The following is a 288,358-nucleotide window of genomic DNA, read 5'->3' as shown; positions in this document are numbered from 1 at the left end:
TCGTGATGTCCCCAAAATATCCCACTGTTGACTCAGATCCCACTGGCATTTGGCAGTCACGGTGTCCCCATGATGACATTTGATAACACCTTCCTTCCCCGTCTTCAGCCATTGCTTGCTTCGAGCTTGCTCTTGACGTCCCTCACTTTTGTCCAAAATAAACTGTCTGCTGCAGCCAGCCCTGGCGGCTTCTCTCCCACACATGAACTCGGCTCCGGTGCCCACACGCCAGCAGAGTCTGCATGAGAAGCTACGGCAGTCTTTCGTGATTCACTCTCAGGATTCCTCCAGGCCAGCTCCTCACCCAGAAGGGTGACCATCAGGAGTGGGTGACCCGACAGCACTGAGTCCCCGGGCCCAAGCAAGCGGCCCCTCCACCTCCCATGCCTCCAGGCCTTGTTCTTCCATTTCTCTCTCCCAGAGCCCCCTCCCTTGTCTTCCTCACCTCACAAAACCCTAACCATCTCCCAAGGCCCAGTTTAGGTCCTACCTCCTCCATGGAGCTGCCTCTGCTCGGCCCAACCAAAGGGGAGGGCTTTATTCCCATGAATTTATAGAAGCCTTGCAGGTCAAGGAAAGAGGATCTTCAGTTTCGCCAATAATATCGGAACACTTTCTGTGAGCTGGGTGCTCTTCCTAGGGCTTTATGGGTAGAACTAATCAGATCCTCATTGTAGGTACTATTAGCTCCCATTCACAGTTGGGGAAACTGAGGCACTAAGACGACAATGGACATGCCCACGGTCACCACTAATAAGCAGCCATTGGGGTGCTGAAACCCCAGCTCACTGGCCCTAGTGCTGGGCTCTGCACCGCCTCCCAGGCCGCCCTCCTGTTCCTTTTCCATTCGACACTCAACCCCGCATGGCCTTGAGTCAGCTTTGGAGTTTGTCATTCTATGTGCCCATGTCATCCCTGCAACCAGTGGGCAGGGACCATGGTTCAGTGTCTAGGAATGACGCCAGCAGGAGTCCAGAAGGGCCCGGGGACTCTGGGTTCTGCCACAAAGCGCAGGGAGGACTCTGGACAAGACTTTTCTCTGTTTTGCTTCAAATCCACAGAGTAACCAATATTTCTGTTTGGAGATGCCTCGAATATGTTACTTCCAAGCCCAGGAGTAAACAGTGAAATGGCTCAGTGGCCTGGGCTCTGTGTCACTGACTCTGCATCTCTGTGCCAGGGGACCGCACACACTGCGGCTGGACACTGGGTTTCTGTCCTTGTCACACACATTCCCTCCCAGGGCCATAGGCTTTCCACGGGAGCAGAGGAGGGAGTTGCTAGGGCTGGGAGACATTGGTCTGAGAGAAAAACCAGTCTACACAAGAATAAAAGACTCGGCCAGGCTCGTTGTAAAGCCCACCGCTCTGGAATGAAGTTGGAAGTCAACAAATAAAACTGCCGTGTCTCCGGTCCCCAAAGGCTGCGGCAGAGGATGGCTGGGTTATTTGTGCTGAGACCTGATCCCCTAGCAGAACTGAACAAGGCCGCACGGTGATGGCAGGGAATCCCGGTTAATGCTGGGGATTGCAAACACATCAGGAACAGGCGGCGGAAGGACAGCAGGCAAATCCACAAAGACCAGATGCACGTCCTTCCTCAGCGGGAGAGGTTGCAGGAGTTTCCTCCAACTGATTCTACAAATTCCTATTGTGCAGCAGCCTCCACTTACCAAATTTAATTTGATCCCATCAGAAATGTAGCAGGAAATACTGATTGTGAATCAAAAATCATCCTCCTGTCAGGCCTAACTTCTACTTTGACCTCTACTTGACATTTGCTTCATGATTTAATTTGCCTTTTCCTATTCACCCTTCCTTCTCTTGTTTACCTGGCTCCCAGTTGAATTGAGCAGCTGAATGTTCATTATGCAAGTCAGAGGTCTGAGGAAAGTGTCTGAGCTTTGAATTCCTGCCAGCAAGCCCATATCTGTTCTAGTTCATTCACCATAAAATCATGAATCCGCCTGACCCACAGTGGCCTGCTCCAGTTAAAACAGGCATTAGCAATGGGGGAGAAGATTCGTAGACAGGGAAAGGGACTAATTTTTCTGCTAAGCTTCACTCACCCTCAAGGACAAGAACATTTCTGCAACAGCTTCTCTCTGCCTGTGTCCATTTGGAAACGAAGTGGATCCCAGGTAAATGAGGTTGGCCCTAATCACCTGCCTAAGATCCAGCTTCCTCTTGTCATCTTAGGTGCCCCCCTTGCTCTAGCCCAGAGAGGAAGCACAAGGGGAGCTGAACCCCCATACTCCACAGCAACTCCTCCAGAACTCCCTGCAGTGACTACTGCACACTATGCCACTCTGAGACACAGTCGCAAGGCAAGTGCCCTAGTGTCTTCCTACCCGTAACCCCTCCTACACAGAAGTTCCGGAGCTGCCAGTGGGATGATGCAGCCTGCCCTTCAGGGACCCACCGCCCTGCCTTCCAAGCCCTTCCCATCACTAGGGCAATGAACCTGGCATCACCACACTGTGTCCTGCTGAGATGTGTTGTCTGCTCTTTGCTCCTTTCAGAAACGCCTGCACGAGAGAGCACGAGAAAAGTCTGCATGAAACAGAGATGGAAGGAAATGCAACCCTGGTAAGGGAGCTTTCTCTTCTGCAGCCTGCAGTCTCTGCTGGCTAAGAGTCCGGGCATTGGCGGCTTTGCGGAGTTGAAAAATGTCAAATGGTTCTGTGACCCGAGAGGAAGCAGTGATAACAGGATGGCTCTAAAGAGAGAGAGCCTCAGCAAAGAAAAGCCTGACCCCAATCCTGTCTCAGTTACCTCTCCTGAAGAGTTCTTGGGCAGATCAGGGAAGCCAGCCCAGCAGGCAAAAATCAGAATAGAAGTGTTGCCTTCCACCCAAGCCCATTTTTTTCAAACACCCTCAAGGGGCCACTGTTCCATTGAGAGAAAGAGAAGATGGGAAGAACACAGAAGCCTGGGGCAAAAAGTACACAGAGAGATCAAACTCAACAACTGTCCAGATAAGACTCCTGGCTGTCTCCTACACATGGAACTGGCCAGACAAAGTAGACTGAAAGACCTGTACGTTTTGGGGTAGATTGCATTGCCAAAGAAATACAAACTGATCTGCAAAAGCCTGTAACTCTCTAACCAGTTAGAAACTCTTGATTCCCCAAAACTGCAGGAAATGGACTACAAAAGCCATTAGTCCCAAAGAAGGGGATGGTCTCCAGGGCGCATGCTCCATGTAGCCATAGAGGATCATAGGCAAGGAAGCATCTCTTAGAGTGCAGAGTCTTATTGCAAAGAGCCCAGCCCACTGCACCTCCAGAGAGCAGGTGTAGCCAGGAGGGCTCACCAACACGTATTCTCCAGTAGGATTTGAGCATCACAATGGACAGTAATTCTTGTGGGTTTCTCTATCCTTCCTTTATTCAGTGGGAGTTTTGCTGAGGTTATCTGCTCATGTATCCCGGTTCCACAGGGCCTTGAGTGAAGGTGGGCCGGCAGGCAGGAACCTTATTAAGGGGCATGCAGTCCGTGAATTTGATTTTCAAGTTATCTTTCTTAGGAAGGTGTGAATGTGTTTGAGAGTGGGGGAAGAAAGTACATGGATATATGGGTTGCCAAAAGTGAGAATTGTGACAGAGACACTTAGTTGTCACTTGATATCTATTCTCCCCCTTCTTCTACAGTAATAGTACCCATAAGTTTTAGATGGGAACACGAGATTCAAGAATAAAGACCACACATCCCAGCACCCCCATAGTTAGAAGTGGTGAGGTGACTAAGCTCTGACCAAGAGCATGTAAACAAAAATAATGTGTGCAGCATCTAAGCTGTGTCCCCCCATTAACCAAGAGCAAGAATATGGACATGGTAGTGGAACACCCTGAACTTCACCAAAGAAACCAGCACCTTAGGGATGGGAGAGCTGCAGGGTAGAGACACTTGGGTCCCTGATATCTCAAAGTCATGACATCAGCCCTGACCACTCATACCTGGCCTGTTTTGTAGGGAAAAGGAGCTTGTGCATGCCACTATGTCTCAACTTTAGCAACCAAATCTATCCTATCTAATAGAACATTGAAATCTAAAACTTGAGTAAATCTCCTAAAAGGTAGAGGAAGGAAGGAAGGGAGGGAGGGAGGGAGGGAGGGGGGGAGGGAAAGAAAAAGAGATAGGAAGATTAAAGTAAAGTAGAGAACAAGTTACAAGATCCAATGACCAAATAATAATAGTTCCAGAAGACAAAGCAGAGAAAATGGAGAAGAAAAAAAATTAAATAAAGGTTTTTCAAAATATGAAGAACACATGTTTACAAACTAGAGGGAACCATTAAATGTCCAGCACTATGGTGAAAATAGATTCAGGAAGAAAATAAACAAAAAAACGGATATGGTACAAAACATCAAAATATCAAAATTCTATCCAGCTTCTCACCAGCAATATTGTAAACTGGAGCAAATCCCTCACAGTTTTTATGGGAAATTATTTCCAACCTAGAATACAGTAACAACCAAAGCATTAATCAAGTATGAGGATAGAATAAAGATATTTTCAGACAAGTAAGTTCTCCAGAAATGTACCTCCTGCTACATCTTCTCATAAAGTTGTAGGAGGATGTGTTCCATAAAATAAAGATTAAAGTAAAAAAAAAAGGGTGGAGGGAGACATAAACTAGGGTCTGGGAAACCAGAGAGCTGAAACGAGAGCCAACCAAGGGTAATTCCCAAAAGGCAACAAATTGTTCAAAAATGCTAGCTTTGTGGCTGGAAGGGTGGGGATCAGTGCGGATTGAAGCAGGTCAGAGTGCTCCACAGATGGTCTCAACATGAAGCTGATAAACTTTCTCATGTGTCTGAGGATTGCTTTAACTTTTGTAGGTACATAGTAGGTGTGTATGTTTATGGTGTGCATGAGATGTTTGGGTACAGGCATACAATGTGAAATGAGCACATCATGAAGAATGAGGTATCCATCCCATCAAGCACTTATCCACTGAGTTGCAAACATGTTTAAGGATATTGAGAGAAGATTTCTATGGCTAGCAGGGAGTTGTAGCATAATTGGTGATAAGTACCTAGAAAGCTGAGCAAATGTTTTTTAAAAGAGCCTGAAGAGGTGCTTATGTGTGGTAGGACAGGAGGGTGTTAAAAAAAAAAAAAAGCCCTCAGCTTGCACTGTATGAAGTCAATGAATAATGCCTAATATTAACATAAAATGAGAAATATTGATATTTCTTTCCTCGAGAAACAAAGGTAAGGATCAGCTGAAAGAGTTGAAATTTGTTGTTTCTGGGGAAAGGAAAATGGGGAAGAAGTAGTAGTTATTTGACTTATTAAGCTATGCAGCCCTGTGATCTGATGTTTAAAAAATAGGAAAGAATAAAAAGAGAAGGGGAGGGAGGAAGGAAAGAGAAAAGGAAAAAAGAAAGGAAAAAAGAAAGGAAAAGAAAAGATGAGGAGAAAAAAGAAGAGGAAAAGAAAGGAAATAAAAAAGAAACGCAATGTCAGCAGCAGGGAGAAGGCAGTTTGAAGACCAATCAGAGATGGACCAGGCAGCAGTGTGAGCCCCCGTTCATTCTCATCAGACTTCCCGCAGCTTCCAAAACTGCACCATGCTCAAGGAGGCTTTGGAGTTGAAGTGAGGGATTGGTGGTGGTGGAGGTGCTGATCCGTGAAATTGGCATCCAAGTGGTGGGACTAGGACCCATCCAAAGGAGCCAAGTGGCATAAACAAGATGCCATTAAGAAATAACTAGGAGGTGGTCAAGTATCTCAGAGTCATGTCTACACTCGCATTTGGTTCCAGATATACCACTGGCTTACAAAGGCTTCATGTCCATAGCTCACTTCTCTAGCCTCAAAGGTCATCAGCACAGTTTAAAGAAAATGAAATGGACACCAAAACCTACTCAAATATTTACTTCAGAGAGTTACTGAAGTTTCAGATGCAGAATATATTGAGGGAATAAATTGGAAAGATTCCATTTTGGCCCCATTTTCATTCATTTCAAAGTTTCTTTAGGGGAATAGAAATCATTTTTCAGCATGAAAGAGTAAGTCATGATTAGTATATCATTACTTTAATTAACAACATATTAAATTGTTCAAAATGAATAGAGGAGAGGACTTCTTATTTACATTCAAAGGTAAATGACCAGAAACCTCCTTCTTTAGAGAGGCATCTGTTTTCTAACAGTTCTGTGTTAGTCCATTTTTGTGTGACTGAAGAAATGCCTGAAGCTGGCTGATTCATAAAGAGAAGAGGTTTAATTGGCTCACGATTCTGCAAGCTTTACAGGAAGTGTGGTGCTGGGATCTGCTTCTGGTGAGGCCTCAGGAAGCTTACAATCGTGGCAGAAGGCAACAGAAAGCCAGCATGGCATATGGCAAGAGCAGGAGCAAGAGAGATAGCAGAGAGGTACCACACACTTTTAAACAACCGATCTCACAAGAACTCACTCACTCTCTCAAGGACAGCACCAAGCCACTCATGATCCATCCCCACGTTCCAAACATCTGCCACCAGGCCCCACCTCCAACATTGGGGGTTATATTTCAACATGAGATTTGTAGGGAACACACATACAAACTACATCAAGTTCATTGTGAATTCTATCATTCTACTGTATTCTTCTGCTGTGGAAGAACCTCTTGTAACATGAGAAAATGAGTTTTGGGAAGAGGTATCTAAAATAAATATCACAAAAAATTCAATGAGATTTTTAAAAAGTTGTTATGCATTTGGACAGATGACAGTCAGTAATTCTTAAAATTAAGCGTTTCCTTTTAGCCACCCTCAGATTTTTGTAATAAAGGGTAGTAACTCACTGAATCAAAAGCAACTCAGCAGGGGCAGCAATGAGGGCCACTCAAGAAGAAAGGAAGGATGGCAATCTATTGGGTTTCCTGGGCTGTCCATCACATTGTACCTTCCTGTGCAACAACCATTGAGCAGGCAACAGGAGAAACAAAAAATGCTTTCCTGTATGGGTTTTCATGGACTCACACTCACGAAGGCATACACAAGTTCTGTGATTACTTTAGTGGCACAATGCTATGGAATTATCCAACAGGATATGGGTATCCGACAGACTTTGGATATGGAATTATCCAACAGGCCTTGAATTCAGGGTTATAATTCAATTAAATTTTAATTCCTAATTAATTAAGAGTATTGTATTTAAAAGAAACCAAGAATGGCTTTTGAATGTTATAAAATATCCTTATAGAACATAATGATATGGTATTCCTTTTGACTTGTTAATAAAACAAATTACATTATTAGAAGTCAAACCAATCTATACTCTTGAAACAAACTTTGTACTATTAAGATTATGCTTTAGAGAGGCCCTGTCAGAAATCACTGAAAATTCATATTTCTATTCATCAGCAGGATTCGTCTGTAGATGTTTTTGTTGCTGCTGTTATTATTAATGATGTACCCTTTTTGGCACATTTTAGTATCAAGGTTATGCTTCCTCCATAAAATAAAATAGGAAACTTTTTATCCTACTCCATGTTCTGAAACACTTTACTAGGATAGGAATTACCCATTTGTACTTATGATGATGTTATAGAATTGGTCCATAAAACTGTGTATGCACTTTGGAAGACAAGTGCTTACTGTGTTGTTTTAGTCATGTTTTCCATTATTTTTTGTTTCTTTTAATCTACTCGGACATTATAATTTTATTATTTTAGTAAGTCAATTTTTTTATTTTTGTTTTTCTAGAAAGTTATCTATTTCATCCCAGATTTCATTTTTACTCTTTTCCATAAAGACATATGCACCATACGTGCTTGTCCAAAAAAAAAAAAATCTAATAGAATATATGGGCATGGAGGTAAAATATTTATTTTATTGTAAGAAATTGGCTCATGCAAATTGAGAGGCAGCAAGTCTGAAATCTGTAGGGCAGGCAGTGTGCATCAGGCTAGAAATCTTGGCAGAATTTCTAGGTTACAGGCTTAAGGGTAATTTCTGTTTTTCTGGGAAACTTTGGTCTTTGCTTTTAAGGCCTTTAACTGATTGGATGAGGCCCACCCACATTTTTGAGGGTCATCTGCTTTACTCAAGATCTACTGATTGTAAACACTAATGTCTACAAACTACCTTCACAGCAACAGCCAGACTAGTGTTTGATTAAACAACTGGGAACCATAACCAAGTCAAATCAACACACAAAATTAATTATTGCACCATCATCAATTCTAAGATGCATTTTTTCCCTCATCTTAACGTGGTAAAAAGTGGGATACTTCTCTGACCCATATTCTGGGTCAAGTGATGACCTTCTAGGAAGGACTCAGGTCATGGCTGTAATGCAAGCAATGCTGCCACTTGGGCCATATAATCCAGCAGACCCTATTGTGTTGGACGTATCAGTGGTAGGAAAAGGTGCCATGTGGAGTTTGGGGCAAGCCCAGTGGGAGAATCACAATGCAGTCCCCTGTGGTTCTGGACCAAAGACATGTCTTCTGCAGCAGAGAATGACATGTCGTTTGAAAAACCTCTCCTGATGTTCTACTGAGCCCTAGTGGAAGCAAAACGCCTGGCCATGGACACCAGGTAACCATGTAACCAGACTGCCCATGATAGGCTGGGGCCTCTCAGACCCACCAAGTCATATGTCAGAGCAGATTCAGCCACACTTCATTGTAAGATGGTTCATCTGGATTCCAACAAGAGCAGGACAAGCAATGAGAGCACAAGCAATGAGCAGGTAGCCCAGACCTCAACGGCATCCAGCACTGTTACACCAGCACCTATCCCTCAGTTTATGCCTACCCCTGTAGGGAGTAATTCTGTTTAATCAGGAGGCAGAAAAAGCCAGAGCTGGGCTTATTGATGAAATCAGCTAAGTATGTAGATGTGTAACAATCATGAGAGGTATCTTTGAAAGATAGTGTTGAGGGAAAACCCTCCCAGCGGGCAGAGCTTTGGGCAATGTACCTGATCATTCATTTTGGGTGGCAAGAGAAATGCCCTGAGATTAGACTATCAATACACTCATGGGCAGCTGCGTATGGACTGGTTAATTGATCAGGGACTTGAAATGGGAAAGGATTGGAAGGCGGGGTTCAAAGAGGTCTGGGATAGAGGCATATGGACATTTGGGAATGGGTACACGATGTAAAGATATTTGCATCACATGTGAATAACTGCCATAAATTATCCACATTGAAGGAGTACTAATTCAACAAGTAGACAAAATTAATGGGCCAGTTGACATTAGCCAACCTTTGTCATTGACTGCTCCTGTGGCATGATGAGCACATGGATATATTGGTCACAGTGGCAGAGGTGGAGACTATGCATGGGCCCAATGGCCTGGACTCTTATGGACTTACGTAGTTACTGTTGTCACTGAATTTTCAACCTGTGAGCAAAAGAGAAAGAGACCAATGGTGAGCCCCAATATGGTGCCATTCTTCAAGAAGACCAGCTCTCTATCTGGTGGCAAGGTGACCACATGAAATCCCTTTCATTCTTGAAGGGTCTGTGGTTATGTCTCACAGAAATAAATATGTGTTCATATTGTGGTTTTGCCTTTTTCTGCTTGCAGGATCTCAGGTGGAACCACTACTTAAGATTGATCAAAGTGTTGCTACACTGGTTCAGGATCCCATGTAGCACTGTACCAGAACACTAAACCTACTTTATAGCAAAGGAGGCATGGGAATGGGTCTGTTGTCAAGGGATCTACTTGTCACGTAATGCGTACTGCACTATCCTGCCCAGAAGTTGCTTTCTAGACAGAATATTGGAACAGCCTGCTCAAGGCACAGGTGAAGTGCCAGCTCAGAGGCAGAACACCCCAGGGCTAAGCTGCCGTCCTCCAGCATGCAATATATGCATTGATCAAAGTTGTTTGTCTGACACTGCATCCCCATTAGAAGTGCATGAATCTGGAAAGGAAGGGATAGAAGGAGAAGTAACTCCACTTCCCATCACTGAAAGAGTGCCTCGCAGGAAATGCTTGGCAGGGAAGAGAGAAATTCTGGAAACAAATTAAGCTATTGCAACCCTGTATAAGGAAAGAATAGTAGTCTCAACACTGGAGGGAATGGGACATGGACCAGTGGCATACATCAGGCACACTATCTTCTCATCCCCTTTAGAGGCAGGCTTACAAATAAGATGGTTCTTATTTATGAAGACAAGTAGAGAACATCAGGGCCTCCCATCCTAAAACATGGTCAGGTTTCATTTTACCTCTGAAACAGAAATTCCTGTTGATTATCTATTGTTTGTTGGCCGTTGAAAAAAAATGAAGATATGACTAATTTACAATGAGCTTTTTTTCTTTTGCCAAAATCGAAAGCAATGTTAAAAGTAAATAAATAAATTCCTTGCATCTAAAGCCAAACAAAGACATCCAAGAGGAAGAAAGCCCTTCTCCTTAGCTGCAAATCATGTTAACCCCACATTGTTGGGGTAGAAGTGCCGTCAAGCTGAGTGTGTAGTGGGGTAGAAAGGAAAAATAAGTTTTTCTCCTTGCAGCAAGAAGGGAGAGAGAAGACCAGAACAGCTCCCAGGACAATATCACTTTAACGAAGATCAATAAAAAGGAGGTTGTCATATTGAGCAAGGACCAAGGGCAAGGGAAGGTGTGTGGGATAAGTAAGACTTTTTATTTATTCTATTTTATGTTTTTGAGACAGAGACAGAGTCTCACTCTGTTGCCCAGGCTGGAGTGCAGTGGCGTGATCTTGGCTCACTGCAACCTCTGTCTCCCAGCTTCAAGCGATTCTCCTGCCTCAGCCTCCCAAGTAGCTGGGATTACAAGCACACACCACCACACCTAGCTAATTTTATATTTTTGGTAGAGATGGGGGTTTCACCATGTTGGCCAGGCTGGTCTCGAACTCCTGACCTCAGGTGATCCGCCCACCTCGGCCTCCCAAAGTGCTGGGATTACAGGCGTGAGCCACTGCACCCAGCCAGCTGAGGCTTTTGGGGAGTCCTGAGATAGCAGGGGGCCCCCCCAGGACTGGTGACCTGAAATGGTCCTCAGCAAACTGCCTTCCCTTGAGGACACGCCTCTCCCGTGTGAATCCCCGGTAGGGCAGCAGCACATTTACTTCTGTCCAGTTCTTCTGCATTATTGGGGGGTCATGTTGTCAATCCTGACTGCACCAATTAAATCAGAATGCCCAGCGTGAAGCTGTTAGGAAAGTCCACCAGGCGACTCTGGGTAGCAGCTGGGATGAGCCCGTGGGGTTCACTTTGTAGTAGGCATTGCCACCACCTGCTGTCCTGCCCTTGGGAGAAATGGGTGGGAATGGGAGGAAGCACATTGCCAACCCTGAGCTTGAACTGCAAAGTTTAAACTCCCCACTCTGCCTTCTCTTCTCTGTACTAATGAGCTCTGGTCCCCTTTATACCCCCGTTCTTGAACCGTAGCCTGCGTCAGAATCACAGGGAGAGCTTGCTAAAGCACAGACTGCTGGGCTCCACCCTAAGCATTTCTGGTTCGGGTGAGGTCTGCTGTGGGGCCCAAGAATGTGCGTTTCCAACGAGTTCCCAGGGTCTGCTCCTGCTGCTGGTGGTGGTGGTGTGGGGACCACACTTTAAGAAGAACAGCCTTCACCTTTCTGCCGGGTTCTTATTTCCTACATTTAGACCATCTCTGTGACCTTCTTCTGACCTCTACCATGGATTCTTCTTTGCAAAAGCCCTATTTGCAAAGCATGTTTTCAACAGACTGCCCGGCACAGAGCATAAAAGAAGGATTACTTTGCAGTTTGGCTGTGTCAGCCTGCTTTGAATATCCCTTATTGCATCCCTGCTTCAGCTCTGGTCTGTGCAGATGATTCATGGGCAGCTCCCATTCACCATGCCCCTCGGATCTCTTCCACAAAGCATCTTTCCATCTTGCACAAGACCCAAGGATGACACACACACAAAATCCCTAAATGTTTTCCTGCAACAAGAATAATTTCTTTATACTTTCCTGAGAAAGGACTTATTTTATTCATAACCATGATGAGAAATATGAAACATACACTATTTCAGAACAAGGTAGAATAATATGTGACTACTGATCTCTTGAACTGAGCTGAATGGAAATAAATTGCTTGGAATCCTTTAGTTGACTCCTCATACACCAATGTTTCCATCTTATTTTCTTTGCTTGCATAGGGAGAGTCTTCATTTTCACAAAATCAAGTCTCTAACTATATTCCAAGTGGCAAGTGCAATTCTTCCAGCTTCAGTAATGCCGTACCTTGGCAGTTCTGGCTCCTCTTTGAATTAAACATAACTTGTTCTCAGTGATCCATTTCTCAAATTTTGTTCTTCCTCTGGCTTTCAGGCTTTTAACTGCTTTGCAAGCTGTTTTCCCCCATTGGACTGCCAAAATCGGTCCTTGAGGATAAGTGTTGTACTTCGGAAGTCATATTAAGACTTTCGGGGAGGCCCTGTTTTTCTGATATTTCACTGGAGTGTGTTTAGTTTTTAGGGCTGTGGTTCTAACTAAGATAATGGACATCTCCTGTGGGCTGACCCTATTAAAAGACCTGAGAATGTGGTGCCCACTCTCCTCCCCTAAACACACTGTGCATTTAGAATGTCAGTGATGACTCCTTGCTCTCTAGCCTAGCAGAAACTGGAGAAAACTACAGCTCAGAGCAAACAGATGACCTCTAAATGGGTTTCTCAGCTTCCCAAGGTTTGGGTAAGGTTCGCTTCTCTCCAGCGGGTCAAAGGCTCATGATATCTGGCTCAGGCCAACACAGATGTACCCTGAAGCCAAGGACCAAGAGCAAAAAATGCCAAATAATTGAGGATCTTCCCGTTAGTCCCCCTTGAAAAGCAGAATCCTCACCTCTCGTCTATGGTTGTTGCTGGGAGATGTCCAACCATCTGTTCCCAGTGTAGTCTGGTGCACGTTGTTAAGCTTAATTAGCTGACCTAGATACTAAATATATAGCTAGCTCCTATTTGTTTCAATGTAGATATTATTTTATATGTTGTACGCCACTGTATTAATAACAAAAGCATACCTATGTATAACACCCGAGTTGAAAATTCAAACTCTGTAAAGGCCAGCAAGTCACTAGTGTGGCCCTATGGTAAGGCAGTGGTAGAGACTGTCCACGGGAGGAAGCCACTATGCTCAGCTCCAGCCAATCACTGCCGTTTGAGAGTGTTAGCTAGGTATTGCCAGAGCCTCTGACTTTTCAAGAAAAGTGGAAAAATCCACATTTTTATGTGAAATCTCCTGGGTTTTAAATGATGGCATCTAGTCCAGAAGTGTTTAGAAGCTTGAGCACCTGAACTACACAAGTTTAGTAGCCAGTCTGGTCCTTGAGTCACTCATCCACAGCTTCTCCTGCTTTACCATTCCCAAGATCTAAGTTGACCTTTCCCACAGTGTCACCGTTGTGGCAAAGCAGAGATCCTATCTTCCCTCTAAAGAAGAATAAACAGAGGTTCACTCTGGTTAGTAACTTCCCGAAGGCCTTATGGCTAACGTGGTAGAGACAGGGCTCAGACCAAGGAGGGTCTGGTTTTTTCCAGGACACGTTTGCTTTCGCTTGCTGTTGGCTTGCTGGGAGAAACCCACATCAGGCATGCAGGGTGGACAGGCAGCTCCCCCCATGCTGGCCCACCTCCTTCCCTTCTGCCATCTTCAACAGATGCCTTCCAAAGCCCCCTGGTCCAGCCAGCAGAGGAGGGAGGATGGTCAAGGATCACTTGTGGGGACATTTTATGGGGCAGGCCTGGAAGGGGCACATCACACCTGCTTGTGTTCAGGCAACCAGAACTTAGTAACATCACAATACCCAACTGCAAGGAGAGCAGATAAATGTAGTCTGGCTGTGTGCTCAGAAACAGGAACAAACATTCGGTGGTCTCCTAGCTATTCTGTCGCAAACTCACGTGAAAATAACTTACGTTTCCCAATATCGTCCTTGTTTTGGTTGGGAATATGTCTTTTGCATTGAAACCTCCACTTTTTGAAACATTGTTAAGACTACAACTAGGCCGGGTGCGGGGCCTCACGCCTATAATCCCAGAACTTTGAGAGGCCAAGGCAGGTGGATCACCCGAGGTCAGGAGTTCGAAACCAGCCTGGCCAACATGGTGAAACCCCGTCTCCACTAAAAATACAAAAATCAGCTAGGTGCAGTGGCACGCATCTGTAATCCCAGCTACTCAGGAGGCTGAGGCAGGAGAATAGCTTGAATCCGGGAGACAGAGGTTGCAGTGAGCCGAGATCGTACCACTGCACTCCAGTCTGGGCTACAGAATGTGACTCTGTCTCAAAAGAAAAAGGCTACAACTAGAAGACAGACTGACAAGTCCTCTACCTGTTCAAATAAACAGCTACTCGGAGTGTATCACTCCTGCTGCAGTGCTGTGCACACAGTCAGCACTCAGAAATACTCACTTAAATGAATTGAATTAGCCCTGGGGGTTGACACCACACTGATGGGGTTGAGAACAGAGGCTCGGTCCTCACTCCAGCCAACGGACATCACAGGCTGACCTGTCGTTGCACTTAAGAGATGGTGGGGTTCAGGTGGAGCTCTAGGCAGAGTTCAGATTGCACGTCTTGCTGAGCTTGGAGCCGGTCACTTGAGGCCAGTCACTCCATCTCTTCGGGCTTTAGCGGCTCTTTAGTGGAGTGGAGATGACGGCCACACGCCATGCTGAAGAGCCTTGCTACAGAGCCACCAGAAGTCAGCTGATCTGCCACAGCATTCATCACACAGGAGATGTTCCATGGACAATTGTTACATTAACAAGGAGCGAGGCAAGGCTCTGAGGCTGGGCCACCCAGAGCCATCCAGAGCTGTCAACACTACTGGGGACGCCCAGGGTACCCAGCCCACAGGCAGGTGTCCTTGGGGATGTCCTCACAAGGACAGAGCCTCACTCTTTCACACACATGGGGTCACAGTAGGAATCAGACAGCACAGGGTGTTCCTGACCAGCATGCGGGGCACAGGATTCTGCCAGGATGTGCTGCTGCAGTCGGACGGTAGGTGCTGGTGGGCCTGAACGCACACCTTCCAGCCTCCAGGGAGTTTGTTCAAAGGCTCCAAAGCCCCTCAGCTTATCCTTGCATAAATAGCTCCGTTCTCTGTGTGTGCCTGAACAAGAAAAAAGTTGGGAAGGCCGGGCGCAGTGGCTCATGCCTGTAGTCCCAGCACTTCGGGAGACCGAGGTGGGCAAATCACTGAGGTCAGGAGTTTAAGACCAGCTTGGCCAACGTAGTGAACCCTCATCTCTACTAAAAAAACAAAAATTAGCTGGGTGCAGTGGCATGCACCTGTAATCCCAGCAACTTGGGAGGCTGAGGCAGGAGAATCACTTGAACCCAGGAGGCAGAGTTTGCCATGAGCCAAGATCGCACCCCTGCACTCCAGCCTGGGCAACAGAGATGGACTCTGTCTCAAAAAAAAAAAAAAAAAAAAAAGTTGGGAAGTGCTGTCCTTTTTCAGCAGAAGAAAGCTTTAATCCCCCCTCAGAAGCCCAGTTCACACAACAGTTAAAATGGAATGTGTCTGGTTGTGGGGAGGAGAAGAGCAAGAACTAGCACAGCGTAAAAGCAAACGTGCCCAGCCACTGCCTGGCGAGGGCCCTAAGGCACCTCTGCAGAACGCTGCAGGCTCTGTTCAGAAACACAGCCAACATTATGGCCCTGAGGGTAACTATATCCACCACTATAAATCCATGAAATCAGGTTAAATTGAATATCAAGTATAGCGTGAAAACAGAAAAAAAAATTCATTCACAGCCAGAGATGGGACGAGAGGAAACAGTGACCTTCATTTTAGTACAGAATACAAGGCAGCCATCTTCAAACTTGGAGAGAATATGGGGACCCCCGGGGAGCTTGCACGTCCCTGGGTCTTGAGTGGAGTCAGGAAGCCACATTCGGCCGGGGCTCTCAGGAGGCGCACGGAGCCCTTGTGCAGACCCCTGTCACGGGAGTGCTGACACGAGGCTGGTCGCACAAGACTCCCTGGCTGGTGTGGCAGCTGAACCCAGACAGCCTCAAGTGCTGAGCCTCCTAGGCCACCCTTTCATTTGCTGTGCAATTTGTATGGGCAAAAATGGGAGCCCCACTCTACCGATGTCCGCAGTTGCCCTCAGACTGTAGCGTGCATCAGAAGCACCTGGAGTGTTTGCTGAACCACAGATGGCTGGACCCCAGCCCTACGGTGTGTGACCCAGGAGGTCTGAGATGCAGCCCCCTCAGGGAAAGACAGCTGAACTAACGTGTCTAACAAGTCCGGTATTCCCGGGCAATGTGATGCTGCCGGTTCGGGACCACACTTAAAGCCACAGCCCTAGACCAGGGTTGCTCAACTTCAGCACTGCTAAGATTTGGGGCCACTGTAGGAGGGACAGTCCTGTGTATTATAGGAGGTTTAGCAGTATCCCTGGCTTCTACCCACTAGATGCCAGTAACATCTCCCACTTGTAACCACCAAAAGTGTCTCCAGATGTTACCAAATCCCTCCCCACCACTTGAAGGCAACCAGTCTAGGGGAAATCCAGAGACCTTCCTAATGCTGCCAAGGCGGTCTGAGGTTCCTGCAGCGGGTTTATGTCTTTCTGTCATCTTTTACTACAAAGTCCTACTCTCTGTTCATTTTCGTCCCCACCTGCTGCGTGCTTCCTGTGGCTGACATCCTGTCCCTGCCTCGATTTAACCACCCAAGCATCCAAACAGCTCCCCTTCATTCCCTCAAAGAAGTTTCCTCTCAAACATGCCCGGTCATAAGAATTAGAAACACAGATTCCTAGGCCTCTCTCTGGACAACTCTGATTAGAAGGGCTGGGGTGGGGCCCTAAATCTGCAAGCCTAAAAAGTGTCCCTGGCAATAGTGATATCATAGAAGTCTGGACAGCTCTGCCTTAAAAGCTCCTCTCAAACATGAATGCACAAACGCATCACGGGGATCTTGTTAAACTCCAGACTTCAATCCAGTAGGTGGGGGCAGAGCCTGAGACTCTGCATTTTTGAGACGCTCTCGGGAAGGCCAACTTGCTCTAGGTCCATAGATCACACCCTGAGTGGCAAGATCCTAAAGAACTCAGCGTGGCTAGTGAACAGACCTGATCTTTAGCAAATGCTGGGGATGATGGTGGAGTTCAGAGTTGGGGGTCACAGGAAGAACAGCAACACAGTTCAGGAAAACTTCACATTGAACCTCTGATGCCACTGTTTCTAGGGATTCGTTGGCCCTTCCCAACCTCAGGAAGTTTCTTACCATGTGGATTCCAGGTCTGCCACCATCTTACTATAGACCGTACGCCTGGTCCTTTCACCTTTCTCCCGATCATCCAGGGTCCTGTCTCTGCCCTCCAGCTACCACCCAACAATAAAACTCCCCTTGCTTTATGATACAGTGCAACTGCACTTTCATGTTGCCTTACTACTTTTTGAATTCTGCTTTTGAATCCAAACTAGCTTAAGTAGGAGTCTTGAACTTGTCAATGGAAGGGTCTCATCAAAGTGCTTCCCTAAAGAAAAGTCCGACTTTCTTCCCATGAGGAACACTTCGCTCTCTGGTGAAGGGTTCTGAACGTGGGCTCGGCATCACACTGGCCTGCGCAGAAATGCAGTGAACCAGAGAGTCTGGGGTGGAGCCCGGCAACCTGTGTTCGGCAAGTCTGCCAGGCGACTCCAAGGCACGCGCAGGTTTGGGAACCACAGCTCTGGACCACAGCCAGCTTCTACAATGGCTTCCTCTCCCATCTACTTCGTAAGCCTCAGTTCTTTGTAACACCAGCCAATAAAGCTACAGCTTCTTAGTTTTGCTGCCTGGCTCCCAACAGCTAGTGAGCTTTAAGCCATTTGAACAGCTCTGCAGGTTACCTCCTTCCTTACTAAATACAATATAAATTTACAAACACAGGCAAATCTGGAAGCAAAAGTTGTCCTTTTGATTTATACCTAGAATGACACTCGTGCCCAAATTATTTATGGAATATGATAATGCTCCATCAGTTGTAGGCACTTTGAGGTGAGCCCATATAGATAACTGCTCTCCTTCCTGAAAATAAAATATGTCAAAACAGAATCATGTGGTATTTCTTAAGACTGCAACAACGGTGTGATTTGCAAATGTCATGCTTTCAGGGCATGAGTAATATGCTCATTATTCATAATCTGCAAACCAACCTGGAATCTGTGAGACCGTTGTAAAGGCAAACAAGGTGAGAGTCTGTATCTAAACATGCCAAACACACTGGGTCTTTCTTTTTGAGTTATTTAGACATGATCACCCACACACGCTGATTGTTTCGTGTTTGACGTTAATTACCGCATTGAATCACCTCAGTGCTCCCAGTCCCGGCTGCAGATACACGGCAGAGGTTAACTTTGAATTGGCTGTGCTTGAAATGAGCTCAGCACATGGAGGAACAAAGGAAAAAAAGATTTTAAAATATCATCTAGAGATCTCGGGAGAACCTAACAAGATGTAAACCCACTCATATTTGGTTTCCCACATTAGCATGTACCAGGACTAACATGGTAATCCCACCAAACTGGTTTCCCCATGAAGCTGGGTTGGCATGAAAGGCGGGCATGGATGTGGTGAACATGTTCTCTGTGACCGCTCTCGATGGCAGATAGTCCCTTCCTGTCACTTGAAGCATGACTTCCAAGTACAGGGCGTGATAGGTTATTTTCCCTGGTTCTCCTCATTTGCTCCAGTTTTTCTCTTTCAACTCTGTGGAGTCGGTAAGTAAATTCTGTAGGACCAAAGTACAAAGAAAACGCTTTCTGCCTTTCCCCCATTTCATCTGGGGAACGTCAGCTCCAGACCCTCAACCTTGAAGTCAGATAAGCAGGCTGACCTTGAACCATCAAGTGGCTGGACTGAGGACAACATCGGAGGCCACTAGGTCATACAGGAGTGTAGGTCCTTCTGAAGTCTGTCATGAGAAAGGTAGGAAATACATTGCAACCTGTAATGACATCTACCATGGTCTGAATGTGCCCCCGCAAAGTATATGTTGGAACTTAAACCCCAATGTGATAGTGTTAAGAGATGAAGGCTTTAAGAGGTGGTACAGTTGCTAGGGCTCCATCCTTATGACTGGGATTAGTGCCTTACGAAGGTGCTTGTGGGACCTCACCAGGCTCTTTGACCCTTCTGTCTTCAGCCCCTCATCAGACACTGAATGCCAGCACCTTGATCTTGGACTTCCCAGCCTCCTGAACTGTAAGAAACAAAATTCTTTATAAACTACCTAATCTAAGGTATTTTGTTATAGGAGCATGAATAAACTGAGGCACAACCTTCAGTAATTTCCTGAGACCAAATTACTCACACAGAAACACTATGGGAGGCAGGAATAGAGACGATCCACAAGAGTCTGCCCACTGGTGTACACACCCTGCAGTGCCCTCCCTTGGAGTGTGAGGGGGGCCTCTGTGAGTAGGGCACCCACCTACTGATTTTGGTAATCAGAAGATTATTCCACATGGGCCTGACCCAATCAGAGGGGACTCTGAAGAAGGTGAGGCCACAGATGCTGGCCTGGAACAAAGCAGATGTCCTTGCTGTGAGCTGCCTATGGGGCCACCTCGCAAGGAACCACAAGGAGGCTCAATGGGTTGAGAGCAAGCCCCAGCCAACGGCCAACAGGAAATGAATTCCACCAACAAAAACCGAGCTTAGAAGTGAACCCTGAGTGTCCATGGAGACCCAGCTCTAGCCAACTTCATTTCAGCCTGCTCAGCCCCTGAGCAGTGGCCCCAGGCAGCCTACAACCCAGCCTCCTGACCCACACAAACTAAGAAGCAGTAAGTGCATGTTTTTTCTAAGCTGCTAAGTGTGTGGTGATATGGTACACAGCAACAGAAAACTAATACAGATGCATGAAATTATTCAGAAGAATTTTTTTTTTTTTTGAGATAGAGTTTCGCTCTGTCTTCCAGGCTGGAACACAGTGGTGCAATCTCAGCTCACTGCAAACTCTGCCTCCCAGGTTCACACCATTCTCCTGCCTCAGCCTCCTGAGTAGCTGGGACTACAGGTGCCCGCCACCACGCTCAGCTGATTTTTTTGTATTTTCGGTAGAGATGGGGTTTCACCATGTTAGCCACCGTGCCCGGCCCAGAAGAATGTTAATAAAAGGTTATTTACTTAATGGGAGCACGTTTTTTAAAAAATGAAAACAGGCCAGGCGCAGTGGCTCACACCTGTAATCCCAGCACTTTGGGAGGCCGAGGCAGGTGGAACACAGGGTCAGGAGATTGAGACCATCCTGGCTAACACGGTGAAACCCCACCTCTACAAAAAATGCAGAAAATTGGCCGGGCGTGGTGGCGGGTGCCTGTGGTCCCAGCTACTTGGGAGGCTGAGGCAGGAGAACGGTGTGAACCTGGGAGGTGGAGCTTGGAGTGAGCCAAGATCACACCACTACACTCCAGCCTGGGCTACAGAGCAAGACTCTGTCTCGAAAAAAAAAAAAAAAAAGGAAAACAATGTGGACCTACTTTGATCAGCCAAGTCAGCCAGAAAAGTCATTACAGATTCTCCACCTGGAAATTGACAGACTAGCAGAGTTTTTCCCGAGCCCACTCACCATTCCCTCCAGCCAAAGACACGTACTGAGCATCCTCCGCATTTCTGGCTTTCTCTGCATGTCTCTGCTTCCCCCATTCTCACTGGTGCCAAGTTTAGAACGGAGTCACTTTGCAGGACTACTTTTCTATCTTCTCTTCTCTTCTCTTCTCCTCTTGAGAGTGGATCTCTGTTCCGCCTGCCCCGTGTGGCCCCCATCTCCAGTTAGTTCAGGCACCCTCCAGAGAGGTCACACCAGCATTAGCGAATGCTGAGCTGGAGCTTTGGGACCCCCTCCCCGTTTTCCTTGCTCTCTGGTTGGCCCCTCTGGGACACCTGCTCATGAGGCCCTTCCTACCCACTTAGCCTCCTTTGGGCGATGAAAAAAAGGAGCTTCCACCACAACATCACCAGACCTGCACTGAGTCTGAACCTCTGGGGTCCTCACGCACTGAAATCGTGTGTCAGTCAGATGTCCCAGGGTGTCCAAACACTCGCATCAGTTTTGTGTGTAACCGAGGCATTTACATTACAGCGAATCCACTGTGAGCCTCTCCAAAGTCCTTCAGACACTTTTGCAGACCGGGGACCCCTCCCAAAGTGCTACTCAGCTCCGTCTTTCCCGCCCTCTGACCTAACCCCCAGTTCCTGCCGCGTCCTCATGTAGAAAACTGTTGCTACCTCGGCATCTCAGGTCTCCCTTTTTGCCCCAAAGCAGTTCTCACAGACTCACACAGCCCCACCATCAACCCACTGCACGAAGAACACCCCCTCCGTGAGAAGGATGCTCGCTCCAGATGCTGGGACAGTAAGTTCCCCCAGCACTTAGGAGAACGCTGTGTTCTTCCAGAGTAGTAGAAACACATCCCAACAGATCTTTTTTTTTTTTTTTTTTGAGACGGAGTCTCGCTCTATCGCCCAGGCTGGAGTGCAGCAGCTGGATCTCGGCTCACTGCAAGCTCTGCCTCCCGGGTTCCCGCCATTCTCCTGCCTCGGCCTCCCAAAGTGCTGGGATTACAGGCTTGAGCCACCGCGCCCGGCCATCCCAACAGATCTTACTGCGACTTCAGTAAAGCGGCCTGGTTCTGTCGCATTTGCTGCACCACAAATGACCCCAAAACTCAGTGACTTAAACACAGTTTATGGCTGTTCGCACTTCCGTGGGTCGGCGGGTGGGTGGTTCCTCTGCTGCTCTCACCTAGGCTCGCTCCCGCAGCTGCATCGAGCTGGACTATTGGGCAGGAAGGACTGAGTGGGCCTCACCAGCATGCCTGGCTACGGGTGCAGGGTGCTGGCTGGGTGCCTCAGCTTCCCTCCATGCGGCCTCTCACCCTCCCGCGGGTGGGCCTGGTGCTCTCCCTGGCACTCTCAGGGCAGCCTTCCAAGGGAGTGAGACAGAGGCTGCACGCCTGTGAGTGCTGAGGGAATGCCACTCCCTTCACGTCCTGTTGGTGGAAGCACCTCGTCACAAGGCTTGCTCATATTCAAGGGGACCCTGGGAGTGGTCTCTGTGGGAAGAACCACAAAGTCAAACCTGAGAAGAGTTTTGCAATCTACCAACTGGCGTTTTTATTTTTACTTCATTCTCTTGGGTGCTCATGTAAGCATTCTCTCTCTCCTCTCTCTCTCTCTCTCTGTCTGTCTCTCTCTCCCTCTCCTCTCTCCCTCTTCCCGCTTTTCTCTGACACATACACACACGCGCACACTGTCTTTCTCTCTCCTCTCTCTCTCTCCTCTCTCTCTCTCTCCCCACTTTTCTCTGACACATACACACACATTCTCTCTCTCTCTCTCTTAAAAATCAGACATGAGGTTGGGCTCGGTGGCTCACACTTGTAATCCCAGCACTTTGGGAAGCCAAGGCAGGCAGAACACGAGGTCAGGAGATCGAGACCATCCTGGCTAATAGGGTGAAACCCTGTCTCTACTAAAAATACAAAAAATTAGCCAGGAGTGGTGACGGGCGCCTGTAGTCCCAGCTGCTTGGGAGGCTGAGGCTGGAGAATGGCGTGAACCCGGGAGGCGGAGCTTGCAGTGAGCCGAGATCAGGCCACTGCACTCCAGCCGGGGCGGCGGAGCAAGACTCCGTCTCAAAAAAAAAAAAAAAAAAAAAAGAAAATCAGACATGAGCCCACAAAACTCTGGACCAGGAGACAAACCCAAGTAGTAAGTGCCATGATGTCCTGAGAGCCTCTCTTCCTCTTTGATTTGGCCCACTGGTGTCTTCCTGACTCTTTCTTTAGGATCAGTTTTTCTATGAGGGAGTACTCAGTCCCTAAAACACCGGTTCCCACACAGGCCTGATCAGACCCAGCGTGTCTGAGTCCAAGGCCTGGGGCCTGCTTGTCTCGCTCCTGGGCCACCTCTCCACTGCTGTCACGAAGTTGCTTCACGGCAGCCCTGTGCAGAGGCCATGCCAGCCAAGGCTCCGTCTGCTCTCCTCCTCCCCGAACCCTGAGTCACCTGGGAGTGCCGTGTGTGGCAGATGATGGGCAATCGGGGGAGCGGGGATGGTCAGGCTTCAAAGGGCAGGGAGGGTGTGGGACACAGGCCGAGGCATGGAGTCAGTTGGATGGACAGCGAAGAGAACCAACTGAAAGGCAGGGGCTCAGGAGCCACAGAACAGAGGCTCAGGCAGCAGGCAGGTGGGAAACTGGAATGTCAGCGCTGGCATGGGCAACGGTGGGAGGAAGGCCTTGGAGATGATTCTGGGACAAGCTCCCATCATGAAGCTCAAGAGGCAAAGCCCTGCTATACCGTCGATGCATTTCAGTTGTGTGAAATAGATTTCCATGAAGAAGGCAGGCGTGAAAACACAAATCACAGCCTCTAGAGGTTTGGCTCCGTACACTTAACACTGTTACCTTGATAGAAAATGAGCTCTTACAAAGCGTGCTGCCGAGGATGACTACTCGGTTGAAATATCCAAGTGAATTAATTTGATAAATTTCATCTTTTCCGTGTGCCGTACAGACACCAGCATACCTGGAGAAAATACAAGATTACTTTTCCCCAAAGAAAAACCCAATAATAAAAAGCCATTAACCTGTGTCCTTTAAAAGTCTGAAATTACTGAAGAGCAAAACTGTTTCCTTTCTTCCTCTAATGTGAGTATCTTGGGTGGTCACCCGAACCCATCTGGCCACTCAAAATTGTCATGGTCTAAAAAGGAATAAGCAAAGAAGCAAAAATAATCTGTTTGCCAATTTAAGAGTTAGGAATGGCAAAACATTTGGGATGAGGAAAGGAAGAAGAGAGACTTTTTCAAAGAAGTGCTTTAGAAATTATATTTTGGGGGATGTTTTAAAAACCAGCTTGCTACATTTCTATTTTAAAATTAATGGCATATACTTGATCAAAAATGCTAAAATGCTATTTCCAGCAAATTGCACAGATAATTAAGTCTAATTTCAATGATGTTTGAAATAATGGCAATACATCTTTATGGGTTCTTGCATCCAATTCATACTGAAAATTCATTTAAATTTTATTTTAATACAGATTTTTCTCAATGTGGTGATGTTTCATGAGTTAATGTAACTAAGGTCATGTCTACACAGCCAAACACTACAAACAGGAAAAAAAAGAAAATTATTTGGCTAACTCAAATATTTTAAAAATTGCCCTATTTATACACCATACTGCTTCAATTCTTCAGTTTTTCCTTTTGTGGCTTCCATATCTATATTGTCAATTCCCATTCCTCAAGTTTCAAAATGAATAGATTCTATTTCTCTCCCACACAATGCGAACCGAGAGTTACGATAATAAACGCGTAATCTAACAAACTACTCTGAAAATCTAACTGAGGGTAGATTGGGAAGGTACTAGACAATTGTTAGTTTAAACAGATACCTCAACAAACGGATGTTGAAAAATATCGCTGTCCAGAGCTAAACATAGCTCTTACGCCCAACCTGCCACAAAAATAACACTTTGTAGACAAATTCATTTCCATTCTTCCTTTTGACCCTCTCAGCCATGCTAAGAGGCAAGTGAAGCAGCTAAGGTTTCTTGTGAAGGTGAAGCCGTTTCCCACAGACACATGTTCAGTGGAAGAATTTCTACTGGAACCCCTATTTTCTGAATCTAGGACCTCACTACACTCTATGTAAAACGAAGAGCTTTATAGCAGAACAATTTACTCCCTGCTTGCCCCCACCACTTGCAAAAAATATTAAGTGTGTTCCCACTGTCTAGCCAGTTAACTGAAATTCTCTTCAGACAGGAGTTTCTATGGTGCTGCCTGTCTTTTACATTTTATTCCGGGGGTCAGCAAACTTGTTCCGTAAAGGGCTACAATGAAAACATGCTAGAGAAGCCTGGTGCGGTGGCTCACACGCCTGGAATCCCAACACTTTGGGAGGCCAAGGTGGGCGGATCACCTGAGGTCAGGAGTTTGAGACCAGCCTGGCCAACGTGGTGAAACGTTGTCTCTACTAAAAATACAAAATTAGCTGGGCGTGGTGGCAGGCATCTCTAATCCCACCTGCTCGGGAGGCTGAGGCAGGAGAATCGCTTGAAGCCAGGAAGTGGAGATTGCAGTGAGCCGAGATCGTGCCATTGCACTCCAGCCTGTACAACAAGAGCAAATCATCGTCTCAAAGAAATGAAGGAAGGGAGGGAGGAAGGGAGGGAGGGAGAGAGGGAGGAAGGGATGAAGGAAGGAAGGAAGGAAGGAAGGAAGGAAGGAAGGAAGGAAGGAAGGAAGGAAGGAAAAGAAAACATGCTAGAGTTTGCAGGCTGTACATAAGGTCTCTGTGGCAACCACTCAAGTCTGCCATTGTAGGCCAGAAGCAGCCACAGACAACACATGCATAAACTTGTGTAATTGTATTCTAAATAAAACTTTATTCATAAAAATATGCAGTGGGCTAGATTTGGCCCACGTCCTGTAGTTTGCCAACCCCTGCTTCTTGTGGTGCACAGAGACACAGAATGTGGATGTTGTCACCTAGGCCACACTCATAACAAAATGTTGTGTGGTGTGTGGTGAGGTCTGTGTAATGAGTGAAATATTTATGTTCTTACGTTTATAGTTCAACACCCACATACTTCCAAGAAAAGATTTAGAAAGGCTTATGGTAAGTTCCCATTTCCAAATGCACAAAAGCTACTTGAAGCGATCTGAAATTTCTCAGGGAAAGTAGGAAAATACATGAAAATCCCTGTTTTTATTTTTTCCCAAATATGCAGAGGTTGCATGGGATTAACTTTAAACTGGGGTTGAATTAAGCACTAGGTTTGGCCCTCGTGGTGAACCAAGCACAGAGGTTACACACCCATTCTTTAGGAACACGAAATCCTTCCTGGCACCATATTTCAAGAAGTTAATCCCAGATGTCCCAACACAAAGAACTTTGTTGTAGGTGGACCATATCTGTAGCTGAGGTGCTACCAAACACAGAAATATCCCAGGATGTAATATTGAATTTCAGTCAAGGCTATAATTGCTATGAAGAGTCCAGCTAACATAGACCAAGTCCATTGCTCTCTGCTCTAAAGGTGCTCAGCGTCACAAAGGCAGAATCTGGGGGGTTCACGTCTTTCTCAGGTCCGCATTTCAAAACCTGAGTCATCCCATGAAAGAGACTGAGACAAGGAGTGTGGGAAGTGAAGTGCAAAATTTACATAACTTTTCAGATCCACCACCAGACTCCAAAGAAAGACAGCACTGTGCTGGAGTGAAGAGCGCACGTTCAAAAGTCAGAACATCTGAGTGCAAATTCCAGTTTCTTTGGAAAGCCTTGAGGACGTTACGTTACCTCTCTGAGACTTACCTCACCAGTGTGTAAAATGGGGATAATGGTAGCGCCTCACGGGGGGCTACTGGGATTATGCTACTGGCCATCCCGGGAGCCCCTGAGAGTGGTCCCTGCTCCTTAACATCTTCCACGGCACTCACTGCTTCCAACGATGGTGGAGACAGTCCCCATTCAGTAGATAATCATCTGATGCTTCCACGTATCCAGATTTGGGGCTGTGTCACCTTCTCACTCCACTCCATGCTCCTCTCACTCAGTGACTTCCCGGAGCACTCCGGAGACTGGAAGGGCCACCAGACCTGCACACCCACGTGGCGTTGGCTGGTCCATGTTTATCCAGCGACTCCTGGTTCCCACCCGCAGAGGTACAGCACATTTGACATTAGGAAAAGATGCAATCACATCCGAATTATTTTCCATGCTGAGAGAGAAGTTAAATAATTCATAATGAAACCACTGGTGTTTGAACAAACGTTATTTGTCGATGTCCAGTGTTGTCTGTGGTGGTCATAAATTTGCATTCCTAGCACCTAAGTTATTTATTATTTCTTTACAAATATCAGACTCTTATAGAACACTGCATTTTTTAAATGACTTTCAACCTCAACACAAAACCACTTTTTTTTATATGTGTTTAATCACCCACATTACTTAATGTCTTTATGTTTAATTGTTTAATTCAAAAAGTGTTTATTGACTGCCTACTGTGTTCCAGGTCCTTATCTTCAACAAGCTCAGATCCTGGTCAGGGGCTCTGAAAGGAGTCCAGACGATATTCCCCCATGCAAAGCAGGGAAGCCAGGCAGAACCTGCGGATGGCAAAGATTTTCCACGCAACCTGCAGGGTGAAAGCCCAGCTCTCAACCTTTTCTTGCTGGGAGAACGTGAGCAAGTGACTTAATCTCTTCTGTTTTGTCTCCTCACCTGTACAGAGTTTGTGAGGATGCCTACCATGCAGGACTGACCACGGTCAAGATTAAATGTGAGAATCACTCAACATGCCTGACTCGATAGAGTCTATCTATGGAAAAAATAATTACAATTAACAAAAGACCATAGGGTGGAAAGAACCTAAGACACACACAATTTTAAAAAGTCATTGTCTCTATGATTGTATCATTTAATTCTTCTATCAGAATCAAAATACAAACTCTGATTATCATAGTTACGTAAAAATTTGACTATCACGTCTTGCTCGTAAATCTGAAGTCAGTCATTCATACACACACTCGCTCACACAACTGTGAAGAGGCAGATTCTCCCCAGCCTAGAGCCTTCCAGGGTAATTGCACATTTGAAAACATGAGCTGGTGCCAATGTCCCCAGATGAATCATGGGGCTCGCAGCCTTTGTATTGATTTGCCTTCGTATTTCAAGCTGCAGGCAAGAGCAGGACAGTACCCTGGAGGCAGCAACTAGGGGCTTCTGTCCACCTGCAGAGGCCTGGGAATAACAGGGCCTCCCATCCCACACCGACCCTGCCTCCCTGGCACTTCCACCCTCTTCTGGCCTCAGCTCCTCATCCCTGGGGCTAAGCGGCTGCCTCACAGCTACGCACACCGGAGAGCAAGGGGCTGTCATCTTTTTCTCAGGTCTCTCTGCCAGACAACCCACATGCCTTTCCTGTGTTCAGTCTCCACTCTCCCACACTCCCTGACTTCTCACTAGGCCTTGCCCCAGCCGTTCCATCCAGCTTCAGTTAGGACCCCAGACTCCTCGATGTCCTTTGTATGGCCAGGAAATGTCTGTTAGATGTTAACCACTGCACACACACTCCCTCGCTCACATACATACACACTCACTAACACACATACACACTCACATGCATACACACACTCACTCATAAACTCAGTCTTACACTCACACATGCATACACCCACTCATACACTCAGTCTTACACACTCACTCTCATAAACTGTCTTACACACACTCATACACACAGTCACTCATTCTTACACAGACATTCACTTTCACATACTCATCCACACTCTCGTTTGCTCAAATTCACTCTTATACACTCACTCACACTCACACTCAGTCTTACACACACTCACACACAGTCACTGTCATTCATACATACACTCACTTTCACACACTCATCCACACTCTCATTTGCTCACACTCACTCCTACGTACTCAATTGTCCATGCAGGTGCACACAGTCACACACTGGTTCACACAGGTACGCACAGCTATTTCAACCCCCCCAGAACACTCTAGTGCCATCACCAACCCCCCACAGCCACCAGTTCCAGGGAAATCTGCAGCCTACAGGGGAAGCACACACCCCTTGGCCTTTGAGTTTGAAAGCATGGCCCTGAAGGACACAGAAAGCACTTAGGGCCAGCACAAAAGATGTGAGGAAATCTGTGAGGGCTCAGAGTGATGCTTTCCACCACCATCCAGAAAGTGACTTGCTGAGAAGAAAAATCAAGGGGAGGTGGAGCTTCAGGGCAGGCATCTGAGAAGGGGCCCTTCTCCTCCATCCCCGACAGGGGGCAGGAGAGGGGATTCCTCCGCAGGCCAGGGAGGTGTCTGTGACCCAGGGTATGGAGACCTGTACCTTTCCTGCACAGGTAGAGCTCTGGAAAGATGCTGACCCTAAGGAGAAAGGGCTGCATGGCAAGCCTGGGCAAGCAGCACCTTGGCCAGCCTCGGGGGCCTTCCGGAGCTGCAGCAACTTCCAGAGCAGCAGGACCAGCCCCAGCTACCTCCGTCTCGTGGAGATGACAGCCCCAGGGCCTCACAGACAGAGGCTGGTGACTCATCCTCAGACCCCATGGACCCAGCAGAGCACAGAACATTTCGGCAGGTGCAGGCGTGGACGTGATAGCCAAAGAGCAAACACTGCTCCCGGCGCTTCCTCCCTGGAGGAGCTCTCCCCCACCCTCCTGAAACTCAGGTGCAGCTTAGCAAACAGCAGTGGAGAGAGTCATACCGAGGCTTAGAAACGTGGAAATTATATAACTGGTTTTTGAAAAACTCAGTAGTTTACTTTTCTTGATCACTCGAGCTTGTGATCTGAAAGTCATAGCTACTGCATCTACCCCTTTGTCACTCACTCTTTGGAAAGCAGGAAGCACAGAGGCTAATGAGCAGAGAACGCAGCGGGATGGGACAGGTGCCTCCAGATATGCAGCCTGCTGACCGCCCAGGACTTGGGAAACCAGCAACGTTATAGCTTTCCCCAGCGCCTGCTCAAAAGGCCTGGGAGTGGAAAGCAGTGTGCTGTTTCTGATGACCGGTTATTAATAATTTATTCAATGTATTGTTAGAGCATAGACTCAGCCTGGAGTCCCTCAAAGGGCTCACCCACTCCCTTCTTCCCTCTTCCATAACTTTCATGAGCATACTTTTGCCTAAAATATCCTTTCGGCCCTTCCAAAAAATGATATGAACTCACTTCAAATTTCTCCACTTAAGCAGCATTTATGTACTGAGATTTGTGGAAAGTTTTCTTGCTAGTGCAGACTGATCACAGCTAAGCAGGTACACAGATATCGCCTGTGGTCAGCAGCCTCTACGATGACTCCCAATGATCCCCAACCCCTGGTGTTCACCTCCTGTGCAATCTCCTCCCCTCAAGCATGCACTGGACCTAGTAACTGGCTTCTGATGAATGGAACACAGCAAAAGTGATGGATGTCACTTCTGAGGTTAAGTTACAAAGAGGTGGAGGCTTTGTCTTCCATGCCTTTCCATCTCCCTCTCTTGTTGCTCACTCTGAAAGACTGTATTAGTCCATTTTCATACTGCTATAAAGAAATACCTGAGACTTGGTAATTTATAAAGAAAAAGAGGTTTAATGGACTCATAGTTCCACATAGCTGGGGAGGCCTCACAATCATGGCATAAGGCAAATGAGGAGCAAAGGCATGTCTTGCATGGTAGCAGGCATGAGAGTATGTGCAGGGGAACCGCCCTTTATAAAACCGTCAGATCTCATGAGACTTATTCACTACCACAAGAATAGCACAGAAAATCCTGCCCCCATGATTCAGTTACCTCCCATCAGGTCCCTCCCATGACACATGGGGATTACAATTCAAGATGAGATTTGGGTGCAGACACAGCCCAACCATATCAGAGATGCTGGCTGCCATGGTGTCAGCTGCCCTGTGGAGAGGCCCAGCAGGCAAGGAGCTGAGATCAGCCTCCAGATAATAGCCAGTGAGGAGCTGCCTCCTGCTGACAACCACATAAGTGAGCTTGGAGAGAGATGCTTTCCCCGTTGAACCTTCAGATGAGACTGCAGCCCCAGCTGACATCTCAGCTGCAGCCCCCTGGGAGACTCAGAGATAGGTACCCGGCTAAGCTAAGCTAAGAAAGCGTTGTTATTTAAAACCATTAAGCTTAGGAGTCATTTCTTATACAGTAACAGATAACTAAGACATCACCTATGTACTACGTTCTTGAGAAATGGAATTTCAGATTTTTCCTAAGTTAGGGAAGAATTGCCTTTTATTTATTCGTTTAATTTTTACTCAGTTAGAAATGTTATGAGCTGTTCATTAAAAAATAAAAAGCTACATTTAGCCTCTACCAGTGAAATCACCTTTTTCATTTTCTACCCTGCTTATAAGCAGGACCTTAACACATTCTCCTTGCATTTTAAGATTTTATCATCTTTTAATTCTTAAAATGAAAGAAAAAAGAAAAAAAAAAGTTGGAGATATTCTCTTGCATGTACTATTGATGTTCTTTATACAGAGACCAACATCCTCCCTTGATCTCAATTTCTGGCCTCTTGCTCTATTAAGTTTTGCAAAATTACATTTTTCCCTACATTACCTGGAAAGATTGTTCCTTTTCATATCCTATGCACTAGCTGTTCTGACAGAGCAATCTCTGTGAAAAATATAAAGAACCCGTTATTTGGTAAATTAATACTTCCATTATTATGGGTATATTATGAGATCATGATATTTTTTCTCATTCCTGCCCCACTGGGAGGCTACACTGAGCATCACCAAACATCTCAGCCAATTTTAGCCCTGAGTGAAAACTTTGCTCTAAGCAACCTCTGCAATATTAGCCATAGGGGGTGGTTGCGTTCTGCTAATAGAAGATAAGTTTTGAGAAGTGCTCATAAAAAAGGCTTGGAATTAGACTTTGTCTCCACATGCAAAACAAGGTGGAGACCCCAGGCAACCATCCCGACTGCTCAAGCCCTCCCAAAATCTACTTTTGCTGGAAATATCTTGATAATTTACATAAAAATATGGAGGAGGGAGTTTTCCTGGGTGAGAAACAGGACACTCTGCCTGGATCCCATGACTTTACCCAGCTGCATGTGAGCTCTGCGGGGAGGCGGGGTCCCTCCCTCTGCCCCCAATGCCCTTTGAGGACCTTCCCCTTCTATAAATAGCTCCCCTCCCTGCTGGCTTGATTTTCCTCGGAGCATCCATCCCTTCCTGAGATGAGATGTTCACTGCTTCATTTGCACCTTTCTTCTCCTGCTGGAATATAAACTCCAGGAGGGCAGGGACAGTGTCTCCTTCGCATGAAAATGGCAGACACAAAGCGGCCACATGGCAATAATGGTTGAATCAATGAACGCGTGCAGTTAATCAGGTTACTGAAAGAGAAACAAAACAGAACCATCTTTTTAAAAAGCCAGGTGCAGTGGCTTATGCCTATGATCCCAGCACTTTGGGAGGCCCGAGGTGGGCGGATCACGAGGTCAGGAGATTGAGACCAGCCTGGTTAACACGGTGAAACCCTGTCTCTACTAAAAATGCAAAAAATTAGCCGGGCGTGGTGGCGGACGCCTGTAGTCCCAGCACAGGGGAGGCTGAGGCAGGAGAATGGCCTAAACCCGGGAGGCAGAGCTTGCAGTGAGCCGAGATCGCGCCACTGCACTCCAGCCTGGGCGACAGAGGAGAATCTGTCTCAAAAAAAATAATAATAATAACAATAACAATAAGTAAAATAAATAAAAATAAAAAGCCCCTGGCATCCTGCACCAGCAGCCCAAGTCACTAGAATATGAGAAGATAAAACATGCAAAGAAAGTGGGAACTCGGATAGAAAAAAATAAGTTCATCCTACGACGCAAGGCATTGCACCTTCATGGATTTGTTTTGAGGAGCAGCGACTGACCCTTTGGAGGTCTGTAGCTCAGTCCCCTGTACACCAGCCCCTCCAAGAGAGTGTCGCCTCCAGTGAGACCAAGGAAGCCGAGTGCACCGCGCGGGGACTGGTGATCCCTCTCGACTAAGCATTTTTAGAAGGCAGGGCTGGGAGCCCGCGAGTCAAATGCACGACTGCGGAAAATGCACCTCCAGGGCCTCACAAGGTGGGGATGACTTGCTGACTCCAGGATAACGGGAAGTCTTGGCCACCCCCAGGCAGGGCCGGAGCCCTGGGGAGAGGGGGACGAGGGCCCCCGAGAGAGGAGGATGGGGCCCTGGGGAGAGAAGGACGGGGGCACGGGGGAGAGGAGGACGGGGGCCCGGGGAGAGGAGAAAGGAGCCCACGGGAGAGGATAATGGAACCCCCAGGAGAGGATGATGGAGCCCCCAGGAGAGGAGGGCGGGGGCACTGGGGAGAGGTGGACGGAGATCCCCGAGAGAGGAGGATGGGGGCACCAGGGAAAGAAGGACTAGGTCCCGGGTAGAGGAGGAAGGAGCCCCCGGGAGAGGAGGACGGGACTCCCGGGAGAGAAAGATGGGGGTACTGGAGAGAGGAGGATGAGGGTCGCGCCTTGGTGACCGCTAGAACGCATCCGCTGGCTCCCGCCCTGCAGAGACCGCCTGACTCGCATGGACCGAGGGAACCGAGGGGCTGGACATCAGCTCTCTGAGCAGCTGCGTCCAATAGCCCTGGTTCCCCCTCCCACGAGACCCGGAGTCCGCGGTGGCAGGGCCCAGCGCCGAGCCTGGACGGTGGCAGGCGCTGGCGTTAGTTCTCTATCGCTGCTGCGAAAATGCACCACAGATGTCGTGGCTTAAAGCAGCGTGGACAGGCTGTCTTACCGCTCTGGACGTCGTAAGTCCGACGCTCAGCTCTCGGCGGGAAGGCGCCCTCGCCAGTGGGCTCCACGTTGGGCTTGGCCCGGACCGCGCTGCAGCCCTAATACAGCGAGTGCTGCCCGGGCCTCAGCCGTGGAAAAGCACGTGGAGCCCCCGGGACCCTCCGCGCGGTCCTGATTCTCCTCCGCCTTCAGATTTAGGTTCAGGTCTTTGCCCTGACATGCTTGCCGGCATTCCCAAGTGTCAGCACGTCCTGCTCAGTTCCTTGTGCCGACCCCAAACCTCCCCTTTCTCTTTCAGTGCCCACTGACAAAATCAAGTCCAACCATTTCGAAGCAGGAGAGCCCATAACCAACAAGCAGGGGTCCTGGCCTCGCGCAAGTCAAAGGGCTGCTCCTGACCTCCAGGAGGAGCAGGGGGCACAGCCAGGCAGCCAGACCCTTTGGACAGATGCTTAAGGTAACCTCTCATCGGATTGCACTGACCCTGAGTCAATTAAGTTGGCCACAAGAAGGAGGAATTGACTGGAAAGCAGTTACCTTGTGTCTACGTGAGGTCAAAACAACCAACTGGGAACAAAATTCCTTAATATGTAATGCAATTTACTGGAGTAAGAAGGAGGTCTGATAAACCATTTCTTTCTTTCTTTCTTTCTTCCTTCCTTCCTTCCTTCCTTCCTTCCTTCCTTCCTTCTTTCTTTCTTTCTTTCTTTCTTTCTTTCTTTCTTTCTTTCTTTTTCTTTTTTTGAAAAACGGAGTCTGGCTCTGTTGCCCAGGCTGGAGTGCAGTGGCCGGATCTCAGCTCACTGCAAGCTCCTCCTCCTGGGTCTAGGCCATTCTCCTGCCTCAGCCTCCCGAGTAGCTGGGACTACAGGCGCCCGCCACCTCGCCCGGCTAGTTTTTTGTATTTTTTAGTAGAGACGGGGTTTCACCGTGTTCGCCAGGATGGTCCGGATCTTCTGACCTCGTGATCCGCCCGTCTAGGCCTCCCAAAGTGCTGGGATTACAGGCTTGAGCCACCGCCCCCGGCCCTGATAAACAATTTCAAACACCAGTTCTTCTCCACCGAATGCCATTATTTCTGTTTCACTGAGTTCAGTGATTTTCGAACCTGCTTCCTCCCTCATCAGGTTGACAAGCCTGTCACACAGCACTATTGGATAGGAACTGAGGTGAGGAGAGGACCTGGACTCTAAGCAGCTACCTTGTGGCATCCAATCACCTTGGTTCCCTCTCCCACAAGACCAGGAGTCCACTGTGGCAGAGCCCAGCACGGAGCCTGGAATGTGGAAGGCACTGGTGGTGTTCCCTATTGCTGCTGCAAACATGCGCCACAGATGTGATGGCTTATAACAGCACAGATTGGCTGTCTTACAGTTCTGGAGGTCAGACATCTGACACATACCTCACTGGGTTAAACCCAAGGTGTAGGCAGGGCTAGTTTCTTCCTGGAGGGCCTGGGGTAGATAGGTAGGCCCTTTCCTGCTTTGTCCAGCTTCCATGGGTTGCCCACATTCCTTGGCTCATGGCGCCTCCATCTTCAGAGCCAGCAATGTCCATGTGAGTCTCTCTCCCATTGTATCACCCAGACCCTGGCTCTTCTGCCTCCCTTTTCCACACTTAAGGACCCTTTTGATTACACTGAGCCCACCCAGATAATCTAGAATAATCTTCCTTTTTAAAAGTTGGCTGACTACCAACCTTAATTCCATCTAAAACCTTCATTTCCCTTTGCCATGTTCCCAGGTTCTGGGGATTGGGATGAGGACCACTTGGGGGCCATTATTTTGCATACCACAATGCTCAGCAGATAACTGTTTAGTGAGTTTTGAGTCAATAATTCTGGATTATTTAAGACTTCAACAACTTTTTAAAAATCACATGACCTCTGGGTAACTATTTTCATCCCCAAAGCATTTCATGTTTTAAAAAGAAAAGAAGTCATCCAAAATGTATATTGTCCTTTTCCACACCACTCCCAAAGGTAAAGACTCGCGACATGCTCAAAATATAATTGGCTGCCGGGCACTGGTGGCTCACACCTGTAATCCCAACACTTTGGGAGGCTGAGGCAGGCAGATCACTTGAGGTCAGGAATTGGAGACCAGCCTGGCCAACATGGTGAAACGCCGTCTCTACAAAAAATACAAAAATCAACCAGGCATAATGGTGAATGCCTGTAATCCCAGCTATTCAGGAGGCTGAGGCACAAGAGTCATTTGAACCCAGGAGGCAGAGGTTGCAGTGAGCTATGATCACGCCACGGCACTCCAAAGTGGCAACAGAGCAAGGCTCCGTCTAAATATATATATATATATATTTGCCATATATATATTTGCCATATATATATGGCAATTAGCTTTACTATCAATAACCAAGTAATCGACGCATTAGACTAAGGGCACAGTATCGTCTAGTCCAGATTAATGTGGTTGAAAACACTATTGATTAGATTCTTCTTGGAGGTCACTTAATGGAAGCCATAAGAAGATCTATTTTTAAATGCTGGTTTTGTTGGTTCTGCTCAATAAACTTTGGAAACTCCTGGATCTTTGGATTCAAGTACATGACAGACATGGCGTGCAGGGGAGAAGGTTTAGATGAAGGAGCAAAAGTTGTTTCTCCGGCGGAAAAGGCTGAATCCAATCAGATAAGCTCCAAGTATTCACAGCTTCCTTTCTTTCCTTCCGAAGTGGCATTTCTCCCTGCCAGGGGCAAATCCACTCTTGCTCCTGGGGCCCTGACAGGGCTGATAGCAACTCCACCCCCATGGGACCGCTCCCTGGAGTCAGGGTGCTGGGGTGCCTAAGAAGGCGCTGTTCCTTTCAGGTCCCAGCAGGTGGAGAGCCTGGTTCTGGTCTGTCCCCAGTGGGCTTGGAGGCTAAACTGTCTCTTTGGTATCTTTGGGGCAGAAGAATCATTGCCAGAAGCAAGGTTAGACATGCGGGACAGGGCTCCTCCTCAGACACGCCCTAACCCAGGGTGAGGCCATGCTCGGGTGAGACTCTCACAGGAAAGGTATAACTCTCCAGACATCTACCTGGTGGATCCGACAGCAGTGACCCACCCCACACACGGAGTTCTAGGAGCAGCTGGGCAGGTGGTAACTTCTTTCTCAAGAAGAGTGTGTGCAGCCTCCCCGTGGTTGTGCCGACTCCAGTACTCTCATTATATTTTAACTTTTGGCATCCAGGCTAAGTAGCCAAACCCAGTTAGGACCCTTGCATTACAACTTCAAGTCACTTTATGAAGAGAAAATATGGCCATATCAGTAATTTGTTAGACATATAGAAAATATTTTTTATTGAGGCAGAATATTCAGAGTCATTATTGCTATGATTGACTATTATTTACTGTGTATGTCTGTGTGTCAGGAAATACACTAGATGCTGTAAAAAACACATTACCACATTTAATCATTATCACAACTCCATGAGAGGAATTTCTTATAAATGAAAATAGCGAAGTTCAGAAGAGTGATGTCACTTTCCAGGTGGCTGCGATCCCATCTTCAATGTGTTCGAGTGTGGTGCTCCTTCTAATTCCCTAAATGTCTATGTTCTCAGTGATCTAATACGTTATTTTTAAAACCTGAAGTATGAATTGTTTATGTCATGAGACGTTCCAGAGTCTTACATGTAGTATTAAAGTTTTTCATCAGACCAGGAGGTACTTCAGGAAGCATGGTGACCACAATCTCCTTGTGAGACAGAGAATGACTGTTATTTCCAGTTCCCCAGATTACAAGTGTGCTCAAGCTTGTTTTCTCTGGTTTATTATTTATTTACAGGTACCCTAGAGGCAGATGCACTTTTAGAAGCGGGGGGCAGATTTTAAGGAAAACAGTAGAAAAGTGGGGGACTCCCAGCCCTCCGAATTCCCAGCTCTGGAACTGAATACCCTTGCCCCAAGGGCAGATGGTCTCTCTCCCCTCCTCCTCTCCTTTTCTCCCTCCTGAGTTAGATTTCCTTCTTGGAAGCCAGATCCCTCTCCCTTTGGCCAAATCACTTTAAACAAGACCTCCAGGATATTGAAAGGCTGAGCCAGAAAGATGGGTGACCGTGTCCTGGATGCTGACTCTCTCTCAGGTGGAATGCAGTGTGATGAGATATTCCACAATATGATGTGAAATAAGTGCCAAAATACGGCACTGTCGTCTCCCTCAGGGTTATAATCACTCAACATTACAAATAGGTCACTCAGCACTACAACGTTACAAATAGGACAGGGCCCAAGGCTTTGTTGCAGGCGCCCACTGAGAAGAGCAGAGCTGCCCAGGCGCTGTCTTCCAGGCGCTGGTGCCGCTGCGAGCTGGCCTGGAGAGCTTTGGTGTTCTCTTCCTGAACGATTTCACAAGATGTCACATCACACATGTACAGACAAGGCCATTTTGTGACCAGGATGGATCAAGACATGAACAAGATTATTCCTGATATGATTTGGCTCTGTGTCCCCACCCAAATCTTAAGTTGAATTGTGATCCCCAGTGTTGGAGGTGTGGCCTGGTGGGAGCTGATTGGATCGTGGGGATGCTTTCTAATAGTTCAGCACCATCAGCATAAACAAAACACAGACATTGTCTGGGCCACAAAATAGCCAGCATTCCCGCATCCAGGCTAATACAGGTGACGGCCAATTCTCTACCAGCGATAGCCTTAGTCTGGTCTGGTCTTCCCTCCTGTAGAGGAGATTTATTAAGATGCTCGGTCATAGAGTCACCCCCACTTCCTGCAGCATCCTGTCCAGAGCAAAGCTCTGCCTTCTCAAGCCCCCTAGAATCACCCAGCCAAAGTCCAGGTCCCATCAGTCCTCTCTCATACCCGCTTACTGCGGTGCCCATGTTCCCACTGGCATGTGTTCTCCCTCAGAGCGGCAAGAAAAAACCCAACTTGTCAACCACAGCTGTGTGCTCCTGGTCGTCTTTGACTGCAGGGATTGACACCATGAAATATCAGTCATTAGATCTAATTGACAGTTGAGGAAGTCCAAGTTCTTTAAATAAAACTGGTAACTATGTAAATGTGAGGCTTCCATTCTGATAGGCTGTGTTGTTCCCTGGGTCCCACCATCTCCTCACAGTCAAAGACGGAAGCAGGAAAAAACAGGAATGGAAATTGTTTTCACCCTTAAGACTAAAGCGTGCCCTAAATTGTTTCCACCCTTAAGACTAAAGGAAAATGGGAAAGACGTATGAAGAGACAGTACCTTAGAAAGAGATGCAAGTGACACAGAGGAGAAGCTGCTCAACCTTGCTAAAAATAAGAGGACTGCTAGTTGAAACTATACTGAGGTGCCATTTCGCATCAATTACATTAGCGGAAATCTCACAGCTTGACAACACATTGCGGACAAAGCTGGAGGGAGAGGCACTCATCCACTGCTGGTGGGAACGCAAAGGATAACACAGTCCCTGTAGAGGGGGTTCAGCAGGAGTTGACGGAATGACATATGCATCACCTCTTTGATCCATCGGTCCCATATCTAGGAGCCTGTACCACAGGCACTCTGGCAAAAACACAAAAGGACACCTTCACAAGGCCACTTACTTGGTACTGTCCATGATTATAAAGACTGTTAACTGAAATGTCCATTGACAGGGAGTAAAATAGGTTAAATCCTGATAGAACAGAATACTATGTAGTTGTGAAAGGAAGAGCGAATTCTCTCTATGGCTATGCAGTGATCTACAAAATAGATTAAGTGAAAAATGAAGATGAAGGACAGTATTACCAGGATGTTACCATTTTAAAGAAAAAAAAAAAGGAAGACTGGGCGCACTGGCTCACGCCTGTAATCCCAACACTTTGTGAGGCCGAGGAGGGCAGATCACCTGAGCTCAGGAGTTCGAGACCAGTTTGGGCAACATGGAAACCCCGTCTCTACTAAAAATACAAAAAAATTAGCCGGGTGTGGTGGCGCATGTCTGTAATCCCAGCTACTTAAGGGGTGGAGGCACGAGAATTGCTTGAACCTGGGAGGTGGAGCTTGCAGTGAGCTGAGATCACACCACTGCACTCCAGCTTGGGTGACACAGCGAGACTCCGTCTCAAAAAAAAAAAAAGGGCTGGGTGGGGTGAGAGGTAGGAATCCAGGAGACATGGGGGAGGAGTCAGGACAGGAACTGGACCTTACTGAAGACACCTCTCCAAAGAGTGCTGGCTTTGAATCCATATCATATTTTTCAAATTTTAAAGAGCAAAATTAAATTTTTAAATAACTGATCTTTCATAAAACTGAAAATAAATCAAAAGAATATCCAGTTGGTGTCATATCTACACAGAAAATAATTCTTATAATAACCTTAAAACACAGTATTTTGATGGTACGTCCCTAATGGGATACATCCTAAAGCCCAAAACACTTCAAAGCCATCCTAAAGTGCTGTCTCTAATTTTCACTAGTTACAGTGTTAATATTGTCATTTTGAAACTCCATATATTAGGGATGAAACAAATAATAATTATATCAATGACAATAGGATAAACGTGTTCAGTGCAAGAAAAAAGACAAATAGTTATATTTCAATTATGTTACTTAATATCTGTGCTTATCCACAATTATTTCCATAGAAATATTTCTAAGAAATGGCAGGGTGCGGTGGCTCACCCTTATAATCCCAGGACTTTGGGAGGCCAAGGTGGGCAGATCACGAGGTCAGGAGTTCAAGACCAGCCTGGTCAACACAGTGAAACCCCATCTCTACTAAAAGAATACAAAAATTAGTTGGGCATGGTGGCGGGTGCCTGTAATCCCAGCTACTCAGGAGGCTAAGGTAGAAGAATCACTTGAACCCGGGAGGCAGAGGTTGCAGTGAGCCGAGATTGTGCCATTGCACTCCAGCATGGGCAACGGAGCTAGACTCCATTTCAAAAAAATAAAATAAAACATATATATATATATATACATACACACACACACACATACATATATATATATTTCTAATAAGTAAAATTGCTAGACCCAAAAATATTTAGATTTTTGTAAACATTGACAAATTAGCCTACAGGAAGTTTATGATAAATGTAAACACCAATATTGGTGCATAAAAGTGGTCATTTCCTATAACTTCTTCCACACCGCGGCTGTGATCTTCCTCTACTGGTTGCCCACAAAATAGTTAAATAATATAGGAATACATGGCTACTTTCGTTGTTTGTTTTGTTTTGTTTTGTTTTTTGTTTTTTATTGTTTTTTTTTCATTTTTTGAGATGAAGTCTCACTCTGTCACCCAGGATGGAGTGCAATGGTGTGATCTCAGCTCAGTGCAACCTCGGCCTCCCAGGTTCAAGCAATCCTTGTGTCTCAGCCTCCCGAGTAACTGGAATTACAGGCATGTGCCACCAAACCCGGCAAATTTTTGTATTTTAGTAGAGACGGGGTTTCACCATGTTGGCCAGGTTGGTCCCGAACTCCTGGCCTCAGGTGATCTGCCCGCCTTGGTCTTCCAAAGTGCTGGGATTACAGGCGTGAGCTACCACGCCCAGCCAGCTACTTTCATTTTGTGTCTTAGCTTGCTAGTGAAGCAGAGGGTTTTCCCTGAGCCTTTGGCCAGCTGAACACCTTGTGTGTGTGAATCGTCTGCTCAAACCTCTCACCACTGTCACCTGTGCCTTCTGACTTTTGGATTTATTTTACCAATCTCATCCTATGCTTTGGCCTTTATTGTAAGTTGCCCTAAATGCTTTTAAGAAACAGGCAGTAGATGGACAAAAAATAAATAAGAAAAAATACGGAGTTAAATTATATCTATCTATCTATCTATCTATCTATCTATCTATCTATCCATATATACATATATATATACCTCCTGTGGGGAAGGGACTGTGCTGGGACTTTGAACACACAAAGATGACCCTACTGGAGTCATGCCCTCCAAGAAGTTTATGGTTCAGAAGGGGCGATAAGGCATGAGTATACAAACGGAATCACAAGAAGAAAGAAAGGTCACAAGGAAGAGATCATGACAGGCTGAATGAATTCAGAGAAGGCAGAGGCCTCTGTTCACAGGGAGGGCAGAGCACGGGCTTAGAGGAAAAGGTGGCTGTTCATCTGGGCTACGGAGTTCAGTAACACTCTGGCATGTGGATGCTGAGAAAAACACACATCACGTAACACACACACATGAATAAAAAATGAGGCTCCAACCATGGGTACAACTGAACAAGAGAAACTATTTCCACTGGCTGTGGTAAAAATGAGGAAAGAGAATTATGGAAATTAAGGCTGTAGTTTCCCATTGAACTCAGACTACGTAGACCCGTAGACCTGTGAAGGGCAGGCTATGGAATTTGGAATCCATTGTGTATCAGTAACTGGTAAGGCTTTAACTTATTTTTTTCCTTTGGAGTGGAAGTGCTTTAACAAAAATTGTGCTTTGGGGCCAGGCATGGTGGCTCATGCCTGTTATCCCAGCATTTTGGGAGTCTGAGGCGGGCAGATCACCTGAGGTCAAGAGTTCAAGACCAGCCTGGCCAACGTGGTGAAACCCCGTCACTACTAAAAATACAAAATTAGCTGGGCATGGTAGCACGCACCTATAATCCCAGCTACTCAGGAGACTAAGGCAGGAGAATCACTTGAACCCAGGAGGTAGAGGTTGCAGCGAGCCAAGATTGTGCCACTGCACTCCGGCCTGAGCAACAGAGTGAGACTCTGTCTCAAAAAAAAAAAAAAAAAAAAAAGTGTGTTTGAAGGATTAAGCTAGAGTGTGTAAGGGTTTGAAGGAGGAGTACCTGGAGAAGGTCCTCCCTGATGAGAAACTGCTGCCAAAGCCAGGTCAGAGGCAGTGAGGACCAGAAAAGGGACCAGCATGGGGAATGGCCGCAAAGGAGAAGGCACAAGAGCTTCAATCCACGGGAAAGACAGGGCCAGCCCATGTGTAAGAGAAACGGTCAACTCTTTGATTCGTGGTCTGCATGGTTAGCCTGGTGGAGAAGAAAGAACTCACTTCTTTCTGAGGTGTGAAGGAGACATCAAAAGTGCATAAAGACATAAAGAAAATGAAGAACGTCGAAGTTGGAAGAACTCAGATGGCCTCGAGTTTCTGTAAGGTCATTTGGTAAGGTAGGAGTTAAGACATTCTCTTCCAGAAACGGGACGTTCATGGAGGAGTTGGAGAAGAGTAGGGGTTTTGGTGATACATTCTGTTGGACCGTTGAGAAGAGGTCATTTCGGTTTTTTTGTTTGTTTTTTGGGGGGGGGTTTGTTGTTCTTTTATTTTTTTGAGGGGCGATGTCGGCTCACTGCAACCTCGACCTCCTGGGTTCAAGTGATTCTCCTACCTCAGCCCCCTGAGTAGCTGGGACTATAGGCATAAGCCACCATGCCGGGCTAATTTTTGTATTTTTAGTAGAAATAGGGTTTCACCACATTAGCCAGGCTGGTCTTGAACTCCTGACCTCGGGTGATCCACCTGCCTCGGCCTCCCAAAGTGCTAGGATTACAGGTGCGAGCCACTGTGCCTGGCCGAGAAGAGGTCATTTTGAAACGAGTCAAAGGTTGTCCCAGCAGCACTGAGGCAGGCAGGTCACGTCTTCCTGCAGGAATGTGGATTGTCAGCTCACCTGCATGACAACTTCCTCAGCACCACGCAGCAGCAGGGAGAGAAAGCCACGGGAGATGGATTGATGGGTTGGTTGGCAGTGTTAAAAGAAAAACTTCAGACAAATTAAATTTAACAGGGTTTAATTGAGCAAGGAATGATTCGCAAATCGGGCAACCCCCGAACCAGAATAGGGTCAGAGAGACTCTCGTGCTGCCACAGAGTTGGAGAGGATTTATGAACAGAGAAAGGAAAGTGATGCCCAGAAAATGGAAGTCAGGTGCAGACACAGCCGGATTGGTGACAGCTGGGCCTTTGCCTTATTTGAGCGGTTGTAACACCTGCGATTGGCTAAAACTCAGGGATTGGTACAAGAGTAGATTAATTACAGTCTGTTTACATGTCCAGCTAAGTGATAGCTCACTGTGTACAAAGAAACCTTTAGGCCCATCTTACAAGGAAGCAGCGCTAGGCTAAAGCAATGCGCTCATCCATTCAACAGTCACCCATGGAGCTCTTGGAAAAGGCGTCCTGGGGGTGGCAGCACCATCCTGCCAGGTACATACACCAGGCTGAGGGACCCATGGCACACCTGAGAGCAGTCTTGTCTATACACCCAGGGGATGTGTAGAAAAGGAGGCAAAGAAGCCTGTAATCCCAGCACTTTGGGACGCCGAGATGGGCGGATCACGAGGTCAGGAGATCGAGACCATCCTGGCTAACACGGTGAAACCCCGTCTCTACTAAAAAATACAAAAAACTAGCCAGGCGAGGTGGCGGGCGCCTATAGTCCCAGCTACTCGGGAGGCTGAGGCAGGAGAATGGCGTGAACCCGGGAGGCGGAGCTTGCAGTGAGCTGAGATCCGGCCACTGCACTCCAGCCCGGGCGACAGAGCAAGACTCCGTCTCAAAAAAAAAAAAAAAGAGGCAAAGGACTCAAGGGCACCACAGCAAGCACATTTGAAGGGTGGAGCAGGGGGTCCAGTGGTAGATGGGCCAGCGAGGAGCAATAAGTCCAACGGATTGAGGAAGGGGCAGTGGAGACAGCGGGGCAGGGACACCAAGATGAGTGTGCTGCACAAAGTCACTCAGCCACGGGGCTAAATGGGGTGCAGATCCACCCTGTACCCCTGGTCGGGCTCTGGGCGTTTGTGTTTTGTCCATTCTGGCTGCTGTAACTGAATAAGTGGTGGCTTATGAACACCAGAAACTTAGTTCTCACAGTCTGGGGACTGGAAATTCAAGATCAGGGTGCCAGCATGATTGGGGTCTGGTGAGAGCCCACATGCTGGTTCACAGAAGGCCATTTCGTCACTGTGTTCTCACATGGCAGAAAGAGGGCCAGGGAGCTCTCTGGAGGCTCTCATATAAACTCCCTCATGATCCTTCACGACCTGGTCACCTCCCAAAAGTGATCCCTAAAACCATCCTAATACCATCACCTGGGGGGGGTTAGGATTTCAATATGTGAATTTGGGGGGGACACAAACATTCAGTTCAAAACAATATGTGTGATATGGTTTGGACTTGTGTCCTTGCTCAAATCTCATGTGGAATTGGAGGAGGGACCTGGTTGGGGGTGATTGGATCATGGCACAGATTTCCCCCTTGCTGTTCTTGTGACAGTGAGGAGTTCTCACGAGATCTGATGGTTAAAAGTGTGTGGCACTTCCCCCTTCGCCCTCTCTCACTCTCTCTCTGTCTGTCTCTTGCCGCCATGTAAAGAAGGTGCTTGCTTCCCCTTCTCCTTCCGCCATGATTGTTAGTTTTCTGAGGCCTCCCAGCCATGCTTCCTGTACAGCCTGTGAAACTGTGAGTCAACTAAACCTCTTTTCTTCATAAATTACCCAATCTCTGTGAGTAATTAGCAGTGTGAGGACGAACTATGAAAATGGGTCTGTGAAAACTCAGAGCAGGAAGCATTTTCCAGTTCACCCATCCAAAGTGGGCGTGCCTTTTCTAATGTGCACAAAAGCACTAGGTTGAGCTGAAGTCCACAGTGAGAATCAGAACTGCATGGGAAAGAGCAGAGAAAATGTCAGTCTTCAAGACTCAGGGGTAGCGCAAACTGAGCAGACTTTGAGGGAAGCAGGGAAGAAAATAAAATGAGAAGCAAAGGAATTAGAATAGGAATCAGATAGCTAATTAATATATTAGGGAAACTGAAGAAAAATCGAATGGAGGCAGACAGAAAAAAGACGTGCCGTTAAGGAAGTCGCGTTCTTACTCCATGTGGGGAATACGGAGGTTGCTTCCTGCTTGTTGCCCTGAAGAGCGCCTCCTGAGGTTGCAGATCTTCCCGCCATGCTTCACCCTCTGCTCTGGCAGCTCTCAGCAGTTCCGGGTCAAAGCTCTCAGCTTTAGCCACTAAGGGTAAATCTTTTCAAGCATTTGGCTCTGGTCACCCCAAACAGTAAAGCAAATCATTTTCTTGGTTCATTTCTTTTTTATTTGTGTGTGTCGTGAACATGAAATACATGATGTCGCAACAACAAGATGATTGATGTCTTAATGGGCTGAATTTAAATTTAAGTAATATTTCCATTAATCTAAAAGCTCTCTCTTAAAAGTCTGTGAAATTAATTTATTGGAAAAATTTTAGCATAACTCTACCAGAAAATGTCCTCTGAATAATAATGCCATAGATTTTGTAGCTTTTTCTTCCTTTCTGATCAACTCATACTTTCTTCCTGCAGATGTATTGCCAAAGATGTGACCGAAAATCTCAACACCTAAAGTTCAACATACGTGTCTATAAACCTTGAAAACGCACAGGGGCGTTTGGAGAAAGGCAGAACACCGGAAAGATAATGTGATACACAAGAGATTGATCAGAGAAGTTTCCAAAAAGGAAAGGCAGGCCATTCCTCTCTGGCCAAGGGTTGAAGGCTGTTTTGGTACCAGACGAGAGCCATATGCCTGGAACGGAGCAAGGACAAAAAGTCACAGGTCTCACCTCTGCCCATTTAAACTAATCATTCTACCCTGTAGACACATGCACATGAATGTTCACTGAAGCACTGTTCTCAGTAGCAAAGACATGGAATCAACTTAAATGCCCACCAATGACAGATTGGATAACAAAAATGTGGTACATATACACTGTGGAATACTATGCAGCCATAACAAGCATTGAGGTCATTCTTCTGCAGGAACATGGATGGAGCTGGAGGCCATCATCTTTAGCAAACTGACATAGGAAAAGAAAACCAAATACCGTATGTTCTCCCGTATACGTGGGAGTTAAATGATGAGAACTCATGGACACAAAGAAGGGAACAACAGACATTGGGGCCCATCAGAGAGTGGAGGGTGGGAGTAGGGAGAGGAGCAGAAAAAATAACTACTGAGTACTAGGCTCAGTACCTGGGTGACGAAATAATCTGTGCAACAAACCCCCGTAACATGAGTTTACCTATATAAGAAACCTGCATATGTATCCTTGAAACTAAAATAAAAGTAAAAAATAAAAATAAAAATAAAATCAATAAATGTTCATTAAAGTTTATCTCAGCCTGGGGCTACTGGAACAAATGACCACGAACCTGGGATCTTGAAAAAAGAGAAATTTATCCTCTCACAGTTCTGGAGGCCGGAAACCTGAAATCTTGGTGCCAGGTAGGTCACACTTCCTCCGAAGGCTCTGGGGGGGATCCGCCCTTGCCTCTCATGTCACTGTGAGCCACCAGCTTCTGGTAGCGCCAGGTGTTCCTGGCTGCCGGCTGCCTCCCTCCAGTCTCCACCTCCATCGTCACATGACCTTTGCTTCTGTGTGAGTGTCTCCTGCTCTCCTGTCTGTTCTGAGAACACTTGTCACTGCATTTAGAGCCTGCCTGAATCATCTAGGAAGATCTTGTCGGAAAATCATTAACTAATTACATCTGCAAAGAAAGATCCTTTTTCCGAATAAGACCACATTCACAGGATCTAAGGGTTAGAATGTGGACATATCTTTTTTGGAGGTGGGGATGGAGTCTGGCTCTGTCGCCCATGCTGGAGCACAGTGGCGCCATCCCAACCCACTGCAACCTCCACCTCCTGGGTTCAAGTGATTCTCCTGCCTCAGCCTCCTGTGTAACTGGGATTACAGGTGCACATCACCACGCCTGGCTAATTTTTTTGTACTTTTAGTATAAACAGGGTTTCACTATGTTGGCCAGGCTGGTCTTGAACTCCTGACCTCAAGTGATCTGCCCGCCTCAGACTCCCACGGACACATCTTTTGGAGGGCCACCTTTCAGCAGGAAGAAAGCACACAGAGAACCTCATCTTCTCCACCTCTCTCCAAACACATTGACATGAGAGATTAAATATCTTACACATATTTTAAAGTACACAGGCTCACTCAAAACAAGAACCCCACTATGAGCCCAAACAGATTGAGGTCAAGACCACACAGCTCTCTGGGAGCCAGGAGCAGATCAAGGCTGGCACAACCCATCCTGACGGAGTGTACGTGCCTCCTGCTCCTCGGAGCAACCAAAATCTCTCTACCAGCCAGAAACCATGAAAGAGCCCCGAAAGGAAGCTGAGAGAGATGCACACAGGAGGAAACTCCAAAAACTACAAACTCTCAAACAGAAGTAACAGACGGCGCAAGGAAATTCAGCTGATGGAAGAAACCCAGAGAGACAGACCAAAGAAATAGGAGCTCATACTGCCAGGAAAAACAGCGGAGTAACACACGCATAGTGCTAGGGGAAAAGAGCTTCGCACTGAGAAGGCCACGTCCCCTTGATTTCTTATTCAAGATTGAGCTGAGATTAAGGCACTTTCAGACGTATGTAGACAAGAACCACTACCCATAGAAACCTTTGCTGAATGAAATGCTCAAGGACATACCAAACAAAGCAAAAAATGAACTCGAACAGTGGGGTCAGAAATCAATAAACACTGGCACATCTAAGTAGGAATTTAAGATTCTATATACCTAAACTAAAAAAGTCCTAGTGTCTATATCAATTTGCATCTAAAATTCTACGAAAGAATATGAGATTCAAGGGTTACATTTCAAAGTGATATTAAAGAGTGGTAAATGTGTGTGTGTGTGTGTGTGTGTGTCTGTGTATTTTTCTGTAAGAGAAATCATAGCTTCCATAAGACTCTCAAAGGGGCCATGACCCCAGAAGAAAGTTAAAGGCCATTGTCCCAGTGACTCTGGGATCAGGCACAACACGGAAAAGCTCCAGGCTTTTCAGAGCCTCCCTACATCCAGGAGATACACTCCTTTTCACTCCATTTTTCTCCTGGTGTTCCAGGCTCGGGGCCATCAAACTCTCAGGGGTGGAGGCTGAGCTGCGCAGTCAGAGACAGGGCCCACCCTAATATTGTGCACCTACAACAGGGAAAATAACGATATCTTTCAACCCTGCCAATATTAGGCTGCTCACAGCCTAAGCCCAAGCCCTAAAAGAAGCTAAAAATGAAACAAATTAGCCCAACACAAATTGTTTCATCTAGCTCTTTTCAAACAGGTGGTATGATTTGCCTTTTGAAGTAACATCATAGATGTTTTTGCCTGAAACAATTCTCAGCTTTGGGGTCCTGTAGCCAGAACATGTGCATCCCAATTATGGTAAAACGAAAAGTCAGTAAATAGAGACTGAAAGGCCCTCTGGAGAACACACACTGTCTGCTTCAGGGATTTGCAAACTCCTGTGAATCAAAAGGAAAAATATTAAAACTACCAGAGTTCAACAACATTGTCACCTTAGGGCTAGCTTTCTCCAGCAAGAAAGCAGCTATTAAGTAAGTTAAACTATGCAAATTACCAGTTTAATTTATTTCTCATTGAACTGATCGATTTTTTTTTTAATGGAACTGTAAGACGTGGTAAGTTTGACAGGGTAGATTATTGTCAAGCAAACATTCTCTTCCTCCTTCCACTGAGGGAGCATATGCTTCGTTGGTCCTTTGAAAAAGGCTCTGCCATGAGCATAGCTTGGCCTCGTGAATTCAGTGAGCATGAGGCAGCAGGCGCCTGGCATGTGATCCACTCATTCACCATGAGAAGAGCAAGACCGCAGGTGGCTGCTGCCTTAAGCTGCTCTGCCCCACCCAGCCTATGTCGGCCAGCCTGGGTGACCTGCAGCCCAGACAGTGTGAGAATAAAGCAACTGAATTTGTGGGGGCTTATTGTGTCTCTTTATTACGTCTCGGTGTGTCTTACTCTGTCTTGTGTTCCTGTAAAAGAATACCTGAGGCTGGGAAATGTATAAAGAAAAAAGATTTATTTGGCTCACAATTCTGATGGTTGAAAAATTCAAAAGTGAGCATTTGCATCTGGTGAGGGTCTCAGGCTGCTTCCACTCATGGCTGAAGGCAAAAGGGCGCTGGTATGTGCAGACATCACGTGGTGAGAGAGAAAGCCAGAGAGAGAAGGGAGAGGGACCAGGCTCTCTTTAATTAGCAGGTCCCAAGGAAACTAAGAGTGAGAACTCAGCCACAAGTGAGGGCATTATTCTATTCATGAGGGATTCACCCCCATGCGTCACCTCCCATTAGGTCCCATCTCCAACAATGGGGATCAAATTTCAACATGAGGTTTGGAGGGACAAACATCCAAACCATAGCAGGGTACCGTAGGCATACTCACTTACGTGCCTTTATTGCAGATTAGAAGAGTTGCCTGGCTAAAAGAATGCCTTTGCTTCCAAGGTGGGCTACATAGAGAAACTGGGCTCTATCGCTGGCATTATTTTAGAGTTGTATTCCTTTAGCGATAATGGAGAGATTGTCCTCTGGTTGGAGACCATATTCAGAGTCTGAAAACAAAGCTTAATGATAAACAAGAAACCTCTGCAAGCACCTAGTGCAGATGTATAGCAGATGAAGGGCACTCTTGGGACTCCAACAAGTTCTAAAACATTTAAATTGTAAAGGACCCATTCCGTGTACTGGCTTGTAAAGTTTAAGCTCTCCTCCAGATGGTTTAAGGCTGACGTTGAGATTAAATCTATCATTCAAGATTTTAAAAATTAAAACATAAGGCACTTAGAATGAAAATATATGTATGAAATAGACCAATATTTAAATCCATTAGTAATGGTTAGTTATTGTGCTCTGAAAACTTACATTGTATGAGAGAATAGAAAGTTGAAAATAATTGCTTTTAGGCAAAACAGAATAGAAATAACATTTGGTACCTTTCATTTATCTGAGCCCTCTTGCTAAAAAGAGCAGTCACGCCCATGAAACAAGTATGTCAGAGGATTCAAGTTTATTATTGGGCCATCAAGTACAGCTGCAAGCCCATTACTATCACTACTATCACTTGGTGCCCTGCGGGCTCCACGTGAGGAGAAAGCTTGTTATGATTATGAGAACACTGAGGGATTATGGGAACACCAAGGGGTTATGAAAAACACTCAGGGATTATGGGAACACTGAGGGATTATGTGAACTCTAAAGGGTTATGAAAACACTGAGGGATTATGGGAACACTGAGGGATCATGGGAACTCTAAGGAGTTATGAAAACACTCAGGGATTATGGGAACACTGAGGGATTATGGGAACACAGAGATTATGGGAACACGAAGAGATTATGAAAACACTCAGGGATTATGGGAACAGTGAGGGATTATGGGAACTCCAAGGAGTTATGAGCACACTGAGGGATTATGGGAACACTGAGAGATTATGGGAACTCTAAAAAGTTATGGGAACACTAAGGGGTTATGGGAACTCTAAGGGGTTATGGGAACTCTAAGGGATTATGGGAACTCTAAGGTAGTTCTCAAAGACCATGACCAAGCCTGGCTTTTAGAGGCCTCTTTAAACCCCACATATTTGGGGGCTCTAAGATGACACTTCAGGGCACAGCCACTTTTGCTGACCTCATGTGGTGTTTGTGTCCTGTGGAGCATGTGGTCCCAGGGACACGCTTCAGAGGCAGACCCACTGGGATTGGAGTACTGGCAAGTTGCTTAAACCCTCTCTGTCTGAGCTATCTCAACTGTAAAATGGAGATAATAAGCACTGCCAGTTTATAGGCTTGTTATAAGGATTAAATTAACTAACGTAGATCAGTGGTTCTCAAAGTGTCATCCCTGAGTCAGCAACACCAGCATGACCTGGGAACTGGTTAAAAATGCAAATCCTCAGGCCCTGCCCCGAACCTGCTGAATCGGAAACTCTGGGGCTGGGCCGCGGCAGCCTGTGTTATCACCAGCCCTCCAGGTGACTCTGATGCAGCCACACTTTGGGACACTGATGCAAATGAAGCGCTGGCTCGACACATGCTATGCACTCAGCTCTTCATGGAGGGGCAACATCTGTCATCCGTCTTGATGGTGTTTATCACCTTTGTTATTATTAAATAGGATTCTATGTGTTATTATTGTGGTTATGATGATGAGTATTATCACACAGCAGCAACCTGGGCTGCCCTGAGTGAGGCACGAAGTGGGATTCAGCTCCTGTGTTCACCTGCTCCTGGTGGATTTGGCAGAGCAACTGCTCACCACAGATTGCCCTTGGCCACGCCCTGAGGCATGTGCATCTCCCAGATGCAAAGTTAGCATTAGCCTCCTGTCACCACTCATATATACTGCTTTCTGAGTAAAGACAAAAAGGCACTTTCCTATTAATTTCTCTGAATGCAGGCATGACACCCCTTTTCTCTTGGTCTTCCCTTGTCCCCTCCCGCTTTAGGAAGATTTTATGGATATGGTATCTGTAAAGACCTCATTTCCAAAGCAAGCAAGACTTTTGCACAAGACGTCCTCCTTGTACCCCCAAACAGACAGCCATAGAAGGGGGCTGGCAGGTGTTCTGTCCTCAGCTGCAGGTGGATGTCAGCTTCATTAGCTCCCAGTGTCTGCACCTGCTCCTTCCATTAATCTATACACTAAAGAAAAGCAACTTTCATTCTGTTTTCTTTAAAAACATTTATTTGTGCAAGTGCCTCTTTCCTCTCCCCTCCGGTCATCCCTTCCTCACAGTGTCCCTGGAAAAAGGCCCTCAAGCTTGGCTGGGTGTCCCAGCAGAGGAGAGGCTGCTAGGGTGGGTCCTCTGCAAAATCCATGCCCCATGCTGCCTGGAATGAGCCCGCCCATCACTGACGCTGGAGCAGAACAGATAACAAGCAGCAACATCACAGGCAGGGGAAACGAAGTTTTGCAGAGAAGTTTGTTTGTGTGCTTTCGTTCTTGCATGACATTCTGTTTATTAAAGATTTCCAAAGCATGATGTATGAAACCAGCAAGAGAAGCCGCTGTCCTGCTTGGCTACCTTCTCCCAGGGGAGCACCCTTTAGGGCAGAAGTGGTGGCTGTGCAGCTCCAATGTAGAGTCCCCCTGCATCTGTGGCCCACCCACACCTGAGGCCACCTGCACCCATAGTCTCCCCACACCTGAGGCCACCTGCACCCATAGTCTCCCCACACCTGAGGCCACCTGCACCCATAGTCTACCCATGCCTGAGGCCCACCTGCACCCACAGTCTACCTGCACCCATGGTCTCCCCACACCTGAGGCCCACCTGCACCCATAGCCCACCCATGCCTGGGTCCACTCGCTTCATGGGCTGCCTGCTCTTCCCAGAACTCTAGGTGTGCAGATCCAGGCAAAAGAAGTGAGGGCTACACATGCTTCCTAGAAGCCGATTGAATTGTCAGTAAATTTCATCTCCGCTAAATGCATACACAGTTTCTCAACCTGAAGCTACAGGCTATAAACAAAAATATGTTTTTTTGGCCTGGCACAGTGGCTCACACCTGTAATCCCAGCACTTTGAGAGGCCGAGGTGGGCAGATCACAAGGTTAGGAGTTCAAGACCAGCCTGGCCAATATGGTGAAACCCTGTCTCTACCAAAAAAAAAATTAGCTGAGTGTGGTGGCACACGCCTGTAATCCTGGCTACTCAAGAGGCTGAGGCAGGAGAATTGCTTGAACCTGGGAGGCAGAGGTTGCAGTGAGCCGAGATTGTACCACTGGGTGACACCACTGGTGCCTGGGTGACAGAATGAGACTCCATCTCAAAATATACATATATTTTAAACATATATATTTAAATATACACATATAGTACATATGTATGCATGTATATGTGCATATATGTATATATACATATATACATATATGTATATGTACATATAATGTACATATAAATTTTGCTTTTGTTATAAGTAGAAACAACAGGGAACAATTATAAAGATTTAAGCCCACCTACTTTCTGTCCTTGAGACTGTTAAAAGCATCAGTGGGCCCCAGGCAGGGCAGAGTTCCCAGGACACCTAAAATGGGCTGGGGCGGGAGAAAGTTTGAGAAGGCCAGTCCTCCCTTCTGTCTGCATTGCAGAGGCACGCGTTGGTGTATCCGGGGGTATTGCTCTCTTTGGAGTACAAGCTCCTCTTCTGGTGCCTCTACTAATGCTCCTGATGGCCATGCCCTCAGAGAGAGGAAAGGCTAAGTCCCTGGGGAGAAGAGCAGAGGCCTTCACAGTGATGGTTCAAATGGAGATTGTAAGAATCAGACAAAAGTGTTCCTATGAAAACACTTCCGTGGGAAATATGCAGTATTTTCATATTGATAAGCAAACAGCTAGTAAAAGAGCTCTGGTGGTTGTTTTTTTATAGAGTCATACTGCAGGGAGGACCTGGCCTGAGTACCTTTGCTGACTGCCTTCCACTTAACAGCTGTCCTTGCTGGCGTCGGTAAAGAACCGGTGTAATGGAAGTGAAAAGTGCTGGGCCAGGCACAAACTAAGCCCAGTTCCTTTGACTGAGTCCTGAACTTAAGATGGTGGGATTTACCCTCTTTTCTTCAATCGGGTGTGCTTTTTAAAAAAAGTTGCAGCCCGGCCAGGCGCGATGGCTCATGCCTGTAATCCCAGCACGTTGGAAGGCTGAGGTGGGTGGATCACGAGGTCACGAGATGGAGACCATCCTGGCTAACATGGTGAAACCCTGTCTCTACTAAAAACACAAAAAATCAGCCGGGCGTGGTGGCGGGCACCTGTAGTCCCAGCTACTGGGGAGGCTGAGGCAGGAGAATGGTGTGAACCTGGGAGGTGGAGCTTGCAGTGAGCCGAGATTGCACCACTGCACTCCAGCCTGGGCGACAGAGCCAGACTCCGTCTCAAAAAAAAAAAAAATGTTGCAGCCCACACACTATATGAATGATCAGGAGATCACTAAAGGGACTTACCTAATGCTAATATCAGGTGGGAAAAATACGTATCTCCCTCCTGCCTTACTCTGGAGGCGCTTATGTGAGTAATGCAATATGAAAGGGAAAGAAGATGGAATCAGAGAGAAATAAAGATGATTAAGCTTGTTAAAATAAGATCCACTGAAGAAATAAATAGTGCTAGCACTAAGTGCAAATTGACATCTTTCTCAGACTCAGATATTCACTAGAATGGTAATTCCACTATTGATCATATTGAATTATTAAAATCTTTCTCCCAAATGAAATGCAAACTGGTTTTCTAGATGACAGACTGTTATTAACTAATGCTGCTAAATAATTTTAGTGACTATCATGCATGAAAATGGAAAAACCATTTGGCTTTTTATATTAAAACAATACAAGTGAGACAAAAATGCTGACAAAAGCTGATTGTAAAATATAAGATGTAGTTTCATAGTGATGTTATCCTGTGACTGAAGCTTCAAAGGGGAAGGTTCCAGATGGGAACAAGCAAACTAATGCAGGTGAAAGGCAGTGAACACAGCTGGAGGCCGGGTTTCCTTAGAGATGGTTGGCTGAGCAGGCTTGGTCCCCAGCCTCCCCTTCCCGAAATAGCACCCTGTCCTCAGCCTCCACTTGAAGAAAGTCATGAGCAATAAAGATTAAAATATGTCCTCTCCCAGAGAATGCGCATTCTAATGAAAGACAGAACTTGACTCCACAGGAAGGGATCATAGAACAAGAAACTTTCAGAAACCAGAAAACCAAGGTGCCGGGGAAGTGGAAATGGCAGTTGAGGTGCGGGAGCCAGAGAAGCCTTCTGGTGAACCATCCAGAACGTCTTCTTCCCCTCGTGATCCTGCTGCCTTCTCTAAATTGGGGGAAGGGAAACCTTATTTTCATCTACAGATCCAACTCACACACATACACAGAAATGTGCCTGTGCAGACATTGATGCAATTTAACAGTAAAATGACCATGACATCAACCAACAGGAGGCCTGAGACCTGGATTTAAAAAGAAAACAAAGTGTGCTTTTATCATTCTGTGATATACCCCCCAAAATGCATTTTGAAGCTTAACAGGATATACTTCGGTCTAGGACAGTCCCAGAGTCATCATACAGGCTATCTAAAATTTTAATGTATGACTTTAAATATTCAAGGAAATCCCTACAAATCATTTTCATCAAATCTGTACATGAGTGATTCTCACCAGACCCACTAGTCACTGCGACCTTGTGCTAAGAGGCCTGTTTCTCAGTGTTTTACTCAATTAACTTCATAAGCTGAAATTCGGCTTCACAGCAACAGCATTAATGAAATGAGAGCTCGTGCCCTGGTTCAATTGGCCACTTCCTGCCTAGACATTGCAGGTTTGCGTCAACCCTTTTCAGAAGCGGGTGACTCTTCAAATACTAACGTGAAACCCCCATTAATGTTATTGCTTGGAGTAATGCTGCAGGGAGTGCCAGGGCCCAGGTCACTCTCTCAGCAGACCAAGTCCCTGCAAAAGAAAATGAGTGACGCCAGCACACAGGGAAATGAGCGAGGAGCCATATGCTGGCTTCTGCTGGAAAGGGATGCGAAGCTACAAAGCTGTAATCCTCAGAGTGATGGCAGAGGCTGGGGTGTCAAAGCTCGCTCGGGGTCACACCTGTGTGCTCATCTGCCCAGTCCTCTCCAGGTCTATTGCACAAGATCAGTACCATCCCTTCAGCATCACACAGCTGCACTGAAACATGGCTCCTGCATGAGGTGCCACACCAGGATGATGTCCACGGGGACATAACACAGGTGTCGCACACGCGGGGGTCCCAGGTGGCAAGCAGCATCTCCAGGTGAACATCTCACTCCCGTGTCCTGAGTGCATTTTCCCGGCTGCTGCTCTCTCTACCGGCAGCAGCTCAGGCCGCCTGCCCATCCCTGCCCCAGTGGGCTGGACAACGCACTGACATTTGTAAGTAGCCTGTGCTCCACCCTTCATTAGAAACTATCTTTAATTAAAACACCACATCAGAATTCTGAGCCAATTTCATCCTGGCTCTCCTAAGTGCTTTGTACAAAACATTAACTCTGGAATCTCATTATACATTTGCAACCTCTGTGACAAACATAAATGATGATTTAGCTCTAATGCCTTCTTGAGCAAGCCTTTTTTTTTTCTTCTTCTTTTTTTGAGACAGAGTCTCACTCTGTCTCCCAGGCTGGAGTGCAGTGGCACAATCTCAGCTCACTGCAACCTTTGCTGCCAGGGTTCAAGCATTTCTCCTGAGCTAGGTCCATCGTGGCACTGGTTGTGCCCACAGCCCTTCCCAATGGGACAGCTTTGCTTTGCACACCGCAGTGCAATTCTCTCTGACCTTTGATGACTGGACCAAGGGTGGGCCCTTGACTTGAGCCAAGAAAGTGCAAGTCAAGGGACACAGAGCGGGGAGCAGTGAAGGCTGAAGTTGACCTGCTGTGTGGAGGCCAGGAAGGGGAGAATGAGCTATGGGAGGCATGAGGCAGCTGAGGCCGAGAGAAAACCAAACTCGGCTTGTGACAAAGCCACGAGGAGCGAAAAGATGAAGAGAGAGTGGTGGAACAGGCCCCCAGGAGAAGTGGGTGCCATGACAAGCTCTGCTATGTTCCTAGAGAAACCAAGAGATACAATACACAAGCTTCTTAGATCCTGCGACCCCCCCAGACCTGGTCCCAGGAGACGTGGGTTCCGTTTGGGGGTCTCATGAGATGTCAGCACCCTTGTTCCAAGTCTAGCCTCATAATTTATCACCCTACCTGGAGCGGGCACTAGTGTCTTCCTAAGCCTTGCAAGAAAAGACAAGCAGAATATTCCAGAAACACTGGGTGTCAGTGAAGATGTCTTTGATCCTTCTCAATATGGCACTGGGGCCAAGCATGGTGGCTCACGCTTGTAATCTCAGCCCTTTGGGAGGCCAAGGCAGGCAGATTGCTTGAGCTCAGGAGTTCGAGACCAGCCTGGGCAACAGAGCAAAACCCTATTTCTACAAAAAAGTTAGAAAGTTAGCCAGGCATGGTGGCATGTGCCTATAGTCCCAGCTATGCAGGAGGCTGAGGCAGGAGGATCACTTGAGCCTGGGAGGTCAAGGCTATAGGGAGCTAGAATCACACGACTGTACTTCAGCCTGGGCAATAGAACCAGGTCCTGTCAAATCAAAAAATAAATAAATAAGTAAATATGCCTAAATAAATAAATAAATAACGTGCTAATGAAGAATAAAGACCCATTTGCAATCATAAAGCCATTTCCCCTACTGTCTTTCCCTCTCATCTAGATATCTATGCTCTGTGTGTGGGTGCAGCAGTTTCAGGAAACACTTCTTCAGAAATGTGGCTGCACTCACCTCTGCCCAGCCTGTGCTCTGAGTCTGGGACCTCAATGATGCCAACTAGCATCATGGTTTCAGGCAAATGACCTCTGAGCCTCCCTCCGCCCTATATGAAAACGAGGAAAGCACTCTCTCCTTGTCTGCATTATTTAGAAGGTCAAATGAGAATAACAATAGAAAGATGTATTAGTCTTTCTCACACTGCTATAAAAGACCATCCAAGACTGGGTAATTTATAAAGGAAAGAGGTTTAATTGACTCACAGTTCTGCATGGGTGGGAAGGCCTCAGGAAACTTACAATTGGCAGAAGGGGAAGCAAACATGTCCTTCTTCACATAATGGCAGAAAGGAGAAGTGCTGAGTGAAAGGGAGAAAGCCTCACTCACCATCACAAGAACAGCAGCATGGGGGTAACTTCCCCCATGATTCAGTTACCTCCCACCGGGTCCCTCCCACCAAGTCCCTCCCATGACACATGGGGATTATGGAAACTACAATTCAAGATGAGATTTGGGTGGGGACACAGCCAAATCATATCACTCTGCCTCGGTTCCTCCCAAATCTCATGCCCTCACGTTTCAAAACACAATCATACCCTTCCAATGGTCCCCCAAAGTCTTAACTCATTCCAGCATTAACCCAAAAGTCCAAGTCCAAATTCTCATCTGAGACAAGGCAACTCCCTTCTGCCTATGAGCCTGTAAAATCAAAGGCAAGTTAGTTACTTCCTAGATACAATAGGGGTACAGGCATTGGGTAAATACACCCATTCCAAATGGGAGAAATTGGCCAAAACAAAGGAGCTACAGGCTCCATCCACGTCTGAAATCCAATAGGGCAATCATTAAATCTTAAAGTTACAAAATGACCTCCTTTGACTCCATGTCTCATATTTAGGTCACGCTGAGGCAAGAGGTGGGCTCCCATGGCCTTAGGCAGCTCCAGCTCTGTGGCTTTGCAGGGTACAGCCCCACTCCTGGCTGCTTTCACAGGCTAGCATTGAGTGTCTGAGGCTTCTCCAGGAACACAGTGCAAGCTGTTGGTGGATCTACCATTCTGGGGTCTGGAGGACTGTGGCCCTCTTCTCACAGCTCCAGTAGGCAGTGACCCAGTGATTCTCATATTTCTTCTTTAGCAGAAATAGAAAAGAAAAAAAGGAAATTTATGGACATATATTCTGCATGCTGTTAAAGCCAGTATTAGTATTAAATACATGTGAGATAGGTTTATAATTAAATAGTCTATTTTCTATATTGCAAAACTTTTATTTCCATTTTCATAGTATTGCTTCCTTTGCTGGTGACCATTGATCGTACATAGCCCCATTAGTTACTTTGATTTGACATCTTTCAGCACCTAGCAAATTTATATTCCTAAAAATATTCCTTGATTTTGACCTATCCAATTTGTACTTCTTATTTTCCAGAAATAGAACAACCTGGTTGTCAAAAGTCCTGTAAGTCAAATCATTGAAGTGGTGATCTTGGTGCTCCTGTTGTGCTGTGTTGTTCATGTACCAAATATTCCTTGGAATAAGCCATTACTGATTGAAACTCAGGAACGTTTGCATCCATTAAAGATAGGACTAAGATAATACTTGCCATACCAAAAAAAAAAAAAAAAAAAGAAAGAAAGGAGGTCAAAAATACACAAAACAAATCAGGGATGTTTAGCTCTTTGAAGGACTTAACAGGCTAGAGAGAGACTTAGTGGCTGTAGCTCCAAAAAGCAGATCCTGGGCCAGTGGGAAGAAGACCCAGAGAGACAGTCTTCAATGAAGGTAAAGAAAGTTCAAGGTCGGGTGCGGTGGCTCACGCCTGTAATCCCAGCACTTTGGAAGGCTGAGACGGGTGGATCACCTGAGGTCAGGAGTTCGAGATCAGCCTGGCCAATGTGGTGAAACTCCATCTCTATTAAAAATACAAAAATTAGCTGAGCATGGTGGCAGGCACCTGTAGTCCCAGCTACTTGGGAGGTTGAGGCAGGAGAATTGCTTTAACCCAGGAGGCAGAAGTTGCAGTAAGCCGAGATGGCGCCACTGTACTCTAGCATGGGTGACAAGAGCAAAACTCCATCAGAAAGAAAGAAAGAAAGAAAGAAAGAGAGAGAGAGAGAGAGAGAGAGAGGGAGGGAGAGAAAGAGAGAGATAAAGAAAGAAAGATCAATTTATAATTCGGGCTGAATATGTATTGCTTGATGAAGTCCATTCTGTGTCACTACAAAGGTTTAAGAACAAAGGGAGTGGGAGTGGCTTGTGTTCTCTCTAAAGGCTTCTACAATCCCATACTGGATGAGAGGTTAGGCCACAGGAGACCCCTACATCCCTTGCAACTAGAGAACTTTCCCCATAATGCCATCACTTGGTACATAGCCAGTGACCACAGGCTGCCCCTATGTGTAGCTCAGGAATTCCTGCCATAAATCTTCACTGAATCCCACAGAATTGGCTGAATGGATTAGATCAAGAAAAGCTGGAGAGAAACGGTGGCTGCTGTCAATTCCACCAGGATAATAAGAGCTTAGCACCAATAATTACCTCTTTGTATTCCCACTGGGCTGCACATTTATAGCAACACGCAACACACACACACACACACACACACACACACACACACACACACACACTTCCACCAGTTCCGTTTAGGACTCCAAATAAAATCTGAAAACAAGGAATAAAATTAGACCTCCGACCAACACCTGGAGCTTTAGCCTAAAAAAGCACCAAATCACCCTCACACCAGAGTTCTGCTCTGAGCCTTCACCCCAGTTGACTCCCTACAAGCCTGTCATCTGCGCTCTGAGCTCTGCCCAAGCTCGGGTCTGGCTCTGACATCCCCTGCCATTTACCCACCTGCGCGGTTCCATGCCTGCCTCCCCAGCTCACCTGCTTCCGGTGGTCCTCCCGTTTCCTTCCACTGGGTCATTGGATCCCCATTCCATGGCAAGCCCACTTTCTACATGAGGGACAGCAGACAGGTTTCTAAGCAGAGGGCCGTCTAAAGTGAGGCCCGGGCGCTGCAGGGGGATGGATTCTGGCCGTGAGCTGGGATTGAGGGGGAAGGTGCCCTTGCAACGCGATACACGTCCTTGTCCCGGGATGCTCCTGAACTAGAATTCCTTCACTGGTGGCCTCCATGAGAGTACTCTCCATCTCAAGCATGAGAAAACGGCACCAGAAGGAAAGGAAATTTTTATTCTTAAAATTTTGTATGAATTAAAGGAAGGAAAAAGCTCACAGTCATCTTGCTCTTGGTTCCAGAAAATTTGAATTTCAAGAAAAGAGGATAAAAATAGGTATCTAATTTTTCTCCTAGGGATGCTCTAAGAATTTTATTTTAGGTGCTACTTTTTCTCAATATCATCTCTAAAAGATACTCAGCTTTCGAAGGATCTTCCTAGCACCTGTCCATAGGCACACATCAGATAAAGCCGAGCTCGGTGGTTAGGCAGAGGCTGTTCAATGAACACTAGATCAGAACAACAACAACAAAAGAATTTCTGAGCCTATAATGAAGAGAGAGTAGCAGGTTTCTGTTCTAGAAAGGCAGCACCTTGGGAACTTTTTAAAAATAAAAATCCCATCCATGCCTTTACTTGCTTTTCTATTCTCAACAGGGGAACCGGAACTCGAACTATAAGAAAGGAAATCTAATTTTGAAACGCTTTCTCGTGAAATACCTTTTCCTGCCCAGAGGCGTGAGTGGATATACTAGGTTACATTTTTCCTCAAAAGTATCTAATCCTTTCCACCTCTTCCTCTTCCTCCTCCTTGTCCTACTCCTCACCCTCTTCTTCTCTTTCTCGGCCTCCTCCTCCTCTTCTTCGTTTTTTTCAAATATTTTTCCCTTTTAAAAATTACTTTTTTACATATGCATACAATTTTTCTTAATAGACAAATGCTGAGGCTTTTTTGTTTTTTGGGTTTTTTGGTTTAATTTCTCCTCCCTCCTCCTTCCCCTCTTTCCCCTCTCTGTGAATGGAGTAATGGCTTCCCCCAAAGAGGTCCACATCCTCACCCCTGGAATTTGTGGCTGTCACCTTACAAGACAAAGGACTTTGTAGATGGGATTAAATTAAGGGTCTGGGTGGGGAGATGATCCTGCATTATTCCATGGGGCTCCATGTCGTCAGCAGGATCTTGATGAGGACAGGACGGTCAGAGTCGGAGGGAAGTGTGATGGTGGGAGCAGGGGCAGGGAGGAAGGGAGAGGCCACAGGCTGACTTTGAACATGGAGGAAGAGGCCATGAGCCAAGGAGTGCAGCAGCCTCGAGATCCTGGAGAAAGCGAGGAGACATTCTCCCCCTAGAGCCTCTTGAAGGAACTCAGCCCTGCGCATTCGTTGTAGACTTCTGACCTCCAGAACTGAAAGCATACATTTGTGTCACTTTAAGCCACTAAATGTGTGGTACTTTGGTACAGCAACCATAAGAAAGGAATATACCATCTCGTAAGTCACACTCTCCCTCCCCCAATAAACTATGTGTGTTGTCAGGGTTACACCAGCTGTCATATCCAACACAAAAGAATGATGGCTCAAACTACATGGAGGTGTGCACCTTGTGCAACTAACTCAGTGCAGGTGTCTCAGTGGGCAGGTGGCTCTCCTCGGCACCGTTATTCGGGGACCCAATGATGGAGGCTCTGCTGTCTGGTCTCTAGGCGTGGTCTCTAAGGCCATGCTCATCATCACCATTTCAGCCTGGAGAGGGGATGAGCAGAAGCCCAAGAACATGAGGCAGGGATTGTGCATCACCCTTTCCCTCACATCGCATTGGAGGGAGCCAAGTCAAGGAAACACACTTAGCTGTTGATGGGGTGGGGGGGATGGGGAGGCCTTAGAACACTGTTCCCACCTGGACTTCCACATCCCAGCCATCAGTTATTTGTGTGCACTCCCTTCGTCCACATGTAGATGGCCCTGACTGCCCTGCCCAAAGCAGACAGCCCTATGTCTAGGTCACATTCAGGAACTAGGTCGAACTCAGTGTAGAGGACAAGTGGTAACTTCATCCTCCTCCTCAGGCATGGACATCACTCATGGTCTAGTGATCCATAAACTAAAAGGTAACACTGAGGCCTCCCACACATACACCTAACATGTGCTGGAGCAGACACGGGGCACTTCCGTAGAAATTCTCACACAGAAAACAAGGAAAGAGAAACTAATGGCTGTCACTGTTCCACAGCAACAAGGGGTCCAGCTGGGCAGGAACTGTGATAACAACTGTCCCGGCCGAGGGAATGTGCCTTGATTTGACCTCAGTTTTTCCCTCTGGGAGGAAATCCCTGGTCCACTTTTTCCTGTGGGAAGCCTTGTCCTCAGGAGTGTGCCCTCCTGGGGCCACAGCGCTTGTACAGTCCATGTGGTGTTGGGACAAGCTTGGAATGCCATGCATCCTCCTGAGGCTCGGATTGGCACAGATCCCTGCACACCCACTCAGCACAGGCCAACCTTGAGGTTCCTTTGGCAATGTAATTCTCTCAGACTCTTCAGAGGCTTCTAGTGCATTTGCTTTTAGACCATTCCATGTGCTGATAAATACAACCAATGCTTCACCTATTTGTAGTTCTTAAGTCAACTTTGATTCTGTATTTTTTCCTTCTTTGTGTACCTGCCCTTGTCTCAGTGTAATGACAGCTGAACTGAGGCCAAGTGACATAATGAGCAACACCCTTCCCACACAGGACAGGTGAGCCTCACAGCTGGGGCTTAGCCTGGGAGGGTTCTTGGCTGTGTCCAGGGAAGAATTAGATCTTTGATTGAACTGCACTGCAGCTTCAAGAGCTGGCTAACTAATATGCAGTGATCCCAGAGTCGGCAGCATATGGGCTATAGGCAGCTGTATTTATAACCATGTAAACCCAGTTTAATTACATGCAAATTAAGGAGCAGGTCAATGTAAAGTGAGGGGCAGGTTACGTAGAACTTTCTAGGAAAGGGGCAGTGACTTTCAGGTCATTGCCATGGACAGGTTCAGAAACTTCTGGATTGCTACCATGGAAAGGGGCATGACTTCCAGGTCACTGCCATGGCATTTGTCAACTGTCATGGTGCTGGTGGTGGTATCTTATGCCAATGAGCAGTGAGGACAGCTAGGGATCACCTTCTTAGCCATTTGCTGGTTCCTGTCAGTTTCTTCACTTTATCCTGTGTGGACTAGGTTCTGATTTGGTCAGCAGGGTTGTGACCAGAAAACAAATCCTGCTGGTCTCCTGCCTCACTTCCACCTTTACAATAAGCTTTTCTACAAGGATGGTTCCCCCTCCTTTTTTTTCTTAGCAAGAAGCAATTTGGAAAGGTTTTGAGCAATGGGCATCATCTTATCACCTGCTGTTTGGGGTACAGAAGCAGTGGCCGTTCCGTCTGGTCTGGCCCCCAAATCTCTATACTCTCTTTGCTCCACTCCACCTCTTCCTACTCACCAGGTCATTCTTTTCTGAGTTCCCTCTTCCTTTTAATATCTCACTAAAAGCAGTCAAGAGTAGACCACAGACACCCAAATTCTGGTATTTGCCAGTTGCTTTTCCTGGATCTCTGGGCTGGGTAGGCTTATGGTCCACCTTCCAAGTTCCTGCAGGAATAGTTTATAAATGTTTCACCACAGCATACAGGCCACCAGGTCTCTTGTGATCTATTTCCCAGAATTAGTGAACCTTGAACATGTGCCTTTGACGTTATGTCAGCAAGAAATAAACTCCTACCTAATTTGAGCCATTAGATTTCTTGGTCTCTTTTATAGCAGTTTGCGTTACCCAACCAATACAGAAATTGTTATCTGGAAGTGGCATGGCTTTGATGGTCAGGTTCAGATGGCTAGGAAACCAGTGTGGCCAGTGGAGTTCTGGGTACCAGTAAACATGACCATCTCCACCATGTGATGCCAAACAATCTATTATACATTTTGAAATATTTTTCTCCATGTTCATACATAAACATATTTATGATGTGCATACACTTATACATATATAATGAAGGTCTGGCTATTTTTTAAATCAAAGTGAGATCACACTATAGAGAGTTTTCTGAATCTCGCTTTTCCATACTCAACAATATCTGATAAAAATCCCTTTAACTCACCTGTTATAATTCCAATTCATTCTTTTTGTAACTGCTGCCTAAATTTCCAAGTGGTTGTACCATAAATTATTCAATGATTTTTCTTATTCTGAAGCATTCATTAAATTTTGCCACTATGAAAAATGTTGTGATAAATATCCATGTACAAATATGCTTACGAATTGATGATCTAGTTTCCATGGGCCCAATTCTCAAGAGTGGGACTCTTACAGTAAATAACCCATATCCATACAGCCTCACAGCAGCAGCCTCTCTCTTGTGCGCTCTCTCTCTCTCTCTCCTTTTGCCAACTCTTTGATGGTTGAGAAAAAAAATATCATGGGACCAGGATGCCACTATGCTGTTCCTTTGTTTCGCATTTTCATGCTTTTGACTTGGCCTTTGAATTTGATCCTTTGTGAACTGCCTCTGCAAATCTATTACCCACTTTTTTAGTGAGGGTTTATGCCCTTCTTGCCAATTCTTCAGACTCCTCTGTTTATTATACAGTTCAAACCCATTTCTCAATAATGCTTATATTTTTATGTGTTTCTGTTCATGTTTAACTTCTTTTCCCATACAAAAGTGTCTAATTTCTACATATTCACATGAGATTATTATTGTTTCAAAGTTGCCAGATAGGAATATCCCTCACCCCAGACTATAAATGTAGTGCCTAGTTTTTCTTGAGAGATTTCATTGTTCTTTTTATTTTTAAAATTTAATTCCTAATTCACCCAAAATTTCTGCTGTGTGTGATATGAGGTCTTATATATTTTATTTACTTCCATTTTCTTACAAACAGATGGCTGGCAATGACAGAATTTGTATTAAATAATTCACTCTGGCCGGGTGTGGTTGTTCACACCTGTAATCCCAGCACTTCGGGAGGCTGAGGTGGGCAGATCACAAGGTCAGGAGATCGAGACCATCCTGGCTAACATGGTGAAACCCCATCTCCACTAAGAATACAAAAAAAATAGCCAGGCATGGTGGCGGCGCCTGTAGTCCCAGCTACTTGGGAGGCTGAGGCAGGAGAATGGCATGAACCCGGGAGGTGGAGCTTGCAGTGAGCCAAGATCGCACCACTGCACTCCAGCCTGGGCGACAGAGCGAGACTCTGTCTCTAAAAAAAAAAAAAAGAAAAAAAAAAAAAGTCCACTCCATCCACTGAATTAAAATAGTACTTTGTTACATATTAAATTCTTACATAATTGAGATCTATTTCTGGACACTCTAGCCGTTTCACTGATACAGTGTCTGTTCTTATGCAGTTCCCACTCTGATTTGAATACAGTGATTTGCTAATTTCACTAGTTGTTAGGTCAAGCCCTCTCTTACTATTCTTTTCCTTAAACATTTTTCAAGCATATATCTCTTCCATATGAACGTTAAGTTCACTCTCCTCAATTAAAAAATCTTTATGGAAGTTTTCTTGAATTATAGTTTTAAACATCTGTTCTATTTCATTGTTTTATTTCTTTGAGCATGTCAATTATACAAATGTTGGATCTCTCTTGTTTATATTTAGTCTATCATTTTTTTCTTGGATCCTTTTAATCTATTCTTCCCCATTTTCTTGACTTTTCTTATTTCTATCTGTTCTGTCCCTTACTCTTATTTCCATGATATTTAGTCTCCCTTGTGCATTTTGCAATATGAAATGATTTTGCATTTTTCTTCAGATTTTTTTCCAGAGTTCCAGTCATCTCTTCTCTGAATTTTTTCAATGCTATTTCTCATGATTTTCTTCCAGGGTTGCAGTTGCTTTACAGGATGTTTTTTCTTTAAAAATTCATTTTGGAATGTTATATGTCAATTATCCTCTTTTTGTGAATTTCTTGCTTTTTTGGTGTTGATTTTCTTCCCTTCTGCCAAGAAACTTTAATTTTCTTTTTCTTATAGTATCTACAGATGCAGAATTTTTTACTTCTAAAATTCATATTTTTGTGAGCTGGATTTTACTGGGCTGGCTCTTAATAGGAGAATATGAATTTGCTACAGAGCTGCTTTTCTTGGTTTCTCAGTTAAAGAGTTACTTCATTTGTTGCTAGAATGACAAATGTGTTAGTCTAAGGACCCTTGGCTCCATGCAGTTTCCACACTTTTTTCTTCCTTCTCCCCTAGTACTCATCTGTTGTTCTATTCATTCTCAGACCTGCCAGCAGAATTTCCATTCAAGTTGGTGTCTTCTTCTGGGATAAATATTTGCTGATGTTTTCTGGGTTGTATCTCCCTTAAGCCTCTGGGAATACCTACTTATTTTCTGCCCCCAGCATAATGGCTGTCTGTATTGATTATTTCTGGCAGTGGTGTTTTCGTTTTTTTTTTTTTTTTACCCAAAACTTACTGATGTTATGGAGTTTGCAGGTTTCCTCTACCTTCCAGTCTTTCAGAAAGGTGTATAGTATTAGTATTTTCATACATTTTCCTTGTTTCTCTGCATGGTTTTAGGAGGAGAAACATGAAGATGTGGCTGCCACCACATTTCCACCAGAACCTACCTCTGTCATTTGGCCTTTCTTATTTGTAATATAAATATCCAAAGTTATAATTTACACTCTATTTACAGCTTTCATTATTGCATACACATTTTAATATACAGTGCTTCTGTTACCAATCAGTTCAAAATAGGTTTAATTTTCATTATGGTTCCTTATTCGACCCATGACCTCAGTAGTGTGTTTGTTTTTTTGTTTCCCAACTTATGAGGGATTTCTAGTAATACATCTGTTAGTAATTTTTAGCTTAATTGGACTATGGACAGAGAACACAGTCTAAATTATTTCAGTGTAAAGTTAATGTGTATCTAGCAGTTGTTGAGCAGTGTTCTAAACAGTTAATACAGGTCAATAGTTTTAATCATATTGTTTAAATATTCTCTCTTCTCTTTTTATCACTATTTGTGTACATGTTTTATTAACTATTGGAAAATTACATTAAAATTTCTCACACTGAAAGTAGTTTGACTTAATTCTCCTTATAGTTCTAATAATTTTTTGTTTTATGTAACTGCCTCAAATTTTAAAGTAGTTAAATACTGACAAATTAAACTTTCTGCCATTATCTCAAGTAACTTTTTGTCTTAATTCCATCTTAATGTAGAAATTCTGCTTTCTTTTGCTTATAATTTTGCTGGCTATTTTTTCCATCCTCTAACTTTCAATCTTTTTATGTATTGGTCTTTTGGATTTTTTTTTTTTTTTTTTTTTTTGAGATGGAGCCTGTCTCTGTTGCCCAGGCTGGAGTGCAGTAGTGTGATCTCGGCTCACTGCAACCTCCACCTCCCAGGTTCAAGTGATTCTCCTGCCTCAGCGCCCCAGGCAGCTGGGATTACAGGTGTGCACCACTATACCCACCTAATTTTTGTATTTTTAGTATAGACAGGGTTTCACCATGTTGACCAGGCTGGTCTTGAACTGACCTCAAGTGATCTGCCCACTTCGGCCTCCCGACGTGCTGGAATTACAGGCATGAGCCACCGTGCCTGGCCTGGATATGTTTCTTATAAACAACAGATAGTTAGATTTTTTAAAAGTCCAGTCTAAGTTTTTTGTGTTTTATCTAGAGCTTTTAGTTCACTTAAATTTATTATAACTGATATGTTTGCATTTATATGTACTACCTTATTTTGCACTTATTTTTTCTGCCTTTTTATTTCTCTCTAATTTTTTGTCTTATTTGGATTGATGAAAATTTTTCTCATCCTATTTTTTCTTTCCTCAAGAATGGACGTTATACACTGTAATTATTCTAATTGTGGTCGACTTATCATGTCCTATCATGTTTACGGAATAAACACAAGTCCTCTTTGGAGAAATCCTGTTATCCTTTTCCCAGGAAACACAAGAACTTATCATTAGAGGTGTTCATAAATAGTCCAGTGCTCTTCCTCTTGGTCTTATGGTAGGATTGTCCTTCCTCACCCCGATGCCTTGAATTTAGATATGGCCATATGACATGCTTTGGCCAATAAGAGGTGAAGGGGGTCATATGTGTTTAAGAGCCAATGAATTAATTTATCTTATTCTTTTCCCTTTGCCATGATGCGTTTGGGAAGATGTGTTGAGATGAATACTCTGTCACCCTGGGTCGTTGAGGGTCGTTTGATTACATGAGCACTGTAGCAACCTGCATGGGCCATGCAGTACAGGGGAAAATAAAGCTTCCCTGTGTTCAGCCACTGACACTTCAGGACTGCTTCTTACTGGAGAATAAACCAGCCTAATCTGAATGATTCAATATCTTAATTCCATTCCCCTCTGTCTAATGTATGCATAATAATATCCCCTCTGTATAATGTATTGGGTATTTAATTTTATCTTGCTTTTGGTAAACCCCCAAATATTATTTATATGTCCAAAATGTATTTACAACTGTTTGTGATCTTTACTTCTGTTTGCACATCAGGTGTTTCATCAAGGATCACTTGTCTGAGCAACATTATTTTTTTAACATGGTTCTGTTAGCAAGCTGTCTTACTTTTGGTTAATCTGAAAATGTATTTTGCACTTATTCTTGAAATAGTTTAGTTGATTATAAAATTTAGTTTGATAGTCCAGATGTGGATTTCCCTTTATTCACTGATCTTCTTGAAACCATAATTTGGTGTTTTTCATTAGTTCTGGAAACTTCTCAGTCACTATCTACTTATTGGCTTTGCCTAATGATTTCTCTTTTTCCTTCTGGAAGCCTGACTAGGTGTATATTGGAAGTCAGTCTATCCTCATATTTCTAAATCTCTCATTCATGTTGTCTACCTATTTATCTGTGCTACATTTGGGCAATTCTCTCTTTAGCTGTATCTAATCTTCCACCAAGCCCATACATTGGGATTTTCCTTTCAATTCTTACATTTGTCATTAATAGACATTCTGTTTGCCTGTTCTTTATATGTGGTTGGTTATTTTTTATAGCTTCTTGTTCTCCATATATATTTTCAAGTTTGTCTTTTATTTCATTAAGTTTATTAAACACAGTAATTTTATATCACTGTCTGATACTTCTCATAATTGAAGTCTTTGTGACTCTGCTTCTGCTGAATCTATATATTTACTTCTGTATCTGTAACTATATCTGTATCTGTATCTGTATCTGTAGTCATAGCCACACACATTCTAGTTTTCACTCATGGTGCCTTATTTCCTTGTTGTGTGTTGATTCACTCTGATTGCCAGATGCCATTTGTCCTGAAACTGTATTTGTTAATACATTCCGAGGCCTGGGATGCAGAAGGATTCTTTTCCAGAGCAGATTTGTGTTTGTTTCTGAAAGGTGCTAGTAAGGTACCACTTTAAACTAAATCTTTGGCTTAAGATTATTTTTTAGTCCCGCAAGGTGGTTTGAATTCTGGCTACAAATTGGTGTAAAGGCAGCTCTGGTTAAACTGTTCAATGTTTGCTTTCTTTTTTCTCTCTCTACCATTCAGACTAGAGGCTGCAAACAGGCACTTTCCTGGCAGTCCTTTGTGTGTCTCTGTGGGTAGGCAAGTCCCTTCTAATTTGCCCTTATTCTGAGGAGTCCCAGCACTATGGGGTGAAGGCCTCTTACTGGAACCCCACCATGGGTTGACCCCAGGTATTGGCTCCTGTATTCCATGCCTCAAAAAATGATAAAAATTGAAGCTCAGGCTACACAGGTTGGCTAATACCTCCTTAGCAAAAACCAGTCTCAGTACTATGGTTATTGCTCTGTGTTCATGACTTCATCTGAATTTTTAGCCAGAGGATTTCTTACTGTCTTGCTCTTTTGTTAATGTTTTTTAGAAAACTGACAATATATTTTATCCAACAAAACTGACAGTATATTTTATCCAGTATTTTTTGTTGTTTTCAATGGGAACATATTCTGAGCACCCAGTGTGCCATGTTACTCTAAACAGAAGCCACTCATTCACTTTTAGAACAAACATTTGTTAATGATCTTCAGAGTGTCAGAACCTATTCTGAGGGCTGAGACATGAAGATGAATAATAACCCACAGCTCCCATCTCCAAGACGTCATGACAAGGTAGGGGAGAGAGACATGAGGACAGGCAACAGTGGAGAAAGCAAAGTGCTGCAAACATTCCCAGAGTGCTTCATTACAGCCATGAGGTACTTGAAGAGGCAACTAACCCATGTGGCAGTTCAGACAAGACTTGCCAATTAAGTGCTGAAAAACAAGAATCAGTTAGGCAGGCAAAAGGAGGGAGCAAGCAGTGGTCTTCAGAGGAATTAGGTGACATGCTGAAAGCATGCGGGGGAGAAAAGAACGTTTGTGGCTGGGCGGGCTCACACCTGTAATCCCAGCACTTTGGGAGGCCGAGGTGAGTGGATCACGAGGTCAGGAGTTCGAGATCAGCCTGACCAACGTGGTGAAACCCCGTCTATACTAAAAATACAAAAATTAGCCGGGTGTAGTGGCACGTGCCTGTAATCTCAGCTACTCTGGAGGCTGAGGCAGAAGAATCCCTTGAACCCAGGAGGTGGAGGTTGCAGTGAACCGAGATTGTGCCACTGCACTCCAGCCTGGGTGACAGAGTGAGACATCGTCTCCAAAAAAAAAAAAAAAATTTCTCTAACAAATTATTAGAATTGATATGTGGAAAGGATTCTGTTTAACTTACCTAAAAAAATATCAGCCTGGCCGAAAATGTTGAAATCCCATCTCTACTAAAGATACAAAAATTAGCTGGGCGAGGTGGCGGGCGCATGTAGTCCCAGCTACTCAGGAGGCTGAGGCAGGAAAATGGCGTGAACCCAGGAGGCGGAGCTTGCAGTGAGCTGAGATCGCGCCACTGCACTCCAGCCTGGGCGACAGCAAGACTTCGGCTCCAACTTAAAAAAAAAAAAAAAAAAAAAAAAAAAAAAAAGTTTGAGCAACAATCATTCAAACAGGACTGGAGCTTAGAGGGTGAAGGGCAGGGTAGGTGGGGAGAGATGAGGATGGAGAGACACACAGGGAGGATGTTGAGGCGTTGCCGGGATTCTCTGGTAAAATGGCCATGTCTCTGGTTGATTGAAGCCCTCCAAGAGTATGTTTTGGGGGGCAATGATAGGAAGAGTTGGTCTCTGTGCAGTGCTTCTGTTTTGTCGCGATCATTTGGAGAAAAGCACACCATCATATAAAGGGAGGGTGTCTGGGGAGAGGTGCAGGAGAGGAGTGGCTGGAGAAGTTGGAATAGCGGGGGCTATAGAGGGGATGGGTAGACAAGGCGCCGCTGAAGGGGCTTTGTGGGAAAAAGAGTGTGTCCCCAGGGACCATCTGGAAGAAGGCTGCTTCAAGCACAGGTGGGCAGCTTCAGTACCAACGTTTGTCCCTGAAGGGACTGGGGAATGGCATGTTGGGCCTTGCAGGAAGCAGGATCATCCAAAAAACAGGCTCTTTCTAGGCTCCAGACTCAAAAGGAAAGCAGAGACGGGAGTGGGAAGGCCCAAGTGTGAGCCCTGGTGAGTCTGGCAAGAGTTCCACCACGTGGAGGAGCAGCTGAGGCTGCGGGAAGTAGAGCCCCAGGGGCTGGGGTGATTCCAGGCTGGGCTGGTTGAGAAGAGGGAGGCCCAGAGACCAACAGCAGGGAAAACTACAGTGTGTCCAGAGTTGGTTCCTGCCAGTGGATTCCTGGTCTGGCTAACTTGAAGAATGGAGCCACAGACCTTCCCGGTGAGTGCTACAGCTCTTAAAGATGGCAGGGACCCAAAGAGTAAGGGGCAGCAACGTTTATTGTGAAGAGCGAAAAGACAAAGCTTCCACAACCTGGAAAAGAACTGAGCACGTTGGGGCAGCTGGCTGAGGGGATCAGCTTTTATTCCCACATTGTCCCCGCCCATGTTCCATTTCCAACCTATCAGAGTGCCCCTTTTTTTCAATCCTCCCTGTGATTGGCTACTTTTATAATCCTGCTGATTGGTGTGTTTTACAGAGCACTGATTGGTGTGTTTTATGCTGATTGGTGCATTTTATGCTGATTGGTGTGTTTTACAGAGCACTGATTGGTGCGTTTCACAACCCTCTTGTAAGGGAAGTTCTTGATTGGTGCGTTTTACAATCCCCTTGTAAGACAGAAAAGTTCCCCAAGTCCCCACTCGACCCAGGAAGTCCAGTTGGCCTCACCTCTCAACAGGGCAGAGAGAGGGCAGCTGGGACGGTGGCGGGAGGCAAGGCTGACTTCCAGGGTTCCACCTTGGCCAGCGACTGGAAAGAGAGGGAGGAAATAGCTGAAGGGAAGGGAGTCTAGATGGAGAGACAGCTCAGTGCTGGGCTTGCTGGGTTCAAGCAATTTTGGAGCTTTGAAGGCACACCCACTATAGGGGAGGAAAAGATGTTAAATTAAATTCTAAATTGTGGCAAGAACGTCACGTGGAAACAGCCTCTGGTGATGCACCTGGCAATTGTGACTGTAATGATCTCTTTTCCAGCCTACGTTCATGTCAGCTTCAGACTGAAGCTCATTCCTTTCTTGTCCCTAAGGTTTCTTCATGACCAGGGAGGAAGCAGTCCTTTAACTTCATGAATGCTTTTAAATCCTGGGTCATGCAAAGCCTTCCTAAGATCCTGAGTAAAACATAAGGTTGCCCGGCACAATTCTGTGGCTGACTTTCAATAGTTTTCCCAGCTTTATTCTCAACTCAATTGTATTATTCTAGTCAGCTGACCTATGGCATCACTATCACACCTCCATTATTTCAGAAATGGGATTTCCAACCTCAGCACGTCATTCATCTGAGCAACTTCCACCGTGGTTTCCTGTTCATACAAGCGGCCCTCCTCCACACCGCAATTCCACTCCTGTGCCAATTCTTCTTTTAGAGTCAGGAGCCCAGAAAGCTTCTACCATGCCAATTACAAGTCTCTTTGTGACAAGCATTCTAATCTACTCAAAAAAAATACGTATTTATAGCATTTGTTCGACTAAAAAAGTATACTATATAAAGCCCAAGAATGGAAGAGTTTACGTGTAAAAAAAACTGACATCAGCAATTTTACCTCCTCCTTATTTTCCTCCAGCTGCCCAGTTAGGAGGATTGTTTTCTTGGTCTATTCATCTTCCCAGTCTTCTCACTGAATTATCCTCTGACTCTCCTAGGGACCAAATCTCAATTCTTGTCTTCTGTTCATCCTTACTCGTTGGCTTTCTCCTCATCCTTACTCCTTTCTCTTCTTTTAAAGAAGCAGGCCTATGTAAAATTCCAGGGAGTATTACTGTTATTACTACATTTTCTGTCACATTCTTCAGAGGGGCTAGACTCCTTGCAAAGCAAAACCGTGGGCACACAGGCAACCGAAGACCTAGGATCCGCTCAACAGGGTCATGGTGCCCTGTGTGCGGTCACCCCGGAACCAAGTCAACGGTGCTTTCAAAGACTACAGCCAGCCTCTGTCTGCATCCCGGCCTGCGCCCCAGGGAAATAGTAAAGCAATAGGTACCTTACAATAGGGGGTGAGGAAAAGCCTGCCAAGCGGGTGGCGTTCAGATGAGATTGCTTACTCTACATGCCCTCAATTTAAAGGGATGAGTGGCCTACCAAGCCTTCTAAGTCATCGCACGCATTTCTCAAAAGAGGGCTGTCTCTGGGTTGCACACCAGTGTGACCGTAGAGAATAAGGGTGGCGTCAGTCACCTCCTGAGAAAGCGATGAATGTATCCTTGTGAACCGATCAAGGTTCTCCCTTGCAGGTGGCCTGACTCAAGGGCTTTGCAGGACACAGGGACACAAGAAGAAACTTTCAGCAAGTTTTACCATCAGGGAAAAAGGACATTAGGACCCGCCGGTCATTGCAAGTCATGCCAGCGGAAGCTTGACCCGAGGGGGCAGGGCGCACAGACACAGCTGTGCTCTAAGAGTTTAAAAAGCATTTTGGCAGATGTTTCTTGGTGATCAGTTGGAGTCTTTGGCACGAGGCTGGCATCTGGCGTGTTTCCTGTTCATTACTGATGAAATTGTCTAACATGTCTGTGTCTCATCCGAACACAACAGAAAAAAAAAAGATGCCTGGGAATAAACACCCTCATCTAACCCTTGGAGGAATGTGTAGGTATTGTTTATCTTTGAAATAAATATTCAGGTCACATAAACTGCAGTTCAATGTACAAAGCAGAATTTAATATGAGGACATATAAGATTTAAATATCTTTACATAGTAGTGACTTTTTAGGTAATCACAATTTTATATGCCTGTTACATTTGTGGTAGGAGTTTAGCTAGATTTTATTTGAAAACTACAGCTTACTTATAAAGTACACACATTATTTTAATCATGTACAAAAATGTGTAAAACATGTTACTATGTAACATGGGCATCCCAAAGTACATGAGTTTCTTAAGAAGGCACATGAAATCTTTTCAAGGCTATAAAGAGAGCGGGAAATGATTCACTTCCCAATGTCCCCAGGTGGATTAAATACACTTTTTTTTTTTTTTTTTTTAGACTGTGTCTCACTCTGTCACCCAGGCTGGAGTGCAGTGGCATGATGTTGGCCCGCTGCAACCTCCACCTCCTGGGTTCAAGCAATTCTCCTGCCTCAGCCTCCTCAGTGGCTGGGATTACAGGTGCACGCTGCCATGCCTAGCTAATTTTTGTATTTTTAGTAGAGACAGGGTTTCACCATGTTGGCCAGGCTGCTCTCAAACTCCTGGCCTCAAGTGATCCACCCACCTCGGTCTCCCAAAGTGTTGGGATTACAGGCGTGAGCCGCCGTGCCTGGCCTAAACACACATTCTGAATTTAGCAACAGGAAACAATTGAGGAAAATAATGACACATACTCACTGAACACACACCAGTTCCAGGCAATGTGCTGAGAGATTTACATTAATTAGCTCAGTTGACCCTGTTAGGAGCCCTGTGACGTAGGTACTTTATCCCCATTGTATAGATGAGAGACTTGAGGTTAAGTCACCTGTCTAAAATCCCCAGAGTAAGAAAGCAGTCATATTCCAGAGAGCCTACGTTATGCTGACAGAGAAATATGGCTACATGAGAAAGATTTATGCAGCACCTTAAAATTTGCACCTTACTAATTGGAAATTCTGAGTGTTTCACAAGTACAAGTACTTTCTTACCTCTTCAAAAGTATTAATTTTTTTGGAATAATGATAAAAGCTCAAACCTGTTCTGCTGAACAGGAGAAAGGGCAGCCAGGGGGGCACAGAGGGAAAGCCCCCCTTTCTGTCTCTACTCCCCATGGTTAAAATGTTACTATTTGGCCACACTGGCCTCCAGACATAACTGTGGCCAGGCACAGAATGGGGTTTCACACTAGGGTAAACCCTCAGATCTTCAAGGTCTATTCCCAGGTCCTGCCAGGCAGGTCTGGGGCTTGGAGTGTGGGAGCCACTGCTCTGTGGGCTACTGCCTAGACGGCAAGCTCCTGTTTGTTTGTTTTTTTGAGGCGGAGTCTTGCTCTGTCGCCCAGACTGGAGTGTAGTGGTGTGATCTTGGCTCACTGCAACCTCTGCCTCCCAGGTTCAGGTAATTCTCTTGCCTCAGCCTCCCAAGTAGCTGGGATTACAGGCGTCCACCACCACGTCCGATTAATTTTTGTATTTTTAATAGAGATGGGGTTTTGCCATGTTGACCAGGCTAGTCTTGAACTCCTGGCCTCAAGTGAGGCCGGGTCTCCCAAAGTGCTTGGGATGACCGGCATGAGCCACCATGCCTGGCCTGAATGTCTCGTTATTTAAAAGTGTGTTGGGGTGGTGGGGGGCCTTACTCCTAATACTTAAAATCATACACTGATAGATAAAAAAGCACACTATCGGGAATGAGTTAGGAATTGAGAACTCAAGAAGTTAACTTCAAGTACTTCTCCCCTTCCTAGGTAGAGGAGAAAACCGAACATCAAATATAGAGAGATAGGATTCTAAGTCATGGTACAAACCTCCCCAAAGAAACTGTGAGGATCAACTTTTCTTAAAGATCCTAGCTTCCCCGTTTGCTAGCGCTTCTGAGTGATAACCAAGACTATCATTACCAGGAGAGCACATGCAGTAAAGTCATCGACGTCATCAGCGCAATTTCTCACTAGACGCCTGGTGCTGAGCGATGCACTTTCAGTCTATGCTGTGCACCTCTTTATTACTGAAAGGTGGTTAAAGCCAGATTATAATAGTCCCCCCTTATTCACATTTCCCCTTCTGAAGTTTCGGTTACCTACGGTCAACTGTGTTAGAAAAATATTAAATGGACAGTTCCAGAAATAAACATTTCTTAAGTTTCACATTTCAAACTATTCTGAGTAGTGTGATGAAATCTTGCACCATTCCTCCTGGGACATGAGTCATCCCTCCGTCCAGCATATCCTTGCTGTAGACACCGCCCTGGCCCCCAGTAGTCACTTGGCAGCCATCTTAGTTATCAGCTTGACTTCCTGTGTTCAAGTCATCCTTATTTCACTTAATAATGGACCCAAAGTGCAAGAGCAGTGATGCTTGCAACTTAGGACAAAGAGATTGTAAGTGCTGCCTTCAAGTGAAAAAGTGAAAGCTTATCATAGGTACAAATATATAAGAGAAAACATTGCCGGGCGTGATTGCATATGCTTGTAATTCCAGCACTTTGGGAGGCTGAGGCAGGAGGATCACTTGAGGCCAGGAGTTCGAGACCAGCCTGGCCAACAAAGTGAAACCCTGTCTGTATTAAAAACACAAAAAATTAGCTGGGTGTGGTGGCGCGTGCCTGTAATCCCAGGTATTTGGGGGTCTGAGGCCGAAGAGTTGCTTGAATTCGGGAGGTGGAGGTTGCAGTGAGCTGAGATTGCGCCAGGAGTAAGATTCTGTCTCAGAATAAAAGAAAGAAAACAGAAAAAAACCATAATGTAATCAGGTTCTGTGTTATCTGTGGTTTCAGTCATCCACTGGGGGTCTGAAAATGTATCCCCCATATATAAGCAGGGATCACTGTATTTCAATTCTCTCAGCCCTAATCTTAGTCTATACTTTTCAAAGATTTATCAATGAAAGCAAGTCAAGATCAATTGACTTTTGTTGTTGTTAAAACAACTGTAGGACTCCCGCTGGCCTGAAAACTTTTTAAGGCAAAAATTATGAGACACGTATTTGGTAGTGTGCTTTTTTAGTGTTCTGTAAGTAATTTCAAATATTAGCAGTAAGGTAATTTTAAAATTTTGTTTTAGAGAACAGGCATTTGTATTCCCTAGTAATTATTGTTATGAATGATTTTTGGGTTAAATAAACCAAAGTTTGTGGTCTAGGCCTCAATTTAGATGTGATATAGTGTTCTAATAGTAGAAATTTCAGTTATGTTTAGATAGCCAGCTACACTATTTGGAGAAACCCACGTTGGATGTAAGAGATTTTAAAGTGCACAGGCCCAGCGAAGTCACAATTGTGTGATGGAAGCATTAGTATGAATGCCTCCACTAGGACTAAATTGTCAGTCAACAGAACATTGAATAGAGTGAAAGAAGAACCCTCTTGATTACTATGCTGGGTCGTATAATCCATAGGGAACTAAATTCTGTGTGAAGAGAATCAGATAATGCTAGCTTCAAATAAACTGAAATCCCACAAAATTCAGTGGTAAATCAGGTTACTAGGTGGGGGAAAAAAACCTAGTTATTTCAGCATCATTGATACCAAGTGGAAATCTCCAGTCAACAATCCATATCCCTTGAAAAGGAGATTTGTAGTAGGTAGGGATCAAATAATTAGTTGACCCAAATAGTCCTTCAAATACCTGAAAATGTGAACATTATCACTGCCAAAGGAAGAATAAACACTCGTCTTACTACACTCAGAATGTTCTAAATCTTCAGTACTCTATAGCTTTCTCATCAACGTGTACAGTGGTGTAAAACAATTTTCCAGAGGTCAACTCTTGATAAAATGTTCTACCGCTATGAGTCATTAAGTAGGTGAACGATGATTTATGAACGGAACTTACATGTTGGATACCAAGAAGACTTAAACTCACATCTCGTAGATAGTACCTTATGTTTTCATGGAAAAAAAGATACAGATTAGCATCACTTCCTATTCACTAAAATGGTTCGAAATTTTAAGTAATGAAATAACGTGACATTTGTCATACTGTTCTATACAGAAATGGGTAACAATCCCGGTTTTACAATTATATTCAACTTCGGTGCAGTCACCTCTGATGCTACCTTTCCACAGAGTGGCGGGGGTCCTGCTCTGCCCATTCCCCAGCCCTGGCCTGAAGGGTATGGATTCCAAATGCATCTGAAATGTTCAGTCTGCTGCTAGGCCCTGAGCAGCTGCCTCCTATTATGAGCAGCCTCATCAGTTGACCCCAGCCACCCATTCAAATACTATTTTGCAAGTGTACCATGATTAGAAAACCTTTGAGAAGCCCTCTTCTGGGGAGCCCACCTGACCCCAAGTTTTGGCAGGAGCCAGCACTCTCAGTGTACCCCTTTCTTCTTCTTACCTTTCTCCTTTGTGGAGAAAAAGAATGGAAATGGCATTTGGGAGGGTCATAAAATGATGGAGGGAATTTTGTCAGTTGTGCAGGAGTTTGGCGGAAAGCATGAAGATGAATGGACTTGGGACCAGAGGTGGGAATGTGGGTGAGGCCATCGCAGTAATTGACAGGAAGTGACAGAAGTGCAGGCAGGCCCGTCACTCGTCACTCACTCAGATGCTATTTATCAGGCACCTCTCCCATGCCAAGCACATTTGAGAAATGGGAAGAGTGAGCTCTCACTTTGCCCTGCAAAGGCTAGACACATTCTGTACGACCTCCAAAATAGTGCAATTCCAAAAGACACATTTTTGGAAAGGTGCCTTTTGAGACAGAGTCTCGCTCTGTCGCCCAGGCTGGACAGATCTGCAGTGGCGTGATCTTGGCTCACTGCAACCTCCGCTTCCTGGGTTCAAGCAATTCTCTGCCTCAGCCTCCCGAGTAGCTGGGATTACAGGTGCCACCACCACGCTCGGCTAATTTTTGTATTTTTAGTAGAGACAGGGTTTCACCATCTTGGCCAGGCTGGTCTTGAACTCCTGACCTTGTGATCCACCCACCTTGGACTCCCAAAGTGCTGGGATTACAGGCGTGAACCACCACACCCAGCTGGAAAGGTGCCTTTTTGTTTGCAGTGTTTTTTCTCTTTCTTTTAGCAAATACTGCCTGAAACAGTTATAAAGTGTGGAGGTGGCAGTACAGTAGAGAGCCACATGTTAATGAAGCTAGAGCCCAGGGAGAAAACCGTGCCTTTCTGTGTAGATGGTTCTGCTCAGAGGATGCCAACTCTCAACACGTGGCAAGGGTTTGATACAAGAGAGTCTATTCCCAGTTTGTCAACCATGTATATGAACTTAGGACTATCATTTCCCGATATATCTCTCTGGGCATCTGATTTCTCATCTGTAATCAATAGAGTGTTAGTTCTTATGATCAACAAAACTGCTTTCACTTCTAAGGGATTTTGATCAAATTTTAAAATTCTACATCTTTTAATTTTGGATGCTTACAAAAAGATCCTGGGTTATCTCTCAGATACGGAAACTGGAATAAACCATTTTCTATACCCTGCTTCTCCCACAATAACTTAATATAGATATATGCTTAAAGTGAATATCAAAGACAGTCTTGAAGATTAAAATACGAGTAAGGAGTACAGTTTCAGTTTCACTTTTGCAGATGGAAGAGCGGATGATGGGACAGCTAGCGCCGGCACGGCCTTGAGAACATGCACGAACCAGCTCTGGTGCACTTTAGAACCTGTGAGTGACTTGCTGCCCTCACCAGCCTTCCAGCCGGTCAATTGGCTTCTACACCAATTTCAGGGCTAAGTCTATCAGTTGACTTGACGATTCTCTAGGGCCAGGTAGGAAATGGGATATAGTGGCATTTATTCACTCAACAAATATTTACTGAGCACTTCCATTCCAATTGCAATTAAACATTAGCGACACCGTGGCGCTCCCACCTTCAGGGGCACTCTGTATACTTTCACACGAACAAAAGGACAAACAGTCTGAAGGAAGAGGAATGTTATCCTAAATTTATATAGACTGCGGAGATTAAGTGCAAAGCTACTGTTTTTAGATAAAATCCTTCTCAGACAAGACCATAGTACAAGGGTTAAAGGACAGTGGTTGAATTTCAATGTTAAATGGTATCTCATGGGAGTATGAAAGACTTTGAGACTGGTAAAGGCATTAGTATTAGGACTATGAGGATTGTACCCTTAGGGATACATCACACTAGGACTTGGCTTTGGATAAAGAAAGCCCCCAGGAAGGCCTAGAGGGAGAGGTACCAGGGCTGGAGAAACGCCTTTCTCAGCAGCAGCCAAAGGTGGGTGAAAATAAATGGTAATTCCTCCTGGTAACCCAACAGCCAAAATATAGTGGCTTTCAAAAAATACTTTTGGAAAGTCATAGATCAATAAGATATGATATCAAGGAATAAGATTACTTCAAATATGGCTATACCAAGAAGCAAGACTTTCTACTAAAGTTTAGCCATCATTCTGAAATGAACATACTGTGAGACATTTAGCTCCTGTCTTCACAGAAGAGAGTCATTGACTCGATGTTCTGCATAAAACTGGGGCTTGGAATTCTTCTGTATAATCCTCATACTACTTTTATATTCCATTTCTCTCCCCAACCTGGGACTATAAGCTGTTTAAAGCAGGAATGGTATCATCACTCTTGTCTACCCAGAGGCCAGGCATGGTATTCAGCCCAATCACTTTAGCACATAAATACTGCTTGAATGAATAAAATCTCTTATTTTGAAAGTTCTTTGACTTGTATTTGGAATTTTAAAAAATCAGCATGAGTTCTAAATTGGATTTGTTTATTGAAACAATGTAATTAACAGTTCAGTCTCAAAATTCCTATATATTTTTAATCTACTTCCTTAATCATCAACCCCTATTAAATTCTGTGATATGAAATAATTTAGGTGAAATCTACTCTATGTCCAAAAAGTGGAAACACATATACAATGGGGAAAAAAATTAGCTTAACAACAACAAACTTCTTCAGAGTGACCAGTGTTTAAAAAACATAACAAAAAATAATATCTAGTAGTTTGGGATGTTTCCTATGATGAAAGAAAACAGACAAAAAACTGACATGGCCAGCAGCCTTGCTAAAGGTAACTTGTCTCCATAAATACACATGTGCCAATTCAACCTGGCGTAATACACATGCGGAACTGAAATCTTCATTTGGATAGTGACCATAGAGTTTTCTAGCCCTACTGAAAAGCACGGACACTCCTCAAGAGCAGGTTCTGTTTTCCAGTTTGCTTTGCAATACACCAACCATTTAGATACTTGGATGCTTTTGACAGCCAGTCCTTGGTGCAACTGTGGAAAGCAAGCTTATATTGCTCTGAGAAAACAAAACAACAAAACAACAAAACAAAACAAAAACAAAAACAGCACACTCATGTATATTTATCAAGTTATAGTTTTTGACTTGTGGCTTCTCAAAAATATTTTACGTTGAAATTCCTTAGAGATGTCGAAGAGCATAAAGACGGGTGGGAGTAAAACACTTGGACACTTTGTTTAAAAGAGAGGCTAAAATTGTAAAATAAAAGATGCCCCTCCATTAAAATATCCTGTCTTTACTGTCTACCCAGACCATGTATTTGAAGCTTGCCAGTTACAATAGCAATTTCTCCCCAGTAAGTCATTAAGGGAGTATTTTTGAGAACATGTACTCAAGGTATGTTGATCCCTCTTGGTTTCTGATTGTAAGAGATTAATCTGTTCTATTACACAACTTTATCATATTTGACTAACATAAATCTGATGCAGAAGTTTGATTTTCATACATTTTGATATACACAGAAATACTGATTGCATCATTTAATTAACACCAATTAAGCACTCAAATTTGACTGTGATGCTAATTCATCAATATGAGTAACCTGCAAGTGCAAAGCATGCATGATTTCTGCTGGGTGCTTTCTAGTGGTTTTTTCTCCCTAATATTTGATTTTTATAGCCACTGATATACAACAGGGTATCAAAACAACCCTTTTCTATATATGGCCTACAGTTTTTTCCTCTGGTATTTCTGTATTTTAATTCCATTACAGAATTCTACAGTTTCTACTTTTAAGAAATATTCATATGAGAAACAGGTAGTAATTCAAACTGAAAAGGACTGGCATGAGAGCCTCCTGTGCATAAAACTCTTCAGGCATTCCTCACAGCCTGCTGAGGGCTCTCAGCAAGAAGGCTCATGTTGACACTATTACCAAATTCTTGGCAAGCAACCTGCTGGAGTGGATACAGATCTCCCAGCAGGCCTGACTTTCATCACCTTTGGCTTTAGAAGAATGACAAATGAAAAAATACTTAAGAAATGGGAGGGGGTGTGGTATCCAACTTCACTTTTCAAGTTTGTATTTAGACTAAATTTACATTTGTCTCTATTTTTCTTTTCCATTAGCTCTGTTCAATGCAGTTTTGAAGGCAGTAGTACTCCTCTTTGAACTGACGGGAGCAAGTGGTAAGGAAAGCAGGAGCTTCCCAATATTCCCCTTAATAACATGAACTCTTCCCAGTTCATTGCATATGTACTTAAATGTGGGGTTCCACAGATAAAAATAAGGTGATCCACCCACCTTGGCTGAGCCCCTGCACCTGGCTTACTTCTTTCTTTTACATCAGGGACACTCTGCTTTCTGGTTCAGTAACTTTTCTTTGTTACAACCTCTCTAGGATGGAGCTAAGGATGGTGGTGGTGATTCTTTGGCAAAATACAACAAGCATTTTAGAAAAATTGGGTCGCACATTTTGCTGTGGTTTGGGTGGAGTCTGTCCCCAGGAAAACTCCTGTTGAAATTTGATCCCCACTGTGGAAGTATTGGGAGGTGGGGGCTGATAGTTGGGTTACTGCGGTGGATCCCTCGTGGAAAGATTAATGCCCGCCCCCGGGATGGGGTGTTTTCCCTCTTGCAGGGATGCATGCGTTCCTATGAGACTGGGTTGAGTCTGGCCTCCTCGCTTTCTCTCTTGCCTTGTGATCTCTGTGCACCTGGTCCACACTCCCCTTTGGCTTTACACCATGAGTTAAAGTGGCATGAGGCTCTCACCAGATGCAGCTGCCCGATCTTGAACTTTCCAGCCACCAGAAATGTGGGCCAAATAAACCTTTTTTCATATAAATTACCCAGCCTCAGGCGTTCTGCTATAGCAACACTAAATGGACTAAAACACTTCTCTGAAGAATCCAAGGTATTCACACGGCCATCTCGGTATTTATTAGCTTAGCGGGATGTACATTATTGGTGGTGTCCACATTAGTGATGTTTTCCTTGTACAGTACAAAATCTCTCTGCCGAATAGACTGATAGAGAATTCAGTGAAAAGGACATAACGTCAAGCTTACACTACATTTTTTCTTTCATGTCTCTCCATACCAGGTTGCTTTAATTCCAAGAGTAATGGGAGGTTTCTAATGCATTTTAGAATCAACACCAATACTTACTGATGACAGACCACTTCTGGATGTGGTATCCAACTTTCCCAGTTTGTTTCATTTTAAACTAACTTTACTGCTAGTAGCCCAAAAACTGATGCCTGAATACTAGTTCTGGATGAGGCATGTGTATGTCTGATTTGCTAATCTAGCTTTCTTCCCTGAGAGTCACATTTAACTCTTAGTTTCAGGTGTTTTCACCCGCATTGCATTCCGCCCATGAACTTTAAAGTTTTACATTTTCCCACCACCTAGGTAGGAATCTAGAAATCTAGAGTCAGTTTAAATTCTGGACAACTTTTCAATGCTGGTTTCCCTCAGTGAGCAATGAACAAAAACAAAGCAATGAACAAAAACATAATTCGTTAACATATATCATTTAATTAAAATGTATTCAAACCAACTTTCAACTTGTACTACCAGTATGTCTTAATTTTATAAACCAACTTAAAACAATGAATGTAATAAGGGAAGCACTAAAATTCAGGTTTCAAGCATAGCCAAGGCACTTTCATCACTCCCAACCTTGACAGTCCTAAGTTAAAGGAGTGATCATAAAATCTTTAATCAACTCAAATAGTTCTGCAAGAATTGTGGATTCACTTGCAAATATTTTCTTCTCCTTTTGCTCTTAATCATCTTTTTCTTGTCATAACTTTATTAATATTAATATCCAGTTAAGTAACCAATGAATATAGTATAGCATACTTTAAGAAACAAAGACTAGAGATTTTCATCCCAATTTTAGGAGATATTCTTTAAAATTGAAACTGTTGTATAGCATGTAAAAATAAGCACTTTCAGATATACACTTCACAAAATAGCATTAAACTGGAATAATCTAATTTTAATAAACATTTTTTGGGGAAGATGTGATGTCAAACTTACCATGACTATTATTTTAGATATATGTATAGTACAACTATTAGATGGTCAATTAGTTTAACTGCTTTCTAAGAAGACCACAAATTATTGTATAAAAGAGGTAATCATTAAAAATTACATTGGGAAGGAAATCCAAATGTCTAGTGCTTCCACTCACTTAATAGAAGTCCTTCTTTAAACAGTAAGAAATACAATATGCATGAATAAGTGACTAAAATATTCATCTGATTTTTCAGGAGGAAAAACATCAAAACCGATTTTACGTCATCCCTTTTGAAAAGTTGGTTTGAAAGTCAGATCACCATCCTGGACCAGGAGACAAGCAGAGAGATCCACAGGAGTCAGGGAGAGGAGGAAGGATTAAAGCAAGACAAGAGTAAGAAAACCAACAGCCCAAGTGTGACACCAGAGACAGGAAGGAGTGGTGGGGTGGTGACTAACCAGGGAATGCTTGGCTCAAGGGGACGTTGAATTACTCAGTTTCGGCTGGGGCCTACTACATGAGAATACATGTTTGGGCTTTCTAGACACTTTGATCTTTCAGGAAGAGCAGATTTTGCGAAGAAACTTTTTTAAAAAAAATTCTAATATGGGCAATCACTTTTTTTTTTTAAGTCTAGTGTTGCCACCTTTAAATTATGGCAAGTAGTTTAAAAAGGCAAAACACTGTATAAGCCAAACCAAACACACCTTTCGGCTGCTAGTCTGTAGGACGGTGCTATGGATCCTGAACCTGTGGGCTACTTTAACAAAGCATTCTGTTGAGGAAAACTAAGGTTCCAGTGAGCAAGAGGAAAGGAGCCAGAGTTACTTGGAGATGATATAAATAAGACAGACTGGAAAACTTAAGGCACAAAGAGTCATAACGTTTAGATGTTAAAGAATCGTAAAGGTTTCACACTACTGGAAATGATTTTTAAAAAAAAAAACAATTCTTTGTTCAACAAGTTAATGACACTAGTCCTTTTCACGAAGCTGATGAAATCAAGATTTTGGTCAGCATTCCTTTCTTCTTTCTTACATTTAAAAACTACATAAAAATCGTACCATTAAAGACAAAAAAAAAAATAACTATTCTGGATGCACAGTCCAACTGTGGAACACTGTAGCAGTCTGTTTACTAATCTCCCTTAATGACTAAAATCAGAGTGAATGTTATGCTCATTTTCTAATGTTATTGTAACTCCAGAATGTCAGATTCTTCTATTAGTGTTGCAAGCCTCAATAAAACTGGAAGTGTGCGTTCTTTATTCTGATATTGATACATGCATTTTCTGGGGGTGAAGGATAAGCAGCTCTTTTCAGCTGAGTTGGCTTGAGAGGATAAAGCACATGCACTTTTTCCAGTTGGTTTATTGCATTTCATGTACAGTCATATGCAGTTCTCCGTTCACATGTGATCTGCGAACACCTATTTCGACTTCTATAGAGATATATATATATACACAATTTCCACAGTAAAATTTTAAATGTCTCATACATACCACTATAAACCATAAAATATATATTTGGTAATAAAAACTTAATAGCACTTTAAGTTATAAATTAACTTTTACCCTGGAAGCTGAGATCTTCCCACAATGTGATGTCTTTTGCCAAGGGGCAACAAAACTGTAATGTGGAATCAATATTGCCGCTGCTCTTTGCTGCACCTATCGCCTCCTTCTACTATGAATTCATTCATCTGCCTTCTCTCCCACCCCCTGGCAATTAGTGCAGCAGAAACACAGAAAGGAGAGGACTGTGCCGAGGTTAACCAGTTTGATTCCGCATTGAAGGCACGAGTGCATATAATGTTGGTAAATCTCTTCGTATCAAAGGCATCTCAATTGAGATCATTTAAAAGAAACTACAGATAAAATTAGATGTGTAGCACATATTTCTAAAATATTGTCCATATTTTTTCCATTTTAAATAAAGGTATTAAGGGATTCGTGACAATGTAAAAAACTACTCTAGGCACTTAGGAAATTTGCGAATTCGAAAAGTTGGAGAATAATTTTTGCTAAATAAATTACCATTTGGCAGTAAGTCCTATTCTACCAAAAATAATTTGTTTGAAATGCTGTTAACAGCTACTTCTTATCAAGGAATAAAGACAGGCATCCCACCCTGGTCAAACACGCAAAACCACTCCCACTCCACCCCAAAACTAAAGAAACCTTAGGCTGTCACACGTGGAAGTGCTATGACACATATATATACACATGTATATATATTTATTAGAGTCTTGGTTTGGTAGTGAGCCATTTCATTTAAACCTATCATTCGCTTTTGGCACACTAACAAATTCAGAACCTTATCTAGTGTTGAGAAAACCGTAACCAGACACCAATTGTGTGTACGTACACACATCCTGGTTTTATGGGCAGGGTGCCTTAACAACCTCTTACACGTGGAGCCACCGCACTGGGGCGTACGGGAGTAACTACTCTCACGTTAAGTCTTCCCTGACATTTTGCCGAAAGGAAAAAAATTTTTAAGTACATTAATTTCACCAACTTCTTGACTGAAAGCTCAGCTTTCAATTGTTTTGTCAAATAGTTTCAATCAATCAACTGACTCTAGAATTTTACTGTTCTAGGAATTTGGTAGTTTGTTTAATAATATTGTAACCTGTATAAAAATGAAATTTGTAATGTTATTTTCGCCTTTTAAAACTTTACATTTCCTACATAAAAGGTAGCAATGACTTAATTATACATAAAGTACCCTTAACTGAAAATGAGATGAGGCTGCATTCATAGGCTTTAGAGAATAGTAAATTGCATAGAAATTCATCAATTTAAGTGACATGGTACCATGACAACTTGTACATTAGCAGCTTGACAGACAGCTTCGAATTTTCACAGACTACTACATGAACTGTTAGGGCAACAGAAACTTTTACAAATAGTAGCATGTTAAAGACCTGTCTACCTAACAACAGTACACTGCCCCACCGCTCCCATCAGAGAAATGACCCAGTTTGTTTACATGATCCAAGTGACCATCTCAATGGTGATTCGCTGTTATCACTCGAATCAGCTATCACTACTCTGTGTATTATGTATATGTACGTGTGTATATATATTTATGAATGAGAACACCTTGACAGTCTGATTGGTTAAGGGCGTATTGGTACAGTTTTTTCTTCTATTGCATGTCACTCATTTCGGCCCCAAATTCTACAACTCTAAATAAATAAAACGTCATTTACAAAGATACATTGCTATGTACAAATGCAAAAATTCATCCTGAGGATTTTGTTATCTAGGAGAACTGTTTCACAGAAAGAAGGAAGTATCAATCTGTGAAATAAAAATGCACCTTGAGTTAAACTAAGTAATTCATAATTACAGGTTAATTTACCCAAGTTCCAGCCAAGAAAAGCATGAAGATATTTAGGAAATCTTAAATTGATTTGCATGCAAGAAATTGATCATATACAACTTTTCAAATCCCAGTGTTCTTCCCCCTTAAACTTCTTGTTTAACGTTTTAGTCTGACTGTATTTGTAAAGTAGGTGACAGGGAAAAAAATACCTGAGGAAAACTCAGTAATGTGCTGAGGGTTCTTTTCCTCATTGGAAAGCAGTGGGGCTTCAGGCCACCATGAGAAACAGTCAGTGGGCCTTTGGCTTTACCCAAGTTAAGCTCCCCTAACAGGAGCAGTTAGCTAAACAAGTTCAATGCTTTCCAAAGGAAAAAGGTCAAGTTAAAATAAAAATCTAAATAAAGGTAAAATATCAATAGTTTCTCTGCTTTACAGTGTGACCATAAAATTACTTATTTACAGAAATTAAAAGAAATGGTTCAACAAAGAATCAAACTGGTTTCTCCAGGTATATACCATTACAATATATCTTTTTACTCTTGATGCTGTGAGCAGACAGTGATTATTTTGGAGAAGGAAAAATAAGGTGTGGAATTAGTAATGCAGATGCTGAAAGGCAAGTGGCAAGAGGAGAAGAATGCCTCCAACAAAGGCCTCTTTGTTCCCATCTCTACTGCACCTACCCCCACCCCCCCACAAGGTACAAGACCAGAATAACCAAAGCTATTTTAACAGTAGTGTGCAAAACTGTCAGCTGACAAACAACATAAAAACAAGTCACGCCATGTTATCTGTGGTCACGTTCTTCAGGGTTAGTCCAGTAACTCAAGACTTTACATTCTTTTGTCTTTATTTGTTTATTTTAATTAAACATATAAAGGTTAATAAACAGACATAGTCCAGAGTTAGTAGGTTGGTATTATAACATTTATTAAAATAATGCTATGGGTTAATAGAAACAGCAAAGAACCAAAGAATTAAAATGCAAGCTATGTAAAATCCCAACTAAAACCCAAAAGTGTCTAATGTATTCATTCATTAGCTAACTAAAAGCCCAAAAAAGACAAGACACCCAATATAATAAAGTACTGCAAAACAATTGGCAATTTTCAGTTATCAAAATTGTGGATTTTGCATTTTGTATCCTTTTCTCAATCAAGAAAAAAATTCTTTTTGAATGTTATATAACATACATATAAAACAAGATAGAAAAATACATTATAAACTTGTAACAATGGCTGTAAATACATTATCTTACATGTTTCTCATAGGCAATAGGTTGGTTATGGTACATACACAGCATGAAACTAAGATAATAAAGAATAGACAAAAATACATGTCAGCTGTACGATAACATACAAGCGACACTCCCATCTACCCACACTAAAAAATTACATAATACTGTCAGAAAAAAAGTCTTAAAAACTACATATTTTAATAAGAAATAAATTCAATAAAGAATGATAATACTGAGAACCAAGGCATTCAGAGATTTCAAAAGTCATGCTTTTTTCAGTTGATCCAAAATTTTGTCAACCAAGTTTTCAAAAGTTTGTTCAGAGCCAACATTACCCATAAATGTCACACATTAATTATTTCATACATTTACTTTCTTCCCCATAAAAGACCTTTGATAAACATCTAAAATGTCCAGGTATAACACAGTTGAGATGAAACTGGATCAAATACTGGTATTTTTTTTAACAACTATCACCTCAAGTGTTTGAGTGTCGCAAATTTATTAAAGCAACCAAACAATATAAAAATCAAAATGGCACAGCATATATTGTAAATAAATCAAAACTGTATGTGTAACAGAAAGACAAAGCAGTGGCATATTAAACCAAAGCTAGCTGGATACCAAACAACGAATGTCTATTGCATAGTAAATAAACTGACAACGGTTTCCAAGTGAGACAAGATGGCAGGGGAGGTCACCAAGAAGGTCATGACTCAGCTTCCTGCTGACCTCTGACTGTGATGCTGGGAAGGTGTGGAAGAGGGGACGAGTTGATAAGCTGGGGGGCGGGGGGAGTCCACTGTCACTTGAGATTTGCCACGTCTGGTACTGAGCAGTTAATGATTATTCACTCAAGTGTTTAGATGTAGGCTTTGCACACAAATTGCTTCAACTACATAACTAACTGTTTCAACTTCTAGAGAAATTAGAAGCTTAAGGTGAAATGTGGTTGAGTATTTATATGCACTATGATGCTAGTTTTTCACATTCTTTTAAAGTTAAGGGGTGGGGGAGGCAAAGGTTACTGAAACAGTAAAAGGATACACTACACCAGTTATCTGGTATGATATAAAGACATGTGATTAAATTTGGGTGATTTAAAACATTGTTTTCCAGAATGAAAATCACAAAGATTCACTTTTCTGAAAACATTTGCTAGGTATCCTATCATCTCCAATTAATTAAAAACAAAATAAAAATCAAAACCAAATGAATGCATCCCCCTTCTCCAAATAAAACAAAGTTCTAATTTGTCTGTAAACTGAAGTTCAGATGACACATAATTTTTATCTCAGAATCGTTTGGGTTAACACTGAAGATTGGAATAACCAAAAATATTAAATTATTTTTTTAAAGAATGATGTTTTAAAACTTACTAGTCAGGCATTAGAAAAGTTATCAAATCTTTTCACAGTATCAGATTTGGCAAATTTGCATCAAGGTAACGTGGCAAAAATCATATAATTCAAACCATCAACTCATTTGTCTCCCTCATATCTTCTTTCACATACTGGGCGACTGAGTAACATGCATTAACTTGTATTCTGAGGGAGGAGCTGATCTTTATGAGACACTTGACTAAATGACCATGAAGGAAAATAAGGCACTTTCTTTTCTTTAGACTTATTCCAATACTTAAAAAATAAAAAAGAAAGACAAAAAGGCTCTTTTGGTCTTTTGTTTCTTGACAACCACCAGAAAAAATCATTTAATGAAATAAAGGGTTTCTTTGTTCTTTTTCTTTTTTTTTATAACACTTGAAAGTATAAAATGCTACATTTCCAAAAATATATATATTTTTTTCTGCACCAGCACCCTTGTATAGTAAAAGTATCTACTTTTTGTTCATTTGTTTCAATGCACTACACTTTATCTACAATTTCATTACATGTATACAGCAAATAGGCAAGCATGGCTTTTACATCCTTAATGATTTTTTTCTATACAGGGAGGTTTAAAAAAAAATACTTGAACAGTTTGCCCAGTAATGTGACACATAATGCATGTACCTTGTTCTCATATTTTTTTAGAAGGTGTAAAATAAAGATTCGGTAATTTTAACTTAGATATTTATCTTTTAAAAATAGTGTTGCAGTTTTGTTATTTGCATTACTTTTCAAAACTCCTTACGTTTTTCTCTCATGGCACACTTTCTTCTAATACTTCAAATTTTGGCAGGCAATATAAAAAAGGCTGCAACTTCTGCCCTTTGAGGGCACTGTAGTGACTAAACAGCATATCAAATTTTGAATACTTTTCGAAATCACTTCACCAATGATATCCCTGACCGAAGGTTCATGCATGATGCATCATCACACAGTACATTCAGAGAGAGCTTTGACTTCGCTATGAGAAGAAAAAGATTCCTAGAAGTCTCTCACAGTAACTGCCTCTGTCATTGAGTAGTTAAGGGCCATCTGTCTCCCCTTCTTAAGAGAGGCCTTCTTACCGTTCGCTTAGGGTGGGATATTAAAAGATGATCAGTGCTGTGGGATGAATTGGGCCTTATTGCTTTACTACTATTCAGTGCAGGTTCTAGAACCACTTTCACCCAAACAGGAAAAAAAAAAAAAAGCTGAGTTGGAGGACAACAATTTCTTTGTCTTTTGTTTGGTTAGATGGTAAGACGAACGGACAAGTGCCTCAGCTCGCTGCACTGACGACAGGCAAGCAAAGGCGATTACCAGTTAACTGATCAGCAGGCAGGCATGGTCAGGTCATCATTGGGTGAAGAGTTCAGAGGTCAGAAGGTCATAGGTTAGTTGCCGGTGGCGGCTGGGTGGTTAGAAACAAAAAAAAACAAAACAAAAAAAAGAAAAGAAAAGATAGAGAAGAGATTAGTTTCAGCTAGTGACGGCTTAATGACAACATGAAAAACTAATCACAACTAATAAAAAAAAAAGCATGTTTAATTCTGACAAACTGATTGACACCATCTACAGAATACAATTAAAATCATGACAATTTCATATCATGATTTGAACAAATGAAGAAGAGCCCACTCCCACAAAAAAAAACAAAAACAAAAACAAAAAACTGGTTAACAAGAAAAAATAGAAATAAAATACAACTAACAACTAATAGTTAGTAGCAGTCAATGAAGGAAATTGAAAAACAACAATGAATAGGTTCGGTATACAGAATTTTTAAACAGTCAGTGCAGTTATCAGTATCTGACTGCTATTAAGCATTAGTATTCTCTCAGATGCAAGCATTAAAGCAACTATTAATGATGGATGTGATTATTAATAACTGATGATTAACAGAAATGAATCTAAAGAAATTCAAAATTCTATGAACAATTTGGTTCAACATAAACTCTGGGCCAAACAAGGTTTCTTTTGTTCAATAAATGTTTATTGCTTTTTCAATTATTCTATTTACAAACAACATGGAATTTCTTGGCCTCATGATACAAAGCAATACTAAACTGTAGTCTAGCAGTGTAGGCAACATCATGGGAACCAGAAAATGGCCAGGCCTTTTGCACTAGCCAACACTTTCCAGTTGAAAATACTATTTTACACATATAGAACACTTATAAAATGCACTTGCATGTAAACACTGTAAAATCCTGCCATTTAAAATTCTACACTCAAAAAGCTCTAAGTACATCAAAAAATAGAAGAAATTTCTAATTGATACCAATAAGGCATTTTAAAACTACAAACAGCTTTCTTTATTCAATTTCAAAGCTAATACTCTGCAAATACAATAAAATCTGACATTTCATATACATTCCTGCTTTATATTTTTATATTTTAAAAGAAGCCACCTGTAAATACTATTTTCTTTTGCAAAATAACAAAAAGGACAAAAAATTTTTAAAAATTACAGTAAAACATAAAGTAGTTCTCAAGTGGAAAAGTTATCATTCCCAATGTCCTTGAGTTGTTCCTTCCTTAATCAACCTTTGTCACATTCTGCTTCACCAAACTTGGTCCACTTAACAGTAGTATAATTTTTAAGACTCATTCAACAGCTTAATTATTTCTACTATATTCTGAGGTTTGATAGAATTTTCTGTACTGTTGCCATTGTGACTAAGGCAGAGGAGATGTGAATGAAAAGATATTCAGTGCAAAGTTAGATTCTGTGCCACTTCATAAATCAAAGCCCAGAAGGTGTAATGTTCAGAGTTTAAATGATCTAAATAATGGACTGATTTACCTTCATATGACAAAAATGCTTTCTATAGTCTATCATTTAGAACAGTTTATAAATACTACAAAAATATTGTATCTTCAATGTGACCAAATCTTCCCTGAATTTCTTAAAAGTGGAATTTTATTTAAAATAAAAATTGCTGCCCCAAAATCATAGAAGAAAATAAATATTTAACATGATGTAGTCATACTACTTCACAGGTATTCCAAAATATAAAATCTTAAAGCATTTTTGATGTTATTCATAATTTTGATTAAAACTGTTTAAAGTTTCTTATACAAATTATATAAGTGATGGTTTCTGTATTACTCAGAAAAACTTCTGACTTCTTTTTTGAGTGTGGAATATATAAACGAAGTGAGTGACCATATATATATACCAGGACACCTAGACTACATCCTCTGCCAAGTCTTGGCCTCCTACACAGGTGTGTCACCATACAAGACCATACAGTTCGTTACAACTAAAAGATCAGTTGGTCTCTAATAGGCTTCAAATTCAGTTTTGAAATATATATAGAGAGGTGAGTTTACTTTTAGTAAAGAACTAGATATTGGTCAACCATGTAGGACTCTAAACGTTCATATAGAATTACATGGTTATATGTCCAAGGGCTGAGTTTCTTTGCATTAAATGAATGCTTATACTAATAAACTTCTCTTCAAAATAGTTTTTAAAAATAATTTTAACCTCAAAAATAGAGAAAACAGTAGTATCATAAAATAATTTAAGTGAAGGACTTCAGACATCTCCCTTAGACCCAATGAGTGCATACAGTGATAAGTATACGAGTATTCTGTTACTAAAAAAGAAATGAGCATTTCGGTTTGCTGACACTGCATTTTAAATAAAAACAGTGACAGAATTAATCAAAACACATAACAACAAAAGATCCATGCATGGAATGTGTCGTAATTTTCCAAATACAATAAAATCTTCCTCAAATATGTCCAACTATCTCAAGGCACTGGAGTATTAAGTAGGCCAATAATTATCGTGTTAAAGCAAAATGGTGAGAAATCTCCTAAAAGGGGGCATACAGGGAAAGATTAGCTGGGAGGAAAAAACTACTTTAAAATACTCTTTAGAACAATTGTAGACATAAGCAGTATGAATAAAACCTCAAATTATTCATGGAATTGTCCCGTTTCTTTAAAACTAAAGTGACTTTCCAAAAAATTTCCCCATCCCTATGAGACGTGTTCATGCAGAACACTTACAAGGAATATCATCTTCATAGATGATCACGGAGCTGGGGTCTATTCTGTTCACTGAATAATCACTGTAAGTGATGTATACATTAGTTTGAAAGTCTTGGACATTCTTTATGTATTGTGCTAAACAAATATTAACAGTATCTTTGGGAAAGGCATGTTATTTCTGATGTGGACAACAGCTGTGTCTAGTATTTATCATCAGTACTCAAGGTAATCACATGAAGCAGGTAGGTCCTTCATAAATTCACAGAAGATGTACAATTGAAGTGCAAATTCAGCACTTTTTCCTCCACTAATATTTGAGACTTTGATCAGTTTAATTTGTAGGAAACAAATGTGCCATAATAGAAACTTGTAAAAAATCCTTTTTTACTACCATGCTTGAGATTCCTATCTTGTCGATGGAAAAACTTAGAAAACGATTCAATGTCAATAAACCGAAAATACCATTCCTCAATAAGCAAAAATAATTTATAAAAGGGTCCAAGGGCATATACAGGACACAAATTATAAAAGTTGTAAAGGAGAAAAATGAAGACTTATTTTCCAGTCACAGGTTAGTCAAAAATGATATTCACACAGCTGGATCTCATATCACCACAGAAATTCAAGAGACAGTTTACCTTCAGATAATATATTTTAGCAGCAAATGACAAAAATCAAAGGATCCATTTTGGCAAGAGAATGTAAGAATAAAAGGGAATTGACGCTCTAATTTATATTAAAAAAAAATCCAACTACATGAAAGTTATCTTCACAGTCCTCACTTTGTTGATTTTAGCTAAGTACTTGACATGTGCACCCTCACGTTTATACAGTGGCTCAAATATTTTATTATAAAGAAAAATGGAAACTAAATCTTCAGTTTTCTCCAAAAGTACACAGGAGGCATATATTCCTTTACTTCTCTCATTAAAGCACCACCCGTTCAATTCATTTTGCAATACCAACCCCAAATTTCAGAATTTTTAAAAGGTAAATTTTAGCAAAAGTTATTAATGAAAATAACTGAGGCAACATCAAAATTTAATAGCTCCCCAAATTGACTAATTTATGTTTTAGTAGGAATAAATCATAGTACATAATAATAGAAGATTTAATAAGTTAAAAATATGAAGGGAGAAAAAACCAAACCAAAACAAAAAACCCAACCCTTATATCTGTCAGTGATCACAAACAAATTTAGAAAAGGAAAAAAAACTGTGTGCAGGTAAGCAATTACATTTTTCCATCAGGTGTGGTGTTGCAAATTTTATGGACACCCAACGCATTTCTTATAGACAAGAACTGCAGAACTAAACTAACCTCGGTCTGCGGTCACAATCCTTTGGTAAGGATGGACACGCATATCGTGCCTTCGAACTTTAGTAGCCACCGCACCTAGTTAAATTGCAATTACCAAGACAAAGTTAGAAAACATTCACAAGGGGGGAAAAGAACATTAACAGCAGGTTTATCAAAATGGATTTCAAATGTTCATTTACTACAAAAGTTTAAGAAACACGTTAAGGCACAGTAGTTTTAAAATTAACCACAATATGTCATGTATATATGCATCTATTAATATTGCATTCATTTCAAACATCTTGGGCCTTAACCTATTTTATCCATTCATTTACAATCCCCAAGTTACAGTATTTCATGAACTCTATTAGATCCAAACATATTTAAGCTTTACTAGTCACATATTCACTGAAGTGCCTTTCTCGCAGCAGGACTACTTAAATAATGCCATGTTTAATACTGACAATTATTTGCTAACCTTAAGACCACTTCAAGAGTTTATCACTTAAAAAGGTTTAAAAGCAATTCTTAAAGCCTACAGATTGTGGTTTTAAACTCTGAGTCAATAAGTATGAACTGCAATGAATTAGGTGATTAGTAAAGCAAACAGTATAGTACACTTAGCAGTCAGTATACTACTATACACTCCTTTATAAATTACCATTACTGTGTAATATTACAGACTAAACCAAATTAATAACATAATTTTACTTTATATCTATGTGCAAAAAGTGCAAGTAAGTCACTGACTGCTAGGCTAAGCTTTTTTCCCCCGGAGGCTGCTGAGACTAAGCATTTGTTAAATTCAGATCTGATGAGGGTTCAGTTAAGACCGTTCTTGAATTCTTAGCCTTTCGTTGGGAAAGCCATACCTAAAGATAAAAGGAAGGGAATTAAAAATTAGTCATCAATGAAGATTTGATGCTAATACCAATCTCCTCACTACTACCAACACACATGTCTGCATCTGTTTTGAAGGGCACTGCTTATTTTAAAATAATTTAATGTGAGATGTGACATAAATAGCATGCATGTTATCTGTGTGCAAATTTATTATAACTTAGAAATTTAAAATAATTTTCTGAGTTCTCCAAGTGGTCAATATCATGTTTTACTGCTTAGGTGGCAAAGCAAGAAATAAAATTAACCATAGTAAGATTTTTTCATTTGGCACTTATTATTATTCACCTTATGAATGCCAATTAGAAATCTGCATATTTTGGTCTTTATTTTACCAGTCTAACAATTAAGTTTTTATAAGTAAAAATTTTTCAACAAACAAAAGACATGAAGCTTTACAATGAGAAACAAGTTTTACTGCAGTGCCTCTTGCTATTTCTAAGCAGTAAACTGGTCCATCACCCCTTATTCATTTTAGATAAGGTAATCATATACAAGTACAATTCCATGTGGCAAAATCAGGGAGATCTTGCACTGAAAGTGCTGGAACAGCAGCTGGTAGCTAAGAGCCCCAGCCCTGCAGGAAGTCAAGAGTCATAACTCCTCGGGAACAGATGCTGTGGGTGCAGCAGAGAGGAGTTCTGGGAAAAGGAGCATGCATGGGACCACAGGACAGAGTATTAATAGAAAAGAAAACTTAAACAACAAGGTTACAGGTTACATGTTATTTTAAAAATGCTTCAAGAAATGTGCAACAGAGACAAGCCTCTCATAAACAGTTCTGTGGTATAATTCTGACCTGCAATTATTTTATACAATGATTTAGAGATAAACAGAAAACATGTACAATGAAATGTATTTGTTCATGAAACAAAGGGCACCTGAGTGCATGCACACACACAGATAACATACAGAGCATCATGGCTTTCTTTACTTGAACAATGAATTTTCGAGTTTAAATCTTAGTGTCCTCCAGTTCAGTAAAGATTTTCATATCCTTATAAATCAATATTAATGCTGGAAAAAAAAAAACCTTAAGAGATCAAAGTCCTAAAAGTCAACAGCATGCATGCAGCACCAAGGTCGTATACAATTCAGGAAAAAAAGTATTCAAATTTTGTCTGGTAAAACAAAGGGGTTGCACAGAAACAGTTTGTTCCACATTGACTGGTCGTGTTATAACAGCTGCTGTATTCTAGTCCTTCATCCAGCAAGTCAATGGGCTGAAATATCAGGCATGACTGGCATTTCAATCCACTCTATAAAAAAAAGGCATCAGTAATGTCTTTTTCAAGCACACCACTTTTTGTTCATGTAAAACCAAGCGTTTAGATTATGATTTTAATTTTTGCCTTAAGTGAGATTCTGAATTCAGTGATTTGGTATTTAACTATTCCATACTGTACTACTGAAATTAAGAGTATCTCTCATGTTTAATACGACTAGGACTCCAAAAGCCAAGAACTGAAAAATCTTAAGAATACAACTACAGTCATGCCTGCATAACAACATTTTGGTCAACAACGGACCACATATACTACGGTGGTCCCATAAGATTATAATGGCTATACCACACAGCCTAGGTGTGTAGTAAACAGTATCATGTATGTCTGTGTAAGTACACTTTATGATGTACACCAAATGATGAAATTGCCGGACAAGGCAATTCTTAGAAGGTATTCCCGTTGTTAAGCGATGCATGACTGTATTTATCTGGTCTCTTTCATATTTTAAGTGATCACAAATATTATAAAACACATACAATAATATGAATTTCATAAAGATCTCAAACTACTTTCACATAGAAGTTTAAAGTTTTTCCAACAATTACACAAATCTGTGAGATAAAATGAATCAAAGTTTGAGAAGTGGAGCTGATGGAGGTGACGGGCCAGTGGGGTGGGACCTAAAACTCAGAATGGCCTCAGTCATGTCAAATGTAAAAGTATTTGTTAAAACGCACACAACAGATTTACCCAACCAAACTGAACCTGAGTTACCAAAGTGGATCTGAATAAACTTAAGGTGCAATTATTTCAAAGGGGAACCCTTATGAGAGGCTGCAATAAAATTTAGGGTTCAGGCTTTCCTAATGGAAACTTGTCTTGCCTCTCTAAAACTGATAAAACCATTTCAAAATCTGGGGGAGCAAAAATATTTATAAAGAGAATGTTGTTAACCCCGTGGGGAGAAGAACTTACCTAATACACCACTAGGTTCAATAGGATACTCAAGGATTGATGTAGCTGGTGCCAATGTGTAGGGGTACTCATAGGGTGTATAGATTAAACCAGCTTCGGGCCCTGGAGGAACTATTGCAGCAGTTGGGTGAGGAGTTCCGTTTGGCATGACAGCGGTCTGTATTTGTCTGATCAAAGGCATTATGGTAGGGCCAGCTGGCGTTGGAGTACGCAGGGCAGCTGGTGGGAGAACCGGTGCAGGCCCAGTAATGATCCTTGGAGCAGCCTGGGCTGTTGCTGCAAGAGAAAAGGCAAGGGCTGCTACAGTAAGCAAAGAAATTTAGAAAGAAGTATAGAGACAGCAGTATAAAATATGGGAAAATGAGAGGGGAGTAGGAAAAAGAAAGGAAAAAGCAGGAAAGAAGAAAAATAAAAGGAAATCATTAGTACATGCGCTGATCACACAAAAATGCCAAAGCACACCAATCAAATGCAAACAGCTTTCCCTTTCCCAATGTGATTAAGAATGTGCAAAAATTAAAAAGCCATTGTAAAAAAATGAATGCCACCATTAAATAGGTTATATTTAGTTCATACATTTGATATACCTGTTTTTAAGATTTCATAAGACTAAAGTACATGCAGAAGCACAATGAAACACTTGCATTAACAGATGTTAAAAAATAATTTGTAACTGGAGTCCACAGAAACTCAGTTTGGTATATTTCTAAAGTACAGCTTTAGTTTCAAAGTAAAGTAAGAATAATTTTTATTGCATTTAGCCAAGTAACCACTAGGTATATATGTACATTTCCTGCATCTTTAGGAACTATCATCACAGAAAATCTTAAAAAGCCCTATTTTAAAATTCCTATTAATGATATACTCACATTTTCATGAGTAAATTAATGTTAACAATTTGTAAAGTAACTACTTTTAAACCCAGTAGGTTGCCTACGTTTTGTAAAGCTGCCTAGAACTTTAAAATTCTATGTGTTTTAAATAATCACTAATTTAAATATGGTATGTTCATATAAATGATATGTATGAATCTTAAATTGTTTCAAAACAAAAATTTCACATTATTTCATTTTAAACATAAAAAAGTTATCCTCTTATGGCTTATAAAAACATGCACAGATACATATACAAACAAAATTAGGACGGAAAAAGAGTTATCACCCACTGATCTCTGTGAACTCACATATGAAATCAACAGGGAAAAATACTGGAGGGAAAACATGCAAGCAGAGTGAAAGGACAGAACTCAACAGAGGGTCATTTTATTCAGATATACTTCAAATTCACTTTGTCAAAGTAAGCTTTCAATATGCTGTCTTTTGCATACATTTAACAAGATAAGCTGGAAGCCTTACATCTGTATTTAACCAAACAGAAAATTTCTTAAACGCTTGAATTTAGAGATTGAGATTTCGTTAAAATAATGTAAGTCTGTCAACCCAAAACTTCAACATGCTGACATAAAATAAAATCAGGAGTGTCCTCAATTCATGAAAGCATTAAAACTAGGACTCTCAAAGTGACAGAATTACTATATCAAGTGACAGAATTACTTCAACTGTTCACTTTGTATAAACTGTTATTGTGTTGTGTTGCCAAAAGGAAAAGTCTGTAGACAAAAACAACAGAGAGAGCAGTAACCCTGGGCCTCAGGGTTCATTCTTACGTGATTTAATGTTGGCATCTCTGTAGGTGCCATTCAGAATCGCAAGCTCCATCAGCTGCATCTTCTTCAGGCTGTCTTCTCCTTCTGCCTATACACGGAAAACACACGAGATCAAAGCATTTGAGACTATCCACAAATATAATAGCTATATCCACACAAAAACCTTCAAGTATCATGTGACTACAGTCACTTGTTTCAATACGGGGAAAAAAAGATCAGGAACTAAAACGTGCTAACATAATGGAGCCTGTTTTCTCAGTGATGGCGTGTTGATATACAGGATATTCTATTTGTAAATTTTTATGTCAGCTACACCGATTTATTAAAGTTCTCCTAAAAAGCTCTGCTTTTAAATAGAAATGAATGAAAACGTGAGGTTAAGACTAAACATAGTATATTCTCTTTGGCATCTATCATTTTAAAATTATTTTAATTAATTTCTTTTTTTTTTTTTTAGATACAGGGTCTAGCTGTTACCCAGGCTGGAGTGCTGTGGCATGATCCTACCTCACAGCCACCAGGAATTCCCAGGTTCAAGCCATCCTTCCACCTCAGCCTCCCAAACAGCCGGGACTAGAGGCATGCACCACCATGCCTGGCTTTTAAAAATTTTTTGTAGAGACAAGGTCTCGTTTTGTAGCCCAGGCTGGTCTCAAACTCCTGGCTTAAAGTGATCCTCCTGCCTCAGCCTCCCAAAGTGCTAAGATTACAAGTGAGAGCCACTGCACCCAGCCAGCAACTATCATTTTGCTGAATATTCCAAAACTCAGATGTGTTCGTTAAACACACACACACACACACACACACGCACGCACACAAAGAATTTTAAACATAAAAGACTGGATTGCAGAATTTAGGTAAGGAAATTTTATGCTTAATTCTTCAAAAAAGGAAAACTCAGTGAAATAAGAACTTCTAAAAAACTGTATATTCTGCTCTCCTACACCATCCCTGTCTGCTTTCAGTCTAATTAGTGAGTGCTATCAATGTCACAGCAATCTATTAGGGTCACCATATGATTTATTGTCCAAAGCAAGAAACATTCAAAAGCAAAAAGGGGCATTAGTAATAACCATGCTTCAAACGTAAATCAGGATAGTCTCTAATCATCAAAATGTTTGGCCACCCCATTCACCTTGAATTCGTCCCACTCTTTCCATTTACTGTTCCAGTCATTTTTGGCAAAGCATCCAAACTACCAAAACAAGTTGCTAATGGTGTCTGTTCTCCAATCAATCTATACACAAAGGCCAGATTAATTGCCCAAATTACAATTTTCATGTTTCTCAACATTCTGTCTCAAAACACTTTCATGGTTTCTTACTATCTAAAAATACAAAAAATTTTAGTTGCCTATAATCTGGTCCCAAGATATCTTCTCAAGTTAAGCCCATTAACCTACTACTTTACACACATATGTAAGTAACATCCTAAGTCAAACCAGATTGCTCTCCACCATTCATCTCTGTGCATATTCCCACTTCCTCCATCCCAAGTGCTCCCCTGTGTACTGCTCTGTCCCTCTCTCTTTCCAAATCCTGCCTATCCCCATCCCCACAAACTTGAACCTAAATGCTACCTTCCTTTTCCAGGGGCCATCCCTAGATTACAGTATATCCTCAATGTGGTCAATACGTTCTTCAAAACTAACTTTAAGTGAAACAATGGATAGTAGGTCCTGAAATAATGCCATTGCTTTCAACATGATTTCATTATAACATTGATGGGAAAAAAAGGCTGCAATATACTCATTTCGTTTAAAGTTGTATCTCCAAGAACCTATCGACAAAGGTAATTGTTTCTACTTCAAATTACAGTCTGCTGAGTATCACCACTCCCAAAGAAAGCTCCATGAGAATAGGGCTTATTTCTTTGTTACCGCTGCCTAACCCCATGTTCCTACAGCCACCCCCAAGTTATTTGCTAGAACTTATAAGTGACTGGTATGAGAAGTCTTTAACTTTATTTCCAAATCCCAAATGTCTAAGTCCAACACAAACTTTAACCACAGTCAAAGCAAGCAGTAGATGACGGTCCATCAATCAAAGTCTGTGTAGAGACAGAACTAAGTGCCCCCCACTTTTATGTATCATCTAATCCCAATAACTTTACATGACTTTGTGATATTTACAATGAAAGTAACCCAATGAAACAATTTTCTGATATAGTTTTGTTCCTCGCTGATTCATAAAAGGGTAAGGATGAACAGGACACAAGCTTCTCAGTGCTCCTTTCCATTATAGCTGTAATGATACACAAAATTCTGTTTTTGGCATTACAATGGTGAATGGTGTACTATAATATATAGTAAACAGAACTGTTCAGTGAGCTTTTAGTAAATCACAAGAATTAAAGAAAAAGATGAGTGAAACATAAAGACAATGTTTTGATGTGCTACTGTCAAATTTTTAAAAATCTGCTTTGCAGCAGATTACAGGGAGTAGATACTTACATGCCTGTGGAATTTTACTCCTGTCAACTTGCACAAAGATGAGCAAAAAGTAAGTATGATCTTTGAAAGACAGAAATAATTTGTTAAAAACTAAATCAGTAAGCTACTACTGGAAGAGAAGAATCAAATCCATTATAATAAAACTTTTAAAGCTTATTTGCTAAAAACTAGTCATCTGAAAGTTGAAACTTAGCAAAAGTTTCAAATTTAAATTTATATATAAAAATGGAATACCAAAAGTATTATAAATTATATGATACATAAAAAAAAGACAAAGAAGAGCAGTAGGTTTACCTCCAGTCATCTACCATAGTGAGAAAGAAGTGGTACAAGTTTGAAAATGTCAGCAAATAAGAGGGCAAATTTACTTCCAACAAAGAGGAAATAAAGATCAAAGAGGACTTTCCTGCAGAAGGAACAGGTGCTTAAAAACATGTTGGCATTGAACTGCTCCTTTTGGATAGCAAAATAACTATTCACTATTTGGCAATGGAGTGTCAAACATGAGAGAAAGCCACAGAGAAAAAAGATAGAAGAAATGCGTGTGATCACCACTGTATGTGCACACTTGTGTAATCTGCAGGGTACAGGATAATGAAAACAGAGGAGAGATCACCCCAAGAGAATAAAAGTAAGAGTGGCATAGGAGAAGATCCTGGTGTAGACTGTCATATGGTATTGTTGGAGATGATGGTATGTTACACCAGATCACAGCCATATTATGGCAGGGTACACTAATGCCTCCCAGAAATGCACAGGATTTAGTTGGCAGAGCTGGAATTTGACCCTAGGTGGTCTCAGCCCAGGATGGGCTTCACCCTCATGTCCTGACCACTCCCCACCACTCTGTATTCACACTTTGTGTGTCTTAAGAGACAACAGGGTTCACTGGCTGGGCGCGGTGGCTCACGCCTGTAATCCCAGCACTTTGGGAGGCTAAGGCAGGCAGATCATGAAGTTAGGAGTTCGAGACCAGCCTGGTCAACATGGTGAAACTCTGTCTCTACTAAAAATACAAAAATTAGCTGGGCGTGGTGGCAGGCGCCTGTAATCCCAGCTACTTGGGAGGTTGAGGCAGAAGAATCGCTTGAACCCGGAAGGCAGAGGCTGCAGTGAGCCAAGATCGTGCCACTGCACTCTAGCCTGGACAACAGGGCGAGACTCTGTCTCCAAAGGAAAAAAAAAAAAAAAAAGAGAGACAACAGGGTTAATTACAGAATTACTTTCACATGGAAGTGGTTATTTCAACCTTACTGTCCTGGTTTTGACAATGAGATTTAGTAGTGTGTACCTGCCTAAACACTGTTGAAGGTGTATGTCACCTCTTTTTCAAATGTAAGTTCAGATGAGAAAACTAAGTTTCTTCTACAGTCTAGAGGCTCTAGAGCTTCTATGAGCCAGTCTTCAGACCAATTTGTCTGACCTTTTTCTCAAAAATTACAACTGATCAAACGGGACATCCTGATGTTGTACATGTCAACTCCAGATAGTTCACAAAGTACCTGCAGAATCTTGATCGGAAATGAGCAACCCTACAGAGACAGAACACTAACTTTTACATTTGTAACATGGGGCATTAAAATCGTATTTTGTAATACTGAACTCAAGTGATTATCTGGAATCTCACAGCTTCTGATTTCCTAAGTATTTGCCCTATATTCAAGAAACATTTAAAAAATGGAAGCTAAATTCACATGCAGTGGACTCCCAAGATTTTAATTGCAATATCAAATCGGATATTTCTTCCTTTTTTTTTAAAGTTTTTGTGGGCACATAGTAGGTGTATGTATTTATAAAGTACATGCGATATTTTGATACAGGCATACAATGCATATTAATCACATCAGGGTAAATGGAGTACCCATCAACTCAAGCATTTATCTTTTCTTTGTATTACAAACAATCCAATTACACTTATTCTTAAATGTACGATAAATCATTGTTGACTGTAGTCACCCTGTTTTGCTATCAAACACTAGATCTCACTCATTCTAACTACATTATTGTACCCATCAACCATTCCCACTGCACCCTCCCAACCACTCTTGCCAGCCTCTGGAACAATCACTCCACACTCTATCTCCATGAGTTCAATTGTCTTATTTTACCTCCCACAAAAAAAGTGAGAACATGTGCAGATTCTTTCTTTGCCTGACTTATTTCACTTAACATAATGACCTCCAATTTCATCCACGTTGTTGCAAATGACAGGATCTTATTCTTTTTTATGGCTAAATAGCACTCCACTGAAGACACAGGACATTTCCACAAACCCAGAAAGTCTCCTTGTACTGCAAGCCCTAACCATCCATCTGATTTTACTTGCCTAGATTTTCACATAATGAAGGCATATATACTTTTTTGTGTTCAATTTCTTTCCCTCAGTGTAACAACTGTCAGACTCATCCACACTGCTGCATGTTGCTGTAGTTCATCTGTTTTAGTGGCTTGGTATGTTATTTATCTATTCTTCTGCTACAGACATTTGATTGTTTCTACCTTTTGGATATGTGAACAGAGCCACTCTGAAAATTCTCATACAAAGCTTCCTTGCGAATATAAGTTTTCATTTATCTTGCATAAATACCTATTAGTAGAGTTGCTGGGTCATAGGGAAGATGAATATTTCCCTTGTATTTGTATGGAAAATATTATGGAAAGACTATTAAAGCACAACAAAGAATGCCTTTACTTTTGAAATGTAAAAGCTCAAAAATACAATACACTTCTGCTAATAGCTAAAACCTGTGGTATCAGGGAAGTGCCTTGAGAATTTCAGAATTTTTCAGATTTATAGAAAGATTAGACACTATAGATTCTGTAACACCCACCAGAGTCTGGGGGATACTCCTATAATCCAATCTGTAACAAAAAGAAAAATACACTAAGTGGGGTGAAGAGACTATAAACACAGTTTTCCAAACTTCTGGAGGCTTGCAATTAAGGATGATGAATTATAGGTATTTATAAATATATATTTTAAAATTTATGCATATTAAGTAAGATACAGATGTATCATCAACTATGTTTTTTTTGTTGTTGTTTGTTTTTGGTTTTTTTTTGAGATGGAGCTTTGCTTTTGTTGCCCAGGCTAGAAGGCAATGGTGCAATCTTGGCTCACTGCAACCTCCACCTCCTAGGTTCCAGGGATTCTCCTGCCTCAGCCTCCCAAGTAGCTGGGATTACAGGCTTATGTCACCACGCCTGGCTAACTTTTTGTATTTAGTAGAGATGGGGTTTCACCACGTTGGTCAGGCTGGTCTCGAACTCCTGACCTCAGGTGATTCACCCGCCTCAGCCTCCCAAAGTGCCGGGACTACAGGCGTGAGCCACCACGCCCGGCCATCATCAACTATGTTTAACAGCTATGTTAAAAGGATACAAACAGGTCATGTTTAATGCAATTTATATATTGTTCAACTTTTCTAGATTTAGACACTAGATCTTCATTATCTAATCATTTATGCTTCCTAACAAATCTGTGGTATTGGCAGTGCATTATCCCTGAGGCTCAGGCAGGGTAGGCAGCTTATCCAAAGTTACAAAAGTTCACATTGCAAAACTGGCTTCCAACCCAGAAGACCTGATTCAAAGTCCTCATGTTTTAACCGTTACATTATACTTTCTCCAGTCTTAGGATGCCTTTAAGTGGAAGTATCTTGAATTCATCAGACCTCAAGTTAGAAAGAAAATCATGTTTATTTAGTATTTTTAGATCTGTATACTTTTTAAAAAAACTACAACAAAGTAATCACCAGAGAGATGAAACAAATGTATTATTTCCAAATCATTAAAACTATGTCAACTAAAAAAATAATTCGAACCACTGCCTATCACAAAGGCCCACTCTAGCATTCAGGGCATTGAACAGTTTATATGAGCAACCTTGCTTGCAAATGTTCTGCATTAGTCAAAATCATCTGTCCACAGATTCCCCAGAGTAGACCTGGTACTTTCCTCTCCAAGTTAGGCTCCTACTAGAAGCATCCTATGTGTTCCTCAATAACACAGATCACTGTCTTCTCCCAGAGTGCAGGCTGTTTTTGTTGTTGTTTTTTTTTTTTGAGACGGAGTCTCGCTCTGTTGCTAGGCTTGAGTGCTGTGACACGATCTTGGCTCACTGCAACCTCCGACTCCCTGGTTCAAGCGATTCTCCTGAGTGCAGGCTTTTCTAAGCACTCTCATGCATACTGGTCTTGCTTTTATAAATTCATGCTGCTTATTTTTGGGGAGATCAATCATATGTAGCCAGGTGCTACCTCAGTTTTTCTATTTTTTGATGTTTTTAAGAAATTTCTCATGAATTGTATCCATAAATTAACCAATAACCAATTAAACCCATGCTCCCTGTAGTCCCCAAAGCCTTGCAAAAATGAATGTGCTCAATATATTTTAAAAAATGAATTAGTTTTCTATAAATTTGAAATAATGGGTAGAAAAGGTTTTCCGAACAAAAAAATACATGACTAATTTACTTGGAGAATAACAAATATCAGAGAAAAGAAAAAAGGAAGAGTGACCACATTTTATAATGAATTTTGATGCCAATTACCACCTTGATCTGCTCTGACGGCTTTGGCAGACAGAACATGACAAAGAATTTGATTGACTTAATTTAAACAAAGGGGTTTATGAGAGGGAAGTGACAAAAAAGGATTTGTCTTTAAAGCCTCACTCTGCTATTTTGTGGATGAACTGCTGGGGGCGCCAGCGTGATTACTGAGATGGGTCATGAGCTTTAATATGGTCCAGGCAACAGAGAGGATGAACTGGACTGGGGTAGAGGTCATAACACAGATGAAAAGAGTTATGTTAACCTGACAGGGCCTGATGATCAGTTGGACATAGAGGGTAAGGGAAAAGGAGAAATTAAACAATGTTGTTTGGGTTCTTGATTTAAGCAATAAAGTAGATGGTGGCTCCATGTAATGAGATAAAAGTTGAGGAATATAGAATCAGAAGTTCTCTCTTGAAAGGTTACATCTGAAATACTTATCTTAAACACCTAAGTGGAGATGTCAGATAGATAGCTGAATATTCATCTGGTTGATCAACTTACTCTAACTTATCCTATACAGCTGGTAGAAAAATACGCTTTCATATAATTTTCTGAATTTTTCTCCAAGATGATGTGGCAGTTACTAAGTTCCAAACTGACCTGCCATATGCCTTCCAATGCTTAATGTAGGGATCTACAACTACATTGCCAGCTGGTTTTCTGTGAGGTTCTCAGAACTGAGGCATGGTGTGGGTGTTAAAGCGGCCCGCCTTGAAGAGCTGGATGAAGGTGAGAGATGTTCTTTTCAGCTATGCACGTGCCAGAGGCAGCTGTCTCCTGGCTCCATGATTCTTTCCCAGCACCTCTAGAACCAGTCTCATTGTGCAGCCCTCTTCCCTCCATGCATACCAGAAGCAGCCAGCCAGGGTTCTCTCCTCTGAGCTGCTGAGGTTCTTGAATTAACTGAGAGACACCAAGTCAGGGTCTTGGTTCCATCATTACACATGCTTTCTTCTCTTTTATTCCAGTCCTGGGGTAAAATATGCTTCTTTGCAGTCTCTAAATCTGTATTACAGCCTGTCTTTCTCCTTTTTCAGTTCTCAATAACTGTGTAACCAATCAACAACTTTCCACAGATAAAGCAAGGTAGAGAGAAAGTGTCAGGCACTCTATTTAACCAGAAAAGCTTAAAACACTCCAACACACACAAATATGATGCTCCTCCTCCATTAAAACTATATAAAACAAAGATTTTTACCTTAGGACAGTATGTTCTGCCTCTCTTCAACAAGGTATAAACAGATCCATTTAAAAGTAGTAATAATCTCAGAAAAACAAAAGCCAAGTCTCAATAATAAGTGCTTACTTCTTCTAATGCTAAATACAATATGATACAATTTGTGATTTTATTAATAGTAATTAATAGTAATCTTAATAGGCATGATAAACTTTTGAAAGATTTATGTGATTCACAACTCGGGCTACATACTAGCATTAGTAGGGCCACATCATTTTATAGATTAAAAAAAAAACCTCCAAAGTTGATTGTTATTTCAGATGGATATTATTAGATGATATGGTTGGGCTGGAAGGTGGGATATATAAATACCAATTGGGAGTTTAATACAGCCTTGTTCTACAAGAGAAGATAATAAATAGGAACCTGAGTTGGGCATAGTGGCTCACGCCTGTAATTCCAGCACTTTGGGAGGCCAGGGTGGGTGGATCACTTGAGGTCAGGAGTTTGAGGCTTGCCTGACCAACATGGTGAAACCCTATCTCTACTAAAAATACAAAATTAGCTGGGCATAGTGGTGCACGCCTGTAATCCTAGCTACTTGGGAGGCTGAGGAAGGAAAATCGCTTGAACCCGGGAGGTGTAAGTTGCAGTGAGCCGAGATCGTGCCACTGCACTCCAGCCTAAGCAACAAGAGTGAAACTCCATCTCAAAAAAAAAGGAACCTGAAAATTATGACTATCTAAAAATCTCTTAGTTTTGAGAGGTGGGACAGAGAGGCAAAAACTAAGAAAAGTATACCTACTGTGGTGAGAGTGGTGAGGAGGGGCTTAGAGGTGGGCAGGCAGAACCTAAAAGATGTCGTAATGATTGCCTGACAGAAAGTTCTGAAAGTGAAAATAAATTAAACTCATACATATTCAGAATGAGCACTGAGATAGAAAGGTAAAATAAGTTAAATGATGTGTAACTGGGACTATGATGGGAGTTTGCACAGGCCGCGGTGGAAGACCAAATGAAAAGACCTGGGGAAATAATCACAACAGCTTTAAGGATCTTATGACAATTACAGATTCCTTCTCTAGAAAACACACACAAGTAAGGCAGCTGAACCTTTCAACAATATGGGCTTGAACCATGCAGGTCCACTTTTATATGGAAATTTTTCTGCCTCTGCCAGCCCTGAAACAGCAAGACCAACCCCTCCCCCTCCTCCGCTTACTCAGTATGAAGATGATGAGGATAAAGAACTTTATGAGGCTGGGCGCGGTGGCTCATGCCTGTAATCCCAGCACTTTGGGAGGCCGAGGCGGGCGGATCACGAGGTCAGGAGATCGAGACCATCCTGGCTAACATGGTGAAACTCCGTCTCTACTAACAAAATACAAAAAATTAGCCAGGCATGGTGGCAGGCGCCTGTAGTCCCAGCTACTCAGGAGGCTGAGGCAGCAGAATGGCGCAAACCCAGTAGGCAGAGCTTGCAGTGAGCTGAGATCGCACCACTGTACTCCAGCCTGGGCAACAAAGCGAGACTCTGTCTCAAAAAAAATAAATAAATAAAAGAAGAAGAAGAAGAAGAAAAGAACTTTATGATGATCCACTTCTGCTTCAATAGCAAATATATTTTCTCTTCTGATTTTCTTAGTAACATTTTCTTTTCTGTAGCTTATTTTAAGAATACAGTATATAATATACCTAACATATAAAATATGTGTTGATCAATGGTTACCAGTAATGCTTCCAGTCAACAGCAGGCTAATTTTGGGGAGTCAAAATTAGACGTGGATTTTCAACTGCATGTGGGGGTGGTTCCCCTAACCCCTACTATGTTCAAGAGTCAACTGTGTTAAGCAAAAACTGTTGCATACAATTTTAGGGAGTTAACTGTGAGTATTAAGCTTATCTCTGAAGATCTGTGATCAAACTGTTAATTCACTCCAACTGCTCTTGCAAGACTTCCAAGGTAATGCTGTGTAATGTATTCATCACAGTAATGAAGTACTTTTCAAAGTGACTCTGACTCCTCAAAGTAAACGCTTTTCACCAGGAGATATTCATGAGACTTCCAAGCTATCAAGCACAATCTTGACAACCTCACCGAAGAGTAGGGGTAGAAAACTACCGGGCATTTAAAGCAATTTTATGTCACGGCTGCTACTTTCACTTATACCCAAACTATTTTCAGATGTAGTCATGGTGGTAACACCAGAGGAGGTAATTAATTTTGGTTGCTGCCCATCTTAACTTCTTTTTCTTTTTTGTTTCATCAGATGTCTAACGATATCTTCAATATAAATTACTGACTAAAATCTTGGACCTCAGAGTTAGGCTAAGCTAGAATAAAGGTAAGGAAGAAGTGTAGGCTACCACCTACTACTTGTGACTGGTGCCTGAAAAGGGAGATGTCTTGTGGAACTGGAGCCCTCAACCTGTGGGACCTAACGCTATCTCCAGTAGACAGCGTCAACAGGATTAAATTAGACGACACCCAGCTGGTGTCTGCTGAGGAATCTGGTGTCAGAACCGACAGGTTGCTGCTGGTGGGGAGAAATCCCTACACATTTTGATGACCACAGACCACAGAAGTACTCGGTGTCGTGAGAGTATAGTAGGAGAAACTGATTTTGTGTTTTCCTATATCCTTATACACACAGATATGCAAACACTGGTATTTTTCTAACATATGAGTTTTCATAAGAAATGGAATCAGGAATCAATGAATTAGATAACATTCACATTGGCTGGCCGTTATTGGTTAAAATTTGATTGCTGTCCCTGTCCTCCAACATAAGCAGCCTTTTTTTTTTTTTTTTTTTTGAGACAGAGTCTTGCTCTGTCGCCCAGGTTGCAAAGCAGTGGTGCAATCTCAGCTCACTGTAAGCTCCACCTCCCGGGTTCACACCATTCTCCTGCCTCAGTCTCCCGAGTAGCTGGGACTACAGGCACCCGCCACCATGACTGGCTAATTTTTTGTATTTTTAGTATAGACAGGGTTTCACCGTGTTCGCCAGGATGGTCTCGATCGCCTGACCTTGTGATCCGCCCACCTCGGCCTCCCAAAGTGCTGGGATTACAGGCGTGAGCCACCGCACCCAGCCATAAGCAGCTATTTGTTGAGGTGGCTGATGCTTTAAATATTTTTTACAAATATTTAAGAAACAGTTTGTTGGTGGTGAAAAAAAGGCAACTGCTCTGGGACCAGAGTTAAAAGTAATTCAACTCGGGATTTGCCCTGTTAGAATTCAGTTTTATAGTAATAGCCATACAGCTTCCCCCCAAATCTTTGATTACTGAAATTCCTATAGGAAAAAGTAGCTTTGTTACTATGTGCTATGGTTCAAATCTCCCCTCCAAAACTCACGTTGAAACTTAATGCTCAATGTGGATCATGAGAGCTCTGCCATCAGTCCCTCAATTGATTAGTGGATTAATGGATGATTACAGGAGGAGAACTGGTGGTTTCATAAGGTGAGGAAGACAGACCTGGGCGAACACATTAGCTCACTTGCCCCCTTACCAGGTAGTGTCCTGAGGCGGCGCAGGCAGGACACTACAGAGTCTCCACCAGCAAGAAGGCTCTCACCAGATGCTGCCCTTTGACCTTGGACTTCTCAGCCCCCATAACTAAGAAATAAATTCCTTTTCTTTATTAATTATCCAGTTTCAGGTATTGTTACAAGGAACAGAAATCAAACTAAGACACTGTGAGTTTGAAACTCTCCTAATTTCCCACGGAAGAACTTTTAATGGATTTGACTGCATGGTATTAGGACTACACCTCTTCATTTATTGAAGAACAGATTGCACAGTTTAACTCTGAAAAGTATACAATTAGGTTCCTGGTATATATAATGTTAAGAAATATCTGTTCAACAAATACAAACAGATGCTTAAAACACCTGTTAAAACAGCAGTGTGTTAGATTGTAAAAGAAGGTAATTTTTTCTTTAAGAGGTAGAGAATAACAAAGTGACACATTACTATAATTGCATATTAATATATGTTCATTTAAAAAACCACAGACAAGTAAAGAACACCATGTAGTACACGTTTTTGTTTTGCTTGTTTTTTTGAGACAGGTTCTCACTGTGTCACCCAGGCTGGAGTGCTGTGACACGATCTCGGCTCACTGCAACCTCCACCTTCTGGGTTCAAATGATTATTGTGCCTCAGCTTTCGGAGTAGCTGGGATTACAGGTGTGTGTCACCACACCCAACTAATTTTTTGTATTTTTCGTAGAGATGGGGATTTACTATGCTGCCCAGGCTGGTATCAAACTCCTGGCTTCAAGAGATCCACCCGCCTCAGCCTCCCAAAGTGCTGGGATTACAGGTGTGAGCCACCATGCCCAGTGTAGTGTTTTCAGGAAGTAAGTTTTCTAGCTGCTGGTCTTTTACGGAGTCTTCAGTTATTCACAGCACTGGAGTGCAGGAGAACACTTTCTCTGGGATGTTCCCAAGCCTTTTCCTACCCTTTCCCGTCCATTTCCTGCATATCCTTTCCAGGACTGCTAAGGAAAATGAGACATTGGTTCTGCTCAAATTTCATCATCGCCAACCTCAAGTCCCCCCTCAACCTCTCTGGCCTCTCCTCCCACATTTCTCTGGTCAAATCTTCTTCAGTCGGCACTCACTGTCTTTCCTGCTGCCCTGGGGAGACATGCCTTCCGCCATGATTGTAAGTTTCCTAAGGACTCCGCAGTCATGTGGAACTATGAGTCAATTAAACCTCTTTTCTTTATAAATTACCCAGTCAGCAACCATATTCTATAATTTCAGCGAATACGGCACTATCCATCCAGTTATACAAGTCAGAATTCTGGAGTTACAAACGATACCTTCTAGTCAATCACCATTCACCACATCCTGTCTACATTACCTCTTAAATAACTGCTTATTTCACCCAGTTCTAACTCAACTCTCACCCTCTGGGTCTCCTTTCACACATCCACTCTGGCCCATTAAGATGTTAGATGTTCTCTTACCTTGTAGCCGCAGTGATACTGACAAAAATAAACCTGGCTCACTTCTTACAACTCTTCAGTACTGCCCAGTGCTCTTCAGATAAGATCAATATCCTTAAACATGCTAGGTCTACTCATTGGGTACCTTACCTCAATCTTTCTCTCACTCTCTGCACTTTGGCCACACATACCTTCTTTCAGTTCCTTATCAAACTGACCATGTTCTCTTATAATCTTTTAAAAAACAGCTTTACTGCCATAATTTATACACCACAATATTTACCTGCTTAAAGTGTAAAATTTAATAGTTTTGGGTATGCTTACATATGTGTATGACCATCACACATATATAGATATTAATTGATTTAGAACAGAGCAACCTAATAAGGTGATTTTAAAAATGAGGCAAAAAGGGGTAAGCGACTTGTGGAAGATTTTACATGAATGTGTTTTTAGGTTTCATTTTCACTGTGAAAAGCAAACAACAAGTGCTTTGTTAAAGGACTAATATTCAATCATTAATTCAACGAACACTGATCACTTTCTATGTATGTAGAAGGCAGTGAGGGAGAGATACTAAGATGAAACAGACTTCATGCATGTCACTGAAATGCCCAATCAGGGGCAAGGGGATAAACAAACAAACAAACAAAAATTCAGTTCTAATAATTCTATACTATCGCAGACAACGCATTCTACTATAATACTAGTACAGAATACAAATCATGGAGGTCTTTCTGGATATTGCCAAAATACACGACATAAACAAAGGGTGTTCTGAAAACTGCGAGTTATTTAATATGTGTGGGTGTAAGTGTAAAGGAGCAACGACACAAAACAAAGTTGGAAAGGTAGGCACATGTTAGATGAAGCTAAGCGATGAATGCCATGCATTTTTACCATGGGGTGATAGAAAGCCACTGAAAACCTAAAACAAGGAGTGTGATGACATTTCTATATATTAAAAAGATAGGAGAAAATGGATAGGAGGGAGCACCACCAGTAACAGACGTATTCCATCTGTGACAAAAGAAAAGATATGTGCTATTTGGAGGTAGAATCAGACAGAACTTGGTGATGATATAGATGGGAAGGAGTCAGGGCAGGAAAGAAAAAGGTGGAAGGAAGGTGGGTGAATCCTAGGCAACAAGTATCACTCTACAGAGAAAAGAAGGGAAGAACTGGGATATGGGGAGGGCAAGGAAGAATGTGATTTTAGTTTTCAAAATGTTATGTATGAGATGCCTATGTGGCATCCAGATGGAGGTGTTGAATGGCTGGTTGATTTGGAATTCCAGATTAGGAGCACACTGAAAAATAATCACCACTGCAGTGGTAACTGGAGGCATGGTTATAGAAGAGACTGTCCAGGAAGAACAAATTGGAAATGAGATAGTTTAATTCTAGTGAGAGCATGACACTTCTGAAGAGCAGACATTAAGTGATCAAAAAAGCAATTAAGAACACAGTAATTTTGTTCTATTCTCATTTACATTACAAAATCTAAGTCTCTGTATATGTTGAAGTCTTGTTTTCTAGCCTTGTAAATGGCAGTTTTTCATTAGAAGTTTGTGACATGAATTTCTTTTGTCAGTCTTTCAATGCTTAACAGAAATATTCCCAGGTATGTTATAATACCACAAATGCTAAATTAAAAAATCAAAGTATTTTTATTTAAATTGACAGAAGTATTCATAAAATAAATTACTGTCACAAAGTAAGCTAATTCCTAAACTAGCAAACTTTCTCAGAAATATATTCTACAAAGAAGGTTACTAAAAAAAGCTAAGGCTATGTCAGTTTAAAGGCATAACTAAAAATACTTTGATAAATACCTTTATATTTTATTTATACCTTAAAGATTAAGTTTTTCTCCACAAAGGTTTTAAAGGTTAAGAGAATTAAAACACATCTACTTATTTATATAATTTGGCAATATGGTTTCAGAGTTAATTCCCATAAAGGAGCCTTGTGATGAATAAGCAGGATAATTTAATAGTCACTTTCAAAATTTTCAAAATACGGTTATTAAAAATACAAACAAAAATCAAGCTATAATGAGCTACCAAAAGCTTACCTGAAATAATCTTAATACTAAAATGCTTATTTGAATCATTTAATATAGTATTAAAATGTCACAATGGTAACTATCTTAATTTTACTTATAAATATCAAAACACTAAAACATTTGAAATGTAAAGAAAAATTAAATATGAGTTAAAATACAAGCAAATTAAATATAGTAAGGGACATGGGATTTTTGAATCATTTAATATACTATTAAAACGTCACAATGGTTACTATCCTAATTTTACTTATAAATATCAAAACACTAAAACATTTGAAATGTGGTAAAGAAAAATTAAATATGAGTTAAAATACAGGCACATTAAATATAGTAGGGGACGTGATTTTCTTAAGGTTTTTATTAATTCAAGTTCAACGCACACTAATATAAAGTGAATGATTACAAATACTTTGCCTATGTATAAGGAACATGATGCTACTTACCCACCATCAGAAGGGCATGCAAACAAATTAAAGGGACGTATGAAAATAATTGAACTAAAGAAAATATACTGAGAACTCACTCGCCTATTTTTCTAATAAATGATCATTATTTAAAAATATGTATTGAAATTAATTTTACAGTATCTGTGTAGAATATCATACTTTTAATAAAGAAATTAAAAAAAACCCCCAACCAATGCATTATCCCAACCAATGAGAACTGTATGGGATATAAATATTAATATTTTATATAATTATATAAATATATAATTATATATTTATATCATAAAATAGTTAACATTAAAATTAACAGGTGTAAGCAATTATAAAATGTTATAAACTAAACATGCAAATTCTGAGGGTGTATGGAATACCAAGTTAAAGTAAAAGGACTTCCTTTATAAATGCAAAAGTATTTCCTGGGGATAAATATTTAATTTAATAAATATTTCCTAGGTCCTATTATTCTATGCCCAGGGTCCCTTTTTTTTTTATATTTGCAACACCTAAAATTTAGAATTACAAGATGTCTAAACCTTTTGTCAACCTGAACAAAACCTTGTGTTGAAAGAAGCGGTTCCTCAATGAATCCTTACAAGAATCAGGAGGAGGATGTTATTCATACAGAGTCTCCTTTTGGGAAAGCTTGTTCACAGTTACCGGAAACAAGACATATTTTTTATCACCAAGAAGCCCGATCAAACCAAACCTCCAAGTTTAAGGAAAAGCTCTCTGTTGTGTTTAAGAAGCCAGAGTCACTGCCAGGCAACATTACGGCTGGGCAGACAGTAAGCAAAGCTTTATATAGCTGCTCAGTGATTTAGGTAATTATGGTATGATGTTGAGGGAAGTCTTAAAACCTGTACCTTGGCAAACTTCTTAATCTGTCTGTATGGACTGGCACCCAAATAAAGGTACTTTTAATTATTTGTGAAAATTCTAGTTAGGACAAATGTGCCTGCTGTCCTAAGGCAGAAAAAGCCACACACCTAAAACATGGAGATAGAATATAAAAATTGTGACCCTGATCTAGAACTGGATTTTACTCAGAATTGTCCCTCTTCACAAGAAAGAAAATCAGCACATTTAAATTTCCGCAGTGCTTTTCTCCAGCGTCATTTTTCCCAAAGCAGCATACACCCATGAGACTACCTTATACGCAGCACACAAGTGATGGCTGTGATTCCAAGGAGCTCTGCAGAAATTACAGAGCTCTCTGGTAAGGACTACATCGGTCTTTGTATTCTACACTTAAATGAGATTTTAGGATATTATCTGTCAATGAGTCAAGTTTTATTAATGGTTCAACAGTTATCTTAGAGCTATAGGATTTTAATCAGATTACACTGATGTGTGATTACACACTGACCAGTAAAGATTAATATATAAACAAAAAAAAACTGTACTTTAAAAAATATTTTACTCTTTCTCACCTGAATTGAGCAACTGTTCTCTCCCCCAAAATACCCACATTTCCCTGGTGAAACATTTTTGAAAGACACATCCACATTTTCAGGCCACTAGGGTTAGCAACAACCAAATTATTATTTGCTTTATGAAACTGTACCCTAGTGGCTTGACAATGTTAAGACCTCCAAAAAGACCTTGTTTATTTTGTTAAAAGTATTTTACGGTCTCGAAATTTCCAGCATAAACTGTACTTCGGGTGTTTTTCTGAAGGGTAGACACAAACCACCAATGTAAGAACTACTATTACTGATATCTTGAGGATGAGTGAGGTCACACAAAGCGTAAGTGATGTTCATCACCTTAGACATGTGCAGGAACATTTTCTCACTAAAAAGTCACTACACCAAAATTTAATTCTTTTGAGAGACAGGGGAGAGCTGAAGCTCTCTCTGAAAGTACAGTTGTCCCTCATTATCTGCGGGGAACTGGTTCCAGAACAACAAAATCTACAGATACCAAAAAATCCATGAATGCTCAAGTCCATGATATAAAATGGCATAGTATTTGTATATAACCTACGCACATGCTCCAGTCTACTTTAAATCATCTCTAGACTACTTGTAATACCTAATGCAATGCCCACATATCACTTCATTCATGTGGATTCAATGTAGTGCTTGAAGGATGCAAATTTAAGTTTTGCTCTCTTTGGAACTCTGTGGAATTTCCTCATTGGTTGAATCCATGGGTGCGGAACCCATGTATATGCAGGTTGTATTTACATGCAACCTGAATAATCCAGTTTATAAACCTAAGTATCTTATTTATTTTCCAAAAGGGCTTTAAATGTTCTTACTTTGAGAGAAAAACTATGACAAAGGAAAAAATATATATGTATTACATGCAGTGAGTAAAATTAAAGTCAGTATCTGGCTAATGTTTGTTAAAGCAAAACAAAGAATCAGTATAATAGCATTATCTGAAAATATATTTAAATTAAGATGGGAAATTTACGTCTAGAGTTGTCACTTTTTTCCTCTAGAGACTTGGAACAAAATGTCTTTCCTCAAATGTGCTTATTGTACCATATTTAGTGAAAAAACAAGCCTGAACAAGCTGATCGCCTGCATGGGAACATGGATCAACTCATTCTCATTAAGATTTTAAGAAGCTATCAGCCTTCTATACAGTTTTGCCTATATGAGAGAAAGCAAGGACTGGCTTCTTTCAAACCTATAATTTATGAGTTTATTCAAACCCGCCAAAATGCTTTAAGTAAACGCCTCTCACGTTTGAAAATTCCCATGGCAACTAATTTAGGTTGGCAGACAGGCAGTCCCAAATTCAATCCTTTTATCCTGCAGCTAAACCATTACAATGGTAATTCTGCTCTGACACTCTGAAGAGACTGCTAATTACCGCACTCTGGGTCCCCAGACAGATTTCCCATTCAGATTAAAACAGCTGTGCAAGGTAGAAACCAGTAACAACACCTTTCTTTACATGAGAGATGTTCTTTCCCATTATAACTCTATCAAGGAGCCAGTACATTACCTCTAGATGTCTTTTAATATATCTTTTAATACCTCTCCTTCTCTCCCAATAAAATGAAAAGGAGGCCAACAATACCACAAATTTCAATTATCAATATTTGATCAAGAACTAAATAAATGCAGTGCCACCAAATTTGGTTAAAGAACTAAATCAAAGATAAAATTACTATATCTCTATAGTCACGATGTCTGTTACCTCCTCATTCATTAACTCTTAACATTTCCAGGTTATAATTAATACTCAGCTAATTATGACTCAAATACATATGGCAGACAGAAAAGAACCTTTGGGGAACATGAAATGCAAACTTTTAAAAAGTGCATTTTGTGACAGATGCCTTTCTATTATCCTAAATTTCTATAACATGTAGTGCTATTTGAAAATGAATTAAAATTACTTTTGTTTTGATGAATACTTTCAAATGTCATAATATTCCTGACAACGTTAAATTTCAAAACCCGCAGGTGGAAATCTGTCTTCATCTATTAGATCATTTACTTTTATAGTACCGACCTCCACATATATAAAGAGATCAGCTATATGTTAAAAATTGATCTATATTCAAGCTCTCAAATACCTATAAAGTAAACATACAGAGAAAACAAGCACACAATTTTACTCACCATAAAGAAGACCTGTTATTTCAACACTTTATGAAATGTCTAGGTCTGCAGGCATATTGTGTGCCAAAGTTTGTTTTAAATTATGAGATAACATCAATGAACTTCAGTTGCCTGAAATCACTTAATTTCTGTAATACAGGTAAACTGCTCCTCAGTCTAGCCCTTTCAGATTAGTATCCTATCTCCCCAGTGGAAATCTTTTACTTCCCCACTTCCTATTAAAACTGTGGGCAAGTTATAGTGAAAATAAGATACAGGATCCCTCATCTCTACTTTCTCAATTTTAATATCAGCATAATCCAGCATAATATTCCTCCAATTTCGCGCTTTTTTTTTTTTTTTTTTTGAGACGGAGTCTCACTCTGTCACCCAGGCTGGAGTGCAGTGGCAGGATCTCAGCTCACTGCAAGCTCCGCCTCCCGGGTTCACACCATTCTCCTGCTTCAGCCTCCCGAGTAGCTGGGACTACAGGTGCCTGCCACCACGCCTGGCTAATTTTTTTGTATTCTTAGTAGAGATGGGGTTTCACCATGTTAGCCAGGATGGTCTTGATCTCCTGACCTTGTGATCCGCCTGCCTCGGCCTCCCAAAGTGCTGGGATTACAGGCGTGAGCCACCGTGCCCAGACCCTTCTTGTGTTTTTAGGTCTCTTCTGAGAAGATCACAAAAGATAATAGAATATGTATCCATATAAAGTCTTGACTAAGAAATATCATGTATTACTTTCCAACTAGATGAATGAGGATTAATGGAAGGAGGAAGGATGGGATCCGATACTTGAGAAGCATTCCCATAATGTGTGCTCGTGTGTGGAGAGACAGTTTTATACATATTATTTTTTTAGTAATGTTATATAAATAATTACGTAATTTTTGGGGGGCTACTATTCCTTGTAAATAAAAGCCTATATTGACAAGATGACGACTAGCAAACAGGGTACATTTTGTAGGGAGGGAACAGAAGTACTCTCTTTTGGTATGGTGCCTCTTGGGATCACAAATTGAATTTGCAAATGACATGCAGTTGCAAGTAACCAGCCCACACATGGTTAAACACATAAAATGCAAAAAGAGGAAGAAGGAACGTGTATGTGCCCTGCAAGTCCATATAATTAAAATAATAATTACTACCTTTACAAAGTCTCTCTAAGGCAAGTAGGCCATACTGTTTAGTACTATCTTTACAGAAAACATGCTGCATGAAATAACTGGTATTTGGGGAGAAAAAAATAAAGACCTCAAAATTAAAACAAGGAAAAAGTTAATACCATATGAAATGAAATAGAGTAAAACTTTAATGATGCCAAACCATGTTCATACAGGTTGTATAAGCTATAATAGACGGATTACATACATAGATACGCATGCATGTACATGTACACCAGATTCTTTTGCCCTTTCAGTGCCATCAAGAAGAATACACTAGTATGTATATCTTTACAATGAATGAATGGAGATTTTTGCACACCTCTTTCAGAAACTGACAAAACTAGAGAAAAGGAAAAAAAAAAAGGGTAGACACGGGAGAAGATCTGAGTGTTTTCAACTATCTTCATCTATAAACGATACAGAATATACACCCAACTACCGCAGAATACACATTCTTTTAAGTGTATGTGAAACATTCATCAAAACAGACCATATGCTGGGCTATCAAAAAGTTATTACTAGATTAAAAAAAGACTACCATCTTACCATATACATACTGAGCATAATAAATTAGAAATCTATAACAATATGATAAATAGAAAAGTCTCAAATATTTGGAAACATTTGGAAATAAAACACAGATCAAAGAAGAAATTACAAAGAAAACTGGAAAAAACGTTTGCACTGAATGATAATGAAAACACAGCATAATAATATTTGTTGGCTATAGCTAAAGCATTACTCAGAGAGGAATGTATATCCTTAAAAGAATAGTCTCACAAGTACAAAAGACAGGTCTCAAATCACTGATCTTCTACCTTTAAGATGCCCCCAAGTAAAATTAAACCTTAGTAGAATAAAGATGTAAAAGCAGATATCAATAAAACAGGAAAAAAATGAGAAAAATCAACAAAACCAAAAGCTGATACTTACAAAAAGGTTGATAAAAACTGATAAAACTCTAGAACCAGATTGAATCAAGAAGAAAAAAAAAGTAGATTATTTGAAGTCAACCAATTTAGACCAGATAAAAACCTACATATAACTAGAGAAACAACTCTTGCCCAGTTATTGAATGTTTTGTCACCAGGAAACAAAAGGGATAAAAGTAAGCTATCAAAATCAAAGAAACATCTGAAACTAAACTGGTGTCATTTTCAGAGTAAACATGTTCTCCAGGTAAAATATTATTTGACTCTAATAATAAATGGTGTGTGATTATCTCAAAACCCTTATTACTTTTGCAGTATAATTACAATACTGAACTGTTCTCTGAAAAGAAACAGGTATAATTGCCCTTATAATGTTCAAGCTTCTCTGGGTTTTTGCACACTTGTTGGTAAAAAAACAAAGAAAAGTCTACCATACTGTTTTGAAACCCAAATACGAATTGAAAAGATTTGAACTCATTTGCTAAACATTTAGTTACATGTAAAGTTATGCAAATTGACGAAACATTAAAATCTTCAAAATTATTTTAAAAATTAGAACTGTATCACAAAGAGAAGGAAGTACAATCTTTAATCAGATTTATTAGCCTTTTCAGCAGATGAAAAAATACAAAATATTTATTACATTTCCTTATGAAAGTATATGAAGCAAAAAGTCTACACCTCTCTACTCTCCACCCCGCTAGGACCCTCAAGCCTGGACTAGATGTTTTTTGCTATACAATACCTAACAAAATGGGCAAAAAACCATTAAAATACACAAAACTCTTTGTCTTTCTAAAAAAGAATTTACTCTATCTTTCCAAAAAAGAACTTACTCATTCTTTATATGATAATGTAAATGGAATATTTCCCATTAAAAAAAAAAAAAAACAGTTCAAGATGTGAACATTAAAGATAAAAATAAAGTTCTTACGTTACAAAAGTATCTCATGTTACATAAGTACCACAAAGCTCCTTAATATAAAAACTGACCTAAATAACAAATAGTTGTAAGAACTAAGAGATTTTACTCATATTTTTTTAAATTAAAGGGCTTAAAAAAAAAAAAAGCCTATTAGAAAAAGCAAAGATCAAAGTTTGATAATATCCAGGGTTTGAGAGTGTGTTGAGAAATAGGCATTTTCGTGCAATACTGGCAGGACAGTAAATTGGTACAAACTTTCTGGAAGGCAACTTAGAAATTTTAACATGAACAAAATAATAAAATTTAAAATGCATTTACCCTTTAACCTAGTAATTCTACTTCAAGAGACTGATCCTTCAAGTACATACGCACAAGGTAATTAACTCTGACAAACTGATGCAGCATCTCTTCCACTGAGGAGACGGGAAACGTTCACTACTGGACATTCTGCCGCTGCCTATTTAGGAAGGTGCCTTTAGTGGTAATGAACAGGTCTAAGGAACTACCATGAGGTTGAGTGACTGAGTTGGAGTGGAAGATACGATCACTGGAGGTGAAGCAATATAAAAAAACCGAGAGGCCAAAGTACTGGAAGGATTATTTATAAACACATTAAAATCTTTGGAGGGGAGGTGGAAATTTCGGTTCTTTTTCCTTTTGTGCCATTCTTTCTTGAACCCATGCCTGTGACACTTTTAACCCCACTGTTCCAAAAAAAAAGCAAATTGACTGGCAAGGTCACCAATGACCACTACTTGCCAAATCCAATGGCTGATGATTTCCTGCTCCCACCTATAAGGTCTAAGCGTGACTTCCAGGACTGGCTCCCAGCTCTCCTCCAAATCCGGGGCTCCCCGCTTTGCTCTCCCTTGCTGGATCCTCCTCCTCTTCCTGTTACATGGTGAAGCACCCCACGCTTAGTCCTCAATTTTTCTTTTACACTTATATTCAATTTCTTGATGACACATCCAGTCTCATAGCTCAGAAAGCTTTTGATCTAATGACAATTCTTAATTCTATATATTCTAGGTTCCACCTTCTCACCTAATTCCTGTTACAACCAAATGCCCATTCAACATTTGCTATCAACTTTTATACTTCCAAATCCAGTTTTTTGACTTTCTTCCCAAACCTGCTTCTGTAAAAGTGTAAATAAATGACAACTCCAATTGCTTGAAGTTATCACATATCGTATCACGCCAAGTCTGTCAAAATTCCTATCTGTTTTATCTTCAAAAAAAATCTATGATCTGACTACTCAGCACCTTCAACACTACTCCAAGTCACTTTCATCTCTAACTCAACTGCAAAGACTTCCTTACTGGAATCTCTGCTTTCCCCACTGCCCTCAAAGTCTGTTCTAAGGCCAGCAGCTGGAATGATCCTTTGAAATGCAAATTACACTTTGTCCCTCCTTTCCTCAAATTCCTCCAATAAACATCTTCTCATCTCAGACTAAAACTCAATCTCCTTACCAGGCCTACAGGCCTTGGATCTGCCAGTGCCTCCCATCCCCACTGACTTCAACTCCCACTGCTCTTCAGCCTGCTCATTAAGCTCCTCACTGGACCCCGATACCCTCTGAACATGCCTCAGGGCCACCGCACTTTTCGGTTAGGTTTTTTCTTAGATGTCACCTTCTCTAACCAGCCCATATAAAATAGTAGTTCCCTAATCTCAGTTCTCTATTCCCTTATTCTGCTTTATTTTTCCTCACAGCACTTTGTTACAACAGAATATTGCTTGTATTTGTTTTCCTCATTGTCAGTAATCCAACCCCAATCAGAAGGTAAACTTCAGGATGGCAGGCACTTTGCTGGTCAGCTTTTATTTATCATTGGTGTATCCTCCACAGCTGTCCCAGTGTCTAACCTACAGCAGGCATTCAATTAACATTTGCTGAATGAACTACAAAGGCCCAGAGGTGAGAAGACTGAAGGTTTAAGAAATTCCAATAAATACAGAACAACTCAAGCTGTGGTAGGATGCGGAAGATGTGTACATATAAGTGTGTGCTTCAGGTTTAGCAAAAAGTAAAAAAAAAAAAAAATGAAACCTGAAAGGTAAGCTATGGCAAATCACAAAGAAACTTGTAGGCCGTGCTAAGGAGTTCTGTATTTTTTTCTGAGTAAGGAGGAATCACTAAAAAATCTTCAAGCAGGGAAAGGTAATGACAGACTACAAAATAAAGATGGGTTTGAGAGGCCACAGAAGAAGGAATACCAGTTGTGGGGTTCTGATACAGACATGGTTTGAAGTAGGTAAAGGCAATGGGGATGAAGGAAGGTAAGCAAATCTGAGAGAGACAGGAAGTAACCTGACTAAACTTGGTGTTTTTTCGGGACCATGGTAACAAGTTAGAAAGTCTAAACTACCCAACAGAATACTGAAGGAACAAGAAAAGTGTAACTGAGAATTCCAAAACAAAAGACTTGTAATTTCTGTTAATCCACAAGGTAACTGAGCATCTGCTACTTAAACTGTCAACAATACAAAATTATGAGCATCACTATTAAAGGTAAATTTCAAGATAAAATATCTGCCTTTGAAAATATTTAGGCAATGATAAACTAATGAGCCTTATGTTGCATTTTTATAGAAGTCCAAGCAACTTCTGTAAAAACAGTAACACTGAGTTGGCAAGGAACTGCTATTTCTGTACATTTTCTCTCCAACTTGAATTAATGCATTCATTTTATAATCAGCATTTGTAAAGAATACAATTGCAAAGCAGTATTAGACAACATCACAAAGACACAACAAACTTTTATAAAGCAAGTATGTGCTAGGTATTATGCTAAGTATTCTCCATGTATTACCTCATTTAATCTTCACAAGAACTATAGGGGTTTATAATGCTCCAATCTTCTTTTTTCCCCACTAAGGGACAGGGTCTTATTCTGTCACCCAGGCTGTAGTATAGTGGTGCTATCATAGCTCAACCTCCTGGCCTCAGTGATCCTTCCACATTAGCCTCCCAAGTAGTTGGGACCATAGGCATGTGCTACCAAGCCCAGCTACTTTGTAAATTTTTTTGTATAAAGGGGTCTTGCTATGTTGCCCAGGTTGGTCTCGAATTCCTAACCTCAAATGATCCTCCCACCACAGCCTCCCAAAGTGTTGGGATTACAGGCATGAGCCACCATGCCTGGCCATGTTCCAATCTCATAGATGAGACAATTAAGATGGTTAAAAGTCACAAAGCTGGGATTCAAAAACCAGGAAGTGAGTTCTCAAAAATACAATGTATTCTGTCTCCCACATTTATTTAAGTAAAAAACCAAATCGCTTGATGCTTCAGGAAAATTCAGTTATTTTATGTATTTCTATAGTGAAGATGAAGGAACTGATTTTACCTTATAACAAGATTCAATCATTTATTTTTCAGTTTACTAGGTTATTGCTATGTGCTGGGCACTATGCTAAACACTAGAAATAAAAATGGTAAGCAAGACAAGAGATTATAGGTGACTGGGTAAATAGAAAATTTTAAAGATACTAACAATACCCAGTTGATCCTCAAACAACAAGGGAGGGTTAGGTTGTTAGGGACACAGACCGCATCAAAAATCCTTGTGTAACTTTCAGCTCTCCCCAAATGTAACTACTAATAGTCCACTGTTGTCTGGAAGCCTGACAGCTGATCAACATATATTTTGCATGTTTTGTATGTGTTATATACTGTATTCTTACAATAAAGTAAGCTACAGAAAAGAAAATGTTATTAAAGCGGGGTGTGGTTGCTCACACCTGTAATCCAAGCACTTTGGGAGCCAGAGGCAGGAGGATCACTTGAGCTCAGGAGTTTGAGACCAGCCTGGGCAACGTAGGGAGACCCTCTCTCTACAAAATTAAAAAAAAAAAAATTTAAAAAGAAAATGTTAAGAAAATCATAAGGAAGAGAAAATACATTTACTACTCATAAAATGGATCACTATAATGTCTTTATCTTTGTAGCCTTCACACTGAAGAGGAGGAGGAGTTGTTAGTATTGCTGTCTCATCAGTGGTAGAGGCAGAAGAGGTCGGGAGGTAGAAGGGGAGGCAGGAGAGGCAGACACACTTGATGTAAGTTTACAGAAATACATAATAATTTCTGCCTTTTATCTTTTTCATATCTCTAAAAGCATTTCTATACAATACCAATCCTTTTTCCACCGTTTACTTTAGTTTCAATGCCCATATCACCCGTGTCGTAAAAGAATCCAAAGCAGTCTTGTATAATCAGAACCCTTCTGCCAGACAGTCTAATGTCCACCTGTTTTCTGGTACTGTTTCCTCTATATCTTCCTCACTGTCTGGCACTGGTTAAGAAGCACTTATCTTCATCAAATCCTCTTCTGTTAATTCCTCTGGTGTGGCATCTATTAGCTCTTAAGATTTCTCCAAGATCCACATCTTAAAACCCTTCACCCACCACCTTTTCTGCCACATCCACAATCTCTTTCAGGACTTCCTTGACTGGCTCTGCACCAAATCCAGTGAAGTCATGCGCCAACACTGGACACAATTTTGCCCCCTCGCTAGGAATTTATTGTTTCGACCTTGACGTCTTTCATGGCTTTTTCTGTAATAATAATGGCGTCTTCAACGATGTAATCCTTCCAGACATTCATGATGTCCTATATGGGTTCTCTTCCCTAGCAATCCTTTCCATAGAGTACGATATGTAAAGAGCCTCAAAGTCCCTATGACCCCCTGACCTGGAAGCTGAATTAGAGATGTGTTTAGGGGCAAGTACACCACTTCGATGCCTTCACTGTTGAATTCATGAGGCTCTGGGTGGCCAGGGGAATTGCCCAAAATTCAAAAGAACTTTAAAAGGTAGCCCCTTACTGACAATAGTACGCTGACTTCAGGGACAAAGCATCGATCAAACCAAACTAGAAAAAGGGTTCTCATTGCCCAGGCCATCTTGCTGTACAACTGAAAGACTGGAAGCTGGTGTTTATCTTTTCAAGACTCAGGGATTAGCAGGTTTATAGATATGGGCAGTCCTGATCATAAACCTGATTTATATTTGCATAAAACAGTAGAGTTAGCCTATCCATGCCTTAAATGCTGGTGCTCACTTCTTTTCCTTACTAATAAATGTCCTTTATGGCATTTTCCCCTCCCAGAATAGGGTGCTTTCATCCGCATTAAAGACCTGTTCACACAGATGAACTTTCTCCTCAATGATTTTCTTAATGGCATCTGGGAACTCATCCGTTGCCTCTTGCTTAGCAGCTGTTTTTCCTGTTATCTTGACACTTTTTAAAGCCAAACCTTTTTCTTAAACTATCAAACCATCCTTTGCTGGTAATAAATTCTCCAGCTTTAGATCTTTCACTTTCCTCTTGCTTTAAGTTGTCATATACTGACTTTGCTTTTACTCAAATCATATTAGAGTTTATAGGTATGCCTTTCTCATAGTAATCCTGCACCCACATAAAAGCTGCAACTTCAACAGGTGATAAACAGATAATGTGCAAAAGGTGCAAGGTTTTTGTAACTGGTGGCATAGCTGCAGAGGTGGCTTCACCAATTTCCTTTACTTCTTTCCTTTCCCTGTACCCGACCCCCAATGATTTCACTTATCTTGAAATGGTGGTAACCACAACTGCAGAACCTCAATCTACATATGAAGCAATTCAACTTTTTCTCATAATGTCATGACTTATCTCTGTTTCTTGGAAGCACTTCCATCATCACTAGTGGAATTCCCATGGGTTCCCTGGTACTACTCAAGGTTTACAGTTCATACTAAACACGATTAAAAATACTTAAGAACTGTGAGAGATCACTTTTTACCGCAATAATGCAATTTACCAAAGACACGAAAAGCTCATTTGAGATGAGAGTCACAATGCATTTAAAGTGAATACTCGCAACACTTGAGCTCACCATAATAGTAACAGGAGGCAGCTATGAAATTACTGCAGTAGTGCACTATGTATTACAGTTAAGGTTTAATATACTGAATCTTGACATCTGTTGACACTTCTCTTGACTGTGAATGGCACCATGTACATTAAGTGTTTTCAAGTATAATGTTTGATACATTTTAACTTATAATTTTTTTGCTATATTTTATGGTAGTAAATGAGAAAACAGGCTAGCATATACATACATTTTTTGCATTGTATCTAATTTTTCCAATTTTTTTCAACATTTCAGGCTACATGGTTCATCTGTGCATTTTTTCAAATTGTTGCAAATCTCCAAAAAATTTTCCAATAGATTTATTTTTGAAAAAAATCCACTTCAAAAAGTGGACCTGCAGAGTTCAAATCTGTGTAGTATGTGCTATGATCAGGGCAAAAGTGTACTTTGGAAGAACATATGTTGTGGGTGGTTAAGATTGGTCTTTTCAGTCAACTAGCCTACCATGGTATTCTCATAAAAAGAACTTAAATTAAGATAATTTGATAATACTACTGAATACACTGATACTACTGAATACTGAATACTACTACTGAATACACACATCAAACTATGAAGATTAATCCTATAAATATTTCTAGCAAAAAAAGCAAAAACAAATCAACCTCAAGATATGTATTCAAAGACAAACAATTTTTAAAACAAAAGGATCCTTAGGTCATTTACACTAACTCCCTGGTTTTGTAAGTGTGGTAATAGATACAGAGAGGTCAGAACTAACTTTCTGAAAAACACAGCTTCTAACTCAGTGCTCTTTCCCAGTTTAATACCTTTTCAGAACTAAAGTGGCTTACAGAATGATCAGAATAAATCTAATAGGTCAGTAAAAGTTTCAATACTACACACTGATCTATTTGCTATATTAGGTGAACTCATTTGCTTAGTATAAAATGAGCTGAATATTATTGGATACACTTAGCAATAAAAGTCAATGTTAACTTTTCCTGATCATGACACTAATAGCCCAGTATACTTTCAAAAATCTCCTTTTCTGTACAGTTTTTCAATACCACACAATTAAGGAAAATGAGAAAGATTCCATGGTTTAATATTACACAAATATAGATTTTAGTTTATATTTAACCTGCTCATTTTTTAAAAATAAAATCTATCAACAGAATTTACACAAAACTTTTATTCCAAGGAATTAATTTCATCAAGTTAATGGGAAATGTTTATGATCTGTGAGTTTACTTGTTGAATAAACGACTAGGGTAATAAAGAATAGGCTATCTGGGAAAAAGCAGCAGGTACCTTAACAAAATGCCAATACTTTTTGTTGGACACAATACTAACAGTATTTCTAGTTTTTTCTTTTCGTTTTTGAGACACGGTCTCACTCTGTCACCCAGGCTGGAGTGCAGTGGCGCGATCTCAGCTCACTGCAACTTCTGCCTCCCAGGCTCGATTCTCGTGCCTCAGCCTCCCAAGTAGCTGGGATTACAGGCGACTGCACATTCCCAACTAATTTTTTGTATTTTTAGTAGAGATGCGGTTTCACCATGTTGGCCAGGCTGGTCTTAAACTCCTGACCTCAGGTGATTCACCCACCTCAGCCTCCCAAAGTGTTGGGATTACAGGCATGAGTCACCGCGCCCAGCCCTAGCTTTTTCAATAGCAAATTAGGGTCCACATTTCCATATAGTTTTACTAATACAAGAAAAAAAAAATTAATGGCCCAGAAAACCAGTAATTTATTTTTCATTTCCCGTTTAAAAAAAAAAAAAAAAAACTCTAGGAGTAGTGCAATTATTATTGCTAAAAATATTAAAGGGTTAAGTAACAATAAGGAGCCAACCCAAGGAAGGGGGGCAGAGGGAAGAGATGGGGAAAGGGAAACCGGGAGGGAAGGAGAACTGAGAACACAAAAGCGTCTGGATAATTTCTTATGAGATGTCACCCTCCAAAATCCCTTTTAATGTCTATCTAAGGACCCCTAAATATGAACTTTACGTTTTTATTATCTTAGAAATATCAGTTAGGTGTTTTTAATTTTATGCTTAAATAAAATTTCTAACAACCAATAACCTATTCCTCATAAACATCACAATAACTTAAAATAAACTGACAAAAAAGGACAAGGCCCAAATCTAAGGTCTGGAAATTACTTACTGCAGGTACCAATAATTTCTTCACTTCTTCAACTGCTCTCTTCAATTTGATTTCTGCTCTGTTCTGAGCATCTTCCACAGTGATTAGTACATGTAAATCTTCATTTAGATGCTCCCAATTGGGCTTGCCTCTATTTTGCTCCTCCTAAAAAATTTACAGAGTACACAATTAAAATTTTTCTCTTTAAAGAGAGTACATCTTTCATAATACTAACCTGTTGTCGATTATTTAAGCTGTGTTTGCATTATTTTGCTATGACGGCATTACAAGTCTTGGAATTATTTTCCTGGGTCCTCAAAGCTTGGGTGAATGTGATACTACTGGGTCAAATGATAATTAATTCAACAAGTATTTGCTGAGCACGTACTTTCTACCAGGCACAGAACCAAATGCTACAAGATCAGCCCCTAGCATGCTCCTATGCACTAAGAAACATAGATCTGATACTGTCCTTACATTACCATGAAAAACACTTTGAGAAACATATCATTATTTCTGCATTTTACTTATGAGTAAACAGAAGGTCATCAAGGTTGGGGGGTTACTTCTCAATGTCACACAGCTAACAGGCTGTCAATTTAGGAGCTGAATCAAAGTTTTCATTCTCCAATTCAGTGATCTTTCCACTTCATTACAACTGTTTTTAATGATATTGGTCGTCTTCAGCATTAGAAAAGGTATTTTGCGTATAGATGTTATTGTGTAAGATGACTGCCACTTGTTTTAAGTACTTCATATGGTAATTATGAAAATAGTTTTATCTACATTCCCATCAGACCATACTTTAAAATTAACTGTAAGGCTACTCTTTAATTATATCAAGTCATAAACACTAGTTTCATAGAGAATATCTGTATTTCATTTCCTTAATGTCTTCTAGTAAGAAATATCCCCATGTTGAAAACCTGGTCAAGCTACAGGGAGGTTAAATAGAGTTGGTCATAATTTCAGAATCGCTGTTTTAAGAGAAAGTGTTTTTAAATAAAATAAGAATATAAGTAGCATATAAATGGCATATATAAATGCACCTGGCACAGAGCAAGGTACCAGACAAACAATAAATATCTGCTGTTGTTGGACCTTTATTTTAGAAGTTACCATTTACCTAATTGCTAGATTCCAATAAAAGAAAATAAAGCAGGCATAATAAAACTGCTTTCTGCAACAATTCACATAGATTTTAACAGTAAATGCTTCTGCTTTATTTTTAATTAATACATCTTTAGGATGAAAATGTATCCACATATTTTAAGGGAATACAGGAAAAAAAAAAAATCAGACACAATCCTATGCTGGGCTGTCTATGTATTTCCAAAGAGTGAACTCTGAGTCAGCACAGTATTTTATGGGGGTACCATCTGTCCAACACTATGTGAACTACCAGCTCAGAATATCTGACTGTTTCAACATAAGGTCACATTACATTCTTTTTGATGATGTCATATCTTTACAAAGCTAGGTTTTAGCGGTTGCTGTAATAAAAATCAAGTCCATACAAAAATCCATGTGGAATAAGAAAAGAGGGTGGCAGTATAAAAATCTGATTCCAAAGTTTGAGAATTTAAACAGCACTCAAGAAAATACAAATGCTATTAGTAAAAATGTGGTTATTTACAAATAAAATGTATAGTGTGTTTCAACTCACTATTTTTAATATAAATACTAATTGTTTGTAGAGTAAATATTTAATAAACATAATTCTGAAATATTTATTTTTGACTAGGGTACACCATGCAAACTAACGGGGAAACCAAGGAGTCAATGAATCAAGAAATTGGAAACCTTGGGGTTATCTGTATGGCAAGAAATAAAATGTGTATTAATATCTCTACTGTGGCAAGAAAAATTAGTTTTGTTATCCAGATTTCAATTGTTATGTTCAAGAATGCTAACAGTACTTTCTCACCAAAATTCGTATTTCTATTTATTTATTTATTTATTTTATTATTATTATTATTTTTGGAGAGAGACCTACAAAAGCTACCAGTCTGGCATTATTTGGTGGGCCTAGAAGTGCACCTATCTGCCTAAATGCATATGTATGAGGGACTTCTGCTTCCAGGCAAGATACAGTAACAGGAACCAGATTCACCTTCCTGCTGAAACAACCAAAAAACTGGCAAAACACATAAACAAATTTCAAGCCACTGGACATCAGACAACTAAGGACAAATGATGCAAAGAGTTGGGAAAAACTGAGGTAAGTCTACGACTGCCCCCACTCACTGGCTTGAGAGTCTCCAGACAACTCCATGAGGAGACTAAACAAGAGGGGGAAACCGAGGCAGCCAGAGCTCACAGGGTCCTGGAAGAGCTGCCACTCAAATATTCAGCTGAACACTGATCATTGCATACTCAAGAGGAAATTCCAGAGGCCAGGGAAGGAACCACCCAAAAGGATTCCAGGTCAAAGTGCCTGGCTCTAGAAAAGAACAAGACTGAAAGACTTGAATGATTCCCCATGGGTAAGGTACACAGAAAGGTCTTGCCTCAGTGGTAGGAAATAACTAAACCTAATCTGAGCATTGTTCCAGTACAACTAAATACATTTTAAAAGTAAGACCAAATGCCTCAAATTATTTTCAACTAACTTAAATGTGTCCCAGGACAAAGCTCAAAGATATTTATACGAATATAAAAATATCCATCCAAGAACGTAAAAGTCTGGCATACAATTAGAAATTAACAGGCATGCAAAGCAGCAAGAAAAATGCAATACATAATGAGACCGTCCCCCCCACCAATCAAGCCACTCAAACCAATCTAGAAGTGATACAGATGTTATTACAAAGACATTAAAAGCTCTATGTGTGTGTCAAACACTGATGCATATAAACACTAATACAATGAAAATGGAGGAACATTTATAATAAAATATATTTGAGAAAAACTTAAGAATAAAAACTAAAATTGTGACTTGCCACAGAAACCTTTATACATGGAGAAAAGCCAGAGAATTTAAAAGGAATAATTATTTTCATGATAGAAACAAAGTTGCAGTATTTGCCATTTTGCTTTATTGCAGGAATACATTTTTAAGGTGTAAAACACCTTGGCCAATGCATACTCTTATTAACTCAACAACTTAAATGATAATTAAAAATATAAAAACAGGAGAAAGCTACATCTACCATGTTGGCTTCAAACTAAACATTTTTGCTTACACTTTTAAAAACAATTGAAAGAGCAAAAACTTTCAAAGATGGAGAAATTAATGGGAATTGTGTACTTCCACTCCCACCAAAAATTTTTCTACAACACTGTAGAGTTTAATATGTAAAAACTCGGCCAGGCATGGTGGCTCATGCCTGTAATCCCAGCACTTTGCGGGGCCGAGGCAGGAGGACTGCTTGAGCCCAGGAGTTCAAGGCCAGCCTGGGAAACACAGTGAGACCCTGTGTCTATTATAAATAAATAAGATGTCCAAATTCATAAGAAATAAGAAAATGGGAAAGGAAACCATTTAAAAATTAAGAATCTAGAAAGCAGATGGTCAACTTAAAATTTAGCAGACTTTAGTTAAGAAACTTATTTCCTTGCAATCCCCCAATCCCCCCCAAAAATATGGAGGAAATGGGCAGCAGTGAAAATCGGGGTGAGGGTGGGGCTGAGATTGCAGGACTAGATGAACTCTCATTGAAACAGCAGCTCAATCCCCATATCCCCTATCCACAAATGGCTAGCTATCAAGCACCCCCTAATTCCCAGCAACAGACCAGAAACTCATTCCAAAAGGAAGTAAAACACTTGCTGAAACCGCCTTAGAGGAACAGTTGACAGGGTAACTTCCACACTGACGGCTGGGCTGGCCGGCCAACTCCCCTGCTCCACATGCAGAGCAAGGGAACCCAGGCCCACATCTTGGGGACAGGAGACTTGAACAACTGATCCTGGCTTCAGAGAGTTAAGAAAAAACACTACAATGCTGAAACAAGTAAAGAATGCTCTATTTAAAAATTCTGAATACAAATAGAAACTCCTGTAACTAAAAATACGAGAGAAAAGATGAAACACTTGATAGAAAGTTGGAAGACAAACTGAGGAACTCTCCCTCTAAGTAGCAAAAGACAGAGAGAAAAAAAAATGGTGCAGAACTGTGTAATAGTAGAGGACTAGTCCAAGAGGTTCAGAAACTGAAATGACAGATGTCCAACTACCAATATAAAGAAAAAGAAAGCAGAGGGAGAAAAATCATCAATGTTACACATTTTACGCAAAACTGAGGGATCTGAGCTTCCAGACGAAAAGGACCCCGAGTTTTCACCACAAGGAATAAATGAAGTGGACACTTCAAAATCAAACAATGTAGCAACTGAAAGTAAACACTAAAAGCACCTCTTTTAGTGTTTTGGAGGGTGTGAGGTGTGAAGAGAGAGACTGACCAACCCCTGTTTTCCAAATCAGGCCTCAGAAAATCTTTCATCCATGCAAGTGTCACACAAAAAAAGGCTTTGAGGTCATGCTACCCAGAAGCCACATTTATTCTACTGTAGTCCATTCCAGCTCAAGAAGAGTTAAAGTAAATTCCTTCAGTGAATTTGGAGCTTAGTAATTACTTAATACAAACACTATTTCTCCCTGTGATTTCATTCTGTTTCTTAAGAAGATTATAAAGGCAATCTGGGATTGGCAAATTTTATAGAGAAATCAATAAAACACATCCCAAAATGTCCTCTTTTAGTCATAAAGTAAGTATAGATACAATTATAGGATGGTTACTTCTGAACTCAAAATATCCATAGTAACAATCCACTCGCAAAACCCATTTTCTCACTTTAATAAATAAATCAGGACACAGAAAAGGTTGAAATAAGCAGACAGGAGGGATGACAATATGGACACACACCAAAAATGCTGTATTTATCAGTAACTGTGTTCTATGAGGCATTCGTTTCTTTTTACAATTATGTTTCAAATCATCTTTCAGGAGTTAACAGCTGAGATATTGATGTGCAAAAAAATAGCTCATGACTACCATAATGTCTGTTTTACAGTTACTAAAAAGCAGTATCATTTCATAATATATGTGACACTAAATCTTCAGCAATATAGAAGAACACAGTTTTGCATCAATATAATCCCAAATTTACATTTTCCAGCACAGTACTGTCCCCTGATTTCTGTACCTCCAAATTCAACTGCCAACTAGAAATGTGTACTTCAATCTCTAAAGCAGCCTGAACTCCACATGTCCAAACTGGGGTTCATACCTCCCTGCTTCAGATCTGTCCACAATTATGTCTTAGCTATTACTCATCCTGAATGAATTTTCTGAATCAGCGTGGATTTTTAGAACTTGCGGCTTTATAGGAAATCTCTGAAACATAGTCATGGCTTACTTGTGCTTTGACAGAGACTGGCTGCTGCACATGCACCCATTCATGTCTATCCACACTAACTTGAAGTGCTGTGTTCATTCACTTCCCATGACAGGCTCAGATTTGCTCCATGCTGTATATTGGCCATTCCCCAAACATGGATTTTGATACCCATAAGTTTATGGAAGCTATCACCTACATCTACAATGCCTCCTTTCCCCTTCTTTAATACTTTTTTTTTTTTTCTGTATCATATAGTAACTTAGTTATCTGTGCATTGTCTTTTTCTAGCTATTAGAAAGTCTGCTCCAAGTTGAATATCAGAATCGTCTCATTGATTTTCATACTCTTGACAGTAGGTACACATTCATTTTACACATATCTGGCTCTAAACAAGTATTTACCGAATTGAATAACTGAACTTTTATGATTGAAGAGCATCATTAAAATCAAATATCAAACTGTGCATGAATATGCTGCAGCTTTCCCATAGTGCTCTGCTGTACTCATGATTATTGTGTCTGTTTAGATAATCCTTCATATATTCGCCCTTGCTCATGTATCTTGGTTTCTGGGACTGCTTCTTTCTTTCTCCTTGGTGACCAGTTGTACATGACAATTTTTACTCCATTTCTTGTTCTCTTACTTCTAGTCAATTCTCCCAGATTTTCTACAATAACGCTTACGAGGTCCGGTTTTCACACCCCATCAAAGACTGCTTTTCTTTTACTCTAAAACCTCAGTGCTACCTTGTTTTGACGTATCAGAAGAATAGGAAACCAGATGGGTCAAAAGTATTTTTAAAACTGCAAGACTCAAGTTCTATCTCAATATAACAGCAAAGTGACAGCAAAGTCAAACTACATACAAATACTATATGTATAAATATGTTCAGAGCTCAAAACCACTAATCTTCCATCTTTTAAGGTAGGGTGCAATAACAAGAGAGGTTCCAAGGAAATGGAAAATAGCTTTATTTATACAGCAAATTAAAATTTAGTAGCATATTAAGCAACTTTATAATTCATTCACACTTGACGGCAGATAGTCACAATTATTAATGATTCTTTATTATGGTCTATATTCTTGACAAGTATACTATGGTGAGATAAATTAGCCTAAGGTGATGATAAACAAACTTAAAAATGAAAATGATGATGGCAATTAAGCTTTTATCAAACACTTACTGCTTGCCAAGGACAATGCTAAGCAATATAAATACATCACCTCATTCAATCCTCGTAAGTTACATGAACATGGGACTATCGGTCTTACCAACATTTCACGTGATTTAGTCAAGTCAGGCAGTAAGTGTTGTACCACCAAGCTACCATACCTAGCCAGAGTAACTTTAGAGCATGCACCCTCAACAACTAATTCCTAGCACAACATATCACCTACATGAGAAATTGTCCTAAAACAGCATCATAAAATAGTGAAAAATCAGAAACAGAACACAGAATAGTGGAATCTCTAGAATTTTTTACTTTACCTTTTTACCTTTAAATATTTTTGTGTAGAATTCTAAGCACATCTTGTCCTCACAGAATTCTAGAGCTGGTGGGGACTTTGAAGGCAGATAAAGGGGTAGATGAGATTATTTACTAGATTTGGTTTTGTCTTTCTGTATTCGTCCTATCTCCTAACTTCATGCCAAGTATTCTTCATAAATGAATTTCTGAGTAAGTCACATCCAGAATAATGTCAAGAACTGGGAGAAACATCTGCTATAACAGATCTCTTTGCACCTACAAAAATGTTTTCTCCCTAAATGAGAGATTCACCTGTCAAATTACAATGATACATACATACAAAAAGGATAAATCTGTAGCTATTTCACTTACATAAAATTCCTCTAGTCTTTAAAGTTTTGAATAGGTGAGGTTGTTAAAATTAAAATTAGATCTTAATATACAATGCATATTTCCAACATTATTACTAAGTTAGGACTAATTAACCCCATTGTTTATAACTAAATTTTACTACTTTTCAATAAAATAGCTTCCATTTCATTTTTGAAGCCACTGTATACAGTGATGTAAAACTACGAAGTAAAAAAATAATCTCAATATTTGAGAAACCACTTTTGTTTTGGATTTTTGAAAAACTTTATGAGTCACTGCTCTATGAAGTTTAAAAGTATGCTCTAATTACAGTATCTGTTTGAACAACGGGATTCTATAACATGAAGAATTAGAGCATACTGACTGTCCCACCCCTGCTGACAGACTCTTTTAGTTATGCATTTGTAGTCAAGCAAATGAGCATAAGACTGCTGCTCCTACTGTGCTCTTGTGAAAGTTCACACGCCAAAACTTCTCCAAACAGAATTCAAAAGTGTTACATACTGACACAAACCAAGGTTCCAATAACATGCTTGTTGTGAATATATACATTTTAAGACAAATATTAAAGCTTAGACATATTACCATGTCCAGTTGTACATATAATCTTAGATTAGTTGAAGAAATGTTCATTGAGAAACTGATACTCTAAGGAATTTATGATACCACTTAATAACCACTTACTAACCACTTAATAGCTGTTTAGTGTTAAGCAAAATGCTTGAACTCATCTATGCCTCACTTTCCTCATCTACAAAAGAGAGACAAATATAGTACTAACATCTCAGAGCTATGATGAGTTTTAAGTGTTCGGATAGCACATAGAGTAGTACCCATCATATAAGAGCTCTGAAATTAATATTACCATAATGTAACTATGGTATGGACAGGCTGGAATCTAGAATAGATGATTGTAGAAAATTAAACAGAAACACTGGGAAGGGATGACTGAACAACAAATGACATGACATGACTAGCAGTTATAATTTAGAAAAAGAAAATTGGAGATGCACTTTCAGAATAAAAAGTGCTAGCTTAATTTATTTTTTAACCAACTTAGTTAATAAAACTATATTAACCATTACATGAAAATAAAATTATTTTTAAATATAAAAAAAGCTTAATAAGGACACAACTGTAATCTTTGGGGTTGTAGACTGGAAGAGAGCTCGGTTGATCAAAGCACTAAACTGCCCTCCATGAAGGGTTTGGATCAAAAATGACACATAAAGGAGGACCGCTACAGTTTCCTGGAAAGTGGGATAAACCGTGACTTTTATTATGTCACAAGCAGTACACAACGAATAGTAAAGGGAATTCATAAAAACTTAATGAAATTGAAGGATGAGTTCAAATACTACCTATTCCTTAACTGTTTTCCACTACCCTACTCTATCCAAATTCATTCTCCCTAAGCCCCGCTTTGCTTCCATTGAATCTTATGGCTCTAAAATGATACTTATGATCATACTTTAATATTCCAGTGTACATAACAGTAAGCTCTAGAAAGCAAATACTGCTCCTTTTAATTTTTTGTATTATTCACAAGGCATTAAAAAAGAAAAGTTTGGTACATAACCAGTAGCTATTTCTCTTCTGTCCTGCACAGATCTGAACCTGCACTTTTTATATTTTCATCAGTTTTTAAAATATTAATTTCTGTATTTGTCTCATTTTTGTATAAACAAAGTAGCTCTGAATTCTACAAATGAAATCATGTCAAATACAAATACACTAGTTTCTCAACATATATGCATACTACCATAATTAACATACTACAAACTCATTTAAAAAGAACTATAGAATCCATGGTTTCTGTAATTATGCATTTATTCAACAAATGCTAAACTGTCCTTCTATATTAGGAACCATTTCCCTAAAATATCCACCATTTGTTATTAAATTTCTATTTAATTTATTATTTGTTATTACATTTCTAGAACATAAACTGAAAATAGCAAGTAACATAAAATATACTGATTACATGATTACTATGCTCCTAAGCCATATGATGCTTTCTCGTGCATTCTACATATGTATTTTTCTACATTAGTTAGGGAAAATAAATACCAGAAAAATTCAAGATTTACTTTAAAAACTCAGGCAATACTGAAAGAGAGTATTTTACCTGCCTTCTGTGAAATTAAAATGAAAAACACACAACTAAAGAACTGAACCAGAGTCCCATGATCTACTACCACAAGCAAAGTAAGAATTATGCTGAAGGATCCACATACCGTCTGCCCTACTTCCTCCTCAAGCAAAAGATCACAGCCTAACGTTATATATCAGGATTTCCAAAATGTAAGAGAGCAACAGCGCACAGCTCATTACGTTACAAAAGGTGTTTCATCCTTGGAATGTTAAGATAGAAGACTAACAGGAGTTCTTTCCATTATTTGTAGTTGGTAGGTTGCAATGTCCTATTCAACCTAGCGGCACTGTGGATATCTGTAGTGTTCGTACTGCCCAAATATTAATTCACAGCTGTCTTCATGTAATCGTGCACACATCAGTGAAAAGCAGTGACAGAAACACAACCGTGTAGAATAATGACTCTAGCTTATGACAATGTCCAGGAATATGTATGTGTGTATGGAAGAGCTATGTTGGCATAAATGAACTTGGAGATCCTCGGCAAGGAAACAGGCACATAATTTATAATTCCACGGGGCTTCCCACAGTGCTAAACACTTATCCAGTACTCATATTTGCTGACTAAGCGGAATGTCAAACGTTTGCTCCAAACCCTGAATTTTCATTTGCTCACTGGAGAACAGAGACAAAATGAAAAGAATTGGTTACTCACAAACACACACACAAAAAGGTCTCTCCCCACACTCCATACTCCCCAAAAATCAGACGAGTAGAAAATAGAGTGGGGGAAAGAACACGGACTCAAATGCCAGTCTTATTTCAGTGCCCCTGTAATCTTGAGCAACTCACTCATGTACTCATTATTTAATAAATATATAAATAATAATTGAGTTTCTACTACATCCTGTGAGTGAACAAGGTTTATGACAGGCAAGTGAACAGACATGCAAGCTCTCAAGGAGCCTACAGACTAGTAACTATTTATTTGCAATTGAGGGAGTGACACCAAAGTTCACTGTTATATAAAAGCACATATGAGAGCTGACTGATCAAGGTTATATGACAAAATGTTAACTATTTTTTGAAATCTTATTTTCTCATTTGTAAAGGTTACAAGGTTGCAGGGATTAAAGAAAGTATGTTGAAGACAGTGACTAGTTCATAATACTTAACACTTTTACTATGTAACTCCCATCCCTGTTCTTTCCAGTATCTTCCTTAAAAGATGGCTTTTTAGCTAACAGGGATTCCCCTTAATTCCACTGCAGGATGTCCTTTCTGTCATTATATTAACATAATCAAGCATAAGCACATCCTGCTTCCTCAATTAAGAAGCCTCAAAATCAAAGCCACAGTAAAAAAGAAATTAGCAATTAATCAATGATCCCTTTGGGTTAAAAAATATACAGGCCTGACACGGTGGCTCACACCTGTAATCCCAGCACTTTGGGAGGCTGACGTGGGCAGATCACTTGAGGTCAGGAGTTCAAGACCAGCCTGGCCAACATGGTAAAATCCTGTCTCCACTAAAAGTACAAAAATTAGCTGGGCATTGTAGTGTGCACCTGTAATCCCAGCTACCCGGGAGGCTGAGGCAGGAGAATCCCTTGAATCCAGGAGGCAGAGGTTGCAGTGAGCCGAGATCGTGCCACTGCACCCCAGCCTGGGTGAAAGAGTGAGACTCTGTCTCAAAAAATAGATATGTAAGTGCCTGCCCCAAATTATTTGGGATGTCATAATTTTTTTCTTGGTAATGACTTTCAACCTTTGAAAGTTCTAGAATTAAGATTAGAGTAGTAAGAGCGAATCAAACACAATGTTAATAGTCTACATATGTTTATCTAAAATATTTGTTACATTTAAGGTTTAACACATTTAAATATCTGAAAGATTATCCTTCTAATTTCAATTGAAAAATATATAGACAGGTACCTACAACACATCCCATGATTCTCATAGGGATGGATCCAAAGCATGGCATTCCTCGTGCCCAGTCAGGTGACAGCAGGTATAGCTACTAAGAAGAGCATGCCTCTATACTCATGGGCTGATATCTGGATGACATAATGTCTGATGCAGATTAATAATCTAATACTAGATGGTGCAAATGCTTAGTGTATTAAATGGAGTTCTTTCTTCACTTAAATTCCAAAGTGTTAACATGTATCTCACACACCCATTCTTCTCAGCAGAAAAAAAGCAAGGGTAATTTTACATCATTAGAAAAACTAAGTGACTTTAGGTCCTCTAGGCATACATTTCTCCTACACTTACACCACCTCTGTCATCCAAAACCCATAATAATCCTAGACTTTTCTTCCAATCTTTTATTAAAGTTTGACTAACAAGATAACTATAAAAACTGATATATTTCTTATAACCCTTCATCATAATTTGATTAGCAAAACTACAAAAAGTGATAGTTAATGTAGCAGAGTATATTAAATAATGTAGTTTTTCTATTTTCTTGAAGATACTGATATCTTCACTTCCTTTGGGTAAGACTGATATGTACATTCAAATATGTTAATACCTTGAAAGCATTAAAAAAAAACATTCTTCAATGATGTTGCCAGCATGATTTGGACATAGGTCATATGAACCTAGCTAACAGCACCACTGCAAAGCCTTGTAGTTAATAGGTGGCAGTCAAGCTAAAACGAGACTGTCCTAAAAATTATCCTATCGTACCACCTTTTTTTATTCTATAGTTTTGAAAACAGGTAAAAAAATAGCTGTATGAATGTCTTCCTTCATGAGTTACAATTAAGCAACTGACATTTATAATTTCCCCGAACACTATTTTTAAAAAATTCCTGCTAGCTAAAACCTAGACTGTTACACTCATGATTTTTTTACTAAATGCCACTTTTTACATAGTCTATACATTATCCAGTGTTATGATGATGAGCTTGTTAAATGTTAACCATTTTATTATCTTATACTTTACTGTAAATACCTAAGAATTCAACTACATCAGCCAAGAAAACAGTAATCTCTCAGAGGAATACAAAATAAAAGTTCAGAGAATCCATGTTTTGTTTCCTTCATTAGAAATCATTTCAAGTATGTTCAAGTTTCAGAGATATGGAACTAAATTGAAATTCTTCAACTTCTCTCCCTGTTATCAACCTATTATAAAATCAGAAATTATTTGCTTCAGTCTTTGATTATAGCTCTAAAATGTTTCACTGGTGACAAGAAAGTATTTTCAAAGGGTACGTTACTTGTCCACTAGTGATTAAAGACATCTTTCCTAAGACAAAAAGTAAGTCTACTCTTTCAGAGTATCTTTGGCCCACTTGTCCTTAATTAAGAAACAGATGTAACATGCTATTCTCAACACTAAAATGTGAATGCAATGAAAAACATTTTCTGAGATATTAAACACATTTTATATAACCACCATATAAAATCCCTGTAATGCTTAAAAAGCTATCATTAATAATTATTGTGGTTAATTTTGAGAGCAAGGGTTAATTTAAATGTTAATCGTAATCATTATAATTGGAGAAAACATCTTTTTGAAAATGACCATAGATACCTCAGGATCTATCAACTGCCTGCTTTCTAAAATAGTATTAAAGAATACTAAAATTAATACCTTTAATATCTAGTAACCCTGAATGGTAGATATTAACTTATTTTACAGATGTGAAAATTTCGACAGCAAAAGTAATTTGTCTTAAGTCCTTCAATCAGTAAGTAGAAGGCCCAGAACCTGAACTCAAATCTGACTCCTTATTTCATCTCTGTCGCCACTATGCCACATAAAAATATCATCACACCCATTCTTTTCAAGACCCACAGGAAATCTGGCATGATCTCTGAGGTCCCCTTTTGTCAAGCTGTCTTAAGAGCTCTTTTGTCCTGAATTTCTCTAACAGTCCTACTCATGTGTTCTTATTAATGACATATTTTTATAAGGAACTTTGTATGTCTACATATCTTTTCATTTCATAGTACTATGTGCTACTTAGGGTTAGGATTCCTGCCCAGCACTTCTTGAAATAACCTTCATACTCAGGTGTTTATTCAGTGAAATAAAAAGAATCTGATTGGGGAAAGGGAGAGGACGTATCATGTTCAATGAATATCAGCTCTCTAGCTCAGCTCTGTACGTTTATTAATAAAGCAGAATACATATCAACAGATCTTCACACTGAACAGAAAGCCCAGTGACTACTTTTGTCACTATGCTACTCTAAAGACTATAAATAAATTCATGTAGCCATACAAGGTGTGTAACTCTAAATACCTATTTACATTTTGGAAGAGTTGGAAATGGCAGAATTGTTATGTGCCTTCCTAGGCTTACCTCACAGGTACTCTTGCCAAAATACAAAATTGACATTCTATGGAAAAGGGCAATCTATAAATTGAATTAGTTTTATTTTCTTTGCAAATCATGCTGAAAGAGTAGTTACTACAATCTACTACAGAATAAATGAAACCTCAGCCTCAATGTCTGCAGTTCATAAACTACAATTTACTTACATGTATAAAACTTGACTTTAATGACAACAGTTAGTAACACCTAAATTTGTATCTCTTGCTCATCAGTGAAATATAATATTATTTAATATCAACAGCCAAAATAAAGCTTTCTTCACAAAAAGGTAGAAAATACTCTCTTAAAATGTTCATAAGGTTTTTAAGAATTTTGAAAATTATATGCAAGAAGCCTGAATTACTTTAGAAATGAGTCTGTGGCTCTTCTCAATTATATCCATTACTGGAAAAAACTAAGAGCACGTGACCCACAAAAAACGGTATCTATGTAAAACACATGATTTCCAACTTTGCTTATCTCGGCCCCTTCTAGCTAAAATTTGTGTCTGTCCATCCTGACTACAAAAGGGCAGGCATTGATTGTATCTTATATCTGACTGGATATTCAAACATAGCACACGGCCTACCACAAAGGCAAAATTTTATAAGTCTGTTGAATAAAGAAATAAAGAAATGAACTCAACTATCTTCCGTTGATGTGAGTTTTTCCTGAAAAACAAGATTTCCCTAACCAGCTTCTATAGCTTTTTTCCATTTAAGATAAGAATCAGACATCTCTCAGATTACACAATTTCTAATAAACTAGAATCTTACTTTGGCAAAAACCTCCTGAATTACCACTTTCCTTCACAATAAATATTAAAAGGAGTTTATACACTAAACATATAAAATTGGTGCCAGGGAGGAAATCAAAGAACATGTAGGGCAGGGGCAGGTAAACCCATTTAGTAAACATAAGCTAAATATAAGTCAAAAAAGGACCAGGTTACCGGATTGACCTTAACCTTCTAGAAATAGCTGTGTATCATCTAATAACACCTAAATTTATATCCCTCACTCATCAATGAAAATATCCTTTAATACCAATCAACAAAATAAAGGGTGATACTATTTAGGAAAAAGAGTTAGTTAGTTATCTAGTGTGATGGCTTCACGGTGTGTCAGCTTAGCTAGGCTAAACTAGAGTTTCCAGAATTTCGTTTCTTGTATGTTTCCAGTTGGGATGGTCTATGAGGTATACTTTTTCAAGAGGTGGACTATAAATGAGAAACCGTGGTCATTTGGTAGCATACACATACCTTCTCCACTTGATGCTGGGAGGCAGAGGTTGCAATGAACCAAGATCAAGCCACTGCACTCCAGCCTGAGCCAAAGAGCTAGAGAATGTCTCAAACCACCCCCCCCCCAAGAAAAAAAATCTAGATACTGTTGTGAGAAATTCTGCAGATGTAATTAAGAAAAGTAATCAACTGAATTTAAGTTAATCAACAAGGAGATTACCCTGGGCTAACCTGACTTATTCCGTTAGAAGTCTTTAAAAGAGGGCTTTGGTCTTTTCTAAGCTCAGATATTACAAACACCAACTGTGCCCTCTGGATCTTCCTTCCTTACTGCCTGCTTTGTGGACTCTAGACTAGTCAGCATGAAGTATGCAAGCAAATTCCTCATAATAAGGGAGACAGAGAGAGCGAGAGAGAGCTTGAGTGAGTGAGTGTGTGCGTATGTGTGTGTGTGTGTATGTCTCCTACTGCTTCTCTGGTTGAAACTTGATAAGCTTTTCTTTAAAGCTTCACCTTCATAAAAATTCTAAAATAAAACTTAAAACATCCCATTAAGCCACTAACATCATAATTACAGCTCATGGCATGAACCCAAGAGGCTAACCTTATGATATGTGTTTCAAAAGTTATAGTATGGAGTATTTTTAAGCCAAGTAAGTTAAAATCTATTCCAGAATGTCAAATACTCTAGCCTACACCTCTACACTAGTAAGAACGCAAGTAGTATTCATTTCAGTATGAAAACATATTTTATTTAATAAACATATTAATCCAATAAATATGATGGAAAATAGTTAAGACCAGAAAAATAAAAAGCATTCTTGAAGTAAGTCATCAATGTATTAAAGGTATATTGAAAGACCATAAAAGCCCTCAAGCTTAATTTGAAATGAAGCTTTATGCCGGGCGTGATGGCTCAATGCCCGTAATCCCAGCACTTTGGGAGGCCAAGGCGGGTGGATCATGAGGTCAAGAGATCAAGACCATCCTGGCCAACATGGTGAAACCCTGTCTCTACTAAAAATACAAAAATCAGCAGGGCATGGTGGCGTGTGCCTGTAGTCCCAGCTACTCGGGAGGCTGAGGCAGGAGAATCACTTGAACCCAGCAGGTGGAAGTTGCAGTGACCAAAGATGACACTACTACACTCCAGTCTGGGCGACAGAGCCAGACTCCGTCTCAAAAAAATAATAAAATAAGCTTTAGAAACTCTACATTTTTCCCAAAAAAGGCCCCATAATTGAGTTGCAAGCAACAGGTAGACACTGACGGGTACAACGTATGTATGTCGTTGAGAGTCATGTGTGCACATATGTATTTTAGATTTTCTAAAAATAGCCTGCACTCCTAAGGAAAGGACCCATAGAACAATATTAATCTTAGTTTACCTTAACACCCTAGAATATAACCACATTTAGTTACTACCCCATCAAAAGGTATTCTCTTTAAAAATAATCAGATTACATCACAATGAGGTGACAGATTTGAAAGATAAATAATCAGATTGTATCACAAAGAGGTGACAGATTTGCGATAAAAATAAAAAGTGAAAAGCTTTGATTACACAGTAAATGTCAATTGCTGGACTTATTTTGCACCTTATATAGAAAACAGTCGTTAATTACCTATGCCAGAAAAAGTCAAATATTCAATATTTAAAGTGCTTTCTGAAAGTTTAATAAACTAGAAAGAAGATCACTTGAAATTCCACTTCACATATAGAATGACCTATTACCATTATCATTATGTCTAAGTTTCCCTATTGTTATAACACATCAATACATTTTTATCACTAATCAAAAATATATAGAATAATTTAAAACTATTTTTATGAATGTTATAGTATCAAGATGTAGCATGCATTAAATCAAGTGTATTTGATCAAATTTAATCATTTCCATTGCCCCAAAATATTCCACTACACGAAGAACCACAACTTATACTTCCATCTCTCCATTTATGGCCATTTATATTGATTCCAATTTATTATTATAAACAATCCTGCAGTGAATATCCTCATACCCATCTTCCAAAACACATGTGACAAGAGTTTAAGAAACTGACACACAATGAAATTTCCACAAACAGAACCTTCTTAAAAAAACAAACACACTATTAGCAGACAGTGCCAAACTGCTTTCCAACATGGCTGTGTCTATTTACACTGACCTCACTGTGTGGGAGTTCATATTTCTCCATATCCTAGACATAGCTTTGATAATGTAACATTGAAAGCATCAAATGGTACATTATTCTCATTAAATATAAATGTGCATTCCCTTGAGTATTAATAAGGTAAAGCATCTTTTCAAATGTTCATTGTTAATTCGGGTTTTCTGTCCTGTGAATTGCCTATTCACATACTTTGTTCATTTGTAATTGAATTTGTGATCTTTTAAAATTGTTTTTGAATTTTTAATATAGTCTAAATACACACATTTTGTTACATATATTGCAAATACACTTCCACTCTGTGGCTTGTCTTTTAAATGGGGTATGGTGACTTTTGCATAAAAAGGATTTTTTAAATACATTTCAATGTAGTTATAGCTACTGATATTCCTTTGTAAATTTTCTAGTCAGTAATCCTGCTTTACACTGAAGTCACAAATGTATCTCCTATGTTTTCTTCCAGTGGTTGAGTTTTTTGCTCTTCATTTTTGGGTGTGTGATCCATCAAAAGATTTTTGCATATCCAAATTCAGCTACCCTAGTATCATTTATTAAATTCATGCTTCCCACTTCTCATGTACATTTCTCTCCATCTACCTCTTTCACAATATACACATACATATCCTAGTAAAATAGCTTAGTCTAATTCCATTGGTCAACATGCTTATCCCTCAGTCATATAGACAATTATGAAACTGATAGGAATTAAATGCTCTGAAAGCACTCCTCCATTTTTCTTTTAGAACTGTCCCAATTACCAATGGGCAATTTTACTATCTTAAGAATTCTGTAATCAATTTATTAAATTCCACCAGAAAAAAAGTTAGGATTTCTAACTAGATTTTACTACATAGATTCGAAAATCTGTATCTTTAAGATAAAAAGTTGTATCAGTTTTCAAATTTATAGCTCAAAAGCTGTTTGTTGCATTTTCCATGATTTTTTAAATACTTACAGTATTTCAAAAATTTGGCCCTTGATTTCACTTACTTACAGTGAGTCACCTATTGTAAGACATTTCTTAAAAAGTATTTTAAGGTTTTCTTGAAACCTGATATGTCTCACTAATGCCATAAGCTAGGCAGCAGTAGGCCACAGGTGTTCCTGTCTAACCACTGTTCGGTGAGCTCTGAGCAGCCCTCAATGTTCCCACTGAGTGTGCCAGAGTGCAAGGGTTATCCATCTCCTCTGGCTGAGCAGTTTCTGCAGTGACACAGGCAACTTTGAGGAGGTCAAGGGTATAGGACTGTCTTGTCTGCTTCTTGCTCAGGAAGTGCAGGACCTTGGTCCTGGGCTCCTCTTCTGAAATCCAGCCCACCAAGAGCAGGTGTTGTCTGGCCTCTGCATTACCCTGTGCACACCGGGGCTCAGGGCATCAGTACAAGTATGCTGACACTCTGCTACTACTTTTGCTGTAAATAATAAAACATGGCTTCTGATTCAGGAGTCCTGGGTCTTCTGCCAGCATCCATGAAACTGTGGTGGCAAGCTAGTTTATCTTACAAGTAAGACAAAAATCTCAACCGCTTCACATTTCTTGACGACAGTGTGTATGAAAACTTGCAATGGCCTGGGACGAAATTCTGGAGGAGAATAGTAAGTCACTCTCTTAAAAATGCTGCATCATCAAACATTCCTGGTAGTATAGATTGCTGTATGTTATGAAGAACATGACTAAAAATTGATACTGAACTCTGCGAAAAAGTCTTAGGCATTCACTAATTTCACTTACATTTTTCTTTTAATGTATACCATGTGATACAATGAAATGACAGGACTAAATAAGTTTAGAAAAAGCCTATTTCATATATAAATAAAAACTCTGTGACCTGCAAGTTCTCTGTCAATTTATCTGCTTTTTTGTTTTGTGTGTTTTACATATCATCAAGTTTAGTTCTACTTGCTTTTTCTTATCAGTTTTATAAAGGTTGTCTCATTTGTAAATTTTCAAAGAAACTTCCTTCATTTTAGTTAATTGTCCTCCTCTTATCATAGTCGTCCTCCTCTTATCCACAAGCGGTATGTTCCAAGACCTGCAGTGGACACTTGAAGCCGTGGACAGTACCAAACACTATATATGCTACATTTTTTCCTATAAACACATGCCTATGATAAAGTTTGATTTATAAATTAAGCACAGTAAGAGATGAACAACAATAAAATAGAGAATAACAATACGCTGTAATGAAAGTTGTGTGAATGTGATCTCTCAAAATATCTTGTACCCTACCACAGGTAATTCAAACCATGAAAAGCAAAACTGTGGATAAGGAAGGACTACTATATAATTTTCAATACATTTTCTATTTATTAATTTTTCCTCTTTGCTTTTAATCTACTCTACTGTTCTTTCCAGATTCTTAAGTTAAAACATACATCCTTTATGGCCAACTCTTAGTTTTTAATTTCCAGCTCCATTCCACTATGATTAAAGAATATATTGTGAATAATTTCAGATATCTGAAATTTCCTGAAGCTTTATGGACCAGCACATGGTCAACTGGACAACATGTTCCATGTACACTTTAAAAGAATGTAAATTGTGTCATCGTTGGATGCAATGTTCTTTTTGATAATTAGATAAATGAAGTATGCTACTTGTGTAGTTCAGACCATCTTTATCCTTACTGAGTTTCTGTCTGCTTGTTTTATCAGTTATTAGGAGTTGTGTGAACCGTATTGACTGTGGACTTGTGAGTTTCTAATTTTAGTTCTGGTAATTTTTGCTTTATATATTTTCAAGTTATGTTACTTGATACACAGAGACTTAGGATCATGATCTCTTCCTGCTGGAATGACCTTTTTAAATACTTTAGAACTTTCTATATTAAAAAATAAGAAAGTCTTCTTCCTTTCCATTCTGTATGCCTTTTGCTTTATTGCTTTAGTGCACTTGCTAGGACCTTTAGTATAAGTTGGAATAGAAAGGGTAAAATCAAACATCCTTGGCTTGTTTGTGACCTTAGGAGGAACACACTGAGAATTTTACTGCTGAGTATATGTCTTTTCATAAATTGAATTTATCAAACTGAGGAAGTTTCCTTCTATTCTTAGTTTGCTGGGAGGTTTTATCATATATATGTATTGAATTTTGTCAAATACTTTTTGATGCTCCTACATATAATCATGCAGTTTTTCACCTTTATTCTATTGTTACGATGAACTGCACTGATTAGTTTCAAGATGTTAAACTTGCATTCTCAAAATATACCTCTCTTGGTAATGCAGTATCTTATTTATCGTTAATTTAATTTGCTCAAATTTTGTTTAAAACTTTTACATCTATATCCATGAAGAATACTGATTCTTTGTTTTGCTGTTATCTTTGTTGAATTTTGGCATAACAGTAACAATGGTAGTTATCAATTTGTGATAATGAGTTAAGAAGTACTCTCATTTTTTTTGTCTTAATGGAAGACTTTACATAAGATTCACAATATTTCTTTCTTGAAGTTTGATAACATTTATTAGTGTGGTCATTTAGGCTTTACATTTTCCTGGTGGAATAATTTTTAACTGCAAATTCAAGTTCTCTAATCGATATAGGGATACTAAAACTTACTATTACTCCTTGGTAATAATTTCTGTTTTCCAAAGAACTTATTCTTTTCAACTAAGTTGTCTAATTTACTGGCTTAAAGCTGTTTATGATATTCTCTTAAAAAGCCTTTTAATGTCCATATGATCGACAGTGATGTCTCCTATTTTATTATAGATGCTGGTAATTAGTCTCTTCTCTCTTGTTCTGGATTAGTCTAATTAGAGCTTTATCTTAATTATCTTTTCCAAAAACTCTTTGTAGTTTCATTATTTTTCTCTACTTGTCCATATTCTATTTCAATAATTTATTATTATTATTTCCTTTTTTTACATTATATTGGGTTTACCTTGTTGTTTTCTTTACACGTGTAAATTAGGTAGGAAATTAGATAATTGTAGTTTTATTCCAACATAAACATTTATGTATATAAATTTCCTCCAAACACTGCTTTAGCTTCATCTCATAAATTGGCATCTTGCATTTCCACAATCACTGGGTCCAAAATATTTTCTGATTTCCCTTTGACATATCTTGACCAACTGATTACAAAACAGTGTGTCACTTTCCAAATACTTGAAATTTAATTCCACTGCGGTCGAAGTTCACATTCTATATAATCTTAGTCCTTTGTACCTTATGGCCCAGCATGTGCTCTGTTTTGGTGAATGTACCATATGCATGCGAAAAGAAAAGTCAAGAATGGCTGATAATAAAGTTAAAATCTTCTGAGTAACTGATTTTTTATTAGTTGCTGAGTTACATTAAAATCTCAATCTGATTGTGGAACTATTTCTGCCTTTAGTCACATATTAAGTCACTCTGCATTAAATACATACATATTTATGATTAATATGTCCTCCTGATGAACTTTTGTTACTATGAAGAATCCACATTACCTGATATAAAATTTTTCTGTTGCAATCTATTTTACCTGATATTAATATAGTCATTCAATCTTTTACTGTTTTCTTAAAAATATGCTTTTCAATCTATTTATTTTCAACTTACCTGTGTCTAATATTTCTCTGTAAACTGTACATAGTTGGGCCTGCTTTTTTTTATTTTTTATTTTTTTGAGACGAGTCTGGCTCTGTCACTCAGGCTAGAGTGCAGTGGCATGATCTTGGCTCACTACAACCTAAACCTCCCGGGTTGAAGCAATTCTCCTGCCTCCCAAGTAGCTGGGGTTATATGGATGCATCACCATGCCTGGATAATTTTTGTATTTTTTAAGTAGAGGCAGGGTTTCACCAAGTTGGCCAGGCTGGTCTCAAACTCCTGACCTCAAGCGATCCACTTCCTTCAGCCTCCCAAAGTGTTGGGATTATGGGTGTGAACCACCGCCCTGGCCTGCTTTTTATTTTACTTATTATTATTATTTTGAGATAGAATCTTGCTCTGTTGCTCAGGCTGGAGTGCAGGAGCATGATCTTGGCTCACTGCAACCTCCACCTCCCAGGTTCAAGTGATTCTCCTGCCTCAGCCTCCTGAGTAGCTGGCACTACAGATGCGCATCACCACATCCAGCTAATTTTTTTATTTTTAGTAGACATGGGGTTTCAACATATTGCCCAGGCTGGTTTCAAACTCCTGAGCTCAGGGCAATTGGCCCATCTTAGCCTCCGGAAGTGCTAGGATTACAGGCGTGAGCCACCACGGCCAGCTTGCTTTTTATTTTTAATCCATGATGACAATCTGACAATCTCTGTCATTTAATTGAAGTAGTTCTTCCATTTCTATTCAATGCAATTTTTGTATGATTAGGTGTGTATCTACCATTTTTACTACGGTTTTTCTATTTATAGCCTCTGTATTTTGTTCCTTAGCTTCCCTTCCAGACTTTGAAAAATATATCTATATATACATTATTTCAATATATTTTATAATTCCATTTTAGTTTTTAAGTTATACTTAAAGGCTCTTTACATACACCTTCTGGCATTGCTTTTTCAGTTATTGCTATGGGGGATACAATACAAATCTTTAACTTTTCAAGGTCTACTTAAAATTAATATTACACCGTTTCACATAATATGAAGAAACCTGTAACCTTATAGGTCCACATATACACATACAAGAGTCAAAAACTCCACAGGACAATACTACTTCCCCCACTTTATTAAATGGTCATATGTAATATAAAGAAATTAAGAAAGCAGAAAGAGCAAAAAAAAAGTTATTTTCCTCTTTATGAAGATATTTACCAGTATCAGGGTAAAAATTTATATGTAATGAACTTCCCATCTCCTCTCATTTCTCTCTAGCCTGTAAAATTCCCTTTAGCGTTACCTGGTGTGCTTATCTGCTGGCAATTAGTTCTCTCTGTTATCTTTCATTTCAAAATGGCTTTACTTTGCCTTCATTTTTAAGACATTTTTACTGGTTATAGAATTCAGGGTTCACAATTTCTTACTTTCTTTTTTTTTTTTTTTTTGAGAAGGGTTCACAATTTCTTACTTTTACCATTGACTGGTTGATTGATTGATTGATTGACTGAGACGGAGTCTCACTCTGTCACCCAGGTTGGAGTGCAGTAGCACAATCTCGGCTCACTGTAACTCTGTCTCCCAGATTCAAGCGATTCTCGTGGCTCAGCCTCCTAAGAAGCTAGGATTACAGCCACTCGCCACCACATCTGGTTAATTTTTCTATTTTTAGTAGAGTTGGGGTTTTTCCATGTTGGCCGGGCTGGTCTCGAACTCCTGACCTCAGGTGATTCACCCACCTCGGCCTCCCAAAGTGCTGGGATTACAGGTATGAGCCACTGCGCCCAGCCAGTGAAACATCTTTTAAAAGATAAAAGTGCCCAAGCGCGATGGCTCATGCCTATAATCCCAGCACTCTGGGAGGCCGAGGTGGGTGTATCACCTGAGGTCAGGAGTTTGAGACCAGCCTGGGCAACATGGTGAAACCCAATGTCTACTAAAATACAAAAATTAGCTGGGCCTGGTGGTGCACGTCTATAATCCCAGCTACTCGGGAGGCTGAGGAAGGAGAATTACTTGAGCCCAGGAGGTGAGGTTGCAGTAAGCCAAGATTGCACCACTGCACTCTAGCTTGGGCAACAAGAGTGAAACGTCATCTCAAAAAAAAGGAAAGGAAAGGAAAAAGAAAAGGAAACGAAGAGGAGAGGAAAAGGAAAAGAAAAAGGAAAGGAAAAAAGGATATTTTACTCTCTTCTGGCTCTTTACTATGTTCTGATAAGAAGTGGGCCATTAATATCATTGTTCCCCTATACATGATGTGTAATTTTCTCTTGCTACTTTCATGACTGGTTCTTTCAGTCTTTAGCTTTTCAGTTTTACTCTCTGATGTAACTCAGTGTAGGCTTCCTTGTGTTCATTCTACTTGCTGTTTCTTAAGCATCTTGAATTTGTACATGTATGTCTTTCATCAAATTTGTAAGATTTTTCAACCATTAGTTCTTCAAGTACTTTTTCAGTCTTATTTACTATTTTTCTGAGACTCCAATTATACATACGCCAGACCACTTCACATGCTATTCCTACCTCTCAATTTTTTTCTCTTTGTTCTTTACAATGGAACATTTCTATTGCTCTTTCTTCAAATTCACATACTCTTTCTTCAGCAATTGTGTCATCTAGTGAATTTTTTATATCAGATATTCTATTTTTCAGTTTTACATTTTCCATTGGTTCCTTTGATTACTTCTATTTCTCTGTAAGAATTGTCTTTTTGTATTTTGTCCTTATGAGAATCGTTAACAGCTGCTATTTAAAAAAAAAAAAAAATCTGTCTCAGTTCCAAAATGTAATGGTTGGTATCAGCTGATTTTCTTTTGAGAGTATGATTTACTTTCAGAGTTTAATTTTAAACTGCATCCTGATTCTAGATTATTTTGACCGATTTTTTTCTTTTGTTTTTGGTTCTGGTTTTGTTTTTGTTTTGTTTTGTAGTAGGCAATATCTTGATTCAATTGAGGGCTGCAAACTTTGTTACTCAGGTGCCAACTCTGGTCTCAGTTCACATGTTTAGATGAGATGCTTTACGTCCATTCTGCACGTATAATCCTGGAGTCAGCTACAGTTCGGGGATTCCTGCTCTCTTCTCTTTCCCTTCTTTTTACCTTTCTCCATCAGCAGAGATTTCCCTGGGTTGGAATTAGTGCCACCTAATGTGCTTTGCCTCAGGCTAAAAGCCAGGAAAACTAGTATTCAGTGTACTAACTTCCTTCCTCCAAGGACCAACTCTATTTCAGACTCTGCTTATATTCATCCTACAGAGTTCCTTGGAGTAGCTGGTTTTTATTGTGCATATTTTAGAGCTGCTTATTGCAGGGGATTAAGTATGATAGAAATTTACTCATTCATTACTGGAAACAGAAACCCTCAAGTTCTTACTTTGGCAGTTCAAAGCCCATTCTTCCATGAAAATATCAATAATCCAGTATTCAGGCCATCTGGAGGCTTGGCCTTAGTTCTAGTTACAATACTATCTCCAGTCCTCCTGCAACCAGAAACATTCCCTAGGTGACAGGCAAACTTTTAGGCTACATTCACAGGTGATACAGCACACCCAAAGCATAGTTTACTCCTGTGAGACTGGCTTCAGTGGCCATTACTCATGTTCAAAGTCAGTCCATTTCCTAGCCATTTTTCCCTTAATCATTCCAGAATCAAGTTGGTCTTCTAATTCAGTCCTTGCTTACAGCGATGTGTTTGTGGCCAAAGGATTACTATACACAAACATGTTCACCAAAGTTGCCATTGGTGGATGAGGGTGAGGGATGGGAGGAATGACGTGGGTAATATAATCTTAAAACCCAACACTGAAAGGGGTGTACTTATGTATGAAAATAGTATTAACAAATTCAATAGTAGATACTAAAAATTCCAGCAATTAACTCAAATATACAATACTAAGGATCATATTAAGCATTCCTAAGTGTCTACAATGTGCCAGGCACTATGCACATTATAGAGGTTAAGATAGAGTTACTACTCTTAAAGAACTCTGTAACCCACTGTAGCAGACTAAGTGCTTACGTAATGATGTGATTATGTTATGGGATCAAAGGAACAGGAAAGAACTAACTTTTCTGAAAATATTGCCTGAGACCTAGAAAATACACTGAAAAATCTAAATAAAATCCAGAAACCAGGTGCTTGGGAGATTTTCCAGAGATCACAAATCATGTGATGTAAAAGGGTATTCTTCTTCATTTGTACAATGAAATTTCCTGTGGTTACAAAATACAGAAATATTCTTAATCATAAAACTCCCATACATGGATTTTACTGACTGATCTTGATCCCTTATATTTTTATTTTAACAACCATTTTTATAGTGCATTCATTATTCAACAGACCAACAACTGAAATGTCAATTCAATTGGGAAAATCTCACAAGAATAATGAAAATCTCTCTTATACCTCAATTAGTCAGCTCTCACACTGCTATAAAGATACCATCTGAGACTGGGTAATTTAAAAACAAAAGTAGTTTAATTGACTCACAGTTCTGCAGGCTGGAGAGGCCTCAGAAACCTTACAATCATGGTGGAAGGGAAAAGGGCACCTTCTTCATAAGGTGATGGGGCGGGTGGGGTGGGAACACATCTGCCAAACACTTTTTAAACCACCAGATCTCGTGAGAACACACTCACTTTCACAAGAACAGCATGGGGAAAATGGCCCCTATGATCCAATCACCTCCCACCAGGTCCCTCCCTCAACACATGGGAATTACAATTCAAGATGAGATTTGGGTGGAGACACAGAGCCAATCCATATTACTCCACCCCTGAGCCTCCCAAATTTCACGTCCTTTTCACATTCATAACCAACCATAACATACAACTATTTAGTTCCCCAAAGTCTTAACTCATTCCAGCATTAACCCAAAAGTCAAAGTAAAAAGTCTCATCTGAGATAAGAAAAATTCCTTCTCCTATGAACCTGTAGAATCAAAAACAGGTTAGTTATTTCCAAGACAGAATGGGCATACAGGCATTGGGTAAATGTTCCCATTCCAAATGGGAGAAATTGGCCAAAACAAAGCGGCCACAAGCCCTATGCAAGTCCAAAACTCGGCTAGGCAGTCGTAAGATCTTAAAGCTCCAAAATCTTTGACTCCATGTCTCACATCCAGGACACGCTGTTGCAAGGGGTGGAGCGGCTCCCACAGCACTGGGCAGCACTGTCCCTGTGGCTCTCCAAGGTTCAGCCCTCTTGGCTGCTTTCATGGGCTGACCATGAGTGCCTGCAGCTTTTCTAGGAACATGGTGCAAGCTGCTGGATCGGTGGATCTACTTTTCTGGGGTCTGGAGGATGGTGGCCCTGTTCTCACAGCTCCATTAGGCCATGCCCCAGTGGGGACTGTGTGGGGGTTTCAACCCTACATTTCCCTTCTGCAGTGCCCTGGCAGAGGTTCTCCATGAGGGCTCCACCCCTGCAGCAGACTTCTGCCTGGACATCCAGGCGTTTCCATACATTCCCTGAAATCTAGGCAAAGATTCTCAAACTCAACTCTTGTGTTCTGTGCAGCCGCGAGCCCAACACCACCTGGAAGCTCCCAAGGCTTGGGGCTTGTGTCCTCTGAAGTAACAGCCCAAGCTGTACCTTGGGCCCTTTAAGCTACAGCTGGAGCTGGAGATGCTGGGATGCAGGGCACCATTTTTTCCTAAAAATATTAGGAAACATATTCAGAAGGCAAAGAAATGTAAGCAATGTTTTTAAAATGGGATTAATAGTATGCTTGGATTCAGAGCTAATAAACATTTTTAAAAAGAGGAGGAACAAGTCCCACCCAGATGAATCAGGTAAAAGAAAGAAAAAGCATCCAAATAGGAAAAGAAGTCAAACTATCTCTCTTTGCTAACAATATGATTTGATACCTAGAAAACACTACTCTGCCAAAAGGCTCCTGGAACTGATAAATGACTTCAGTAAAGTTTCAGGATCAAAACCAATGTACAAAAATCAGTAGCATTTCTATACACCAGTAACATTCAAGCTGACAGCCAATGTATCCCATTTATAACAGCCACACTCACACCCTCAAAACCTAGAAATACATCTAGCCAAGAACGTAAAAGATCTCTGTAAGGAGAACTACAAAACAAAACACTGCCAAAAGAAATCAGAGATGACACAAACAAAAGAAAAAACATCCCATGCTCATGGATTGGAAAAATCAGTATCATTAAAATGACCATACTGCCCAAAGTAATCTACAGATTGAACACTATTTCTATCAAACTACCAACACCACTTATCACAGAATTAGAAAAAACTATTTTAAAATTCACATGTAACCAAAACAGAGCTCAAATAGGAAAAGCAACCCTAAGCAAAAGGAACAAACCTAGAAGTATTACATTACCTACCTTCAAACTATAATACAAGGCTACAGTAACCAAAACATTATGATATAAAAACAGACATAAAGACCAACGGAACAGAATACAGAACCAGAACATCTACAGCCATCTGAATTGTGACAGAAATAAGCAATGGGGAAAAGACCCCCCCATTCAATAAATAGTGCTGGGAGAGCTGGCTAGCCACACACAGAAGAATGAAATTAGAAACACATCTTTCACTATATACAAAAATTAACTGCTGGAGGCGGTGGCTCACACCTGTAATCCTAGCACTCTGGGAGGCAGAGGCAGGCAGACTGCCTGAGCTCACGAGTTCGAGACCAGCCTGGGCAACATGGTAAAACCCCATCTCTCCTAAAATACAAAAAAAAAAAAAAAATTAGCCAGGCGTGGTGGTGGGTGCCTGTAGTCCCAGCTACTCAGGAGGCTGAGTCAGGAGAATTGCTTGAACCCAGGAGGCGGAAGCTGCAGTGAGCCAACATCAAGCCACTGTACTCCAGCCTGAGTGACAGAGTGAAACTCTGTCTCTAAAAAATAATAACAATTAAAAAAAACTCAAGACAGATTAAAGATTAAAATGTAAGACCTCAAACTGTAAGAATCCTAGAAGAAAACCTAGAAACCATCATTCTGGACATCAGCCTTGGGAAAGAATTTATAGCTAAACCCTCAAAAGCAAATGCAACAAAAACAAAAATTGACAAGTGAGACTTAATTAAACTAAAGAGCTTCTGCACAATAAAAGAAACTATCAAGACAGTAAACAGACAACCTACAGAATGGGAGAAAATATTCACAAGCTACGCATCCAACAAGGGTCTAATATCTTGAATCTATAAGGAACTTAATTCAACAAGCAAAAAACAACTCCATTAAAAACTGGGTCAAAGCAATGGAGAAAAGACCCCCATTCAATAAATGGTGCTGGGAGACACAGCTAGCCACAGGCAGAAAAATGAAATTAGACCCACATCTTTCACTATATACAAAAATTAACAGCCAGGCCTGGTGGCTCACGCCTGTAATCCTAGCACTTTGGGAGGCAGAGGCAGGCAGACTGCCTGAGCTCGTGAGTTGAAGACCAACCTCATCCCGTTTCTTTTGAGAAGTGTCTTCTCAAAAGAAAACATACAAGGAGCCAAGAAACATGAAAAAATGCTCAACATTACTAATCATCACAGAAATGCAAATCAAAACCACAATTAGATACCATCTCACACAAGTCAGAATGGCTATTATAAAAAAGGCAAAAAACCCCCCCACAAACATAGATGCTATTGAGGCTATGAGGAAAAGAGAACACTTATATACTGTTGGTGGGAATGTAAATTAGTTCAGTCACTGTGGAAAAGAGTTTGGAGATTTCTCCAAGAACTTAAAACAGAACTACCACTTGACCCAGCAATCCCATTACTGCGTATACCTTCAAAAGAAAACAAATCACCCTACCAAAAAGACACACGCAACCTGCATGTTCATCACAGCACTACTGACAACAGCAAAGACATGGAACCACCAAGGTGACCATAAACAGTGAAGTGGATGAAGAAAATGCAGCAAATACACACCATGGAATACCACCAAATAAATAAAGAGCGTGTGGAAATTAGTGAATTTGTGTATAAAATAAGTTCAAAATGACAATATAAATTTCAAGTTCATCATAAACACAATCGCTATTTTTCTCTTAGATTCAATCTACAATGGAGCCCCTTTTTGAAGCATGAAAATTGTAGCAGGGGGGTAAACATTCGCTTTATCTTAATTTTGGTCCAGTTTGCTCTCTCAGAGTTTAAATCATCAAGAAGTGCTTACTGACTCAACATTAGGTTCAAATGGGTTAACACAGAAAAAGCTTTAACTAGTCTACAAGGCTTCTAAATGACATTTAACAAATATTAAGAATATAATTTTTTTTTTTTTTTTTTTTTTGAGACAGGGTCTCACTCTTTCATCCAGGCTAGAGGGCAGTGGCGCGATCTCAGCTCACTGCAATCTCCACTTCCCCAGTTCAAGCGATCCTCCCTCCTCAGCCTCCCAAGTAGCTGGGACCACAAGCACATGCCACGATGCCTGGCTAATTTTTGTATTTTTTGTAGAGATGGGGTTTCGCCGTGTTGCCCAGTCTGGTCTTCAACTCCTGAGCTCAAATGATCCACCCACCTCAACCTCCCAAAGTGCTGGGATTACAGGTGTGAGGCACCATGCCTAGCAAGAATATAAAATATTTCTTAATAACCTTTTTGTGAGGCAGCAAAAATAAATAAAATATTTAAAGTCTATGAAAGCATTCAGGACACATCTTATAACAAACAGTTTTTAATCCTCAAAGGATTTACCAAAAACAAAGCTGCCAACAAACAGCTGGAAAAAACAAAGTTAATTTTCTTCACCTCATGTCTTCCAAACAGATAAATAAAGGCATTATAGCTGCTTAATACAAGTTTTAATTGAGTGCTGTCACTGGTGGAAAGAAAGTGCAGAACCACTACTTTCCTTATCACACAAAGTGGGTAATTAACAGCCATTCTGGCACAATCCCTTATCACCAAAATACACAATGGATGCTAACTTCTCTCAAAGCCAATGCTCAGTTACAACAAAGCTGAGCTGGTGTTTCAGGGTCACATTCACTTCTTTATTACACAAGCATAAATTTACTGCTCAGTCAGACACCTATAATTAAACACAAGAAGACTATAATGCTAATATTCAGGCTAGCTTGCATGGAATGGGGTTCCCCCTCCTACCCATAAGATGATTGCCTTTCATGTTAGAGTTTCAAGTAGCTACAGTTCACTTAGTTTTGATTACATAGCAATTAGATATGCAAATGCATAAGATCCAGAAAAATACTTTTCAAACATCAGATTGTGAGCAATCAGGCCCATTCTCTTCTCTTGTATATACAAGCAGCTCATTAAACAACTATTGTCTAAAAAAATCTCTGCCTCAAATGCTTTGGTTTTTTTTTTGGTTTTTTTTTTTAATGTTAAAACATTCAAAACACACCCATCAACGAAATCTCTTTTGGCCACCTAGTGAGCAGTCCATGCCAATGTTGGGTGGGGAGCACTTTGAATGGCCAAAGAACACGCCTTAATTCACATTATCCATTTAAGTTTGAGTATTTCACAGCTTGCCATAAAGCTTTTAAAATTTTCTTTTAATATATAATTTAAAAGTCACTGTATTAAATGACATCTATTATTAACAAAATAAAAAATACTGCCAAGTATTACTAAATATTCCAACCATTTGACTGAGAAGCTATTTTCATCTTACTTTATGGGTTTATATCAGAAGCTACATGTGGGTGTTACTATGGAGAATCATGCACATATTGGAGGGAAGAATTTGTACTTCAAAAGTATCAAAAATTGTCAGTTATGTGTGAGGGTGTGGCTTGAAAACCTAATACGGCCACCAACAGTCTTTGCAAAATATGCTCACATATTGTCTCTAGCAATTAATTTTAGTTTTAGGTTTTACATTTCAACTTTCCTTCTTAACTTCGACTCCAACTAATTCATAAAGTATTTGTTGGTTTTTTCTCTCTTCCGTAATTTAAGTCTTATTCAGGTATTTAAATTTCTAAGTATCTTCATTATTTGATGCTCCTATACTTCAGAAAATAAATTTCCTGTAAAATTCTGTAGTAAGAAGAACATAATTTTTTTTAGTAGGCACCAATTATGGCCACACTTCATTGAGGAAATCAGAAATATAAATTACTCATCCTGAAGAAGACAGCCTGGGTAAGGAAACAAAAGCAAACAATAAATACAAACATTACGTTGCATATTTAGAGAACAAGTGCTTTGGAAATTCTGCCAAGATGAGCAAATGTTGAAGAACTCTAACAGCATGGAAATAAAATGAATCTGAAGAAGATTCCTAGTCCACGCCACCATCTCTTGCCTCAACAACTGCAACAGCCAACTAATGAATCCCCTTCCTTCAACTCTTCCCCAACTCCCTGCACACATACATGTCTCTAATTGCTAAAGACAACTCTTGCTAAAAATAAATATCATGTCACTCCTCTGCTTAAAACCATCAACTGACTTCCTGGTACTTGCAATAAAATTTTACCAAGCCTATAGAGAAGCATATGGACAGGGACACAAACGTCTTCTCTTCCCACTTTCCACCCATGCTGACTTTGCTATTCCTTAGACAGTTCCACCACATTCACAACTGAGTGCTTTTGCTCTAACTTCACCCAGAAACATTCAGTCTGTAGATCTTCCCATGTCAACCACCCATCAGAGTCTCTGTTTAGATGTAACTTCCTCAGAGTCCTTCACCGGCCATCCTAGTTAAAAGCCTTCCACCTAGCCCACACTTATATTGCCTGGCATTATTATTTCATGGCACTTATCCCTATCTGAAACTATCTCGTTCATTTAATTGTGTAGCTTCTGTCTTCCTAAATTATGCTCCATGAGAGCAAGAACCTCCCAGTTTTGTGTCTAGTCCAGAGCAGGAAATAAAAAATACTTACTAAACTATTTAACAACTTTGAAAAGTAGAAGAAAAACAGTCTGGGGGTGGAGGGTGGGTAGGACATGTGAAAAGAATAAAGATAGCTTGATTTTTTAGAACGTGAGGACAGGACTGACAACACAGAGGGTACTGGAAATATTGTATGAGAGACACAAGGGACTTGGCTGAATTATTTTGCCATTTAATGTTAAACTGAACGTACACTGTCAGTGATGCTAATCAAACAAATTCACGTTTTAGCATATATTTAATCAAGTCTAGCACAATGTCACAATGTGTCCTAGTCTTCCTTGCCAATTTGATAAAATGTTCTTCTTTTTCATTTAATCATATCATCAAAGGAGAATTCCTCAAAAGTGATGAGTCAACGACCATCTTCATCTCTTTATCACCAAAAAACACACTTGCTGTGTCTAAATTAGGTTTGGTTTATCAGTGGCCTATCTAAATATTACAAACTGGTCCAAGATATGTCATATATATAGATAAATATGAATAAAAGCCAAACAAGTTCAATCATCACTATTCCTGAATTATTTTTAATACTACAAGAGTTTTACGGAAAGAGAAAACACGTTGAAACCAGTGACTAACAGCCCAGATTGAGCATCCTTAATCCAAAAAAAAAAAAATGCTCCAAAATGACACATTTTGAGGACTGAGATGATGCCACAGTGTAAAACTGCATATCTGACAACCTTGTTCTCTGATACTTCAATACACATAAAACTGTTTCATGCACAAAATTTAAAATATTGTATGAAATTACCTTCAGGCTATGCGCACATGAAAGAATTTCGTGTTTAGTATTCGGTCTCATCCAGCAGATATCTCATTGTATATATGCAAATATTTCAAAATCCAAAAAAACCCAAACTCCGAAACATTCCTGATCCCAAGCATTTCGGATGCTCCATCTGTATAACTAAATTCATATGATATCAAAGGCAATGGAAAAATAAAATGAGCACACTTAGAATCTAGTTTTATATTCTAACAGCAGATACATGTACAAATCTGTCAAATATCTAGAATCAGTTTTTAAGTGTTTTTAATCTTAAGAAATTATTTCTAAAAACTAGTGTAATATTCTTCAAAACAATGTGAGGAAAAAAACAAACTAAGTCTGGGGAATTACTCCAACTTAAAAGGGGAGAGGAGGGAAAGAGGGAGACAGACATAAGAACAAGAGGAAGGGAGGGCCTGAAAGTGAAGGGGGATGAGGGACACTAACATGGCGGCCAATGCACCAGGAGCCACATATGGTAAAATGCTACACATGGGTAAGTGAGGTGAAAGGTGTGTAGGAGAGCTTTGCACTATTTTTATAATTCTGCAAGTTTAAAATTATTTCAAAACATGAAATTAGAAACAGGAATTATTTGTCCACAAACTTTTATTTCTTCAAATTTTCTGTATAAATGTGCTCTGCCTAAACCAACATTGTCCAATACAACTTTCTTTAACAATGGGAATGGTCTTTATCTGTGCTGCACAAAACGGTAGCTAAAACCACATGTCAGTATTGAGGATGTCAATGTCACTATGTGACTGAGTGACTTTTTTCTTTTATTCAGTTTTCATTTAAATATCTATATATTGTCGTGGTGACCTGCTATGGCCTCCATGTGTCCCCGAAAATTCATGTGTTAGAAACTTAACCCCCAATGCAACAGTGTTGGCAGCCAGGGCCTTTTGGGAAGCCTTCAGGTCATGAAGCAGAGCCCTCTTGTATGAATTAATGCTTTGACAGAAAGGGCTTGATGGGGACAGTTTGGTCCCTTCCTTGCCCCTCTGTCCCTTCTGTCCCTTAAGGACACAGGATTGCCTCCCTCTGGAGGATGCAGAAGTAAGGCACCATTGTGCAAGGGGAGGCTGAGTTCTCACCAGGTAAGACCTGTCAGTGACACCATGATCTTGGGACTTCCCAGACTCCAGGGCTGTCAGAAATGTATTTCTGCTCTTTATAAATTACCCAATCTCAGATATTGTTAGAGCAGAACAAACGAACTAATACAGTACTCTAATTGACAGCACAGGTCCAAATATTTCACTTAGACAAGAAATGCTAAGACTAGTTTATTGGGAAATGATAATACTCTTTCTCATACCTTTTGGGTATGCTTAAAGCAGTTTCAGTTAAACAAACCCAGGGCTCAAGGCTTGGGTTGAGGTGAAAGAGGTTAGGGATGGCAAGTGTCCTGAACTTAGTCCCAGAGATTCCCATAAGGAATCCTCTAACTACCGGAGACAAAGGACATTGAAATCATTCCAGAGTATTTACATGCACTTCAGCCTTGACCATGCAGAATGCTGCACTTAGAAAAATTTCTATCAAAGATCTGATTAGGACAATAATCAGTGTTTAATTCCTGCCAAATGATTTCTGCCATCATGTCAAGTATACAGAACGTATTTTTTATTTAAAAGCTCTTCCACTAGTTAGTTTAATACATGTATAATGCTCTAAACATAAATTCATGTACTGTTCTCGATGGTGACTTCATTATCTTCTGTTGATAATTACAATGAGCTATAAAAACTACGTTTTTAAAAAATTTTAAACTCTAAAGCAATGTGGTCTGAGATGTTTCTAAATAGCTACAAGTTCCTACTAAAGTTTTAAGATACATGCAAAGTTCTGAACAAGCGTTAAAACAGCCTTGATACAAAACTTTTAGGCTGTTTTATATCAACAAGTAAAAGAAAACCACCCTCTACATAATGGATAGTCCAAAAGCTGATAAGTGAAATTATGTTTATTTTATAAATTATCTATATAGCTTAAATAATTAAAGAACTGAAAGTGACTAAGACAAATCAGGTAATAGAAACAAGTCATTTAACCGCTTGGCAATGAGAAGAAACCATTGTTTTATTTCCCAGAACAGAGGACTACAAACTTACACATACCTAAACAGACGGACACTCACAAACAAATATACCAATAAGATACTAACCTTTCTGTGTAGAAACAAAAAAAAATAAACTAACTGAAAAATACATTAAAATTGTGCAAATTATTTGGGGTGGGGTGACAAGGAGAGCAAGTAAGAGATGACTATAGAAAGTATAGGCAAAAAATAATCCCCACACAAATTCAGCCAATGCTGGTGGGGAAGCAGTGAGAGCACCAGAGGGTCTTGAGCTGCACAACTGTGCAAACTTGTTGAACGACTGAGGGAAGAAAGGAGTTGAGGATGCCTCCCACATATATATTTTTTTTTACCACGGCTGCAGTAGGAGCAAACTAATGAAGAACATGAATTAAATTCTGTAAGCAAACAAGACTACTGGAGGACAAAAAGATCCACTGATTTACATAATTTGCTGTAATTTATTTTCTTCAAGGATCATACAAAATTTAGTTCTTATTCTAACAGCAACACAGTAACAGAAATTTTTATAGTAGTATTTTAATTTTCTATCAAAAACTTCATAAGGCCACAGTATCACTCCTTAACAAATCCCATGATAGCTAGTAACAAAAGTAGATTTAAGAATGACACTAGTGTTTTGTAGAAGTCACAAACACCAAATCTGAAGAGACTATATAAGTTTTCATCCCAACCAGAATGTTTTGAACGTGAATGGAGATGCTACTAGTAATTACAACTAGACAATAAATATAGCTAAAACTATCCTAAGCAAATCAAAACTTAATGTCACCTCTTCCAAAAAGCTATACTGAGAAGAAAAATTTAGCATGCTTTCAAAATATGAAGGTAATAGGGTTTTTAAAAAAACATGGATTTTTCTTTTTTAACAAACAATATCTACTCTTATTTCTTCCCAGGCCATTAGGTAATAAATATAGGACATCTAGATAAGATAAAACTAATAGACTGAATAAATTCTTACTTATACAGTAAGAGCAAATTCCCCCAAAGACTAAAACACTGCACCAAAAAATTCTTTAAGTTAAAAAAAATTTCCTACTAAATTAAGAATTTCAAGTGTGAATTTTTCATTTTTAACATACAGAAAAAAGTAAACTATACAATCATTAAAAGTAATTTTAAAAATTTTAAGTCAATAAAATTGTTTTAAAAAGGAAAATAATTGATAAACAGCGAAATTTCCTATCTTCCCTTAGATAAATGAATTTCCAAAAGAATTTAAGATTTAATTGAACAAACGCTAGAACAAAACTAATGACAGCTCAAAATGGCAAATATCCATATAAACTACTGAACAAGGTAAAGGCCTTAAAGCACGACACTGAAGACAGAATCCACAAAATCACAATAAAATATACTTTAAAATTATTCAATTAATAATGTCTTTATGCAAAATAATTATAAGCAAAACTAAAAGACAAACTACTCCTTTCTTCAACACATATTTACTGAGTACCAACTACACGGCAGGTATGTACAATTCTATTACTGAGGACAGAACAATGAATAAAAGAGACAATTCTGCTCTCAATGAACATATTCCTTTAAGTGAGGGTGGTAGTAATATATATGTAGAACATGTCAGGGCTGTTGATGGTAAGATGAAAAAATACAAGACAGCAAAAGGGCAAGAAGGTTTACTCTGTGGGGGCCAAGTGGTTATGGAAAGTCTCTCTGAAAAGTGAGATTCAACATCTGAAATGAAGGGACAAATAAAGTTTACACATATATAAGGGCAGAGTATTCCAGGCAGAGGGAGTAGCAACACCAAAGCAATACGATGAGAGAATGTGTATGTTTGAAGAATACACAAAGAGGAGGCAAAGAGTAGAAAAGTCTAGGGAGGAGCAAGCTACAAGGCCACGTAGGGCCTTTAGCCACAGTAAAGACCTGACTCCAACTGAATACCTGAAAATATGCTTGAAGATTATTCTTTAAATTCATTCTGGTTGCTGAAAGGAGAAAAGAGCAGAAGAATGGAAATAAGGAAATCAGAAGACTACTTAGAGGAAAGACACAATGTAGTAGTTAAATTCAAGCCGGCCTGGGTTCGTATCTTGGGACCAAGCAACTCACTAGCCACAGAAGGTACTTTACCTCCTTAACGCTTCATTTCCTCATCTATAAAATTAAAACAGTAACTGCCTCATAGGGCTTTCAGAGGATTCAATGAGTTAATTCACATGGACTGATAACAATGGCTAAATCACAGCTCAGTGTGTTCAAGCCCTTAACAATAACAGTATCAACTTCTCGTCACCACAACCATTACTACTACCATCTAACCAAGTAAAGGTATCAAGCAGCGTAAAAGTCAGAAGAGAGACTCTAAAATCAACAAACGAAAGGGATATGGAAGAATACATATAATACAGAAAGAGCTCTTAACCTATTAGAAATGACAGGCAATATATTCATTACAATTAAATGTTAACTAACAAATGTAAAGGGAATGACAGGAAAATTGGACAAGAGACATTGCAATCCTAAATTTGTTAGGAAAGAATATTTACAAAGTTTCAAAGTATTTCTCCTTAGATTAGTTATGATTTAAAAGGGGGTAAAGTTACCTTTACAATGACAATACATAACTCATGCTATTTTAACCAAATGATCAGCTACCGACATCAAAAATGAGGCAAATTAACATCATCTAACTGCTAATGTGATGCCTGAGAAGGACACATCACTTTTTGAAACATTCTTGCCAAAAACGCATGGCCTGAATCTAGTCATGAAGAAACAAGACACACCCAAATTATAAAAGATAATGAAAGTCTGAGGAACTGTTTCAAATTACATGGTAAGAGACAGGGCGGATAAATGTAATCTGTGATCTGGACTAGATTCTGAATCAGAAAGAACTCACAACGAATGAAACATTGGAAAAATTTGAATTAGGATGACCACCAAATAACAATATTGTAATAATATTTAATTTTCAGAATTTGATAAAGTAATTTTATGTAAAAGAATGTCCTTGGTTTTAGGAAACGCACTCTAAGACAGGGATGAAGGATCATAATGTCTGCAAGTTGCTCTCAAATGATTCAGCAAACAGTAATAATTATCTTATACACACACACACACGCACACGCACACACACGCAAGCCAACTCTCATTATTTGTGGTAAAGTCACCAGGAACACTGAATGAGCCAATACTGCTCCTCAGGGAAACACAGGGTTGGTTGCCACAAGCCTTTGGTTACATTTTCATCAACAATCAATGCATAATTTCGTTTTATATGGGTTTCTGTTCAAAGACACCTTATTTAGGCCAGGCGCAGTGGCTCACAACTGTAATCCCAGCACTTTGGGAGGGCGCGGCAGGCAGATCACTTGAGGTCAGGAGTTTGAGACCAGCGTGGCCAACATGGTGAAACCTTGTCTTTACTAAAAACAGAAAAATTAGCCAGGTGTTTTGACTCGCTCCTATAATCCCAGATACTTGGGAGGCTGAGGCAGGAGAATGGCTTGAACCCAGGAGGCAGAGGTTAACGTGAGCCAAGATCACACCACTGTACTCCAGCCTGGACGACAGAGTATGACTCTGTCTCAATAAGAATAAATAATAAAAAAGACACGTTATTTAATACATAACTGTTGATTCTCGCTAATTCATGCCTGAGCTAAGCTTCTCTAACACAAGTATTTTCTCCATAAGGCACAACACACACAGTCTTCTTGCTGTTAGGAATCCTAAATCCTAGACAGCACCTCGGCACTATGTTTGAGGGACATTTTAAACAGCAAAATCATAATAAAAAGTCGAAAAATGCCCAAAAAAAAAAAAAAAAAAAGGTGACACTAAGCAGACCATGAAAAGAACTTTTTTTTTTTTTAAATAGTATATGAACTCAAGTAAAAAGGTGGTAATGTGTCATCTTGCTCTATCTCAACATCACACAAGAGCATTTGGATGACTCAGATTTTTATTGCCACTGTGTGCGTGTCCATGAATGACCATGAAAGTGTCACCAGTAATGATTTGAGGGTTACAGATAAGTTTCAGCAAGTAGGTGAACTTCTAAATACAAAATCAACACTGTGTGTACACACAAATGAACAAAACATTAATACAGTTGTCCCTTAGTATCCCTGCGGGACTGGTTCCAGGACCGCCTCCCTACCAGTGCTCAAGTCACTGACATAGGAAGGTGCAGTATTTGCACAGAACTCAGGCACACCCTCCATATACTTTAAATAATCACTAATTACTTATAACACTGAATACAATGTAAAGACTATGTTAATCGTTGTACCATGTTTTTTATTTGTATTATTTTCTATTGTTGTATTATTTTTTATTATTCCCCTCCTCGGAATATTTTTGATCTGTGCTTGGCTGAATTGGAGGATGCGGGGCCTGCAGTATGGAGGTCCAAGGTATATGGCAAATCTAGGTTGAGGGTATACATGAATTCACTTTGCTAGCCTTGTAATTACTCTGTACGTATGTATAATTATTTATTTTTTCAAAATGCAGATTAAAAGGAAATACAAAGTGTGGGTTTAGAGTTGGCAGCAACGTCAGGCAATAAAAAAGTGAACATTAATATATCCTAATAGATAAGCTTTAACTTTGTTAACCAGAGGTATGTTTCTGTTATATTTTTGTCTATATTCCTGTCCCTCTAAAAAAAAGTGATTTTTTAAAGATTCATTACATAAGCATTTTCATTTTCTGAGGGAGCTTACGATTTCAAACAGTGAAGTTGAAAGGCAATTTTGAAATGCATTTTCAACCAATCAATTCTACACATTTACCTTTTTTTTGTCGTACTTTTAAGTTAGAGAAGGGTGCAGGGTGGTCTCGAACTCCTAAGCTCAAATGATCCTCCCACCTCAGTGGTGGAATCCCACCTACAGTACTGGAATTACAAGCATGAGCCATGGTGATGGCGCCCAGTCATTTATCTTAATGATAATGTACAGATATTCTTCACAGCATTTTCATAGTAAAAACAATTATTTTAAAACTTCAATAAACAATATACCTCAATACACATATGTACAATTAAATGCTACTTATAACCATTAAAAAGTATTGTAGGCCGGGCGCTGTGGCTCACGCCTGTAATCCTGGCACTTCGGGAGGCTAAGGCAGGTGGATCACCTGAGGTCAGGAGTTCAAGAACAGCCTGACCAACATTAAAACCCCATCTCTATTACAAATGCAAAAAATTAGCTGGGAGTAGTAAGAAGCGCCTGTAATCCCAGCTACTCAGGAGGCTGAGGCAGGAGACTCGCTTGAACCCAGGAGGCGAAGGTTGCAGTGGGCCGAGATCGCACCATTGCACTCCAGCCTGAGCGACAAGAGCAAAACTCCATCTCAAAAAAAAAAAAAGGTATTGTAGATAAGTTTTCAGTAAGTAATATACATAAACAAAATATATCGGGTCACAAATACACAGAGTGTCGAAATATGTATTAACACACAAGTAACAATGCTAAATGGGGAAGATTACATTTTTAAAATACCAGAATTGTCTGATTTTTTTCTACATTAAACATGAAAGGCTTTCATAATTAAGAAAAATTCATTTTTATGTTATAAAAGATGAGCTTTGGTATTTGCTTTCACTTCTTTTGACTCCTTTTAAAGTACTTACTTGGCTTAAATCTTAAAACGTTCTAAACAATGTGCTATTGTAACACTTGATCATATTACACATTCTGAAGCATCCATATAGACATCCGTTTACTCGTTTTCTTATTATTCAATAATCTCACTTAGATAACACAAATTATTATTCACACATCAATCTTATTAGTTACAAAGATAAAATCACTCAAAATTTTCTTCTTATTAGATTTCTTAAGAAAATTTTTTTTCTATTTGAAGTGACTAGTCCTCTACATTTAGACTACCTTATAGTTATTTTAATTCACCAAAAATCTTAAGTTAAAAAGCAGACCTTTAAAAAAACATTCTTCACTATCTGCTACAATTTCTATTACTGTTTTTTAAAATAATTAAACATATAACAATTCACAAAATGAAGAGTAATTTCAATAGTCTGAGATTCACAATTTAATTGTTAAATATTAAACACAACCCCACAAACTGTGTCCTATAATAACCTGTGATTTAAAAACACCAAATTAAAAATTATATGTCTTTAAAATCAAGAGTTAACAATTATATGTTTTAAAATCTAAAGAACAAAATAATTTAATAGTGGTCTCTCATAACTGAAGAAACAAACAGAAAACTAAAACTAGTGGGATAGAATAGGATGGCTCCCTAGGCTTATGAAACTGCCTAATAATTTGTTGTTAATATGACTGGAAAAGCATTTCCAACTAAGGTTTGTCAAAGCGTTTTGAAAAAATCAATTGCTGCAGCATAAATACAAATCAACAACATTCCACTACTCATTCTGTCAACAGAGAGCTGAATCCTCTAAAAAGAAAATTTGTTACATAAGACACAACTACAAGATGCTCAAATATTCCTTAACTAAATTGACTGCAATCCAATCAAGACTTAATTTTAAAAGGCTCATTAAGAGCATCTAGTGATAAAATGGACTCTCCCTTTTCACTGCAACTCACGTCTCATTTCATTAGACATGGACAATTAACTTATCTATGGCTGAGGAATTAGATGAAGTTTTACAGGTTAAAGTATTACTTTACTAAAAAAAACAAAGGCTTACTCTCATTGGGTCCATCTTTTTACCTCTCAAAAGGTGTCTCACAAATTTTAATAAATGTATTTTCAAATAAATTAAATTTTTTATTTCAAGTCTTCCCAATCTTTCTTAACAATGAGCAAAAAGCAGTGACTCCACTCTATAAATGTATTGAGATATTATCCAATCAGAAATAAACATTTAATTTTTATTGCACTGTTTTGTACTCTTCTATCTTAAAACAAAGCTAAGTCATTTGAGTCCTTAATGAACATGTAACCAGAAATCAAATTTAAAAACAATCTAGTCAATAATCTAAAATGAATTTTATTTTATAAACACAGAGCAAAAAAATAAAAATAAAAAAATGAAGGGGTGAGGAGAACAAAAGTAGAGGAGGAGGGGCACCAGGGAGCTAGTTTACAATCCTGAAACAAACACACCACATCACAGCTGGCATTTAAACCAGTGCCGCCAGAAGTGCAGCCGACAAGTACAGAAATCAAGCCTGTTCAGAAACTCTTTGAGCATTCTGACAGGATAATTTTATGTCTCTTGATAAAAGAAAGTTTTAAATGAGGTTAAATATATGTCTTTTTGAAATTTGACTTCTCTGATAACTCATTTTATTATATTTCACCAAAAGATATAATGGATTGAATTTTTTTAGTGGGTCTCTTACCATAGACAGTTTGAAAAGCACTGAAAGAATGGCAGGTCTTCTTTTCTCTTTAAAAACAAACCAATCTACCACTTTTGAAGTTGAATTCAATACCATATATCACATGACATCTTAACAAAAAAGAGAACTAAGGCTACTAGGCAATAAACTTTTAGCTAGGGCAGAACATCTGTAAGACAAGCACTGTAATTAAACATGTCAAAGTCTCTTAAGTTTATTATATTTGTTTTGAATTCAAAGTAGATTAAGATCACAGGATTGAAGTTTCAAAGATTTTATCCTAACACAAGAAAGAATTTTCTAAGGCAGAGTTGTCTGAGACTTGATCATTTGTCTTCTGCCCACTTCTGTCCATCTCTTCCACTACTGTCAAGTTACCTTTCCAAAACAATTAATATGTCATATAACTTCTCATCTTTAAAAGAAAAGAGTGTCAGTGCATGGCTTTCAAAATGAAATCAATTTGGATATAAGGTTCAAGGTCCTTTATCCTCAGACCTCAGCCTTATCTCCAATACCAACACTCCACTGTGCCCCGTATCTTCCACTGAGACACACCGAGCATCCACACAGCAACATACCCTGGTTGATTCTATTTCTGATGTCTAGAATACCATTTTACTGATTTGACTGGTAAACTCCTACTTCAGTCAATCTTCTCTAGCTTCCTTAAAAAACCTTCAACTTTCAAAGAACACATTACTTCTTGACTTCCTGTGGCATGACGTATATATCATCTCTGTTGTATTAGTTCACTGTCAATATTATCAGTCTCCCAGGGGTGAAAGTTCCTTGAGGGCAAAAAATCATTGGCATTCAAAAAAATAACTGCTGCCTCAGATTGTATTAAATTAACTATGGCAGAAAGTAATGAAAACTGACTAACAGTCATTTGTAGTACTACTTACTGAAATATCACAGAATTAAGTATCACAAAGATGGTTTAGACTTCGTGACTTAATAAGGTTCCCTCTAGACCACGTTATATAAGAGTACACATTTCATTGCCACTTCTCTAAAGCAACTCATCTGTTTTCATAGCTAATTCTACTATTCAATTGGATTCATGAAAGTTGGTAAAGAGGCAATTTGTAAGATTAACCCTTTAACAAAGAATCTGTAACAGTTCCTACTCCCTAATTCATCTCATCAAATGGTACCAATAAGGGAGACTGCAGGAAGAGGGGGATATATATGTGGTTTGATGGTGAGGCAGTAATATAAAATGCAAGAAAAAACCATTTCTCACAGGGGACACCTTTCTCAACTAAGAATTCCACATGAGAATCAAATTTCAATGCCCAGTCCAAGACATCAATTATATGTGGTTAACTTATCTCCTGTGTAACAATAACAGTAATGGCTCTCTTGATGAATCATCCTTAATAAAATGAAATAACTCCTACGTTCTGTGGTTCAGATGAGGAACCCTAGCTGAGAAAAGCTTGTAAGCTTATGGAAAATCAAAGCATATTTCCACTTAAAAACATTTAAATAGTAAGTAGTTTATTAAGCCCAATCAGAAGTTATTACAATTACAATGTGCCTTAAGACATGCTGTAATGGTACCATTTCAAGTAAGCCTAACCATTATTTATAAACTGCTTCAGTCAGAAAATTTAAAAAAACACTACAAACAATAGTTGGGAAACTGAAGATGGTAACAGTGTTCATAACAGTAATGACTTTTACACACACACACACACACACACACACAGCATAACTTCTTTGAAAGTGCCTTTAACAGATGCTCAATCTATTGCAAAACAGAGCAAAGTTTTGTGAAGCTGTGGGGAAACTGCTACTCTCATACACTGCTGATGGTAATGCAAACCACCACCCCAAGACAGTGGAATTTAGCACTAACTAACAAAATCACACACCACAATCCTACTTCTACAATTCTATCCCAAATATAAACTAGCAACTTCAAGAAACACTTGTCAACACAGCACTATTCCTATTTGTAATGGCAAAAAAAGGAATAAAGGCTGTTCTTTATATACTCCCATTAAATGATCACAATATACTGTTAAGTGAAACAAATAATAAAGGTATGAAAAAGTGCTGAGAGTATAATAATCTATGAAAGGAGAAATTACACACACACATACATACAGAAAAAACTGTTACATAACTGCTTATGTTTTAAAAAAAAAAAAAAAAAGAAAGAAAGAAATGGAAGGATAAACCAAAAACTAAAAACAAAAAATCTACCCAAACAGAAAGGGAGGACTAGGTAAACAAATGGGCCAGAGATAAAAGTCATACTTTATAAAAATTCTCTGCTTTGTATATTTTGCTTTGGAGCCATGTAAATATTTTAAAGTAGAAAACAGGAAAATATTTTATGCAATTTCCACAACTAGAAAATCAAGTGCAACAAACGAACCTAACCATGGATCTGTATACTAGCATAACTGTTACATATAAAAATTATTCCAAGTGCTTTAAAAGATGGTAACTTGTATCTAGTGGATATACCCTCAAAATAGTAAGAGCTCAGTGTAAAATTGTTGTCATCAACTATACAATTGGTAGTAGATTCCTTTTTGAAATAAAGCAAATGAACCATTATTTTGTGCCATTAGGAACCAGAATTTTCAGTAAGAAAGAAGATACAGATAGAAGATTAAATAAAAACATTATAGTCCTAAATTTAATGAGAATGAATTTGTGAAAATACTCATGTGTATTTCACAGCTCTGAAAAGCCTACAATAATGAGCATCACTAGAGCCCAGATTATAATCTCTGCACTATTTCTGTTTTTGTTTTGTTTTGTCTTCAGTGTTTTTTGTTAACAAAGTTTCCCTGAAAAATTGGCTGATGCCAAGTCTGAGGAAGAATTCTTACAAGAAGAGTGCAGGGTATCGTATCACACTACACTAGAAAGCAAAGTTACTATTCCCATCTACTAGGTTTATATTGAAAAGATTTAGAAGTCAATGCGAAGAAGTCCCTCCAATGGCCAAACAACTTGAGCACCAGTGAAAAATAGTAACTTCAATGAACGAAACATATACAACTGTTTAAATGCATTCGTAGTGATACCCAAAGTGGGGGAAGAAAAACACTCATTCTTTCGGTCTGTAGGATTTCTGGGAACCAATTCACTATTTAAAAACTAGCAAATAATTAAACATTTATTCTACCTTTCTGATAAAAACTATATCTAGCTAATATGAATGAAGAAATAGAATATAGCTATTCTGCAACTCCCACTGAGAAAAAAAAAAGGACCTAGAAAACAATCAACAATGATTGCTAAAATCACAGAGAGGAAATGAGACTTTATGTACTACTATCACAACACTGGTTATGAAATATTCCTTCAAAAAAGAATAGAAATGAGGAAGAGAAGGTGGGAGAGCTGAATCTAATTAAACCTTTGTCACTACCAATTTACAAGAAATATGGCGAACAGAGATAAATGTTAAACACCACCATGAAAATGCCACCAGCAAAATCCACAGGAATTCAAGACAAATCACCCAGTGATGCCAAGAGGGAGAAATGGCCGTCTGGAAAGTGGCTTAAGAGATCTATCAATTACAATGTAGATGACCCTCATTTGTATGCTCATTAAAACAAATCATTTTAAAAGCATATTTATGAGACACCAGGGAAGCTATTAACACTGACTACATATTTGATGATAAAGAATTTTCTAGAGATTAAAACACAAACACATTATCATTAGAGTTCTTCTATTTCAGAGATAGCTAATAAAACATTTACAGTTGAAATTATACGTCTGAATTTGCTTCCAAAATAATCTGTGAGGCAAAAGGTGGAGAGAGGCAATGGGGAACGAGAGAGTTCCCTCTTCAAAAGAGAGAGGCAATGCTGACCGCTGACCGTGGGTGATGGGTAAATGAGGGTTCACTACTCTACTTGTCTTTCCATTGCTTAAAATTATGCATAATGAAAAGTTAAAACAAAAAACAAAAAACAAAAAACCATACCCATGCTAGAGCTTGTCAGAGAGCTAAGTATTCAACAAGATCCATAAAACAGGCTGTTTGGAACCCTACTTTCCTACTTGTACTTGATGTTATGCTACCAACTGCCAAAGCCACTCTGGTGTATCAATCACAAGACTGAATTAATTTATCTCTTTCAAAGTGTTGACACAGCAGTAACATATTTCATAAAAAAAACTTGCAAGTTCCCCCACCCAAAAATTCAAGGAAATTAATTTTTGCATATCACTATGAAGGCTGCCTTGAAATGTCCTTTAAGTGCACGTTCCTATCACCTAGCACAAAGTCTTAGGCATAAAGCTCTACTATTTGGTGAACTGACATAGGACAGGATACAGAGTTGCAGGAAAAAATGCTGATTATAAAGCAGCAAATATAATATGATCCACTTAATACACCACATGTGTACATATGTATAACTGCATGAAGAACAATCTACAAGACATACCAAACTATAAACAAGGGTAATGTCTAAACTAATGGAATGTCAGGAGCCTTTATTTTTCTTGAGACCCTCTGGGACTTCCTCACTTTTCTTTTCTTTTCTTTTTTTTTGAGATGGAGTTTCGCTCTCCTTGCCTAGGCTGGAGTGCAATGGCGTAATCTCAGCTCACCCCAACCTCCGCCCCCTGGGTTCAAGCGATTCTCCTGCCTTGGCCTCCAGAGTAGGTGAGATTACAGGCATGCACCAGCATGCCTGGCTAATTTTGTATTTTTAGTAGAGATAGGGTTTCCACATGTTGGTCAGGTTGGTCTCGAACTCCTGACCTCAGGTGATCCACCTGTCTCAGCCTCTCAAAGTGCTGGGATTACAGGTACGAGCCACCGTGCCCGGCCTACTTTCTCACTTTTCTAAAAATGTAACACATTGACCAATTAAAATATATTTTAAGCACAACAAATAGGGCTAAGAAATCTCTGCTATTAAGAGATACTTAACAATTTGTAATGTATATGAAAAGTATCATGTGAAAAAAGTTATTAATTGCTCTACCTAAATAAGTTCTGTAAAACAAAATTCAAAAATTCCACCTATGTCTGCAACTATACAATATGACCCTAATAACATTTCATAAGTCATGTTCCACAAAACACTGTAGTTCTTCAGGAAGTTATAGAGACATCTTTAAAAAAGGAGAGACTACGGCCAAATATATTTGGGAAACAAGTATTAAGTTAAAAACTACTACCAATTGATTTCAAAGCCCACATTCTGATAAGAATGATTTACACAACTGAATTTGAGTATCCAGTGAGAGACAGAAGTTTCTATTTTGTGTACTCTTTAGGTAGAAATGAGGAACCGGGTGGCATACTTCACTTCTTTAAGGCTCCATTTCTGTTAGAAGAGTGTGACTCTTTTCCAAGGTTGTCCCATGGTCTGAACATGATGTGGCACAGATAGTAAAAGTGGCTGATACCATCCAGCCCAACCTTGTCCAACCCCCGGTCCATGGGCCGCATGCAGCCCAGGAAGGCTTTGAGTATGGCCCCACACAAATTTGTAAACTTTCTTAAAACATTATGGTTTTTTTGTTTTGTTTTTTGTTTCTTTGTTTTTTTTCAGCTCATCAGCTATTGTTAGTGTATTTCATGTGTGGCCCATGACAATTTGTCATCTTCCAATGTGGTCCAGAGAAGCCAGAAGATCGGACACCCCTGCTCTAACCACTGCATCAGCAGCCCTAGAATGGCTAGAAGAAGAGTGCACAGCCCTTCATTTTGAGCAAAGAATTTGAACTGGAATTGCTGAGTCTTTGCACATTTCCAGATGATGCAACATCTGGCCTGACATGGCTTTTGATAAACTGCACACATTTCACCGATCAACACATTGGGAGAGAAGGGAGGAGAGAAAAAGGAGGTGAGAAGGAGGAACCCACAGGCATTGCTACTTAGTCTCCTCTTGTTTATGAGAAGGGAGATCTCAGAAGAGCTGACAAATTGCAGACTGATAAGACAAATCCATAAATGGCATCACCTACAATGACAATGCATATGTATTCCCGAAGGGTGAACTTCAAGGTACTACTTGTCACTCCACAACAATTTGCCAAGTACCTAATGATGTGCAAAACACTGTTCTGTTTTAATGGCTTACATATTCTCATTTGCTACATTAGAACCAGCTGACTCCCACCTGTTTCTAAAGGCGGACCACGCCTCCTAGCATGAATACATTTCTTTTACAGCCCTGGATACGGCCTCTGCAACTCAAGCGAAACACCATAATTACTTTCTTTTCCTAAAATTACTCCTCTAGTCTGCCATACTACCCTGAATGCACCCAGTCTCATCTAAAATTACTCCTCTAGCATTTGTAATCTGCTCAAGTATATAGATTTCCATTAAGAACATGGGATTAAAACCTCTAGGGAGAATTCCTGAAACATCAAAGGAATGATAGTATGATATTGTGATTTATGATAAAATAAATATAATTGGTCTTTGTTTCCTGGCACAAATCTCCTAAAACCCTTGAATCTCCCAAGTAATACAGGCATACCTCCTTTTATTGTATTTCACATACACTGCAGTTTTACAGATTGAGGGCTTATGGCAACCCTGCATCAAACAAATCTTGTGGCACCATTTTTCCAACAGCATGTGCTCAATTCGTGTCTCCAAGCAGCATTTTGGTAAGTCTCACAATATTTCAAACTCTTACATTACTATTATTATTATGTCTGCCATGGTGACCCGTAGACTGTAATCTCTGAAATTATTACTGTAATTGTTCTGGGGTACACCAACCATGCTCATATAAGACAGTGAACTTAAGTGATAAGTAGTGTGTGTGTCTGGACTACTACTGGAAGAAAATGACATCTAAAACTTTCATAGCTAGAGAGACGTCAATGCCTGGCTTCAAACCTTCCAAAGACAGGCTGATTCTCTTGTTAGGGGCTAATGCAACTGGTGACTTTATGTTGAAGCCAATGCTGATTTACCATTCCAAAAATACTACGGCACTTAAAAATTACGTTAAATGGGACAGGTGCAGTGGCTCACACCTGTAATCCCAGCATTTTGGAAGGCCAAGGTGGGCAGATCACTTGAGGCCAGGAGTTCGAGACTAGCCTGGCCAACACGGCGAAACCTCATCTCTACTAAAAATACAAAAAAATTAGCTGGGTGTGGTGGTGCATGCTTGTAACTCCACCTACTCAGCAGGCTGAGGCACAATCGCTTGAATCCAGAAGGCGGAGGTTGCAGTGACCTGAGATTGCACCACTGCACACCAGTCTGGGTGGTACAGCGAGACTCTGTCTTTGGGGGGGAAAAAAAAAAGCTGAGGTACCCTGCCTGTGCTCCATAACTGGAACAACAAAGCCTGGATGTCAGCAGAGAAAGGTTTACTGAATATTTTAAGCCTACTGTTGAGACATATTGCTCAGCAAAAGAGATTTCTTTCCAAATATCACTGCTCATTGTCAATGCACCTGGTAACCCAAAATCTCCGGTAGAGACATACAAGGAGATAGATGTTGTTTCATGCCTGCTAACACAGCATTCATTCTGTAGCCCATGGATTAAGGGGTATTTTAGACTTTCAAGCCTTATTATTTAAGAACTGTCTTTCATAGGCCTACAGCTGCCACAGATAGTGATTCCTCTGATAAATCTGGGCAAAGTATATTGAAAATCTTCTGGAAAGGAATTACCATTCTTAATGCCACTGAGAACATTCATGATTCATGGAGAGAGGCCAAAATATCAACATTAGCAGGAGTCTGGAAAAAGTTGACTACAACCCTCAAGAAAGACACTGAGGGGTTCAGGAGTATGATGGGGGAAGAAACTGCAGATGTGGTGGAAAGAGCAAGAGAACTAGAATTGGAAGTGGAGCCTGAAGATGTGACTGAATTGCTGCAATGGCATGATCAAACTTGATCAGGAGCTGCTTCTTATGGATGAGCAGAGGAAGTGATTTCTTGAGATGAAATGTATTTGTGGTGAAGATACTGTGAACACTGTTGAAGACAATAAAAAAATTTAGAATATTACATAAACTTAGTTTATAAAGCAACAGCAAAAGTTCTGTGGGTAAAATGCTATCAAAGAGCACTGCATGCTACAGAGACATCTTTTGGGAAAGGAAGAGTAAATCTATGAGGCAAACTTTGTTGTTCTTATTTTAAGGCATCATCACACTCACCCCAACCATTGGCAACCACCACCCTGATCAGTCAGCGGCCATCAACATCCAGGCAAGGTCTTCCACCAGCAAAAGAGTAAAACTCCCTGAAGGCTCAGATGATCATTAGCATTTTTTAGCAATAAACTATTTTTAAACTAAGGTACATGTATATTTTTAAGACAAAATGCTGTTACACACTTAATAGACTACAGTATGGTAGAAACATAACTTGTATATGCACTAGGAAACTAAAAAAATGTGTGACTAGCTTTATTGCAATATTCCCTTATTGTGGTGGTCTGGAATGTGTTTGTGTCTTTTTGTATAATGAGGTAACAAATGGGTGGGGGTCCTGGATAGTCTCAAGATCAAGGCTGATTGCCAGAGAAACCCCAACCAAATAAAATAGAAGGCTGAGACTTTCAGCCTCATTCCCCAACCTCTAAGGAATGGAGAAAGGCTGAAGGTTGAGTTGAACACCAATGGCCAATGATGAACATCAGTCGTGCCTACATAATGCAACCTCCATAAAAAAATACAGAAGGACAGGGTTTGGAGAGATTCCAAATAGCTGAACACATGGAGGAACACAGAGGGTGGCACACTGGAGAAGGGATGGAAGTTCTGAGCCCCTTTCCACATGTCTTGCCCTATTCATCTTTTCCATCTGCTGTTCATCGGTATCCTTTGTAATATCCTTTATAATAAGTAAGTAAAGTGTTTCCCTGAGTTCGGTGAGCCACTCTAGCAAATTAATTGAACCTGAGGAGGGACTTGCAAAAAAACACATTTATAGCTGGTCGGTCAAAAGCACAGGTCATCACTGGGGCTTGCAACTGGCATCTGAAGTGGAGACAGTCTTATGGGACTGAGCCCTCAACCTGTGGTATGTGACATCATTCCCAGTGTTTTGAATAGAATTAGAGGACATCCAGATGGTGTTTCCTGGAGATTTGTTTGGTTTGTGGGGAGAAACCCTCACAGCATCTGGTGTCAGAAGTGTACTGAGTGGTGTGTATGAAATGGTAGTCAAAGTTTATAATACTCAATATTCAAGTTGTTCTAATATGTCTGAAGTTATCACTCTTAGAAATGATTTATAATTAGAAAATAATGTACAACAGCATAGAACTTAGACTTCAGTTTTTTTGTTTTTTTTCTCCCAAGACAGAGTCTCGTTCTGTAGCCCAAGCTGGAGTGCACCGGCACACAATCATAGCTCACTGTTCCTCAGCTCCTGGGCTCAAGCATCCTCCCACCTCAGCCTACCTAGCAGCTGGGACTACAGGTGCACATCACCACACCTGGCTAATTTTTTTTAAAGTTTTATTGTAGAGATGGTGGTCTCACTATGTTGCCCAGGTTGGTCTTCAACTCCTGGGATCCTCCTGCCTCAGCCTCCCAAAGTGCTGAGATTACAGGTGTGAGCCACTGCACCCAGCCTAGTTTCAAATTTGACTGCCACATTTTGGTGTGTGACCTTTGGCAAATTACTCAACTTCCCCGAAGCTTTGGTCTCTTCATTTACAAAATAGGAATAATAAAACTTAGCCAATACAGAGAAGAAGTTCGTAATAGTTTTCAAGCCCTGGTTCTGTGATCTTAACCAGTACCATTCCACTGGGTATTTATGCACTAAACCAATGCTGTTGAGCCCATCAATAATGCTGAAATAACAATCCAAGAAAATGAAAATTAAAGTGGCATATTAACTTATTTGCTTAAAACCAGTAGCTTAGAATAATATAGTACTATCTTCCCCAAAGCATTAGAAGTACACAGCATTTACAATTTCCTTTATTTACCAAACCTTTTCAGGGAACATGAGGGAAGGTGCACCTAAGCCTTTCATTTATTACCTGAACTAGTCACTCCTTTCACAGATATTTTTTCAAGGCCTGCACTCTGTGTCAGGTACTCACCAAACACCAAGGAAATTGATACTCCATAAAATAGCCATGGTAGGCTCTCACTGAGTTTACCAGTGTAGGGAAGGATTCAGACCAGCACACAACATTCCCATCATAACCTTTTTTGTTAAAAGTAAAACAGGCAATCAGTAAATTAAGATTTTCTAGCTTTCTTAGTGTGTGTAGATATACATATATCTATACACACATTATATATACACATATATATACACGCACATACGTCTATATATATATGGAAAACTCTGTAGAAAAGTTTAAAGCAAACGGCTTTTTCTCTTGAACTCCTGAAATACAACTCAATGAGCTATCTTTATTACTTACATCAATACTTCTTTTTGTTTCCATCTCTTTTCATGTTCTTTACCAAATGGTCAAGCATTCCATTCTGACTTTACTTTTATTATAAACACTTATAAGAATGCAACAGTATAATCACACAATTACAAGCTCTAATGCTCACTGTCTGGGAGGGCTTGAAAGAGTGAGCAAGGTGAGTGGAGGGCCATTACTACAGAATTCACAGAAACTCAGAAGAGGGGGAAAGGGGTTTCGTTAACTGGCTGACAGAACAGCTTAACTGATGAATATATACTAACCTTTTTGTACAGATTTATATATCTGTCAGTTGTCAAGACTTCATTCACTGTCCATAGGCAATTAAATAGTATTACTTAATGCCCACATAATCCTAAGTCCAAACATGAGAACCAAAACTTTATGGCAACATTCATCTGAAAAGGTTATCACTCAACTGATTCGAAATACGCACAATTTTTTTAAGATTCTAATAAAAAAATTTAATACATCTAAAAATGCTCAAGAACTCACAGACTCCCATGAAAATATCTTTAAACACAGCTGACAAAGAATACATTATAAGATTTTTAAATAATCAATGAGAACTTTTTGCCCAAATTTCTTGGCTACTAAATCACTGATGAGGAGCAAAAATGAATGAGACCCAGTCAGCTTATGTGAGGGCTTAAAAGACATGAGGCGGAGGGCTCAGAAAACAAGTTTATCAGATACCCTGTGGGTCTGGCATTCATTCCGTGAATTCCACAAAGCGATTCAGTGGACATGGTCTAACACAGTTAACCACGCACCATTCCTAGATAGCCCCTTCAAGTCAATGGAAAGAAAGGAAGGAAGAAAGAAAAAGAGAGAGAGACAGACAAGACAGAAAGACAGACAGACCAAACCTTCCTAAAATACTTTCAATCTTTGGCCATCAAAATCTAGTTTTTTAAATCCACCAATTTTTACAAGAATAGAAATTCAAAACTATCTTACCTCGCAGTATTGCTGGATAAAACAAACTAGGTTAATAAAATCTTCCTAAAAATAATATTTAGATAGTTGGGTCTTTACTAGTTAAACCAGCAAAAGAAGAAATGGCAGGAGAAAAAAACCCACAGAAACAGAAACAAAATACTTTAAAATGTAAAATCAACACAAAATGTGGATGAAACCCACAATGTATCTCACATGGCTAGTGACCGCCTTCCTTTCAATAGAGTTCTGTCTTCTAACTCTCCCAGTGATGTGACATACATCCAAAGTTATCTGACCATTCTTACTTAAATCTCATCAAAAGAAATATTTCAGATTTTTCAAACTTTTAGTTATATACTTTTACACACATTACAGTCTGACTAATTTCCAAAATGGCAGCTTCCCAAAAGTAAACAACAAAGGAAAGTAACATGATGAATTGATATTTTAATTTGCTAAGTAAAAAAATGATAATGAACAAGGGAAAACTGCCAGGCGTGGTGTTTCATGCCTATAATCCCAGGTCTTTAGGAGGCTGAGGTGGGTGGATCACAAGGTCATGAGTTCGACACCAGACTGACCAACATGGTGAAACTCCATCTCTACTGAAAATACAAAAATTAGCTGGGCATGGTGGCGAGCACCTGTAATCCCAGCTACTCAGGAGGCTGAAGCAGGAGAATCACTTGAACCCAGAAGGCAGAGGCTGCAGTGAGCCAAGACTGCACCACTGCACTCCAGCCTGGGCGACAGAGCGAGACTCCATCTCAAAAATAACAAACAAACAAAAAAGAAAAACAAGGGAAAATGATGACACCACCTTTGAAAAGTTTTAAAAGTTCCTGACATGGAACATAGTGGGTTTGTTTGTTCGTTTTTGAGACGGAGTTTTACTCCTGTCACCCAGGCTGGAGTGCAGTGGCACAATCTGCAACCTCTGCCTCCCAGGTTCAAGCGATTCTCCTGCCTCAGCCTCCTGAGTAGCTGAGATTACAGGCACCCGCCACCACACCTAGCTAATTTTTGTAATTTTTTAGTAAAGACAGGGTTTCACCATGTTCGCTAGGCTGGTCTCAAACTCCTGACCTCAGACGATCCGCCTGCCCCGGCCTCCCAAAGTGCTGGGATTACAGGCATGAGCCGCCGTGCCCGCCCTGGAATATAGTGTTTTAAGCACAAAAACATCTGGAAATTTTATTATTGAGATGTAAAAGTATAGTAAGTTACTCACATAAAGACTCAAGTCATTTTCAAGGACTTACCTTTTTTTTATCCCTCATTGAGCCTTTGCCTCGGACCATGATTTTACATCCGGTTTCTGCTTCAAGTTGTTTGGCTGTAAGTCCTCTAGGTCCAAGGATTCTCCCAACAAAATTAAACTGAAAAACAAAAAAAAAAAGGGTCACAATATATTATTCACTTGCTGGAACTTGCAGCTCTTAAAATATAAAGTATATCTACATTTACTTACTCAAGTTAAATGTCTTTTTAATACTAAGTTGAAATAAAATCTATAGCCCTTATGAATTTCTTGCTGAGTCTCAGATTTAATTACAATAGCTCATCGTTTAGCATTACATTTTCACAAGTATTAACACAAACTATGAACTGGGAACAGTATACAGCTAGAACAGGTACAACTGTCCATCAACATATAACCTAAAACAGACAGTATTAAAGAGTTTGACAAAATATTAGATGCCAGCCAAGAATGCAAGTCCCTTCCACAAAATGTCCAACTTCTCTTTGTAATGACAGTGTTGAAGAAATTGTTAGGGACTCCCCTTTCTACCAAAATCCTTCGGGGAAAGTCCTCTTCGATTTACCTAAGAAAAATTATACTTTCTCCAAAGCAACTGTTCAGAAATATGTTACCGAAAATTATAGGTTGGCTATGCTAAATGTGTCTTAAGAGTACATATTCCTTTCTACCTTTAACTGGTAAGAAACCTAAACTATGAATATCACTAAACAGGACAGTGATATCAATAACTGTATAAATAAAAAATTGTACAATAAAAAATTACCATCCCTCAACAGAAATTCCTAATATTCATATATACAAGTTATTTTTTTAAGGCCAATAGGAAAAACGAGTTAAATCGTGAAAAGTAAATTTTCCTCATTTGCATGTCATCTGCATAAAAGACCAAAATATAAGAGTTTGCTATGAGTTCCACAAAATTCCACCGGTGGTTTTCATTTATTTATTCAATCAAATAGGTACTGATTCTTATGTATATGGTCTCCTATTTTTTCTGGCATTTATCCAACTGTTAGTATATCATTACATAAAAGTAACATGCTAGAAAACCCACTGCCATCAGGGCTTTAGAAGCTGGGTACTTCTGGTATCTTCTGTACTCCACTGGCTCTTATTTTGCATTGCCACACCTTAGAAACGTGATTCTCAGATGAAAGGTGGTAGGTAGTATGCCTATATCATTAGAAGAAAGTCTCCGAGGGGATTTTCATACATCTTCTTTCACCCTATGTTGAGACTCACAGACTGATCTATAAGCACTTAATTTAGCTCTTCAAGATCCTAGATTCTGAAATCTGCTAATAGCTCTTTATATTCAAAGAAAGTCCCTTATCTTTGCCCAGTGCTTCAGTATATAGTAATTTTACCTCTTTACCCAACCTAAACCCCCACCATGATCCACTTTAACAAAGGACTTCCAATTTAGAAACTCATCAACTTAACCTCCCCACATCTCCAATTTAAATAAACTCAAGTAGTAAACGACAGTAATGTGCTTAAACTCTGAAAGCACACAGATTCCAGCTGGTATCCAAGTTCAAATACGAAAATAGTAATTAGGAATCTGAAAACTGACCTGGCGCAGCGGGGTTCAGGCCTGTAATCCCAACACTTTGGGAGGCTGAGGCGGGTGGATCACTTTAGGTCAGGCGTTCAAGACCAGCCTGGCCAACATGGTGAAACCCCATCTCCACTAAAAAAATACAAAAATTAGCCGGGCTTGGTGGTGCATGCCTGTAATTCCAGCTACTTGGGTGGCCGAGGCATGAGAATCGCTTGAACCCAGGAGGTGGAGGTTGCCGTGAGCTGAAATCATGCCACTGCACTCCAGCCTAGGTGACAAAGAGGGACTCTGTCTCCAAAAAAAAAAAAAAAAAAGGGAATCTGAAAATCACATCAAATAAGCCTCAATTACAGAATGGGGACAATACTATCTGATAGAGCTACAGTGATGGCATGTACAGATTTGTGTGTGTATAGCTACACCATACATACACAAGGTCCATTAAAAAGTGTGCCATATAGTTGACAAGAGCCTACCAAGTCTAATGCAAATCCTTTTCTTAAAACCTCAGGCTCTTACTCTTAATTAAGCTTGGAATGTCATTTCTAGAAGGAGGTGTGATCAGTAGCAAATTTTGCCCTACAGAACTCCAGAGAGACTTGACTGCCCAGAGACTTGAGTTTTGCAGAAAACAAGAATGAAAAGGTGGAACTAATACATAGAACAAGCGACCATCACTGCCCACAGAACACCAAAAGCCAGAATTCTGACTTGTAGGTAATAGGCTAGTTTTTTCTCTAGAAAAATTGAAATAACCCATGAAAAGAATTCTGTGTTCCATTATATGGCTTCCATCTCAAAGACTGGCACTTTAGGTGGTCACCCCAAATTAAGGTAGGCAGTGGACAGCTCTGTTCCTGAACACAAGCTCCTAATTCAAATTTTCATTGTTTCACACTTAAACAACGTTCACCAAAGGTTCATGAAGGGTTCTATCATGAGAGACACAGGACAAGATAAAGAAGCAGGACAAGAGACTGAACCTGGAGGAAAAAAAGACTACAGGACAAAGATGATTTAAAAAAAAAAAACTTTTAGTATGTAGTGTTAAATTATTTTCTAAAATGGTTGTACATAATTTTATCCCTCCATATAGTATAAAAATTTCTTTTGATCCACTTCCTTTCCAATATTTATTATCAGTGTTTTTATACGTTAACCATTCTAGTGTATGTATTAAATGTTTCAATTAACACTCCTCTGACTACTCATGAAGCTACGCATTTTTTCATATTTGTTGGCCATTTGGATAAGCATTTTTTTGAAGGACATTTGAAGTTTCCTGTGTTTTTCTATTGTGTTATCTTTTCCTTACTGATTTCTACTTTGGGGTTACACAGCTGGCAGGTATTTTTCCCATCTGTGGCTTGTCTTCTCCCTCTTCAATGGTGTCTTATGATGACTGAAAGCTTTTAATTTTAACGTAGTTCAAATTTTCAACCTTATCTTCATGGTTAGCGTTTTTGTGTCCTGTTTAAAAGAAGTCTCTCCCCACCCTAAGGTCACCAAGATACCCTCTGGTGTTATCTTCTAGAAGCTTTATTGTTAAGTCTTTCGAATTTACATCTACAGTGTACCAGGAATTGATGTCTGTGCATGAGATAATTTTCTTTTTTTCTCTCACATGAATATCCAAATGTTATTAAATATCCGAATGTTACTGAATACAAATGTTATTGAAAAGACCACCCGTTTCCAATTGCTCCACAGTGCATTACTGTCATAAATGTTGATCTACACAATTGTCCCTTAGTATCTGGGGTGGGGGGGATTGGTTACAGGTCCCCACACAAATACCAAAATCCACAGATGCTCAACTCCCTTATATAAAACGGTGTCACATTTGCACATAACCTATGCACAACCTCCAATATAATTTATATCATCTTCGGATTACTCAAAATACCTAATACAATGTAAATACTATGTAAATCACTGTTATGCTGCATTGCTTAGGGGAAAAAATTGTATATTTCAGTACAAATGCAACCAGTTGAAATATTTCCCCTAAATATTTTGATTCTAGGTTAGTTGAATCCACGGATGTGGAACCTGAGGATACAAAGAGCTGACAGTACTTAGGTCTGTTTTGGAGCTCTCTAGTTTATTCCACTTATTTATCTTTGCTTTAATATCACACGGTATTAATTATGGTAAATTATATGGTACACCAAGTTCTTCCTTCTTGCTCTTCCTCAAGAGTGTCTTAGCTATTCCTGGCCCTTTCCATTTCCACATATTTTAGAACAAGTTGGTCAATTTCTAAAATAATACTTGCAAGAATTTTCACTGAGATCATATTATAATATAGACTCTTCAAAACCATAAACACTGTACAATTTTTCCATTTGGTTAGGTTATCTCTCATCTCTCTCAGTAACGTCAAGTTTATTTTTGTTTAGGCTGAAGTGCAAGTGGCACAATCATAGCTCACTGTAGCCTTGAATTCTTCGCCTCAAGCAATCCTCCCACCTCAGCCTCACCATGCCTGGCTTTTTAATTTTTAATTTTTTAACTTTTTTGTAGACTTCGGGTCTCGCTATGTTGCCCAGGCTGATCTCAAACCCCTGGACTCAAGCCATCCTCACCCCAACCCCACCCCAGTGCCTAAGCCTTCCAAAGAGCTAGGATTACAGGCTGGAGACACCATGTCCAGTCTCCAAAATGTAAGTTTTTTTTATTGTGCCTTTACTTGTTTTTACTTTTGTTGTTGTTAGATTCATTCCTAGAAATTCACAGGGCTTTTTCTGCTATTGTATGTCATAATTTTAAGTTTTCATTTTCTGTTTCTGGTATATGAACATATAATTGGTTTTTGTTTTCTATCAACCTTATAACCAGCATTTCTTCATTACTGACTCTCACGAATTTTTTGTAGATTCTTTTGGATGCTAAACAATTACATCACAAATGACAGTTCTCTATTTCTTTTCCTTTCCTATCATATATTTTTATTTCTTTTTCTTGCTATCCTTACAGTACTGGTCAGCATACCCTGAGTTCAAAGCCAAATAAAAGTGTATCATCCTTGACTTGTTCCAAATTTCAAGACTAAAGGTTTCAACAGTTCACCATAAAGTTTAAAGTAATCTTAAACTTTTTGAAGATACACTTTATCACATTAAAACTCCCTTCTATTTCTTAGTTTGCTAAGAGTTTTCAACTACAAGTGGATATCTAAATTTATCATTTTTCACTATCTATTAAAACAACAATATTTCTCCTTAATTCTGTTATAGCAGTGGATTTCAACTAATTGTCAAATGTTAAACCAATGTAAAGCAAACTCGAGCAAATTGTTTCCTGGCATTTTGGTGATTTTTTTTTTAAAGAAATGTCCATTCATAAATAGAACTGGCCTGTAATTTCTCTTTCTCGTGTCTCAGGTTTTGGTATCAAAGTTATTCTGGTCACAAAACATGTTGGAATGTATTCCTTCTTTTTCTACTCTCCAGATAAGCTTGTATATGGCTGTTATTTCTTCCTTAAATAATGAATAAAATTCACTGGTGGAGCTACTTGAGCCTAGATATTTTTCTATAGAAGGTTTTAAATTATGGATTCAGATTTTCTACTCCTTCGTATGTCAATTTTTAAGTTGTGTCCATTTTGTCTAAATTTTCAAATTTGTTGATTTAAAGTAGATGTCTAATTTAATTATTTTTAATACCTATAAGATCGGAAATGATGTCCCATTTTTTTATTCTTGACTGGTTACCTCTATTTTCCTTTTTTCTTGATCAGTCTTCAAAAGTGTTTTAAAAGAACCTGCTTTTGTTGACAGAGGTAGACTGATTTCAAAAATGGCCACAATTCTCTGCCCCTCATTGTGTCCATGCCATCTGCAAAGGGAATCTGCACCTCCTCCTACCTCCTGAATCTAGCCTAGCATTGTGACTTGCTTTAGCCAATACAATGTAGTGGTAAGAATGATATGCCTCAGTGTCAGTCTTACATGGTTCTACTCTCTTAGAGCCCCCTTCCCTCATGTAAATAAGCTTGGACTAAAACTTGTTGGGTAATGAAAGACAGTGATCCAGTCATCATCAATGTCTGCAACCAGGCAACTCCCAGAAGCACAACCACCTGGCTGACCTTACAGCTGACTGAACGACGGACTCAGGAGCTCAACAAGTGGTGTAAGTTTCTGGAGAAATTCATTATAATAAAGAGATAGCTAGCTGAAATACTGAATTATTTCATTCTGTGTTTATCTTTAATTGATTTCTACTCTTCATTAACTACTTCCTTCCTTCTACTTCCTTCGTTTAATCTGCTGTTCTTTTTCCAAATTTTTGAAATGAATATTTTGCTTATTGTATTCCTTCTTTTCTAACATAAACATCTAAAGCTTTACATATACCTCTCTAAGCTGGTTTTAGTTGTATGCCACAAATTCAGATAGGGAGCAGTTTCATTTTCATTCAAAGTCAAGGTAATCTGGCATCTACTAAATATTTAAATATATTATTCTCATTTCAACATATAATAATTTCCTAGTTATATTTTTTGATTTCTAGCTTTCTACAGTGTAATCAGCAAACATACTACATGTAATAGCCATCCTTAATATTTGTTCAAACTTGCTTTTCAGCATAGTACATGGTCAATTTTTGTAAATATTCCATAGGTGCTTAAAAAGAATGCAAAGTCTGGTGTGATTAAATTTTATCTGTTTCGCCTTTTACTTCTAATTTTGCTGTATATGTGTAAAGGCTATTACAACCAACCCTTAAACAAGAGGTCTGAACTATGTGGGTCTACTTACACACAGATTTTTTTTCCATAAATATTACATCACGTATGACACCCCTCCCACCTCCACCACTACTTCTGCCTCTGCCACCCTTGAGACAGTAAGACCAAACCCAAATCTTCCTCCTCTTCCTCAGCCTACTCAATGTAAAGACCACCAGGATGAAGACCTTTACGGTGATCTACTTCTGCTTAATGAATAATAAATAGAGTTTTTCTTCCTTATGATTTCTTAAAAACATTTTCTTCTCTATGGCTTATTTTATTGTAAGAATACAGTGTTAATATATGTAACATACAAAATGTGTTGATCAACTGTTTATGTTATCAGTAAGGCTTCCAGTCGACAGCAGGCTATCAGTAGTTAAGTTTGGAGGTAGTTAAAAGTTATACGTGGCATTTTTTACTGCAAAGGGGGTCAGTGCCCCTCAACCCTATGTTGTTTAAGGGTTAAGTGTGTATCTTCCTGTCATTATGAAGTGGCCTTCTTCATCTCTAGAGATGCCTTTTGCCATTAAGCTTACACTGATACAAATACAGAATTTTCTGTTAATTTTTCTTATGTGTCTTTTCTTGATCCTATCTATTACTTTCAAACTTTTGTTATCCTTATTTTAAACAGGACTCCTGTAAAAATCATCTAAATGAGTTGCTTCTTCATTGAACTTTAATAGGAACAGCCCACTTATACTACATGGTTTACTAAATCTTTCTACTAAGTGTTTTCTATGTACTCTACTTCTTTTCTTTTTCTTTCCTTTCTTGCCTCTTTTTCCTGGATGTGGGCAGAGGGAGGGTTGCATATGAATGTATTTTCTTGGTTCTTTTCTTCTATCAGTTTGGAAGTTATATGCTTGTTCACCCTAGTATTTACAACATGCTTCCTTGACTTATCAAACATTAATGTGCACTTGTACTTTTACCCTTTTCCCATATAAATACAAGGACCTCAGAAAGTGTAATATTTATCCTCAATCCAGTTTATATGCCTGTGTTTTTCAAATTCTATATATTTTAAACTCAACAGGCCATTATTTTCACTTTGTACAAATATGCATTTAGGTTTATCAACATATTTTACCATTTTTGTTGCTCTTTATTCCTTTAGCATCAACTTTTCAAAGTCATCATTCTTCCGCCTGAAAAACCACCTGCAGCATTTCCTTTAGTGAACGTCTTCTAGTAATGAACTCTCTCCATTTTTCCTTATCTGAAAAGGTCTTATTTTTGAAGGGCACCTTAAAGGTTTATACACTGTCTCCTGGATTCATTCCACTGTTACTAACAGAAGTGAACCGAGTCTTCCCATTGCTCCTTTGAAGGTGATCTTTTCTCTCTTCTAGCTGCTTTAAGATTTCCTCATCATTACTTTTCAGTAGTTTTATTATGATATGCCAAGGTGTGGTTTCCTTTATCATGTTTATCAGTAAGTATGATAAATAGAAAGAAAACCACAGTTTCACAAATCTGTGACTTTCTTTCCTTCCATGGTTTTATAGTTCTGAAACACACTTCTCCCAAACTCTGCTTCTGTCCCATTCCATGTCTCCTCTTCTTCTAACACCACAACTACATATATTAAATTTTCTCACTATATTCCTTTTACTTTTCACACTCCCTTCTACTTTTTTCCATCCCTCTGCATCTCCATGCTGAAAATTTTCTTCTGCGCTATCTTCCAGTTTACTAATTCTCTCTTCAAATGCTTCCAATCTTCTGTTAAACCCACCTGTTGAGTTAATAGTAGGTAAGTAATTTTCTGGGTTAGTTTTTCTCTTATAGCTTCCATTTCTCTTCCTTTTCTTCTGTCTCCTTCCACACTGAAAACTTACAGATCTTACAAAGTCTGGGTCTGAAATTCTAAAATCTAGAGTCTCCGTGCATTTGTTTCTATGTTTGTCAGATTGTTTCTTCAGATTTTTGTTAATGTCATCTTGTCTCCTTGTGTGCTTATTTTCTAGTGTGTGTCAGACAATACACTTGCACCTACTTTTACAAGCAACCCAGGATCAATGCAATTTCACTTACTGAGATAGACAATTTTGAGCTGAGATATTGTCTCTGTGAGGACCTGTAACCTCCTGGTTCATTCTTACTCCTAAAGTACATATCCATCAGTGTCCCTACCCCCAAGCAAAGACTAGGCTGGGCATGGCAACAGAAATTGACATAGACAAATTATAGACTCCAAATGCTGTCCCCCAAAGCTCAGCCTTTCATCTGCCCTCTCCAGATTCTGCAAACATGCTCAGCAGAAAAAGAGATCCCCTAAAACAGGCTTATATCCTTGATCGTCTCCTGAAGACCCTGAACTAGTAATTCTTTACAATCTTGCTGGATCTCTGATGTGTTCAGTTTTTTTTTTTTTTTCCTATTCTATCCTATTTTACTAGAATTGCTCAGCTGGTCTGCATTACCTTGTCAGTCCTTAACAAACACAAGTCTACTGGCATTTTTTGAGCAGTTGCTTTTTAATCTAAAGAGGTCTAGAACTGACATAAGGTAGTATGGTATAACAATGTGTTGAAATGAGGATCTGAAGGAAAAAAAAACATAACAGAAAAATCTATCAACATGCCTGGTCTTATGTTCATCTCCAATAAGCTCTTCCTACTTTTCTACAACATCATCACTTAACCAGTTTATGTAAGTCACAGATTCCATCAAATTTCACTTCCCTGCTCCTCCAAACAACCTGGACGGAGATAACAATCTTTATACCCCATCACTCACCCACTTTGTTTTTCAGTAAAATAGAGAACAGCCTTTCATTTTCAAATTCAATTCAACAAAACATTTACTTAAAGCTTATTATGTGGCAAGGAGTGAAGTAAATGTGAAGGATTGAGAATAAAGAAACTCTGCTCTCAAGAAGTCTGTGAAAATGCCTGTACTGTATTTGTTACCTTGGCTATTCTTTAAATAAGTAACCTTGTCAGCTACTCTTCAATAATAGTAGTACTCTATACAGATCTTGTTCCAAATTGTCACATACTAGATACACATCTATACTTCACATATGGCCCAAAAATGTCTGGAAAAATGCATTATGAACAGAGATACTTTAGTACAAATAACTAATATGTAACTGGTTTCGACCCGTACCCTTTGTGAAGCCAGTTGCCCTACACTCTGTGACCACATACAGAGCCCTGTTTGGCGTACCTCACCCTTTTCATGCCTTAAACCTCTTTGGCTAGAACCACATCAAGATTACATAGAAAAGGGCTTCTACCACAGCTACTTAACCTTCACAATTATTTACTAAATTAAAAATGTTTGTAAAACAGTTACAATCACAGCATTAAATCTGTGACACAAAATTCTACTAACCTTAAAAATGAAACAATCACTATTGCCCCAAGAAACAGCTCAAGGATGTTAAGTTGCATGCCATCAGGACTCTGGTACAGCTGAAATTGTCAAGGTCATCCTTCTCAAAATGTTGTAAGTAGAGAATGAAAAAAAAAAAAACTAATCATAGCAGCTGCTTTGTCTACTGCAACCAATTTCCAAGTTAATATCGTTTGCCTTGCATTAAAATTCATTCTGTGTTGATTTATCACGCCAGTTCTGCAGCTTCATTCAATTAAAACAATGTCACAACACTTTCAAAGAAAATCATTTCAAACAGCCTGAGCTAAGTGCAACTTTCAAGGCCAAAAGAAGGGAAAGAAAAAGGGGAAAAAAAGATGTTCATTAACCCTACTGTTTAAATACAGACCTTCTCTGTGGCTCACCAATTATATTTCTGCCAAGTGGCACGTTAATTTACAAAGAAGAGGTTTACCAACAATTATGTCTAATGTTATTCATTGCTACTCACACTTCATTTTAAATGGAAATGATAGATTTTTCCCAATGACAAAATGTAAAGCATTATAGAAAACCCTTCCATTAACCTTTTTAAAATTCCATAAACTCCTGCGACACATTATCAAAATAGATAATAAAAAATGGATTTCCAAAAGCACCTCAAGTGAAACACTTCTAAGAACTCATAAAGTGTAATCTCTGCCTAAAATGTGGGGGTGATGGGAGAAACCAAGATTTCATTTTAAAAATGCACTTTTTTGGATTGCTTCTTGCACAACAGATTGATCATCTGTTTTTAAATATTGTGTCTAGTTCTAATTTCTAGGGTGATTTTAGCTAGATGCCTTACACATCTTCCATTATATCACATAAGCAACACACTGGGTATGAAACAAATACAGTCACAGAAGCGTATATGTGTATTTGTTAAAGTCTTTCACTTAGCAGAAGACAAAAAATGGACCACACCCAATCTAGTCAACACTAGTGGACCTATCTTATACAAGTATGTGAGACGAGAGAAGAGTTGTGGCTATATGTTAACAGCACAACTGTTTTTAATTAAAAATACAGAATGAATACAGATGCTCCTTGACTTACAATGGAGTTAAGTCCCAATAAACCCACCATTGAGTTGAAAGTGCAGTTTTAAATTTATGGTATTTTCAATTCCAATGGTTTTATCTGGAGATGGCCCCACCATAAATTGAGATGCATACTGAAAACATATCACTTTCGAACCACTGTAAACAATCCTAAGTCAGACCATTGTAAGTTGGGGACTATAGATCAAAGTGTCTTGTGTTTTGAGGGAAAATGAGCATCTTATGCCTTGCTACCTTCATATTAATTCTTATAAATTAATAAGTGGCCAAATATATCTGCTGGAGAAATAGCTAATTTATAAAACATAATTAACATTACAGGAAACATCTGGCAAAACCTTTCACATATTGGGCCTTTATAAACATTTTTGTTCATGGCACACATGGCACATGTTATGTACAAGTGCTGTGTAAAAAAGTTTTCTTACAAGGCTATGTAAAAACAAAACAAAAATTTAAAACTGCATACTTCCATGCTGAAAAAGAAAGTGGAAATAACAATTGTTTTGTTTTTATTACTGACTTTGTCCTTTGGGATTTATCCTGAGAACAGCCAGTCAGGCTTATTATATGAGAAATTTCTAAACGTATGAGTTCCAGTGCTGCATACAAGTTACAATTCAGTGACTGAATCCCTCCCTCCAGCTTTATTGAGATATAATGAACAAGGTTTAACTTGTGATGATTTAATTTGGGTATACATTGTGAAATGGTTACCACAATCAAGCTGATTAACACATCACCCACACAGCTACTGTGCTCAGACATGCACATGCACGCGTGTGTATGTGTCATGTTAAGCACCTTTTCATAAGCCTTTTGGACATCTGTATATTTTCTTTTGAAAAAATGTCTATTCAAGTTATTTGTCTATTTTTAAATTGGGTTATGTGATTTTTTTGTTTGTTTTGCTGTTTTGGGCTGAGTTAATATTCTGATATCTTTTGGATATTAAACCCTTATCAGATATAAGGTTTGCAGATACTTCCTCCCATTCTGTAGGTTGCCTTTTCATTTTGTTGATTGTTTCTTTGCCGTGCAGAAGCATGTTAATTTGATGTAGTCCTGTTTATTTTTGCTTTTGTTGCTTGTGTTTTATGGGTGTAATATCTAGAAAAATTATTACCAAGACCAGTATCAAATACCTTTATATTTCAGTGTTTTTTTCCTACGTTTTACAGTTTCAGGAAATTCATTTAGGTCTTTAATCCATTTTGACTAAATTTTTACATATGGTGTAAGATAAGGGTCCACTTTCATCTCTGGAATGTGAATATCCAGTTTTCCCAGCACCAATTGTTTAAGAGACGATTCTTTCTCCATTGTGCAGTCCTGGTACCCTTGTCAAAGATTAGTTGACCATACATTCATAGATTTATTTCTGAGATTCTGTTCTGTTTCACTGGTCTGTGTGTCTGTTTTCATGCCAGAAGCAAATTATTTTGAATATAATTTGAAATCAGGAACTGCAATGCCTCAGCTTTGTTCTTTCTCAAGATTGTTTTGGTGTTAGGTGTTTTTTGTGGTTCCACATGGATTTTAGGATTGTTTTTTCCTATTTCTATGAAAAATGCCATTGGAATTTTGACAGGAATTGTATTGAATCTATAGATTGCTTTGGGAAGTATGGAAATTTTAACAATAATCTTCCAATCCATGAACATGGAATATTTTTCCATTTATTTGCATCTTTATTTGATTAGTGTTATAGTTTTCAGCGAGCAGACATTTTTTACCTCCTTAGTATTATTTCTAATTATATTATTCTTTTTTTTTTTTTTTGAGACGGAGTCTCACTCTGTGGCCCACATTGGAGTGCAGTGGCGCAATCTCAGCTCACTGCAAGCTCCGCCTCCCCAGTTCACGCCATTCTCCTGCCTCAGCCTCCAGAGTAGCTGGGACCACAGGCACCCACAACCACGCCCGGCTAATTTTTCGTATTTTCAGTAGAGACGGAGTTTCACCGTGTTAGCCAGGATGGTCTTGATCTCCTGACCTCATGATCCGCCCGCCTTGGCCTCCCAAAGTGCTGGGATTATAGGCGTGAGCCACCGCGCTTGGCCTATTTCTAATTATATTACTCTTTCTGATGCTACTGTAAATGAGAGTGCCAATTTTTTTTTTTTTTTTTGAGATGCAGTTTCGCTCTTGTCACCCAGGCTGGAGTGCAGTGACGCGATCTCAGCTCACTGCACCCACCGTCACCCAGGCTCAAGTGATTCTCCTGCCTCAGCCTTCCAAGTAGCTGGTATTACAGGCCTGGGCCACCACACCCAGTTGACTTTTTTATATTTTTTGTAGAGACGGGGTTTCACCATGTTGGCCAGGCTGGTCTCGAACTCCTGACCTCAGGTGATTCTCCCGCTTCGGCCTCCCAAAGTTCTGGGATTACAGGCATGAACCACCATACCTGACCTCTTAATCTCTTTTTTGAATAGTTTGTTGTTACTGTATAGACAGAAGACTGATTTTTGCATGTTGATTTTTATATCCCAGAACTTTACTAATTGAACAGATTTTTTGATGGTGTCTTGGGTTTTTCTATATACAAGATTATGCCATTGCAAACAGAGATAATTTCACTCCTTCCTTTATGATTTAGGTGTCTTTTACTTTTTTTTTTTTGAGACAGTCTTGCTCTGTTGCCCTGGCTGGAGTGCAATGGTGCAATCTCAGCTCACTGCAACCTCCACCTCTTGGACTCAAGTGATTCTCCTGCCTCAGCCTGCTGAGTAAGCTGGGATTACAGGCATGCATCACCATGCCCGGCTAATTTTTGTATTTTTTTGTAGAGACAGGGTTTCATGTTGGCCAGGCTGGTATCCAACTCTTGACCTCAAGTGATCCACCCACCTCAGCCTCCCAAAGTGCTGGGAATCAGAGGCATGAGCCACCACTCCTAGCTGCCTTTATTTTTTTTCCCTTGGCCTAACTGCTCTGGCTAGCAACTTACTATATTTAATGGAAGAGGCAAGGGTGGGCATCCATGTCTGCTTCCTGATCTTAGAGGAAAAGCTTTCAGCTTTTCACCATTAAGTATGATGTTAGCTGTGGGCTTGTCACACATAGCCTTTATTATGTTGAGGCATAGTGCTTCTACACCTTATTTGGTTTATCGTGAAAGGATGTTACATTTTGTCAAATGCCTTTTCTGCATCTTTTAAGATGATCTTATGGGTTTTATCTTTCATTCTGTTAATTTGGTGTAGCTCAGTTAATGATTCGCATATGTTGAACTATTTTTACACTCGGGGGGAAATCTCACTCGATCATGGTGTATGCTCCTTTTAATGTGCTATTCAATTCAGTTTGCTAGTATTTTGTTGAGGATTTTTGCATCTTTTCATCAAGGATACTGGCCTATAACTTTATTTTCTTATAATGTCCTTATCTGGCTTTGGTTAAGGGCAATGCTGGCCTCATAAAATGAATCTGGGAAGTGTTCTCTCCTGTTCAGTTTTTTGGAAGTTTGAGAAGCATTGGTGGTAATTCGTCTTTAAATGTTCGGAGGAATTTGACAGTGAAGCCATCAGCTCTTGGGCTTTTATTTGTTGGGAGGTTTTCACTTAATGATTCAATCTCCTTACTCATTATGGGGCTGTGCAGATTTTCTGTTCCTTCATCATGTGGTCCTGATAGGTTGTATGTTTTAGGAATTTATCCATTTCTTCTAGTTTACTCATTTTTTTGGCATGTATTTATGCACAGTAGTCTTTTATGATCTTATTATTTCTATGGTATCAGTTGTAATGTCTCCTCCTTCATTTATTTTGACTTTTTTTTCTCTTGGGTTAGTCCAGCTAAAGGTGTGGCAATTTTGTTTACCTTTTAAAAAACCAACTCTCAGTTTTGTTGACCTTTTCAGTTGTATTCCTGGCCTCTATTTCATTTATTTCTGCTCTGATCTTTATTATTTCATTCCTTCTGTTTAAGCCTCTGGCACCCACTATTTCCAGGTAGTTTCCCACCCATTAAAAAAAAAAAAAAAAAATCCCAGGAAATTTTTACTGTGAGACTGAAAACTCACTATGTAATTTCACTACACAGTTTCTTCTACGGACTATGTATTGTGTGAGATATCATAGATTTTTAAAAAATAAAACACTAACAGTGAGTTTCTGACTTCAGGAATGACCTGCAAGAGTCATGCAGATCACTGCATACCATGTGATAAGAGCTTTAGAGGTGGGTACAAAGTGTTCTAAGGGGAACCAACTGTCTGTAGGAGTCAAAGCACACACACATAGCAAAAGGAGCACTAGAGCTCAATATTGTGGGATGAGGGAGAGCTGGGCATGTTTGGTGGGAAGGAAGAAATAAGAAAGAGGTGTCACGAGAAGAAAAATTAAAAGTACCTGCCATTTTTACAGAAGAGTGAATTGCTTAGGTGGCTGGGAAACATGGGTAGCAGCAAATAAAGCTTGAAAAGTAGTTTGGTATCTTTTAAAAGGCCTTGTGCATTGGACCTCATATTCTCACAAATACTGTCTTCTGCGCTTGTCATAAAACACTTGTTGACTTGTATTGCCTTCATATTGTTATTAATTGGTTAAATAATCTTTTTTCTAATTGTTACTTAACATCTGGAGTGACAATCTATCTTCTTCACCTGAATTTGTTTTGAATGGTTTCAGCTTATTATCCAGTTATATCAGTACTCAAAGAATGATACACTGTAATTTAGGATATCCAAATGAGCATACCACAGATTTCAAATTTTGGTTTTAACTGGTTATTAATTTTTCCCCTTTGCTGCTAGTGTCAAATGGGAGTATCACGAGTGCAAGGACTACGTCATTCAACATTTCTTAGGCGTTGAGTATGCTGCAGTATGTTTTGAGTGTTGAAGTATGAGCCAACTTCTGGCCTGGGTATTCTACATGCATTAAGTCACTTAATCCTCAAAACAACACTGTACAGTGCTTACCACTACCACCTACATCTAATACATGAGAGGTAACATCAGTAGCCCAAATTCTAGAACACCTAGATTGATTCTTCTAGAGTTCAGACACTTAATACAGCCTCTCTTCTAAAGACCTTAACATATACCCTGATAACAACAAAAATTCATGGTTAGTTTTCTCATTGTTGTTAATCTTTCAAAATGTCTAGTACTCAGTTTACAGAAACTCTATTCAAATCCAAGTTTACTTTCAGAATTAGTCCAGTTGTGTTTTTATAATTTCTTCCCCAACTACATACATACCAAACATATCATTACTATATCATTTCAGATCATCACATCTTGGTTTCTCAATATTTTCATATCTTTTGCTGATTGTCACCACTTTAACAATCATCACATGTATCTTTATTCTCAATGAATGGCAATACCAGCAAGGCCCTTCCCTCATTCTTAGCCTTCACATGTGAAAGATAAAGAAATCTTAAGATTCTCCCTATTTAATCTGTGCTCTTCATTTCAACTGCCACTGCCTGAGTTCAAGCTCTCATTATTCCATACCTGGATTGTGGCTATATCAGTACCATGACAGCAATTATGTCTTTTCATATTCCTGTGCCCTGTTACCTAGCATGGAACACATACTAACATTTCTAGGATGAAGAAATGATACTAAGATTTTGCTGTTTTATATTCAGATATCATTTTTAGTGTTCAAGTTCTAATTACTTTTCAAATTTTAAGAGGTTTGTTTTAATCTGTCCTTAACATGGCAAATTTATACTACTTATATACTATCTTAAAAGTACAAAGGAAAGAAACTATCAAAACAATCATTGTTCTATAACCTCAAACAATACAGCATTGAAGTTTTCAAAGTCAATCAATTCCCTACCAGATAATAAAGAAAATATTTAACAATATGAAACAAGGAGATGCTCAAGTTTATGACGGACAGGCTGCTTACTGATGACACTGATTTTGGACTTGGGAAAAGCAGTGTTCTATGGTAGACAAAACAAGATTTCAAGAAATCCCCAATTTATTTGGAAGCTACCTTGTTGTAAATCCTGGATTAAGATATAAAATATGTTTTCTGGCTGGGCGCGATGGCTCCCACCTGTAATCCCAGCACTTTGGGAGGCTGAGGCAGGAAGACTGCTTGAGCCCAGGAGTTCAAGACCAGCCTGGGCAACACAGTGAGACCTTGTCTCTAAGATAAAACAAAACAAAAATCACTTAAATATATATGTATTTTTTCCCAATGAAATGATTAACTGAATTTAGCTCAAAAGCTAGTAGCTGAAAAGCTCAACCTCGACATCCCTAAAGTAAAGGCAAGTGATCTCAAAAACTCAGGTACTTTTCTGCCCAAATTGAAATCAAAAGAAAACATAATCTCATTAACTTACAAAATAAATTGAGGTCACCTACTTACAAACAGGAACTGAAATGCGTGGAAGAGCCCAAGCGCTATAACCTTTGACCGCTTCACAGCCCATTTCATGTGTGACAACACGAGGGGTTAGGAGGAGGAAGATGCTGTTATTAGCCATTTTACTCCCGGAGACACTGCTCTCTCAAATTGTGATGAAAGGAGACCATCACCTTGAGCTTTCCTTTAATCTTTATCAGCAATAGTTCAATGTTCCTGGAATATGCATAGCACTGAGAAGCAGATTTCGCCTCGATTTCTATATTATATACTTTGGCTATTTCAGCAAGAATCCCAGAGATATGGAGATTGAATATCTATGAGTAGATATCAAATTATTATCAAATTATACATAAGCCCTTTGTAGCAGTAATTTTAACAGAGTAGATTCTAACTCTTTAGATAAATCATAGACAAACGTTTCTGTCTAATCTGAATAATTCTTCCCTAATAACCCCATCTTTTCTTTTGTTCTTCTAAGCACTAGTTCTTATCAAATATTAAAACATATTACTTACAAAAGAAAGTGCCTGCATTTTTAAAACTCGGAAAGGCCTTATTAAAGAAATGTTAAACTTTGGAAAAATATCAGCTATGTATTGTTTTCATACTGTCTTGTAACCCTTTCTGTAATTATTTACTAACATCCTAAGAAATGTAGTATATCCCAAACCATAAAAAGCTATGAAATATTTGGTACACAACAGGCCCTAAATATACCCTTACAGAGTGAAATAAAGAGGAAACTTCAAAACACAATGAAGAGTCATAAATTGACTTTTACTAAACCAATCTAGTTGAAATTATATATCAACAGTAAGTTTCCCTACCTAAAATGTAAAGATATGCCCTACATTATCAAATCACACTGCTGAATTAAAACTTTAACAGGTTAATATGTAATCTGAATCACTTCACAACTCCACTGAATAAAAATATATACTAATGAGAAAAACTACCTTTAAATAGATTCCTGTACAAACTATCAAAGAGAGACATGCAGATCTTACTTTTAAAGATTATTTTCACTCATAAAATTATGATCATATTCAGGCAAAAATAAAGTGTTAACCTGGGTACTGAAAAAGGAGACTTTGAATATCATTAAATTTTGATTTAATATCATTTGTTATTCAGAAGAATGAAAGTGAAAGTAGTGTACATCAAGACTCCTGAGGTTCTTGATTCGTCCTTCGTCAAAGGAACAAAGCCTTTAAGGAAAGATAACTTACTGAATTGGCCCCTCTCCCCATAATCCCTCTAAAACAAATGCCAGCTCAACACCCAATTTGACACCAGCTTCTCAAGACTGGTGACAAATAACAACCCTATGCTAACTAACTCAGAAGCTATGACTAGCCTAAGCTGATTTGCAAACCCAGGAAAATGAAACAGAAAGAGAACTTACAACTCATGTTCCATCATCAACATATATTATTATAAGAGTGTACTGTGAATAACATTATGAATCTAAACTACTCACAACAGCAACCAGGCTGGGATCCTACAGGCTGAAAACACAATCCTTGAAGAGACATTGTCTATCTTACAAAACCTTTGACAATATGGGTATTCATGATGGCCTAGACCCAAGAGATGCCTTTCAAAGCTATTATTCGAAATTAAAGCCCATTTTAAAAACATCAGAAAATCAGAACTATATTCACATAACTCCAAGAAGTCTCACTACAATTTAATCATCAAATCATGTCCAAAGGAAGCAGTTTACCAATCTAAACTGTTCATGCATTTAACAGGACGACTAGTATCGTCAACAGCTAGACCTCGCCAATATTTATCAAATCTACTACTCTGGCAGATCCTATAGAACAATTTCCAGCAACTTGAAATTGATAACTAGGCAAATTTAATGACAAAATTATTACTGGCTCATTCAAAATATAACACTTTTTACTTATGTAAATCAGTTAACTCTATTCATAATCATTTATAACATTTCCATGGATTCAAACAAGAAAACTTGACCAGCCAGATGAACAGTTTGATGGTCTAAATATAACTTCAATGCTCTTTCATGTCTGTAGTTTTATGAATGCACAAGAAACTTAAAGTCTTAAATAATTTAATCTTTTATCTTTCATACAAGACTGAGCTCCTTCAAGAACAGGATTATTTTTCTTATGTGTAATCACAAAAACCACAGAGTGCCTGCTCTATCAGGTGTCACATATTTGTTACCTTCACTCCTCCAAACAATCCTATGAAGTGAACCTTATAACTTCATAGACAAACAGATTCTAAAAAGCAGCCATACGCTCAAAGCCAATGTGATCATCTCAATTATTTTTCGGCAAATATTTATTTCAGTCCCCTTCTCACTGTAAATGAAGTGAATGTCAGTAGAGAAACCTCAACGTCAGCACTACTGACATTTGGGGCCAGGTAATTCTTAGTTGGGGGGCTGGAGGTGCACGGAGGCTGACTGTCCTGTGCATTATAGGATGTTTAACAGTATCCCTGGACTCTACCCACTAGATGCTAATAGTACCCCCTCTCCCAAGTTTAGACACTGAAAGTATCTCTAGCCATTGCCAAATGTCCCCATAGGTAAAACTGCCACCAGCTGAGAATCACTGGGCTAATGGAAAGGAACAAGAGCAGAGGCCTTATACATGCTTATGCAATTTGGCTTGGATCTTGCATTCCAGTGGCCTGACATAACAGCATGCCCTAAGCAGCCACTGCCCGCTTTAGCCTGGGTCCAGCAGGAACATAAATCGAGAAGACCTAAACCCACCCACAGCCTCAATCAAGCTAGGCTCCACCTTAATCAGTATACCCTCAGCCAACATACAGACCCATGAGCACAGAAATAAATGATTATTATTTTAAGCCACCCAGTTTTAGAGTGTTTTATCATGGAGCATTATTGTGGCAATTGTTGACAAATACAGCCAATAAGGGGAGAAGCCAGAATTCAAAAGCTAGGCTTATCTGACTAAAAAACCTACTGTCTTTACTATATCAAAGAGTTTTTTCAAAAGAATTAAATATTCTCACCCAGAATGTGCTTGGTACACAGTAGAGATGCAACAGAAGTCTGCTTTATTCATAAGTATTAATTCTGTAAAAATTTTAATACATTTTCAGTGGCCTATTCATATCAGCTTCTCATTCTTACATCATGAGGTCAAACTTCAAAAACGTTGCATAGGGCACTACAGCACTGCTTCATTTCTCAGACCTTGAGTCTGAGACTTTCTTCTCCTATCAGTTTCAGAGCTCTGCACAGCTAAGTTCAAAACACTATCTCTAACTTAACACTGACTTCTGTAGGTAACGTGCTATGTGCAAATGCAAAAGACAACAGGTTTAAAGAAAAAGAAAAGTTGAACAATATCTGAAAGAATGAGTTTCATACAAATATGCACAAATACTTACTGTGCATACACCATTTACCAGACACATTCTAAGCACTGGAAATACGGTACTGAAAGACAAAAAGATTCCTGCCCTGATAGAGCTTCCATTCTTGTGACACACAGCATAAAGACATTTTCCAAGTGCTTCACTCATATTAACTCTTTCGTCTTCATTATCTTGTGAGAAGTTTAATATCTCCATTACAGAAATGAGAAAACTGAACACCAGGAATGAAAAGTCACAAAACAACATCACTTCCCAGGCTTTTGGTTAAGATCAAGTGTAACACCAAAGCCACAAAACAAGCAGCAAAACTAGCTAGAAGTCTTGACTCTGAGTTCCTACTTCTGACCACGGCATGACACTGCCCCTCTGCTAACTCTCTAACCTCACATCTTACACTTCCCAAGCACGTTCCTGCCTGAGTCAGCTGTACTTGCTGTTCACTCTGCCTGGAATGTTTTTCTCCCAGATGGTTTTCATGCCTTCCTCCCATCATTCTGTTCCTGTCTCTCCATTCCCATCATATTATAAGAGATTTCTTCCCTGATTACCCTTAAAAATGAATACCTCCTTCCATACACAGTCACTATTCATCTGTCTACCCCACTTTATGTTTCTCCGTAACACTGATTACAGCTATAGATTCATTTGTTTACTGTTTGTCTTTGCCACTGAGATGTCCACTCCACGAGACCAGTGACACTGTTTAATTCATCACTTCACCACTTACCGTTTCAGGCCTCCTGAAATGATGATGCCTGGCAAAATAACCAGGTACATGATCACCTACCTCTCAGCCTGGCTGGCCCTGCCCCCGCTCCAAAAAAAAAAAAAAAAAAAAAAACCCAAAAAACTTAGAGGAGTGATTCTCACACTGCAGCAAGCATCAGAATTATCTACAGGGCTTAACAGGCAGATTGCTAGGCCTCACCCTTACCCCAGAGTTTCTGATTCAATAAGTATGGAAAGGGGCTTGAACATTTACAGTTCCCAGAAAGCACAGAAACTATGGTCCAAGGAGTGTGTTTTGAGAATCACCGATCGAGACAAATATCATGCTCCAACACACCTGTCGGTAACAGTAGTTCACTGTGGCAAGAAGTCACAACTGGAGGAGGAAGGAAAGGAATATAGTGAAGAGTTGCCCTCTAGACTCAAGTCCTGACTTAGAAGACTATATGAAACATATGTCTTTTAAATAATGCATAACTATCCCTTCCTTGAATAGGATTTCCTTTTTTAAGAGATGGAACCAGACAGATCAACATTATATTCTCTATCAAGGTCTTACATATTCTATGTTAATGCCCACTGCAGAAACATTATCCCTTAAGGTTTAAATAAGCAAAACAGACAGTTGCTAACCTTTCTGGGATAGTGAAAAACCTAACAGCAGTAGACCCCAATTGGAACAGCTGCCCAAATCACAATTTCCCATCTCTACAAATAATCCTAATACCCAGGGTAGGCTCACAGTGGTCGTGTCTAGGTAATGGTAGGTAACTTCACTTCCCCAGTCAGAAAGGCCCAGAACACATTCACTCTTCTAAGAATTTTAAAGATAAAGTCTGGGAGGCACCGATGCCAAGTTATGTCAGCAAGGCTCTCAACCGAGAAGCTCCACAAACTCCTGCTGCTCAAGTTCTCAGATGCCCTCGTTCCTAGCCTAACATGGCACTTTGTTTTCCAGCTATTCCTTTAATCCTCTGTGTTACTCAATAATCTTCCAACCAACTCCTCTTTTCCTACATTATCCAAGACTATTTGTGTATTTGCAACCAAATACCTATAAAACCAGAATAAATGTATATAACCTTTTTTTTAAAAAACAAAAGGTTATATAGATCAATTTTTGCAAATTGTAATGTAACCGCAAAGTATCAAAGCTTTTTCCTATTAATTCAACTTAAGACATTTCTCATCTAGAGACTAGTGTTCTGTCCATATAACCAATGCATCATAGAGCACAACATCGTATTTCTGACATTATAATAACTCCTTTTTTCATCTGCTTTCATAAAAGTCCTCTGAAATTTAGCAAAAAGCCACCATCTTTTCTTGGTTTATTCAACAACTATTGTTACCTATTATGTGCCAATATTACGAGGGATACAGCAGTGAATAACAAAGACAAGATTCTTGTTTTATGTACACCTTACATTCTTCTGGGGAGACAGAGAGAGAGAGAAAATAAACCAGAGAAATGCCCGATTATAAGTGCTATTGCAAAGAAAAAAAAAAGACAATGTGAAACAGTGAGTAGCTAGACAGATGGCTTTTAAATAAAAAGGTCAGGGGAAGCCTCTCTGAAGTGACATTTGAGCTAAATTCTTAATGACAAGAAGCAGCCAGCCAGAGATCAGAGCACAGCTAACATAAAGGTCCCTAAGACTGGGAACAGACTTGACTTGCTCTAAAAGCCAAAAGAGGGCCAATGTGACTACAGTGTGGTAAAGAAGAGGGAAAATCATTTAAGATGAGGTCAGAGAAATAGAATGGACCGTATCACATAGGGTTTTGTAACAAAAAGCAAAGAATCTGGATTTATTTAGAAATTAACAGATATAGGAAAAGGAGGCTATTTGCAAGATGTTTATAGAGAATAGTTGAACAATGGACTAAGATGGGGGGAAATCAGACTACAAACAGTGGTTTCAATAAAAATTTTAGAGCTGAAAGGAACCTTGTAGTCCAACACCTTCATTTTACAGAAAGAATGCTGTGGCCCAAGCTGTGGCTTCTTGAAGGTCAGATTAAAGATGAGCAGAGTTGTGGTTGGTGCTCTGTGACAGTCAGGCCAGAGTGCTTTCCACAATTCCTCATTCAGTTTTGAAACCCAAGAGTCTATACCATGTGCATTTCCAAAGTGACATAGCAGCAATCAAATGGAAACATATTTAGAAAGAAACTTTTTAAATTATCCATGCCAAATTATTCACACTTCAGTTGATGACTGCATTTTTTTAAAGTGGCTAATAATGCTTAAGTATTTACCACCAAATGTATCTCTTCCCAAAATATGTGAAGCAGAACAAAATTGAATAAAACAACAAAATATACTTACATCTGGGTATTCTTTTACAGGCACATAAAGTTTCTCTTGTAACTGAACAATAGGTCCCACAGCATCAGGCAATTCTGCACTCCTTTTCTCTGTACTGCCATTTAATGTGTCATTGTACATGTCTTTCCGTACTCTGCTAATTTCTGTTAAAAGTAAAAATTTTAAATGTGTTAGACAAAAAAAATATTCTTGCTAGTCCAGGGGAAAAAGAGAGGGCAGGGGAGGTTTCATTGATAAAGCGTTAAAACTCAAATAAAGAGCTCCTGGCCTATTCTGTCATTCTCTGGATTAAGCCCATGTTTAACAGGACTACAGCCTTAATTAATTTCTACCACAAACCAATTTTTATACCAATCAAATAACATATCTTATTAAATTAACTTCAAAGCCCAAGCTCCTTCCTAACCGGTATAATATGGACTTGTTAGTTTATCTAATTTTTCCAAATCTAAATGAGGCCAGTCATTCCAAATGATAGCTTCAGTAAACAACTATAAGAATGCCTGTCAGACAAAACTAATACCAAAGCCTCTTTTGTACTTCAGAACTAATCTGTCTGAAGGACATTTAAATGGGACCACTTCGATTATTTTTAGATATCTTTAGAATACCCAAACAGAGATGTTCAAAAGACAACAGACTGCAAGTTCAGCAGAAGTCTGAGTTTCATATACAAATCTAATGGTTAAAGCTATCAGAAGAGACGTCTTAGAGCAAGTAACGGGAGAAAGAAGGACGGAATGCACTTGAGAAAAAGGAAGGGGTAAGGAAAAGAAGATCCAAACCAAGAAGAAATGGAGGTAGGAAGGAGAACTAGAGAAGAGGGGTGTTATAGAAGCTAAGAAATGACAGATTCAAGGACAGGGTGATCAACAGTATCAAATACTACAAAAGAATGTAAGATAAACAGCAAAAGATGGTACCTTGGATTTGACTATAAGCCACTGGTGATCAGAGAAGTTTCAAGGGAAAAAGATGGTAACAGATCAAACTACACTGGGTTAATAACTGAAATATTAAATATAAAAAGAGGAAGTAGTGATACCTAAAATCAATGACCTGTTTTTAAAAACCTGTATTACTGTTCTTGGATATACATACACATTTTTTTTTAAGTAGGCGAATTCTATTTTAATGAGCCGAGTACTATAAAGAAAGCAGATCCTTTCAAAAATTACTAAGCTTCTAGTATGCACCAGAAGACAGGCTCCTGTCCATTGGAACATACTGCCTAGTAAGAGTTGTCATTATTAAGGTTAGCCGGATGCATATGTAATGTCTCTCTATCCTACAGACTGTGTCCTCCTTGGGAGAAAGGCTTGCATCCATTAGTATTTAAAAATAAAATGTCTTTTATTTTTTAAATGTATTTTGTATGCTTTCCAAACATGGGGAAGTTCAATCTATTGACAGTTCCTTAGGAACTATCAAATATGAAGGCACTCTTTAATTTTTCTAACTAGTTATTTAAATCAGTTTTGGTTAAATAAAATGCAACACAGCAAAAAGGCAGGATCAAAGCTATTCTTACGCAGTTATAAAATCTTAATCAATTAAAAAAGGCACTGTAATACATTTTCTGCTTCAGTGATACCAATATTCATTTTATAACAAATTTTATCTCTTAAATAACAATTTGCTTATTAAAGCTTACCAAATGCTTTTCTCTGAATAGCAAATAAAATCAACAAAAATCAAGAGATTACTTTGGATTTGACTACATGATACGGGCAGAATTTTATTATTTCCTAAGGTTCTTTTTATACTTCTAGCTTTATAATTAAATCTTTCCTAAAAATGTCCAGTATCAAATTGGTGTTTATCTTAAATTAGCATATGACAGCAATTCTCAAATCAAGTTTTCAACAACCAAATAATAATTTAAACACAAATGCTCATTTACATAATTTATATAACTACAGCAAGTAATTAACCAAGGGGCATTCGAAAAATTTAATCTAATTAAAATCACACATATATCCTTTAGCCAGGTCTCTGGACAATAAAGCACTTTGCGTATAATTATCATTTAAATATCTTCTTCAGAAACTACCTATTCTTACTATATAGTTAGCATCACGCCAATATCAAAGCCTGAGAATAACAGCAGGAAAGAAAACTATAGATAAAATTTGCCTAAAAATATAGATGCAAACATCTGAAATAAACAGAAAAATAAAAATGCACTAAGACATAGTAGAATTTATACCCTGAGTGCAAGAATAGTTCAATATTGAAGAATCTACTATTATAAGTAACCATAGTAATATAATAAATCTAGGGAAGAACAGTGACTTTCCAGGTAAACAAATTTATCAAACTTAAAAAAAAAAAAAAGAATCTATTGCAAATTATCAAAAAATTCATATAAGATGACTAGATTAAAAAATATATAAATGTGCCAGGTGCAGTGGCCCATGCCTGTAATCCCAGCACTTTGGGAGGCCGAGGCAGGCAGATCACTTGAGGTGAGGAGTTCCAGACCTGCCTAGCCAACATAGTGAAACCCCGTCTCTACCAAAAATATAAAAATTAGCTGGGCATAGTGGCGGACGCCTGTAATCCCAGCTACTTGGGAGGCTGAGGCAGGAGAATCACTTGTACTCAGGAGGTAGAGGTTTCAGTGAGCCAAAATGGTGCCACTGCACTCCAGCCTGGGCAACAAGAGCAAAAAATTGTCTAAAAATAAATAAATAAATAAATAAAGCATAAAACCAACAGTCCTCATACATGAGCATCTATCTGGTTAGAGAATACAATTCATTTACCACTTAAGTTGTACGTTTATAAATACCTATGCGACTGATTAATAACACAAAGTTCCATGAGATTCTATTACCCAGTGTGTCCCCAGGTGCCTGGAACACAGCTGGCCCTCAATAAATACCTGGTGGAGGTAAACAAAGGGAAGAATGCTGGGTTTCTGCAGCATTAAAGTTAAACAAGTCATGGTTCCAGCTCTCAAAGAACTTACTCTAATAAGGAAGACAGATAAGTCTTTTTACCATCTTTTTTTCAGTCTCTAAGATATATCACTCAATTTCATAACAGAACACCAATTAATGTACAAGGTAGTAATGATGGGAATGAAAAGGTGACCAAGACATAGTTCCGGTCCTCAAGGGCTTTATAATCTTATTCACTGTTGAGTTTGGCCAATTATTATAAACAGGAGAAAAAAAGGTAGAAAATCACCAGCACTTCCTCTGTGTTACTCAGAACAAGTTCTGATTCCAGTTCTAACAGTAACTGTGATTTTAGACAAGTCCCTTTCTTACAACCTCTCTGTGCCTGTGCTTCATATGCTTACTCAATAAATGAACTGAATCCATTGGTTTCCAATCTTAGTATGCAAGAGCCCATTTATTCTTTTCCTCCGTAATCCTGTTTTTAAAAGTTTTGTCTTTAAAGCTTTCCATTTGTAAGTCCTGGCAATCAGAGCTTCTGCGAATGTTATCCTAGCAGGAGGATACAATTATAGCCAAACTACTATAGAAACATGCAACAAGTATGGGTTTGGGAAATGCTTTAGTCCTTTTGTAAGTAACAGCTTCACAGGTGTTCTCATGAAACATAGGAATTCTTCTTAATATGTTGTACACATTATTTTGCTGTATCAAACATTATGACACTCAAATGCCCCACCACCGCGCTACCTTCATCAACCCGCAGCAGTTGTTCAGAGAACTAAACATTCGGAACAGTTTGCTTAATCACACGTAGTACAAAAACTCTCCCAACATGAACTCCAGGCATGTATTTTCTATCTAAATATCCCCAATATCAAGATAAATTTTTAGGTATCTCTAAAGATCTTAAATATTATAAATTTGTTTTAATAAACCAAAATCTGCTCTCCTAAAATTTCTACCACTGGCCACCACTCAGCAGCCCCACAAACATTTGAAAAATTCTAAAATATCTAAGTGTCCTCTTCCCTAAACCAACGACATGGGAGGCTGTTTAGACGAACTCTGTTTAGACGAACTCTGATTTGTCTAGGTCCCTTTTAATATGTAAAACCCTACATTGTACACAACATTCCATAATGACCAACGGGTAAGGCAACTGAGGTTATCAACTTCTAGTCCCAAACCCTGCCCTGTCCATAATCACTGTTTAAGAGCTGATGATGCTTAAGAATATCTTTGCTGACATTTTGCTAATGGTGTTAAGACAAGTCTCTACCATTCCATAATTCTACATCTGTTTTTTAGACACCAACAAAAGATTTCAATTTTTTTTTCCTGGATATTTTCTGCAACACATACCCCTTCAGCAGACTGACACTAATCTATCAGCTGATACTCTTTAAGCATGAATAGTCTCCGAGTCAAGAATCCAACTAACTGCAACTTTATAGAGCACACATTTCTTTGGCCCAGATCCCAAAATACAGGCACACCTTGGTGAAGAGTGAAACATCGTTTCAAAAATAAATAAATAAATAATACATACTCTAGTAACTTGCTTTTTAATCTAGTTGCTCTCTGTACCTTGCGAATTTGGCCTCTTAAAAAGAGCACAGTGAAGTTAAATTCCATGGGTTGTTCTTAGCTCAAAAATAACTTTTTTTCATCAACTACTTGATGAAATCCAAAGCTACAACGGGACCAGAACCTCCTTGTGGAGCCACCAGTTTAAATAGGAAATCATCTGTTTAGGAATCTACAGGTTATGCCATCAAGTTCAGAATATACATTTTTCAAGTTTTGGGAGTACTTGCCTTTACAGAACTTAGGCTCCTCCCATTTTCTACAATCTTTTGAATTTACCTTTTTTTTTTTTTTTTTCCCAAATTTCACTATGCTGAAAACTATTGTGTAGGCCTGAAAACGTGTTACTACTTACTGTCTCATTACATTTCTCTGCTTTAATTATCTTGATTTTTTTCTTTTCCAAACTAAGGTTCAACTGTCAGTTAATTCTGCTCCGATGTCACTGCACAGTTCTGTTTCATGTGACCTTTACTCCTTTTTCTTTCCCCTTAATTCACCCAACTATGGATTTCGCTAAAAGGTTTTAAAGTCATTCTTATGTTTCAACAGCCTCAGCTCACGTTTGTCTTTGGCTTTTCCATCACCACTACTCTTTTATTGCATCCAAATTATTGTACATGTACTCTGCCACTTTTGTACACATCCTTTTAATATCTGAATTACTGGGCCGGGCGTGGTGAGTCACCCCTGTAATCCCAGCAATTTGGGAGGCCGAGGTGGCCAGATCACTTGAAGTCAGGAGTTCAAGACCAGCCTGGCCAACATGGCGAAACCCCATCTCTACTAAAAATACAAAAATTAGCCAGGTGTGGTGGCAGGCACCTGTCATCCCAGCTACTCAGGAGGCTGAGGAAGGAGAATTGCTTAAACTCGGGAGGCAGAGGCTGCAGTGAGTTGAGAACGTGCCACCGCACTACAGTCTGGGTGACAGAGTGAGACTCCATCTCAAAAAAAAAAAAAAAAAAAAAAAAAATATATATATATATATATATATATATGAATTATTGGATTTAACTAACAGATCAATCACTCTGAAAAACTAGAACACTGGAATTAAGGACAACAGGAAAAACTGTTAAGAGAATAAAAAAATATGGCATGAGAAATCTTACAGCATTTAGCAGTCATTTCCCGAAATATATAAATACATAGCTAAGGCTGTGTATAAAATCAATACTGCAATGTTGGAAAGCCAAAGAATCAAATACAGCTCTACGTTACTTTCTGGTTTATAAATTTTTCAGCAAATTTAAACTAAGAAAATGAAAATTAGGAAATGAAACATGAAAAATATTTACTAACTCAATCATAAGCAACAAAATATTAATGAAAAGTAAAATTCAAAACCAAAATGCATCAAAGAATTACTTTCAGGATTTGTAAAAAAACGAAACAGTTTTAAAACACTGAAGAAAACCTCACATAAAATGCATCTTACACTTAGTGTTGTGGTAGCTGATTCAACTGCTCAGCCTGCAATGCTGATGTTATAGACACATATATTTTTTCACTGGGTATCTATCCGCTGTTTCTTTGTACATTACATTTGAATCCATCAACAAAATTTGCCTTATCATTGTACTAGAACAGGAGCTAATAAAGGAATAAAAAGGTTACTGTGTCGTCTGACCATAAATGTGCTTTTCAAATTTAACATTTTCCATTAACTTATGGAAAATCCTAGTTGTCAGTAAAATGACAACTATATATAAACACATATATAATTTTATATACATAGTATAAATTTTATGAGGTAGCTTAAAATGACTGCTTTCATCTGAAGCTTAAATAGGCTCCAGTATTTCCACACTGTCTGCAATCCCTACCTCTTGCTAGACATTAAAGTAGTACACTAACACAAAGAGCAAAGTAAGATTTAATTATTTTAGGTCTTAATAACAAATACTTGTTTTTATTTATATAATACTCATTAAATCTTAAAACAATAATTATTAGTAATCTATTTAAAACTGAAGAACAACTGCCACTTCATAAAAAGGTGGCTGTTATGTAACCTCACGTATTTAGGATTAACAACGATCTCTTCTGTAAAAAGAAACAAACTTTAATTAAGGGTTGACTAAATACAGAGAAAGTTTTAAAGTAATTTTTGAGCTAAGAACCCATGGAATTTACCTTCACTGTGCTCTTTTTAAGAGGCCAAATTCACAAGGTACAGAGAGCAACTAGATTAAAAAGCAAGTTACTAGAGTATATATTACTTATTTATTTATTTATAAGACAAAGTTTCACTCTTTTCACAAAGGCTAGAGTGCAATGGCACAATCTCAGCTCACTGCAACCTCCGCCCCCTGGGTTCAAGCAATTCTCCTGCCTCAGCCTCCCAAGTGGCTGGGATTATAGGTGCCCGCCACCACAGCCAGCTAATTTTTTTTTTTTTTTTTAAGTAAACATGGGGTTTCACCATGTCGGCCAGGCTGGTCTTGAACTCCTGACCTCAGGTGATCCACCCGCCTCGACCTCACAAAGTGCTGGGATTACAGGCATGAGCCACTGAGCCGGGCCTAGAGTATGCACTATTAAGTGAAATGTGTTTTGCTTACTCTAACAACCAAATAAATCCAATTTAATTTCAAAGCGACCGCTTTCAAACTGGCAAGAAAAAAAAAACAAAAAAACCCAAGCTATCAGTAACTCTCTAGATGGAACCTTATTCCAGGGGTTAAATTGTACTCTGTACTTCACAATTCTAAGTTCAAAAACAAAAACTACAAAATTAAATTAATCATAACTCCTCTTTGTATTACCAAAATTAACAATGGTCCAAAATTGTCAATAAATTTCACATGCAAAAATTCGAAACAGCAAAAACCTTGTAACAATGTTAATTCGATTTCCCTAATTGTTCTCAGCAGCAGTTCTGTATTACAGAAGTACCTAACAGTAAGTTGCACATGTTCCAGGGGTTATAGAAAAGAACCTCTATCATACCGATCAAATTTATACTTAAGTATACATTTTTTTGGTAAACACAACAAAGACGAAAAAGATACAACTATTAACAGTAATCATCTCTGGGAGATGAATTTACAAGGACTATTTAGCTTTCATGTTATTATACAAATTTTTCTTACAATAATCACCTATTAGGAGAGTAGAAAGCAGAAAGCTTATGTCAAAACACTGCAAGCATGGGATTGCCTATATAAAAACAGCATAATAAAGACGTTATAATTCAGTGCCTCCCAACTCTAAAAATAAAGCGATCTAGTTCTTTTTTACGTGACTCAACTGGTCTTCACCAGAATCTGAAGGAGGATATATTACAATACCCTTTTTACTGTCCTCCCAAAATAAAAAGAAAAAACAACTAATGCTCAGTGATTAAAGAATTACAAATATCGTTATGTTCTCACTCATACATGGGAGCTAAAAAAGTTAGCTCATAAAGGCAGAGTAGAATTATAGATACCAGAGGCTGGGAAGGATGAATGAGTAGGAGAACAGATGAAGAGAAGAACGTTAATAGGTACAAACATATAATTAGATAAAGGTATGAATTCTACTGTTCAACAGCAGATTAGAGTGACTATAGTTAACTAATATATTGTATATTTCAAAGTAGCTAGAAGAGAGAACTTGAATTATTCCCAACACACAGAATATAATAAATACTCAATGTGATGGAGACCTCAAACACTCTGACTTAATCATTATACACGCTATGTAGGAAAAAAATCACATGTACCTCGTAAGATGTAAAATATGTATCAATAAAAATAAAGAAAAGGTAAATCAAAAAAATAAAAGAAATTGGACCAAGTCACAGCTAGTCTAACCTGCTTTACTTAGAGTTTCATAGAGGATTTCCTGGCACAAGAAACTCTTAAAATTCGTTTTAAGAAACGGTAATTAGAGAATGGAAATAAAATGGAACAAGTCACCTTTTGATGTATTGCTGGCTGTACTATAATAAGTGTAGACCAGTATGTTCACTGTTTTAATAGTGAGTGAAAAAAAGTCTTTTCAGCCCTTTCTTTCACTCCATTTTAACAAAACACAGTTCTGTGGATGAACTCCAGGTCTAGGTTCCTAAAGTGACATCCTGAATGAATAAATGGATACTGCCGGTAGACAGAGAAAGTAAAATAGGTCACTGAAAAGAACAGAACAGAGTGTGGGACTTGGTGGGGAGGTCCTTCATTTACTTTTGAAAAACCAGTTACTTAATTGGATAGGCAGCCTTTCTCATTTAAATTGACTTTTGTTTCAACTTACCAAAAAAGAGTTTACTTTTAAACCTGTTTAGCTTTACACATTAGTATTTAACTATTATTTATTTAATAGAAAATGTTGTCTTCTGGTCATGTTGTTTCTTAGAATACTCAGGGGAAGCCAGTCCCTATCTACATAGTCACTGTATTAAAATGTAAATTTAAATCTAATGGCGAACTAGTTAAGACCTTTTAATGAATATCAGAAGAAGATGCAACAGTAAGCTGGTTCAATATCATCAGCATCCAGGTAAAAAGAAATACCTGAGAATCTAGCAATTATTATTAACAACTCTTTTCCCAATCCTTTTCATATTTCTGAAAGAATAAAAATAAACTCTTAGCAATGGAAATGGGTACCCAAGATAACAGGGATATAAGAAAATGTACTCTTACAAGTCTCTGAATTTTGAATTATCTCAATGTATTAACTTTTCAGGAACTTTTCTTAAAAGTGTTTACTTATATAGTGATAATAATGAATTACAACCCATAAGAAAAGATATAAATAACTGAATAAATAAATACAATGGGGAAAGGAGACAGATCTTCCTTAAAGAATTTTAATTAGTAACAATCAATGCAGACAAAAATCATTCAATGAATGCTAAATTAGTGAGCAAAAATATGAAAGGATAGCTGTACAGTTTCAGAGTATCTCCCCTTGAAGGCATTCATTAATGACTAAGGAAAAAGGAGAAACTACAGTGGAGAAATCTGACAGACATCACCTTAACCAACTAATCAAAGTCAATATCACCAGTATTATGACATATACCCCACAGCATGATCCACTGAGATGCGCACAACAGCGCTTGTGTGTGATCGTTTTGCCAAAAATGATCCTCATTCTAATCATGAGAACACACCAAACACACCCAAATTCAAGAACATTTTTATAAAATAACTAGCATTCTTCAAAAGTGTCAAGGTCATGAAAGAATGTGAAATGGAAACAGATTGGAGGAAACAAAACAGACATTGCTACTAAATGCAGTGTGGAATCCTGGACCAGAAAAACCAAATGAGTAGGAAAACAGGTAAAATTTGAGTACGATTTGCATATTAGTGATAGTACTGTATCAATACGCATTTCCTGCTTCCCATAACTATATGATTTTATGAGTTGTTAATGCCCATATTATTTTTTTCCACTATTATGTAAGACTAAATTTATTTTAAAATAAAGAATTAAAATTTAAACAGTGATCCTGGGCAACACGGCAAACTCCATCTCTACAAAAATTAACCAAGTGTGGTGGTATGCCTGTAGTCCCAGCTACTCAAGACTGAGGTAGGAAGATCACTTGAGCCCAGGAAGTAGAGGCTGCAGTGGTCCATGATCACCCCACTGCACTCGCCTGGGTGACAGAGCAGGACCTTGTTGCAAAAATAATAATAATAATTAAAAAGTGTTTGCTTTGGACTTTGGGGTTATTTATTCTAATGAGGGAAGGGGGGAAATAATTGTGACAAAGTATGAAAGCTGTGAAAAAAGATAAAGAAATCTGAGGGAAAAAAAATCACTCAAAATAGTATCTTCCACGGTTTAAACAATGCTAAAAATTTAATTATACATATTTGCTTTCTTCAAATAAGCAATCATTACTAATCATCCAAAATATGCGTTAAATGTAAGCGCTTAATATGTTCGTTATTCTTCTCCAAAATAAATATCCACAGATAAAAGATCTAATGTTTAACCTCAACTACAGATGACTTTTCTTGCAAAAGCTTTGTAAATTTTATCTATAAATTTTAATTAGATTTTAATATACTGCTTTAAAAGAAAACACACACACTTTAAACCTTCCTTAAAGAAGGTAGAGAAAGATTACAATCCATAAACAATGACCTTTCCATAAAAAGCCTATCTTCCTAATACATGCGGTAAAGCAAAAAGCACTGGCCTTGAGTTTACACAACCTGGATTTTACTCCTGTTTCCCAGGCATGATTTAGCTGAGCTGTGTGCCTTCGAACTGAACCTTCTGGGTCTCATTTTCTTCATCTGCAAAATAAGCACGTTAGACCACATCATATTTATAGCTTGTATCTGCCCTAAAATGCATCTCCTTGTCTTCTTACAGAGAAGTCCATTTTGTGCTCCTTCTGTACTGACCTCCCATAGGCAAGGGCTGTATATACTCAATGACTGGTTGAGAATGCCAGGCCAGTCAATCCTACTCCTGCCAGAACTACATATTCTAAAATGTCTTAAACTACTACTGGCCACCAAAATTTACTTTAAATTACATCCTCGTAAAGCATCAAATCCTCATGTGATCAGATTCCTCCACATTTGTTCTTGAAGAAGTGGGGAAAGGTCTGTACCTATGTATTTTGCCCTCTTGAAGCTCCAAATCCCTTAGGGCTTTAAAAGGAATTTGGTAAATCAGAGTGAAAAAGAAACAGATGCTCCAAAAATTCTGAAGGAGTTACGTCTGTGTAGGAGGTAGGGGTAAACTGGTTTTTCCTAGGTAATAATTCATTTGATTTTTAATTAACCTTTTCGATTGTATTCAAAGTTTCACCTAAGTTCAATACAGCTAGAACCTAAGGTTTATAATCATGTAGCATAGGTTTACCTTAGTATCACCTTAATTCCATAACAAAGCAACTACATGTCTGTCACTTCATGACATTTTTAGGAAAGAAAATACATGTCAAAAGACATTCACAGGTGTTGTAAGAGAATTCTCTCATACTATGAAAAAGCCAAGAGGAGCTGCTGTTGCTGCTGCTGTTGTTTTGAGACAAAGTCTTGCACTGTAGCCCAGGCTGGAGTGCAGTGGCGCAAGCTTGGCTCACTGTAACCTCTGTCTCCTGGGTTCAAGGAATTATGTGCCTCAGTCTCCCAAGTAGCTGGGAATACAGTCACCCGCCATCACGCCAACTAATTTTTGTATTTTTAGTAGAGACAGGGTTTCACCATCTTGGCCAGGCTGGTCTTGAACTCCCGACCTCGTAATCCACCCGCCTTGGCCTCCCAACATGCTGGGATTACAGGCATGAGCCACCACACCCAGCAAAGAAGAGTTTTTTAAAGGCTTAAGAAACAATCTACACAATATTCCAAAAGAACCTCTACAGCAACCACTGACATTGAATTAGAAAGAAAAATAAAACTTCAGCAAAAATATCTTGGTCTGTAACAAGAGCAACATATTACAGTGCCTTCAAATGTCAAAGTAATTGGTATTGAAAACAGTATTTTAATATGGTAAGCAATATGATCTCCTTTAATTAAACCACAGTTGGTTTACTTTACAAAGATTCAGAAAATCTAAGTTATGTCATGCTACTGGCAAATCTACATTTACTACTTTTTTACTGCCTCTTCGAGTGTACATTCTATCATATAACATTCTTGGGGCCGGGCGCGGTGGCTCAAGCCTGTAATCCCAGCACTTTGGGAGGCCGAGACGGGCGGATCACGAGGTCAGGAGATCAAGACCATCCTGGCTAACACGGTGAAACCCCGTCTCTATTAAGAAATACAAAAAACTAGCCGGGCGAGGTGGCGGGCGCCTGTAGTCCCAGCTACTCGGGAGGCTGAGGCCGGAGAATGGCGTGAACCCGGGAGGCGGAGCTTGCAGTGAGCTGAGATCCGGCCACTGCACTCCAGCCTGGGCGACAGAGCGAGACTCCGTCTCAAAAAAAAAAAAAAAAAAAAAAAAACATTCTTGGAAAGCAAATTTAATCAGTTTTTCAATGGAGAACACAGCACTCTGTGTTGAGATTATAAAAGTATAACTGATTAGAATAGAAGCTAAATACTGTATTTAAAATACATATATTACTAATACAATCCAACAAAAACCCTGGTAAAGGACATTCCAGACCAACCCTCCACACTGAAATCCTATCACCAACTCCCTTCTCAACCTATTTGACACATTCAAGACCAAACTCCTAGGCCTTCCCAAAAACTTGTTCCTCCTGATCTTGGACAATGGCACAATGTCAAGTCCATTCTCACACTTCATACTCCATCCACTAGCAAATACTGTGTACTCAACTTTCAGACTATATCCCCAATTTTACTTCATCACCACAACCCCTAACATCACAGCTCCAATCACAATCATTTCCTACCTAATCTTAACCTAACTGATCTACCTGCCTCCACCACCACCTTGGTCAGTCTATTCTTCATTCTTTGGAGTTAGCCTGCTGAAATCCAAGTGAAATGTCACTCTTCTGCTCAAACTATTTGGTTTCAGGACTCCACTCTCTAAAAATTAATTGGAGGAGTCCAAAGAGATACTTGTTCATGAAAGTTGTATCTAATAAAACTTACCGTACTAGAAATTAAAACTAAAAATGTTTAAATTATTTTTATTCATTTTAAAATATGAGTAAACTTATTACATATTAACCAGAAACGCACATTTTACAGAAAATAACATATTTTCCAACTAAACAAAAGAAATTACTGAAAAAGTCAATTTTATACTTTTGCAATCTTTTAAATGTCTGTTTATTGAAGACAGCTAGATTCTCTTATCTCTTGAATTCAATCTGTTGCAATATCACATAGCACGCAGTCTCTGGAAAACTCCACTGTACATTCATATGTAAATGCTGGTGAAAATGGCAAATAACATCTTATTATCACAAAGATAGTCTGATTTCACCGATTCCCTAAAAGGATGCCCAGACCCACTGCTCTAATAATTTCCCATCTCAGTTGGTATAAAAGCCCAGGTCCTCACAAAGATAAACAATAGCCGACAGCATCCACACAGGCTCCCCTCCCTTGTCCTCACCTCTAGTCTCCTTAACCAACCTAACCTCTGTCCCTGGCTACAGTCCACACAAGGAATTGCTAGTCCTGCCCTCAAGGTTTTGCACTACCATTTTCCCTGCCTTGGAAAGCTCTTCCCCAGAAAGCAGTATGGCTCACACTAACACCTCCGTCAGATCTCTGCTCCAATTTTTCAAAGAGTCCAACCTTGATCTTCCTATTTTAAATGGCAACTTGCCTCAATCCATAGGAACACTCCAGATCCCCTTTATCCTTCAATTTATTTCTATAATTCATATTTCCGAATACGTTACTGTACTTGTTTATTGATTATTGCCTGTTGACATTAGAATGTTAACTGAGAGGGCAGATGGCTGTTTTTGCCCTTTGCTATATATGTAACATCTACATCATTGGATTAAAAACACCTTTTGAACAAATATTAGGACTATTAGCACAAAAACATGCAAAGCTACAAAAACATTTCTTATAACTTCACTCAAGCACTAATATGGCATCTGCTCGACAATTCTAGCTAGCTTACTCCTCTTCCCTTTAAAGTAATATAAATGCACAGTGCTCTTCTGCAAATGGCTTGGTCTCTTTATTCTGGACATGTGAAGTTTAGAACACTTTGCTAATAACATATGTTCATTACATCAATGCTACATTCTTCTAGTGTATCTTACATCAGATGAGAAAATAAAATGTACAGGCATCTAAATATATGATTAGTCTTGACTTTAAGAAAAAAAACCTAGCCAATAAGGAAAAGGCTGCTCCTGCCAGGATTGCACAAAAGGACTGCAATCATCCACTCCTAATGAGCTTTATCACAACCCTATACTCACAGCCAGCACAGTCCTGATTAACCCTGTACTCAAAGTATATTTAGTAAAAATATGTTCAGAATATAATAAAAGCTTTCTAATTTTCTAAAAGAAAAACTTAACAAAATTGAACTGACCTGAATAAAGTATAACCTGTGTTTAAAAAAGACTGTCTTATCAATGATACAATATAATGATTTTTTCATATATGCATTCAACAACTATGTATTTTACACCTACTATGTACTAGGCACTGGCCAAGGCCCTAGGAATATAGTCATGTGCAAATACAGACATGGTCCCAGTTCTATAACAACTAAATGAACAAAAACTATAGTTGAAGCAGAGTAGCAAAATATGACCTCTTAAAAGAAACCTCTAAACATACTTCACAACACAAAGAATAATTTTACCTTTTATTGAGTTTCTATATCTCATAATCATCCTATAACTTAAAATAAGGAAGTTATGCCAATATTAAAAGCATTATGTTGGATTCTATGGTCATTCAGTCTATATGGCTAGGAGATACAAATCCAGAATTCAGAATAATGAAGTCTAACATCTTTCCACGTAAAGAGCCTCCCCAAGAACTCTGTGGTGGAAGTCAGCATTTTATCACAGTATGATCAGGTAGATTCCCTTACAGGTAAGTAGTATTTTCATCTTCATTTCATAGTTAGGAAAGAGAGATTTGGGGATTAAGTACTTTCACCAAAGACCACATAAAGATGAAAATCTAGCTCTGACTCCAAAAGCTGTATTATTTTACTCATACCATTTGGCCTCTCCAGCACTACTGCTCCATCCCCAAAGTTAAATTTGGTTGCTGCTACAGTGAGTGATCATGATAGTGGGAAAAACAGTGATGACAGATGGTAAGAGCTAGATAGAGAAAAGGGAAAAGATGGGGCAGTGAGTAGAAATTAGAACTATGAATAAAGAAAAGAACAAAAAAGTAGAGACATATACAATGAGGGGGGAAAGGAAATGGTATATTCAAATTAAAAGTGGAATGAAAATCAGACAAGACATTCTCATTTAAGCTTTTCACCATCCGTATTTACTCATCCATGAGGACTTCTAAGATTATTCTAGGCCAGGCGCAGTAGCTCACATCTGTAATTCCAGCACTTTGGGAGGCCAAAGCAGGCAGATCACTTGAGGTCAGGAGTTTGAGATCAGCCCAGCCAACATGGCAAAACCCCATCTTTACCAAAAATACACAAATTAGCTGGGCATGGTGGCACACACTCGTAATACCTGCTACTCAGGAGGCTGAGACATGAGAATTGCTTGCACTCTGGAGACAGAGGTTGCAGTGAGCCAAGTCACTGTACTACAGCCTGGGCAACAGAGTGAAATTCTGTTTCAAAAAAAAAAAGGATTATTCAGCAGGGCGTGGTGGCTCACGCCTGTAATCCCAACACTTTGGGAGGCCAAAACAGGTGGACCACCTGAAGTCAGCAGTTAAAAAGGATTATTCTAGAGCGAAACTTCTGAGTTTGATAAAATAAACTCTTTCACTTGAACAACAAATATTTGTAGGTGTCTGGCACGTAATAGATGCTCAAGAATCGGTTATTATTAATACAACTGTTCCTATCTTTCTATGGTATCAGACACTGTACTGGAGACACACTGGTAACCAACATGGCCCTTGTCCATGAAGACCTGGCAGTGGGCCAAGCTGTAGAGGTGAAAGAAGATGAAACTGATGATCTGAACCCGTGTAGGCCTAGGTTACTGTGCGTGTTTGTCTTCAACAGAAAGGTCTAAGAAGTAAAAATTAAATAGAAAATTTTAAAAACAGAAAAGAGCTTATAGAATAAGGATATAAAGAAAATATTTTTGTACAACTGTATAATGTATTTTTGTTTTAAGCTGTAATTGTAGTCAAAGATTTAAAAATTTTAAAAGTTTATAAAGTTATAGTAAGTTAAGGTTAATTTATTACTGAAGAAAAATATCTTGTATAAATTCAGTGCAGCCTAAGAATACAATGTTTATTACATCCACAGTAGTATCCTAGGACTTTCACACATTCACTCACCACTCACTCACTGACTCACCCAGAGCAACTTCCAGTCCTGCAAGCCCCATTTATGGTAAGTGCTTTATACAAGTATACCATTTTTCATCTTTTATACCATATTTTTACTGTACCTTTTCTATCTTTAGAATGTTTCTATGTTTACACAAATACCATTGTGTTATAACTGCCTACAGTATTCAGTACAGTAGCATGCTGTACAGGTTTGCAGCCTGGGAACAAAAAAGGCTGTACCATATAGCTGAGGTGTGTAGTAGGCTATACCATCTAGATTTATGCAAGTACACCCTATGACGTTCGCAAAAGAAGGAAATAGCATAATGATGCATTTATCAGAATCTATCACTGTCTTTAAGCAACGCATGACTGTGTGTGTGTGTGTGTGTGTGTGTGTGTGTGTGTCTGTATACATATCTTTCTCTTTAAAATAATAGTACTGGTCATCAGTATCATTATAAATGATGATGGTGATGTAAAATTATATATTCTGGAAATACTGTGTTCTGACAGATCTGAAAGATAGTATCTACTGATCTGATAATTATTTATCTGAAATCTGAAAATGGTCTTTTCCCAGACTTTGTAGGCATAAAGAATACTTAGAAAAGACACTTAACAAATGCTGTTTGCAAATTACTTCTCACGTGTAGATTTACTATACATAGTAAAAGGAAGGTAGAACGTAACAGCTTAACTTTTCCAACTCATTTTTCCTAAGTTCCTCCTTAAAATTCGACCATATAATCCAGAAAATCTTAAAAGCTACTCAAACACAAACCTCACAGTACATTTAGCTTATGAAAATGACCATCAAATACTTTTCCAACACTCTTTTTAAAAGGTCAGAACTTTTGCTTCCAGGATCTGACCTTTTTTGGCTTAACCACTTTTCCGGAGTTTAAAATTAGTTTAACCTCAAATGAATAATTTGAGGGATACAGAGATGGGAGGGGAGGGCATTTTAGCTTCTAATACATATTGGCATAAATTCAGAATGTATATTTGCATTACTGTAATGTAAACTCACATAACTGTAACTCAAACCCTAAAATAGTTATCTAAACAAAAACAAAAATTTGAAAAGCAGCACATCTGAAACTGTCAATGTGAAACAGCAACATTACTATGGCTAATTTAGCGATGGAACTGTTCAACACACGATTCTAAAATCCATTCACAACCACTCAAAAATCTCAATTCAGGTGTTTTTCAGACTCTGGCATAAACAATCTTGAACTAAATTATGGCTACATTTTGGGTGTGGATTTAAGCATGTAACAAGAAAAACTCTTTCTAAAAAGTAAATCACCACCAGTATCTATGGGAACTGAATTTAGTATCATCTCATAAACAAATTATTCAGCTAATTATACTTTCATAATCAATACACTAGAAAAACAGTAAAATTTTAATATAAGTACTATACATACACATACACCACTTATTTAAATTATATACATATATAGCTTACATATACAATGTATATAATGCGTAACATGAAGCTTATTCTAACTTACATAGAATATGTAAAATATGTATTCTAGCTTATATAGAATATATAGAATAAGCTTCATGTTATAACAAATTTTAGTTTTCATCTGAAAGTAAAAATAAAGCTTTCCTGGATCAGGAGAATTAGAGTTAAAATAATTAAACTACATCTCTCTCACAAAGGTTTTACCTCTGAATTCTCAACTTGCCACAGCTTCCTTTAGCCAAATAAAACAAATGACCAAGTATCTATGTCACCAATAAGGGAATAAAAGAGTTGATTTATTTTGAACTCTCCTTTTGATGCAAATTTAGAGATGGCTAAACATTCAAATGTATCTTCCACATCACATGCTCTTCTCCTATGAATGTAATCATTCTCCAAAAACTCTAGCTCTTAAAGTAATTTAGATGGAACTACTTTCAATGAAAAAGATAAAATTTACTGGTTCTTGCTTTAGCAAGAAAAGGAACACTTCTATTTCTTCTTCCTTTTTTTTTTTTTTTAAATGGAGATGGAGTCTGGCTCTGTCGCCCAGGCTGGAAAGCAATGGCATGATCTTGGCTCACTGCAACCTTGGCCTCCCAGGTTCAAAAGATTCTCCTGCTACAGGCATGCACCACCACGCCCAGCTAATTTCTGTAGTTTTAGTAGAGATGGAGTTTCACCATGTTGGCCTGGCTGGTCTTGAACTCCTAGCCTCAAGTGATCTGCCCACCTCGGCCTCCCAAAGTGCTGGGATTACAGGTGTCAGTCACCGCACCTGGCCTCTTCTTCCTTTTCATACCTTCAGTCTCATGACCACCTCAATAAGTTGTTCCCTGAATAGAGAATTTGTAAAACGTTTTTCTTGCTTCCTCCATCAAAATACTAAGCTTTCATACTTGCTTTAAACTAAACACTTCCACAATTCTATACCTAAAGAGAACAAAGATTTACCACAGCTATACCCTTTTTACGTAATGTACCATGTTGCCCAAAAATAGAGTCAAAGGAATCAGGGTTATGTATGGAAGCAAAATCTAATAACCTTCTAGAAGTAACACTTCTTGCCCTTTAAACCCAAGTAGTTTCAGTAAGTATAATGAGAAATGTTATTTTTATATTTTACATCAGCATTTTCACATTTTAAACATTTACCTTGCTTGGATGGGTAAATGTTTCCAATAGCCACAAATAATTCTCTGAATTTGGACATCAGCTATCTGTTAACAAGCATGTATACTGTGGGAGAGAACAGGCATCTCAAAATACACACTACAATGCACCTAAATTCTGGATTAAACACTTTAAATAGTGTGTACTGAATCAAGGGTTTGGTTATTCCTAAGAAATTACAAACATTAGTCGCTTGGAGTAAAAAATGACAAAAATCCAGATTTTCCCATAATAGAAATTTTCTACCATTCTGTGTTTAAATATTGTAATATAAATGGCTTAAATACAATAGAAAATAGTAAAGACTGATCATTTATATGACAAACATTCTGTCAATAGTGTGTTAATTATAAGCCCACATTTTAAGAATGCAGTTCCTCATATACACAGCAGAAACATGAAATACATGGCATGTGACTAGAAACGTGGCAAATGGATTTCATTAGGCACATCATCTACTAAAATATTAAAAACCAGCAAAATTTTAAATACTTTATAAAATATAAAATGCATGTGCTAAAGGCTTTAATATGTATAAAATTTAACTTTAAACCATCTCTAACACTTAAATAGAATACTCAAGTGTCATTCATCTGAACTAAGCAGGCCAAGCAAAATATCCTATGATTCCAATGTTCTCCTCAATGTCGAAATGGGTGGATAAATTTAAAGCCTGTTCTCTCAAGAGTTGCTTTATAGGCAATTTTCTCCCAGTATCAAGGTCTGCAATTTCCATTTGGCTGCCAGTTTGCGATTAAATTCATCACCTTTATTATAAAAATGTGCTTTACTCCATGGCCTGCTGCACAAGAACTATAAGGAAAACATTTTTCACTGCTACTGGCAAAATCATTCTAAGGCAGCCACCACATTCACTCCGACATTAGCTTCTTCAACCTGATGTAGTAACCTATCCTTCACAGGAGAAATCTGTAACAATTGTGTAACTTACAGAAACTAAATTCTATAGAAATGTCATGCTTTATGTTTTTTGGATAATATGCAACTAATTTACTAAATTCTAGATTCAGTATTATTGTGAATTTGCCGTGGGGGGATAAATCAATGTACAGAATATACTCAAGTTGCAATTTAAAAAAAAAAATCATTTTTAAGTGTTGGATAATGAAGTATCCATCTTTTATTCCATTATTTAAAAGTTAATGGTTTATTTTACAGTTTAATTTACCATCTGTGTAAATAATCAAATACATTTTTATATTAAACTTCTGACTTTACCTTTCTTAACAAGTCACAATACTGGGCGGGGGGAAGTCAGGAAAAAAGTACTTCTCCAATAATAATATTAAAGCTAGTTCCTATGACATATTTAGGAAAACATTACTCATTTGTAAAATTTAATTTTATTAAAGATTACCTATATAATTAACATTTTATTGATTGATTGATTGATTGACTGGAGATGGAGTCTCACACTGTTGCCCAGGCTAGAGTGCAGTGGCGCGATCTCGGCTCACTGCAAGCTCCACCTCCCGGGCTCATGCCATTCTCCTGCCTCAACCTCCCGAGTAGCTGGGACTACAGGTGCCTGCCACCACGCCTGGCTAATTTTTTATATTTTTAGTCGAGTTGGGGTTTCACTGTGTTAGTCAGGATGGTCTCTATCTCCTGACCTCGTGATCTGCCTGCCTCAGCCTCCCAAAGTGCCAGGATTAATATTTATTTTTTAACAAACTTGTCCAGTAAGCTAAAAGTTCAAACATATTTTATTTTCAAGTAAACCTGATATTGTTTAGTTTTTACAAAATCTAGGTAAAAAACTAACTTTCCCAACAAGGTAAGCCCGTCATAAGAGGGATTATCAGATTATATACGGTAATCTGCGAACCTAGAAGAAACTGCCATCTTCCTGCTAGGAAATGATGTGGTCCCTTCCATTCTCAGGCTGGGCATGCCTCTGTTAGAGCAGTTACAGCATTGCAGCTTCTTATTTTCATCACTCTCCATACCATTGTGAGGCTCCTTGAGCACTAGACTATGTCTTACTCATCTCTGTATCCCCTTAGCACCCAGCGAAGTGCTGGATTAAAAAAAAAAAAAAAAAAAAAAAGGTTTGTTGAAAACTAAATTACAGCAGGAGTCAACATCAGTTTTGCTAAGACTATACAGCACACAAGCCACTAAATCAACATTATCAATCACAACCAACCTTTTAAAAAATGAAATAGAATAGAAAAATACTATACTGCATAATAGGTAGTACAGACAAGTATTATTTCACGAAACTTTGAATTGTTGAGTTACATAAATGTGTACGTACATATTTTAAGTTCATAACAAAATGTTTATCCTTATAGATAGCATTTCAAAAGTTCAAGACATGCTACCTTTTGTGGTTCATTCTTTATTTTTGAGACGGAGCCTCACTCTGTTGCCCAGGCTGGAGTGGAATGGCGTGGTCTCAGCTCACTGCAACCTCCACCTCCCGGGTTCAAGTGATTCTCCCGCCTCAGCCTCCCCAGTAGCTGGGACTACAGGTGCCCGCCACCTAATTTTTGTGTTTTTAGTAGAAACAGGGTTTCACTATGTTGGCCAGGTTGGCCTCAAACTCCTGACCTCATGATCCGCCCACCTCAGTCTCCCAAAATGCTGGGATTACAGGTGTAAGCCACCGCGCCCAGCCTGTGGTTCATTCTTATTTTTCTGGTTCATATTTATACTGTTAGAATATATGTACCTGTTATTTAATAATAGTAACACTAACAATCAAAGAGACTCTGAAATCACAAAATCAGACTTCTACTTGAGGATCTTCTTAAATTACCACCACTTGCTCCTATACTTTCACTCTTTCCCCTGTCTCAGGCTTCAAGCCATCTGTCTTTAAATAGCCACAAAGTAATATGTAATATTCAAATGTGGTCAACTTGAGACCTATCTGCAGTTACCATGTAACTAAACAATGTCACTATGACATATCCTATGACATTCAGTTAATGTGGTCCAATTTAAAAATCAAATAAAGTTTCACTTTGATGAAAGTAAAATGTGAAAAAGAAGCCTCTTGTGCCTTTTACCAACGTGTAAAATAAATCAATTTTCCTATAACCTAAAACAAATCTAAGATTTTCTAACTCTGATCTTACTTCCACCTGCGTTTATTACTATCATTCTCTTAAGAGATTCATTTATCTCTCTACTCACTACCCCATTTGGTTATTTTCTTTTACTCAAGATTCACAAAAAAACAACATAAAGTCTTTTCAGACACTTGTCAACTAATCACCAATCAAAATTTAGTCTATTCTAGCCTATAAAACTACAACCTGTACAGAACATCAACACAAACATGTCTAAATATTAGTCTAGCAATCCTTTATCTTACACTTTTATCATACTATTCCAAAGCAAATGACTCAGATCTATAAGGAAGTGGGGAAATAAAGAGACTACTCTAACAAAATATTTTAAATTACTGGCTGACACCTGACACAGGAGGATCACTTGAGGACTTACGTTTAAGACCAGGCTGGGCAGTATCAGGAGACCCTGTCTCTTACAAAAAAAAAAAAAAAAAAAAAAAAAACCACTGTTTTAATTATCCAGGTGTGGTGGCTCACCCCTGCAATCCTACCTCTCTGGAGGCTGAGGCAGGAGGGTCGCTTGAGCCCAGGAGTTAGAGGATGCAGTGAGCTATGATAGCACCACTGCACTCTAGTCTAGAAAGGGTGAAACCCCATCTCTTTAAAAAAAAAAAAAAAAAAAGGATTTTAAATTATTCATATTGTGTAAAACACGGACAGTGAAAACCTTAGGCAAATATACAGTGAACTGTTCCTAAATCTAGATTCACCCTGCTGGAAAATGCTAATGGACACTACCTAGGAGAGACTCTCTTTAGTTTAACCTCAATTTACTGATAATATGACTGTGCATCAGATGCTTGATTATATTCTTATTGGAGGAAGAGTTTAAAATACCCTGGGTAGATATTTCAAGCAACAAAACAGAATTAAATTAATAAGACCCAAGGATCCACAGGTCTTTAACAATCCCCTAAAATTTCCCATAACGTATCCTCAAAACTAGTACCAAGAAGAAAAGAAAGAAAAACCAAGTAATTTCAGAAAATGCTCAGTTAAACCAAGTTAACTTTCTTGACTGCAAATCCTGGAGACCTAACATGGCAACACATTCTGAATTCATGGAAGGAGTGTACAGAACTTCCTGGACTACAGAACCCTTCTTTTCTCAGACTACCTCAGGAAACCAGTATTCCATGGAACACACTTTTCAAACATTAACCTAAAGCCTCCCTTGTTCAGAGTTAAATTAGCAGGTTTTGTTCTCTCACTTCCAACCTAACCTATGCTTTTTCAAGCCATCAGAGTAAAAAGCAAACTGGGAAGACGGAGAAAAGAAGGCATACTGGTAAAAACTATGCCATACTATCTAGACCAAAATATGCTGGCAACTAATCTATCCTTTAGAGCTTAGACCCATCAGCTCAAGAATTCACACACTCACTAATCCAGATGTACCTCTTCCTCCATGCTCCTGGATCAATTCATAAGACCATACAATCACCTACATATACAGAAAAAAACTAAAACACATGGCTTCATAATAAAAGCTAAGTAAAATCCAAATGCACTAGGCAAACAAAAAAATAAAAAGCCAAATTAAGCCTATAGATAAACAATAGCTAAAATAAAAAGTTAGGTAGTAAGATACCCCTCTTCTCCAAAAAACTAAAGAAGCAAGAGAGTCAAAGTCAAGAAAAAGTAACATCTGAAAATGAAGGGAAGGGAAGGGAAGGACAGCAGCAAGCATAGCAATCTCCCACATTAATACACCACTCTATAATGTAATGCCTGTACAGGATAGAGATAAGAAAACCTGGACTAAAAACAAAAATATGGAGGCAGATAAAGGAAAACGCTAAGACAAAAGGTATAAAAAGCTCCAACAGAGAATTATTTACCTCCCTACTCAGAATGTTCCCACATTCAAGAACACTGTTCCCTGTGTCTAGAACACCACTCCCTTACCTGTTCTCTACTTCAATCCTATCTGTCCTTCAAGAGCCAGGTGACATTTTACTTCTTCTACTGAAACATTCCATAGCCTCCTCAGCCTAAAGCACCCTCTTTAGCACCAGTCTTTAGTCTTCTTGGTATGTTTATATTTCCTTTGTTACTTTTACTTTTACATTCTTTACAACTACTGACATAACTTGAAGAAATGAACTTGAAGCTTTAGTGTACCCCTCATAATATCCCACACATATTAATAGCATACAACCAAATAGCCTAGAATAGAAAAGTTTCAATTAAGTATGTTAAATCACTAAAAACTAATATGTGAAATATGCAATTCTAACATTATTCAAAAATCACATGTTGCATCCTAACAACCATTTTCTACTGCAATGCAACATAAAATGCTTATTTCAGATTAACTGCATTGCAAAAATAAGAATTTGGTATTCATAATGCCCAGTTACAATACTTTGTAACTCAAGGCTTTTAAAAAAGTAACTTCTAAAGCCACTTAATGCTATCATTACACACATTTCCTGAAAGCAAAGTGGCATGTCCAACAGATTAGTTAAGTAAACTATAATATACCTCGACAGCATGAAATATATTACTATAAACATTATATCTGCAAAGAATATCAAAGGGCAAGGAAAAATGCTCATGATGTAATTTTTTTAAAAAACCCGTAATTTCAATTTTGCTACATCCATAAACACTGGTTGGGGGGACCAGAAGGAAATACTAAGAGCAGCTATCAGTGAATGATGAGCACTTTTAACTTTTTAATTGATACATTTTAGTTTTTCCCAATGAGATAAGGACTATGTCTTACGATAAATGTGAAGTTATTTATAACAGTTTTTTAGGATTACTGAAAGAAATTCAAGCTTCTCATACTCTCTAACAACTATAAGAAACAATCTTAAAATGTACAAACAAAATTGGCCATCACTATATTTCCCTGAAAAGAAGTAATTCCCATTAAGGTTCAAAGACAAGGTGCTATACACTATCTCTGTGCCCTCACCACTGCCTCTCCCAGGACTGAAAGAAGTTACAAATCATGCTACCACCAAAGATGAACTGAAAATGTGTGGCTCAATCTCCAATTCTCTACATTTTGGGAATAACAGAAAAGGAAAAACGTGGGGCTAGGGAGCAGGGACTAAAATGCAAATTATTATCAGTTACAAAGGTGGCAAAGTCAATCTCTTCCTCCCTGGTTCTCTATATAGAAACAAGACAAATTATCTCCTGTACAGAGTTCAATTTCAAGTCATTGAAGGCAAGAGTATTTTAAATTGCCTTGACAGTTGCAAAAAAAAAAAAAAAAGCTCAATATAACTGAACTAGGAAAATATAACTTAAATACACTAAATAAAAGTACACGTCTGAATCACATCTAAGAAGGAACTTAAACGAGCAGTATTTCTTCAACAATTGCAAAGCATATGTTAAAGCAATCTATGTAGTATTTACCTACCAAAAAAACTAACAAAGTATGTCGTAATGCTATAAACTATAATAAAAAGTGAGATAAGATTATCTTTCTACTGCTGATAATTTTTTATTACTATGATAAAACTATGATCCCCAAAAGAACTTTCTCTTCATATAACATATAGTAAACTATGACACATTTTCTTGATTTATTTTAATAAACAAACTGCCTGGTTAAAGACTTTATAATTACACAGAAAATGTACAAACAGGATACCTCTCAATGTAAGTGACTCAGTCACCCACCAAAATAAAAACCTTTCAAACAACTGAGCTATAAAGGCAGAAACTATTTCGGAAAATAGCTGCAATGAATCTGATGTCCTAAACTAGTTACATTTAATACGGTCAACATACCAACATATAGTCTCTTAAAGAGACACGTTCTTTAAAGAACTATCACAACTTTTTCACATGCCAATCAAAATATTCCATTCAGTAACTGTTATTTGTCATATTCCTGAGCAACTCCTCCCCTACAATTTAAAGAACATTTTCCTATTCTGGCAAAAGGGTTATTTCTCAACACATTTTAATCACTAAGTGCTCTCTTTTGTGTACTAATATCCCCATCTGCTGGAACATAAGTTCCTTACTACTAAAAGTTCTTAATGACAACAAGTTTGCAGTAGAGATTTTGCAACTACTAAGAAATACAATTTTAAGACTTAGGTTCTACCTATGAGGTCTCCCCCACTTCATATGACTTTAAAAGCTTTAAAGATCTATCTATATTCTTTTATTGATACTATTCAGAAGAATTCGCTCAATTGAAACATCTTGCCTGTCATATTCTTTTTTCCCTACCCTTCGTGCTTAAGATACAAAGCATTAGTATAAACAACCATCTCCTTGTAAGTTATCTTTCTGGATCACATTGCCATAACACACACACACACACACGCATGCACCTGACTTTAAAACATATTTGTATTTTCCATTTCTGCTGAGCATAAGGTAAAAGCTAGTAGAAGCAGTAAGTACAACAAAAGAACACAGCTAATAAATGACAGCATCAAAAAGTCAAAAATAAGATTTAGTAGAAATTAAAACTTGGTATACACAGAATGAGGGTCCCCCCACCAAAAAAAAAGGAAAATAATTGTCATCAACCAGAAGAATGGGTCACTGGCTATATCTATTATTGGTAACATGTCTAAAACAAATTTAAAAAAAAAATTTTAAGATAGTTTTACTATTAGTAATATTATTAATTTTGTTATTTTGAAAGTATTTTCCTTAATATCGTAGAATAAAACAAATAAGTATGTCACCATCAAGAACAACATTAGGTTAGCTGTGGTCGGCAAAAAAAAAATAAAGACATGACTATAAAATTAACAATGTTAAAACTGAATTGAAAATATAAAAATGAACGAATGAATTTTAAAATCAATATTGTCCATAGAAAATGGCTCAGAAGTAATCACATTCTGAGAGTAATGAACATGTTTAGCATCTAAATTCAAGTACTTCATACCAATCCTATTGGAGAAACGGCCAAGTCTAGCTCCAGAACAGGCAAGGCAGGCAAGGCACAAGGGGAGCTTGGGGCCTAACGTTGCCCCAGAAAGCAAGTAGGAGTTCAACAGACACAGAAGCCAGTTTAATTATCAATGGCTAAAGCTGTAATAATTTTAACATCAAAATTAATTATAGTTGACTTAAGTACATTGAATCTATGAAATCCATGAGTCTACAATGATGACTAGAAAAAAGAGAAAAAATTCATTGGTCTCCATTTGAGGCAGCCAGCAAACCAACACTTTACTTTGAGAACCAAATAATAATAAGCAGCAGCATATATCCGGCTTGCCCGATTAGAAATTTACTCCAAAACAGAAATGTATTTCCATGTTGGTGTGAGAAAGCTGTACCTTTCAAAGGATGCCAAGTAATTGCAGAAAGAATGGCCGAATTAAAATATCATCATGGTGCAAGCTCTAATGAAACTGATTCAGGCAAAAAACTGGTTAAAACCATGGTGTGAATGTTGATGGGGCACCCTTCGTTGATGGGGCACCTTCTGGTTCCAAGAGGAAAAAAAACAAAAAAACGACCTTTAAAGTACAAGGATTCATCTATCACCACTCTAATCCAGCTATCAATCTTTCCTTCTCTGAAGGCAGAACCAGTTACTGTGCCTCCTGATGTGATATAACATAAAGTACACAGCAGCACCTATGACGTCCTCTAGTGGAAGATGTTATACTTGAACCTACTTTAGATCTAGCTTCCAATGTAATAGATACATAGCGCATAAAGGAAAAAGTCCTAAACAAGTTAAATCAATGCCATTTAAAAAAAAAAAAAAAGAGATGGTTCTATATTTTAAAAAGTGTAACAACCAGATTTAATGAGTGGTGTTGAGAAAGATTCTGGTTTGGACAATCCAGCTATAAAGAATATCTGTGGGCCGGGCGCGGTGGCTCAAGCCTGTAATCCCAGCACTTTGGGAGGCCGAGATGGGCGGATCACGAGGTCAGGAGATCGAGACCATCCTGGCTAACACAGTGAAACCTCGTCTCTACTAAAAATACAAAAAACTTAGCCGGGCGAGGTCGCAGGCGCCTGTAGTCCCAGCTACTCGGGAGGCTGAGGCAGGAGAATGGCGTGAACCCGGGAGGCGGAGCTTGCAGTGAGCTGAGATCCGGCCACTGCACTCCAGCCTGGGTGACAGAGCGAGACTCCGTCTCAAAAAAAAAAAAAAAAAAAAAGAATATCTGTGGATCCACTAGAGAAATCTGAAAATGGACTGGTTATTACATCATCTGTAGGATTAACCCATCCTGTTCAGTGTAATGTCACTATGTAGGGAAGTGTTAATTTTTAAAGATACACAAATATGTATCTCTCTTCGGATAGAATGTCAAGATATCTCTCATTTACTTAAAATAACTAAATACAAAAATTAATACAATTAAATTTTAAAAGTCCACATCGAACTTGGTAAAACATATTTAATCGATCTCTGAAACTGGGACAAAATTTTCTTCAAGGCAAATTAATTCAAGAACTCCAAAGATTCTCTCCAAGAGTCTCTTCAATTGTCTTTAGCTCATATAGAAATGAAAGCTCAATTCTTTAACTAAAAATTGGGCTGACAGCTAAACAAATGAGCCCCACATGTTCTCCATCTTTCAGAATGAATACACTAATCTGTAGGTAAGGAAAAGAAAGACTTGTTTCTAGTTAAAACACACTTTAAAAAATCTTTAGAGTTTAAAATACAGAACACTCAATATAAATATTTTTATTAATACTATTTTGAGAAAATATCACTATTCAAAAAATTTTCCTAATGGGTTAACCACATATATAATAGTTTGACTCTTCACACTTCATCCAATGTCTACTTTAAACCCATATATATTCTACACATTCTCAGTTTATGCACAAAGAGTTCATTCTGACACCCCCAAATAATCCAAGCCTTAAAGATTCCCTACAACCTTCAGAATAAAATTCAGACTATGTATTCTGGCCTTCAAGGCCCATCACAATCTAGCCCTAACCTGGTCTGCTTTCTGTAGTCTCTCTTAATTCCCACTACTTCTATCTATGCATTTGCCATTTCAACTAACTAAATCCGTACCTATTTCCTAAGCCTTGCCCATCACCATGGTGCTGGCACTGCTGTACCTTCCCTTCTCCTGGAACATCCTCCACCTTCCCATTCACCTCATTAAATCATACCAACTGTTAATACCAACTCAGGTTCCACTTCTCAAATAAACATAACTAGATAGTTCAGCTCAAAGTGACATCCTCTAAACTACCAGAGTGTTAGTAGTGATTCTCATGCACATAAAAACTAGCTGAACCTACATGGATACATTACCTTTCTTTTTCTTTTCTCATCCTCTAAAAGCTGCTTTGCTTATCTAATTGTTTACCCTATCATAAACAATTTTAAAATGTTGATAGACAGCAGATGATACAGGCCGGGGGCAGTGGCTAACACCTGTAATCCCAGCACTTTGGGAGGCTGAGGCAGGCATATTACCTGAGATCAGGAGTTTGAGACCATCCTGGATAACATGGTGAAACCCTGTCTCTACTAAAAATACAGCAATTAGCCAGGTGTGGAGGTGTGCACCTATAATCCCAGCTACTGGGGAGGCTGAGGCAGGAGAATCGCTTGAACCTGGGAGACAGAGGTTGTAGTGAGCCAAGATCCAGCACCCGGGCGACAGAGCAAGACTTAAAAAAAAAAAAAAAAGCAAGCAGGTGCTGCTGCTACTTTATAGTATGAGAGGCTCTTCTGAATACCCATCAACTTCAGAGTATTTGGATTTCAGGTTGGCAGGGCAGTTAATAATTTCATTCACAGATGAAGAAGCTTGAGGTTCAGAGAGATTAGTTACCTAGCCCAAGATCGCCAAACTAGTTAATTGCAGAGTCATGATTAGATCCCAGGTCTACGGTCCAAGAATGCTTACCACTTCACCACAGGGTCTCATTAGCATATGCACAAAAACATAAATTTCATCTTTATGCTGGCTCACGCATGTGCACGCGCACACACACAGAGTTAAAACTTGAATACTCTCATGATAACGGGGCATCACTGCAACCACGGTAGAATCAGCGACAATAGACAATTAGGTGCAGTTTCAGGGTAATTTTTTCGATCCCAGTTTGAAATTTTTTTCTTAAAAAAATGTATTCACCTGTCATGTAACAACTATATCAAAGGGATACAATTACTGTAACACAGCAAAGAACTGTGGATTACGTTTAATTTGTTTGAATTATTTGAAATGAGCAATCATCCTCCAGATGCTGGCATCAGGAATATGATGTGGTGGCTACTTGGTGCAGCACCGTTTCCATTCAATTCATAACCATGCACCTCATGGGTGTCACTCTCCAGTTATCTACCTGATACATTACTGGGCTGTTTACCCCAGGCTGATCTAAAACTGATACAAGTATACACTCCTGACTTGAATCACTTAGCAATAGTATACTTCTCTATTAAATCACCGAATCAAAAATGTTTCCTCTTCAGTAGTTAGTAAAAATAATAGCAGCAACAATTTTTACTACATTATTCAAAAAACTGAGGCTCTAGTCTTTGCTTACAAAGAAGTGAATGAGCTGAAATTCTCTAAAAATGCCTTTCTCGCTTTTAGCCTTTTAATTAGTTATCATTAAAAATAAATTCTAGTTCTAAGAATTTGACCATCATTTGTTCAAAACCAGCATATCACAGAATTAGCAAAAAACCATTTGCTTTTTCTTCTTTACCTTCACAACTTGAGGCAACAGCAGCAGCTTTTTAGCATATGGAAATATTCCAGGTTTTTCCCTCCAGTTCCCCTTGTGGAGAGGCATGCCACACAATGGAACAGAGGGGAGAAGTGAGTGTCTCGCTCCAGCTCTGCTGCTAACTTGTCCTGAGACACAGGCAAGTCACAACCGCTTCAGGTCTTAGTCTCTGCACCTATGAGAAGCCCCCAACTCTCAGGAAACCTGCAGCTCTAAAACACAATTCTTTGATACAATCTGCAAGGTAATTTTGAGACCCTGTAAAATTATGACATTGAAGAGTTTACGAAAAGGTCCCAAATTTTATTTGTTTTTGAGATGGAATCTCACTCTGTCGCTCAGGCTGGAGTGCAGTGACACAATCTCCTCCCTGCAACCGCCGCCTCCCAGGTTCAAGCAATTCTTCTGCTTCAGCCTCCCAAGTAGCTGGGACTACAGGCACACACTACCATGCCCGGTTAATTTTTAGTAGAGACAGGGTTTCACCATACTGGCCAGGCTGGTTTCGAAATCCTGACCTTGTGATCCGCCTGTCTCGGCCTCCCAAAGTGCTGGGATTACAGGTGTGAGCCACCTCGCCTGGCTCGGTTTCAAATTTTAAAATTGTATGTTTGTTTTTTTACCATGCATTTTCCTACTTCTACTCTTAAAATGTACTATTATTTTGTTGCTTTTTCCTATGTATTTCAAACTAAAATCAGCTTAAAAGCCAAGGGCTCCCCAGTGATTTGCTACTGACCAGATCAGGTCCAGTTTCCACAATGACCTCTCCTGCACTAAAGCAAAAGCAAGGTGCTTACTTAAGGCTTGCTACTTATTCAATCCCCGGGCCAACCAGATATTTCATCATTTTGAAAACCTTTCTCAGCTGGAACCTAACCAGCCCCAGTACTCACAAAGCCCAGCTCACATTCACCGCATGTCTCCACTTACAGATATAAATGCCTACACACACATGCCCTTTACTTACATTGTGGCCATAATGTGGAGCCACTTAAGGATGTAACTGCACTTCAATGTTTTATTCTATTTTATTTTTTTAAGAGAGGGTCCCACCGTTGCCCAAAGTGGAGTGCAGTGGCACGATCATAACACTGCAGCCTTGACCTCCCAGGCTCAAGCAATCCTCGCACCTTAGCCTCCCAAGTAGCTGGGGTTACAAGCACAAGCCACCACACCCGACTAATGATGTTCTTTCTGATACTTCAATATCTGTTTATCTGCTAAGCAGAATATGACACATTCTGCTTATAATAAATAATGTGATCGAAATCTTACAATCAATTCATTTCCCCAACCTCAAAATTTAGTTCTATAAAAATATTAGACTAATACATGAAGCAACTTTTTGAACATATTTTGTTAGACTTGATAGGATTGCTGGATTTTCAAACTAGTTTCCACATCAAGAAACTGAAGACGAAAACATTAAGTGCAGTCCTTTTCTTGCTAATTACAAGAATTCTAGATAAATCAGTTCTGCAATATATTTTTTAAAAATTCATCACAGACTTTCAAACACTGTTACTGCTAAAGCACAGTAATAGACATTTTAGAAATAAAAGAGCTGGCCACACGTGGTGGCTCACGCCTGTAATCCCAGCACTCTGGGAGGCCGAGGTGGTCAGATCACAGGGTCAAGAGTTCAAGACCAGTCTGGCCAACATGATGAAACCCTGTCTCTATTAAAAATACAAAAAACTGGCGGGCGCCTGTAATCTCAGCTACTCAGGAGGCTGAGGGAGGAGAACTGCTTGAACCCAGGAGGTGGAGGTTGCAATGAGCCGAGAGCACGCCATTGCACTCCAGCCTGGGTGACAGAGTGAAACTCCGACTAAAAAAAAAAAAAAAGAAAAAAGAAATAAAAGAACTAAGTTTCAGCTAAGTGAAAGCTTCAATTTATCAGTTTTCTAAGTAATGGCACTGTTTAAAATTAAAGACACACCTGAGTTTAAAAACATAGCTATTTGTGTTAAATGACAATCAGCTACATATGATTATACTCAGCTTCTGAAGTCACTCAAATACAGTCTTTATCCTGAACACACCAAAGCAGCACCTAGGGACAAGAAATCATTCCTATCTATTGTGCCCTGCATGGAGTACAAGAACTATATAGATATATATGGACTTTTAAAAGGGTAACTAACAGGGTGGGCAAAGTTTACCTAAATAATTCCATAAATGCCAAAATTTTCCAAGAGCTAAGATAAGCACTGGTAGTTTTTCTCTGCTTATGAACTGATACCCTTTGGTATAAGGACTGACAAGAAACTATACTGCTTAAGCAAAGCAATTTTATCTTTCTAAATCTCCTTCCCAATAATAACAGTAAAGTAACATTAAGCACCTTGACAGCAAGTACTACAAATAACATGACATTTTTTTAAGTTATTTTTAAGAAAAAATACAAATGTCTTTTCTTCTAAGGGCATAAAACTATCAACAATCACACAACTGCTTCATTTCCTAAAATTATTAGACACTATTTCTAATGTCACCTCTGGATTTTCATTTTTTCAAACCATGTGCACATACCTTATCTTTAAGAAACTAGAAATCAAAAAAAGAGGTAAGATGTAACATGTTTAATTCAACAAGCATCTGAGAAGTGTATGCCAGGTTTTAAGGTAGGCACCTTCAAGAAAGTAATTTTAAGAGGGCAGACAGGCAATAACATTCCAATGCTAACTATAATGATCACTCCACAGAAGGGAGTACCTAACACAGACTCAGGTTGTAAACAAATTTCTTAACAGTCCCACTAACATAACAAACTATATTCACTATAAAAGTTTATTGTTAGTTGTGCTTCTCTGTTAAGTAAAAATATAACTGTAAAACATCAAATAATCTAGCTATTTTGGGCCCAAAATTGATATGCCAATTTTCAAAAGGGGTATAAATATTCCCTAAAAGTTATCATTAAGGGTAAACAACACATTATTGCACTTAAAATTCACATTAAGCTGTCTTAATGTCAAATAGAGGAGGGATTGGAGGGAAAAAATGAAGTCCCGTTGATCATGTAAATAAAAAGCTAGTATATATCTCTGTGACCTCCTAACACAGGCCCACTCACCACTCCCCATCCCATGGCCTTAAAATAGAACCTTGGATATGTTCATAACAGCTGACATACCAATAGCAGAAACTTGCTCAGTGGGCTGCCTTTTAAGTTATCAACAAACAAAAACCCACAATGTCATAGCATTTTCCATCTCCAACAGAGAAGAGCAAGTTTTGCTTACAACTGCAACATCAAACAAATAAATCAAACACATGTATTAGCTACACTGAATTTCTCAAGTAAATTAAACTGTAGTTCCAGTCAGTTTATAAAAAGTTGCTCCTATGATCACACTGGTGTAATTCCCTTGATATAAAAACCAAACCAAACTGTAAAAAAAAGGGAAAAAAAACCCACACACACAAAAAAGCCCTTACATGTCTAAGTATATTGGCCTCAAAAAAAAAAAGAATCTGAATCATGCTTCTGTGAAGGCCAGGTCAAAGCAAGAGGGTTTTATTATACTTCACTTCTTTCATCACAGAAATCTATTTCCCTGAAAAAGGAAACCAAAAACCATTCGCTCTTATGAGAAACTGACCAATTTCAATCAGCTCCAGGACAGTGACAGTGACTAGTGAAGCATTAACAGAAATATAATGTGCATAAAGCATTTAAGAAGTCAAATTAACTTGATTTAACTTGACATTCTCAGTCATTTAAGAAAAAGTGTTCATCCCAAATACGCTAGTCAATGTGACTAGCAAAGAGACCTATTTCCATCAACTCAACTGTGTTACAGTCGGATACAACTTTTACTACAAAACATGCAAACTGGATACAGTTTACAAAGGAAACACCTTCCACCTACAGGGAAATTTAGCTTTAAAAGTACAGAATGAATGTCTAATAAATGACCCATAATGATACAACTGATCTTTCCCATGACTGCCAATATATAGCTGCTGACACCTCCTGGGTGAGAAAAGATAATGGAAAGAAGTGATTATAAATAGTAGCTTCCTTCTTACTACAACTAATTCAAGGGCTGTGTACAGAAGCAAAATCCTAAAGAGGAGATTATTTCACCTTAAAATCTGTTTGTTACAGATGATGATTACTGACAACAATAATTGCTTCTTCAGACAAAAAGAAAAACTTTTTTTAAGAAATCTCTATAGCAAGAGTTCTCTCAATACCAACAACCACATAATTCTTAAGTCAAAGCTTTTGTAAATGAATTCTCAGGAAAAAAAAAAAATGATGGCAAGAAAACCTTATGATACATCCAATAACAAAGGCAAACAAAGTGAAAATAAACATTAACATGAAAAAATATCAACTAAGCAAGTTTTAACAAAATATTTTTACTCATATATTTAAAGGAGAGGGAGCAGGCAGGGTACAAACTAAACCGAGGTCAGACAGAAAGTTTATTATAAACACAAAAAGATCATCAGAAAACGAAAATGTATTTTTCAAATCAGTAATAAGGCATTCTAATGCATCTGCTCTTTTTCTGAGCCACACACTAATTTTTCTGATATCCACAATAAAAAGATTTAGACTGTCCTTCCTCATTATACATTTTTTATTTCCATATCAGCAGCTTTAACCCCTCCTCCATCTAAAAAACTGAAAACTCAAAATCTGCTTTAAAAATACTAGTTCTCCATTTTCCCCTAATACAGGATTGCTAAGTCTGACTGTACTCTTCACCTTCTCAATTCTAAATTACAAAACTTTATTAAAACAATTTGCATTCAACTACTGTTGTTTCATTTTCATGACAAAAAAAGTTTGTTTTTTAAAAAACTATATACTAACTGCTCTAAGGGTTCAGTTGAAAACTTCTCTCTAAAGGTAGAGCAGTTTAAGACCTAGGTTTTATGTGTAATCCTATGATCATCTCTATCTTCAATGAAAGGTTTCAAACTCAAGTTTATGTCCTTTATATGACGGGCCCAACCCAATACGTATTCATAACTTTAACAAACAACCGTGTTGAAGATACTTGAGTGGAAGAGCTGGCACACACACCCCCACCACCAGCAACAGCAAAAAACAAAACAAAAACAAAAACAAGCAGTAAAACAAAAGGACTGTCCACAATCAAGATACAGGCTAAAGGTTAACTTGGCAAGGAATTAAAATACTTATTCTAAAACATCCAAATCTTAATCGATTAACTAGGAAAACCAGCACACTTAATCCTCAAATTTGCAACTAGCCAAATGGAAATTCTTAGGCTGACAAGTTAATTTTGTAAAAGCGTATTCTTTGAAAAATATTTTAAAATAAAAAATTTAAAATCTCATTTAAAATTCCTAATTATCAGAAAATCCATCTACCCTAAGTACGATGTTAACTTCATTAAACCAATCACTAAAGTAAAATTTTTAGTAAATTTTATCTAAATTTAAAAGTAATTTTTCGACAAAGCATTATAGGCAAAAAAAAAAAAAAAAAACAACCAAAAAAGTAATGCCTAACCAGAAACAAAAGTCATGATTAATTTGTTTTGAACAATGACAAACCACAAAGGGGTAAAGCACAAGATGCCAAATTTCACAATTAAATCATCTAGAAAAAAAAAAATGTGATGGACTTCAGAAACCAATATTTTTCTTAAATCAAATTAAGTTTATAATAAGACTAACAATTACAGGAAGCAGCTTATTCCACACTAAGGAATAGCCCTTTTTCCTGCATGTTTGTACTGGTCTGATAAAAAACAATCAAGCTTCCTTGTCATTATATTGCCCATTTTAAACATACTATATGTCATACAGAAGCAATCTTTACACTGGGGAGTTGACAAGGCAAAAACTAAAGACAGAGTAAGATGAGAGATGGAGTAAACTACATTAAAAGGGGAAGGGGAAACAAACATTATCTAAGCGATATCATAGTGATCTCCTACATTTAAAACGCAAATGAGAACTATTTCCAACCAGAGAGAAATAAGCCTTTGTTAGAGATAATGACATAATTAACATTTCTGGATTTGAAAGATTAAAAATTATTAAAGCCTAAGGTTGGAAACTTGATAACAAGGAATTAGCTCTAAATTTAGAGATTTTAGATCAACACAAAAGCACAAGAAGCCTTTTAAAACTAAAGAAACTCAAAAGTATGCAGTTTTTTAAATAGTATACATAAGGTGAAAGTATTTTCACATTTTTGGAATCTCCTATAGTCTTTGAATTCAACATTTCAAGAATACAATTTAATTTTAATTAACCCTAAATATCGTCAAGGCCTATTTTCATTTTATCGTCGATAAAGGATTTCTTCTAAACAACTGCACTCAAGAAAAAAAACTTTCACCAGAAATTGTTACTAATACTACTAAAACTTTAACTTAACCTAAATATGCCAAGGAGAAAATATTAAGAGTGTTACTTTTGAAACGTCATGAAGTTGTGCTAATAATTTTAAGGAAAGTGTTTTCAATGTTCGAAAACACTATATAAACACATGATGACAAATCAAATAATCTATAATTTAAGTTTCAACTAAATTTAATATAGGTCAGATTACTGAGTATGTTACACATTTGGTTCCAACCATTTCCATGGTTAAAAAATAACTGGCGCCCCTTAGCGCTCACATTTGGAAATACTCAATTTAAGAGTTCCAGCAATTTTTTTTTTTTTTTTTTTTGACATTCCAGAAAGTTTTCTGCCTCCACAATCTTTCAAATGCCAACACAAATAGGAAAAGCAGAACCCTTTAAAGGGACAGCTCAAGTTTTCTCTGGAGCAACTTGAAATTAACAGATTTGCTGTTCCAACAGTGGAAAATGCCCATTTCAATGCTGGTGAGTGCTGTATGTTTAACATATGGAAGCAAAACGACGAGAAAGCCGTAACACCTAACCATTTTCTACTTTTAAGTTGTTTCTTTGACTTTCAAGACAATAAAACTCCAGGGATTTTTCTTTAATCATCTTTTTATCATGGAAACATTTCCGGCCTTTTGTTCTCTAATGACATTCCAACTCCCCAAGCTTCAAACTCCTGTTCCCCGACTCTATTTTTAAAATCTCGAAATTCTTGCGAAAAATCTAAACTCCATTGTTCATCTCTTCAACCTACAGTTTTCAGTTTCCTTTACACAGTCCTCCGGTGATGCCTCTGAGCAGGAAAAAAAACAAACAAACAAACAAAAACTCCTGGCTAGTCGATTTTCGAAACACTTTTTTGTGGTCATTTTTTTTTTCTCTAGGCGTCCACAGAAACCCACAGCTACTAGAAATTAATACTCCAGATACTGCTATGAGAACTTCTTAAGGAAATTCCAGAGTTGGTCAACATTAATCTTCTTGTCATTCTTCGCTCCCCACAGCGTTCCATAAAGCTTTTTGAAAACTTCGGCTCAATTTTATTTCGCCCTTTCCAAACGTCTCGATTCCCTGTCCTACAAACTCGGGCGGCTGCGTCTCCGGGAGCAAACCCTCCGCCCAGGTTCTTCCTAACTCAGGCTGCGCTCCGATCTGTCATCGCGTTATTTCGCACTCCACCCCCCCCCCCACCCCCGAAAAGTGAAGTTCAACTCCCTAACAGTTCTCGCTTCCCCAAACAAAAGGGAAAAAAGTGCTTTTCGCCGTCACTTCGTCCTCCTTGTCGGCTACGCCAGCATAATTTCGGTCTCCTATGGAATTTCTTTAAACTAACGAGCCCCACTCTGACTTCCACTTAGTATTTACCAGCTGCACCAACTCCCCAAGCACGAAACCCCGCTTTAGTCCTCATGGGAGGGGGAGAGCTCCCGAACGCGGGGCAGCGGGGGTCCGCGCAGAGCAAGCTCAGGAGGTCGAGGAGAGGAGCGGGGCCCGCGCCGGGGACACGCGCGTCCTCCAGGCCGGCGGCGCGGCGTGGGCCTGCTCTCGGGAGGGCTTGGCGAGGACCACCGAGCCCGCGCAGCCCCCGCTGGCCTCTCGGAAATGTGACCGCCAAACCCAGAGGGGCCGCAGGGTTCGCCCCGCAGCCCTCCGCAGCGCACAAACTTGGGCGCCAGCGGCGCGGGGTCCCGGGCCGGGCAGGGGGCGTCCGGCCCCGGCGGGTCCACCCCGGCCCGCCCGCCCGCCCGCCCGCCGCCGCCGCCGCAAGCCCGGCCCGGCGCCTCCTTTAGTGCCCTCCCGCCTCCCCAGTTCCCCGGGCGCTGTCCCGCCTGCCGTGGACCTCCTGCCCTCCCCACCATCCCAAGGCCGGGGACTGGGCCGGAGCTGGGGCCCCGGAGACGCCTCACCTTCGTCCAGCAGCCGCTCTAGGTGGTTGAAGATCCTGCAGAAGTTAGTAGCCGCCTCATGAGCTTCTTGTCGTTCATCAGCTGCATCAGGTAATCTGGGGTGGGCTTCGGCTTCTCCTTCGTTTCCATTTCCCCGACCATATTCCAGGCTCCGCAGCTCACTCCGCCCGCCGCCGCCGCCGCCGGAGAGGAGGGAGGGGCGAGCCTCACTGCGGGCCGCTCGGGACCCGGCGCGTCCTGCCCGCCGCTCCCGCTCTGCTCCTGCGCCGAGCCCGGGCGGCCGGTACCGGCGCTCGCCCGCCCCCGTGGCACTCCTCCGCCTGGGCCCGACGCGCCCCAGCCGCCGCCAGCTCTCGGCCGCCTGGCTCGGCTGGGCCCTCACGAGGCTGCGCGGCGGGAGGCGGGTCTCGGCTGGCCGAGTGCGGGCGAGGGCGCGGGCCGCTGGCGCCGGACGCAGGGAGCCGGGGCCGCCGTCGCTGGCTGGCCGCGCCTGCCACGCCTGCGCCGCGGCTCGGGGCTTCTCTGCTGGTCCTCGCCGCGGCGCCTCTGCCGCTGCCGCCGCTTCCGACTGCGCTCCTCCTTCCTCCTCCTCCCTCCTCCTCCTCCTCCTCACCACTTGGCGGCGGAGCCTCGCCTGCCCAGGCGTGGTGCGCTGCCAGCGGCGGCGCAGCATGGGTGGGAGGGGCGGCGGCGCCGGGAGGGCCGGGCGGCGGTGGGCGCAGGCGTTTGCACCCGCCGGCGCGCGCTCCGCTGCCCGACGCCCCCCGACCCGGGCAGCAGCGAGCTGCCCCTCCTCCCTGCCTCGGCGGGCGTGGGCGGGCTTACCGGAGCCGCGACGGGCGGCGGCGCCGGGCGCCCGGGCCTGGGCGCAGGGACTGGTCGCCGCTGCAGTGGGCGCCTGGGGCGGGTGGTGGGCTGCGGGGCCGACGGCCGCGGGGGGGCGCGGGGCTTTCCACGGTAATGGGCGGCGGGCTCGGGCGCGGTTGGGGCTGGCGCGGCAGCCGGGAGGAATTCCAGCGGGACGCCGCCAGCTTGCCCGCCTCCCAAGCTACTATAGTTTTTTCAGAACCTCTCATCCACCCCGCAGAAAAGAAATTTTTTTTAACGTCCTGTTGCTTCACGGGGGACTTTCGGGGTGGGCGTCACGTGGCCCGACACGTAGCCATGGGGCTCCAGAGCGCGTGCGCGCGTCGAGCCCCGTGGCCACGCCCCTTCCGAGGGTCGCTCCGCCCCCGCCGGGCCCCGCGAGCGCGCGGTGGGGGAGGGAAGGGGCCCGGAGCGCGCCTGCGTGGGGCGTGGGCGGGGCTGGGGCTGCCCGTTTAGGGCCGGGTGCTGGCCAGTCGCCCACGGTGCGGAGGGCTGGTGGGCTTGCCCTGGCCGTCGGGCCCGCCACCTCGCGGGTCTTGGCTGCGGGGCGGGGGTGTGGCGGGGGAGCCGAGAACTGGAGTTTGAGGCTTTCTGAGGCGCGTGCCGCGGCGTCCGCCTCTGCGGGGTAGGGCGCCCGTCGCGCCGGGCTCCCGCTTTGTCGCCGAAGGAACCACGCGCGACGCCCCTCCCGTCGCCGCCGTGGCTCCCTTCCGTGTTCGTGATTTGCTGAGAGGCTGGAAAGCAGCACGGCGGAGAGAAGCCTCGCGTTCGCCAGGCGGGGAAGCGTGCGCGGACACGCGTGCGCACCCACGGGGCGGTGGGCGGGCGTGGGGGGTCTGGGCCAAGCGGTTGACGCGCCGCCAGGGAAGCGATCTTGTTGCACCTTCTCGTTATTCTGAAAGCAAATCGTAGCGAGACCCGAGCGCAGCGGCTTAGCAAATTATAAGGGGAGCGTTAGTCGTGCTCGAAACGCTTCTTTCGCGATGGCATCAGTGTTCCGTGAGGGAATGAAGCCGCAGTAAGAAAGAGCCTGTGCGCGTAGTCTGAAAAGCAGAAGTCAACATTTTTACAGATGAAGAAAGAATACGGAGGCAAGAGGTCTTTCTCTGCAGTGTGGTGGATTTCCAGCATTTAGATTTGTTTGGAAGAATTTTCTGAGCTGCAACAATGAAGTCCTGCTTGATCTATAGAAGTCGACAGTCCCTAAATCTACATCTGCATCTGCATTTTGTTGCAAATCCTTTATAACATTCCATTAAAATAATGCAGTTATTTAATATCCAATTGATACTGAGTAATTCGCGGCTGAAATTTACTGTTAATCATTCTGTCTTCTGACTTAATAGTGAACGTAGGTGATTTTTTTTGTGAAATGTTGCTTCACACGAATTCTGAGAATCACCTCTAAGTTTGAGTTGTACTGAAGGCACTATAAGAATTTCAAACGAACGTTGAGTGGCCAGTAGTTTCTGGCCTTTTCATTTAACAAGCACAGAGTTCGTTTGTAAAATTAAGTTACTTTGACAGAGGAAATGTAATAGCCTTGGTAGACAACGTTAAAAATGTAACTCTCAGATATTTTAAATTCTCCAACAGCCGTATCTGTTTTAGAGCCATAGAATATTTACTTACTGAATTGCCTATTTAAAGATGAACTTTCTAAATGCAGGGAATAGTAACTTGAAAAAAAGCTCTGGTCTCTGAGTAATGAATGCTGTTTCAGTACCTAGAAAAATAGTTACACAAGGTTTTGATGCTGCTAGTATAAAATGCAACCCCCTTCTTAATGGCCTGCTTATTTCTTAAGCTCCTAGGCACTATGCCGAATGTTCTACATACATATCTCATTTAATCATCAGTAGAAGTTGGGCTTAGGTTAGACTGTTATCCCAATTTTACAAATAAGGGGAAACCCAAGAAAGATGAAGTTCAGTGCCTTGTGCAAGAATACAGCTTATGAGTCCTGTGTCTGGGATTATAATACAATTATATTTTATTGTAAAGCTTATGGTTTTTTTCTTTTTTTTTTCCTCGCCCTATCCTTTAAGTCAGGTTGAATTTTATGACAATATTCCACCATTTTTGACCCGTAGAAACGGCAGTGTCATAAGGCTCAACCACTTAAACCAGATTAAAGAACAATGATAGGCAATTTTCATTTCCTATGTATTAAATCTCTTATGGTTACAGCATTAGATAATAGCTACTGTGTGTTACTTTTTTTTTTTTTTTTTTTGGTGAAACGGAATTTCGCTCTTGTCGCCCAGGCTGGAGTGCAACGGTGCGATCTCGGCTCACTGCAACCTCAGCCTTCCGGGTTCAAGCGATTCTCCTGCCCCATCCTTCCTAGTAGCTGGGATTACAGGCATGCGTCACCATGTCTAGCTAATTTTGTATTTTTAGTAGAGACGGGGGTTTCTCCATGTTGTTCAAGCTGGTCTTGAACTCCCGACCTCAAGTGATCTGCCCGCCTCAGCCTCCCAAAGTGCTGGGATTACAGGCGTGAGCCACCGTGCCCAGCAGGTTACCTTTTCAAATCTATGTAGATCACTTCACTAACTGACAGTTCCTCAATGGTTTCTTCTCTCAAAAAAGAAAAAAAATCCGAAGAGCTTACCAAGGCCTGCAAGACGACAGGTGTGGCCCCTGGTGCATCGCTGACCTTATGTCCTTCCTGTCCTCCCACAGCCCACTTGGCTGCACCCCCATGGAATCCCGCTGGATCCTTAAACATTCCAAGTATGCTTACCCTCCCCAGGACTCTGCCCTTGGTGTTTGCTCTCCTCGGAAAGCTTTTCCCCATGCATCGGTGACCCCTGCTCCTATTTATCTTTAGAAGGTGTCCCTTAACACCCTATGTAAAATGGCGCTTTTGTGCACGCACACACCTCCTCTCTTCTTCCATCTGCTTACCTCAGGTTCTTTTCATACCATTTGTTTCCACCTGACATAACTATGGGTCAACTTGTTTGCCACTAGCAGCAAGATTGTAAGCTCCATGAGAAAAAGGAGTTTCTTCTATTAGGGATTTCCAGCACCTACGTCAGCATATGGTACATGTAGGCACTTATTAAATATGTGTCCAAATGAAGTATTAAGTACTTGTTATGGACCAGAAGCTCTGCAAAACCCTTATCTTCATTGTTTATTTTCATCTGTACAGCCAATATTTGAGGTAGGCAGGAAGAACCATATTTCAGAGATGAGAGGGCTGATGCTTAGGAGTAGTAAGTAGCTGCAGAGGGTCGGGTGCCGTGCTTGTGACAGTAATCCTAGCATTTTGGGAGGCCAAGGCAGGTGGATCACTTGAGCCCAGGATTTTGAAACCAGTCTAGGCAACATAGTGAGACGCTGTCTCTACAGAAAATACAAAAATTAACAGAGTCTGGTGCCACATACCTGTAGACCCAGCTACTTGTGAGGTTGAGGTGGGAGGATCAGGGAGGCAGAGGTTTCAGTGAGCTGTGATCACACCACTGCACTCCAGCCTGGGCGACAGAGCAAGCAAAAATGTTATCTTAATACAGCATTCAAAATAAATTACAACATGTACTGAATATATATACAGAATGAGCTTCCACTTGAAGATCCCTATAATAGGTTTTTTCACTCTGAAAATTTGTCATCTAATATGTTGACACTAAAAATGGTTCCACATTCTAACATCAGTAATTAACCAAGAGTGGAAACATATTTTCTGTTCTCTTAAATTTGATTGGCTCTATTTGCTTATTGCTCTTCTTGACATTTAAAATAGAAATTTGCAGTATTCCAAACCTTTATCACCATAGAGTTCTTGAAAGCACTAAAATGTTCCTTGGATATAAGATTCAGGGTTTTATGGCTTTTTGTCCCAATGTTCTTTTTAAAAATCTTAGTCTTTAGATTTTTCTAAAAGGGATTGGGGCATTCTTGGCATCTTCACAAATAATTGTTTATTGTCTTAATAGATTTGAGCATCCTTTTAAATTGTGAGATGACTTTTTGTTTTTTTACCTTTTTTTTACTTTTAAGTTGCGAGATGGCTTATCAGGCACTGTTTAAAAGATTGAAAATGAAACATTTCAAGTGAGAATATCTTAAATATTTCCAGTACCTGTTACATGTAAATGCATATCATTAACCCTAAGGCATTTACAGGCTGATTTGGGAGTTAATAGCATGTGCAGGTACATTTAAAAAGTTAACTAATAACTGCCAAGTAAAGGCTAAAGACAAACGTGCTGTGAAAATACCAGTGAGCACCAACATTGCCTGCCCGAAAGCCGTTGCAGGACCACACCGGGGAGGTGGGTTTGATCGGAGTAAAGGGTGTTGGCAGAGAGCAATGACAGAACTTGGGGAGTGGAAAAGTACCAGGTGTTAGGGTGGGAGTTTCCACAGAGTGTATTTGATGCCAGATTTTGGTTGGTCTCGAACATCAAGCTAGAGGGTTTGTAGGGGAAGAGCCTTGAGATTTGTGTGTGTGTTGGGGTGGGGAGTGGGGCGGAGATGGTGGCCGGGGTCGGGGGCGGTCGGGAGGAAGGTGGTCTCCCTGTGTTGTTGCCCAGGCTGGTCTCAAAAGGAATTTTTTTTAATATAAGGAAATGAACAAATCAGTTAGTAACATGGATTCCTCTCAGTGAAGTTTATTTGTATCTACCAGTACGAATACAACATTTGTAAAATGAAAGGCATTGCTCTTCACAGCTGTTCTAATGTTAATTTGCTGCTTTTCTAAACCACTGACATGAGTACTAACCTTTAGCTTAAACTACCTCACACCGGTTGAACGCTAACTGACAGTGTAAGGTTTCTACTCATTTGACCCTAAATGAAACTTGAGAGGTAAAAACGTTCTCAGCCAGGATGCAGGTCCTTGTGCTATATAATCCAAACTTCATTCCATATTTAAACAGAAACCACCTAAAAAATAACTGTCAGATACAGGAAGGTGAGAGTGAGTTACAAATGCATTTTGTTTTGATCTACTCTCAGATTGATGCTTGTTTTTATGATTGCAAGACAATTTCAGAGGTGCTCTCCTGGATTGGGTTAATCGTTATTGTTTTTTTTTTTTTCCTTCGGGATCGGGACCCTTTAGGATGAATCTGTGATTTGATTTTTTTTGACATACTAAATGGATACTCTTGGATTCATAGTCTGTGAGTTAGTTTTAAAAGTTGATATGGGTGACCATTTTACCACCAAGGGAAATAACTATTCATGTCCCAGACATTTAATCAAATGCCATTATCCTTTACTAAAATTTAACTTAAGAGTCTAAATATACTTTTCCAGTAATTTCTGTATATTCATGCATCCTTAACTGAGTTCCCAGTGAGACCAAGGAAAGACCAAAAAAAAAACTGACATTTAGAGTCCCGATCAACCTTCGGGCGCTTCAGTTACTGAGTACACGGCAACTCTGAGTTAATAATTATCCTCATTTTACTGCTGAAGAAGCAGAGGCTGAGAGGGTTAACTACATAATGTGACTCATGTGGCAGCTACTGAATTCAGGACAGGATTCAAGGCAGACCTTCGGAGTCCTGAGTGATGGAAGGCACACTGTTGACCTTTCTGTAAGTTAAACTTGGGTACCTCAGGAGCTGTAATTTAATAAGTAAAATACCTGTGGCGTTTGATTCTCTTTTTTCCAGTATTCTAGCTGATGGTGTATAGAGAAAGGATTGCTGTGCTAGGTATAAAAAACCTTATTCGTTCTATGCTAATAAGTTGTGTAGCACTGCGTAACTAACCCTGAATCAGAGTTGAACTAAGTGATCTCCAAAGTCGTTCAAAGGTCTAAAATTCTGTGATTCCAAATAAAATATCCTCATCAAGATTAGCTAATTGATCTTGTTGTAATTTTATTTCTGCACCCAGGATAACCCCGTATACAGATGGATGGTGATGTAATAGCAATAAGAAATTAATATAAAAACCTTTAGGTGTCCAATTTTGCACAACTTGTTGAAATAAGTAATATGTGTATATATATAAAATATATTTTTATATATAATATATTTTATATAAAATATATATTATATATACATATTATATATGTATATATTTTATATAATATGTATTATATATAATTATATATAATGTATTTTATATAATATGTATTATATATAATTATATATATATGCACACTAAGAATTTTTATTTCCCTTAGGCAACACAATATATTGGGCTGAAAATGTTACATTTTTGTAATTTCCAAAGAATTAAAATCACATCTTTCTTATTTTTTTAAACATACTACAACTTAATAGAAAGTGGAGCACTAAAAAATTTCATCTAGAGCTCTTCATGAAGAAACTTACTACAAGTAGAGCATAAAAATTCCTTGAAGGTAGAATTCAGGTCTTATTCCTCTTTCTGCTCTTAAAATGCTTTACAAGTAGTCTACTTTAAATAATTACTCCTTTGAATGAACAAAAGAAAAAAAGGAAGAAACACAGAGACATACTTGGACTCTAAGGAGAGGAAGCAGCCCTGTAAACTGCTCATAGCATCTGAAAATCCAAAAGATTTCTTTGCCTTCCATGACAGGTAGTGTTTGATGCTGTGTGTTCATATTTTGCAATGTAATTCAGTGATTCTTGCGAAGTATTTTGGAGTGTAAGCGATGTCTTACTCAGTAGGAAACATAGCATTTGTGGCAACTAGGCCAGGGAATCCATAGTCCTCTGACTCTGTAACACGTTAGAAAATGAGCACCTCTGGTTTTAACATTAAAGAGTTTGCATAGCAATGATATTTTATCAGAATCGTTCACTACTGATTCAGATATAAGATTAAAAGCAGGCAGGGCACAGTGGCTCACGCCTGTAATCCCAGCACTTTGGGAGGCCGAGTCCAGTGGGTCACTTGAGGTCAGGAGTTTGAGACCAGCCTGGCCAATATGGCGAAACCCCATCTCTACCAAAAAATACAAAAATTAGCTGGGCGCAGTGGGGTGCACACCTGTAATCCCAGCTACTCGGGAAGCTGAGGCACAAGAATGGCTTGAACCCAGGAGATGGAGGTTGCAGTGAGCTGAGATCACAACCACTGCACGCCAGCCTGGGCAACAGAGCGAGACCCTGTCTCAAAAAAAAAAAAAGATTAAAAGCAATTCTTTGTAGCACTGAGATTCAAGCAGTACACACTAGTACAGCCATTTCAGTTTTTAAATTTTGAAAGATTCCCACACCACTCAGTGAGCCGTCACTGCTCTCAGCCATACTACCCAGGCCCTCTTCCGGAGCCCCTGGGACCCCCCAACCTAGCAACCAAAGGCAAGATGCCTGGCACCCGGCCCCCGTCAGGGCTGGCAAACACGGATCATTTATGCCTGTGCTGGGCCAATTGTTACAACCTTTTGATTGTTACTTCTGTTTGTGTGGGCTTCTTTGCATATTTAGAAAGTTATTTTATTTCATTTCTTTATGTCCATTAAACTCTGGGCTTATGAGTTTTTACTAAATATAATGAAAGTGGATACTTTTTTTCTAAGATATGTATAGGTTCTTTGGGTATATATCCAAATTTAGAAAGGTTTATACAAATGACATTTATCCAGTGACAATGAAATACCAAAGGCTTCAGTTTTGCTTTCTATTTTCCCTAAATAATATGTTAAAAAAAAACAGGATGCTGCCAGAGCTGAAAAGTGATTCATTCTCCTCCTTATGATAAACTCTGTATTTCACACAAAGAAATATCTCTGTTCTGTTCTTCCCCAGTCCTGTGCAGCCATTCACGTTCCTTTGCTGAGCCGTACAAGTAATACTGATGATGCTAGCATTTATTGTTTCCTAGTTATTCTGCCTAACCCAATCTGTAAAATGTGTTACAGTTACATTTTATAGATCTTCAAGGGCCACCAACTTGATTTTAACTGACATTAATGACGCTGTGTTTTTCTCGGTATCCATTGGTAGTGAGCATCCTCTTTAGTTGGAAAAAATGTGGCATAGTAAAATGAGTAGCCCTTTTTGTTTAACAGTTCTAAAATGCGTGCCCTATATTGATAGTGTGAGCTGGGAATTAAGCAGCCGTGAGAAACTGAAAGCTGAAGCTGTGATCGACAGAGGGACACGGCTCTGCTCCTGCCTCTGTCCTTTCTCTGGCCAGGTGAAGCTATTAAAAGAGCAGAAAGAATGTGAGGGGATCAGGAAAGCAAACTGAAATGTGAATCAAGAAGGAGAAGAAGGACTTGCATGCAAGGAGTTCAGAGACAGTCTTGTAAACTCTCCCATCAGCTGACCTGCTAGCAGCCAGCCGCCTTCTCCTCCAGTTCCTCTCTGGGTGCCTGGCTGTTGGTGGCAGAGGCAGCAGGCCCTGCTCTGTGCCAGGTCCTTGACCTCTGTAGACCGACAGCCAGACTTGACTCTCTCCTGTCCCTCAGCTGACCAGATTTCAACATTTCAGTTGGTCCCATGCCTGATTTCATGAAGGCGCACTGGCACTTCATCAGATGGCCCCAACCAGGCCCTGCCTCTGTGTTTGGGAAGAGGGAGCAGACACAAGTCTCAGGCTGTAAGAGGCAAGCTGGCCTGGCGTCAGGGCCACTCAGCACCCAGGCCGGTGTGGGAAGGAGGCCTTTCATCTCTAGGCTCAGACAACTGGTTGGGGCCTTTTAATAAGTACTTCCTTCTGCACTGAAATATGAAATAATAATACCTTAGCCCCACAGCATAACCATGTGCCAAGTCTATAGAAACGCTCTCACAGATAATGCAGAGGAACAGTCCTTAAATCCCGAGCAAGGATGGAAAGTCCTGAAACAGTTTTCCCGAAGAATTTGCTGGTCCTCCGAGGCAGCTGCAGAGCAGGAGATCCAGAAAAGTCACTGAAGAGGTCCCAGGTTCGAATCTCGACTCTGTCACTTACCAAAAGCAACGTAAACTCTCTGCACCTCTCTTTCCTTGCCTGTAAGGTAAGGTGGTGCAGCATAATGGCATGAGTGCCTCGCTGCATGCCTGGCACACAGTAAACTTTCAATAAATAGCATCATTTTAAGAATTGAAAAGGAGGCCTGGATAGGGCCCCAGTTCATGCACACGTATTTTGGAATCTGTGCAATCTCTCTACATTGAAATTTTCTCCACAGAGCTCAAAAGCATTTAGTCATCAGTTTTCTGCTGCTTCCTGTTACACAAACCATTTCCTGTTCCCAGGACTGCTGACACTAGGAAGTAAAGGGACAGACAGCCTGATGAAAAGGAGCCTCAGTCTTAGGCTGGCCCTATTGTCAGTCAGCAGCAACAACACTTGCTCTCAAGCTGGCCAGGGGTCACCACACCCTCCAAGACCCAGTGTTGAAAGCCACAGTGTCATTGTGGGACCGAGTGGAAAAGGAGAGGCTGCCTCCCTCCTGCCCCTGCCCTAGAAACAATGGGCCTGACAGTTAGCTGGGGGAGCTTAGGGGATCCCATCTTCTGGAAGGCCCAGGAGCTCACCATGCCTGCTAGATTTCCATGATGATATTCTAGCACAGAGAGTTGTGGGCTGACCCAGGGTTTAAACTGTGATGTCCAAGCAACTGTTGGGCTGCATTACGCCAGCTCAAGGGCTTTCTCCAATCCCTGCCCCGAGGTGGCCACAGCAGCAAGTGTAGGAGAGTGAAGGAGCCGGAAGGGGGTCTGCTCCACCTGCCCACTCAGCAGACCATGTTTTGGCTTATTTCACTAGACACTTGGAAAGCAATAGCAACAAGCTTTAATCAGATACCATGGGAAAACATAGCCCTCGTTTTGAAGCACTTAAAGTCTGAAAGTGGAGAGACAAAACTAGACGTACTTCACTAGTGGCTTCTGCAAGTTTGTTTTACTAGATCACGCAGGAAAGCAGCTAGACAGCAGTGACTCCTTCTGTCTTCCCTGCACCTGCCTTGAAATGAGCTTCATCTCTCCTGGTAACCCCCTAGAAATTTTGCTTCAACGAGACTTGGTTCCTAAAGACTTCTTCACCTGCTAGTATTGTCACCACCTCCCAGCCGCTGGGCCACACCTGTAGCCTCCAGAAAGCTTATCAATGGGGTCAGGACCTTCTCAGTGGTTTTCAAGGTAACCACATGGTTTTCAGAGCCTCATCTCCAAATGAAGGCCAGGACACACACAATTAAATCAAGGTAGTTGAAAGGGAAAAAGGAGCTTTCAAATAAACATTTCTGAGATTCAAGTATGAGTCTTGCTTCACTGCGAATCACATACCCTATTGTAATACTAATCTTGAACAACATTTCTATTTGCATCATATGTTTTCTTGCTCACCAAAAGGGCGACACGTTACCAGTAGATACCTGGGGACGTGATTCAGTCTGAACTATAATTGAATCCCTGACATTATAAGGAACTTGGTGAGAATTTTCCTCTTGAAATCTATTTTTACAAAAGTGACTTATTGTGTACCTTGTATGCGGTGATAATGCACTAAGTAAGGGTAATGCCAGAGACCACAGCAAAAACTTAGATGATCTGTTTTTACACCAGATTTCTCCAAAGCAAGATCACCATCACATCACTGGGCTGCCATTCACTCAGTAAGCCGCACAAATCTGAATTCAGCACAAAGCCTTCCCTCTTCGTGCTTCCCCCTGCCTCAAGCCTCAAGTTGAGCAGCTCCTAACTCAGCCCTCTCCCATTCCCTCTGTCCTCATCATGGCCTGTGGGTCCTTTCCCATCCTCCCCACAGCCTCTCCATGCAGAGTTTCTGAGGGGCCCTGAGTTACACTAAGCTTGAAACCTGCTGTGTGATGTGACAGAATTTCTTATGTATAATATAACATATGCATATGAGTGCAACGTGAATACCCCATAACCTGGTTCTTGATGTCTACCGTCAAACTTCCTGGAGGTAAGACTTTCCTAGCCTCTTAATACAGCTTTAAAAAAAAATTGCCAACATACCGCTGGGCATGGTGGCTCACACCTGTAATCCCAGCCCTTCGGGAGGACAAGGCAGGCGGATCACCTGAGGTCAGGAGTTCGAGACCAGCCTGGCCAAGATGGCAAAACCCATCTCTACTACAAATACAAAAATTAGCTGGGCATGGGTGGCGGGTGCCTGTAATCCCAGCTACGCAGGAAGCTGAGACAGAAGAATCGTTTAAACCAAGTGGGCGGTGGCTGCAGTGAGCCGAGATCACGCCACTGCATTCTAGCCTGAGCAACAGAGTGAGGCCTCATGTCAAAAAAATATATATATTGCTAACATACAATTTCTCATTGTTATTTACCCTTCATTTGACATTGTATTCCATAGTCTCAACTTTTATCTTTACAGCATTCATTCAAGAAAGGAAATGGGGATTGCATGAGGAAAAAGAGAGCAAAGGAAAAAATTTCAATAAAGGAAATCGTGTTCCCTTCCCCCCACCTCCAAAACAAAAATTCTGCTTTGCTGGAAAGTGGACCTAAAAGTGTTTTTGCTTTTCAAAACAGTTTTCTAAACACACACACACACACGCGCGCACACACACACACACAGAGTATTTCATGGCCTGTGCACCACTTCTTGCCTGCTGGCTCAAGGTCTAGCTTGTTTTTCCACCCCACAGTGTCAGGCAGGTCCAGCCCTCCTTTATGTCCTAGAGTTCGTGTTGGTGCCAGGCAGCTTCAGATTCTGTGCCCCGTTTGAAATCATTCACAAGATCTGAATTGTTAAAGAAAATATGCTGGCTTCTGAGTAATGCTAACCACTGGAAAATATTAGAAAACATTTCAAAATAAGAGAGTCCTTGGATCTGTTATTTATTTTTTATTGGAATTGAATTAAATTACTGGTCAGCATCACAAAAGTAAAAACCTCTGTCATTCACCATTATCATTTCCCCCTTTAAGAATCAAAAGGAAGCCCCACGGCTGGGGGAAAAATCTTCCAGCTAAGTGAACCTCACTGTTTGTTCTACCTGGGCCTGACCTGCACAGTAACCAGAAGCTTTCTGGGCCTAGCAGTTTCAACCAAGTATTTCAGGAACCTGTGCTCACCCTTGGCAATAACAAGCCTCGGGTGATTTCAGCTGTCAAGTGTCTCTGATCCTCAGATTCTTACAAGGGAGCTTTGCAAAGCTTGTAGTCTCTGCTTCCTAATTTAATTTAAACTGCACTTGTGATAAAGAGGTAAGTGCGTGGCTTCTCCCTAATGCTACCACGAATTTCTGTATGACACAGATCCTCCTTGGGGCTGAGAGTGAAGTGCTGGGAGTCTAAAAAGAACCGTGTCCATCCCCTGTGTCCCATGGTGTCTCCAGGGAGCTGCCATCCTCCCAGCCCCCTCCCACCTGTCTCTTTTCTCCTCAGCCAGCCCCCAGCGTGGAGGTGCCCACTGCTCCCACAGTGTCTCTGCCAGACTCTTCCAGGGCCCACTGCAGAGCCAGGCACAGCTTCCCCAATCTCTCCTCATCCCTGCTGCCTCCAAAACAAACACACATTAGAAAAAGGACAAAGGAGTTTTGGTTATAGAAAGGTCAAAGAGTTTTAAAAATTACCGACATTGGGAAAATTACAAGGTTGCTAAAGAATCTGAAAAAACTACCAGCAGCGGTTCCCAGAGCCTGACCTCATTTATGTTTCAATGGAGACCGGGGTCAACTGCTCTGAATATTTCCCAAGCATTCTTATTAATCTTTTGTGTAGCTAGAGGTTGGTCTTGTGGGCACCTTCGCTGTTACCAAGCTGTGCCTAGCTCTTGGGTCCAGGCCCAATCCCTGACCCTTTAACGAAGAAGACACTTCTCCTTCTACCCTACAAAGGCCTCTCCCTTGGGCTTTAGGCTACTTGTTTTGACCTTCAGTTTGCCACCAGGGTCCATCATGGAGGGCTCTTGGTTGAGGTCTTAGGAATCTGCCCTCCTACCCCTCCCCCACAAAGACATCCCCTCCGGGCCATTGTTCCCTTGCAGTTGTCTTCCGTGTTCCTCCCAGACAGCTCTGTGCCTCTGGCATACAGCACCATGCGGGTCTCTCTCATTGAATTAAAACTGGCCCAGTGAGGCAATACAACACAATGAGGAAAAGGTGTGTCTCGACGGGGTGCCATCCGGCAGGCAGCTTGAGCTCAGCAGTCCTCAGTCTTCTCAGCTGCAAAATGGGGTTGCTAATTGTGAAAGGGAAATTAAAAATTGGGATCACAATTCACTCTGCCAGAAGAAAAATTAAGCTGAAAGCTGAATCATGCAAGATGCAGCCTTTCCTTTTGTTCCTAAGCAGAGAGCTACAGATAAAAGCTTCAACCTCTCCACAGGTAAATTCTCCGTGTTCACCTTATGTTACATAAATTGCCAATTTACTGAGCACGATTTACTGAGTAGAGAGGAATACGTAACGACGATTGCCCTACCTGCCCCTTTTCTCTTTTCCGCTTTAAATATTGAAGCCCTCAAAATTCGTGATTGGAGAAAGGCACAGACCACAGATTGTTTCTGTGATTCCATGTTAATTGCTTCTGGGCACGTCCTTAACCTTGGGAAAATCAACTTCTAAATTGATTGAGACCTGTCTCCAAAATTTTTTGGTTTACATAATCCCACTTTATCATGCTACCGTGAGGATGACATTGGGCAATCGTAAGCCCCTGACCTGTACCTGGAATATGGTGATTGCTCAATAAACACTGGTTCTGATTATAATTTTTATTAATGTCTTTTTAAAAATCAATTTGCTCACTGATTTTTATTCTTTCTTTACTTAAAAAAAAAATAGACCACCTTTAGACTGCCTCCTTTCGTCAGGCACAATGTGAGGCATTGGGGGTACAACGGGAAGTAACTGTCTCTGCCTTCCAGGAATTCTGCGGAGTGGTAAAGAGGACAAATACCAACAACTACAGAGCAATGAGCTAGGTCTTGCAATGGGAATATCCTCGGTCTCCTGTGGGAATGTTGGATGAGAAGCAACCAACTCTGCCTGAGGACTAGAACAGGGAGAGGCTGTGCAGAGAAGACCTCCTAGAGGAGCTGACGAGAGTCAGACTGAACAAGACCAGAAGGGAATTGCCACACCCAGAAGGAGGAAGGAAGGTCCTGCCTGGGGAAACCAAGGTACAGTCAGCAGGGATGGCTGGTCCTGCCCTCCATGGCCCTGGGCTGGTACAACAGTTGTTCTCATTTAATCTGTGATTCCAGTCTCCTTAGTAGCCATGCAGACTCAGTAGAGAACAACGTTCTGGAGCCTGCTTCTGTGAACATCCATCTCTCAGCTTCAAAGCTCTACCTCCAGACGAGCCTTCCTTCGCGGCACGGTGTTTCACCTGAGGAACATATTAATAATATGACTCGCACTGTTTGAGCGCTTTCCATGGGCTCCGCACGATCTGGGCCTTTCAAACATCATCTCATGCAGTCCTCTCAAAAGCTACCCTGTGTGGTCATCTTGTCCTGTGTCAAATCCCGGCTCCAAACAGTTTCTACGTTGGCCCTTGGGCAAGTAACCTCACTTTGCCTCTGTTTCTTCATCTTCCAAAGGGGATGCCCAGCCCACCTCACAGGTTGACAAGGGGGCGATAGGAGTTAATATAAGCAGAGCCCTTAGAACAGTCACCAGCACATGGTAAGAACTCAGTAACTGCTATTCCTGTGCCACTGCATGTGCCTCTAGGGTTTTTTGCTTGTTTGAGATGGAGTCTCGCTCTGTCACCCAGGCTGGTGTGCAGTGGTGCGGTCTCGGCTCACTGCAACCTCCGATTCTTGGGTTCAACCAATCCTTCTGCCTCAGTCTCCTGAGTAGCTATAGGTGCCCACCACCACACTGGCCCAATTTTTGTATTTTTAGTACCGACAAGGTTTCACCATATTTGTCAAGCTGGTCCCGAACTCCTGACCTCAGGTGATCAGCCTGCCTCAGCCTCCCAAAGTGTTGAGATTACAGGCGTGAGCCAACACGCCTGGCCAAGTGCCTCTAGATTTTTGACCCATTTGCAGAGTAGTGGAAAGAGGCAAAGATTGACAACAGTTCGAAATTGGTTTTCTCTTGCTCTTAGGCACATAACTAATTTCCGTTTCCCACCTCCCATATGGCCATGCGCCTGAGTGTCAGCCAACGGAATAGGAGCTGTACTCCTTCCAGCCTGGCCTACAAATCCGGCCCCTGCATTCTCCATCAGCTGTCTCATTCAGGCCAGTGGGAAGGGAGATGTGTTGAAGATGTGAATCCCAAAATGAAGGCATGGAGAAGGTCATCCTTCAGGCTTGTCCACTGCACAGTTCCATTTTCTAAATAAGAAGCCTTCACACACTTGATGAGCAGCCTAGCCAGCTTCTACTAACACATGTGTGTCCAGAGCTCAGGGAAGGGCCAGCCTTGCAGTGCACTGTGGGAGATACAGCTGTGGTCTGCCCAGCAGGTTCTACTTCCTCCTCCTCCTCCCAGTAAGAAACTCCCTCTCTTATGTGAGAATTTACAACATGATTTACTGTGGCTTAATTTCTGCACCACCAAGTCGGCAGGCAGTGCACACACAGCCCAGGCTCTGAGCCCTTGGCTGCATGATCAGTTCTGGGGCAGCCTCTTGACCCACAGTTATTGTGGCCTAATCAGTTATTGCCAAAGGGTTAAGGAGAAGTGGATCTCTCCTTTTGGGTGAGATTGCTGGCTTTAGAGGATGTAGATATCCTAGGGATCCTTTCAAAGAAAGAAGCCCTCACAGGGGAAGCAGAGCCCATGTGGACGCCGATGTGTATGCCTTAGGGCGTCGTTTCAACTCCAGCATCCATTAACATTTGATTCACCTTCCTCAGTTACCTGGGTAATAAGCCTCCTTTGTGTTTAAGCTGATTAAAGCCAGTTTTCCCAACTTACCAGCTTTGCCCATTACCTCCAGTTCCCTGGACCTCAGCCCCGCTGCCTCTAACACCTGCCTTGAGAGCTGTCTTGATAATCTCATCTTCACATTACATAAATATTAAAATTCCTTAAATAATCAGTGACTGTAACAGGCATGGCTTCCACTGAGGGGAGAGGAGTATTAGTCACTCACATGTGGTCTCCATGGATAATACTCCTTCTTAGGAAGGGAGTCTTGCTATATACACTGGAACAAACAAGGTCCCATTAGCACCAACTCAGTAGAACTGCCCCTTTGTTTTATTGTGCTGAACTTTTGTCCTATTAAAGATTTTTAAAAGTAAATGGTGAATTTCAGGAGTTTGGAAATCTTTGCAAATTTCCTTCACAATGTGTTTCCTTGTACTAGAATTTAATTAATGATACTTTTATCTGTTTTTCATTTAAAGCAACATAGTTGCAACCCCAGAGATTTACAAAATCAGAAATATAAATTAATTCTTACCATCAGTTGTACAGACTATCCTCCCAGCCTTCGCTTTAGTCTTTTGATTAAATACAGGCTATCCCCAAATATTTGATGGGATAGTTCTGTAACGTGTATATTCCATTTGTATCTCAAACACTAGAATGCCAGGCTTGTATTTTTGAATTTTATTTTGGATTTTATTTTGAAATTCTTACTTGTATAAACCAATCCCTTATCAAAATAGAGAATTTTCAAAAGTTGCTTAACTTTGTCACTCTCGTCGCCTTTCATTCTGGTGAAAACCAGCCTGACCATTTTACATTCAGGTTTTCTTTCTCCATATTCATTTCCAGGCTCTGAGTTCATTATTCCAGTGAAACCATACTAAGGAAAAAAGACTTTTCTACCCTCCTCTCATCTGTTGAACTTTGGCTTCCTTCACTCTCCCTTGCTCTGCACACCCCAGCTCCTCCGAAATCAAATGTCAGGAGACTAACCCTGTGAAGAGTCTCTAAGAATGGAGTTCTCATCAATATTGTTCATGTTGCGGGGAGGGGTGGACTGGGAGTTCCTGTTTAAAGTATTCAGAATTTCTGCTGGGGATAATGACAAAGTTCTGGAAATCGTTGGTGATTACACAACCTTGTGTATGTGGCTAATGCCAATGAATTGTACATTTTAAAATGGTTACATGGTACTTTTAAAATATATTTTATCACAATGAAAAAATCTTCATGCTTTCTGTCTTGTATATTTGTATAAATTACTAAATCTAGTTGCATCACTCATATGGAGGGCAGCAGCTAAGAAGCCTGAAGAAGTCAGTTAAAATTGAACGGGTAAAGAAATTTTGTTTCTTAAAAAAATGCCCGACAGAACAAAGCATACGCACCCTTTGCCAACTGTCTTTGGGAAAAGGCTCTGTTAGCTCATGCGCAGAAGGAAGCCAGGCAGCGAGGATGTCGACAAGGGAAAGATGAATGACCCCCTGGAGACCGCAGGGTTTGTGTTCGAGTTTCCACCACCTTTTCATCCTTTTGTCCCCCTTCTGATTCACATGCAGATTAGCCCAGACCAACTCCTCTCTAAATACTCTTTTCACGCTGGTTGGAAGGTAGAAGGCCCAACTAAATATGCATGAGGTTTTTTCTCCCGGGTTTCTGATGCGCTCTTGTTGGGTGTTGAGGAATTACGTTAATGAATGCGTGCCTGCACACACCGACACAGAAACCAGGCACGCACATGCACACACACACGCGCATGCACACACACACACAAACACACACACAATCAGCTTTGTCAGATCCTCCTTCGGCACTCACCAAACAGTTCCCATGAAAAGGAAGAAAGGAGAGAGGGGGAGGAGGAGAGATTTAAAATCTGTTGCCAGGGGAGAAATAAATGGTACAGCTTGATACAAAGAAAAGAACAAAGTTTCATCTTTGCTTTCTGGAGTTGCAAATGTAACTCTTGTTTCCAGTCAGTCCCAGTGTAAAATAAGACAAGGCCATTGCAGAAGCAGAACTAGCTGGCCTGGCTCTTCCCAGTGGAGAAGAAAAAGTTAAGGATAGAGTTTAAATGTTGGAAATAAGTTGTAAATTTGAAAACAAAGAACTCATCAATAGTTTCTTTAAGCAGGGCTTTATGCAAATTCCTTCACCACAGATCTTGAGTCTGGATCCCAGAAGGAGTTATTAGGGTTTATATAATACTGCCCTTTACGCTGTCTTTTTTTTTTTCCTGTCTCTTCTGTGGCTTTTAGATGCTGTTTTCATTAGGCTAGCTAAATTCCACTTTAAGATGAATTCACCCTAAATGTGTTTGCATGAAATTATATCGAGTTATGGCTTAGAGTGTAAATCATCTTTAATTATAGGTAATCTTTATGATATTTTAACAGATAGGATAATATATTAGCACACTGGAACTGAGGTGCAGACATATTAATGGCCTTAATATCACACTGCCAGAAACAGTCATCTTTCCAACCTTTAATCATCTCCCTCGCCTGCCCCTTCCTTTCTGTTCTTAGTGATCACAGAATGGCCAAGCAGCCCATCAGACCCTGGTCCGGAAGGACCTGGGGGCTCTGTCACTATCTTTCACACTTGTGTATCAGGACAGTAGGTTGAAAAGTGTATTTTTTCTGTGTGTGTGTTTCTAATGTAACCCATCAACGGATACTGGTTTTCATTTGTAGATTTTAATATACTAAAATATAAAGATTTTGTTATTTTCAAAAATTCCTTCTGGATTCAAGCAACAAATAATTAGCGTAATTCTCTTCATCCATCCTCACAGGGTACAAAAAGATGGGGAAATCCTGCTTCAGGCCCACACTGCTTCTCTAGCTGAAGGGACGCAAAGCAGAAACAAATCTCCAACTTCCCTGAAGCATTCGGAAGGCTTCCCTGTGCATTTTGTGACAGACTGAAAATTAGTTGTTGATAGTATTTCTTTCCCATGAAAGCACAGAACATACTCTATGTTCCATCCCAGCCCCCACCGCAAACAGAATCTGGTTATTTGAAGTCCACATAAATAACCACCCCTGGTCTATTGTTGTAATCAGCATGACACATTCTTAGCTTATAACCAGGGTGTCCTTCTGTTTCATCAATAAAAACTAAGACGGAAAGTTCACGCGGAAAGCGTTCAGTCTTTCATCTGCTACACTGACAAGAAATTATCATACTCAGCATTATTTCCTAGTCATGTATTACTGACTTGTCTGAATGAATAGGTACCTGGCTCTATCTAAGTTTAAAGAAAACTGTATCTACGTTTTTTAAAGAAAAATTTAGTGAAAGAGTTCAAAAAATTGTTCCAGATTCCTCCTGGGGGAGGAAGTGCATTGCTTGGAAGCTATTTCAGAAGGGCGTTTTGTAGAAAACCCTGGGAATCAGTGTGGGTATTCAGCAAATATTTTTGAGTGAATGTTGGATGGCTTTGACCAAGTAAATTAAATGCACACGAAATGCACACGCACACACTTAGTCATCATTTTATGCGTAAATAAATACCTATACATAAACAGAACTATTACCTCTACTGATGGTGGATTACTGAACTCAGCTGTGTCCCACACTTCAAATGGGTCCCGGTCTCTGGGGAGGCATTGCTGCCTGGTGTGAAGGGACCACCCCACATCCATCGCCAGGTCTAGACAGAGACTGGCTCCCTCCCGGCTGACACTCAACAGAAAACGGTGGAGCTGGCCTTTTAACCGTGCCCAGTGGATGGTCCTGATCTGCGTGGAGTAAGCTGAGGGTCTCCAAGAAGGGTTTCTTTGCTAAAAATATGTTCCGAGCCAGTGGACTTTACTTCTTTTAACAAAAATATTAGTCATGGAAATTTTAAGAAGAAAATTAAAGTTTAATTTTGCTGAGTTAAAGTTACTAACCTTTAATATATAGATAATATATCTGTATGTATACATAGATATATATATCTTCTGGGTAAATGGCATTATCAAGTGCTAACCTCTGACTAAAATTAGCATGTTGGAATAACCTGAGCAGGAAAGAAAAAAGAAGGCTATTTTTTGTTTTTCATTTTTGTTTGTTTGTTTGTTTTTGAGACAGAGTCTTGCCCTGTTCTCCAGACTGGAGTGCAGTGGCGCAATCATGGTTTACTGCAGCCGCTGCCTCCCAGGCTCAGGTGATCCTCCTGCAGGCACACATCACCAAACCTGGCTAATTTTTGTAGAGTCGCAGTTTTGCCATGTTGCCCAGGCTGGTCTGGAACTCCTGAGGTCAAGCGACCTGCCTGCCTTGGCCTCCCAAAGTGCCGGAATTACAGGCGTGAGCCACCGCGCCCAGCCCAGCTCTATTTTAAAACACAGAATCCACAAAGGAAGGAAAAGGTCAGGCCCTTGCAACAGTGTTCTGTGGAGGCACACACTAGAATGTACTGGAATAGGGTTCCCTGAAAGCCAAAATACAGGTTTTTTTTGAAGGGGTGCGGAGGTGTGAGGTAGCACACAAGAGAAAGGACCAGCAGGACAGAGGGAGCTGGGGACAAACTTTGTTCAGTGTCGAAGTTTATCCAGGAAAATGAAACTAACACAAAAACTTTTTTTTTTACATATATAATTGAAAAGTATGTTTTAATTATATTATCCATGGTTAACAAGGAGAGGAAACAGACATTCTCATATACTGATGATAATACTATAAATTGATAGAAGGTTTCTGCAAGGCAGTTTGGTAATAGTTATCAAGAGATTTAGGTTGTGTTGGGGGGCTATAATTTCACTTCTGGGAATTTATTTTGTAGAAATAATCATGAAAGGGTAAAGTTATAGCAATATTTTTATTTTAAATAGAAAAATGTAGAATTTTTATTTATTAATGTTATTTCATTTTATTTTGCTTAGCTATAATTTCTATAATGAATTGATTATGTGATGAGACATCAGCAATAATATTTGTTAAGAAACAAAGTGTGCCCATGGTCAGTGGGCTCCTTTGGTGTTTGTTGATTGAAAATTTCCCTCCCAGGACCTTCATGGACACTACTCCGGTGCCACAGAAATCCATCCAAGGATGGCCGTAAATCCCGTGTGCGAATACTGTGAAAACACTGCCTCCCCTGACACCAAAACAGAACGTGAGAATTTCAGTGAGATAGTCATGCATTGAGTAAAGCACACAAAATCTGAAAGTTTTCATAAATTCAAATACGTCTTTCAGAAACCATTATACAAATGGTTTCCCATTTACCTTTATAAGCACAACTAAATACACACAAAATATAAGCAACATTTAGCATTTTCACTCTATAACTGGGAGACTTCATCTTTTATCTAACCACTCTTTTCTAATACAGCATCATTACCATGGAGTTTCATGTAAGTGGAAAAGCTTTGCAGAACCTCTTCTCAAACCAGAACCTATCCGAATCTGTATTAAAATAGCATTTTCATTAGCATTTCATTTCATTAAAATGCAAATATCTATATGACGTCTTAACTCAAAACTGAAATATTAAAAGTGACTGTTTTGCATTGTCTCTTTCTCACAAAGCTTTATCTTATGGCATGATTTTTGCTCCTCAGACATTTTCAAATATTTGATCTCTGAAGTTTTCGCCCAACTCACTGCAAAGTTTAAAAATACTGCCTATTACATAGTGATTACACATGGTTCTCAAACATGATAGGAACTGGCAGACCAGCCCCCAGCTGTTTCCATGGAGACACTGGGAGTGGCGGTTACACATTGTGAGATTTCTCCAGCCTAAAACTGTTACTGCCTTACACTGAGACATACATGTTTCACAGCTAAGCCTGAATCCAAAATGAAATTAAAAGTTTACTGGCTAAGCGCCAAATTCAAAACTACCCTGACCTGTCTTCCTCTGTTCTCTGACAGTGTGTACGTGTACAAGCTCGTCTGAAAAGAGTTGGCTTGTAAACAGGGGAGAAGCTATCCAAGAAGTATTCTCACAATGAAATAATCATTTTATTTTGTCCATGCTGACAAACAACCAGTCAGTTCAGCAGGAGGAAACAAACAAACAAACAAACAAACATTTTCATTTCCAAATTTGTAATGAGTTCACTTAAGTATTTTTGAGTCTACATAGTTGAATCTTAAATGTGAATTTTCATAACCTAAAGAAGGAGTCCCACTGAGTGATGTTTTACGTTACAATCATTTTACTGTAATCAATATTTAAGCGTATGGTAAATGCAGCTAATATTGTGTCATAAACACTTCAAGTGAGTCACAGAACTCATTTCACCTGGAGGCTATGGCAGATTCCTGGGCTTCCGCATTCCCTCCCTGACTCCTACAGTGGCCGCCAGTCCACCTTTAATAGTTTTGTGTGTGTCACTCCCTAAAACAACAACAACAAAAATGCAACTTGAAAACCACAGATCCATTCTAGCCTTTTACTCAGTTCACCCCTGTACAGCATTGCACAAAGACTTGGAAACCAGCACAGGTCACATTTGGAGACTACCAACCTTGGCTACTTGCCTTCAAGGAGCATTTATGTCGTTTAAAGAGTTGCTGTACTTTAGCTTAGTGGCAGCCTTCTTTCCACCATTTCAGTATCTGCCATCGATTTTTCCGTAAAAAAACGAGTGCCAGATCTTGGCTTTTCTTGACTGTTTAAACTTATTGATAGCAGGAAGAAAATGAGGAGTAAGACTTACATAACCTTACATTTTAAGGATAATTCATCTATAAAATCATTCAGTTTCCCCGAACTATGTGAATGGAATTTGTTTGCATAAATGGAATTCCACCAAAGGCTTCTAAACTATGAACTAATTACATGGTCTAATTCTGGAGCTTTCCCAAAATTAATCTTTGCATTAGTTATCTTTCACTCTCTTTTTATGTGTCATCTTGCTTTTTCACATTCCATTAGGTATCAAAACCAAGAGAGACAAAGTACAAGCTATTTATGTTTTATCAAGTCTCAAGATAATGGAAAATATTTTATACCAGTTAGTACTGCAGAGGAGCCAGGTGATTCCTATACCAATATCTTGGCAGGATGCGAAAGAACAAATAATTACGGGCGATACCTTAAAACACTTATTAAACATAATCTTGAGAAGGATAGTGATTTCAATAAATTTTATTTTTATTCTTTTTTTTTTTTTTTTTTTTGAGACAGAGTCTCGCTCTGTCACACAGGCTGGAGTGCAGTAGCACGGTCTCGGCTCACTGCAACCTCCGCCTTCTGGGTTCAAGTGATTCTTTTGCATCAGCCTCCTGAGTAGCTGGGGCTACAGGTGCCCACCACCACACCTGGCTAATTTTTGTATTTTTAGTAGAGACGGGGTTTCACCATATTGTCCAGGCTGGTCTCAAATTCCTGAGCTTGTGATCCACCTGCCTCAGCCTCCCAAAGTGCTGGGATTACAGGCATGAGCCACCACGCCTGGCCTTTATTTTTATTCTCAATTGAAATGAACCTCTGTGTGCACACATGTCTATGTGTGTTTGTGTGTGTGTACAGACGTATGGTGAGGTATGGTTAGAATGAACATTGCTTCAAGCCCTGTTTCTTCACCCCACTGATTGACAGTGGGGAAGTCACCTCACTTCTCGGAACCTTTCTTTTCTCACCTAGAATTACAGCTAACAATGCTTGTTCCATCTGTTTCCATTTTGTCATAAAAATCAAAGGAGGTAGTGGATGTGAAATTTTACTAATTACATATATAGGATCCAAATAACATGTAGTGGTGAATAACATAATTATACCAATAACTCAACATAGGAGTTGCGGTGACCTGTTTGTCTTTAATGAGCCTATATTTCTTCACATATGAAAATGGTATGAAGTGGATAGAAGTGATAATGCAGCATAACCTTGAGGACAGATAGATTTCTTACAGCTCTCTTCTTTTCTTTTCTTTTCTTTTCTTTTTTTTTTTTTTGAGACGGAGTTTCACTCTTGTTGCCCAGGCTGGAGTACAATGGCGTGATCTCTGCTCACCACAACCTCCACCTCCCAGGTTCAAGTGCTTTTCCTGCCTCAGCCTCCTGAGTAACTGGGACTATAGGCATGCACCACCACGCCCAGCTAATTTTGTATTTTTAGTAGAGACAGGGTTTCTCCATGTTGGTCAGGCTGGTCTTGAACTCCCGACCTCAGGTGATCCACCCGTCTCAGCCTCCCAAAGTGCTGAGATTACAGGGGTGAGCCACTGTGCCCAGCCTTTTGTTTTCTTAAGTAACCAAAATTCAACTTGAAATAGTGTTTTTTGTTTGTTTGTTTGTTTTTCTCTGTCGGCCAGGCTGGAGTGCAGTGGCACGATCTTGGCTCACTGCAACCTCCACCTCTGGGGTTCAGGTGATTCTCCTGCCTCAGCCTCCCAAGTAGCTGGGATTAAAACAGGCACCCACCACCATGGTGGGCTGATTTTTGTATTTTTAATAGAGATGGGGGTTTCGCCGTATTAGCCAGGCTAGTCTCAAACTCCTGACCTCAGGTGATCTGCCCGCTTCAGCCTCCCACAGTGTCAACTTGAAATAGCTTAAGCAAAGAAAGAAAGGTTTTTATTGAAAGTCTCAAATAACCATGGAAAGGGCAAGGAAGCAACCGGGCCTTAGAAACCACTGGAACCAGGGGCTGGAGTGCTAACAAGACTTTCTCTTTTCTCTTCTCCCTGCATGTTATTTCATTTTTCTCAGACAAACTCCCTGCACATGGCTGGATGCATTGCCACCAGCTACTCCTGCCCTCACATCTCACAACTTTGCTACAAGAAAACACAAAACATCTTGGCTAAAATTGCCCCCCTCCTCACCCCAAGCTTGATGCCAGCTGAAGAGTCCCAGGAGAAGACCAGCTGGCTTAGCCCGGATCAGAGGCCCTGGATGGGAGTGGAGGATTGGCAGCCATCATTTGCACCGGATGGTTAGAGGGTGCGAGAAGCAGTTTTCCTGAAGAAGAGAGGTGGTGTCCTGGGAAAAGAGGAAGGGTCCAAGGTTGTGAAAGCAATAAATGCTCACGCAAAAGAGGGTTGACCCAAGGTCTGGCCTTCTTCTTGCCACTTTCTAGTGAGGGTGCCCTTAGCAAATTGATTAAGCTCTGTGTCAAGCGGGAAAAATACAGCCTACCCCTGCCTTGTGTGGTGACGTGAGGAACAGATTACAGAACAGACTTCAAGTGGCCTTTCAAAGTCTAAAGTGCGATACCAATGAAAGGTAAACTAAGTTATTCTGGTTCTCTCCCCGCATTTGGTCAGTTCCTGTAACACAAACCATTCTAGGTTATAATCTCATCAAAGTTCAGAAGCGAGGATTAACGCCGCTCTCTAGCTCTATTTGGTCGAGAAACCGCACTATTTCAGAGATTTTTTTTTATAGTTAAAATCTTATCCATCACCTGTTAAATCATGCATGAGATTTACTTGGGGCGATCTCTGAAATTTTTTCAATTAGAAAAATGTAAATTACACAATACATTATTTATAATGCACACACGGTTGACTATGTTTTAGAATATTACCTAAAGAAACCACAGAATAACAACAACACAAATACAGATTCTTTGATACTATACTAGTATACATGTCCTGCTTCTTCCTTTCAGGTCTATTTGCCGAGTCTTCCATTCTTGAGCAATTTTCTCTGGGGTGACTCTCCTCTACTGTGAAACCTGTGTCTGTGTGACAATGTCTTTGCCCATTGTGCAGAGTCCTTTGTGGCCCTATCATGGGGGACTTCCATTCTGTACGTGGTTACTTCAGAGTGTCAGCTGGATCTAGCTGCTCTGCGCTGGTTCATGTGGGTGCCATCTACCTGCAGTGCATCTCCATTTGTCTCACTGCCCATCCAGGTCCATTGTACCCTTTAAGACCGGTTGAAGCCCACTGCTGTAGGACATCAGTTCCTCTGGCCTTGTTCCTTTGTGGAGCCTTTTTGTATTGTGTGTGACTATGTGATCTGACTGTATTCACAGACACTTCTCACACATAGCTTTGTGCATCTTCTCAAATTGCTACATGTGTACGTTTGTCCCTCCAAAGGATTAAAACCTGAGTAAGCACCAAGTTTCTCTGCAGAAGCGGGCTGTGACCTTTGGTGCTTCCAGAGGAAAAGCATGCAGAACATCATGGTAAAAGTGGGACACACAGCAGAAACACCCTGGCAACTTCATCCCGCTGCCCACTTCCCACCCGGGTCCCTGACCTCACTGGAAATTGGGGTCCAGGAACTGGAATCCATTTGCCCTGGCCTTTGTCTCTCTGGGTTGGGTGTGGGGCTGTGAAAGGATGGGCGCCTCCTGCCCATGGTTGCAATGGGAGATCTAGAGGATACATGCTGAAAATAATATCCTGGGGTGAGGGCCAAGGTCATGGCCAGTGAGTGAGTCCAAACCATCTCATAAATCAGCGCAACTCTGAGAAACTGGGAGCTGACTTCATGAAGCCAAAATCAGTGGTGTGGAGCCGCAGGGAGAGCCACGAGTGTCCAGAGGTAGCCGGTGCCACCGGCCATGCTGCCCAAGGTCTTCCAGGGCCTTCCCTTCATGGTCTTGCAGGCAGCTGGGCCTGCTGGGGCCAGAAGGGAGCTGGGCACCTCAGACACAGCTGGGGAAAGCTTGGCTAGTCGTGTGCTAGATCAGTCCACAGGTCCCCAAGGATTCCCCAGGTTAATTCTGTCCTCTAATTTAAAGCTCGTCACAAACAGGTAGGAAATTCTACTCTTTAGTTATCCTAATCCCAAACAAGTCATGATACTCACAGAGTCAATTTCAGGTTTAATCGTGTTACCTTTATCCAAGTAGAAATCAATTCCCATTTTTGTATAGCCTGCAGAACATCCGGAGTGCTTCAGCGCAGAGCAAAGCCCCAGCAGTTACGAGTGCTATCATCATATGGGAAAAAGAAGTTGGTCACTCTGTGTGTGTGTGGAGTGGGAAGGGATGGGAGGCGAGTTTATGACAATTTCCATACTTTATCTAACTATCCATACACTTCCTCCTCTTCCCTCCTCTTCCTGTTGGGACATTTTTGTACATGCCACATGCCATAAGATTCCAAAGGAAATACGAGTCCTTTATGATTGTCTAAATCAGAGTCCAGTTGCAGGGCTGGGCTTTCTGTTACAAATTCAATCACAGTTTAGAAATTAATCATACATTTGGCTGGGTGCGGTGGCTCTCACCTGTAATCCCAGCACTTTGGGAGGCTGAGGCGGGCGGATCACAAGGTCAAGAGTTCAAGACCAGCCTAGCCAATGCGGTGAAACCCCATCTCTACTAAAAATACAAAAATTAGCCAGGCGTGGTGGCACGTGCCTATAATCCCAGCTACTCTGGAGGCTGAGGCAAAAGAATCACTTGAACCCAGGAGAGAGAGGTTGCAGTGAGCCAAGACCGTGCCACTGCACTCAAGCCTGAGCAACAGAGCGAGGCTCCATCTTACAAAAGAAAAGAAAAGAAAAGAAAAGAAATTAACTGTACACTTAAAAAAAAATGCAACATTTCAAACCCAAGTATGACTCCACTCACTTCCACGAAGCTGTTGGTCTGTAACTGCATGCCTGACTCCTACAGAGGCAGAACTGTATTGCTGCCTGCTACTCACACACTAGATTGTTTAATTCTTAAAAAAGAATTTCTGACAGATAAATTGAATATGTGTATGGCTATCTGAGGTTTGCACACAGTAGTAATTTCGATCGATTGGTGATTGAGGGACTGTTTCTCTGTTATTAGGCTTTGAAATGCCACAGTTCAGGGGGAAATGTCCTTCCCGCTGTTCGTGTTTCTCCTCCCTCCCTTCCTCTGCCAGAGAAGGATGGGGGCGAGGAGAGGGAACCTTATCTCTCCCAGGCCTGAGCTCTGCAACTGGATGGAGACTCGGGAGATGTCAGGGGATGAAGAAGATCCAGGCGGCCTATGACTAATCCGGAGTCGGCTGTAATTTTCATTCTCTGTGCTTTCTAATGGGAATATAAAGAAAGTTTTGGACTCTGAAGGAGAGGAAAGCAAGAAAAAGTCCTTTTTTAAGGGAAAAAAAAAAGGCTTTCTTTATTCACAACCTCATTTTCCATTGAGTAAAATGTATCACTTTTGTAAAACCTTTTATTTTCTGGTAGGAAAGTTCAAACACAGTTGAGGATTTTATTCCCTCCCTTGTACCCAAATGTGATTTCTCTTAAGGTCAATTCCCTTTCTATCAAAATTTGAACATGTCAAAAATTTCACTAAAAATGTGGGTGAAGCACAAGATTCTTTTCTATCCAATGACCAGAAAAAAAAGGGGACCGTCTGCCTCATCTTCTTTTAGATGACACCAAACCCTCTCCAGATGGAATAACAGAAAGGGGAAAACAATATCCTTCCAGGATGTGACTTTAGGGAGAAAAGAGGTAACAGACCAAAACAGGGGACGTGAATGGCATGTGGGCCGCGGGGCTGTCACAGTTAGCAGGATTCATGCAGTAAACCCAAGTGCTTTCCCAGGAATTGCCTTCTATGCTATTTTGATGTTTTGTGTTTTTGAGACAGAGTCTTGCTCAGCTGCTTAGGCTGGACCCAGGCTGGAGTGCAGTGGTGCAATCACAGCTCACTACAGCCTCTGCCTGCTAGGTTCAAGTGATTCTCCGACCTCAGCCTCCCAAGTAGCTGGGACACAGGGGCATACCACTATGCCTGGTGAATTTTTTTGATTTTTTGTAGAGATGGGATTTCACCATGTTATACCCAGGCTGCTCTCTAACTCCTGAGCTCAAGTGATCTGCCCACCTCTGCCTCCCAAAGTGCTGGGATTACAGGCAGAGCTGCCGTACCCAGCCCTCTTCTGTGTTGTTTTAAATGAACACCCGCTTTGGCATCCAGAAGCTTTATTTGCCTTATGGATGACCAAGAGTTTATTGTAACTTTCCTTTGAGAGGCAGAGCAGCTGCCAAGCAGCTAGAGAGTGAAGAGACTTTGTTGAAATGCTAAGACTTTGTGTTTGGTGATTGGAGACCCGGGTTCTAGTCCTTGTGCCACTAAATAGCTGTGTGACTTTAGGCAAATCACTCCCTCTCCCTGAGTTTCACTTTCTTTATAAGAGGTGAATTCAACTATTTTTTCCCCTATTTCTTCAAACTCCAAGACTCTGTAATTATAGCAATCAACACCAGCAAGAATGTTAACATTATTATGTGAGCAGTTAATGCTAAAATGTGAATTAAGGCATGAATTCCTATGGCACCTTGAGCATGACTAGTAGCATCTTACCAAATCACCTCTAGGAACATCCTGAGATGGTAACTTAATAGCAAATCAATAAATTCCAGACAGCAGGGGACATATCCTAGCGTATAAACAAACTAGCAATTGGTGAACTGATTCTTATCTTAATAAAGGGAGCCTAGCTTTTTGAACACCGACTGTGCCAGGCATTGTGTTACGCCCTTTACGTCAATTTCCTCATTAAGTTTTTGCAGTCCTGTGAAGTTGCTAGCGTACCCATTTTACAGATGAGGAAACTAAGACTCAGAGTGAGTAGGTACATTTACCCGTATCATTCAAATCAGACTCAAAGACACGTGGCTCTGACTCAATGCTAACATCCTTGAGCAACGTACTCTACGTCCTCATTCATTAGAAAACTCACGAAGACCTGAAATATTAATAGCAACACATCCTTAAGGGCAAGAATTTTGTTTTGATTACAAATCCTCTCTTGTGCTTAGATCAGGACTTGCACATAGTTCGTTCTCATTCAAAGTCTGTTCAATGGAAAATAGCCCCCGCTTGCCGACATGGCCCATGTCTTCTTGGGGCTTCCAGTCTTTAAATCCGTGCTTTAAATGTTCTGTGTTGAGAGAAAATTCTTTTTCTGCACTGTCCCACTGGTACCCACCATCCACCTGTGGCTATTGAGTACCTGAAATGTGTTTAGGATGCCTGAGGAGCTACATTTTAAATTTCATTTAATTTTAATGACCGTTCATGTAAATACCAACATGTGACTTGTGATTACCATAACTGAACGGTGTGGGCCTAGGGTCAAATAGGTGTAGAATGCTGGACATGAAGTAGGCATTTGGATTTACTACTGAAAAAAACAGACTCTTTGAAATTCAATACCTTGCCCAAGGAGTCATGCACTGAAAGGCGTGGACCCATGATTCAGCCCTGACTTCTGCTGATGTAACCCAAATTCATACTTTCTCCACCTTCTTCCTGTACCACATTACAGAAAAAAGGGTCAAGAACCTTGGCTAAAGAAGCCCTAAAACATAAACAAATGGAAGTATCAAATGGTCGTTTCCACAATTTGAGATGATATCATGTGGGGAATTTGACCGCCCTTTAGAGGAGGGAATCTACTGCCTTTTGACAAAGGTCTGCCAGATAAGAAACTTTCCACAGTCCAATAAAATTTGCAGACCAGCACTGGCACTCAGTTCTACTATCATTGGGTGCTAACAATTAGTTCACATCCTGTATTAATCAATTTTCACACTGCTGATAAAGACATACCCAAGACTGGGTAATTTATAAAGAAAAAGAGATGTAATGGACTTACGGTTCCATGTGGCTAGGGAGACCTCACAATCATGGTGGAAGGTGAAAGGCACATCTTACATGGTGGCAGAGAAGGGAGAGAATGAGAGAGCCAGGAGATGGGGGAAACCCCTGATAAAACCATCAGATCTCGTGAGACTCATTCACTACCATGAGAACAGTATGGGGGAAACCGCCCCCATGATTCAATTATCTCCCACCAGGTCCTTCCCACAACAGAAGGGAATTATGGGAGCTACAATGCGAGATGAGATTTGGGTGGGGACATGGCCAAATTATATCACATCTCATATGTCTGAGCTGTAAATATAAAATAATAGCAGGAACGGGAATGCAGGATGGTGATGCCTGCTGCTGTGCCTGAGGATGAGTGAGTGAGTGCGGGGGCAGCGTGCCACTGCAGATGCTCTAGAACAGTGTTTCCCAGCCTTTCTCATGGGCAGCTTCCCAAGGTGCCTTTTCAGACATTTTTTTATTTTTGTCTTCTTTTTGAGACAGGGTCTCACTCTGTGGCCCAGGATGGACTGCAGTAGCATGATCATGGCTCACTGCAACCTCGAGCTCCCAGGCTCAAGACATCCTCCTGCCTCAGCCTCCCAAGAAGCTGGGAACATAGGCACACACCACCATGCCCAGGTAATTTTTTTTTTTTTTTGGATTGTTTTGTAGATGTAAAGTCTCACTATTTTGCCAGGCTGGTCTTAAACTCCTGGGCTCAAGTGATCCTCCCACCTCAGCCTCACAAAGTGCTGGGAGTGCTGGCATGAGTCACCGCACCCAGCCCCCAATGTCTTTTTCTAAACGCCCCCCCTCTTGAAGTTTTAATACTATATCAGATATCCTTTGTGTACATCTGTTACGTATACCTGTGCTTTATACATAAAAAGAATGTGACTTTTTTGCTCCCAAAGAACCAATTTTCATCACCTTGAGGGGGAAGGGAGCACCATCTAGGGAGAGATTGAGGATGTTCTAGAATGAAGGGACTCTTCTTGGCAATGAATAGGGACAAAATGGGAAAAGTGGGTGCCCCCTTCAGGCAGGCTTCAATGTGAGTCCTGGCCCTGCCTTTTAGGCAAAGGACTTCGACTCTGTAAGCCTGTTTTGCTCATCTGCAAAATGGGGATAAAAATATCCCCCTTGGCCGGGCACAGAGGCTCACGCCTGTAATCCCAGTGCTTTGAGAGGCTGAGGCAGGCGGATTACCTGAGTTCAGGAGTTCAAGACGGCCTGACCAACATGGAGAAACCCCATCTCTACTAAACATACAAAATTAGCTGGGCGTGGTGGTACATGCCTGTAATCCCAGCTACTCAGGAGGCTGAGGCAGGAGAATCGCTTGAACTCGGGAGGCAAAGGTTGCAGTGAGCGAAGATCACGCCATTGCACTCCAGCCTGGGCAACAAAAGTGAAACTCCATCTGAAAAAAAAAAAAAAAAAATTAGCTGGACATGGTGGCTAACACCTATAATCCCAGCTACTCAGGAGGCTGAGGCAGGAGAATCACTTGAACCCAGGAGGCGGACGTTGCAGGTGAGCTGAGATCACACCACTGCACTCCAGCCTGGGCAACAAGAGCAAAACTCCATCTCAACAACAACAACAACAACAACAACAAAAATACCACCCTCCCATTTGGCTTGTTTTGAGGATGACATGAGGTAATAAATCCATCTAGAAGTCGGTGGTCTCTAATGTTGGCTAGTTAATTTTTTATTATTATTATTATTATTATTATTATTTTGAGACAGAGTCTCGCTCTGTCACCCAGGCTGGAGTGCAGTGGTGTGATCTTGGCTCACTGCAAGCTCCGCCTCCCGGGTTCACACCATTCTCCTGCCTCAGCCTCCCGAGTAGCTGGGACTACAGGTGCCCACCACCACGCCCGGCTAATTTTTTGTATTTTTGGTAGGAACGGGGTTTCACCGTGTTAGCCAGGATGGTCTCGATCTCCTGACCTCCTGATCTGCCTGTCTTGGCCTCCCAAAGTGCTGGGATTACAGGCGTGAGCCACCACACCCGGCCTAGTTAGTTTATCTTTATGAACACAAGCATTCTGGTAGTGCAGCCAATTTCTAAATCTTTTGTTTCCTGGAGGTTTCCATTATGAATTCTTTGACTTCAAGAGGAGGCTTTAAGGTGTCTAGGAACAGCGTCATCTTCACGGTGCAGGCCCTCAAGACATCAATGTTCAGAAGATACAGGCTGTCCCCAGTCACATCTTCCAAACACTTACTAAGGCCCTTCAGAGCTGATTAAACTGAAATCACAGGCAGCATTTGCCTAATATAAAATATGCACAGGAACACTATCTTAATTAGATGTACATGTCTCTGAAGATATAAATAAATGCTTCCTTTTTGATACGTCTGATTTAATAGCCTAATAGCAGGGGAATGCTGCTGAAATATAATTCAGGGGGTGAGGGAGAAATTAATAAACTCAAATATTTAAAGCTCAACAGCAATTAACAACCCATTTAAAGCAAATTTCCGAATTTTAATTTTATTTATCCTTATCCAACCAGGACTAAGCCTGGGGTTCATCATTATTCACTTTCGCACCTAACAGGGTGCTCTGCCCTTTGGCTGGGAGGCCCTCTCCAATTCCATTAAGCAGGAGCAGCGGAGCATGGCGCCCAAGGCGTGGAGGGAAATGCGGGAGTCCCACCTGAGTTGCCACAGGCACAGTGCTTCCCATTTCCCCCTTGACTATTTTTGCTTCTCTCCCTTCATTGGGAACTTGGGCTTTTATTTTTGTGCTGTGTGTTTAACTGCACACCTATGCTCACGCACAAAGCCAGGATCGTTTTTTTCTTTACGGTTCAGAGGAATGAAAGAACATCCACGTCAGTGACCTCCGGTCGGCTAAGGCAGAGCCCGGGGCCCTGAGCCCCTCTGTGCTCATATTGAGGGGGTATGAACAGGAGTCTCCAGGCATGTGTACCTAGAAATCAGCTTAGAATGAGAACCCTCTTTCTTTTTAATAAAAATATTTCTTAGCATTTTAATTATTTATCAAATTATAGTATGGCAGTAAAAATCACTTTACACAAAGACATTACATGTATATTAACAAATCAATCTTCATTCATGTATTTTTTTTTTTTTTTTTTAGATGGAGTCTTGCTCTGTCACCCAGGCTGGAGCACAGCGGAGCTATCTCAGCTCACTGCAACCTCTGCCTCCCCAGTTCAAGTGATTCTCCTGCCTCAGCCTCCTCCCGCATAGCTGGGATTATAGGCACCTGCCACCACACCCGGCTAATTTGTGGGTTTTGTTTGTTTGTTGACAGAATTTTGCTCTTGTTCCCCAGGCTGGAGTGCAATGGTGCCTCTGTTCACTGCAACCTCCGCCTCCTGGGTTCAAGCGATTCTCCTGCCTCAGCCTCCCAAGTAGCTGGGATTACAGGCATGCTCCACCATGCCTGGCTAATTTTGTATTTTTAGTAGAGACAGGGTTTCACCATGTTGATCAGACTGGTCTCGAACTCCTGACCTCAGGTGATCTGCCTGTCTTGGCCTCCCAAAGTGTTGGGATTACAGGTGTGAGCCACCATGCCCGGCTGTATTTTTTTTAGTAGAGATGGGGATTTCACCCATATTGGCCAGGCTGGTCTCAAACTCCTGACCTTAAGTGATTCACCCGCCTTGGCCTCCCAGATTATTGGGATCATAGGCGTGCGCCACTGCGCCCAGCCCGATCATGTATTTTGCCTTTCCATTTCTCCTGGCAGCTTTGTAAGGATGCATGACTTCAGTTTTTCTAGCTCAGTTTTGCTTAGCTCGTCATACACATCTGGGAAACTGAAACTTCTGCTCGCTCCAGAGATTTTAACTTTGAGGCTGTCCCTTCTGTCCAAGACTGATGAACTAACTGATGCCCCTGGGATGGGGAGGAGCGTGGTGGCTTAGCACGTTGGTGTTTTCCTTGTTTGTACCTGTCTGACGAGACGAATTGCAGGGCACTGGTGGGGGCACAGGGGGCAGGGCTGGTGAGCACACGTGCTTTTTCGGGGACTCTCAACTAACAGATGGTCAGCCTGATCTGGGGCTGCTGGGAGGATGCAGGGTTGGAAGAAGTTAAGGAAGCCAAGGGCAGTTTCTTCAACAATTTCTTATGCATGTACCTAGCAGGGAACAACTCAAAGGGACTGGAAAGTGAGGAACGACACTGTGTGGTCAGAGATGGACGCTTCCAGGTTGGCCTCTGTGTGCAGAGGTTCAAGGCAAGGAGGTCCTTGATGAGGCCCCATATTCAAGGGTTGCAGCTTCTAGAAACATCGCCATCACCATCCTGTCCCTCGACACAATTTTGTTACGTCTAACACTTCCACAGACCCCCTTTCTGAGAGCCACCCTGCTCCCCCACCAACATGTCCCAGGAGCCATGTTTATACCACATGTCTTTGACCATTTGGCCTCATCTGGGGCCTCTCCCAGTGGGAATGTGTCCACCATTTTGGAATTGGAATTTCCAGGTGCTGACTCCCTAATGCTTAAATGAGCCGAGGGGAAATTGGGATGTGGTGGGGTGGCCATCGTTACCTGTGGGACAGAGGATAGGGAAGCTGGGCCACAGAGAGGGAACAGTGCTCTGAGGGGAACCCAGGGACTGGGCCTGGGAGGCTCCTCCCTGTTGGCTCTCCGGCCTTGGAAGGCCTGGTGGGGCTTCCGGCCCTCAGCTCCTGTTTATCTCAAGAATAAATTCCCCTTTGTTCTTTGCTGAAACTCACATGGGTCGTGATAGTTGTACCCAAATAATGATAATAATAATACTGAAAGCAAAGGTTAGATAGTTATTCTAACTAACAAATCTGTGGGCATCACTGGGCAACTCCAGAGCGTTGCAGAAAGCAGTGAAATGGAGAGGAGTTTTATGTTCATCAGGAGAAGGTGACCACATGGCAGGGTTTGTCCTCTTAGCAGCTATGAGGAAGAAAGGGGATGGGACCATCCTGTGTCAGTGAGGGAGTGCTGCAGTGGAATGGCCAGGGTTGCCCAGAGCACTGCACGGCTGTGTGGGGGCGCCACGTAGAAGCAGAGGGTCGACCAGCAGGCAGGCGTGCCTGGAGTCACAAGCCTCCACCAATCTCAGAGGGTGCATTATTTCCTTGGGCTGCCGTAACTAACACTACAAACTTGGTGGTTTAAAACAACAGAAATTTATTTATTTATTTGTTTGTTTATTTATTTATTTATTTAGATACAGAGTCTCACTCTGTCACCCAGACTGGAGTGCAGTGGTATGATCTCAGCTCACTGCAGCCTCAACTTCCCAGGCTGAAGTCATCCTGCCAACCTCAGCCTCTCAAGTAGCCGGGACCACAGGCACCTGCCACAATGCCCAGCTAATCAAAAATAATAATTTATTTGTAGAGATGGAGTCTCACTGTGTCACCCAGGCTGGTCTGGAAATGCTGGGCTCAAGCAGTCCTTCTCTCCTCGGCCTCCTAAAATGCTGGGATTACCAGTGTGAGCCACTGTGTTAGGCCTAGACAACAGCAATCTAGCTTCTCACAGTTCTGGAAGGCAGAAGTCTGAAATCAAGGTGTCGGCGGGGCTGAGCTTCCCTCAGAGGCTCTAACAGAGATTCCGTTCCTGCCTCTTCTCACTTCTGGGGCTGCAAGCATTCCCTGTGTTGTGGCCACCCCACTCCAGGCTGTCTCCATCTTCACATGGGCTTCTCCTCTTCTGTCTGTCCTCTGTGTGCCTCTGATAAGGACACTGGTCATTGGATTTAGAGCCCACCTGGGTAACCCACCATGATTTCATCACCCTTAATTTCATTATGTCTGCAAAGGCACTTTTTCCAAATAAGGCCATATTCACAGGCTCCTGAGATGAGGAAATGGAATCTTTTGGGAGTCACCATTCAACAGCTCCTACCCTCCACAGTAAAGAGCAGGAAGGGAGCACTCATGACGGATCACTTGAGGTCAGGAGTTCGAGACCAGCCTGGCCAACATGGTGAAACCCCATCTGTGCTAAAAATACAAAACGTTAGCCAGGCGTGGTGGAGGTGCCTGTAATCCCAGCTACTCCAGAGGCTGAAGCAGGAGAATCACTTGAACCTGGGAGGTGGAGGTTGCAGTGAGCCAAGATGACGCCATTGCACTCCAGCCTAGGCAACAAGAGCAAAACTCAGCCAGGCGTGGTGGCTCACGCCTGTAATCCCAGCACTTTGGGAGGCCGAGGCAGGCGGATCACAAGGTCAGGAGATCGAGACCATCCTGGCTAACACGGTGAAACCCCGTCTCTATTAAAAATACAAAAAATAGCTGGGCATGGCGGCAGGCACCTGTAGTCCCAGCTACTCGAGAGGCTGAGGCAGGAGAATGGCGTGAACCTGGGAGGTGGAGTTTGCGGTGAGCCGAGATTGTGCCACTACACTCCAGCCTGGGCGACAGAGCGAGACTCTGACTCAAAAAAAAAACAACAACAAAAAAACAAACAAACAAAGAAACAACTTCCTCTAGCTGTATAAGGGCCAGCTTGTTTCTAGGGGAGGATTTTGTGCTAGTCACCTGCGCTGCTCCGGGGAAGGAGGTGCTCAGTTTTCTCGGTGGGAGGTTGGGCCAAATGAATACATTATTCTAAGGGTCACGTAGATCAGTCATACCGAAGGCTTCCCGGTCTCATCCTAACACCCTTGCAGGTGGCCTCATGTTTCCTTTCAGGACATGTGGGATGGGCAAGGAGGAGGAGGAGGCCAACCACCGCGAGGGCGGGCAGGCCTGACATGCCACGAGGCTAGTGCGGGACTTGTGGCCGTGTGGGTAGTGCCAGTGACAGACACACATGGTGCTTCCGGGCGGGAGATGAGGGATTTGGCAGGTGACAGGGTCCAACAGTAAATTCGTAGATTATAAGGAGAGAGAATGGGAAGGTATACTAATTTTTTCCTATTAGTTAAGCTTCCCTCCCCGTTTTTCTCCCCCAGCAACCTGAAGTGATGAAAGGATAATGTGAAACTAACGGGGTAGCTCAGAGAATTCACAGCAGAGCTGCACAGTCCACTACAGGAACCAACACAGAAGCCAGAGCTAGATATGAGGTGAGCTAGCTGTGAGGTAGGCTGGATTCTGCTGCTTTCGGCGGTGCTGCCGTTACCGTGCTGCCACGCCAAGGATGTCCAGGCTCTCTCCCCATTCAAGGTGCAGATTCCTAAGAGAGGAACTGTGATTGGCTCAGGACTGATCAGCCTGGCATAGATATGGACACTTTGGACGTATCTGGAAGCTGGAGACGTCACCCCCAACTGGGGTCAAGGACAGCGTTCTCAAGAGTCAGGTGGGCAGGAGGTGGCCCAAGGGCACAGGGCTTCAGCAAAGGCTTGGGACTGGGAACTGGGCTTCAGGCTGCAGGGCCTGGAGGCAGGAAGGCTGGGACGGATGACATGGGCCAGAGAAGGAGCAGGTCCGGAGGTGAGCAGCACAGAGCCTCAGCTCTCAAACCTCTCTGTCGAGGGACCTCTTTACACTCTTCAAAATTACTGAGGACCCCAAGGTGGTAGGTGAGTATCTATCAATATTCACCTCATTCGAAATGAAGACTGAGACATTTTAAAGATACAAGAACACACAAGCACACATTCTGTTAGTTGTTGGATGTGACCATTCTTCTAGCAGCTGGGGAGATGTCAGGCTACCCCCGAGAGTGTTGAATGAAGATAGATGGCAAGTGACATTGTAGTGTGACCTAGCAGGTGTTTTGACCTTGAAGACCCTCTGAAAGGGCCGTGCCTAGGCTCCCCACACCACACCTGGGGAACTGTTGGCATGGTGGCCCGGAACCTGTGCTTGAGAGCAAGACTGCCTAAGTTTAAAACTTGTTCTACTGTGGCCAGTCCCGCAGGTCTCTTATTTGGTGCCTCCATATCTTCAGCTGAAAATGAAGTGATAATAGTGTCTTCCTCATTGAGCCACTGGGAGGATGAAACAGGCAATCCCTCTTTCTCCTCCTCCTTGTTCCTAGAACAGGGCCTCGCAGGTAGTATGTAGTCAAAACACTTCCAGGATGATGCACACAGCACGCTGCCAGGAGAAGCCCGCAGGCACCGGATCCCAGGTATGGCAGCTGGACAGGACCTGCCTGGGACTGTCCCCAGGACCCAGAGGTCCCCACTAAGGCTCTGGCTCCATGAGGGGGACTAAAACTGAGTTACCCCCACTGGGAGGGGCCTGAGCTGGCTGGGCTGTGCTGCTGGGGGCCTCCGTGGGCTTTGTTCTCAGGAGCTGCTGAGGTAACAGTCCGTGGAATGAGATGCAGTCTGGTAGCTCAGCAAAGATGATTATCAGAAAAATATCTTTTTAATGGGAAAAATAACTGGTATTGCTGAGATACATCTTTCTCTGCATCAATCAATAAAAATGTGAAATTAAGCCAATCTATGAATATTTCATATATAACAAATCCAAGTTGTTAATGCTCAAAAATGATCAAAAGTGGCCAGGCATGGTGGCTCATGCCTGTAATCCTAGCACTTTGAGATGCTGAGGCAAGTGGATCACCTGAGGTCACGAGTTCAAGACCAGCTTGGTCAACA

The 288,358-nt window shown here is 40.2% G+C and overlaps 1 protein-coding gene and 1 long non-coding RNA gene across 2 annotated transcripts; one reads left to right on the top strand and one right to left on the bottom strand.

Annotated features, from left to right (window-relative positions):
• Positions 1–85,968: 85,968 nt before the first annotated feature.
• On the bottom strand, positions 85,969–248,917 carry QKI (QKI, KH domain containing RNA binding). Its single transcript, XM_003898381.4, is given in 9 exon segments — positions 85,969–91,963; positions 95,878–95,952; positions 98,958–99,257; positions 100,624–100,711; positions 130,914–131,057; positions 186,129–186,245; positions 209,663–209,805; positions 248,719–248,766; positions 248,769–248,917. Coding segments are annotated over 9 exon segments (1,023 nt in total). The 5' UTR covers positions 248,860–248,917; the 3' UTR covers positions 85,969–91,946.
• An 11,782-nt stretch (positions 248,918–260,699) lies between these two features.
• Positions 260,700–269,395, top strand: LOC108585647. The gene is made up of 3 exons (XR_001902249.3): positions 260,700–263,598; positions 263,683–264,106; positions 266,162–269,395. It is a non-coding gene; the product is annotated as an uncharacterized LOC108585647 (long non-coding RNA).
• Positions 269,396–288,358: the final 18,963 nt, after the last annotated feature.

The sequence above is a fragment of the Papio anubis genome, chromosome 6, assembly GCF_008728515.1.
Source record: "Papio anubis isolate 15944 chromosome 6, Panubis1.0, whole genome shotgun sequence".
NCBI classification, from domain to species: domain Eukaryota; kingdom Metazoa; phylum Chordata; class Mammalia; order Primates; family Cercopithecidae; genus Papio; species Papio anubis.
Note: the sequence above shows the minus strand (reverse complement) of the source record. Positions and strands in the feature narration are given on the sequence as shown.